General features: G+C 38.1%; 6 protein-coding genes, 1 long non-coding RNA gene and 5 gene segments (V, D, J or C); 8 read left to right on the top strand and 4 right to left on the bottom strand.

Annotated features, from left to right (window-relative positions):
- Window positions 1–2,120, top strand: part of LOC118823209 — a 3,436-nt gene extending 1,316 nt beyond the window's left edge. The window contains 2 exon segments of the V gene segment in view: window positions 1,569–1,689; window positions 1,786–2,120. Coding sequence covers window positions 1,569–1,689; window positions 1,786–2,120 — 456 coding nt within the window.
- A 6,092-nt stretch (window positions 2,121–8,212) lies between these two features.
- LOC118823208 lies at window positions 8,213–8,733 on the top strand. The segment is given in 2 exon segments: window positions 8,213–8,294; window positions 8,390–8,733. Coding segments are annotated over 2 exon segments (390 nt in total).
- A 113-nt stretch (window positions 8,734–8,846) lies between these two features.
- On the top strand, window positions 8,847–9,351 carry LOC118823207. The segment is given in 2 exon segments: window positions 8,847–8,912; window positions 8,990–9,351. Coding segments are annotated over 2 exon segments (405 nt in total).
- A 1,428-nt stretch (window positions 9,352–10,779) lies between these two features.
- Window positions 10,780–11,461, top strand: LOC118823227. The segment is given in 2 exon segments: window positions 10,780–10,871; window positions 10,969–11,461. Coding segments are annotated over 2 exon segments (495 nt in total).
- A 3,077-nt stretch (window positions 11,462–14,538) lies between these two features.
- Window positions 14,539–102,712, top strand: LOC118823226 (M1-specific T cell receptor beta chain-like). Its single transcript, XM_036592658.1, has 8 exons — window positions 14,539–14,752; window positions 14,868–15,158; window positions 18,619–18,637; window positions 98,226–98,272; window positions 99,930–100,274; window positions 100,498–100,509; window positions 102,096–102,193; window positions 102,393–102,712. The coding sequence occupies exons 1-8, from the start codon at window positions 14,707–14,709 to the stop codon at window positions 102,426–102,428; spliced, it is 894 nt and encodes a 297-aa protein (XP_036448551.1). The 5' UTR covers window positions 14,539–14,706; the 3' UTR covers window positions 102,429–102,712.
- LOC118823229 lies at window positions 95,639–97,229 on the top strand. Its single transcript, XR_005008515.1, has 4 exons — window positions 95,639–95,668; window positions 95,835–95,858; window positions 96,010–96,113; window positions 96,343–97,229. It is a non-coding gene; the product is annotated as an uncharacterized LOC118823229 (long non-coding RNA).
- A 10,939-nt stretch (window positions 102,713–113,651) lies between the features above and the next one.
- Window positions 113,652–114,535, bottom strand: LOC118823164. The segment is given in 2 exon segments: window positions 113,652–114,386; window positions 114,467–114,535. Coding segments are annotated over 2 exon segments (369 nt in total).
- A 4,305-nt stretch (window positions 114,536–118,840) lies between these two features.
- On the bottom strand, window positions 118,841–155,843 carry paplna (papilin a, proteoglycan-like sulfated glycoprotein). Of its 2 annotated transcripts, XM_036592931.1 has the most exons (29): window positions 155,659–155,843; window positions 153,037–153,080; window positions 152,579–152,692; window positions 150,982–151,085; window positions 147,592–147,652; window positions 147,293–147,395; window positions 146,101–146,231; window positions 144,724–144,847; window positions 144,541–144,621; window positions 144,202–144,374; window positions 143,895–144,018; window positions 143,548–143,674; window positions 143,209–143,280; window positions 139,199–139,403; window positions 137,376–137,552; window positions 136,236–136,386; window positions 134,843–134,926; window positions 133,399–133,552; window positions 132,950–133,073; window positions 132,728–132,839; window positions 130,184–130,511; window positions 125,818–125,976; window positions 125,089–125,216; window positions 123,390–123,501; window positions 123,130–123,276; window positions 122,694–122,821; window positions 121,413–121,521; window positions 121,092–121,255; window positions 118,841–120,388 (listed from the first exon to the last, which is right to left on the bottom strand). In XM_036592931.1, the coding sequence occupies exons 3-29, from the start codon at window positions 152,633–152,635 to the stop codon at window positions 120,216–120,218; spliced, it is 3,612 nt and encodes a 1,203-aa protein (XP_036448824.1). In that variant the 5' UTR covers window positions 152,636–152,692; window positions 153,037–153,080; window positions 155,659–155,843; the 3' UTR covers window positions 118,841–120,215. The 2 variants fall into 2 exon arrangements, with proteins under 2 accessions (XP_036448824.1, XP_036448825.1); XM_036592932.1 differs by lacking the exon at window positions 143,209–143,280.
- Window positions 155,844–161,578: 5,735 nt separating this feature from the next.
- On the bottom strand, window positions 161,579–172,994 carry psen1 (presenilin 1). Of its 3 annotated transcripts, none has more exons than XM_036593648.1 (11): window positions 172,907–172,994; window positions 172,060–172,153; window positions 170,588–170,859; window positions 168,958–169,099; window positions 168,726–168,793; window positions 168,393–168,613; window positions 167,304–167,402; window positions 166,861–166,947; window positions 166,495–166,683; window positions 163,868–163,986; window positions 161,579–162,326 (listed from the first exon to the last, which is right to left on the bottom strand). In XM_036593648.1, exons 2-11 carry the CDS (start codon window positions 172,093–172,095, stop codon window positions 162,171–162,173), a joined length of 1,389 nt encoding a protein of 462 aa, XP_036449541.1. In that variant the 5' UTR covers window positions 172,096–172,153; window positions 172,907–172,994; the 3' UTR covers window positions 161,579–162,170. The 3 variants fall into 3 exon arrangements, with proteins under 3 accessions (XP_036449541.1, XP_036449543.1, XP_036449542.1); XM_036593650.1 differs by having other exon boundaries at window positions 166,495–166,662; XM_036593649.1 differs by having other exon boundaries at window positions 172,060–172,235; window positions 172,907–172,992.
- A 760-nt stretch (window positions 172,995–173,754) lies between these two features.
- On the top strand, window positions 173,755–177,532 carry adi1 (acireductone dioxygenase 1). Its single transcript, XM_036592984.1, has 4 exons — window positions 173,755–173,965; window positions 176,366–176,485; window positions 176,600–176,779; window positions 177,033–177,532. The coding sequence occupies exons 1-4, from the start codon at window positions 173,840–173,842 to the stop codon at window positions 177,147–177,149; spliced, it is 543 nt and encodes a 180-aa protein (XP_036448877.1). The 5' UTR covers window positions 173,755–173,839; the 3' UTR covers window positions 177,150–177,532.
- A 629-nt stretch (window positions 177,533–178,161) lies between these two features.
- On the bottom strand, window positions 178,162–214,773 carry trappc12 (trafficking protein particle complex 12). The gene is made up of 12 exons (XM_036592983.1): window positions 214,720–214,773; window positions 210,018–211,274; window positions 208,876–208,992; window positions 194,550–194,663; window positions 190,707–190,845; window positions 188,906–189,018; window positions 188,286–188,358; window positions 183,206–183,279; window positions 181,191–181,289; window positions 180,280–180,383; window positions 180,066–180,153; window positions 178,162–179,393 (listed from the first exon to the last, which is right to left on the bottom strand). The coding sequence occupies exons 2-12, from the start codon at window positions 211,263–211,265 to the stop codon at window positions 179,151–179,153; spliced, it is 2,412 nt and encodes an 803-aa protein (XP_036448876.1). The 5' UTR covers window positions 211,266–211,274; window positions 214,720–214,773; the 3' UTR covers window positions 178,162–179,150.
- A 139-nt stretch (window positions 214,774–214,912) lies between these two features.
- Window positions 214,913–271,763, top strand: eipr1 (EARP complex and GARP complex interacting protein 1). The gene is made up of 9 exons (XM_036593702.1): window positions 214,913–215,124; window positions 215,541–215,624; window positions 224,045–224,177; window positions 232,686–232,842; window positions 240,853–240,952; window positions 247,460–247,596; window positions 263,937–264,104; window positions 267,314–267,481; window positions 268,905–271,763. The coding sequence occupies exons 1-9, from the start codon at window positions 215,083–215,085 to the stop codon at window positions 269,077–269,079; spliced, it is 1,164 nt and encodes a 387-aa protein (XP_036449595.1). The 5' UTR covers window positions 214,913–215,082; the 3' UTR covers window positions 269,080–271,763.
- Window positions 271,764–288,358: the final 16,595 nt, after the last annotated feature.

Genomic DNA, 288,358 nt, shown 5'->3' with positions numbered 1-288,358 from the left:
TGGGTTTAAAGCTCCTCCTACCGTCAGAGGAGCTCAGTTCAGGTCAGAGAACCTGATTCACTGCTCTCTTCATCACAGAGAATCTAACATGTTCACAGCTCTTCTGATTTTAGCAGTTTGTCTTTTTACAGGTGCTGTTTCACAATACACACGTTTCATTATTTGAATATTGCACATTATTTATTTATTTATTTATTATAATCTGTGCTTATGTTAATATTTGTCCCTGCTAAACAGGTCAAGGGGATGAAAGTGGTGTTTTCCAGGAACCCAATATTATTTGGGGTTCTCCAGGGAGCTCTGTAGAAATGAACTGCAGTCACAATAAGCCTGCTGACCACAGCCAAATGTACTGGTTCAGGCAGTTTCCAGGAGAGGGAATGACACGCATTGCATATACCGTTGTTGGTGGTGAACCGGACTATGGAAACTTCAGCAAAAACAAATATGAGGCTGTTAAAACTGTAGTTAAGAATGGATCTTTCACAGTGAAGAAACTGGATTCAGGGGACAGTGCTCTGTATTTCTGTGCTGTCAGTAAGCACTGTGGTGAAAACTCACTACAGCACTGAACAAATACTCCAGGCACTCAGCTTGCTGTTGGTGTGTGGCCAGGTTCATCTCTAGATGGTGCTGTTTTTTCGTCCATTTTATGAAATGAGTTGAGCATTGATGCACTGATGTTTCTCTTGCCTCTCAGGTTTTAAAGGCGTCAGCAAAATGGATAATACCCTTGCTACATATAGATAAGACAGAGAGGGGTTATTTTTATATAAAAGCTATAAGCTATGTTAGGTGCATTCAGTGAAAAATACAGCCTCTGAGAGAGTGTGTGTATAGAGACTTTATCACAGAGAATCCAACATGTTCACAAAACTATCCCTTAGCAGCATTAACTCATTAACTGACCATAAATAACAAAAGCACCATATTGTCAGGGCTTCAATTGGCTGCTTCTTGTTAATGCACACCTGGCATCTTGGAGATCTTAATGTTAGTGTCCTTACTATCAAGATTTAATGCAGTTTTTTTTTTTTTCTCAATGCGTATTCACACTGATACTGTGTTGTATGTCTACACACATCAAACTACTGTTTAAAGCATAATTTATACTAATAATCACCAGAACATATGTACTACTGAATGATTTTAAAAATTCGTTTTTTTTAATCAAGAAACTCCAGTTCTTCAGGATATTCATTCAGTGTCAAAGTTTCTCAAACACCATGTGATTTATACAAATACCACCAAAGTGCTTGAAATCTGCTGAAGCTCAATGTCCACACAGAAACAAACTATAAGAAGACCAACAGGCCTAGGACTGATATTTATGAGATTTGTTTATTGGTGGTTTATTTAAATATACAGAAACTTGATGATTCACCGAAAAAAAAATCATATACTTATATTCTACAAGAGTAGTTATAATGTCAAAATTTCCTCATAAGAAGCCCTAAAGGAAATCAATACAGACCGAAGATCAGATCTCAGATTACATGCAGAAAACTGCCCATAAATGTCAGTAAAAGCTGGTTCCAGTCAACATTTGTGACATTTTTCTCATCTAGTTTCGACACTCCTCCCACTGCCAGAGGAGCTCAGCTGAGGCCACTGTGTCTGATTCATTTCATCACCAGGAGTCCAACATGCTCATAATTCTTCTAATTTTAGCAGTTTATCTTTTTACAGGTGCTGTTTCCCAACAACACATGCATTGTTCAATATTTTATTAATTATTTCAGTTTAATTATTTGGATTAAACCTTTCTTCATCCCCTCTAAACAGGCCAAGGGGATAAAAGTGGTGTTTTCCAGGAACCTAATATTATTTGGGGTTCTCCAGGGAGCTCTGTAGAAATGAACTGCAGTCATAATAAAGACATCAGCCACAGACAAATGTACTGGTTCAGGCAGTTTCCAGGAGAGGGAATGACACGCATTGCATTCACGTTTGTTGGTGGTGAACCGGACTATGGAAACTTCAGCAAAAACAAATATGAGGCTGTGAAAACTGTAGCTGAGAGTGGATCTTTCACAGTGAAGAACCTGGATTCAGGGGACAGTGCTCTGTATTTCTGTGCTGTCAGTAAGCACTGTGGTGAAAACTCACTACAGCACTGAACAAATACTCCAGGCACTCAGCTTGCTGATGATCAGATGCCAATTATCTGGTCTGCTCTAGATGGTGCTGTTATTCCATTATGTTAAACAGGAGAAGAATACAGGTTGGTATTTCTCTTGGCTCTTTGGTTCTCAACAAAATGTATCACACTACATCTAAGTTTGTAAGAGAATTGTTTTTTCCCCCATACTTTTAAGAAACTCCATGCTGTTTTTTGTTAAGCGACCTCTGAAGGGTCTTCAGTGATAAACACAGTTTCTACAAAAGCTTAAACATCTGAATAATGACCATAACAATACTTTTATTTTTTTTTTTTTATTTCTGCTTAACCTAACAGTTGAGATGTAAACACAGTCATTCAGAGTGGTTTGATGTAAAATGCTTGATTGTAGAGAAACTTAACAATGTAGATTTCTTTAAAGAGGTGGTGATAGAAAACACGGGTCACAATGTCTTCAATGCAAATATAGCCATTTTATTTACCATCCAAACTTACCAGTAAGCCAAAACAAAAAACAGAGAAGCTTGGATTACAACACAGAGAGGCTATGACTTCATTCTTTGCTCAGGATGCCATTACTTTGCTATATCTTAACAACATGCAATACAATATTACAATAAGAACATTGTCAAAGTTTCAAAATATACCATTCACTGCCCAGTCCACCCAGTCCAAATATGGAAACTATGGTGCAGAAACAGCCTGCTTTGAATTCATTTTTTCTGTGATGTCACAAGAATGAATTCATTTACATCTAAGGCAGCCAATCAGAATTTATTTACATAGATCAGTCTTAAAGGCATAGTAACAAAAACAGTCAGTTTAGTTCTAAGGGACAAAGAGAAGTTGGAAAAAGGTCAAACATGAACTATGACAATTTTTGGTACACAAAACCACACAAATGTTGTACGTCAGGGGTGCACAACACCAATTCTGGAGGCCAATGTCCAGTACAGTTTGGCAATCTTGCTGCTCAAACACATCTGATTCAATTCCTCAGTTAATTGGCAGGTTTACTGGGTGTGTTTGAGTACAGCAACTACCAAACTGTGCATGACACCAGCCCTCCAGGACTGGAGCTATGCACCCCTGTCATAAGTGATCCTCAAAGGAAAAATACAATACAAGAAAATGTAGAATTAAAGTCCTTTAACGCTCTCTCATTTAATGTTTGAAATAACCATCTCAAATTTCACATTAAAGGGTGGGATCATAGTGCTTTGTAGTGTATGATGTCACATCCTCTCCTACTGCTAACAATATGAAATGAGCTCTTGTGTTAAATTCTACCAGTTTGGCTCAACTCTAGCTCACTGTTTTCTTTCACCAGTTTAAATCAATCAGAATGATCAGATTTCCTTTTAAATTATTCATCTGCATGTGCTGTTTCTCAGGTAATATTTTTGCGCTTATGTGATTTGGTATATGAACATTTACTCAACTGTACATACCTAACACTTTTTTTTTATCTTAGATTGTACAATTTGCAAAAAAGTTGATCAGAGTCCTGCTGATGTGTTGTGTTTGCCCAAGACGACTGTAAAGCTCACATGCAACCACAGCATCTCTAACTATGATACAATATTGTGGTATCAGCGAGTGCATGGAAACACCAGCCTGAAACTCATTGGTTATGCAAGCTATGATAGTATTAAACAAATTGAGCCAGAAAATAGAGGTCATTTTAACGTGACTGGGAAGGGACAATCATCAGTTTCTCTACACATTCTACAAGCAAGACAAGTCGAGGACAGTGGCATGTATTTCTGTGCAGCTTATAGAATGCACAGTGATGTACATCTCCTCTCCTAAGAACAAAAACCCACCTCTAATCAGCTTATTCACCTGCATAGCCTGGTACACCTGCTTAACCACACCAGAAGTCACCCCACACTGAAGGCTGACCCTATCCAACACTGTTAGAAATAAAGGTAATGTGCAGGTACATTTTTTGTTCATCAAGGTGCAAATAATGTAAATGTTCCCTCAAATGTAAACAGTGGTTTAAGGTCCAATTGTGTACCTGATATAAGTTTTTCCCAGGTGAAAAGTATGTATGTATTTGTCACCTTTCATAACCTAATGTTTTAAAACAGAACAATAAAATAAAAAGCCTGGAGACCAGTCGGTGGATTATGGTACAGTTATGCACCCTGACTAAAGTGACAAGAGGGGTACTGCCCCAGTGACACTTTCATACCTTTATTTCTGAGAGTGTAAGACTGCAAAAATATGACATCATTTCCTTCCTACACAAGCAGATATCAATTCAGATCAGTTCACGGTGCTAAATGCCATCATGATGATCATCCTCACTTATGCTCTAGCGCTGCTCCTGATGATGGGTACAGTGCTTTAAATTACTTTACAATTACTTTACAATACTTTAAAAAGCCAATCGACATTTCAAAAGAAAGTTATGGGTCATTTCAAAGGAGAATTAACTTCTGCTACTCTGTTCTGTTATTTAAATGTTTCCATTGCTTTTCATTTAAAGCTCCAGCCTTCTGTAAAGAGGTTCTTCAGTTTCCATCTGCACTCTTCTGTGATCCTGATAGTGTGGTTGAGCTGCACTGCAATCATTCCCTGAAAAACTACGACACATTATTGTGGTACCAGGCTTCAGACAGTGACACTGCAATGAAACTCATTGGTTATGTATACTACAAGAATGCCTACATGGAGGAACCATATAAAGAACGATTTAACGTGACTGGGGATGGGGAAAAAAATGCAACTCTTCAACTTCTCCAAGCTAAAAAAGCTGAAGACAGTGCTGTGTATTTCTGTGCAGCTGCATATACACTGTGATGCACAACGTGTATCTCCTTATAACAAAACCCCAAGTCATTATCACTGAAATTGCACACCTGTGAAGTAAAGATAGTGAGGGCTCCATAAATGTTTGAGTAGTTATACAAACATTGCAGGGTAAAGGTGGGTTCCCTACATGGTAGCTTCAATAGCTGTTTTTAAATTATGGTGGTACTCGGCCTCTAAGTTGTACATTAATAAAAGAAATGAGTCTTATTGCAGTACTGCATAAGAATAAGCATAGCATAGAGTATCACATGTACAATTGTGTGTGTGTGTGTGTGTGTGTGTTTAAATAAATCCATCAGTTAAATTGTACTCCATTTTTGATATACTATTCTTATATATTCATTTTCATATATGCTTTGTTTTACTTCAACAACTTCACAAGTTTGAAGTTTGGAATTAAGTTTGGAATTAATGCTTTCAATAACACAAAACCAAATTGTAGGTATATGTATAAAATGAATTTTCCTTAGCTTTCAAATAGTTACTAATAAATTAGGATGCTTTAAAAATGCATACATTAATATAATAAACAAAAAATTAATGTAAGACTGTTAAATGTGTCCAAAAAATGAAGAGTTGTTAATGATACTAAAAAAGATTGAGAAAGCTGAGAATAATATTAGAAAAATGTAAAACTGAATGCCTATTATTTAAACGGTGGACAAAAATCTTGTGGCAGATAACTTGGCAAAAAATACTGTAAATAGAATACAGAATACAGTACATACAGTATATAATTTGTAAATAAAATGTGTATTATGTACATATAGTATATAATTTGCAGTATATAATAGCTCAACATATTTGGAATATTTAATAAAACATTTAAAAATACATATGTAGTACACAATATATAAATGTACAATCCCATGCAAAAAAATGGGCCATGCACAAAATGGCAAAACATTAAGTTTTTTAAAGTCCTAACAACAAATCATTAAAATTAAATAGTTTATTAGGGGATTTTTTTTGGAAGTCTTTTGGGCAAACCTGCAGACAACCTGTTACAGAAAGAAGAGTCAGCATTTTTCCACTCAGCACTGATGGCTTCAAACAGTTGAAAAACATTGCCAGGCCAGTTTGTGTTAAATATGAGACCAAACATTTCTGTGGGGTTTAAATCTGGACTCTGACCAGCCCAAAATTATCAGTAAAAACATTATATATGGGCTTCGTCCGTTTGTTTGGCCTGGGAGCGTACAAATACATATGAGATACAAGGTTTTGTTCCAACAACGACTATATAAAAACACCTCCGGTCAAAACATAGAATTTGATGAGAGGTATTCAACCATGATGAGGTGAACAAAATATGTAATTTAACCAGAGCTGCACAAATATCAGGGTTCATATATAGAGTTCGCATACAATTGTGTATATGAACCCTGTTAGAAAACCTCTTATGATCACTTAAGGACAGCATCATTGCTGATGAGATGGTTTCCGCCCCTCTTTTGGAGGGTGTCACACTTTAAGCAGGGCTTCATTGTGTTGCAGTTTTTCTTGCTTTAACCATGACTTTCAATGTCTGTGTCTACAGCCTCATTCTTTCTGTACTTTGGCTTACAGGTGCATTGTTAACTATCTAATCAGTTTCATTGCTGTAGATGAATTAATGTCAATATACATCATGTTCTCTTCATGACTCTCTTTAACAGGTCTCTCTGCAGCTGTGAATGTCAATCAATCTCCACTCCACATTACAAAGAAGAGAGCAGAATCTGCTGAAATAATGTGTTCACACAACCACAAAGACTACGATCGCATTCTCTGGTACAAGCAGCACAACCAGACGTTTGAACTGATGGGAAATGTTTATTCTACCTTACCAAATATTGAGCCTCATTACAAAGGCAAAATTAAACTGGAGGGGGATGCAGTGAGATATTCTTCTTTAATCATGATGAATCTTTCCTTTGAGGACACTACGGTGTATTTTTGTGCTGCAAGGAGAGCACAGTGATACATACATGCTCAGTGTTTAACAAATACTCTAATCTCATCTGCTAAGCATGTAACGATATAAGTAGGAAACCACAGCCATGTGCTCAGTGACTACAGCACAGACTATATGTTCACATAAGTAGCCTAGTTGTCTGTTAAGCAGCCTGCTCATGATGTCATTTCCAGGTGCTGACAGTCTAAATGTGAAAGCTTATCTGTCTCACTCCAGACTCAATATGATCGGTACTGTTGTCACCATCAGTGTTTCTTTCTTGTACTTGACAGGTATGGAAACAACTTTAAAAAAATTGGAAGTAAAAAGGAAACTTTTTGAAAGTTTTCGAGGAAAAAACAATTAAAGGGGTGTGGCCATACTGTCTGGAAATAGCATATTATAGATTAGAATGCAGATTCACTGTCTATTTTTTCTATTTTTATATATTTGATCTGTTTTTTTAACAGGCTTGTCAGTATGTTCAACAGTCACTCAGAAGCCTACTGACTTGTTGAAGAACAAAGATGATTCTGTGAAGCTTGAGTGTTTTCACAACATCACAGGCTATAATGTCATCCTCTGGTACAAACAGTCTGAGCACAGAGATCTACAATTATTGGGATTTCTTTACAGAGAAAATAAAAATATAGAATCTGGTTTGAAGAGGAATATTACACTTGATGGAGATGGATCAAAAAGCAGCACTTTGATGATGGAGAACTTGGCATCAAATGACAGTGCAGTGTATTATTGCGCTGCGAGTAAGCACAGTACTTAAGACTCCTGGTTACCTCTACAAAAACCTCATACTCAAAAATTTGCATGTTAGGAGTATGGCAACATAGTTTATGTTGAAGAATATTGTCACTTTCCAAAATAAAAAAATAAATAAATAAACTTCATTTTTTGCTATTTTCTTTTTTTCTACATCATCAGAGCACAGCAGCTTCACATTGTTCACATTGTCTAAAAATTTCATGATGAATAGACGAAATAGAAATACTTCAAATTTGCTTGGAATAAAGTCATGTTACATTAGCTTACATTAAGAGTTAAGAATGTTTTTACCTTCTCCTGTAAAGTTAGCATTTTGTAAATACTCGTTTTTCTTTGGACAGCTACAATATGAAAGTATTAGTAAGGCAATGAGTAAGATTTGTCGAATTATGCTACAGGTGAAAAGATATAAACTGACAACCAAGTGACATTTAGTGACATTTAGAAGATTTGCTTTTGCTGTCTTTTGCAGAAGAACTCCTTAAGGGGGCAGCATTGATGTACATAAATAGAAAGCAGATCCAGCTTCCACCTACAGTAAAGCCCTCACACTGAACTGCTTCTTTTTAATATTCTTGACACTAAACATGTTCAGCACTGTAGTCACATATTTCTTTATACAATGGCTCGTAGGTGAGTAAAGTGGAATATCACTCAGTTCTTCACCGCTTGTTTTTTAAATGTTGTTTTATTTAATGATTGCAATTGCTCCTGTAATGTTCTTCCAGGGATCTCCACATCACTAACGGTTGTACAGTCTCCTGCCAATCTATTCCTGCTACCTATAGAAGCACTGAACATCACCTGTAGCCACAACGACAAAAGCTATGACAAAATCTACTGGTATCGGCAGGTCAAGCAAGATCTTGAGCTCCTTGGCTTTCTGTCCTTTACGAATCCTCAAATAGACCGAAAAGATTTCAACATTTCAGGAGATGCAGAGAAGGAAGGCTTCCTCACAGCTTCTTCTGTGACAGCCGAACACAGTGCTTTGTACTTCTGCGCTGTCAGTGCAGCACAGTGCTGCAAATACATTGAACCACGTACTGAAAACCCCTCCTACATCATATGACATGCTTGCACCTGTGCCAAAAGCCAAAATGCATACGTTCTAACAGCAGGTGGAGTCACTACTTTATCATGACGTATGAAAATGTATATTAACATACAAAGAAAAGCATTTAAGTTGTCACACAGCATTGGAAAACATGACCAAAATCTCAATCATAGTCTTTTTCTTCAGTGTAGAAGGTGAGCATGGTTCAAAAATGATCTGAATGTTCTTTATTATGATATTTTGAGAGTGATATCACTGCTTTTTCTTGTAGTCGGCGTGTTCTCTGCTCTCATCATCCAGCAGTCCCCGCCACATGTACTGAAGACACCTGACCAGAGAGAAGCGAAGTTTAGTTGCAGACATGGTGATACCAGCTATCCTTACATGTACTGGTATCAACAGAAGAATGGCTCCATTGAGCTGATCGGAATGCTGCACTATGAAAGAGCCACGCCGGAGGACAGTTTCAAAGCACGATTCGACATCTCAGGACACTCTCAGGGTGATGCATTTCTGGTCATATCTAATATAACTGCGGCAGACAGCGCGGTATATTTCTGTGCTGCTAGTATGCACAGCCATTCACCTCCCTGCTCACCTCAACAAAAAGCTACACACCACACCTGTAAATAAGACAGAGGCTGATCTCTGATTAGGACAGTTTGCACCAGAACAAAATATAGAAACTGTGCCATTAGAGGTCACCAATAAAAGAAATAGTACAATATATTTTAAAGATTTGCTGATTATTCCAGTTGCATTATCAAACCATCAACCATTGTTTTATGATTTTCTTTTGTTTTTGATCATATTTCACAGTAGGGAAAAAAACATATTTCCATTGAAGTTAATTGCTCTCATCAGGTAATTCTATGCAACATAAATTAAAAAGACATTACATTTTACACATTAAAGGACTCATATCACTCATTTATCTTGCATTTTATTTTTTTCTAACTAAGAAGAATCAGTTAGAATTTATGTTTACTGTTTTCCAACCTCCCTTTGCTCTTAGAATTAAACAGCCTGTTTTCATTACTGTATCTTTAAAACATATGTAAATGACCTCTGATTTGATTGGCTGCCCTGTATTGTGCCTCACTTAAAGAGCAGCCTTGGCTGAAACACTCCTTATAACTTCAGTGTGAATGGGTGGAGCTAAACTGCTGAGGTGACTGACGTGGTGGTTTTGGTGACATCATAAAAACTATTAACTGAAAACACTTTAGCAGTGTTTACATACTTCACTAAACTGTTAATAAACTATCTGGTGAATTCTGAACAGTTAGGGTTAGAATTAGGACTAGGTTTTGGTTATGACCATTGTTAGTGTTAGGTTCATTGTTCAATGATGGAATCATGAACTCAGAAGTGTAAAAAGGCACTTTGGATGCAAACCTGCAGAAGTCTGCAAAGAAACTGCTCAAACGATAATCTGAGACAAACCATTTTTTTGAAAGAATACTTTGCTAAAAAGAAAGTAACTGTCAAGGAATAGTGTGTTTAAAATAAATGCTGCTTGGTTTGATATTTTGTTTTCTAACACAATTAACTTAATACATTTATAAGAATGACACAAACATCCAAATACTTTTTGGGGCCTCTGTAGTTCAAGCAACAAAAGCAATGACACAGAGATATCTAGATTATTGGGTTTGCTTACATTTTTAAATGTTGGTATATCACTTTGGTTTATATTACATTGGAAATTTAGAGAAATATGCCCTTTTAAATTAGCCCTAACAATCTTAAGCTATTTTTAAAAATGTCTAATGCAGCACACAGATATGAATTACAGTTACATAATATCAACTAATATTAAAATGTTAAAAATAAATGTTTTTGAGTGGATGTATGGGTCTAGCAAAAACTGTCATAGAATATAGAATATGTGGTAGTTCATGTACAGAGACAGGGCTTTTAATAGAACACTGTCTGGCACATTTTTAAGAGCACAACACTTAAAATACTTGCTATTCCAATAGGGGGCAGTGAGGAGAAATGGAACAGCTGAAACAGTCTTGGCTGTGTCTTATGCACACAGACAGATTGCTTCAGCATTGACTGTCTCTTACACCTCTTCACAATGATGCAGGCAATGCCCATACCCAAATTCCTTATCCTCAAAACTGTCTTACTGCTATTATTAACAGGTGAGATATATACCTTATCTCTTACATTAATAAAAATATAAATGAGATTTGTTTATGTCAAGGAGCAAATATTTTTTTCTCTTTCTTTGTTCTATAGCAAAAACACTGAGTAACAAAGCTGTCCAGACTCCTCGAGATTTGATAAAACACATAGGAGATACTGCCGTGTTCTACTGTGAACATACTATATCAGGATATGACCGTATGCTTTGGTACAAGCAGGGCAACTCAGAGACAGAGTTGAAATATCTTGGGAATCTATTTTATTTAACTCCAACCCCTGAGGAGCAGAGGTTTACCCTGAATGGAGATGGAAGGTCGAAGGGATCATTCGGCATTGCTAAACTCACTGCGGACGACAGCTCGGTTTACTTCTGTGCAGCATATGCACAGTTCCATATCTGCTGTGACCACAACACAAAAACCCCTCCTCATACCCGACCTCAGAAGAGCAAGGACTTCATAACACTATATAGGAGGAGACAAAAGAGTCCTTATATATGCAAATATAAAAAAAAAATGTAATTGGTCGAGTCAGGGCTCTTTTTTGGCTGCCTAAGCTGTTGACACACTAAATAAATAGCAACACATTCCTACAACCTCACTTTCTTCCAGCAGCAACTGTTCCACCTGACTTCTTCTTACAATAGATTTCACTTCACACATTCATGATGGCGTTACAAACATTGCTTTTCCACATTATGCTCCTCTGGATGACAGGTAATGCCTACTGAATAGAACAAAACGCACATAAGACATACATTTACACAAGCTTAAATCAAATTTAATAGAAATTGATGATACTAATCAGAGTTCTTTCTTCTCTGAAGATATCTCCTTAAGCTCAGAAATCATTCAGCCCACTGCAGTGTTCAAGGCACCAGGAGAAAATGTAAGCCTAAGTTGTACCCACACATACAAAGACTATTTTTACCTTTACTGGTACCAACAGACAACGAAAGACACATCATTAAGACTTACTGGATACCTCTACACAACAACATTCTACAGTGAAAAGGACTTGGAGAAGCGCTTTCGCATTAGTGGAGATGCAAAAACCGAGGGGACACTGCAGATTTCCAATCTTTCCTCAGAGGACAGTGCTGTTTATTACTGCGCTGTGAGAGATGCACAGTGCCACAGCTTCCCACTGCCTTCTGCAAAAACACTTATCTCATTAACCGCGTGCACACGCTTACTGAAAGTGTGTCTGCAGTTGAGGTGATCTTCTGCTGCAGAAAGCAACATCACTAGTATTTATTAATAAAGCTTTACTTGTCATTAGAATTCCCCTTAAAAATAGCACTTGTTCAACAGGATATTTTCAGTGTCTAATGTATGAGTTAGCCCTGAAATATTTGGTAAATAACTCATTCTAGCCATATGAATAACTGTTTTGTCGACAGAAACATGGTTTTGCAGATGGTTCTTTTGGATGTTTAATTTTTGTCAAGCTGATTCTATATAGACCATAGGACCAAACCAGGTACTCTGGTTTCCTCCCACAGTCCAAAGACATGCAGTCAGGCCTATTGGACATGCTAAATTGCCCCTAGGTGTGAGTGTGTGTGTGAATGTGTATGTCTGTCTGTCTGCCCTGCGATGGACTGGCAACCTGTTCAGGAAGTGTCCTGCCTTCCGCCCAATGACTGCTGGGATAGGCTCCAGCTGCCCCTGCGGCCCAGAAGGATAAGCAGCTTAGAAAATGTGTGTGTGTGTGTGTGTGTTTTCCCCAATATGTTCATCTTGGCAAATAAATGGGAATTGTTCACCACAATATGCAGACAAATGCCACATTTTATTTTGTTCCCTGTAGATGATATAATAAATATTACCAGGGCTTTTCAAATATTTGCATATACAGCTTGTACAGCACTGTTTCTCACTTGTATTGCTCATGTGCTGTTCTTAGCCTTTTCTGAGCAGAACTCTTGCAGATGTGGGGGTGAGAGTCCAAGAACCACATTACTATTAAATAATGTAGAAATAGAAGCACTAACAAAATGAAAGTTACTTTTATTCACTTTTGGAGCCAACAGGGGGAGATATAACTCAGGTAGTTTTGATGAATCGTGAGACTGGTAGGGTGAAAAGACTTTCTGCTGCTGCTCTTTGTACTCTGCAGTCACTCTCTGACTGACACTGAGCATCGGAAGGATGTTTGAGGTGCTTTGCGGACTCTACATTCTTCTCAGCGTGTTATCCAGTACGACTTCCAAACAACAACTTAGATACAAATATGTTCTTATTTTTTATACAGTTTGATGTTTTTTGTTTTTTTTTTTTAAATCTCATGCTATTTTTTTCATCAACAGGTCTGTCATACTGTGTTCTGATTGAGCAACCATCAAATTTGATAGTAAAATCAACAGATGATGTTAAGATTTCCTGCAGCCATAATGACGCAGATAAAGATGTCATGTTATGGTATCAACAACGCAGAGACAGCCCGGCTCTGGCTTTGATCAGTTATAACTATGCCAAAATTACACCAAACTATGAGCCTGAATTCACAGACCGCTTCAAACACAGCAGGATTGACACACTAAAGGGGGACCTGACCATTTCTAACCTCAGCATATCAGACTCTGCTGTCTATTTCTGTGCTGTCAGGAGACACAGTGCTGTTGTTTCATCACTCACCTGACTTAAAACCTAAGCACACAGGAAATCCACACAAAGGCCATGCACACTATGTGTAATTCTGATTAAAATGAAACGTTTTAATGCAGGACAAACTATTTATCAGGAATTAACACAACATTTTGAGTGTTTCTGCCAATACAGCACTTTTGGTAATCTCAAATTTTAGACAAGAGTGTATGAATTTTAAATAATATTTTAAAATAGTGTTAACTGGAAAATGGATACTTATTTTAGGCTGGCAATTTCTTTTTACGCATCTGTTGATTAAAATTACAAATGTGGAATATAAATAAAATTGTTTTTTTTGACCCAAAATATGCTTCATAAATTCTACAAACTCAAACATTTAGCAAATATTGTCACAATTTACAATAAGCCAACCCTTATAAAAAGTTTTTGGCTTTAAAATGAGTATGTTAATAGTTTCCTGCCAGTTGCTTGCCAAATACTGAGCCAACATTCATCTATACTGTTAAAGCTCAGATCTTGCTGGTTACTTATTTCTCTTTGTTTTCTCCATACAATTCTATACACTGTTACATGTTTTTTCCATGTGAAAAGAACATATTTGTACCTTTTCGCAACCTAATGTTTTAAAACAGAACAATAAAATAAAAAGCCTGGAGACAAGACGGGGTGTGTGGAGTCAATACAACTTAGAAAATATAATTTCAGTGAATAATGGTACAGTTATGTTCCCTGAATAAAGGTACTGAGATGTACCCTTTAGGGCACCACCCAGTCACAAGAGGGGTCCTGCCCCAGTGAGAGTTTACTACCTTTTTTTCTGAGAGTGTAGAATCAGATTGTTGCTTTTTTTATTTATGTGTTATAGCTGATTATGACCCAATTAATAACCATGAATGAACAAATTTGAAACCTTTTTAAAGTCCTTATAACTTCAGTCTTACTGTGAAGTGGTACCCAAATATTGTGCAAAAGTCTTTATTTCATGCTAAAAAATATTGTGTTTGACTCGTGCAAAAAACGTGAACATGTATCTACAAAAAACACTGATGGGACTTAAAATTGCCTGTAGTTGCAGAAATGTTTTTCATTGGACTGATGACGAAAGAGCATGGGGGGAGTGACTGCACTGTCATAGTGCACATCACATGGACAATGTGGGAAAATTAACTGAATTCCACAGCTGAAGTTCATCAACACTTCTCTTTAAACCAAGGTCAACATGGCAGAAGCTCTCAAATACACATTCTGTCTTATTTTACTGAAAGGTATGTTAGAGAAGACCGCTTTCAGAACGTTAACTGAAACTGAACTGAATCTTCCACATAGAAATGTCACGTTATTTTTATAATCCATACCTGCTCGTTATTTTTTCTCTTTTAGGCTTCAGTGAAGGAGTGCTGATCACACAGTGGCCTGAATACGTCTTCAAACTCACAAGAACCTCAGTGGACATGCACTGTTTCCAAAACGACACTGACTATGACTACATGTATTGGTACAGACAGCTCCAAGGCAAAGAGCCAGTGCTTATAGCAAGATATGTAGCTCAAAACCCCACGTATGAGAAGGGTTTTGAGAACGGCTTTACGGTCTGGGGCACAGAGAGGAAGAAATGGTCTCTGACAGTGGACGTCAAAAAGGACAGTGATGCATTATATCTGTGTGCTGCTAGTTTCCACAGTGAATAAGAGTTGGCATATTGTGGAACAAAAACATACTGGAAGACAGCCAGGCACTCACACCTGACTCCACCATGATGATGCTACTTTTTGCACTATAACACAAACCTACCAAATGACAAGCCATCATGTACAAACTGAACGCATTAACATCTTAGCATAGAGAAACAGACCTCTGATTTCCTGATAGCCCACAAAAAAACATTTCCTGAAAGCTGTAAGTGCAGCTGTGGCACGACACTCCCTCCTCCCCCACAGCCTTTAAACCACAAAGACTCCTCAGGGTTTTACAGCTAATATGGTTAAATGCTCAAGTGTGTGTTTGTAAAGGCAACAGTGTCAATGCTCTTTTTAGCACTCTCACTCTCTCAGTCTCTCTCTTGATCATTATAATTTTGTATGTGAGCATGACTGCTTCAAGCTGTGCATCATAAGAATGTTTACAAACTGCTTCTGAACTGTTCTTCCTTTTATTTGTGACATCCTTGAGCTTGTAGTGAAGCAGGAACGTAGAGTATTCATCCAGTGTGGAGAGCCATACACATGGCACAGTAGCCACAAGGACATTTGATTTGGCCTGGCAGAAAGTTGCCTAACCCCCTCTCATTCCTTAAGCAATGAAAGAATACATGCTGTTATAGCATATTATATTTTTTTATGACTTTAGTTTTAGCTGTTTTTCACATGGCACTTTTACTAACAATACATATTAGGAAATAAGGTAACACTTTACATTAAGGGTACATGATCTGCCATTAATTAAGGCATTTACTAATGAATAACTAATCAGAAAGTAATGAGTCATTAATCAGGAACAAATGAATAAGTCGTACATTAACAACCACAAGACTAAATTACTAACGCATGTACTAATGAATGAAGATGAAGGTAATAAAGGCTTTATTCAGTGCCTGAATTTATTAAGAATTCATGTTCTAATTAATGTTGTCACAAGATCCCCCTGAGGCACAGTGCTCTGGAATATTATGCCTATCAAAGTCAACTGTTTTTTTTTATAGCTCCATCCTCTCATCATCTTGTCCTTCTTCTTCATCATGTTGTGTAAGCAGCCCTTGTATTTGCCTGTTTCTATCTGTCAGGTCTTGAGTTTGTTGTTTTTGATTTCTTATGTTACCTCGTCTGTTTCTATCCACCTAGTGACTGTTTAGTAAAATTAAAAGCTTACACTGACATTGTTTTGCAACTAGTCACTCAGTGCCTCATGAGGGAATGGTTTAGCCTACAGTTACCACTGAACTGAGAAATCAGTTCATTATTGGAGTGTCTTTCTCGTGGGGTCATAAGAATCCTTAATTGTATGTACATTTTTGTGCTTTCCCAGATCTAGTACACCTGACTGAACTCAACTGCTGATTTACAAGCTCCTGTTGTGCTGGTTGAGGTGTGTCAGTATGAGAAAAATACAAAACTATGCAGTGTCAATTCTCAATTCACTATAAAGAAAGCCGTGATTACTGATAACTCATGATGAATTCATGTTTGTGCCTCCTAAAGTAAAGTGATGAACCAGTCACACTTTGTTACTGATTAAAAGCTAATAAAATAGCAGGGATTAATCATTTTACTTACCAAAATGACAGTCATTCTTTTGCCCTCTCAAGGACAGTGATGAAGGATAAGTAGCTAACTTACAATATGGCTCATATGAAAACACGACATTGACGAAATTCACAGGAATAAAAAAGCATATTATTATTATCATCATCTTATGACGTCTACACAACACACAGAACCAGAGCAGGTGAATCTGTCACTGTAACACGGAAAATGAGGAGAACCCAACACACAGTGGTTCTGTAGTTCCACAAACATCTGTAAAACGGACAGAACTGCTGGCTGATTAAAGTCAAACATATTCACACTGCAGCGGTGTTTCCACATAACTCACACAAGCTGAAGACTGAGTCTGTGACTCAGCTTTACTGAAAAACTCAGAACGGAGCACAAAAGAAAGGGGAGAAAACGTCGCCAGGTTAGCGCTCGGCTAAGCGCAGTTAGCGCCCTCTCGCTGTCTCGGCTCAGTCTGTTTACTACTGGGCCCTGTGAAGCACTGCCACCGCACACATAGCCCTTCACAATAAGAGTCCCTGTCAAAGGAGGAATAACAAATGAACCAGGCAGCATAAAATTAACATGTGATTTTAACCAGACAGAACAGACGTGCCTGACGCCACATATTACTACTACAATCACACGACGCTCGTGAGGAAGACAAACACCTTACTATTAAAACCAAAAAGGTTTATTCCAAATAACTAAGCACCAAACCAATTATTTAAGCTACTTTATAACGAATTTAGTAATAATAGTACCTGCAAATCCGTTCTGTTTCACCGCAGATAACAGCTGCATGTTTTACACGTTAGTCTAAAAAGAGGTGAGGCACGAACATACATACTAGCACTCACAACGCTCAGACAACAATACCACGTGTAAATATTATATCTGCGATGTAAATTACGTATATAATACAGTATGCATATGCATAACTCACCTTTAAAAGTAAGAAAAATGCGAAATATTGCAAAAAGGCGAAAAGAGAAATATTGATTTTTTTTATTATTTCAATTATTTTCATTCGCTTCTCTTAAACATTGTACTAGAGATATTCACTCAAGACTCTATGGCCGCTTGACATTACATTTCAAAATGCTGTGTTTCCATTAATAAAACATTTTTTAAAAAGAATAATAGATGTATAATGGGAAACACATTTTCATTTTTTGAAGGTGGTATTTCTCAGAATAACTGTGGCATATATTAAGATAATTCACAGTTTTACTTAAATCAAATGCCTATTTTCAGTAAATAAACTAGTTTAGCGTTTATTAAACATACAACAGTTTATGTTTCTGTTGTAACATTATGACATTGCAGTATGACATAGGTAATCATAAATTGCATGAATAGAATGAAACTAACAGAGCTTCTAGCAGTTCGCCAATGTGTACTAACATTCTTTTTGTATGCTTAATTAACACATGAATTCCTAATTAATTCAGGCACTGAATAAAGCCTTTATTGCCTTCATCTTCATTCATTAGTACATACGTTAGTAATTTAGTCTTGTGGTTGTTAATATATGACTTGATTCATTTGTTCCTGATTAATGATTCATTATTTTCTGATTAGTTATTCATTAGTAAATGCCTTAATTACAGATAGGTCATGTACCTTTAATATAAGGTGTTACCGGAAATAAGATTTAACAGAAACCAACAAAACAGCTAAGAATGCTGGACACCTTCTTGAGCACTAGATTACTAGATTTGCATTTTAGCATATTAGTGAAGTAAACCAAAAAATAAGCAATTATAATGTTTTACATTGCATAAGCATTACATTTTGGTCCCCCATGATAAAACGTTTGGGCACCCTAGTGTAAAGCAATAGAGATTGTGATGAGAAGGAAGTTTTGATACATTTAACAGGTTTAGCAGTAGGTTACCAGTGGTTTTGTAACTGAAATTCTACAGTCCACATGTGCGGACTCCAGTCTTGGTGGGCCACAGCACTGTTAAGCGTTTTGCCTCATTAAACCAACTTGGTTCAACTCATCAGTTAATAAGCAAGACCTTTAGAAGTGGGAAAATGCTAATATCTGCAGAAGGAACGCAGAAGGCCCAGAAGGAACCCAGTTTGACACTACTGCCATGGCCCTTGGTTTTTGCTTCAAATTATGCTGCCCTAAAGGAGATTTTTACTGTAATAGCTTCAGCAGTACAAGTTTGGTGAAAATGTTGAGAAAATTTAGAATCGTGATGTGTACACCTTTACTACTTTGTTCTTCTCAATACATGGAGGATAGCCAGAAATATCAGATTTATAGCATCCACTTTATTCTAAATACCTTTAGATGTTTAAATTAGTTATTTTCAGATAGCACAGGGTTTATTTGAGGGATAGGGGTTAAAATGACTGTAAATGTTTATTCCCTACACGTTTGCACTTGTTACTTCCCACTTTGTGGCTGCACAAGCACTACAGTTTCTCCTCTACTATTCGGCATCAGAGTGCTCTCTCAGTCTGACTCTCAGTGTCTGCGCTGCTCATGGCATAAAGGCAAAGTGAGATTCAGTCATCAGAAGGATGCATGTTGCTTGTGGATTGTGTGCATTTTTTGTTTTGTTTTTAGGTACAGCTTATTAAAAAACAAAAAGCAATCAAAAATAATTACTATAGTATTATTTTGTTATCAGATTTTTCAAGTTTTACAGCTTTTTTCTTCAACAGGTGCAGCTTCTGTGAAGGTTCAACAGAGCTCATTGCTTTTTGCCAAACAAAGAGACACCGTAAAGATTGACTGTAGCCATGATGACAGTACTTACACTACTGTGTTATGGTATCAACAAAAGAGCAACAGCACAGCTTTGGCTCTGATCGGCTACACCGTCGGCACAGGTAGTCCAAGCAAAGAACTCCCAGACCGGTTCACACTGAACAGAGAGACAACCCTGAAAGGAAAACTGACCATCTCAGAGCTCCAGCAGTCTGATTCTGCTGTTTATTACTGCGCTGTCAGTAAACACAGTGCTGCACATTCATATGAGTGCCGTACCAAAACCCCAAACACCAAACATACAAACCGCCCCTGCTTCAAACTGTAACTGCAGCTTTGTTCTGTATTTCTGGCTTATTATCTGATTGTTAGCATCATGTTTGTGGTTTGTTGTTTGATGGGGTTTTACACTACACTCTACTGTTAAGCATGGAAATGGGGCAAGTATTGTTTACTGACTAAAAGAGCTGATATGTATCATTTCAACTCAGCTTTTGCTTTTTTTCCTTTTTTAAAATGAATATTGCTGCATTTAAAGTCTGAAAATGCATGTGCAAAGACTTCTCTCTGTTTTGTGCCAGTAGGGGGAGATGTGACTCAGCTATCTGACCTGTTCTCGAGTTTATACATTGTCATCTCTCTCTCTCTCTCTCTCTCTCTCTCTCTCTCTCTCTCTCATTCATACATCCTGAATCACTTACTCTGTCTTCTACAGACATTCAGAAGGACGTGTGGCATTCCCTATTTGCTGAGCATTTTCCTTATTGCGTTTTCAAGTATGATTCAGTAAAGAAAATATGTCATTATGTATATATTTTGACACATTTTGCTCTCTTAATGTATTTGTTTTCTTACAGTATCTCTCTTATGTTTAACAGAGATGGCAGACAGTGTAAAGTTTCAGCAGAAAAAACAGAAAAGAACAGAAAAAAGGTTTATAATGATGGCCTACTCATATTAAATGTGTTGCCACACAGAAAATGTTAAAAACATGTAAAAACAAATCTTGCTCTGATATTCGCCTGCTCTCAGGGCTCAGGTGTAACAGAATACAAATATTTGGAATATGCAGTTAGAGTACAGAAAAAAAGTATCTGTATTAAGCCCAAGTTACATATAATGATGGCAACATTTCCCAATACAGTTACTTTTACATTTTTGCATATTTACTCACTAAATTGAAATAACTACACATTTTAAATCAGTAGTGTACTCTAAAGGAGAACTGAACAAATGGCTTTTTTTTTTTCAAACATTAAGGCCTGAGTTGCCTAATAAATCAGTGTGATGGGCCAGTTAGCAAAAGCTTTACTGAGCTCTTCTGCTGAATGATATAAATGAACAGTCTCCTCAGTAGTGGACATGTTTGAGAGTGATAAGACTTGCATTAGGGTTGTGCTGGACTCATTAATGTGTTTCATGGCATGAAGTTACATACATTTCAATAACTGAAAAGCACATAGCTGCCCTTACAGTGAATTTTAAAGCATTATGTTATTGATATACAGCCAATTTTAATTTTCAGGTCTGCTGAGATTAGCAAAAAGTATGCATTTGGTGGAAAAAAATTAAACATGTAAAGTTAGTTCATTAAACAGGGAGCAGTTCTGCTTTGTAAATTGTGAAACAAAGAGAGAAATTCAATATGAACAGTGCCAATTAAGCAAAAATGACTACAGCAAAGCCACCCACACATACCTTATTGTATTCTGTACATATTCCTTTTTATTTTACTTTTTTGTGGACTGTGATATTGTAAAATATTTTGCTGAATACATTTAGGACTGCATATTTAGCACTGACTGATCACTATTTTTTCAAAATACTCTGCTGAACTGTGCCTGCTCCTACCAAAAGCAACAAGCTACCTAAACAACAAACAAACTTTAGTGTTTTATATTCAACTGGGGAGGAATGTGAAGAACATTTGCTCTGTGAGTTCTCTGTCAGAATTTAACAGCAGTGGCAGTATCAAAGAGACTAGATGAATTATCCACTGCCATTTTGGAGACATACAGTGCAAACAATACACTAACAATACACATGTAAATATTATAAGCCTGCCTCACTAGTTAGGGTTTTGCTTAACTTTTAATACCAAAGAAACAAAATATATGCTTCAGTGAAATATCTTGAAACGGAGGTTAAACGTTACATATGTCCACTTTTTGTTTGTTTGTTTGTTTGTTTTGGTTGGCAGGAGTGTGGCCAAATCATATGAAAAAGTTTAGTTAATCAGAGATGCAGTGTATGTTTTAATTAAAACATGTTTGATTTGAAAACTCTGTCGAAGCTGTGGGATTAAAATTACAAGAAAACTAACATTATTTGGAGACTCAAAGATCAACTCCTGGGTTTACAGAATTCATGGTTCACTTAAGGAAGCTGACCTGCCTCACTCAACTCCACTCATCTGCATAATTCAAACTGATATAAAGGCAGTGTGCATGAGCTAAAGTGGGTGATGTCCTCACTCAGAAGGATGTGCGGTGCTTGTGCAGTATGTCTGTTCTTTATTTTGTTTGCAGGTATGACCTCCTTCCAAAATTATTGATTCATTAACTTTTTCTTATTTTTAATTGCCCTCTTTAAGCCTGACTTTTTTTCTGTTCAACAGGGAAGACAAATTGTGTTACATTTCAACAGATTCAGTCACTCCTAGCCAAAGACAACGTAACAATCACCTGTAGCCATGATGACAATAGCTTGCAAATCATGTATTGGTATCAACAAAAGAGTCACAGTACAGCTATGACCCTAATCGGCTTTGGCTATCCCACGACTGACCAAACCTATGAAGATGGATTTAAAGAGCGATTCAAATTGAACAGACAAGGAGCCACAAAAGGAAATCTGACCATCTCAAAGCTCCTCCAGTCTGATTCTGCTGTTTATTACTGCGCTGCCAGTATGCACAGTGCTGCACATTCACAAGGCTGCTGTACTAAAACCCCAAACTTCAAACACACTCAAAACTGTAGCTTCACACTGCAGCATTTGTTTTGTGTCTGGTTTCTTATCACCCCATACCCTTTCTACTTTGAGATCAATCTTAAAGATTATTGTACTACAGCTCAAGTCAGCTATGATTATATCACACTGAGGTGATGACCAGGGCTGAGCAATGGACGGAGAACCAAAACAAAAGCAAGGCATATGTCTAGAAAACTATGGCAGCTGAAGTAAATAAATGGGGGGGCTTGTCACAAATTACAAATATAAGGGACATTTTCTAATGAGGCAAATCTGCACTCATCACAGAAACAAGTTGCTTATCCTTGTTAAGGAGCATTTCAGCCTGAAAACTACATTTACTATATTATTAAACATGTTATGCAGTATTCAGTAGAGCCACCTTGCACAACGGGTAAGACAGAATTCACAATGTTGTGTGCTCTTTGGGTTTTCATCCGTTAATACAGTGAATCATGAATAGCGCTCAGCCTTCAGTTAGGGCTATACGTGTCAGAACTATAATAATCCTAATTATAATGCATGTTGGCGCTAAGGTAACATTCATGTGTGCATTTTTTTTATTTTGATATTTTATCTTGTAGCAGTTCAGTACTGAGCCCTGGCACAGAGCTGCCTGTTTTTCATTAAAACACACTGCCTGAAATGCACCATTTGTATTCACAGTCAGTGACATATCTAGGATTCCTAGAAGGCCTAGAATGATACTGTTCTCTCAAAATTGGTCCCACAAACTGGAACTAAAAACATGATTAGTTGATTCCACTGTCAGGTTAATCTGACATGTTAGGCCTTCAGTCCAGCTCCTGAAGTCTTATCCATGGAGAGAGCAGTATTGACATACACAACAACATCCTAACTGTATAATTTTCCTTTGCCATCATATGAAAGAAACAGAAAAAACATCATCGTCATCTCTGAAGGCCTAGAAGGCCCTGAGGGTTCCCCACTGGGGAAATCCTGCACTGTAAAATGCCCCCAGATACAAATTGGCAGCTCAGGTTTCAGTCTGTAAACAAACAAGTTAAATGAAAAATGTCAGTCTGTCTACATTTTCCATCCCCATGTAACTGACATTAAAACGATGGACTGTACACAGCATGTGCATGATAATGTGATTGGTGACCATGAAAGCATCAGCTGAAATCAACATGCTCCTCCCTAAACCATCCACACACATCAAAAAAGGATAATCACACACACTCTGTTAGAGTTGTTTTCTCTGAGTTCGCTCATTCTGAATTATATAAAGGAAATGTGCTGAAGTGAGGGACCCTTTTGAGCTGTGCATCAGAAAAATGTATGCTACGTCTGGACTGTGCATGTTTTTCATTGTGTTTTTAGGTACGTGTTGTTTGAAAAATACTAGATGATTAATGATTTACTACTATTGCCTTACATTCTTATCTCAGTGGTTTGTAGTGATTTTAATGGATCTCTTTTCTCTACAGGGAAGACAAACTGTGCTAAAATTCAACAGATCCCATCGCTGTTTGCCAGCCAAAACGACAACATAACAATCAATTGTAGCCATAATGACGGTAGCTTACTAGTTATGCTATGGTATCAGCAAAAGAGTGACAGTACAGCTATGGCTCTGATTGGCTACAGCTATGGCACAAATGATCCAAAATATGAAGAAGGATTTAAAAAACAATTTAAACTGAACAAACAGGAAACTGAAAAAGGAGATCTGACCATCACAAGTCTCCGTCAGTCTGATTCTGCTGTTTATTACTGCGCTGCCAGTATGCACAGTGCTGCACATTCATATGACTGCCGTACTAAAACCTCAAACACCGAACACACAGGAAACTATAAAAACTGTAGCTTTATGCTGCATTTCTGCTTTGTTATCAGATGACACAGTGTACTGTTTCACTCATAGCTGTAATTTAATGATTATATGCCTGCAATGCTGTAGTTTTAGTCATCTACATTTGAAACACATTGGCTAAATGCATTTTGTTTATGTCTGTCTTTGTTTAGTAGGAGATTTCCTCAATCCACCTATCAGACATTCAGTTGTCAACAGTGTCATTCTGTATTATTCTCTCTATCATTCTTGTTCTCTACCAGTGTCATTTACTAGATCAGCCCTTCCACGACAGTACAGAGCCAATGTGTCGAAGTTAATGTGATAATATTGCATTAATGCAATCTTACTTTGCTGCAGTTAAAAAACATTAGTGTCATTAATGCAGGTTTTTTTGACCCTATTAATCACCCGTAGTTCAAGCTGCAATTTGAATGCATGACACTCTAATCGTAAAGTGAATTAGACTGTATTAAAATTGCTCTGTACTCTTTTAATTGGTGAATGATGCAGACAGGCCTCCTGAACAGGAAGTTCCATTTCAAAACTTGACAAAACTGAGGTTATGTGTAGTCACTGTCAGGCTGAGTTATTATTACTGGAGTACATCCAGCCTACGGTATCACATGCAGGCCAAGAACACATCTAACATCAACACTGTTAGCTCTGAAAATGTATGACAGACCACACTCAACAATGTGCGGTGGAAAACCATGGACGTGTTTACCACCAGCAAATTAACGCTAGTAATTGCTAAATGGAGAGTCACAGCATGCATATTATATCGCTGTTGTCGGAACAAAACCTCATATCTCCAAAATGGTAACTTTACAGGAGAAGGAAAAAAACATACTTTACTTTCAATGTAATATTTTTTACAAGTAATTTCAAGCCATTTCTTTTAGTCTATTCTTCATGAAATTTACACACAATGTAAAGGGACAAACACCTCAGTGTCACTGATGGACTGAGAATAGTCCACCAACCAAAAAAATCCAGTCAACAGCATCCTCTGGGCAGCATCCTGTGACCACTGATGAAGGACTAGAGGATGACCAACACAAACTGTGCGGCAGCAGATGAGCTATCGTCTCTGACTTTACATCTACAAGGTAGACTGACAAGGTAGGAGTGTCTAATAGAGTGGACAGTGAGTGGACACAGTGTTTAAAACCTCCAGCAGCACTGCTGTGTCTGACCCACTCAGACCAGCACAACACACAATAACACACCACCACCATTTCAGTGTTACTGCAGTGCTGAGAATGATCCACCACCCAAATAGTAACTGCTCTGTGAGGGTCCATGGGGGTCCTTACCACTGAAGAACAGGGTAAAAGGGTGCTAACAAAGCATGCAGAGAAACAGATGGACTACAGTCTGTAACTGTAGAACTACGAAGTGCACCTATATAGTAAGTGGAGCTGATAAAATGCACAATGAGCATAGAAACAAGGTGCATAATGTTATGCCTGATAGATCCACCTCATCAGGTGAAACAATCATGCTCCTCCCCAAACCATCCTCACATGTCACTGCAGATCTAAAATGGAGAGTGAGAGAGTTCTGGCTGTCAGTGAATGTTATAAAGGCATTGTGCTGAAGTGAGAGAGGCGCTCTCGAGCTGTGAAGGATGCGTGTTACTTCTGGACTTTGTGTGTTTTTATTTTTGTTTTTAGGCAAGTCTTGCTTAAAAATTTGCACAAAAATTTGGATTTGTCTTACATTCTTTTGTCAGAATCATAGAGGTTTATGGTGATTTTTTTGAAGTTTGATATCTATTTTAATATCTTTCTGTGTTTCTTCAACAGGGAGAACAAACTGCGCGAAAGTTGAACAGAGCTTGATTCTTTTTGCCAACAAAACAGAGAACATTACAATCCCATGTAGCCATGATGACAATACCTTACTGGTCATGTTATGGTACCAGCAAAAGAGTGACAGTACAGCTATGGCTTTCATTGGCTATGCCAGTGGTATGAGTAACCTATTCTATGAGGATGAATTTAAAACTGAGCGGTTCAAACTGAGCAAAACAAGCATCCAGAAAGGAGATCTGACCATCTCTGAGCTCCGCCAGTCTGATTCTGCTGTTTATTACTGTGCAGCCAGTAAGCACAGTGCTGCATATTCATACGACTGTCTTACTAAAACCCCAAACACACAGGTGCACAAACACTCTGCTTCAAACTGAGACTGACTGATGAGGTTTTATACTAATGTTACTTATTCTGGAAAAACTCTGGTCTCTTTCCCAACAACCAACAGAATTAAGCATAAAACTACAGCTGTTACACAACTTCCCTCTTCCCCAAAGCCCCCTAAACGACAAAAACACCTCTCTATTAACAGAATTATGCTAATTCCCTTTCAGATTTTCTAACACTTGAACAGAGTTTAAAATCATTACAAAGAGCAATCCAGTAACACACAGGGTGGAAAAAGTCACATGCAGGAGGTGTTTCTAATAGATGTAAAAATTCTAATAGATTTCTAATACACACACACACACACACACACATCCTCTAAGCCACTTATCCTTCTGGGTCGTGGGGGGAGCTAGAGCCTATCCCAGCAGTCATTGGCCGGAAGGCTAGATTTCTTATAGATTAATTCAATTTATTTATTTACAATTTATTATTTCTAAAACAGAGATTTTAAGTGACATGCAATTAAAAAAAAACTAGATCTCTATCTAGATCTCTATCGTTATGAAAATCTCTCTCAGTGCTCATCACTGAAAGAAACAAGATTCAAGAGAAAAAATCTGGAAGCTCCAAAACGTGTATTTAATGATGCTACATCGCTCCACATAGTGGTGATTATAGGACTGTAAATTGGGGTGGCCATGGCAATTTTAGGGGGTTCAAAGTCTATAGACTTAAAAAAATAATTTGATCAAAAATGACCTGAAGACACATGAAGTAGCATTATCAAATTTCTGTTCATGAGTGGGTGTCAGATTTCTGGGATAGTCTGGCTTCACCACTGCCTAGCTCTGTCTGGTGTCAATAGGTCACACACTATTCCACAGTACTTTTCTGTTTCATGATTTCCTGAAACGCTCTTTCTTCCTTCTGGGCACTCATGCCACCATGTCTTTATTAATGATGAACCATTTCATGAGTACTTTACCAGTGCAATGAAAACACATGTAAACATGTTTAGGCCAATTTGAGTATAATTTTATCCAGTTTATCTTTTGACAACATTTAAACTTACAACATGTGACAAATATCACATAAAAGTGAAACGGCTTCTGCATCTCACAAGTCTAAAAGAAATATTGCCATTTATATCATTAATAATATCATGCTTTCACCTCATTCGTCATTAGCAAGGACTGCTTTTGGATTAGGCTCAGAAGAACAACTGAGTAAAAACTTTTTATTTTTTTTCTTTACTTCACATTTGCAGATGCTGACCCAGTCCAGTCTGCACAAACATCTGCCTTATCCAAATCCCTGACATAGGGACAGTGTGTCAACTCTGTGAATTTGTATGTATTCTTCATTGTGTTTGTAGGTATGAAAGTGTTATTGACTCACTGGTCTGCTTCAAACTGAGACTGTCTGATGAGGTTTCATACTAATGTTACTTATTATGGAAAAACTCTGGTCTTTTTCATAACAACCAACAGAATTAAGCATAAAACTACAGCTGTTACACAACTTCCCTCTTCCCCAAAGCCCCCTAAACGACAAAAACACCTCTCTATTAACAGAATTATGCAAATTCCCTTTCAGATTTTCTAACACATGAACAGAGTTTAAAATCATTACAAAGAGCAATCCAGTAAAAGTTACATACAGGAGGTGTTTCTAATAGATGTAAAAATTCTAATAGATTTCTAATACACACACACACACACACACACACACACACACACACACACACACACATCCTCTAAGCCACTTATCCTTCTGGGTCGTGGAGGGAGCTAGAGCCTAGCTTAGATGAGCCCTCAAAGGGGAGACTACACATGTTGGCTTTGGCAGGAGAAGGTCTCCAGAAATCATTCCAACCTGATGCATTTCCCTTTCCAAACACAAAAAATTGTGATCAGATAGCAATAAAATACTTTAAAAAGCTTAATTTTTTTAACAAAAACTAAAGGCTGTATGGTTAGCAAGAACAAAAATAAAAGTGATACACCACAGTATTAAACCAAAACTTATAGCCAGACAAAGCAATTACTGACAAAATTTCTGTTAGTTATGTTCACACTTCTTAAAAATACATTTTGCCTTATGTAGGGCAAGTGCATTTCAATAGGAAAATACACTCCTCGCTGTCCTCTCTTCCACTCATATTGCGAGTGACCACTCACTTGATGCAGGTCACTCTTCCTAGTGGTGAGTAAAAGTTGGCAAGGGCATATTAAAAAACTACTGAATCAGCAGCCTGTTCTGTAGTGTCATAGCACAACGTCATCAACCTCACAGACATACCATCTTGGAATTCCAGCTCTTCACAAGGTTTAAATGTTTAAAGTAGAACCCCTCTGTCCACATCTGCCTATATTACTGTGTTGTATATTCTCTTTTTGAACTTATAGCTGCCCTCTTTGGAGATAGTAAGGAACTGTTATCAAATCAGAATCACTTTCATGCTTTTAACTGTCCCAGAGTTTATTATAGTATCACTGAATGATCCTGGGTGGCACAGTGGCGCAGTGGGTAGCGCTGTCGCCTCACAGCAAGAATGGCCTGGGTTCGATTCCCGGCCGGGCGATCAGGGTCATTTCTGTGTGGAGGTTGCATGTTCTCCCCGTGTCTGTGTGGGTTTCCTCTGGGTACTCCGGTTTCCTCCCACAGTCCAAAAACATGCAGTCAGGCCAATTGGACATGCTAAATTGCCCCTAGGTGTGAGTGTGTGTGTGAATGTGTATGTCTGTCTGTCTGCCCTGCGATGGACTGGCGACCTGTCCAGGGTGTATCCTGCCTTCCGCCCATTGACAGCTGGGATAGGCTCCAGCACCCCACCGTGACCCAGAAGGATAAGCGGTTTAGATGATGGATGGATGAATGCTCCTGGACTTCTGATGGGAAATGAGCACTCAAACACATGACTTACAACAATATTAACCTGAATAACCTGGAATGTAGAAATTTCCACACTTGATTTTTGAGAACTGTGTTAATGCAAACATCAGGTAAAGCAATCATGCTCCTCCCCAAACCATCCTCACACATAGCCTGCAATCCCACGCATAACTGCAGACCATAAATGACTCTTTCAGAGTCGCTTTTCTCTGAGTTCTCTTTCACTCTGACTCTACGTGCATGACATTAAGAGAATGCGCAGAAGTGAGTGACTCTCACTCGAGCTGTGCATCAGAAAGATGTGTGTAACTTCTGGAGTATGCATGTTTTTAATTTTGTTTTTAGGTATGTATTACTTACAATTTTTCATCACATATGATTAATATGTCCTCCATATTTATGTCAAAATAGAAGTTTACGGTGATTTTTCTATTATTTTGCTATTATTTTGTAAAATTGATTGTCTTTCTTCAACAGGGACGACAACAGGTGCAAACGTTGAACAGATCTCAACTGTTTTTGTGAACACAAAAGACAATGTAACAATTCAGTGTAGCCATGATGACAGTACCCTAACATATATGTATTGGTATCAGCAAAAGAGTGACAGTACAGCTATGGCCCTGATCGGCTACACTGCTGGCATGAGTAAGCCAGTCCCTGAAGACAGGTTTAAAACGCGATTCACACAGAACAGAACAAGCATCCAGAAAGGAGATCTGATCATCTCTGAGCTCCTCCAGTCTGATTCTGCTGTTTATTACTGTGCAGCCAGTAAACACAGTGCTGCACATTCGTATGACTGTCTTACTAAAACCCCAAACACCAAACTCACAGGTGCACAAACCCTTTGCTTCTTTACTTCTGGTTTATTTGATGAGGTTTTACACCGGTGATTTCTTATGGAGGAAGTCTGGTTTCTTTCTTAATGAACTTCAGAATTTAGCCAATAGGGGACGCACATGTAGTACATGAGTTGTGTGAGCTCCCTTTCAGATTCTTTTAAACTTAAACATGGTTTGAAAACATTACAAGGAGCAATACAAAAACAGAGAACAAGTATTTTATGTCTATATTCACACCAAGTTCTTGGAAATGAATGCATGTAATAGAGACTGTGCTAGCTATCCACCAATATAGGGAGAATGTTCAATTACAAGGATGTACAGTTACATTATATATATATACGGTGGATGTACAATTGCATTGTAAATAATTAGCAGTTCTGCAAACTTACTTTTGTGTGGCTCTGCTGTGTCTGCCTGTAACGACATACGCTGAACTACTTTCTGTTCATGAGTGGTTGGAGGCATTCTAAACAGCCAGTTATGTGAAAGTTTGGGATGGCACCCAGAGTGGCCAACCAGATTTCAGGAGTCCACCCGTCAAGAGCGCATAACTCAGAACAATAGCAATAGACAGAGAAGGCCTATTTATTTCTGTGAATTAAAAATGCATTTTAAAAAAATATATTTTAATTAATGTTTATTCATTAAAGTCATGCTTTTATTTAAACTCCGTAAGTGTTACTGTACTACTGTTGCCTTATGGAATGTTTTAAATTCTTGAGACTCTCAGTGGAAAATTGTTTTTCTCTGTGGTTTCTAGTCTAGACATAGTTAAGCGAGCTCTCTTATTGGTTACAACTACTACAAGAGCTGAAGTGTTTTTTTGCTCCAGTTTGATTTTAACACCAACAAAAACAGCATCAGATAATCATCATCATTAGCATTCCTTTAAAAATTAAAACGATGACACTTTTAGCCATTTAAAAGTGAAATGGCTGAACTTTTCATCATCAAAAAACACTGCTCAATGCTCAGTTAAGAAGAACAAGCAAGTAATAAAAATAGCTTAAACAATGAAAAATGTTTCCTTTAAATGGATCATTACAGTATTGCATTATAAATGTACAAAAAATAACAAATGTACTTTGTCTTTACTTTTTTTTTTCTCGAAGGCTGACCCGCCCCACTCCACACACACGCCTGCATAATCTGAGCCCTGATATAGAGGCAGTGTGTTAAAGTGGGATTAACTTGTTTTCCATATTTATGTCGGAATAGAGGTTTACAGTGCTTTTCAGGTTTGATAACTATTTTGTCCATTTTTGTAATAACCATCTTTCTTCAACGGGGAGGACAAACTGTGCTGAAATTGAACAGAGCTCAGCTGTTTTTGCCAAAACAAAAGAAAATGTAACAATCAAATGTAGCCATGGTGCACATTCATATAACTGTCATACTAAAACCCCAAACACCAAATGCACAGGTGCACAAAGCCATCCTGGTTCATCTGATGAGGTTTTATACTAGAGTTGTTTCCTATGCAGGAAGTCTGGTCTCTTTCCCAGTGAGCAAGATGTAAAATTACAAGTAAACGAGTAAACGAGTAGTTAAAAAACTACTTAAGTACTGAGTTACTTTTTCGTATGTCCGCTGTCACAACCTGAACATATTTCTGAGTTGACTCGGCTACATCACTGGAAATAATCTGTGTAGAAAAACACTAGAGCTAAAGTTCTGAGAGCTGAGACTGATCACAGTCCGCTCTGCTAGTCACATATACACACCTTTCTGTGAACTGTGTAAGGAACAAGGTTTACATTAAACTGCATGGTTAGATGATTATATAAGACACCCTAGTTTTTCTGTTTCCAATAAAGTATTTTAGAATACCTGAAAGACTCTGTAGAGGCTGTTACTGTTTGATTAACTTCATTTAAGAGAAAAATCTAAGTCAAATTATGAGTAAAATACTTAATTAATCCTATAATTTTAGTGAAAGTCCTGCTGCCCATCAGCCCCCTGGACTCTAGCTTACGTTAATAGGTGTGTTAATAACCTCTACAGACAGTAAACACATTCACAGCCTTCAGACTGTGTATTTTCACTGACATCGGTTCAGAACATTCACACCATTAAAATCAGCGGCAACATCAGCAACTTAGCCAGCTTTGATTTTTACTGTAATATATATACAGAACCAGACATTACTACTACATTTCACAGTTAAACAGCTGCACAGCCTCTCACAGTTAAAGACAAACACCAAAGCAGAGAGAGAGAGAGAGAGAGAGAGAGAGAGAGAGAGGGGGCAGTGAGGTGAGGAGGGATCAGATCAGGCCAGTCAACAGTGCTACAGAATCACTGTCCAGAGTTGATGAAGAACCTGTATTAGACTAGATTTCTATCTCAGCTGTTCATGACCATCTCCAAAACAGCAGCCAAACTAGGCTGTATTTTAAATGGTAAACTGTAGGCTGTGGGTGGTACCTGTTAACTAAAGCAGCTGCCAGTCACTTGTAATAAAATATACGCAGCAGATGTCAAGTTTAGAAAACAGAATCATTATAAAAGAACGAAGAAACCTGTAAACACGGTACCTGTTTAGCTCAGATTAGCTAGCTCAGCTAATGCTGCCTCAGGCCAGAGTTATGAGAGCGGAAATCTGAGCAGGTTTTGTGTTTGGCTGTTGATAATAATGCTGCCTTCTTTAGTTCGTGTTAAATGAATACAGATGACTGTTTGGACGTGGTCTGTTCCTCTTGCGAGCTGGTCAGGTTCTCCCCTGTCCTTCACTAAACTGGACATCTCTGTAGTGTTTTTCCTGCTGGAGCTGCTGTTTTTTTTTAATTGGTGAATCTTTTAAATTTAACCGTGCTTCGTTTGTATTGGTTCCTGAGCTGATACGCTCATAATTTATTTTTACTCTGTAAAGTTACTGAAAATTAAAGTAGCAAAGTAAAAGTATTTCATTAAAATTAACTCAAGTAAGAGTAAAAGTACTATGATTTAATTCTACTCCAAAAAGTACTATTACAAGGAAAACTACTCAATTACAGTAACGAGAATAAATGTAATTCGTTACTTACACCTCTGCCAAACCCTGATATAGAGGCAGTGTATTAAAGTGGGTTCAACTCTCACTCGAGCTGTGAATCAGAAGGATGTGTGGTGCTCAGGGACTTTGTATGTTCTTCATTGTTTTTGTAGGTAAGAAATCCTTACAAAACAAGGTGCTATTAACTCACTGATATCTATATTACTTTTTTCAAGTTTGCCTTTTTTTCTCCTTCAGCAGGAACTACAAACAGTGTGACATTTCAACAGATCTCATCACTTTTCGCCAATGAATCAAAGAGCATAACAATCGAGTGTAGCCATGATGACAGTAGCTTACCTGTTATGTTATGGTATCAGCAAAAGAGAGACAGTACAGATATGGCCCTGATCAGTTACACTTACGGCCCGACTGTCCCAACGTATGAAGATGGATTTGAAAAGCGGTTCCAACTGAAAAGAAAAACAGATCAGAAAGGAGATCTGATCATCTCTGAGCTCCTCCAGTCTGATTCTGCTGTGTATTACTGTGCTGCCAAAGATCACAGTGCTGCATATTCATATAACTGTCGTACTAAAACCCCAAACACCAAACACACAGGTGCACAAACACTCTGCTTCTTTAATTCTGTTTCATCTGATGAGGTTTTATACTAAAGTTATTTCTTATGGAGAAAGCCTGGTCTCTTTTTTAAAGAGCAACAAAATTAAGCATAATGTGAGATTTCTAAATGATGTAGATTTTTGGCATTCGAATGCTGGATTAACAATGAAAACCAAAAGAGATACTGTAGTTTAATCTGAACAGTCATTCTGATTTCACAGGAAACAAAACAAAAGCAGACACAAAGTAGCGGCACAGACTTCAACATTCTACATTCCTTCTCTTTGTAGAGCTTCCGAGTTGAAGGGTTGTGTTCACATATCGAAAAAGAGATATGAACCAAAAGATATGAACTGTGCAATAAATTGAGCTGCCAAACTACCGTTCATTACAAAGACAAGTGCAGGTGTTACACAACTCTCCTCCTTCACAAAGTCACCTAAACAACAAATACACCTCAGAGTGGTGCAGCCAATAAGGGATGAACATGTAGAGCATGTATTCTTCAACTTCCCTTTCAGATTCTTTTAGACATTTTTTTCCAATTTGTGCACACTGACCTGCCCCACTCTACACACACACCTCTGTATAATCCAAACCCTGATATAGAGGCAGTGTGTAAAGTAAGATTGACTTGCACTCAAACTGTGGATCAGAAGGATGTGTGGTGCTCATGGACTTTGTATGTTATTCATTGTTTTTGTAGGTATGAGATCCTTGCAAAACAAGGTGCTATTGACTCACTGATGTCTGTATTTTTTATTTATTTATTTATTTTTTAAATTATAATTCTTTTTTCAAGTTTGTCTCTTTTCTTCTTCAGCAGGAACTAAAGACAGTGTTACATTCCAACAGATCTCATCACTTTTCGCCAATGAATCAGACAGCATAACAATCGAGTAACAATCGTTAACATACGCTAACCTACTTTCTGTTCATGAGTAGGTGGAGGCATTCTAAACAGCCAGTTATGTGAAAGAAAATCTGAGATGGCACCGTGGTGGCCAACCAGATTTCAGGAATAGCTAGTGTCACCCATCAACAGGGTATAACTCTGTACAATATCAATTGGCAGTAGGGGAAACCGCAGGGCCTTCTAGGCCTTCAGAGAGGGCCTAATGATTTCTAGAAATTAAAAAAATATGTTTTAGTTCATTTATATTCATTAACATCATGCTTTTATTAAAATTCTAGAAGTATTACAGTACTACTGTGCTATTGGATTAAATTGTAAACAAACGTTTGAGACTCTCGGTGCAACACTGGCCAATACGAAATTGTTTTTCTTCAGCGCTAACAAACCACTAGAATCCTAAAGGGACGCTAGCAGAAGTCAGCATGATTGTTGAGGTGAGGTTTTTTCCTTATGTTTTGACATTTATGGCCTAAATTGAAGGCCTAGCTCAAATAGTCATGGTTGGCCACTGTCAGTAGGTCACTTATTTTTTACAGTACTCTGCTTAATAATTTCTCAAAAAGTAAATTTTCTTCTTTTGTTTCTAGGCATACATGCCACATGCCATTTGTTTTATTTATAATAATTTTTTATTACCAGTGCAATCAAAACATGTGTAGACTTATATAAGACTACTTCACTTTATTTTCGCTCCAGTTTAATTTCAACACTAACAAAAAGCAGCCTCAGATAATCATCAATGAGTATTATGTTAAAATTAAAACAACTGCACTTTTATCTGACAAGTTTAAAAGTGAAATGACTGAACCATTTTTTTAAGTAATACTACCTGTTTACACCTCATTCATCACCAGAAAACACTGCTCAATGCTCAGTTGAGAATAAAAAGCAAGTCATAAAACAGTTTAAGCCATTAAAAATGTTTTAAATAAAATGTTTCATTATGACATTCTCTTTAAAAATAATGAATGTACAAAAAGTGTGTTTACTTTTTTTTTTCTCGAAGGCTGACCCGCCCCACTCCACACACACACCTGCATAATCCAAGCCCTGATATAGAGGCAGTGTGTTAAAGTGGGATTGACTCTCTTTCGAGCCGTCAATCAGGAGGATGTGCTGTGTTTATAGACTTTGTGTGCTCTTCATTGTGTTTGTAGGTAAGAAGTCTTTGCAAAACAAGCTGTTAACTCATTGGTATCTGCATTTCTTCTGCAATTTTCAATTTTTGTGACAAGTTATTTCTTTTCAGCAGGACCTTCAAACTGCATTATATTTCAACAGATCTCATCACTCCTCGCCAATGAAACAGACAGCATAACGATCACATGCAGCCATGATGACAGTAGCAAACCTGCTATGTTATGGTATCAGCAAAAGAGAGACAGTACAGCTATGACTCTGATCGGCTACACGATTTCACGCATGAGTGATCCAGTCTATGAAGAAGGATTTACTAAAGAGCGATTTAAATTAAACAGACAAGGAGACACGGAAGGAGATCTGACCATCTCTAAACTCCTCCAGTCTGATTCTGCTGTGTATTACTGCGCTGCTAAAGAGCACAGTGCTGCATATTTATATGACTGCTGTACTTAAACCCCAAACACCAAACACACAGGAAACTGTACAAACTGTAGCTTTATGCAGCATTTCTGGTTTGTTATCTGACAATGAAGACCTTTCTATTCATTTATGAGCTCAATTTTAAACAGACTGCAGTGCATCAGCACAGAAAATATATTAGCACCCTATTATATCCTTCACTCTTTAAAGAGCGAAAGTCTTAATAGCTAAAGAAGGAATCCAATGGGTGTCAAATGATGACTCAAAATGTAATAATTTAGAATTTGGAAATGTAATAATTTGGAATTTAGTGTCTTTAATGCACCCCTTTCCTTGTTTCTGACCTGGACACAGCTGTCTGCTTTTGTTGGCCTGCAAAATAAAATGAGGTGCTTCTTCCTCTGAACTAATTTTTCAGTCACCCAAAAATAAGCATGGCTTAATGCATTTTTTGTTCTTCCACCTGTTTCCATACCAGTTTTAGCACATCCTTGTCTGCTTGGTCCTGTTTTATAGCTTTATAATCTCGTCTAAAGTTAAAGTGTTGACCTCAGCAGCAGAACTTAAAAATAGAGCCTAAAAATAGCTTCAACTTGATGCTGTTTTTCAAACCATAAAAAACATCAGAGCTGTCAATAAGCCATTTACTGTAAAAAAAAAAAGTTAGCTATTGGGCTAACTTAAAAATTTTAGTTAATTGAGCGTCAAACAGTAAGTTAACAGAACAGGAATCTATGATTTATCAGCTGTTTTGTCAGCTAAAGTTTAAATAATTCATAATTTTGTGGCAGCCTTATTTACTTATTTATTTCAACACAGAAAACACTTCAACCTGTTAAATATTTGAAAACCATAGAATTGACTCTCCTATGTGAGCATAAGAAAAAAGAAACACAAACATGAACAGAGTTTCTCAAAAATTATTTGGCTTTATACTTTTATTTATGTTACATCCACTTTTAGTTTTAGCCATACACCATTTCTGAAATAGAGGAGGTGTAGCAATGACAGGGACTTTGACCTCATGAGCATCAGGTGAAGCGATCATGCTCCTCCCCAAACCATCCTCACACATTACAGCAGATCAAAACTGGATAATCACACACACACAGTTTGAGTCACTTGAGTTCTCTCTCATGCTGACTTTCTGTGCATGTTATTAAGGCAAAGTGAAGAAGTGAGTGACTCTTTGTTGAGTTGTGCATCAGAAAGATGTGTGTTACTTCTAGACTGTGTGTGTTTTTCATTTTGTTTTTAGGTACGTCTCACTGATTGATTAACTTGTTTTCCATATTTCCATATTTTACAGTGCTTTTCAGGTTTGATAACTATTTTGTCCATTTTTGTAAACTTCCTTCAACAGGGAGGACAAACTGTGCTGAAATTAAACAGAGCTCGGCTGTTTTTGCCAACACAAAAGACAATGTAACAATCAAATGTAGCCATGGTGACAGTAGCTTAATATATATGTATTGGTATCAGCAAAAGAGTGACAGTACAGCTATGACTCTGATCGGCTTCACTACCAGTGCGGATAGCCCAGCAAACAAAGAAGATGGATTTGATGAACGATTCACACTGAACAGACAGAGCATCCAGGAAGGAAATCTGACCATCTCTAGGCTCCTCCAGTCTGATTCTGCTGTTTATTACTGTGCAGCCAGTAAACACAGTGCTGCACATTCATATAACTGTCGTACTAAAACCCCAAACACCAAATGCACAGGTGCACAAAGCCATCCTGGTTCATCTGATGAGGTTTTATACTAAAGTTGTTTCCTATGCAGGAAGTCTGGTCTCTTTCCCAGTGAGCAAGATGTAGGGCTTCTGGTTGACTTTCAGCATCGGAACAGACCTCAGAGTGTTACAGCCAATAGTGGACGTACACGTAAAGCATGTGTTCTGTGACTTCCTTTTCAGACTCTTTTAAACTTCGACAGTGCATGGGTTCATGGGTTGTTTGTGGATGTTCACCCACCCCACTTCACACATACATAGGTATAATCCAAACTCTGAAATAGAGGCAGTGTGTTAAAATGGGATTGACTCTCACTCAAACTGTGAATCAGAAGGATGTGTGGTGCCCCTGGACTTCGTATGTTCTTCATTGTTTTTGTAGGTATGAGATCCTTGAAAAACAGGGTGTTTTTTTATTGTTGAAGAATTATAATTCTTTTCTGAAGTTTGTCTTTTTTCTTCTTTAGCAAGAACTACAAACAGTGTGACATTTCAACAGATCCCATCACTTTTCGCCAATGAATCAGACAGCATAACTATCGAGTGTAGCCATGACGACAGTAACTTATCTGTTATGTTATGCATTTTTATATGACTGTCGTACTAAAACCCCAAACACCAAACACACAGGTGCACAAAACCATTGCTTCTTTAATTCTGGTTCATCTGATGAGGTTTTATACCAAAGTTATTTCTTATGGTCTGGTATCTTTTCTTATGAGCAACAAAATTAAGCAAGATGTAGGGTTTCTACAAGATGTGGACTCTCAACATTGGAATGCTGAATTAACAAAAGAGATATACTCATACTGTTTTTTTTAATCTGAACAGTCACACAAACTTCATGGGAAACAAAAAGGAAGCAGACATTAAAGCAACATTAAGTAACAATTTTGCCATTACATAACAGCTTCAAAATCATTTTGATGGTACACTGACTTATAACAGAGAGAATGGCATCTCTGTCATTGCCATTCAGGGCCCATAACGCCTGCTATAGCACTAGGTAACTTTGGAGCAGCTGGCATGACACTTTTTTGAGAACCGTATAATACTTTATGGTCACGTCACACATCATCAGCTATGGCTCTTCAGCTAGATATAAGAAGCTAGCTCGGTATTCCCAACATGGACACTACAGCAGAGGCTGCCAAAAGAATGAAAAAGACGAAGAGAAAAAGATTGAGCAAGAGTAAATCTCGGACTGACTTTTACTTGCATCAGGTACATCCCTGCCAATGTTAGTTATTAAAGACAGTGACATTGGCTGTAACCATATCTGTATCATCCCTGTCTCATGGAGTTTTGCAATTTTCCAGAAGCTAAAATTCATCTAACCTCTGTCACATTTCAGGTTAGCATGCAAAAAAATAAATTAATCTCATACCAAAAAGTTTGGTCTGTCTTTGTCAATCTTATGTCAAATAAACCTTGAATGTTTGCATTTGTAATAAAATCCTATAATATTACTCTGCCTTGTAGTATGGTTCTTTCTCTTCTGATGTTGTCTTTGCAGGTGATGTGCCAAATTCCGACTCCCCAGCACATGCACGTGCATCACACAGGCACAGAGACAGCACATTTAGGCCACACCCACATTATGGAGGAAAACAACTCTGCACTTTTCGCTGATTTGCAGACATTATCACTGCATTTCACAGTTTAAACAGCTGCACAGCCTCTCACAGTTAAAGACAAACACCAAAGCACAGAGAGAGAGAGAGAGAGAGAGAGAGAGAGAGAAGGGGCAGGGAGGTGAGGAGGGATCAGACCAGGCCAGTCAACAGTGCAACAGAATCACTGTCCAGAGCTGATGAAGAACCTGTATTAGACTAGGTTTCTATCTCACCTGTTCACGACCATCTCCAAAACAGCAGCCAAACTAGGCTGTATTTTAAATGGTAAACTGTAGGCTGTGGGTGGTACCTGTTAACTAAAGCAGCTGACAGACATTTGTAATAAAATATACGCAGCAGATGTCAAGTTTAGAAAACAGAATCATTATAAAAGAACGAAGAAACCTGTAAACACGGTACCTGTTTAGCTCGGATTAGCTAGCTCGGCTAATGCTGCCTTAGGCCAGAGTTATGAGAGCGGAAATCTGAGCAGGTTTTGTGTTTGGCTGTTGATAATAATGCTGCCTTCTTTAGTTCGTGTTAAATGAATACAGATGACTGTTTGGACGTGGTCTGTTCCTCTTGTGAGCTGGTTAGGTTCTCCCCTGTCCTTCACTAAACTGGACATCTCTGTAGTGTTTTTCCTGCTGGATCTGCTGTTTTTTTAATTGGTGAACGTTTTCAAATTTAACCGTGCTTCGTTTGTATTGGTTTCTGAGCAGATATGCTCATAATGTATTACTCTGTAACGTTATTCAAAATTAAAGTAGCAAAGTAACTTATTAAATTAACTCAAAGTAAAAGTAAATAACTCAAGTAAGAGTAAAAGTACTATGGTTTAATTCTACTCCGAAAAGTCTATTACAGGGAAAACTACTCAATTACAGTAATGAGAGTAAATGTAAATCGTTACTTACACCTCTGCCAAACCCTGATATAGAGGCAGTGTGTTAAAGTGGGTTCGACGCTCACTCGAGCTGTGAATTAGAAGGATGTGCGGTGCTCAGGGACTTTGTATGTTCTTCACTGTTTTTGTAGGTATGAAATCCTTGCAAAACAAGGTGCTATTAACTCACTGATATCTGTTTTACTTTTTTCAAGTTTGCCTTTTTTCTTCTTTGGCAGGAACTACAAACAGTGTTACATTTCAACAGATCTCATCACTTTTCGCCAATGAATCAGACAGCATAACAATCGAGTGTAGCCTGTGTATTACTGTGCTGCCAAAGATCACAGTGCTGCATATTCATATGACTGTTGTACTAAAACCCCAAACACCAAACACACAGGTGCACAAACACTCTGCTTCTTTAATTCTGTTTCATCTGATGAGGTTTTATACTAAAGTTATTTCTTATGGAGAAAGCCTGGTCTCTTTTCTAATGAGCAACAAAATTAAGCATGATGTGAGATTTCTAAATGATGTAGATTTTTGGCATTTGAATGCTGGATTAACAACAAAAACCAAAAGAGATACTGTAGTTTAATCTGAACAGTCATTCTGATTTCACAGGAAACAAAACAAAAGCGACATAAAGTAGCGGCACAGACTTTGACATTTTGCATTCCTTCTCTTTGTAGAGCTTCCGAGTTGAAGGGTTGTGTTCACATATCGAAAAAGAGATATGAACCAAAAGATATGAACTGTGCAATGAATTGAGCTGCCAAACTACCGTTCATTACAAAGACAAGTGCAGGTGTTACACAACTCTCCTCCTTCACAAAGTCACCTAAACAACAAATACACCTCAGAGTGGTGCAGCCAATAAAGGATGAACATGTAGAGCATGTATTCTTCAACTTCCCTTTCAGATTCTTTTAGACGTTTTTTTTTCCATGGGTTTATGGTTCATTTGTGCACACTGACCTACCCCACTCCACACACACACCTCTGTTTATTCCAAACCCTGATATAGAGGCACTGTGTTAAAGTGGGTTCGACTCTCACTTGAGCTGTGGATCAGAAGGATGTGCGGTGCTCATGGACTTTGTATGTTCTTCATTGTTTTTGTAGGTATGAAATCCTTGCAAAACAAGGTGCTATTAATTCACTGATGTCTGTATTTCTTTTGAAACTGTAATTCATTTTTCAAGTTTGCCTTTTTTCTTCTTCAGCAGGAACTACAGACAGTGTTACATTTCAACAGATCTCATCACTTTTCGCCAATGAATCAGACAGCATAACAAGTGTAGCCATGGTCACATGGTGACAGTAGCTTACAAGTTATGTTATGGTATCAGCAAAAGAGAGACAGTACAGATATGGCTACACTTACGGCCCGAATACTCCAACGCATGAAGATGGATTTAAAAAGCGGTTCCAACTGAAAAGAAAAACAGATAAAGAGGGAGATCTGACCATCTCTGAGCTCCTCCAGTCTGATTCTGCTGTGTATTACTGTGCAGCCAGTAAACACAGTGTTGCATATTCATATGACTGTCGTACTAAAACCCCAAACACCAAACACACAGGAAACTGTTCAAACTGTAGCTGTAAGCTGCATTTTTGAGACAGATCACAGCACAACAGAACAGAATAGCTATTAGCACGCTGTTTATATCCTCCCCTCCTGAAAGAACGCATGTGTTTATGACCAAAAAAAAGCTAAAGAATGATGATTCAAAAATCTTTATAATGTCTTTATAAATCTCTAAATCTGATAGCTCTAAACTACTTTAAAATGTTTAATATTTTTTAAAATGATAATTTGCTAGTTTCAGATGCAAATTACTCCATCTGTTATACATGACAGCTGAAATATCTTCATTGCTTTACACTGCTACCTTGCTAATTAGCAAGCTAAAGGCTACACAGCAAACAACAGCAAAAATTAAGGCAACAGATCATAGTTTTAAACCCAAGTTTATAGCCAGATGAAGCTGTTATTTGCAAAATGTATGTACATTATATTGAAACTGCTCAGAAACATGTCCTGGATTGCAAAGTTTACATGTCTGGATAATTAGCTGACGGAGACTAACTTAGCTGAGTGCAACTGTGTGTCAATTTAAAATCTGCTGATCAGTGTCTCCTCCACCCCTTGACCAGTGAGTGGTGACTGCCATTGTAATGTAGAAGTGATGCACATCTGTGCGTCATTCTGAAGTCAACCTCATGTCCATCTTGCAACAGTCAGGCTTCTTAACAACCTCATAATTAATATCTGGCAAATGTTCAAGGGAAAAAAGTGTCTGTAATTGAATGCCATTTGTTTTTCTCATTGAGAAAAAGCAGCTTAGACCCAGAGATTCTAGTATGGGCATGACGCCAACTGTACAATGATGACACGACTTCAGAGGCCTATTGAACGAGGGCTGTTCTGCAGTGTCATAACACCATGTAATAAGCTCAGTCAGAATTACTTTCCTACAGCTGCATTAACTGGTTCCAGACTTTATTATAAGATAATTGAATGATCAGGTAGTTCAGCTGGGAAATGAAACTACACGGTGACATTATTACTAGCAGTCATATACACAGTGTTGACAGTAAAAACTTGTAAAGCCAGAAGTGAAGAAATTCCCAAACCATCTAAGAGTACCTTTCTCTGAGATTCAGGAGTACAAGGTGGCATCTCAGGTCTCAAAAGGCAAAATACATGTTCAGCATGATCCATACACATTTTTGGCCATCTGTAACTACTGATATGACAAGGACAAACTGTCTGAACGTGCTTCTACAAATGCTTGATTCCTTGACTTTGTGAGCATCAGCTGAAGCAATGATGCTCCTCCCCAAACCATCCTCACACACACCCTGTTAGAGTCACTCTGACTCTCTGTGAATGATATGAAGATAGAAGTGAGTGACTCGCTCACTCAAACTATACATTAGAAGGATGATGTATGTTCCTCAAAGACTGTGTTATTTTCATTTTGTTGTTGGGTACGTCTTCCTTTAAAAATCTTAAATGATAAACTTGGATTGTCTTCTATTCTTAGATCAAAGTCTATATAATGGTTTACAGTGATTTTTTCCAAATTTGACAGCTGTTAGGACAAACTGCTACAGTTGAACAGATTTCATCTCTTTCTGCCAGCAAAATAGACATCGTAACAATCAGGTGCTGCCATGATGACAGAAACTTATCAGCAAAAGAGCGACAGTACAGTTATGACCCTGATGAGCTATGGTTATGCCACAAGTAAACAAACTTCAGGCTCAACAAAGAGAGCATCCAGAAAGGAGAACTGACCACCTGTAACCTCCTGCATCTTAATTAAAACCACCAGCCACACAAGAAACTGTACAAACTGTATTTGTATTTAGTTTTCACATAATTGTAACGGTATTGTAAACTGTTTTAAAGCACTTACTTTTCATCATGTTTCTGTTTAAGTATATCTGTTTTAAAGGGGAATTCCAACAATTTTCCAAAATATCTGTAAAAATCATTTGTTGCAATGTAAACCTGCTTTACAAAAAATTGCATGTACTTATTTGTCATAAATGGATTTTAAAAGTGTGATTTGGGCAAAAACCTGTAGTAACTTTCTCTCTTTCTGTGAGGCATTAAACTTTACAGATGTCTGGTTTCTATCATTACCACTGTGAACAATTCTAACTCTCCAGTTTCTATAGAGCAGAGCATTGCGAAGTTTTTAATTTCTACATTTTAACAATTAAATTTTACAGAAATTTTGACAAAAACAGTAAAATCCCCCTTTAAGTATACAGTCATACACAAGTCTGGAAGCGCCAGTTATGATTTTCTAAGTTAAAATATGTTAACACATGCTCTATAGAGAACACATTTCTGCACAATTTAATATGCAAGTACTCTTTGTTTACTGAATTAAATATATTGAAAAAAATGAAATAAAATAAAATGGCCTGTGAAAAATAACGTTTTATATTGTATGTTTTATTTTTTTCATTATATAAACTCAAAAAGAAATAAATAGATTTGTGCCTTACAATTTGCAGAAAAAGACAATAAGTGTGTTCTCTGTAGAGGGCGCGTAAACCTATTTTCACTCAGAATATTACCAAAACATGGCATTTGACAATTCGTGAAATCTGTGTATTGCTTTATAAATAAAGTAGCTTTTTTGTCCATATTTTGGACCAATAGGGGGAGATATAACTCTCTCTCTCTCTGTCCCTCCGTGCATCCCTCCAATCCACTCTCTCTCTCTCTCTCTCTCTCTCTCTCTCTGCTTCCAGATGAACTTTAGTCTGTATGAAACATCTCATTCTATGTTCCACAGTTTTTCAGAAAGATGTATGGATTTATTTGCAGGCTGGGCATTTTCCTTATCACATTTTTAAGTATGATTTTCCAGTCAAATTAAAAAACATTTCAAGTTTTTGTTTTTCTTTGCTTTTTTATTTTTTCAGTTTTCTGACAGTGTCTCTCTTATGTTTAACAGAGATGGTGGAAAGTATACAATTTCAGCAGTTTCCACCTGTGATAGTCAATCAGACAGACACTGCAAAGTTCCAGTGTAGCCATGATGACGGCTCCTTAACTCAGATGCTGTGGTATCGCCAAGAGACAGCCAGCACAGCTCTAACCCTGATCGGCTACGGGTAAATGACAGGCAAACAGACTATTGAGACTGGATTTACTGACCGGTGTGAAATGACCAGACAGAGCACCACATCTGGAGAGCTGATCATTTCTGATGTGAAGCTGTCAGACTCTGTCTGTATTTCTGTGCAGGCTGTATGCACAGTGCTCAACTGTACAGGGCATACAGAGTATTGAAATTGCGTTACTCTCAGACCCCATGGTGTAAACACTAAACACTAATCGTAAACAAAATAAACACTAATTATAGAAAAGTAGAATAATAAAAAGAAAAAAATATATAAATAATATAAATATAAAAAGGTCCTGAAATTAACACTAAAGTGACATAAGGCACATAAAGATTAAGGTCTGTGGGTATAAATAGTGCAAATATAAACAGTAGTGTAAATTGGAATGAGCTTATGGAGCAGTACAATACAAGAACAGTGACGTGATATGATGTGTTAAATTTGTATATTCTGTGTGATCATTACTAACGTTCTCCTCTCTTTTTTCTAGAAGAGTCTGAAAATGAGATGCAGAAATGGAGAATCCTACTGAATCATCAATGGAGCCAAATACCAGCAGTAAGACAGCAGAATTATTTTGTGCTTTTCTCTCATTGGTACAAACTATAACCAAAAAAATATGTTATTTGACCATGAATAAACATGGTGTTTGTGTGTATAACTTTATAAATTGTCTGTATTTTGGAACAACAGGGGGAGATATGACTCTCTCTCTCTCTCCTCTCTCTCTCTCTCTCTCTCTCTCTCCCCTCCTTCTCTATCTCTCTGTCTTGCTCTCTCTCTGCTTACAGTTGTTTACAGCTCCACAGTTTTTCAGAAAGATGTATGGATTTGTTTGCAGACTGGGCATTTTCCTTATCACATTTTCAAGTATGATTCTCCAGTAAAAACATTCAGCAACACTTTTTGCTTTTTTCAGTTTTCTGACAGTGTCTCTCTTATGTTTAACAGAGATGGCGAACAGCATAAAATTTCAGCAGTTTCCACCTGTGATAGTCAACCAGGCAAACACTGCAAAGTTCCAGTGTAGCCATGATGACAGCACCTTAAGTCGGATGTACTGGTATCGCCAAGAGACAGCCAACACAGCTCTAACCCTGATCGGCTACAGCTACACCACAGGAGCACCATCTTATGAGACTGGATTCAGCAAACGGTTTAACATGACCAGACAGGGCGATATGTCTGGAGAGCTGATCATTTCTGATGTGAAGCCGTCAGACTCTGCTGTGTATTTCTGTGCAGCCAGTTTGCACAGTGCTCAACTTTGAATGACTTCCTCACTAAAAACCTAAAACCCACAGTATCTGTATTTCACTGTACAGTTAGAGACTGTTATCTGATTGTGTGAAACAGCTAACATCTGGTGCTCTGTATGTACTGAACACCTCTGAAAACCCTTCATCATTCAGTTCTCTAATAGATACATGATGGGAACTTAATAAATTGTACTAGATATAGTCTGCTAACAACATTAATGATCATAATTTCCCACATGAATTCTGTTAAATATTATGACTTCTGTATGATCCCCTCATAAATTCATGTAAATTAACTAAATTGTAAATCAATGTAAATCGCTTATTTACACCTAGACAATTATACAGCTTCAAGCAACCAAGATAGAGACTTGTTTTGCATAATAAGATTTTTTTCACAATAAGAGTAAATAATGTAAGTAAGTCATATCAATAACATATAATGAGCAAAAATACAGAAATATCTTACGGTGAACTGAGTAGTTGAAAGGATATCAGATATTATACTCAGTAGTTGTAGGCATGACAGATGTGCTTTTCTTTTCACCAATAATTTCTTCTATGCTTATTTATTCCCTTCTTCATAAAACCACACAATAATAATAAGCACAGAAAAATCACTACATTTTTAGGCTTTATATTATTATCAGTAAATCTTTTTAAGTTAATTCTTACTCATATGAACAGTGTTTCTCCAGAATGTTCTGTTTTCTGTTTAGCTTTCTAATGGTTTGTTCATTAGTCCTCTGATTGTGTATATCCATCGTGTTGTTGGCCGTCCTCTTCTTGTTTTATTTATAATTGTTCAAAACATAAGATATAAGAGAGTGAGGCTTATTTAGCAGTTAGACTTATAAAAATAAATATTTGCTTTCACCCTTAGATGAACAGCCATCCTTACAATGATCCAGTGGCCACATAATGGAGAAGCCCACAGAACCTCCACTCAACCAAGAGCAGCGACCAACAAACCCTGAACTGAGCCTCTTGCAGGCCTTCAAACTGCTTAGAGCTGAGGACTGGTGAGTAGATTATTTGAGCTACAAGAATCCAGTTGGAAGTGTTGATAATGTTTTAGAAAGTTTAGATGCTCTGATAAAGGAATGGTTCATCATTTTAATAAGCTACAGGTGACATGCTGGATATTTTTAAAGTTGAGTACAGCAATAGAGATAGTAAAAGCAAAGACTTTGTTGACACTTTTGAGAAATTAATAGAATCAAGATATAGAGCCGCATTTCTGGGTTTTAATAGAAAAAGTTACAACATTTCAAAGAATATATTGAGAAGCAGCAGTCTGGGATATTTTGGACTGAATGTTTGAATGCTTTTTCCTTCAACAGGGAAAAGAAAGTGGAAGGCCTAGCATGTGTTCGTGCTCTGGCTGAGCATCACAGGGATGTTTTAATGCCTAAACTTCATGACGTCACCCTGCTGGTCATACAAGAGGTAACGTGTCACACATTTAGCTCTGCCTATTAGATTTAACATGAGGCTGGAGACAAATACACACATGAATCTACAGCAATGTTTGATATTATTAGAAACTGTGATTTAAATATTTTAAACAATCAGTTCTCTCTTTGAATGTTGCCTAAAGGTGAAGAATCTGCGATCAGTTGTAGCACGTGTGACGATTGTAACACTAGGCCACATGTTTGCCTATCTGAAAAAGGCAATGGACAAGGAGCTGGAGAGCACAGCTTGTGTGCTACTGCACAAATCTGGAGAGTCCAACAATTTCATTAGAGAAGATGTGGAGCTCGCTCTTGGGCGCATGGTGCATAACTGCAGCCCCACCCATGTCCTTAATGCCCTGGTCACCACAGGATTGAGGTGAGAAAAGTCTATGATCTATGTAAAGAGGTCATGTGCAGCATTCAGAGACTCTTATGCCATTATTTTCTGAAAACTGAATTTCTATATGACACAACCCTGAATACTCTGTAGAGCTCTACCCCTGCAAAGTCAATAATTTCTTAAAATTTTCCATTTTATTCAGTTACTTCAATGAATTGTTCAATATCTTCTATGCAATTAAAAGGGGAATTACATAGATATGAGAGTGAGCAAATAAAGTGTGGGCCTGTACTTCATTGCTGGTTAAATGGTTAAAATTATCCAATTATATAAGATCAAAAAAGACCATTATTTCAACCTTTTTTATGCTTTCAGAAGAATAATCCACTGCAAAATAAATTTAACTCCACAAATGAAATATGCTGAAAGATTATATTATAATATTACTTAATGTATTTCTAATTACCTGCCAATGGAAATTACTTAAAAACAAGTATAAAACATTCAAAACAAATAAATATCTATAATGTAATCTTTAATACTCTTACAGTAATATCAAAATGAGAACAAACACATATTTTGACTAGCTTTATAGGGATTTCACTGGCCAAGATGTACCGTTTTTGCTATGCTCACTATGATACGATATCATTGTAACTGATTCTTTCTGTGGTTTCTTACAGTCATCGCAATGTGGCGGTCAGAAGGTGCACAGCACTGACCCTGCAGAAACTGGCAGGGCTGATGGGAGCACCTCGCATCCTGACCAGTAAAACAGACCTGCCTAGAAGTTTTCTGGACAGCATTAGCCAGTTAGCACTGGACTCTGCTCAGGACATCAGGTAGTTACTTCTACCTTCATTCACCACAACTGTGTTTTTCCCTCCAGTTGAATTTCATTCCTGATCTCAATAACTACAACTCTCCTATCAGAGAAAGTCAAAACCAGACAATGACTGTATTTATTTTCTCTATAGTCTGTACAGACCACACAACTACAGCAGATTTACTTCAACGTCATCTAATTGTTCTTCATTTCTGTAGATTCCATGCTCGGAATGTTCTGAGGCTTCTGTCCACACATAAGGACTTCATCAAGATGGTGGACAAATTTGTACCTCAGAGAGATAAAGCCACAATCAAGGACATCATCACCAAATTAAGGTACAAGAACAGTGACATAATTTGATGTGTTAGATTTGTATATTCTGTGTGATCATTACTAACGTTCTCCTCTCTTTTCTCTAGAGGAGTTTGAAAATGAGATGCAGGAATGGAAAATCCTACTGAATCATCAATGGAGCCAAATACGAGCAACAAGACAGCAGAATTTGTGCTTTTCTCTCACTGGTGCAAACTATTCAACAGACTTCAGATATGTCTCATCATTTTAAAATAATAAATTGTGTTTTTTACACAATTTATTCATTTTTTACTCACTTGCTAGATCTCCCTCGATTACATGATGCTACCAAACTTATCTCCATGTGTTTGACCTTGGACTATGTTTGCGTCTCTGATTGTTTAAGTCCAGATCAGCAGAAATGATTAGAGAAATTTGTTAAAATCTTGAAATCAGTCTAAAGTTAACAGTTCAGTGAAACATCAGTGTTATGTTGGAACAGTAACATGTCACAATTTTGCTGATATTTGTGAGTTAATATGTTTATTATTCTACAATTTTTTATTATACGAGTGCCTGATATTAACTAGATCCACAGACAGTAAACATTTATTTCTCTGCAAACTAACATGTTGGCACATCATCCACTGAGGAGGAAATACCTCATGTAGAGTCCTCAACCATCTTCCATGAGTCCTCATCAGTGTTCCTAGCTTTTAAGTAAATAAATAAACAAACAAAAAACATCAATCCATATTCACTAACATACTTCAGCTAAAGACTCTTCAGTGTTTTAGATTCAAGAGGGCAGCTCACCTTTTTTCTTTTCACTGATTTCAAGATTTTAACAATTTCTCTAATAATCTCTGCTGGCCTGGACTCTGGAATCTTCTTATTTACCCAAAAAACACAGTCCAAGGTCAATGAGAGATAAGCCTATTAGCATTATGTAATAGAAGGAGATCTAGATAGTGAGTAAAAAATAGTAATAAAAATGTGTAGAAAAATGGGTAATATTTTAAAAAGATGAGGGGACATATGTCAAGTCTACTGTTGATTATTACAACAAACAAAATAAACAGAACTTCTTGTATGGCTGAATACTGATGAAAAGTTTATGCATCATGAAATATTGAGTTTATGGTTTATCTACACTCAAATGTTCTATACCAAGCTTGTGGTTCATTCATCACTACTGACATTACAATGACAAACTGTCTCAAAGTGTTGTTAACATACGCTCAATGACAACCTTGACTTTGTGAGCATCAGGTGAAGCAGTGATGCTCCTCCCCAAACCATCCTCACACATCCCTGCAGAACAAGACTGAGTAATCACACACACCCTGTTACAGTCACTCCTCTCTCACTCTGACTCTGTGTAAATGATATGAAGATGGAAGTGAGTGACTCGGTCTATACATCAGAAGGATGATGTATGTTCCTTGAAGGCTGTGTGTTATTGTCATTTTGCTGTTAGGTACGTCTTCCTTTAAAAATCGTATAAACGATTGACTTGTCTTCTGTTTATAGATCAAAGTCATAGAGGTTTATAGTGTTTCTTCATCTGTTTTTCTTCAACAGGAAGGACAAACTGCACACAGGTTAAACAGATTTAATCTTTTTTCTGCCAGCAAAACAGACAATGTAATTACCACGTGTAGCCATGATGACAGAAACTTAATACTTATGGTATCAGCAAAGGAGCGACAGTACAGCTATGACCATAATCGGCTATGGTTATGCCACGAGTAATCAAACCATAAAGATGAATTTAAAGAGCAATTCAGACTTACGACAGCATCCAGAAATGAGATCTGAATATCTGTAACCCCCTGTAGTCTGATACTGCTGTTTTATAAGAGAACAGTGGTGCACTTTTTTATGACTGTCTTCCTAAAAACCACCAAACACACAAGAAACTGTACAAACTGTATCTTTATTCAGAATTTCTGGTACACATATTTACATGATTGTGAGTGTAATGAACTGCAATGTAAAAACAGTAAGTTATGCTGGGAATTCCAGCATAGGTGAAACATTGCAGTGTAAACAGTCATTCAGAGTGTTTTGATTTGAAATCATTGCATTGCAAAGAAACTTCACAACTCAGATTTCTTTACAGTGGTATGCGGTGATGTTAGGAACCAGGGGCAAAGACAGAAACCAGGGGTCACAATCCCCACAATTGGTGAACCTGCACATGGCAGTGTTATATGTAATGTTGATGATGGTAACAAAAAAGTGATAAATCTGAAAAAATGCTGTTTTTCTTTCTATATTGCCTTACAACACCCTGCATGTGCTTATTTTCCATGAATGGATTTCAAAAATATGTTTTAGGCCAAAACCTGTAATAACTTTCTGTGAGGCATTAAACTTCAGATGTCTGGATTCTGTGAACAACTCTAACTGTGTAAGTTTCTCTACAACAGAGCATTTCACATCAAATCACTGTGAATGACTTTGTTCACATCTTAATTAAACTGTGCAGAAATAAAAAAAAATAAATAGTAGAAATCTCCCTTTAATTATACAGTCATATGCAAATGTTCAGGCGCATTGTTTTTTATTTTCTAAGTGAAAATAAGTTAACACACGTTCTACACAGAACACACTTTTGCACATCTTTATGCAAAATTACTGTTTGTTTACTGAATTTAATATATTGGAAAAAATAAAATGGAATGGAATTATTGCATGTTTTATATTGTATATTCTATTTTTTCTAGTATTTTAATCTTGGCAAAAACAATAGAATTGTGCCTTGCAATTTGCAGAAAATGACATTGTGTTCTCTGTGTGTATAACTTTATAAATTGTCTGTATTTTGGAACAATAGGGGGAGATATGACTCTCTCTCTCTCTCTCTACCCCTTCCTTTTCTCTATCTCTCTGTGTTGCTCTGTCTCTGCTTACAGTTGTTTACAGCTCCACAGTTTTTCAGAAAGATGCATGGATTTGTTTGCAGACTGGGCGTTTTCCTTATCACATTTTCAAGTATGATTCTCCAGTAAAAACATCCAGCAACACTTTTTGCTTTTTTCAGTTTTCTGACAGTGTCTCTCTTATGTTTAACAGAGATGGCGAACAGCATAAAATTTCAGCAGTTTCCACCTGTGATAGTCAACCAGGCAAACACTGCAAAGTTCCAGTGTAGCCATGATGACAGCACCTTAAGTCGGATGTACTGGTATCGCCAAGAGACAGCCAACACAGCTCTAACCCTGATCGGCTACAGCTACACCACAGGAGCACCATCTATGAGACTGGATTCAGCAAACGGTTTAACATGACCAGACAGGGCGATACGTCTGGAGAGCTGATCATTTCTGATGTGAAGCCGTCAGACTCTGCTGTGTATTTCTGTGCAGCCAGTTTGCACAGTGCTCAACTTTGAATGACTTCCTCACTAAAAACCTAAAACCCACAGTATCTGTATTTCACTGTACAGTTAGAGACTGTTATCTGATTGTATGAAACAGCTAACATCTGGTGCTCTGTATGTACTGAACACCTCTGAAAACCCTTCATCATTCAGTTCTCTAATAGATACATGACGGGAACTTAATAAATTGTACTAGATATAGTTATTTATGATTAAATAATAATACAGCTTCAAGCGACCAAAATAGTTGTTTTTGCAAAATAAGATTTTTTCACAATAAGAGTAAATAACATAAGTAAGTCAGTGTTTCTACAGAATGTTCTGTTTTCTGTTTGGATTTTTAGGCTTAATGGTTTGTTCATTAGTCCTCTGATTGTGTGTATCCATAGTGTTGTTGGCCGTCCTCTTCTTGTTTTATCTATAATTGTTCAAAACATAATTCATTTTTCAGTTGAACTGGTTCTTCTCAAAATATGCTTGTTTATTTTCTTTGTTGTCCAAGATAGTCTTAAAAGTCACCAATACCAAAGTTCAAAGGCATCAGTATTTTGCCTCTGATGCTTTTTGTCCAGCTTCCACATAAAGAACCAGAGAAAAGACCACAACCATAAGCCACAGCCATGACCCTAACCATAGCCTCTGTGCTACCTCAAATTCATATCCCAGACTTAATTAAGCCAATTAATTTACTTGAAGTAATCGTTGTTTGTCAGGTTTGGCAACAACATAATACCAAGATATCTCCTGGTTCTTTTCTGACAAAGATGAAATTCAAACTAGACTTTAAACTAGCAAAATAAAATGTTCTGATTAGTGATGCCACCTAAATACCATCAGTAACCTGTCCTGTCCTTTTACCCACTCTAATCACCTGCCTATTGTTTTTTATGGACAGGGTGGTGAAGAAAATACAGTTTAAACAGATAATGTGTGGAGTGGTTCACCTCCGAGCAGCACTTCCAGTTTTAATGTTATACAATCAGATTTTGGAAAGATGCTTCTCAAAACCAGTTTAACTCTAATTAGGAAACAATATTAAACTACAAACACTGCTGGCTAGATAGGTACAGATGTGTGTCTTTGAGTGCAGTCAGCAACAGTCAGTTAGCAAAACAAGACTAAACACCACAGTTATGCCAGGCTGTTTATATGGAACAGAACTACTGCATGAACATATGTTTGATCTAACATTCATCAGTCATGACAATTATATCTGCCTACACTGTATTAAGAAATGGTCAAATATCTGGCAGCAAAAGTTGCCAAACTGTTTCCATATATTTCTAGTAAAATACTGCACAATGGATTACTGTAAAATTACAGCTTTTCCCTGTAGATATATACTAAAATGTAAATTACAAAACTTTCATTGTGTAAAACATCTCTAAAATGTATTAAAATCAAGGAAATACTGCATAAATTCAATTGAAGGTTGCCATCATTTAAATAACAGCATAATTATGTTATTTCACAGAATTATTTAATTAATATACAACATGCATCCATCAAAGTACAGATTTCTTTTAAGTAAAATGAAGAAAAGTTATTTATTATTTAAATTAACATTATTATTTAAATTAATTGTCCTTTTACTGTCTTTTAAATCCTATTAAAAATGTTCAAAAGACGGAATCTGTCAATAAGTCTATATTCTACTGGATCTACCAAATTTAAAATAATTTCCTACATATATAAGTGGTCAATTTATTATGGTCCAGTTTTTATACAGGAATCAATATACTTACATGAACATTTGGCATAGTTACCTTTTACTTCAGCAGACAAAAGAATGGTGGACTTTACTTTTACATAAATACACACCAACCAATACACTATTACTCTTTTATAACATTTTAAACCATTAGCCAGAACAATAATACCTCAACAATAATACATACTTTCAATCTTTTTATTTTGACAGTTGAACTTCAACAATCATGACATCATGAAACTAGCATTTAAGATAAACACCAAATAGAGGTGAAAAGACAGCTATTCTGGATCTTTCTAAAGTCTTAAAGATTTATAATAATGTGTGACTAAAACATAATAATGTGAATCAAGCATAAACAAACTCCATTAGACTCAGAACAGAACTGCTGTAAATTACTGCAGATTTAACAGGACAAATAATCCAGGAATAATTAGGTTTTACGTTGATTGAGGTTTAATAAAGTTTAAAGAAATCAGTTTACAGAGGTAAAACATCACGAAATCGCGAATGAACCAACGAACACTGACATCACTGTTAAACTCAGGCTTAAGTGTGACTGTTTAGAGGTTATTTCTCTCTGTGGTTCATCTTTTCTAATAATTACATGAATTTTACAAAAATGATAAACGACACGGTTCACATTTCCATCAGACTGCAGCTCTGCAGCTCAGCTCTGTTTGCCGTCCGGACGAACTAAAGTTGTTGCAGCTCCGCTCCGGTTCGGTCCGGTCGCGCCGGTGACGGTTAAAAGAAGCAAAACCATTTAAAAGGTAAAAGTTGAACTCGATGTAGACCAGAAAATAAATGTAGCCAGACCAAAAGTCCAAAAGTCAGGGACAGTAAAAACAGCCATTTATATACAGATCAATATTAGTCTGGAGACTCTCTGAACACAATTCTGTCTTGTTTATTTACTGATTTACAGGTTAAAGTTATCATTTATTCATTTCTATTCATCAAGAAAATCTAAATAATCCTGCTGATTAATTAAAACTTCAGTAAGTTGGTAAAAATACTCATCATTGGGACAAACAGTGTATCTTTCTCTCTGATGTATGTTTAGTGTTTAGGTCAGTATTTTGTTGCATATTTCATCATTTAGATGGCAGCTGGAATGCAGTGTATGAAATTGCAGGACTGATGTTCAGCCAGGTTTGTTGCACTTTCAAAATTTAAGATTCTTTGTTGTCATTGCACAGGGTACAACGAAATTCGGTAGCAATCCTAATGGAGCATAGACTAAAAAAGATTAAACTAGGAATAAAGTAAACAATACAGACTAATGTAAAATATAAAATGCAAGCTATTAAAAGGCTATATAATTTAAAATTATTTTAAAAAGTAAAAATAAAAAAAAAAACAACTACAATAATTTAAAATAAAATTCTGTAAAATAAGTAAATTAAAGAGGGTGGATATAAAAGAATGTAGCAGCTATGGCATTGCACATATGTGAAAGGGAGTATTTCTATTTACAGATTAGTTTAACAATAAATATAACATGCAGATGAATGTAAACATCTTGGAAAGGTGCAACATTTTTGGTTTAGATGCGGGCAGACACTATTTCTGTGTTGTTGGTGCCTGGATGGGAGTGTGCAATGCCAATGTTCAGTTCTCTTATTGAACTGGGGTAGAAGCTGTTCTTGAGTCTCTTTGTCCGTGATGTGATGGACCTGTAGCGTCTGCCTGAGGGTAACAGGTCGAACAGATGATGACCAGGATGAGATGGGTCTTTCAGTATGTTAGCTGCCCTGCTGAGGCAGCGGGTCCTGAAGACCTCCTCCAAGGAAGGCAGCGAGGACCCAATGATCCTCTGGGCTGTGCTGAAGACTCTCTGAAGAGCTCTCCTGTCCGCTGCTGAGCTGCTGGTGTACCATGTGGAGATGCCTGAAACCCAGGTACCTGAAACCATGTACTCTTTCCACACAGTCCCTGTTGAGGTATAATGGGTCTGGTTTTGTGAAGTTCTTTCTGAAGTCTATGATGAGGTCTTTAGTTCTTGAGGAGCTCAGGGTGAGGTTGTTCTCTGAACACCACAGAGCCAGTCCTTGAACTTCATCTCTGGCTGTCTCGTCTTCTCCAGAGATAAGTCCAGTCACGGTTGTGTCGTCTGCAAATCTGGTTATAGTGTTGGTGGGATTGGTAAGGGCACAGTCATGAGTGTAGAGGCCATAGAGAAGGGGGCTCAACACAGCCCTGTGGCGCACCAGTGCTGAGCGTGATGGTGGTGGAGAGGTGGGGGCCAAGTCTAATGGCCTGGGTGTGGTTGGACAGGAAGTCCTTGATCCAGTTGCTGATGGGTTGGGAAAGTCTCTTTTTGATGGCCAGAGCATGGCGAGTGTTCTCTTTTGACCACTTCAGTGCATTTTCACACTTGATTTTAGAGATTTCGTTCATTTTGTTACCAAGAGACGAGATTTTCAGACAGATTAATTCAGGTCTATATTTAAGTTTTCTAAAACAATATCTTTCACAATGTTAATGAGAATTTGAGTCAGGTGTGTTGGATGGTGGTATAGAAGCATTAAGAGATCTTTTTCTTTCTTTTTTTCTGTCTTTCTTTTTTAAGCAAAATGGACAGTTAGGTGAATCTTTTCTAGTTTGCTATTGAGCTGCCGGGCCTAAAGGATTCATTAAGTTTTAATGTAGCTCAAATTGTCACAATACATTAACAAATCACATAATTCTGGGAAAGAACACACACACAAAAAAAAACACAAACAGGACAGAGGAGACCCAAAACTACTTTTTTGCAAGGGTGAGACGTCATCCTCTAGGTCACACTCATATTCCTGGCGGGAACTGCGTAAGTAAATGAAAATCAAACATCCATCATTCTTCATTGTAGTGATTTACTTCACCGCTGAAATCATCTGTTCATAAGGTACTGCATATGATTTTAATGCTTTTAATAATGATATAACATGATCCAACATAATATAATGCAATATAACACACTATTATTAATATACTACAATATAATAGTATAATAGTTGTATATAATATTTTTCCTTTTTGACTGTTTAGAGCACAAAATCCACCAATACTATTTTTATTACATAGTTGTTTATAAGCCAGAGTAGTAACTGTTCTGCAGCAGCATTACACTGACTGATTACTCTCTACCGATATGTCATCTGTTTATTATCTTCTGGAGCAGCACTGCGATACACAGTGAACATTACTGATATTTAGAAGCAAAGTTCAAAACCAATAATGGATTACAGAAGTTTAGACAGCTGTTCCAGCAGGAACACTGAGAGGGATGAATTACATTACTCGACGAAACACAGCCAAAATCTTCACCCTACTAGGAAACACAGCTTCCTGCCGAGCATAGTGAGTTAGATTTTATTTACAAGAGATATAAAATATATAGTTTTTAGAGAATACTGATGAAGTTTTAAGAGAAATGAATAAAACATAATGCTAATGCACTCTGTATTTCAGGGACATGTCTATAAGTAGCCTCCCACAGTAAATGATGCTTTTACCAGAGAGCTCAATCAAACAGATAAATCCTAAAATGCAAGCGTGGCAACCATCTTTAAGAAGATGCAGGAAGAGAACATCAGTGTGATCAAAAGTTCTTTTCGGTACCACCTGACGCTTTCAGAGGATACATCAGTACTGACCCAGTCTGGTGGTAGAAGAACTCAGCGTGATACGTGTCGTCCCCACCCACCTGTGAAATGTTTCCATGGAGTGGACAGAGCTCACCCTTTAAAGCCCATTCCGAGAACTCAGCATACTAGCAGCAGCACTTTGCTGTAATCTTGCTCTAATTCCATGCATCCTGACAGCCCAGTGGACAGTGTCATGAGAAAGAGAGGTAAGCGCTGTGTTAGAGCGCTAAAGCCCAGAGAGGAGCAGGCCTGTTCCCTATTTGACTCTGGTGATCTCAGGGTGAGCATCCAGGATGAATTCCTGCAGATGGAAGCTCATCTACACCAGGAGGCCCATAAAGTGGTGGACGGTATGAAAGATGTGCAGAGGAACATGAGCTCAGTGACATCTGCTGATGAAGGAAGTGTCAGCTCCATTGAAGACCTGAGCCCTGTTGACCTCCACAACCCTGAGGAGCTCCATGCACTGTCCACACTGAGAAGCCCTACACCTCCACCTAAACCCATTAAGCCCAGGAGCAGTGTGTCCAGGATGAGACGCCTCCGCATCCTCAACCAGTCACGCAGCAGAACTGGGAGAGCTAAAGGTCAGTGTCAAAATAACAATATATAAACTACAGTCTGTAAGTAATTCTACAGATATTCTACAGATTTTTGCTGTTTTGCTCTCTATTCCACCACAATGGAACTGAAATTAAACAAGGACCTTAAGGTTAAAATGTCAGTTCCAGTTTGAGGTGAACTGCCTAGAAACACTTTATATTCCCTCTCTAAAAAGACTAAAGGAGGCAGAACTTGTGAGAATGGACAATTGGCAGACTATTTTTTTCTGGGCTTGCGTTTCACAGCTTCACTTTGCTCTGCTTAAACTCCAGTGTGCTGAACAACCAAGACAAAACAACAAAAACAACCAATGATTTTGTATAATACAGAGATCATGTAATGTACAGGTTTACATTGTTTAAAGATATAAGAGAATGAGGCTTATTTAGCAGTTAGGCTTATAAAAACAAATGTTTGCTTTCACCCTTAGATGAACAGCCACAATGATCCAGTGGCCACATAATGATGGAGAAGCCCACAGAACCCCCACTCAACCAAGAGCAGCGACTAAAAAACCCTGAACTGAGCCTCATGCAGGCCGTCAAACTGCTTAGAGCTGAGAACTGGTGAGTAGATTGATTGAGCTACAAGAATCCGGATGTAAGTGTTGATAATGTTTTAGATGCTCTGATAAAGGAATGGTTCATCATTTCAGTAAGTTAGAGGTGCCATGCTGGGTATTTTTCAAGTCGAGTACAGCAATAGAGATAGTAAAAGCAAAGACTGCATTTCTCACACTGTTGATAAATTAATATTATCAAGATATAGAGCCGCATTTCTGGGTTTTAAGATAAAAAGTAACAACATTTCAAAGAATATATTGAGAAGCAGCAGTCTGGGATATTTTGGACTGAATGTTTGAACTTTTTTCCCATCAAAAGGAAAAGAAAGTGGAAGGCCTAGCATGTGTTCGTGCTCCGGCTGAGCATCACAGGGATGTTTTAATGCCTAAACTTCATGATGTCACCCTGCTGGTCATACAAGAGGTAACGTGTCACACATTTAGCTCTGCCTATTAGATTTAACATTCGGCTGGAGACAAATACACACATGTATCTACAACAATGTTTGATATTATTAGAAACTGAGATTTAAATGTTTTAAACAATCAGTTCTCTCTCTGAATGTTGCCTATAGGTGAAGAACCTGCGATCAGTTGTAGCACGTGTGGTGATTATAACACTAGGCCACATGTTTGCCTATCTGAAGAAGGCAATGGACAAGGAGCTGGAGAGCTTAGCTTGTGTGCTACTGCACAAATCTGGAGAGTCCAACAATTTCATTAGAGAAGATGTGGAGCTTGCTCTTGGGCGCATGGTGCATAACTGCAGCCCCACCCATGTCCTTAATGCCCTGGTCACCACAGGATTGAGGTGAGAAAAATTAACAAGTCTATGATCTATGTAAAGAGGTCATGTATAGCATTTAGAGACTCTTATGCCATTAAGTTCTGAGAACTGAATTTCTATATGACACAACCCTGCATATTCTGTAGAGCTCTACCCCTGCAAAGTCAATAATTTCTTAAAATTTTCCATTTTATTCAGTTACTTCAATGAATTATTCAATATCTTCTAGGCAATTAAAAGGGGAATTACGTAGATATGAGAGTGAGCAAATAAAGTGTGGGCCTGTACTTCACTGCAGGTTAAATGGTTAAAATTATTCAATTATATAAGATTAAAAAGACCATTATTTCAACCTTTTTTATGCTTTCAGAAGAATAATCCACTGCAAAATAAATTTATCTCTGCAAGTGAAATATGCTGAAAGAACATAATATTCTTTAACGTATTTCTAATTACCAATGGAAATTTGTAACACTCCAGAACTGATCAGACGCTCACGGATGAAATTAGAAAGAGAGGCTTTACTGTGACAGTACCCCCCCAAAGAGTACGGGACGGCCGAGGAACGAGGCTGCCCATGATGATCACCCGCACGACCAGGAACCGAAACTGGAGCAGACCGGCAGGATGTCCATCACGAAGAGCCACGGGACATGAACTGGGAACGACACTCCTAAGGGCGAGGGCCAGGCTTGTTAGGATGTTGGGCGTGGAAATCAGCGACCATTCCTGGGTCCAGAACATCGCCGGCACCCAACACTGTTCTTCCGGACCATACCCCTACCAATCCACCAGATATTGCAGCTGGCCTCCACGTCTCCGAGAGTCCATCAACCACCATACAGCATAGACTGGGGCTCCGTCCACTAACCCCGGCAGCAGAGGTAAGTCTTCGGGCAACGTCTCGACCAGTGGACCTGTAACAACAGGTTTGAGAAGGGAGAGGTGGAAAGAACGAGACACACGATAACAAGATGGCAAATCTAACTTGTAAGTAACATCATTAACCCTCTCCAGAATTTTAAATGGACCAATATACTTGGGGTTCTGTTTCCTGCACCCCTCCCCAAACCTGAAGTCCCTTGTCGACAGCCATACCCGGTCCCCAGGTTGGTAAGAGGGGGTCTCACCCTGGTGTCGATCCGCCTGATCCCTGTTTCTCTGGAAAGCAGTTTCAATGCTTTGATGAGTCTCCTCCCAGACTTGTTCGCTGTGCTGCATCCATTCGTCCACAGCCGGAACATTCGAGGAGACACCTGTCCAGGGGGCTACAGGAGGTTGATAGCCAAGAACAATGATAGGGCGTCAGGCCTGTAGCAGAGTTGATTAAAGAGTTCTGTGCCATTTCAGCCCATATTAGATATCAAGCCCAGTCATGAGGATTATTGTGACAATAAAGTCTCAGAAATTTCCCCAGTTCTTCTCTGGTGGCTTGCTCATGACCTTTGATGACATCAAAGAAAAATACAATATACCAGATAATTGTCACTTTCAGTATATACAACTCAAAGATGTTCTAAAGAAGACAGTTAATAGTGGAAATCTCTGCAATCACACTCCTCCCTTCTACTTAAAACTACACTCCCTAAAACCTCAGAAAATGTTATCACAAATATATAAACTTATAGCCTCAAAGGACAACACTATCTCACTCCCAACTGAAAAATGGATATCAGATATAAAAGAAACATGTAATATCAACTGGCAAAATATATGCTGTGATATCTTCTCTATGTCCAGCAATTCAAAACTCCAGCTAATTCAATATAAAACCCTTCACAGAACATATATCACAGCCTCTAAACTACACCGTATGGGATTTAGGCACAGTGATAAATGCCAACATTGTCCAGCTTTAACAGACAATTACTATCATGCTTTCTGGAATTGTCCCCTGACCCAGCAGTTTTGGTCAGAGGTCATGGACAGGCTATCAGAGATTTTGGGCCTTGTCATCCCTTTATGTCCCATTATAGCGCTACTTAATGACCTTTCCTCACTTTCAGCACCCAGTCACCTCAAATGCTTTATATTCATATCACTTACCATTGCCAAAAAAGTTATACTGCTGAACTGGAAGGACAGAACCAAAATTTCGATAAAGCATTGGCTTAATCTCCTCATGGATCACTGCAACTTGGAAAGACTCACAGCAAATTTTAAAAATAACACAAAATTATTCAAGGAAACCTGGTCACAATTTTTACAATATATTGAGCGCTGATTTCTCTCCCCAAACTCATCAGGGGAAGGTTAAAACACCTACATAGGATTTGATAACTACCCACGTTATAATTACATAAAAAAGGGGGGGGCATTACTGTCTTGTTTATTGTTTTGTTAAGTGTCTGTATTTGTCTGTTCTGTATGTCCAGTTTGTCATTATTATTATAATCATTTATCATTATTATTATTATATACTTCTGTGTTATTTCTGTTCATTGTCTCACTCAAATCAGGGGATGGGTGCGAGGGTGGCGGGGTGGTGTTTGGAGGGGTGTTGGGTGGTTGTGGTTGCCACATCACCTTATATCTATATGATTATTAATAAACGATGAGTTGTGATATTAATAGCGGAGTGAAAGAAAAAAAAAATATATAAGCATATAGGTCCCCTGGAAAAGGGGGGTTGGTGGTGTGGCCAAGGAATGTTGGCCCAGGGATTTAAAAAAAAAAAAAAGAAATTTCCCCAGTTCTTGATTCGCCTGTTCACATTGTCCATTTGACTGTGGGTGATATCCTGAAGTTAAACTAACTGACACACCTAAATGTTCAAAGAACATCTCAACTCTACTGTTGATTATTAGAACAAGTAAACAGAATTTCTTGTAGTATCAAAAATATCTATTTGGTCAGATGAGAGCAGATCTGTATCTTTGTAGTTTGTTTTAAACACAGATCTAGTAGGACTTGAACACTTTATCTATCCACTCACAACAGACACAGATCAAGCAAAGGTACTGAAATCAAGAAATGCTATTTCTTCTCTCTCTTAAAAGATGCAAGGCCCTAAATATATTAATCAAATACAGAGATTACAGATCAGTACAGTCTGTGTTGGTGCCATCAGAAAGAGTGTGATTTAGCTCTGTAGGCATGTTTATTGAGTAAGGTGAAAGAATTTCATGGTCATAATGACAAATATTATATTTCTCAGTTCAATTCAATTAAATTCAGTATTAATTTTAATTTAAAGTTTAAACAACTCTCCCTCGCTTTCTTCTTGGTCACTAACCTCTATCAGATCTACTTCTTCAGTCCTGTCAGTCGCCTTCAGCTCCTTTCTCTCCCTCTCTTCCTGTATTTAGAAATACATTAGTTTATTAAAGTCTGATTTACAAGAACTCAAGAAAGTAATCTAAAAAAAGAGACTGTAGATTAGATTAGGTAAAAATCTGCCTCATAATTTCCATCCATATGTTAAAGATTTGAGGGATATAAACTGTGTTATGATCAACACTGTAACTATGATACTTTCACTGACATTAACATACTATCAACAATATGATGAATATATGGCAAGTACCATAATACGGTACCACTGTTTCCCAATTACTAAAGAGAAATATAAAAATAAAGAATATAAAGAGCTGTCAGTGATGTTATTTTTATCCCTGTCTCTCGTTCACACTCTCACTCTCTCTCTCTCTCTCTCTCTCACTCTCTCTTTATGAGAGAAGTTCATAGTTCTCTTGTCAGCTAACATTAGCTAATGTTAGTGTTATGCTAACTTATTTTCAATGCCGGACATGAACTCAAAGTTATCTAGCTAACAAGCAACCAAGCAAAACAGCTATACCGACCATAATTTGTCAGAAATCCATGCTGTAGGTGAATATCATCACTCAGTAACTACTTACCGTTTCTCTCTGTGTGAAACAGATTTTGATTAATCTACTGTTTATTTTTGTGAGCTTTTAGCCAAAACGCAGTCTTCAGCTTCAGCGGTTGCAGCGCGATTAAAATCAAAGACCCTCCCCCAGGTCTGATATGATTGGCTTACAACTAACGACGTGTGAGACGATTGGCTTAAAACTTACGAAGACTGATTTGATTGGCTGAGCCGGGGTTCCACTTTCCACTTCGCTCCAGGTTCAGCTGCCTGTTCGGCCTCAGGCTGACGTGCTGCTCTTCTACAGCAAGAACACAGCATAAGGTTTGGCTTAGTTTGAGCTTCCGTTTGTAGTCAGGATGTAGAATAATGAGGGAAATGAACCAAAGTAAAAACGATGCTGTTTATTAGAGTGAAGGTGAACAGCACAGAGCGGAGTAATCAGGAGTGATCTGCCAAAGCCGAACCTGAACTGACGCGCTCAATGAAGTTCAATGTGCGGTCTCTTCTCCATATGCAGTCACATTATACTGAATTTGATAGGCATAATATAATTATAAAACTGTGTGAGAAAGTCAAAGAAATAAATAGTTTATTATTCTTTAGTTTCTTGTTTTTTGTTTTTTTTCACTCAGGATTCCTGATCTTAAGTCCTCGTCCTTTCCCCAAAATAAATGTCTGCCACAGGATTAAAATATAAATTACATTTATTCATTCATTCATGCATTCATTCATTCATTCATTGACCTACACGTAGTTAAAAACACGCGCAGGCCTTTCCATTATGACGTCACTATGAACCTAGCCACTCGCCCCTTGGGAACTGGAGAAAACAATTAAACATTCATCATTTCTCGTTGGATTGACTGACGTTACCACTGCTACTAATCATCTCTTCATAAGGTATATTGCATGTTTCTTAATTGTGTTGTTTAAAATGTAAAATAATAGTATAAAAGTGTTTTTAGATGATGCTCTGGATTTCGAAAATGACGATGTCATATAGACTAACGGTATCAAAAATGTTTCACGTACGTAAAATTATATTCACCCAGGAGTCCTGCTTTTATGTCAACGCCCACCACACAGATTAAATCCTGATTCGAAAACAGTTTCCAAAACATATATTTATTTATTTATGTGTTTATTTATTTATATATTTTTACAATTAACAAAGGACAATTTTTTATTCTAAAATATTACGTGTATCTCAGTACATAACTTTAAAATGTATGCCGTCTCTATATTTTGTGTATATTTAATATATTTCAGTTTGTTTTCTTGTATTTTAATGTTTACTTATTTACTTTCTGTAGAGTGATTACCTGAGCCTTACCACAAGCATTTCAATGCATAAATGTCCTGACATGTTGTGCAAATGACAAATAAACTTAAAACTTGAATAACAGCATCATATTTCATTACAGTAAGAGTGATCACAACTCTGGACCACTTTATATTCACTAAATGTTCTCCAGCGGCATTATACTGATTGATTATTCTATTTTAATATGTAACATGTATTTCACCTTCTGCAGCAACACTATTGAGAATCATGGACCACAGAAGGACCACAAACAACTTTTCCAACAATCATGAGCAGCAGAACATGGAGAAGGATCTGATGTTTTGGAAAACACTTATTCAGAATCAGAAATATGTTATGGACCAGAACTTCCCGCCAAGCACAGTCAGTAAATTTCCTTTTAAATGTCTAGTATTTACAAAATAATTATTAGTTTTAAGAGAAATAAATAAAATTCAACACTGATGTATTCTGTCTTACAGGGACAAATGTGTAAGGAGCCTCCAATAGTGAATGAAGCTTTTGACATAGAGCTCCAGCAAGTAGATAAAGCCTACAAAGTGAACTTGGTGGCCAGGGCCAAGAAGTTGATCGCCAACTTCAACAAGACGCAGGAAGAGAACATTAGTGCTGTCAAAAGTACTTTCAAGCATCATCTGATGCCTTCGGATGTTACCTCAGTGCTGAGCCAGCCTGGCGGTAGAGGAATTCAGCATGATAAGTACATCAGTCGACCACCTGTAAAGCGTTTACATGGAGTGGACAGAGCTCACCCTTTAAATCCTATCCAGGCTAAACAGAACTACAGCAGCAGCGACACTGTTCTTGATTCTTGCTCCAGCTTCATGCACCCTGTAAGACCTGTTGACAGTGTCAGCAAAAAGAGAGCAAAGCACTGTGTTAAAGCACTGAAACCCAGAGAGGAGCAGGCCTGCTCCCCATTTGACACTGGTGATGTCATTGTGAGCCTCCAGGATGAATTCATACCGATGGAAGCTCATCTGCACCAGGAGGCCCATAAAGTGGTGGACGGTATGAAAGGTGTGCAGAGGAACATGAACTCAGTCATATCTGCTAATGAAGGAAGTGTCAGCTCCATTGAAGACCTGAGCCCTGTTGACCTCCACACCCCTCAGGAGCTCCGTGCACTGTCCGCACTGAGAAGCCCTACACCGGAACCTCCACCTAAACCCATTAAGCCCAGGAGCAGTGTGTCCAGGATGAGAAGCCTGCGCATCCTGAACCAGTCACGCAGCAGAACTGGCAGAGCTAAAGGTCAGTGTCAAAATAACAATATATAAACTACAGTCTGTAAGTAATTCTACAGATATGCATTTTTTCTTGTTTTACTCTCTATCCCACCACAATGGAACTGAAATTAAACAAATACCATAAGGTTAAAGTTTGAGGAAACATATTAGGTGAACTGCCAAGAAATGATTTATGTATCCTACATCCTATCACAGTTTAACAGTACAGTAAGTAACTGATCATTTTCAAAATAATGATTTACAAACTTCTCAGCCAATCATCTCTAAGTGCTACTTCCTCTGTGAAGCAAAGGAAAATCTCTGTTTCATTAAAGGTTAAGCATCAGCTAGTATAAGAGTGTCAAACACATCAACAGAGCAAAGCGTGAGTTCCTAACTTATGAGTATCAATAGTACATGAATAGTTTTATCAAGTATGCATCATTTAAAAACATTCCAGCATTTATTTTAGTTTATCTGTATTAACTCATCTAAAGAAGCAGCTTTCTCATCTCAAACCTCCTCCTAATTAGACATGAAAACCCACTGCTTTAATATCTAGAGGCTTCAATAGTTTCCTAGTTTGATTAATGTAAACATGGTTTCCAAAATCAGTTTTTAAAATTTAAATTTACCCTCATATTTTTAGTTCTGAGCCATATATAACTCCAGTGAATGCACTGCAAAGCAAGTTAATCTTTGAATAATGACTTTTTTTTAGTTATTCTCCTGTGTGAGCTTCTGGGTTTTCCATTGTGTTACTGAGCATTTTATTTTGTTTGCACAAGTGTTATGAATACCACCAGGTAGTCTGAAATGAAACTTTGATGGACATATCAACAGTAACTAAGAGAAGCTGAACTCGTCAGAATGATCAATTGGCTGTTTAGTGGTTTCTGGACGCAGTTTTACATTGTTTGAAGATATGAGAGAATGTAGCTTATTTAGCAGTTAGGCTTATAAAAACAAATGTTTGCTTTCACCCTTAGATGAACAGCCATCCTTGCAACAGTTCAGTGGCCAGAAAATAGAGAAGCCTATAGAACCTCCACTCGACCAAGAGCAGAGACTGATAAACCCTGAACTGAGCCTCATGCAGGCCTTCAAACTGCTTAGAGCTGAGGACTGGTGAGTAGGTTAACTGAGCTACATGAATCTGGAAGTGTTGATAAAGTTTTAGAAAGTTGAGATGCACTGATAAAGGAAAGTTTCATCATTTTAATAAGCTACAGGTGACATGCTGGATATTTTTGGCGTTGAGGATAGTAATAGAGGTAGTAACAGGAGAGACTGTATTTCTGACACTGTTGAGATATAAATAATAATTCAGAAATACATCTTTTTTTAAGAAAAAAAAGAAACATTGTGGATATTGTGAGAAGTATCTGTCTGGGATATTTTGAATTGAATGTTTTTTCCTTCAACAGGGAAAAGAAAGTGGAAGGTCTAGTATGTGTTCGTGCTCTGGCTGAGCATCACAGGGATGTTTTAATGCCTAAACTTCATGACATCACCCTGCTGGTCATACAAGAGGTAACACTGTGCTTTTTCTACATATGTATATACACACACAATTTCAAAGTTTTTCATATTCTTATTAATAAATAATTGAAACCAATGAAGGTGCACAGGACCCATATCAGATCATATTTTATACAAGTATCTGCCACAATGTTGGTTTTACATTATTAAATACTGTGAATCTTATGTTTTGAACAGTATCATAATCAATTCTGTCTCTGAATGTTGCCTATAGGTAAAGAACCTGCGATCAGTTGTGGCACGTGCGGCGATAGCAACATTAGGCCACATGTTTGCTCATCTGAAGAAGGCAATGGACAAGGAGCTGGAGAGCACAGCTTGTGTGCTACTGCACAAATCTGGAGAGTCTAACAATTTCATTAGAGAAGATGTGGAGCTCGCTCTTGGGCGCATGGTGCATAACTGCAGCCCCACCCGCGTCCTTAATGCCCTGGTCACCACAGGATTGAGGTGAGAAAAAGCCTCCAAACACTTTTATACCAGTAGTCTGTTAGGAAACAATAGTCCAAACTTGTTTAAGAATCAAATTTCCATACTGACCCATATCCATATCCATAAAGATCTACCCCTGCAAAGTCAATAATTTCTTAAAACCTTACATTTTATTCAGTAACTACAGTGACTAATTTATTATCTACTATGTCTTTACAATGAAAATGCGAGGGAGGAAATGGAGTGTGGGCCTGAATAGGGGTCATTGCAGGTTATACAATTAAAATGTTTTAATTTTTTTTATATTATTATATATTTTTTTATATTAAAATTTTCTATATCCATACATATTGGCCATTGGATTATATTGGATTTTATTGGATTGGACATTTTTATGCTTTTGGAAGAATGATCTCACTGCAGAAAAATAAATCTCCACAAGTAAAATAATTTTAAATTTAGTATAACTACATCATAGTTTTAATTTTGAGATTGGTGTAAGAATATTATATTATTTAATATATTTCTAAACTTCCCAATGAAAAATATAAATGGCTACAAAAAATGTAATTGACTGTTAATAGACCGTTTTGCCATGCTCACTATGATATGATATCATTGTAACTGATTCTTTCTGTGGTTTCTTACAGTCATCGCAATGTGGCTGTCAGAAGGTGCACAGCACTGACCCTGCAGAAACTGGCGGGGCTGATGGGAGCACCTCGCATCCTGACCAGTAAAACAGACCTGCCTAGAAGCTTTCTGGTCAGCATTAGCCAGTTAGCACTGGACTCCGCTCAGGACGTCAGGTAGTTACTTCTACCTTCATTCACCACAACTGTGTTTTTCCCTCCAGTTGAATTTATTCCTGATCTCAATAACTACAACTCTCCTATCAGAGAAAGTCAAAACCAGACAATGACTGTATTTATTTTCTCTATAGTTTGTACAGACCACACAACTACAGCAGATTTACTTCAACGTCATCTAATTGTTCTTCATTTCTGTAGATTCCATGCTCGGAATGTTCTTAGGCTTCTGTCCACACATAAGGACTTCATCAAGATGGTGGACAAATTCATACCCCAGAGAGATAAAGCCACAATCAAGGACATCGTCACCGAATTAAGGTACAAGAACAGTGACGTAATTTGATGTGTTAGATTTGTATATTCTGTGTGATCATTACTAACGGTCTCCTCTCTTTTCTCTAGAAGAGTCTGAAAATGAGATGCAGGAATGGAAAATCCTACTGAATCATCAATGGAGCCAAATACGAGCAGCAAGACAGCAGAATTTGTGCTTTTCTCTCATTGGTGCAAACTATTCAATAGGCTACATATATGTTCCTTCATCTTTTAAAAATATTATCCATTGTTTATACACCATTTATTCATTATCAGTTTTTTACCCACTAGCTAGATCTCCCTCTATTACAGGATGTCACAAGCTTATCTCCATGTGTTTGACCTTGGACTTTATGTTTCTGACTGTTTTGGGGAAAAAAGAAGATACAAGTCCAGGCCAGCAGAAATGATTAGAGAATTTGTTAAAATCTTGAAATCATTTATTGTTAACAATTCAGTGAAACATCAATGTTCCTTTTTTAACTGTAAAATGTAACAATTTTTCATACATTTTTCCATTACAAATTATGTGTGCTTAATGTAAACTAGTTGCTGAGATAGTAAACATTTATTGGCCATTGTCCACTGAGAGGAAGACGAGCCTTCAACGATCCTATAATAATAATAATAAGAAGAAGAAGAAGAAGAAGAAGAAGACGAAGAAGAAGAAGAAGAAGAAGAAGAAGTAAAGCAAAAAATAAACAAAACTCAAAAAATATTTCTTTTGTAACAAAAATAAAAGGTAACATATATTTCTCTCTTTCCCCTAAGAGCATATAATGTACTTTATCTAAACACTCCTCAGTAGAGTCAGTAGGTACAATAATTTGACAATAATAAGAGAAATTTGACCAATTTCTCTTATAATTTCTGCTGTCCTGGACTGTGGAGTCTTCTTTTTTTCTCCAAAAAACAGTCAGAGACACAAACATAGTCCAAGGTCAAACACATGGAGACAAGCTTGATATCGTCATGCAATAGAGGGAGATCTAGCTAGTTAGTAAAAAAAAAAAACTAAAAGACTAACTTTGTATAGAAGAAATAATAATATTAAAAAAAAAATGAGGAAACATATCTCAAGTCTACTATTCATTGCTCCAATAAACAAAATAAACAGAATTTCTTATATGGCTGATTGCAGATGAAAAAGTTTATGGATCATGAAATATTGAGTTTATGGTTTATTTACACTAAAACTAGGTGTCAGAAAAGCTTCTATGAACTTTAACTTCATCTTCAACTTTTAATTTATTTTGACATCGGTTTTCTCAGATTTAAAATTATTTTTCTCACAGGGAGGACAGACTGTGTTCAATTTGAACAGACAGGCTAACAATCAGGTATTGCCATGATGACAGCAGCTTGACATTTATGTTATGCCATCAGCAAAAGTCTGACAGTAAATTCTGGTTTGCTTTGTTATCAGATGATTAACACAGTAAATCACCTCATCTTTTGAGCCTAGTTTTAATGATTTTAATTAAACTAAAGCCGTGCTGTAGTGCAAGCAGCAAATTATACTGACACAATGACTGTTATTTTTGTCTATTATTTCACTTATTTATTTTTAAATGATGTCTGTTTCAGTTAACAAACACATCTGCACAGTGTGACTGAAACATGTCTCTGTTAGGCCAACAGGGGGAGACTCAGTTGTATGAACTACTAAGAATACCACATGTTCAAATCTCTCTCTTATGAAATATGACTTCAAATGAGTCAAATTTTGAATTACAATATTTCAAGGTCTTTATGTGTGATATTTGAAGATATACAGTCAAATATGCGTATGCAAAAAATTGGGTGCCACTTGTATCATTGATTTTCTCAGTGAAAAGAACTTCCTATACAGGGAGCACACTTCTGCACATTTTAATGCCTGGTTACTACTTATTAACTAGATTTAAAATAATAATAATAATAATAATAATAATAACAATAATATAAAAAGTGGTCTGTAAAAAAAGATTACAGCATGTCTTATATTTTATATTTCATTTTTTCAGTATGTCAAACAAATAGAATAAATGGTTAAATAAATAGAAATTGTATGCTAAAATTCTCAGGAAAATGCCATATTTAAGTTTCTTCCCTGTAGAGTATGTGTAAACATATTTTTACTTAGAAAATCAACAAAACATATCTGTCCTGTAACAGTTTCAATTGGAAATTGGATCCTAAACTGCTTTTTTTCTGTGGACTATAATGAAGCAGTCACTACAGAAATGTTCTGCTACTTTGCATAAAGGTTTTATGGTGAAAATCTGCAATCAGGGCAAATACCAATCAGTTATATACACCAATCAGGCATAACATTATGACCACCTCCTTGTTTCTACACTCAGTGTCCATTTTATCAGCTCCACTTACTATATAGGTGCACTTTGTGGTTCTACAATTACAGACTGTAGTCCATCTGTTTCTCTGCATACTTTGTTAGCCCCCTTTTACCCTGTTCTTCAGTGGTCAGGACCCCCATGGACCCTCACAGAGCAGGTACTATTTGGGTGGTGGATCATTCTCAGGACTGCAGTACACTGATGTGGTGGTGATGTGTTATTGTGTGTTGCACTGGTCTGAGTGGATCAGACACAGCAGTGCTGATGGAGAGTCTCAGTGTCACTGCTGGACTGAGAACAGTCCACCAACCAAAGGAGGGGCCTAATAGAGTGGACAGTGAGTGGAAACTCCAGCAGCACTGCTGTGTCTAATCCACTCGTACCAGCACAACACACACTAACACACCACCACCACATCAGTGTTACTGCAGTGCTGAGAATGATCCACCACCCAAATAGTACCTGCTCTGTGAGGGTCCATGGGGGTCCTGACCACTGAAGAACAGGGTAAAAGGGGGCTAACAAAGTATGCAGAGAAACAGATGGACTACAGTCTGTAATTGTAGAACTACAAAGTGCATCTATATAGTAAGTGGAGCTGATAAAATGGACAATAAGAGTAGAAACAAGGAGGTGGTCATAGTGTTATGCCTGATCAGTGTATGTCGTAGGTGTTGCATGGGCTACGTGGATACTTGGACAAAAACACGCACAGGACTCCATTTTGGAAGCGTCCAAACCAATGTAGTGGTACTTTATTTACAAAAACATGTATATTTCTATGGTCTGGGCAGTTAGCCCAGAGGGTTTCACTTTGCTGGGCAAAGGCAGTAAATCCAGCACAATTTGGCTTTACAAACTAAAACTGTGACAAATTCTGCAACAAACAAAAAAAGGAAAAAACTCAGTAATGATGGTGTGCTATTATTCTGATAGTAAACTGTGTAATAAAGTGATAGATCAGCCACCAGAAATTAAACATTAGCCATCAATGCATGCATATATTCTAATGGGCAGAATGGAAAGGTTCGTAACACTTTATTTAAACCCTGATACATGACAATGATATAATCATGCCATAAATGTGCCATCGAAGATGTCATATGCTGCAATGAGATTATGTAACCAAAAGATTTTATCTACTAATATCAAAAATGTTGTGAGGAGACAGATGCTGCTTCCGAATCTGAATGCACAACAGACCTAGGAGGACAGATATTTCTCTGCCTCAGGCAAATCTTATGCATCAGTCTATAAGCCACAGCCCTTCCATTCACTTCCTCTTTCTGAGAGGGTTTCTTCTTGAAACATGCTGACAGTCGGTGTCTTGGTATGGCTGTTTCTGGGCATTCGTGAGTATTTGAATATTTTCAGGTGGCTTAAATGGAGAATGTAATTGAAAAACACATTATATTTTCTTTTAGGCTGAGAATGCATTTAATTGTATTTACGTCAGTGTACAGATGCTCCAAATGTCTTTAAGGGTCTATTTGTTTGGCCAACTTTTTATCCACAGATAACATTTCAACTCAACAAGTGCTCCAGTCAACAGCTTTCATGACAGCTCTTGGAGGGAATGATGTCACCCTTCACTGCAGCATAGGTGCAGGGTCTACTATGAACAGTTACACCATGGCATGGTACAAGCAAGTTCAGTACGGTGCACCTGTGCAGTTCTTAATGAAGGAGTATGAAAAGTCCACTGAGAAATTCAGTGTTGCTCTAGCTTCGGACAACAACCAGTTCAGTTTGCACATTTTAGACCTGACGCTCCAGGACAGTGGCACCTATTACTGTGCAGCGAGTCACAGTGAAGCAAGGGTTGGGCTCAGTCTTACAAGAAGCTAAAGGAGACACCTGCTGTCTGAGGATGAATGAAAATCATTCAGATTACTTTGCAATACAGTTTACAGTAAAATGAACTGGAATGCAGATTTCAAATTTCACTTTCTTTTAAAAACTGTTTTACGATGAATATTTTTGGACAATTTTAAATTAGGTTTAATCACTATATTAAAGAGAAGAAATTAAGGATGGAAGAAAGAAAGAAAAATATTCAGAATGTGCAGCTGCAGGTTGTATTTATTAACACAATTGTCTTACAGTTAGACAGCTAAACATGGTCTACATTGCCAATCTTGGGAGAGTATTTAACAAACTACAATGCTTTAGAAGATGAATCGGTAACTACCTTTACATGCACACTAAAGCCTGATTAAGTTCTTAAAGGGGCGTGGCCAAGGGGTGGCCAAGATGACCAGTGCCACCCTCCCGTGAAGCTAGGTCACCCTTCTGGCCATCCCAGTTAAACAAAGTAAGACAGCTATCATCAATGAAGTAGTCACCACAGAAAAAGTTGGTTTTATGGCAAAAATCTGCAATCAGGGCAGTTACCAATCAGTTATATACATTGTATGTGTTGTATTAACAACATGGGAACATGGGACAAAACCTTACACAGGACTCCAGTTTGGAAACCAGTCTAGTGGTAGTGCATTAAAAATATTACAAAATATACATTTATATGATCAGGGCAATTAGCCTACAGGTTTTCAGCTTACCGGTTAGAGGTAGTAAATCCCAGCACAATTTGGCTTTACAAACTAAAACAAATTCTGCAACAAACACAAAAAACATTAGACAAATCTATGAACATCAATCTCTGCATATATTTCAATCACCTTAGAATAAAAACCCTTTATTTGTCTCCAGACATCCCCACACACTATGTTTACATATAAAACTACACTTCAGCCCAAACCTCCCAGCATCAGCTTCCAGCTTGTTTTCCCCCAAACATTAATAATAAATTAACTTCCCCAAAACAAACTTTTTCCCCAACTTCTCTTAAAAGATCCATTCCTAAAACTCGCCACTTTAGGCCACATGCCCACCCTACATCCCTTCCTCCTGTCTCTGGTCCCACTGAAATAATTCCCCCAATAGGTATAACCACCCCTTCCACTCCATCTACCATTAACTACCACAGAAGGAACTGGCTAACATTGGTTTTCTGCATTAAGAAGATATTTAAAAGCACCTACATCAGTGTACTACAGTATTTTCCATCACACATTGTGCTCTATGTGGATTACTCTAATATTACTGTAATAGAAAAAAGTATAGAAAAAGTACAAGTAACAAAACATACAATATTTTCCACAGTACGCAATGGAAAACAGGAGAAAATCACTCTTAGTCTTTCCAGAGTGAAACTGTAATGTCTATTGTTTATGTAAGCTAAATACTTTTTAGAGCTGAATGCATGTTTACTGATGCAGGCTAGATTTCATCAGAGGTGAATCTAGTGCTGAGCATACATTCCTGCTAAAGCTAGATTAGCTTGTCACCCAGACACATTTTATTCTCTCATAATGTGAACACACACTTAGCAGTTTGCCACCCTAGTAAATTTGCTGGGACCTGGCCACCGCATTGAAAAAGTGAGTTCTTAGTCTCTAAGAAAATAGACTGAACCAAAACACTCCCGACAGCTTTATGAAGCACTTGTCCATTTATAGCCCGGTTTACATGCAGTAAAGTGCTTCCCATTATTTAAAATATCTGCTATTTATGGGAATTCATATTCATTCATATTCATGGAAAACTTAATTTCTTTTTGCTATTTTCAAAGACAAGAGTTTGATGTAGTATGTAAACACTGTTATACAAGTTTTAAAATGTACTGTTCACTCCCCGGTCAGAACAGTCCAGATATAGAAACTAAGCAGCAAAAATAGCCATTTTTGAATGAGCTGTTTTTGAGATGTCAGTCAATTTAAATACATCCACCTACTCAGCCTACAGCAGTTTAGCTCCGCCCATTCATGTTAAAGTCATCACAGGGTTCTGAAGTGGTACAATTGTCTCTTCAGTCACAAGTGTTGGCTCTATTGTTGGGAGATCACAAGCTCAGTCCCCAGTGATGTCATAGCCATCTATGGCCAGGAGAGAGCATAATTAGCCTCGCTCTTTCTGGGTGGGTTGGGTAATCCTCCTCCTCCCCTGTTACTTATAGCATGATGCCAGCTGATGTAACAGAATTGGCAGTTAGTGTTCTTCACCCTCTCAGCTTGGTAGCATCATGTGACTGGGGGAGAACAGAGAACTGGCTATGACTAAACTGGGGAGACTGCAGAAAAAGCCAGTTATTGATGGTCTGGTCAATGTTGGCCTGGACCACATGTTTTAATAGCACTAAGCTTAGAGTGAATAAAATCATGCTAAACCATGTTGTTCATGATCATAGCGTAGTTAGCCTAGCAGTCCTAGGCTAATAAACCATTGATGTGCATGTGAATGTTATTGACGTCCTGATTCACACTCTCACATGATGTCTACTCAGCACTTTCTACACTGAAAAATAGTCTCTGTCACGATTGTTTGGGACAGCCCTCTTTACCCTGTGGGAGGATCACGACAACCAGTAAGACAAGCTGATTAACCCTCTCTATTTCCAAATAAGATCTTTCTAAAAGCGTTCAATGCTCCATCGGATAGAATGGAATTCCTCTTTGTCACTTTACTTTTACTTCTGACAATAATATGTAAGTTTTTATTTATTTATTTATTTATTTATTTATGCATTTACATTTTTTTCATTTTGGAGGCCAAGATAGAACATTACAATTCCTTTAATGACAGTTATAGTCTTCTGGCAGTCTGAATTTATCAGTATACTTTTCGTTTCAAAATAATTTAATAATTCTTGTTACTATTTGCTATTAAGATATTTAACATTTTACAAATTTACTCATCAAACACAGATCCATCCAGTGGGGTTGTCAACATTGTTCAGGAGCCCAAAATGTCATTTGTCTACCTGAATTCGTCTGTGACATTGAAATGTGACCACGATAACACTGACCACTACAGGATGTTCTGGTACAGACAAACAGGAGGAAAACAGGATCTGGAGTTACTGGCATTTTCAATGGGTCAAAATAGTGCAAACATTGAGCCACCATTTGATAAAACTAACAAATATAAATTCACTCGACCTGAAGTGAAGAAGGGCACGCTGCAGATTGAGAGGATCGAAGCTACAGACTCTGCCTTATATTTCTGTGCTACAAGTATGACACAGTAACTCAGAGCAGTTTAACAGTTAGTCATTAACCTCAGCAACTCCTCTGGAGCAGTGCAATAAAAAGGTGAAGCACATCTGGACTTGTGGTTTGTGCTTTGCAGGTGCCCCTGAGCAGAACACTAACCAGGAAAACTGAGATGTGAAGGCTAAATAGCACTGATATAAATAAAGAACATTTCAGTACACTACTACACAATAGTGACATAACCCTGTCATAAGCATGTCATAGCAGTGCTTTATAAAGCTATTGGGAGTGATTTGGTTCAGTCTATTTTCTTACACTGACTAAGACCTCCAAATGTAGCCAGAACTTTTTCAATAGAGTGGCCAGATTGGACCCAGCAATTTTATTGGGGGTTGCAAACTGCTAGGTGTGTATTAACATTATTAGAAAATAAAATTTGTCAGGGTAACAAGCTAATCTACTGCTATGGCAGGAATTTATACTCAGCACTGGATTCACCTCCGATGAAATCTAGCCTGCATCATCAAACATGTATTCAGCTATAAAAAGTATTCCGCTTACATTAATAATCATGTGACATAAGCTGTCATGACTTCAAACGTTATGACGTCTCTCATGGCAATTATAAGTAATGGTAACATGACACTGTTATGTAACTGGACAAATTTTTTTTATGACAAATCATGACAGAGTATGACATCTATGACATGTTTATGGCATGTTATGTCAATGTTATGTAGCAGAGTTCAAGTAAATATTACCGAATTTTTGGTTTTGGGTGGTGTGTGATAGTGTTCACCATTACCCACTGATGTGTGTAGGGCTACTTCTGTTTTTGCTTTACGATTCTGTTTGACATGAAAGAAACTTACAATGCAGACACAATACAAACTTGCACACAATAAGACTGATTTGGTTTATTTATTGGTTTTCTTTCTTTCTTTCTTTCTTTCTTTCTTTCTTTCTTTCTTTTAAATTTTTTGTTTACTATGTTTCACTGTTTGAGTTTCAAGGGCTACTCACAAGAATTTGATACATCCCTGGGCCTGCTCGTTCTGGACAATTAGTTATCCTAAAGTGTATACTGACCTCAGTGTACTGCAGGCCTGTCCAGTTCATTTCTTAAAACACAAGTAAAAGCTCATCTCTTCACATATACTCTTTCTCCCCTTATGAATGTGCTTTAATAATATATTTTTCCACTGAATATAAAAACAAATGCATTATTATTATTATTATTATTATTATTATTATTATTGGTGTGTGAGTGATTTTTGTAACTGTAAATTTTTTCTCATTCATTATGGAATCATCTACAGCTCTGTTTATAATTCTGGACACATTTTACATTTATTCTTACTAATTATTTCAAGCCTATGAATTTGCACAAAACCTGTTTGATATTAGCATCACTTTTAAAACATCTATTAAAAACAGTGATTCCAAACTTTTGAACACTATTATAATTGATTCTGCCTCTGGAAATGAGTTGAAATCTACACCGAAAATAGTGTTGCTTTGAATTGACTTGATTCAAATGTGTACATTGGTGGTTGAATTACATCGACACAATTTGTACCAAAAACGAATGACAATAATTTTGTTGATGCAGTATATTTCATTGATATGAAACCAATAATGTACAAGTTTGAATGAAGTAAATTCAAAAACTTTTATCAGTGTATATTTATGTATCTGCAACAAATCTGCCTTCATATTGCAGAAAACACTTATTCCATTCAAACTTTTGAACAGCAGTGTACGTACACTCTCATGCACTCTTAGTCAAATAACATGTTTTACTGATTTTCCAAGTGAAACACAAGGCATGCTCTACTGGGGAACAAACTTAATTTGTAGAATATGTCTGCAGATTTTTATGCACATTTTTATTTGTTGAGTTTAATGTGTTGGAAAACAATTTAACAAAATATAAAATATAAAGTAAGCCATAACTTTCAAGTAAGCCACATTAGATTTTTTTTTGTTTTTTTTTTATCATGTTAAATTCATTGAATAAACACTAATTGTGCATTAGAATGTGCAGAAGTGTGTTCTCTGTAAAGAGATGTGTTAACTTGCTTTCACTTAAAAATCAGAGTGTTATTTGACGAGGGGCACCCAAACTTTTGCATACAATTGTATAACACAAACATTGACACATGACTCATAAACAGAGTATATGGAGTATTTCATACAGATAAGGAGCTGTGCTTTGTTTAAGAGTGATGAGCAAGACTGATTCATAAAAATGCAAGTCTACTGTGCACGACTGCAGTTCAGATGTCATTTCCTGTTACTGATGAGCAATGAGAAATAGAGTGAGAGAAGCAGAGAGGCAGTCTGGCTCTGAGACAAGCTCTACACATCATGGGGCTGTTGTGTGTCGGGTTTGCGTTGATCTTCATTATGAGTAAGATATTGATGAACTTATAAACATTAAATATGCATCCTCACTCTGCATTTAAGAGCAGAATGAAATCAGTAAACAGCAATTTTATTTCTCCCACAGAACCTTCAAGTGGATTGCTTATAACACAGACTCCTACTCGGCTCATCAAGGAGCAGGGAGAATCAGTGAATGTAGGATGTGAACATAATGACAGCACCTATTACTACATATACTGGTACAGGCAGAGGAGTTTGGGTGCAATGGACCTCATTGCCACATCTGTTGGAAAAGGCTCAGTTCAGATAGTTCTACCATTCAACGAGAGTAAATACTCCATGACCCGCCCTGATGTGAAAAGCTCGGTGCTGCAGATAGAGAAGCTGGAGTCTGATGACTCAGCTGTGTACTTCTGTGCATCCAGTAGAGCACCGTGTGTTAGCTGAGCTATACAGCTGAACAACAACCTCAACATTCACCTCACTGAGGAGGGCCAGCCAGAGCTGAGTGATGAGTTAATGCAGTGTCATAGTCACAGCAATGATGAAAGTGATTTCACGTAAAAGAAAAAAATCCCATGACAACATCATTGCACCATTACATAATAAATCAGCTTTGCTCACCCAGCTGAGATCTATTAACATAGTGCTATGAAACACCTTTATACCATAGCAGCTCAGTTTGATATGATATAATTACATCTCTGTAGAGTGGATTAAAGGTCATATGCTGACCTCTGCAGGATGAAAGCAGGAACTAAACTACAGTATACACTACTGTACATGAGAGAAATACCAAATCAGAAGCTATGTTGTCATTACAAGCTTTGCTAATGAGCATTATCAATCCCTAATGCATAGATATGAACATATACTGCAGTTTTTGTATTATGTAATAATTAGGAGGTAATGCAGATAAAATAAAATGTCAGTCTGGGCTACTTTTGTCAAGGTGGATTCAGACCTTCTTAAAATACTGGCATGCACATTTTTGATTGGAGTTGGACCATTTCTCAACAAACAGCTGACAGCTGATGTATAATGGAAAACATATATAATGAAAAAAAAGAAAAAATATATATATTTGAAAGTGGTCTATAATGCATTTTGAAATAAGTCCTTTCAAACATTCCTTTGAATTGATGAAAGACAGAATGCTTTGAGTGCTCTAAGGTTTATACTCATTACATTGAGGTTTGATACAGTGCTTAAGTTTTACGCACCTGAGAAAAGTAGATTTTAGAATCTGTTTTCTGGTCTGCTTATTTGCTCAGAAATATTACAATAAATACAAGTAATACTACTATGATAAATAATGGTTTTGCATGTTTGTGTGTTCATTGTGCCATTTCTAAGCCACTCCACTTGACCACACACTATCAACTGTATTTATGATCTAACACCTGGTTTGGCTAATCAGTGCCTCATTATGTTAAATCAAGTGTGCTGGTTACATAATTTAACAAATCTATGCAATGGCTGGAGGCGTCTAAGAGAAATCTGGAACCAAACTTTGTTCTTCAAACTAACTTACAAATTATCATCTACTTTATTGAAAAAAAAATCTTATGTTCAACTGCACACTAAGGTTCTTTAGTAAAGAAATATATATAACCATGAACACTCAAAGAACCCTGTGCATGATTACAAACTGTAGATGGTTCATTTTGAAAAGTGTTCTATATAATACCAAAAAGGGTTCTTCTATTGTCTCAAGCCTGATATCGTAACAATAGAAGAACCCTTTTTGGTGCTTTTATAAAATCCTATATAGAACCATCTACAGCCTTTAATCAGGCAAAGGGTTCTTTGAGTGTCTATGGTTATATACAGGACTATTTGCTTTACTAAAGAACCCTTGAAGAACCTTAATTTTTAAGAGTGTGTATTTATATTTATTCACTTTTACTGTAATAATAAATGGTGATTTTACCAGCAAAAACACACTTATTGTTCAGATAACTGGCTTTAAATGATGTGATTACATCAGACTTTTGCACAGTACTATATACACTGAATGTGTTTTTTTTTTGTTTGTTTGTTTTTTTTTTTTTGTGGCAGAAATGACTAATTAATGAAGCTAATGATAGGCATTGTGGATGAGACCAGATCAGAGAAGTTTAAATTAACTAGGTTTTTTAGGTGCTTTTCTATTTTTTTTCTAATGAAGTGCCTGCTTACTTGTATCTGTAAGTTACAAATTTCCACCACTATTCCTCTTGTTTGATAGCATTTTATTTGAGGGCTGCCTACTCAGGGACTTTACACATACATAAGCACTGGATACTGCATTTAAAAGGCAATACTTACACATTTTGATCATATGTCAGTTTCCACAAAATGACAGGAAACTGGATCCAAGTGCTTCTAAAATGATCATCATTCTAGATTAACATAGCATCCTATTTCTATGTTACATGATGGATTACCAAGAGGATCCAAGGCCTATTTTGAAGCCCTGATTTCTAATGTGACACAGTACTTTGTAGCTGGAACAAAACTGACCGTTTTAGGTAAGTTCAAATGTTCAAATGTTAAATTGTAGCTTGTGAAATTTTCTTGGTTCAGGTCTATTATTATGAACGTCCACATCTATAGTGAATTTATGATCATATGTCAGTTTCCACAAAATGACAGGATGTCTTATGAAATAAATGATACTGTATTGTCAGGAGGGCATAAGGTAAGTGGTAGACATTTGTTCTGTTTATGACATTGTTATGAAGCATCATTCCCAAGTAATTACAGAGTCCTAGGTCCCATTTAAGAACACTATATACCATTGCTATATGTGTCTATGTGAGTTAAAATAAAAATGTGCAGTTTCTATTAAGGACACCTGTGAAGCTACAGTAACGAACAGCTCACTAGGTTACTAACTTTATTTTTCATGAGGTTCCTACATCTCCTTAATATGTCTCCTTAATACAAATTGTTCATACATAGTATCTATGATAACAGCACTTTTGATGCAAACTTTTTGATGCAGTATCAGTACATTTAAAAGCATATAATTTGTAATTTAATTAAACTAGTAATAGAGATAAAGACATTTTTACAGCAATATTTTATTTTAGAATTTTGTACTTTGTCCATCAATGATATTTACATATGGTAAAAGATATGTATGATAATTATTGATCTAGCTTGTGTACCTCAGAATCTTTCTTTCAACTGATATTGGACACTGTCTGTCTTTACTGATATGCTGACTAATTTGTTTGTTTGTTTTCCTGCATCTAGATCCATTATATTTAGTAGAAGGATGTTAGAATAAAAATACAAACATACTGTATACACTTTCTAATGGGGTTTAAGGCATCACCTTTTCATTAATGGGCATTATATTTTGGTACAGAGAGAAATGCCCTGAGTTTATACCAATGTTTAAGTGCAACTGTCCCATTATAACCGCATCATCAGCACATCAAGCCCTTCAGCATCAGCCAGTAAATTAATATTTCATATGTAAGTCTTCTGTGTCTCCATCTCCTGGTGTAGTCAGAGTGGATGCTGCAGATACTGTAACCGCTCCTTACTTTCATGATTGCTGCAGGAGGATGTGGGTGGGGTTGTTATGTCACATACACTTTTTTGGGGTGGCAAGTCAAACACGCACCTGCCCAATTTCTCAGTACTCACAGAAATAGCAACATTCAGTTTAGATTACAATGCCTCTTCAAGCACCTGACAAAATTATACAAGTCTGCAAAAGTATGATGAGAATTAAAGATAAAGCGAGGTGGGGGGAGGACTGGTGAGAGGCAGAAAAAGCTATTTTGTTTTTGTATAATGCTTTAGCACCGTGGGGACAGGGGGGGCACGATGATACATTTCCATAGAGCCGCTGTACAAAAACCTCTCTGCATTTATTGTTAGCGACAGCGCGCCAGACAGCAGGGATATGCACTCGATTTTACCTTAATTTAAACCTCCCCAATTCACAGACTTACTGAACTATTTGAAATTAGCATTTTCTTTTTTCTCCCTCTTATATTGATGATTTTATGCATTTTTTTCTCTTCATGCAAATGCATACTGTTGCATCTCAGTTATAGCTACACTGGTCATCATTTTTGTACTGACACTTAAGTTCAGGTTCTGCATCCAAGTGCTTCTGAAATTAACATCGTTCTGGATTTACATAGCATCCTATTTCTTTATTACATGATGGATTACAAAGAGGATCTAAGGCCTATTTTGAAGCACTGATTTCCAATGTGACACTGGAAGTCAAGCATATTTTGGAGCTGGAACAAAACTGACTGTTTTAGGTAAGTTCAAACTATTCAAATGTTGAATTGAATCTTGTGAAAAATTTCTGGTTCAGATCTATTATTATGAATTTCCAAATCCATAGTGAATTTTCAGTCTGCTATAGCTCAACTGAGGAAGTCTGTCTTTAACTACAGCATCAATCTTGAGAGTCACAGCAAATAGGTTTGAAATTTGATATCATAAGATTAGCTTTAGAGACATCTGGGAAATTAGTCCATACTCTTATACTGTGACAATGCTGGTGCTCAAGCATACTTTGGAGCTGGAACCAGATTAACGGTTTTAGGTAAGTTCCCCTGATTCAAATGTTATCTTGTAGACTGTAACTCATTCATGGTTCAGGTCTACAATTGTGATTTTCTAAAATTTAAGATTCATGTTCACTCAGCTGTAAAAGAACTAAGGAGACTTTATGTATGAATTGCAAAAATGTGTTTTGAAATTGATATCAGGTTCTTAAGGTTAGCATAAGAGACATCTAGGAAATTAGTTAATGGACTCGTACTGTGACTCCAATTATCCAGCGTACTTTGGAGCTGGAACAAAACTGACAGTTTTAGGTAAGAATTTTTTGGTTCTTCAAAATTGTGTTAGTAATGAAATCTTGTCAAGATTGGTGTGAAATTTGGACTAGCATTAGAGAGATCTCAGAAATTAGTCTACACACTCGTACTGTGACAATGCTGCTCAAGCATACTTTGGAGCTGGAACCAGACTAACTGTTTTAGGTAAGTTTACCCGATTCAAATGTTATTTTGTAGACTGTAACTTATTTATGGTTCAGGTCTACAATCATCATTTTTTTAAATTTAAGATTCATGTTCACTCATCTGTAAAAGAACTGAAGAGATTTTCCATATGAAAGGCAAAAGTATGTTTTGATATTAGGTTCTTAAGGTTAGCATAAGAGAGATCTAGGAAATTAGTCTACACACCTGTACTGTGCCAACATTGGTCAAGCATACTTTGGAGCTGGAACCAGACTAACCGTTTTAGGTAAGTTCACCTGACTCAAATGATATCTTGTTAATTGCAACCTGTTCATGGTTCAGGTCTGTGGTCATGAATTTCTAAATCTAAAGTGCATTTTTACTCAGGTGTAAAAGAACTAAGGAGATTTTCCTTATGAATAGCAAAAATGTTTTGAAATTGATATCAGGTTCTTAAGATTAGCATAAGAGAGATCTAGGAAATTAGTTAGTGGACTCATACTGTGACAACAATTACCCTGCATACTTTGGAGCTGGAACAAAACTAACAGTTTTAGGTAAGATTTTTTTTTGTTCTTCAAAATTATGACACACATATTAAAACTGGCTTATTAGTGATGAAATCTGGTCTGAAATTTGATTGAGATTAGAATTATAGAGATCTGAGAAATTAGTCTACCCACTCGTACTGTGACAATCTTGGTCAAGCATACTTTGGAGCTGGAACAAAGCTGACTGTTTTAGGTAAGTTCACCTGATTCAGTTGTTAACTTGTAGCTAGTGATCTTTGGCATGGTTCAGGTCTACGATTGTAAATTTCTAAATCCAAAGTGCAGAATGGCATAAATCCTGAGAACCACAGCAAATGGGTTTAAAATTTGATATCAGGCTCATAAGATTATTATTAGAGAGGGGAAATTAGTCCATACGCTCATACTGTGACTCTACTGATCGACCTTACTTTGGAGCTGGAACAAAACTGACAGTTTTAGGTAAGTTTAAACAATTCAATTGTTTAACTTGTAGCTTGCAGCCTATTTATGGTTCAGGTCTATGATTAAGAATTTCTAGATCCAAAATGCATTTTCATTCAGCCACAAAAAGAACTGAAATGATTTTCCTTATAAAAGGCATAAATCTTGGGAGTTACAGCAAATTTAGATTAGCATTTGAGAGATCTGGGAAATTAGTCCATACTCTCATACTGTGACAACCGTGATCAAGCATACTTTGGAGCTGGAACAAAACTGACCGTTTTAGGTGAGTCCATATAATTCAATACTTAAGTTGTAGCTTGTAAATTTGGCCTGATTCAGGACTATGATTATCAATTTAAAATTTAGGCTCAGCCATAGCAGAACTGGAGGTCTTCCTTATAAATGTCATAAACAAAGTCACAGCAAATAGGTTTGAAATTTGATACCAGGCTCATGAGATTAGCATTAGAGAGATATGGGAAATTAGTCCATACCCTCGTACTGTGACAATCGTGAAGCATACTTTGGAGCTGGAACAAAACTAACTGTTTTAGGTAAGTTCAAACAATTCAACTGTTACTTGTAGGTCGTGAAATTTTCCTAGTTGAGGTCTCTGACTGTGAATTTCTAAATTAGCAGGAATTTTCCTTATGAATGGCAAAAAATCAGCAAAAGAGCAAAAGGGTTTCAAATTTGACATCAGGATCATGAGATTAGCATTAGAGAGATCTGGGAAATTTGTCCACATGTGCATACTGTGACTCTGCTAATCCAGCATACTTTGGAGCTGGAACAAAACTTACTGTTTTAGGTAAGTTCAAACAATTCAACTGTTACTTGTAGGTCGTGAAATTTTCCTAGTTGAGGTCTCTGACTGTGAATTTCTAAATTAGCAGAAATAAGGGAATTTTCCTTATGAATGGCAAAAGCTCAGCAAAAGAGCAAATGGGTTTCAAATTTGACATCAGGATCATGAGATTAGCATTAGAGAGATCTGGGAAATTTGTTCACATGTGCATATTGTGACTCTGCTGAACCAGCATACTTTGGAGCTGGAACAAAACTGACCGTTTTAGGTAAGTTCACCTTGTAACCTGTTCAGAGTTCAGGTGAATTTTAAAATCTGCAACAGAAATGCAGAAGCTTTTCTTGTGAATGGCAAAATTGGGTTTGAAATGTGATACAAGGTTCATAAGATGTATTAGAGCATTAGGAAATTAGTTCATGAACTCATGCTGTGACAACGCTTACCAAGCATACTTTGGAGCTGGAACAAAACTGACGGTTTTAGGTAAGAAAGTTTTTAGACTCTTACCAGTGTTAAAGTTTTTTATTGGTGCTGAAAATTCAGAGGTTTTGTAGAGTATTTGGCAGTGAAGAAAGTGTTTTTGTGTTCAGGTACTAATCTTAGACCATTTAAGTAGGAATACCACATGTATATGTCTATGAGTTTTTGTCTAAAGTGCATTTTCTCTCAGCTGTGATAGCAATGAAAAGATTTTTCTTACTAGAGACAAAAAGCTTGAGTGCCAGGGCAAGTGTATAAGAAAATTCATTATGCCAGGTGCTTGAGATTAGCATTAGAGTGATCTGAGAAATTAGCTCAAAGGCTCATACTGTGACCTATGGCAATCCAGCATACTTTGGAGCTGGAACAAAACTGACAGTTTTAGGTAAGAATGTTTTCCTTCTTACAGTTGTCTTAGTCTTAGTTATGATCTCATACCATTTTTGAGAAGTGGAATACACAGATATGGTTTTATTCACCAAAGAGAGCCACCAAAGCAAAGTGTAAAAAATTTCACGTTAGCATTAGACAGATTTAGGAAATTAGTTCAGTCACTCATGCTGTGACTCTGGTTATCAAGCATACTTTGGAGCTGGAACAAAACTGACCGTTTTAGGTAAGAACGCTTTCTTGCTTTGAGGTTATAGCAGTAAAAAATATCATTTTTTGTGCTTTGAGTCATGTAAGACACTAAAAACATTCATACCATACCATACTCTCTTGAGTCAATATCTGCTTTGATAGTTATATGAGCACAAGTCTAGACTCACTTTTTGACATGATGGCCCAATGCTGTGGCAATATGAAGCCTATTTTGGCAGCGGAACCAAACTGACCGTACTTGGTAAGTAATGTTTTTTGTCTCTGTGTAGAAATAAGGAAAGAAAGATAGAGATACAGATGATAATTATTTTAAGAGAAAGAAAATCTCAAGCAGTTATGCAAGCTGATCTGACATTCAGCAAAGACCATTACATTCAAATTGTTTTCTCAATGAGCCTTGGTGCTGTGCTTATGGAAGCAACCCAGCTTATTTTGGTGAAGGAACAAAGCTAACGGTTCTTGGTAAGAAATGTCAAATCACTCTGTTGATGCTCTGAATAATTAGGCTTGTCTTAGTTTGTTTAGTTGCATGTTTTGCTTATATAACTGCGATTTAGAGCAAAGAGTAAACTCAATGAAATGATAAAGCAGTCCAGTGGGTAACACTCTAAGCTGAAGGTTAGACATTTAGAAGACAGCCTTGAAACTCTGTGCTCAAATACTCCAGCATACTTCGGAGCTGGGACCAAACTCACTGTTCTAGGTAAGAAAAAAGTCAAATTTATAGCTTGTATATTGTAAAATTGCATGATCGCAGAAAAGAGCACATGTGTTTTGTTCAGTGAGTAAGTATTATCTGGCTGTAACAAAAATAAGTAAATTTGCATCTTGCATTTTCTTATACTATGATACTAATATAATAGCTATTACCTCATGTAATAATGTGAAAATGCAGTAGCAGTCCTGTCATACCTGTTTAGTATAGTTTATATAGATTAGTGGAGGTTTTAACAGTAGCTTAGTATTAGTGTGGCAGTCCAGTCCAGCATACTTTGGTGGAGGAACTAAACTCACAGTAATAGGTAAGACATTTTTTTTTTTGCAATTTTAGTATGCATGATATTGAAGGGTTACATTGTCCTTCAGACTATTCCTAATTTTTCATATAAGCTTGAGGTGCAAGATTTAAATCAATCTTGTCTGCTTATAGGCCCAAGAAAATCTTTAGTAAAAATGTAATTCTGGGCAGAGGCCTCAGTTATAGAAAATCCTAAAAACATGAAAAACATTACAAACATCTACAGACATGATAGGCACCATAAACATAAATAATAAAGCTCAAAGCAAAACATAAAGTTGTTTGAATTATGGCACATGCTGGCTGGGTAATTTGATTAGTGCACTTGTGTGCTGTGCCTCTGGGACTGGTCAGGCTTACTTCGGTGGAGGGACAAAGTTAACAGTCCTTGGTAAGAAATGTTATGTTCCTAATCAATAGGAGTGAACTGTTTTACATGTTCTTGAGCCACATGCCTTTTTCCAAAACAGTGCACTTCATTTCACATAACGTGACATGAATGTAATATTTATTACTTCTTGTGAAAATGCTGCTGAGGTATGATTGTACTTGGTGTAGTTCATAGGGAAAAGGAGGTTTTATCAGTAGCTTAGTGTCAGTGTGACAATACGATCCTGCATACTTTGGTGGAGGAACTAAACTCACAGTAATAGGTGAGAACATCTTGATTAAGTTTTTTAAACGCATGTTATTGAGTTGCATTTTCATTCAGGCTATTTCTGATGTTTCACGCAAGACTTTTCATTTTGAGGAAGGAAGATATAAATTTGAGATATGTGTTTTGAAGAGATTTGAATAGATGTCTTCTTGTTAGCCAGCTAAAATTTATAATAATCCATAATAACAATAGAGTTGTATGCATTATGGCACATGCTGCCTGGGTATTTTGATTAGTACTCTTGCGTGCTGTGCCTCTGGGGCCAGAGAGGCTTACTTCGGTGGAGGGACAAAGTTAACAGTCCTTGGTAAGAAATGCTATATTCTTAATCAATAGCAAGCAGCTGCTTGTATAAGCACAGTGCTTTGGTAGTTGGTAATGCATCATGTAATACATATAGTTCAAATGTGTGGAAACACACTGGATGTTTCTTGAGTAATTTTACATGTTCTTGAACAATATCTATTTAGAGAAGTTTACTACTGTCTAGTAGACTGAATGGTGGCAGATCCATCTTTACTTCTGCTCTTACTGTAGAGTTACAAGCAGGAAACATACATTAATTATTGTTTTAATTGGCCTTCAACATGTTTACTAGCAGCTCCTGATTTCTGAATGTTGATCATGTTTAGGGGATCAGGTAGTGACAGTAGTGCAGGTTTTATCTGTAGCTCAGTATCAGTGTGAACAACTACAACCCTGCTTACTTTGGCAGTGGAACCAAACTCACTGTTCTAGGTAAGAGAAAGTCAAATTTCTTGCATACATTTTGCAGAGAAGGGCACATTTATTATGTCTTGAGTAAGTATTGTCTGCCTGTATGAAAAATAATGTGGCAAAATAGTATTGCTTCTCTTATGTTTTGCAATTTGTTTTAGATTATGTAACACAAATATAATATTTAGTACTGCTTGTGAAAATGCTGCTGCAGTAACATTGTACCTGCTTGGTGTAGTTTATATAGAACAGTGGAGGTTTTATATGTAGCTTAGTATCAGTGTGACAACTATGAACCAGCATACTTTGGTGGAGGAACTAAACTCACAGTAATAGGTGAGAAAAATTTGATTCAGTTTTTATAATGTGTGATACTGAAGGGTTACATTTTCATTCAGGAGATTTCTGATGTTTCATGTAAGACCTTATAAATTTGAGATACATGTTGAAGAAGATCTGAATAGATGTCTTCTTAAAAGCCAGCTAAAATCCACAATAATCCATAATAATAATGGACTCTTGAAAGATTTGATGTCTGAGACATGATAGACACCACAAACAAAAATCATAAGGCATAGGATTAAAGATAGAGTTGTGTAGATTATGGCACATGCTGGCTGGGTAATTTCATTAGTGAACTTGCATGCTGTGCCTCTGGTGGACTTCAGGCTTACTTTGGTGGAGGAACAAAATTAACAGTTCTTGGTAAGAAATGTTACATTCCTAATTATCAGCAGTCAGCTGTTCAATAGCATAGGCACATTGCTTTGGTAATCTGGAATGCATTGTATAGTTATTTAATATACATATAGCTTGTGAAACAAATGAACTGAGATTGTTTACTCAAACTGCTGCCTTGCAATACATTCTGGGTTGATTTTAGACTGTGAGTCAAGTGCCAGGAGCAAACACAGCTTTATCATTGTAGCACAGAGTGCAGTTACTCAACATAATTACATTGTACATTCAAAAGAATTGCTAAGAGAGCTTTGTGAGTGAACTTTATGAATGAGAACAAGTACAAATCATATATAATCATATAAGAGGCTCTGCAGGTAAATGCATTAGGGGATCAGTTGGGAGGGTTTGTAAGTATTGTCTGCCTGTATGAAAAATAATGTGGCAAAATAGTGTTGCTTCTATCTCTTATGTGTTGTAATTTGTTTTTGATTATATAACGCAAATATAATATTTAATACCACTTGCGAAAATGCTGCTGCAGTAACATTGTACCTGCTTGGTGTAGTTTATATAGATCAGTGGAGGTTTCATATGTAGCTTTGTGTCAGTGTGACAACTATGATCCAGCATACTTTGGTGGAGGAACTAAACTCACAGTAATAGGTGAGAAATTTTTGATTCAGTTTTTATAATGTGTGATACTGAAGGGTTACATTTTAATTCAGGTGATTTCTGATGTTTCATGTAAGATCTTAAGAAGATCTGAATAGATGTCTTCTTAAAAGCCAGCTAAAATCCACAATAATCCATAATAATAATGGTCTCTTGAAAGATTTGATATGAGACATGATAGACACCATGAACAAAAATCATAAGGCATAGGATTAAAGATAGAGTTGTGTGGGTTATGGCACATGCTGGCTGGGTAATTTCATTAGTGAACTTGCATGCTGTGCCTCTGGTGGATATCAGGCTTACTTCGGTGGAGGAACAAAATTAACAGTCCTTGGTAAGAAATGCTTCATTCCTAATTATCAGCAGTCAGCTGTTTAATAGCAGAGGCAAATTGCTTTGGTAATGTGGAATAGTTATTTAATATACATATAGCTTGTGCAACAAATGAACTGAGATTGTTTACTCAAAATGCTGCCTTGCAATACATTCTGGGCTGATTTTAGTGTAACTTGCAGAATGATGGCTCCAGTGTTCATAGACACCATCTTGATGTTTCTTAAGCCAGTTTACATGTTCAGTACTGTCTAATAGACTGAATGGTGGCAGATCCAGTCTTGCTTCTTTTCTCACTGAAGTGATACAAGCAAGAAATTATTCTACACATTCATACCTTAAATGCCCTTCAAAATGTTTACTTGGAGCTCTTGATTGTTTGCTGACTATATCTAACACATTAGGTAGTGAGTGCAGGTTTTCTCTGTAGCACAATATTAGTGTGAGCAGCTATGGCTCTGCTTACTTTGGCAGTGGCACCAAACTCATTGTGACAGGTGAGAAATGTATTATTCTTAAAATAAAATATAAATAATGTATTTCAGCATTAGCCCTTTATATAACTATCTTTGTTTTCAATTGTACACAGTTGTTTTGAAAGAATGATGGTGATTTTATATATTTCTTGAAGTGAAATGGGGGAACTATATAATTACATTGTTCAGTACTACATAATCCGGTCACTTCCCAAAATTCTATAGTGTAGGAACACTGGATAATGGAGGGATTATGTGTAATATTAAAATCGATAGCATGTTGTGATTAGATGGGTGTAATTATGTTGAGTCCCTGCACTCTGTGCTACAATGATAAAGCTGTGTTTGGTCCTGGCACTCGACTCACAGTCTTAGGTAAGAGTTTAATCGTCCGTTACAGAATGAGGATTAGAAACATTTGTTTTTTTTCTTTTTTTTTTTTCAAATCAAATTATCCTAATTGCATCTGTATGACAGCTCCTTAATGCTTAGAGGAATAATGTTACTCATTCACTAGCAAAGATATGAAGGTTTTAGAAGTCAGTGTTTATTAAAAAATGGTGATCAAGCAAAGCATTTAGAGCCTCAGAATTTTGTAAAGTGAAATCACAATGTAGATCTATAGAGTATAGTGTGGTAGAATATGTTCAGCCATAAGTGCACTCCTAAAAAAGATGGTTCTTTAGTGGTTCTTTAGTAAAGAAAATGGTTCTCTATAGAACTATGAACATTCAAAGAAGCATCTGGATGCTTTAAAGGGTTCTTTGCATGGTGAGAGCATTCTTCAAATTGATGGAGAATGTGCTGTAGATGGTTCTATGTAGAACCTTTTTTAAAAGGGATCTATATAGCACCCAAAAGAGTCCTTCTAATAGTACGAGGTCAAGCTTGGAACAATACCAGAACCTTTTTGGGTGCTATATAGAATGCTTTTCAAAAAGGTGCTATATAGAACCATCTACAACACATTCCACATCAATCTGAAGAACGCTTTTCACCATGCAAAGAACCCATTAATCGAGGTAAAGGGTTCTTTGAATGTTCATGGTTCTATATGGAACCATTTTCTTTACCAAAAAACCCCTGAAGAACCATCTTTTTGAAGAGAGCAGAGTAGGGTGTTTTACTGTTGCTGCGGCACTGTGTGAACACTCAACCTGCATACTTTGGCCAGGGGACCAAACTCACTGTTCTCGGTAAGACTCAGATTATCAAGTTTGAATTGTAGGCATTATAACTGCTTTTAGCCACTATTTTGCTCAAACAAGAACATTGATTTATCTTGCACTAGTTTGCAATACATTTAGTAAAAATACAGTATTAAAATATTAGGCTGCCATATGCTTAGCCTATACAATAAAATGTCATGTAGAGTTGTGCTGTAGGGTTGTTTCTCAATACAGAGAAACATGGTTCATGTTATGGTGCTACATAGAATTTATTCATATTTGTTTTTACATTGTACATTCAAAATAGCTGCTAAGTGAGCTTTATGATATAGAGTATGTGCATATATAGAGGCTGCAAATGTATTAGAGGATCAGTTGAGACGGTTTGTAAGTTGGTGTAAACATTTATAAGATCATTACTGTTTCTTGGAAGCTGCTTGTGGTTTTCCTGCAAAGGAAGCAGTTGAGCTCAGCATGCAAGTATATTATCAGATAGATGGTTACAGAATGAATATAATGAGACATTATGTGCACAGCAAAACTAACTGTCATTGGAAAATAAGCATTGACATGGCAATAATTGTGTAATTTATACTGTAACTTTCTATCAGCATCTACAGTAGTGTCCAAAAATCTGAGACCACTAGTGAAATGCTTCTGTTTTGCATTTTTTCCCTAATTCATTTCATTTAATTTCAGAATTTTTAGTATTTGTTATGTCCACCTTTTGTTTTAATGACAGCATGCACTTGCGCTGGACTCCACAAGTTTGTGCAAAGGGCTCTAACTGAACACAAGCTTCAGTGCAACAGAAATCCAACCTTTTTGTACAAAAGCCTTAACATGGGCACTGTCAGCAATTTGTGTAGTATGGTCTCAGATTTTTGGAACCTGTACATTCTCAAACTATTTACTAATCTCTTATAAGTAATCACCAAAGAAATAATGAGTCTGGTGACAAGTTTGTTTAAGTCTCAAGATATTAATATGGGTTCATTTGGTGAAGTATCCTCTAGTAAATGAGTAAAACACTTGATACTCTACATGTAAAAAAAACATCTATCATGAATAGATGTTTTTGTACATGTAGAATAACCTCCAGTGGTTGTTATACTGATATTGCATACATGAAAATATCAGTCACATACTTACTGCACTTATTTCTAAGATAATCACCAGGGCAAAAATCCAGGTGTTAATCGATCCCTAAAATGTATTTTATGGACTGTTTTGTTCAAAGAGTTTCAACCATCTTTCAGTCTAAGGCCATTTGATGTTATTTTGGTTTCATAATAGCATATTAGTACTCTCTAACAGTGAGCCTTCATGACTGAGAGCACCTTAAGTACACTGACACAGTCTTTCTCTTAGGGTAACTGACTCATTTAGTGACACTCTACATCAGGGTTTTTCACCTCTTGTCTTAGATATTCAAAAGAAACACCATCACTGCTTGTTTAACTATTTTAGAATCAGCGCACAACATAACGAACATACTTGTTTGATGCACTCTAAAGAGCAACTTAATCAACAGCTTCTTTACAGACACTGAAGTTCCTCCTAAAGCCTGAGTAGACTGATAAATCAATGTGATGATCCAGTTATTAATCTCAGTGTTATTGAACTCTGCTAAAGAAATGATCAAACTCGCAATCTCCTCAGTAGTGGACATGTTTGCAAGTGATAAGTTTAGCATCAGTGTTGTACTGGACCTCTGTTTGGGGGATTGCGGGAGCAACAGTGGACTCAGACAGGTGATGAGAGAAAAAAAAAAAACATTGCAATGAGGAAAAGTGTAACATGGATGTAGGCAAGCAGTGTGTGACTTTTTGGTTTGGTTTTGACGAGGTAAGCTGAACAGTACCATAAAGTTAAAATTCCAAACTTTAAAAGTGATTTTAAAAGAGCAAAGAATAATTTTATTTGGGAATATTTTGAGAAAAATGTGTTTTACTGGCTTCTTTTGGATCAGAAGGCACCAATAAATAAACATGGACCACCATCAACTAATGTTTATTAAAAGATGAAGAAAAATGTAGATTTTGATAGCATTTTAAAATAACAGACCTATCCTACTTTCCCAATGCTTCTGCTCAAATAGACAATATGAAAGAAAGAAAGAAAGAAAGAAAGAAAGAAAGAAAGAAGAAAAAGAAAGGAAGAAAGAAAGAACAAATGAAAGGTGATATTCAGTATCTTTGCCTCATGTTCAGGTTTTTATTCTTTCCAAAGAGCTCGAATACACAGCCAAAATAGCAAATGCCAACACTGTGCCATTACTTGTGGAGGGAACTGTGCAGTCAGAAACCAGTCAGTAATGTGTTGTACTGTATTCAATAACACAGGAGTGTATTATAAGATAGATTATCCTTTCTTAGAGAAATACTCAGTGCTACAGCAGCAATATTAAATACTAAAATCAAAACTTACAGCTACGAATATTTTCTATCTAATATTTTCTTTCCTTTTCAGATCCTAACGTTATCAACTCAAGACCCAAAGTCGAAATACTAAAGCCTACTGTAAAAGAACAGTGTAGGAAGAAAAGGGTCACCCTGGTGTGTGTGGCTCAAAGAATTTTACCCTGACCATGTGACGGTGTCCTGGAAAATTAGTGGACTAAAGACCGAACCGATGGAGTCGCAACAGACAGCGCTGCCACCCAAAATGCACACAACAGACATACAGCATCACCAGCAGATTGAGCATCTCTTACAAAGAGTGGATCAAGGGGGCAGGCATCGAGTGTATCGTCACCTACACAAAGCCTATCAGTGAAAAAAACACACTGAGGAATATCACACATATCATATAACAGGGCCAAAACGTATGAGTCATAGCTGTTATTCTTTATTATTATCATCATCATTGTATGTTGTTAGTTGTGTATTTGATTATTGTTGTGTGTTGTGTGTTGTTGTGTGTTGTTTGTTGTTGTTTTCTTTAGCTAACACAAAATTTTAAATTGTGTAATTTTCTGTGTCTTTCTTAAGGTGTAGACAGTGAGGAACAAGCAGGTAAGATCTATCAGTGGAACCACACCACACTGTGTACCAGAGGTCCTGCTATATGAATCAATTTATCAAATTCCAAACTGTCAAATGCATCCCAAGAGTTTGTACTGTCTGGAGTATGATGCAATTAATATTCCTCTTTTTCTTTTGTTAGAAAAATATGAACCCAGAGGAAAAACCATGATGCTAGCCTATGGAGCATTCATCATCAAAAGTTTCCTGTATGGCCTTTTCATCCTGGTGTTCATCAGAAGACAGGTAAATGTGAATGGAACATGCTTGTTGTCTGTAATTCCATTACAATGTAATAGAATTATAGATATATATGCAACATAACATAATGTTACATTGCATACTATCTATTTGAGTATATCTGCAATGGAAAGTAATCATTTTAAATGTTCACTTGTGCATAAGTGTGCATTTGCTAAATGAACGAACAAATGCAAAACAAGATAATGTATAAGGTCTGCTTTGTGCTTCACAGCGTTTCACCTCAAAATAAAGGAGATCAGAGCCATGTGATCCTGAGTGAGAGCTGACATTTTGTCACGTGACAGAAGAGGATCCATGAAGGGCACCATTTTAAGATGAGCTTTGTGTATAAATGCATGATTATTGTATACTGTATACTGTGTTTTGCCATCACTAGTGTACTTCGCAATTCTGCCCTTCTTTGTGTTACACTGTGTACTCATTTGATTTATCAGTAGCTTTGTTAGCCAAATGTAAGTCCTATTTGTAGAATAATAATAGCACATACATTGTCACTGTTGGAGCAAAATGTTGTGTCTCCAAAATGATAACTTTTCAAAATAAGGAAAAAAATATGTACATTTAGTACAAAAGAGTGGCAAAAGAGATTCTTTCAGGTGATGCACTTCTAGAAAATGTTTCAATGGTCAAATCTTCAGAGAACTTCAGAGGATTTTTGTGATAAATGTGAAGAAACCTTTTCAAAGATTAAATAATCTCCCCATAATGTGAAGGTTCTAGGCAGAACCTTTGAGTGAAATAGGATCTTTGCATTATGGTTCAGGTATTGCCATATCTGTTCTTCAAACCTGGTTCTTTAGGGAACCAAACATGTTTTTTCTACTACCTTAAAGAGACATTGTGGCACATTTATTATTGAGAGTATAAGTAAATGCAAAAGGATTTTATTTCAAATTGTTGGACTCATATTGGCCCATTTGTCATAGAATATTTACACAATGTACATGCCAGCTAACATTTTAAATTAAATGGCAAAAAAAACCCACCTTTAAATAGGGAGCTGTTCCTACAGCGGCAAAATGTACAATCATTTATTTTTTTTAATTCTTCTTTTAGCGCGATAAGCATTGTTAAAGCTTGTGAAATCTTGTTGTTTTCTTGTTTTGTTTTGTTTTTACATTAAAAATGAATTAATTAAATCAAATTATACATGTGTTTATGTGTGGATGTTTAAAAAGTTTATGCCAGTATTTATGTGCCACTGCCCCGTTTACTCAAATGCAACAGCAAGAATGACAGACAAACAGCAGCATCTAGGCACAGACCGCTGCCACTGTGAATATGTATGTGATTTCTATTGGAGAATTTCACAGAATGTGAAATACAAGCCTGAAGATTTGTCAATACAAATATTTGGCTCAGTCTCAGCAGATTCTGCCTGTTCTAAAGTTCTGAAGCCTCCTGGAGGGCCCCTCTGTGCGGAAGCTGTTAATGGGGAAGCTGCTTCTTTCCCAAACTTAAATATCTGAGGGGCCCCTATGGCTGTGGTGCTGATAGGCATCAATAGCTTTACGCTGTTTCAGTTTATGTCAGGCTTTGAGTCATTGTGCTAGCTTCTCTGAACTGAAATTCGGCCCAGGGACCAGGCTAACAGTTCTAGGTGAGTAGGGTGTTTAAAACTTCACAGTGTTGAGATTGTGTGTCATTCACTGTAGCGCTTTCTTTCCTCATCCTGTAAGTATTTTCCCAAACAGTTTTTATTGTATGATGCTGGGTCATTTCTTGCCACACAATTCAAGCTATTCATGGTGCATAGAATTTATTTGAGAAAAGTTAGAGTACAAATATATACATACATATGTTGACTTCATTTTACCCCAGCCTGCATTGGCAGCATTCAGACACTTGAATTCAAAGTTCCACACATCAAAGTCTAGCTTAGCAATGCCTTTGCAACTGAGTTTCACAAAATACATTTTCACATGTCATTATAATTTTCATTAATGTTAATTTCGGAGTTACTTATGAGGGGGCCCCATGTGCCAAAGCTGCTGAAAGCTCTTATGTCACTGAAATAAGAGACCCTAAAAAGGATTATTGTTGTTATCAGTATGTTGCTTGGTTTCTGTCGTGAGTTAAATCATTGTGTACTAGCTATTCAAAAGCGGAATTTGGAAATGGGACCAAACTAACAGTTCTCGGTAAGTAAATAATAGTTTATTGGAAGTTGTTCATTGACAATTCCAAGTGCACTTGCATAAAAGTATAATACACATGACAAATAGACTGTAGCCTCTAACATATGAAATTGTAACTCATATATATCGCTGCTGCCGGAACAAAACCTCGCATCTCCATTTTTGATGTTTTTCAGTTCTTGACATAATTTGAAAATGCCTGTCGCCCTTTACATGGTGTGTAAATTTGAAGATGAAATGGCCCAAAACATACCTGGAAAAAGGTCTGGTTCCATTGACTTATATTAAATATATAGTTTGTTTTTTCCTTCTCCTGTAAAGTTATCATTTTGGAGATACAAGATTTTGTTTCCGACAGCAACGATGTATTAGTGTCAAGCTTTTCCTGCTTGCTAATTCCCCATATACATGAACCCACTGCTAATTCTTCACTTTTATAATTTTATAAAATCTCAGTTATTTGACATTGTTTTGCATGCAGTAACTTAATAAGCCTTATGATGTAAACATACAACCGATAGAAAATCAATTATATTTTTGATTACTTAAAGAAATAATTTGTGAAGGTAGCTGTAGTGCTTAGACTTTAATGTTTCTCTATTCATTTTCCACAAGTGCAGGAAAAACCATTAGGTCCTAAAATAGTAACGGGATTATAAACTGTTATAAGTCTATGTACTGGACAGACATTTCCATTTGTAAGGTCATATAAAATTAAACACTTGTTTACAATTTTCAAACTTGGTAACTCTTTAATTTTTCCATTAATGATAATAAATACAAACAGAAGCTTTCTATTCAGAAAAAATCATTGCCTGGGGATTATATCCTGATAAATATCACATAAGGAGAACTCATACAGACCACAAAAAACACATAGTTCATACAAGGAGGTACTTAAAAATGTCCAGATTTGATTAATGTTTTATGAATGCTAGCATGAATGTTTAGAAGACAATGCATGATTTTATTCACTTCATGTAGCTTACATTTCTGTCAATTACATCTGATGTAATCACCCAGCGCTTCCAGCATGCAGCAATAAATAATCTGTTCAAGGTAATGAATACTGTTCTGTGCTTTCAAATAGAACCTCATATAATGTCACTTTTCAGATATGCTGCCAATGCAGTCTTTTACACTACCATTCAAAAGTTTGGAATCAATGTTTTAAATAAGATAAATCTCATCTGGTTGCAGATAAATACATTTAATTAATCTGATTAGGGGTGATTGAGATGCATCCAGAATGATGAACAAAATGGCAGAATATTCTGGAATAACTGAGAAAGCTATTAAGCACTGAGCATGAAGTTACAATAAAACTATAATGCAGAATGCCTTATGTTCAGAATATTTTAAAAGTGGTATTAAATCTTAAGGCAGCTAACTTGCCAGAAAAAATATTTTTAACAGATGATGACATTATCCCATTTATCATTTTAGAATTTCTATTTGTTGTATAAAATATTATATAAAGAAAAATAGAACATCTAAAAATACCTTTTGGTGTGTGTTTTAAAATATTAAAATCTGCATTGTGTGAGTTGTTATTATTGTATATATAATAATAATAATAATAATAATAATAATAATAAAATAGGAACTTTTATTTCATCTTTCCAAAATTGATTATTTTTCATTGTTCTTTTGTCTTGAGATCCCAACAAAACCATCAGCACACCCACTGTGACCCTGCTGCCACCTTCTCCAAAAGAGCTCTGCAATGACCCAAAGAAAGTGACGTTGGTTTGCCTAGCTGATGATTTCTATCCTGACCATATTACGATTAACTGGCAGAAGAATGGGATTAACATAAACCATGGAGTTGCAACTGACCACACTGCCCTACAAGATCCACAAACAAAGTTTTACAATATCTCTAGTAGACTAAGTGTTGCTAAAACCGATTGGGAAGACCTCAAGAACAACTTCACCTGCACTGTTGGTTTCTATGATGGGAAGAAGTACAATTTTCATCAATATACCCTAAAGAAACCAAAAGGTACAATGTGCACAAACACACCACATGACATCTAGGATGAGGCTTCTCTGCTCCAGCCTGGCTGCCTACTGCTTTGGGCAGTTTGGAGATGAGAACCCATGACCGAAATGCATAATCTCCTGATATAGATGCCAAATAGACAATGCAAATATCTATACTGTCATATCTATATAACATCTATTCGAGTGTTATTGTAACGTTCTCTTTTTTCTTTTCCTTTCAGCTGGTGTACGAGGTGAGCTCAAATTTTGGATTTTCTAAAAACACTGATGCATCATGTTTCCCACAGACCAGGATATATATACACCAATCAGGCGTAACATTATGACCACCTCCTTGTTTCTACACTCAGTGTCCATTTTATCAGCTCCACTTACTGTATAGGTGCACTTTGTAGTTCTACAATTACAGACTGTAGTCCATCTGTTTCTCTGCATACTTTGTTAGCCCCCTTTTACCGTGTTCTTCAGTGCTCAGGACCCCCAAGGACCCTCACAGAGCAGGTACTATTTGGGTGGTGGATCATTCTCAGCACTGCAGTAACACTGATATGGTGGTGGTGGTGTGTTAGTGTGTGTTGTGCTGGTACGAGTGGATTAGACACAGCAGTGCTGCTGGAGTTTTTATACACTGTGTCCACTCACTGTCCACTCTATTAGACACTCCTACATTGTCAGTCCACCTTGTAGATGTGAAGTCAGAGATGACAGCTCATCTGCTGCTGCACAGTTTGTGTTGGTCATCCTCTAGTCTTTCATCAGGGGTCACAGGACACAGCCCACAGGATGCTGTTGGCTGGATATTTTTGGTTGGTGGACTATTCTTAGTCCAGCAGTGACATTGAGGTGTTTAAAAACTCCAGCAGCACTGCTGTGTCTGATCCACTCTGACCAGCACAACACACACTAACACACCACCACCACCACATCAGTGTTACTGCAGTGCTGAGAATGATTCACCACCCGCATAGTACCTGCTCTGTGAGGGTCCAACAAGGCAACAGGGTAAAAGGGGGCTAACATATATACAGAAAGAGAGAGAGACAGAGAGAGAGAGATTAGTTTTTATTGTGAATAGAAATGAGAGGCACAGACTAGTTGTAGCAGTTACTAAATCAGCTTTTTATCACCTTAAGAACATCAACAAGATCAGAGATTTTCTGACTAAAGCAGACCTGAAGAAACTCATCCACACCTTTAATTCTTGCAGGATGATTGTAATGGTCTCCTCAGTGAACTCCCAAAAAGACAATCAAACAGCTTCAGATGATTTAAAATGAAGCTGCCAGAGTCTCACTAGGACTGAAATAAGGGAACACATCCCCCTATTCTAAAACACTTACACTGGCTGCCAGTCTGTTACAGAACAGACTTTAAGATACTATTACTGGTCTATAAATCGCTCAGAGATCGTCGGTTAGTCCTGACGAAGGTGAAGGCTAGACATGGAGAAGCAGCATTTAGCTACTATGCTGCTCTTAAATGGAACCAGTTGACAGAGCATTAGAAAAGCCCCGACACTAGACACCTTTATATCCAGGCTGAAAACATTCCTATTTGAGCAGCTTTCAGCGCAGTTTATAACACTGTTAGTGCTTCTAGCCCCACTCCTCCGTGATGGCACTTTTTTTAACCTAATTTAGCTTTTAATTTTTAATTATTCTAACTTAATTTGTAATTAGATTTTTAACCTAATGACTTTCTCTTTTAAATGTATTGTTTTAAATTTCTGTTCTCCTTTACATGTACTCCTTTTTAAATGACTTTGTATTTACTCATTTGTAAACTTGCCTTGCCTGAAATATAACTGTTTTGATTTTAGTGACCATGCTGTCCACAGTCCGCTTTGGCTACTTCTTGTTCCTGAGCAAGAGTCTGGTGTACGCTCTGTTTGTTGCCATGTTGGTGTGGAAATGCAAGGTAAATACTGCAACACATGAAGCTACAAGTATAATGTTGCTGGTTCATGACCATGTTCTTCATACTGCACAGAAGAGAATTAAGCACATTTATTAATTTTTACAATTTTTACCTGTAAAAATTCATAGAGATCATGAGACCAGCCAGATAAATGTAACACATTTTCTTTCTTGTACTTAATGAATGTCTTTCCCTGCAGCCTATAAAAGAGAAGTCACTGCTGAGAGAGACCTGAGGTGATTTGAGGAAACGTGAGGAACAGCCGCAAAATAAGACAATTTTATTGTTTCCTGACTAATCTGCATTCTATTATGCTTTAATGGATATTAGCTAAGCAAGTAAGCATGTTTTCTGCCTAAATAATTTAGTTTTTTTTAAACTAAGAGTAAAAATTCTCACATTTTTTAAAAATTTTGTTTATTGTATTTTTACATTTATATTAATACACTCGAAAGACTCTGTTGTATATCATTGCTTGCTGCATTATTTTCATGACCTATAAAATCATCCAAAACTTTTTGTTGTTGTAACTTGCTCTGTTTGTGTCCTTGTTATCACAGCATAGCACTGTCTTTTAAAACAAAAACATTGCACTCATATGGTACTTTGTAACTGTGTAATGCTACTGTTTTTACTGCAGAATGAGTTCAGTGACGTAAATGACTGAAAATCTTCACAAACATTGAATGCTGCAGTGGAAAGTCTTCAGATTTGAAACTGTGTGGGTATTCATATGTCACATCTGAATTTTCCACTTTTACTAGAAAAACAACGATGTTCTATGACTAGTTTTGCAATATATGGTAAATGACTAATGGAAACTTAAAATCAGGCCTTAAAATCCCAGCTATTGCAAAATGCACTATTAAAAACCTGAAAAATTATTACTTCAGTTTCAGAGCACTGGCTTGTGTGACAGTATATTCTACTGACATGTTAATATAAAAAGTCATTTTGATCACAAGTAATAAATGACACAGCAACACATGTAATTGTTTAGTTATTATGCAATCTCATTTGTTCTGTTGTTCAAAAGATTATCAGGGACAATAGAGTGAGAATGTGTCAGTGAGGGCAGAAGGCAGGATGTGGTGGCTGCTTGCTGTGGGGGTTTAGAGGCAGACGGGGCAGGATGTGGTGAGAACGTTCTCAAAATTAAGCTTTCCCTCCACCCAGTCTCTCACCGCAGAGCTCGTTCATATGCACACCTGCTGCTGCTCTCAAAGCCTCAGAGCTCACATCGCCCTGCAAACTTCTAACAAGAAAAAAACCTGCAGCACGGAAACTAGTGCAGAGCATACTCATCTGTGGAATGTGTTTACAGCTTTGCAACAGTTTGCACTGTTTCTAGCACGATGGCTGTCGTACCTTTTTTCTGGCACCATATGCTCATTCAGCAGCATATTTACTCGAATGTTCTCGAATGTTTTTGCCTCATGGTTGATAAAGCAGCCTGATTTTTGATTCTATTACAAAACCACCATGAAGATAAACTGGAAAATATCTTAGAATAGAGGCAAATATGGTTGAATCTCTCAACCTGTAACTTCTGCCACAGGCATGGTTCTCTCAGCCAAGGTCATGTAGTCTCATGCAGCAATGAAAAATCCATTTAAAAAACAAATGCAGGAGAAGATCTCATAGATCACATGTGTAACTCTTTCAGTAAAGTGCATGTGCTCTAAGATCTACAGTGAAACGTGTTCTATAAGCAGCACATGAATTACAGTTGACCAACAAACCATCTTTTCTTTGTAAGCAGAGCCCCCAGTGGTGAAGTTCTAAAACTTTTCGAGCTTCTGGATTCTGGACTGAAGTGAACGTAATAGATTTTAATAAAGCAATTGCAATAAAGGACACTGTCAGATCTGCACCCTATGGTATCACATTGATTGATTGATTGATTGTTGGGTTGCTGTACAATACACTGTATACTATACACTGAAATATTAAATGAAATATTCAGTATATTTACTTTAAAACTCGAGACTTCAAGACACTATATTGTTACGTTGTTCTAAAGAAGAGGACATAATGACAGTTATAGCCACTATAATGAAATAGTTGCTTACATCTTTACATTTGGCATATGTTAGTCTGGTACTGTTGATTTAACTCTTTAATGCATGGTGTTGTCACATGGCAACATTTGTTTTTCATACCACAATTTAACCTTTTTTTCCTTTTCTTTGGAAAATTATTCATGAGTAAAATGGTTTACTTTTCCTGATCATATGCCTTCTTGTTCTAGTCTGTAGTTCTGTGATCATGCAGACATCACATAGTGAGGCCTACACACATAAAAACTCATTCTGTCTCTAACTAGACACATCAGTGTGTTCAGTTGAATACAACACATGTTGTGTTATGTTACTGTGCCCAGTTACGGAGAACACATTTTGTGTTACTTTTAACACAGAATATGTTAAATCAAAAAAAACAATGTGACACAAAAGGTGTTAAAACAGGTAACACAAGTAAATGTGTTGTTATTAAACACATCACTTTTTTAAGTGTATCTTCTGACGTTGTCTTAAAATGTATGTATAATTCAGTATTAATACATAACAACTTCAAGCAACTGCAATGCCTACAATGGGAGTAAATAAACACAATAAAACAGCAAAATGAAAAGTACCTCCCTTTTTATGGATTATGCTATTTTCTATTAGAAGAATGTAAATTTCATAATTTCTGCACTAAAGGCTTAATGAAGTGTAGGTAACATGTCTGTCTGTAAATCATACTTCAGTCTGACTACAACGTCATGTTCTAAAACACCTGATATAAAGGCAATTTATGAAAAAGCATATACTATTATCTGTGCTCTAAATGAGAAATTAATTTTTGGTGTTGTGTAATTTCTCCTGAATATTCCAGTGTGAGACTTCAGCCACATTTAGCATCTTCTTCATGCTTAGTAAAGCAAACACAGGATTTCAAAATCAGAGCTACTTTCAGTTAAGGTAAGGTGTTTTGAACAATCCACAATGCATCCAGAATGTGTGCTTGAGAAGAGGCCTAAGCTCTAACAGTCTGGTGTGGTTTTTGTACAGCTCACTGATTACTCTGGGACACTGTGTAGACTGGCTGCACAGTACCACACAGCAGAGTCATTCTCACTCACTCTATCAGACTCCAGATCTATTAGAAGCTCTCCAGGTCTGCTAGACTTAAACTGGTCTTTGCTCGGTGGGTTTACTGATCCAGTAGTCAGAGAGGTGAATACCAGTGTGTACCCTGCTGCTGGAGTCCACTGGTACCAGTACAGATATGGGTTAGCAATGCCAGTTATAGAGCAGGAGACCTTCAGAGATGATCCAGGAGAAAGAATCAGCCCCTCTGGATTCTGCTGGACCTGTATAACCTGCGCACCTACAATGATGGAAAATAATTAGTTTAAAGGTGCTGCAGAAACAGTTATCAACAGTACCATATTAATGATGTTATTAGCTTACACACGGTGGAGAACCACTGTAGTGTTAGAACAAAGAGAAATAAATACGAATGTGTCATTTTAAGAAGTATAAAATACAGTAGTGGCTTGTTGCTAAAATAGGCTCTTATGTGGCTAAGGGGCGGGTCCATGAAGCTCAGATGTCACTTAGTGACTCTGTACATGAGGTGAGTTGTGCTTTTAGTGTAAGATGTTGTCATTAATGTATTGCACTTTATACCAATGTTTTACTACAGTAAACATTCAACGTGAAATAATATGAGATAAATGATTTACTGTTTTTCCAAAAAATTAAAAATACCACTCTCATTACGGCAGGTGATCTATATCAACATATGCCCTATGCTTGTATGTTCATGTTGTTCTTTTTTTATTGTTTAAAAAAAAGAAATGAATTCTCAAAGAGTGTGCTACTATCCTACTGTCTTAAATCATACACGTCGACTTATCGGTGATCAACAAGGTCAATTATATGCAAACATATTTTTTTATCCCTGAGGTGGTGAAATAAATTTCAACAAACAATTCTGATTCCAAAAAAAGGAAGTATGTCAGCCTGATCTTGCACTTCATGTTCTTTTAAAGCAAGAAATGTACTTTTAAAACAAGAAAATCAAGCTCCACTCTTGCTAGAGAAGCAGAAAATGCAACCATCTACTAAAACTGAACTTTTTAAATGTGGAAAAATACCCGTGCAGATTCCTCTGAAAAGCTGAAAGCAAGTCTCCTGAAAATAATGCCAGCTGTAATAAAAGCAAGGGGTGGACACCCTAAATTTATATTATATTTAGTTGTTGATGCTTCTGAGATTTATGTTAAATGTTATCTTGCGCTTTACAATTAACAGTTACAGAGTTACAGAGTAACTCTAAATGTATCACTTTATGAAGTACAACATGAAATGGCAGTGGCTTAATGCTTAAATACACTCTTATTTGGCTGTGGGGTGGGTCCCTCAAACGTCATTGAGTGACTCTTTATATGTGGTAAGTTGTACATTTGGTACAATAAATTATCATTAACTTAAAGCACTGTAACAACGTTTTACTACAGTGAGCATTGAAAATGAAATATTATGCAATAAAACACTTAGAGTACTTCACTGTATAATATATATATATATATATATATATATATATATATATATATATATATAATATTTTATTTTCAGTGTATCTTCTGAATGTATCGTTTTAGAGTGTATCTTCTGATGTTGTCTTAAAATGTATGTATAATTCAGTATTTATACATAACTTCAAGCAACTGCAATGCCTACAATGGGAGTAAATAAACACAATAAAGCAACAAACTGAAAGGTACCTCCCTTTTTATGGATTATACTATTTTCAATTAGAAGAATGTAAATTTCATAATTTATGTACTAAAGGCTTAATGAAGTATAGGTAACATGTCTGTCTGGAAATATTTTTCTTTAATTTTCTAGGACCAAGTGATGAAATCACACATCAGTCTGACTGCAAAGTCGTATTCTAAAACATCTGTTATAAAGGCAATTTATGAAAAAGCATACACTATCAACTGTGTTCTAAATGAGAAGTTAATTTTTGGTGTTGTGTAATTTCTCCAGAATGTGTGTTTGAGAAGAGGCCTAAGCTCTAACAGTCTGGTGTGGTTTTTGTACAGCTCACTGATTACTCTGGGACACTGTGTAGACTGGCTGCACAGTACCACACAGAAGAGCCATTCTCACTCACTCTATCAGACTCCAGAACTATCTGAAGCTTTTCAGGTCTGCTAGACTTAAACTGGTCTTTGCTCGGTGGGTTTACTGAGCCAATAGCCACTGAGGTGAATACCAGTGTGAACCCTGCTGCTGGAGTCCACTGGTACCAGTACAGATATGGGTTAGCAGTGCCTGTTACAGAGCAGGAGACCTTCAGAGATGATACAGGAGAAACAATCAGCTCCTCTGGATTCTGCTGGACCTGTATAACTTGTGCATCTGCAATGATAAAAATAATTAGTTTAAAGGTGCTGCAGAAACAGTTATCAACAGTACCATATTAATGATGTTATTATCTTACACAGGGTGGAGAACCATTGTAGTGTCAGAATACAGAGAATCAAACACAAATGTGTCATTTTTAGAAGTACAACTTACAGTAACAGTGGCTTGTTGCTTAAATAAGCTCCTATTTGGCTGTGGGGCGGGGCCATGAGGCTCAAATGTCACTTAGTGACTCTGTACATGTGGTAAGCTGTGCTTATGATGTAAGATGTTGTCATTAACAAACAATACTGCACAATAATGTTTTACTACAGTAAACATTCAAAGTAAAATAATATGAGACAAATTATTCATAGTTTTTCACCCCCCCCAAAAAAAAGTCATTACAGTGATCCACATCAACACATGGCCTATGCTTGTATGTTCATGTTCTTCTTTTTTATTGTTTAAAAAGAAATGAATTCTCAAAGACTTCCAGACCATCTTACTGTTTTAAACCATACATGTTGACTTATTGGTCACCAGCAAGTTCAATTATAGGCGAACATATATTAAATCCCTTAAGTAGTGAGATAACTTTCCACAAACATTTCCAATTCCAAAAAAAAATAAAAATAGAAATATATGTCCACTTGATCTTGCACTTCACAAATGAGGGAAATGTAACTTTAAAACAAGAAAATCAAGCTCCACTCTTTCCTGAGAAACAGAAAATGCAACCAACTTCTAAGACTGAACTTTGCAGGCGGGGAAAAATATTTTGCTTCTACATGTTTTGCTTCTTTGACGGAGAGGCTTCAGCCTCCCTTGCTTTATGGTAAATGATGAGTATGATCCTCCACTCGTCAAAATTTGGGTTCTCAAACTTCTCTCAACTCAATATTGTTAGCCAGCACTGTGGTTCTAACAATTTATCATACTGAGCATGTGCATATCAATACTTCAGCGTAATAACTCAGTGTTTAAATGTGTTTTTAATGTTAATTCAGTACACACTTGACTTAATATCACTCCTTATGCCCTGGTAAGATGATTTAGGCTGTCAAAATATCCTAATCATTCTTTTAACATTCTGGTAACATTTTCTGATCAGGACATTTGCAAGATTCTTGTTTGAATTTTCTTGTTCCATCTTAAATGGTCCTGCAATTACATTCTGGTGCCTGAGGTGTTATAATAAATGCTGCACCATTTAAGGTGGAACGGGAGAATTTGGACAAGACGCATGAATAAGAACCTGAATGTCAGCACCAGAAATTAACTGCTGCACCATTTAGGGCGGAAGGAGGAAATTCAAATGAGAAGCTGGCGTATAAGAAGCTGACTCGTTTTAATCCTTGTGGTATTTTTGCTAAAAAAAAATTAACCAATGAAAATATCCCACCTGGATTTTTATTAATGGAGCTACCCATAATTATGCATTACAGTAGGACATTTCGACAAGGATTCTTCCTCTTTTTACATCTTCCAGCCAGTGCTGTAGCACGACCAAATTCAAGCTGCCGCTTCAATGTAAAAAGGCGAAACGTGAAATATCCTATCTGGAGTTTTAGGTGTGGAGCCAGTGTTTGGTTTGTCCATTCTGGGGTACTGTAGCAACATGCATGGCAGCCTCAGTTGGAAGAGGACCCGCTCACATGTAGATTTGAAGAGCTTATTCTAAGCTAATAAAAACACAATGATTTGTAGTTACAGGTAATTATACACTAATAAAAACTTAGATTTGTATACATTCAATTTCTGCTAACAGATCCCCCTCAATCCTACACACGGCTTCTTTAAATATGTTATTTAGCACTTTATAACTGAGAGAAATGTTTAACGTTTATCAGAAAAGTGTGAAGTGATGAATAATACTGGAAGATCAAATATCAAGTAACATGGAAAAACAAGTACAAAGCAGGAAAAAACAAAGCTGTGAGAAGGTCAATGCCACCATGTCTGTTCAACATAAGAATTTCAGTTTCAGTGCTTGCTTCCTGTTGAATCAGACAACCTGAGAAATACTTTGGTAGATTCCTTACTGTAAGTAAACACAACCTCATATACAGCCTCAGTCAAGTTCAGGTGCTTTTGGACAATTCAAACTGCATTTGAGAAGAGGCCTAAGCTCTAACAGTCTGGTGTGGTTTTTGTACAGCTCACTGATTACTCTGGGACACTGTGTAGACTGGCTGCACAGTACCACACAGCAGAGCCATTCTCACTCACTCTGTCAGACTCCAGATCTATCTGAAGCTCTCCAGGTCTTTGAGACTTAAACTGGTCTTTGCTCGGTGGGTTCACTATGCCAGTAGTCAGAGAGGTGAATACCAGTGTGAACCCTGCTGCTGGAGTCCACTGGTACCAGTACAGATTTGGGCTAGCAATGCCAGTTACAGAGCAGGAGACCTTCAGAGGTGATCCAGGAGAAACAATCAGCTCCTCTGGTTTCTACTGGACCTGTATGCGCTGTGCACCTGCAATCATGAACATGAATTAGTGTAAATGTGCTGTTGGATCAGTTCTTAATAGTACCAGATTAATATCACTGGCTTACACAGGGTGGAGAACCATTGTAGTGTCAGAATACAGAGAATCAAACACAAATGTGTCATTGTAAGAAGTACAACATACAATAGCAGTGGCTTAATGGTTAAATAGGCTCTTATTTGGCTAAGGGGCGGGGCCGTCAAATGTCTTTTTTTTTACTCTGTATATGTGGTAAGTTGTGCATTTGGTATAAGAAGTTATCATTAACTTATAGCACAATGTAACAATGTTTTACTACAGTAAAACATTCAAAATTAAATATTATCCAAAAAAATGTAGTTCTTCAGAAAAAATACTCCTAGAATTACAGCATGTGATCTCTATCAATACATGGTCTTTGTTTGTAGATTCACATTCTTTTTTTAATGGTTTGAAAAGAAATGAATCATTAAAGCATACAGGTCTTTGTATTGTTATTGCAGGAAACACAGCTAATGTCTAGAACTGAACTTTGCAGATGTTTAAAAATAATCCTGCAATTTTTTTGAAAACTGACAGCAAGACTCCCAAAAAGAATAAAAGCAGTAATAAAACCAAAGGATGGACGCCTACATTTATATTATATTTCGTTGTTGATGTTTATTGTAAATATGTTATCTTGCGTTTTACACCTGAGAGAAATGTATTGTTCAAACGGGCACAAACTGGAAGAGCAGATAATGTTTATCAGAAAGAAATGATTAGCAATGGCGAGTCAAGTGATGAATAATACCGGAAAATCAATTGTCAAGTGATGTGAAAAACAAGCAGCAAGTAGGAAAAATTAGCTGTGAGAAGGCCAATGCCACCATCTCTGTTCAACATGAGCATTTCATTTTCAGTGCTTGCTTCCTGTTGAATCTGACAACCCAAGAACTGAGCCTAATATGGTTGATTCCTTACTGTCAGTAAACACGACCTCAGAGATCACACGTGGTCTTAGTCAAAGTCATGTGATCTCATGCAGTAATAATAAATGTATCCTGTCTATCTCAGAAGAGGCCTAGGCTCTAACAGTTGGGTGTGGTTTTTGTACAGCTCACTGATTACTCTGGAATACTGTGTAGACTGGCTGCACAGTACCACACAGCAGAGTCATTCTCACTCACTCCATCAGACTCCAGATCTATCTGAAGCTCTCCAGGTCTTTGTGACTTAAACTGGCCTTTTCTAGATGGATCCACTGACCTAGCAGTCACAGAGGTGAATACCAGTGTGAACCCTGCTGCTGGAGTCCACTGGTACCAGTAAAGATATGGATCATCTGTTCCGGTTACAAAGCAGGAGGCTTTCAGAGATGATCCAGGAGAAAGAATCAGCTCCTCTGGGTCTTGCTGGACCTGTATGAGCTGCGCACCTGTGATGATGTACATGAATTAGTTTGTATGTGCTTTTGAATCAGTTCTCAGTAGTATCATATTAATGATATTACTAGCTTACACATGATGTAGAGCCACTGTAGTGTCAGAAAGAAGAGGATCAAAGACAAATGCACCATTTTAGAACATACAACTTATAGTAGCAGGGTCTCAATGCTTAAATACGCTCTTGGCTATGGGGCGGGGCCCTGTGGTAGTTCAGCCTGGATGCTTCTTTAGTTGTGGCGCTGAAAACAAATGTTTATCTGCTTATCTAGCAAATACACTTGGTAGCAGAGGAGTCATTAACGCAAACATTGTGTAACAATCCTAAACTACAGTCAACTATTTAAATAAATTAGATAATAACAAAGATAATAATAATAACAAAATTTATTATTGTTTTACTATTTATTATTTAAAAAAATTTGAGCTTGTATGTTCACATTCTTCAGGTTCCATTAAACCAATTCAAATCCTCAACAAAGCACCAATGAGTCTACAAGTTCACATTCACCATGTTAACATCAGTAATAGCTTCACAAACTTTTAGAAGGGATAAAAATATACTATCACTTACTTGCCTATGTATAAGGAACAGACAAATGAATGGCCCTTGTAGTAATCAGCCAAATGATAGCAGACTAGCATTACTACCATATCTAAGACCCAAACTATCTTGCTTTCCAGCTTGCTTAACTAGGCTGTGCAGACATAAAAGGAATAGATTGCATGCTGATATGTCTTCCCTTGAGAGTGTAAAACGCAAGAAACACACAGAAACACAGGGGCAAGCAGGCATTTGACCCATTATTTTACACAATCTTCCTGAACTCTCTCACAAAGAGTTGAGGACGCAAAAATCTCCAGTCTTCCTAAACTGTGTGGAGCGCTGACTTACAGACACAAACAGACAGTCAAACTCAGCAGCAGAACCAATCAAAATCTCCATTTCAGCTGAGGGACACTTTCCCAAACAGCAAAGCCTTTGTGATTTCATGTGAGTTTATGATTTCATGCACAATAAAGTTTCAAAAACATTTGATATCACAGGTAAAATCGGACAAAAAATGCATCAAATTCAATTTTTTTTCAGATTGTTTTGGCTACCATGCATGTGCATATCTCCACAACAGGGGTGGGCAAAGTTGTGGATGTTCCTGCTCGCGGCTTTACCAAGGTCAAGACTTTCTCCGTAAATAGATGCCAAACTGAGCAGCGGGTTTAAAACATACACTGACACTGTTTATGAATAGATTCATTGGAACGTTATTATATTATAGCCATGACATATACTAGTGCTGAATGTTAGCTTTAGTTAATCATTCAGTGGCCCAGTTGTCCTTTGTCTGATTTGCTAATAACGTTAGCATTAGCTACCAAACTAGTTAACATTGTTTTGGTGAAATCCTTACAATTAATTCTAAAATAGCAATCAACACATTGACATACCATTCTAGTTCACATTTTGGTGCATTTGGAGGTCATGTACTGATGCTTGGTGGCTTTATCATCACATGGAGGAGTGAAGAATTAACTTCTGACAGACACAATTTGAGCTAAAAAAAACATACAGTAGTTACTCAGTGCATTTCTTTGTAGATGCTTTTGAGTTGGGTAGATCATTGGTTATGCGCTCCTAACCACGGTCCTGTAGTAGCACCCTACCCTGCACATTTTAATGCTTTCCTGATCAAACACTTCTACTTCAACTCAAGAATGACTCGTTAGCCTATATATTAATTTTTTTATTATACTTTACCTAGATCCACATATGTGTCAAAACAGCCATAATACATGACCACACACGACAGTTTTCCAAACTCTGCTTATCCTTTAGAATTGAACAGGCTGTTTTTGTTAGTATGCCTTTGAGACTGATATCTGTAAATGAGCTCTGTCCAGATTTGTGCCTCAAAAAGGAGTCCAGGCTGAAACACTCCTTATAACTTCATCCTGAATGCCATGGTCTGAATAGGTGGATGTTCGCTAATACACAAAAATGATTCAAAAAGTCTTGTTTTTATAGCTTAATATACAAATAGACCGTATGGATTGGGGAATAAATGCAATGTTTGGAAAGTTAAATAATGTTTACATACTACTTTAAACACTTTTATTTCAAATTACATTAAAAAAATACATAAACAGAGTGGATTTTATTCAGTATTTCTTCAGTTTTTTAAAGACTGAAATGTCAAACAGTTGTGAAGGTCACTACGTCTGATGTTTGGCAGAAAAAAAAATGCTTAAGTGTCAAGTAATGAATAATAGCACAAAGTCAAATGTCAGTAAACTTGGAAAAAACAAGTAGGAACAAATGCAAGCTGTGAGAAGGCCAATGCCATCATCTCTGCTCAAAATGAGAATTTCATTTTTAGTGCTTACTTGCTTCCTGTTGAATCAGACAACCTGAGAACTGAGCCTACTTTGACAGATTCCTGTCAGTAAAAACAACCTCATAGATCACATGTAGTCTCAATTAGTCATGTGATCTCAAACAGTAATGAAAACTGACTCCTAACTGTCTGATTAAGAAGAGGCCTAAGCTCTAACAGTCTGGTGTGGTTTTTGTACAGCTCACTGATTACTTTGGAATACAGTGTAGACTGGCTGCACAGTACCACACAGCAGAGTCATTCTCACTCACTCCATCAGACTCCAGAACTATCTGAAGCTTTTCAAGTCTTTGTGACTCAAACTGGCCTTTTCTAGATGGATCCACTGACCCCACACTCAGAGAGGTAAACACCAGTGTGAAGCCTGCTGCTGGAGTCCACTGGTACCAGTACAGATTTGGATAATCAGTACCATTTACAGAGCAGGAGACCTTCAGAGATGATCCAGGGGAAAGAATCAGCTCCTTTGGTGTCTGGTGAACCTGTATGAGCTGCACACCTGCAATCATGAACATAATTGAAGTTGAAAAATGTTGATAAAATCATTGATAAAATGTACTGATGACATTATGAACCTACATATAGTGGACACCCACTGTAGTGTCAGGATGCAGAGAATCAAATACAAATGTGCCATTCTGAGTCGTACAACACACAGTAGGAGCAGCTCGATGCTTTACTAGGTTCTTACTGTGGTAAGGGGTGGGACCCTGAGGAAGATAGAAATGCATAGCTCTTTAGTGCACACATCACTAAAAACTCAATACAAACAGTTCAAAACTGACAATGTGAATCTCTGTAATTCAGGACAGTTGGTACATGTAACAAAAATATAAGCTATTTTGTAAGTTCAAATGTCATGAAACTTTACTACAGATATTCAGAAATTCCAAAAAAAACAAAAACACAGTATTCACAGTTCTTGTAAAAAGATCACTACTGCCAATGGAAAGCATGATTTCCCCAATTGTCAAACTCAGTCATAATTGTAAGTCTAAGTGCTAAAATTATTCTAAAAATCTATCATGAAAGAATATAACCTCTCACCCTGACTTTAACTAGAGGTGATAATTTTCCATCTTATATAAATAGCATGTGAAATGAGAGTTGACCAGTAAGCTAAGTCACACTTTCCATCTGAAAACAGCCACAACTGTAGCTCCTGAGTTGAATTACAGATTTCAAATGTCAAATTTAACTGTCATCTTTGCACACAGTGTAATCAGACAGTGGTGTTTTTTTCAAGGGCACATCATATGTTGAGTACAGTTCCAAGTGAGTCTACTTGCTTTGAAACTCAAGAGTTTTAGGCAAATACATTTACATTCATTGAAATAACGTGATGTATGTCACTTCATAAACAACATACGCAGGGTTATCTTCAAATAATTGTATGTAAACTAAGCTATTGGTTATTTGTTTTAATAATAACGAATAAGTAGATGAAGAAGAAGAAGAAGAAGAAGAAGAAAGAGAAGAAGAAGAAGTCTTTATTTATGTAGCACTTTCATTGTAATTACAAAATCTCAAAGTGTTTTACACAGGAATAAAAGTAAAAAATAGTAAATATAAAACACTTCACCCAAAATTAAAATAACAGCACCACGGCAAGCCACAGAGGAAAATAAGCCATGATACTTCTGTACTTTAAAAATTATGGTTCTTCAAGGGTTCTTTAGTAAAGAAAATGGTCCTATATAAAACCAAGAACTCTCAAAGCACCATCTGGATGCTTGAAGAGTTCTTTGCATGGTGAAAGAGTTCTTCAGATTGATGGAGAATGTGCTGTAGATGGTTCTATATAGAACCTTTTTGAAAAGAGTTCTACATGGCACCAAAAAGGGTTACATTTTTACGATATTAAGCTAAAAAAAAACCTTTTTGGGTGCTATACAGAAGTCTTTTCAAAAAGGTTATATGTAGAACCATCTACAGCACATTCTCCATCAATCTGAAGAACGCTTTCACAAGACAAAGAACCCTTTACTCATGCAAAAGGGTACTAAATACTAAAGAACCCTTGAATAACCATTATTTTTAAGTGTGTAGGCATACGCAAACCTAAACAAAAATGTTTTTAATCTGGAATTTATAACCCATCGAGCTCGCTTTTTTAATATTCTCTCTAAGCCATAGTTTAGGAGCTGTATGAGAAAATTATCTTCCACCAGCTGAGCTGTAAGTGATGCTAGGAGTTTGCAGTAAGCCCACCTCAGCTGAGTGAAGTGGTCTAAATGAGCTTTAACTTTTTAACAGATCAGTAAAATATGCTGGAGACCATGCAATGTGAAACTGATAATAGAGTAGTAAATTAATATTGTAATTAACAGTGATTTATAGGGCAGAGATAATGTGTTTGCCAGGAAACATGTTCTTCTTCAATAAGGTGATGAAAGTGCAGATTAGTCAGGGTGGAAGTAAAATGTGAAGAAAGAAAAAAAATGGGGCCCTGGCAAGCTATGAGAAAAGCAACAGCACCATCTGTGTTCAGAATGAGAAGTTTTCAGTTTTGCCTTGCTTCCTGTCTAGATTAAATTAGATTCTTCACTGTTTTCATCTCTCCTTCAAGGTCAGGAGCTTTTGGACAATCCAAAATATCTATTTGAGAAGAGGCCTACACTTTTGATGGTTTGGTGTGTTTTTTGTACAGCTCACTGATTACTCTGGGACACTGTGTAGACTGGCTGCACAGTACCACACAGCAGAGTCACTTTCACTCACTCCATCAGACTCCAGGTCTATCTGAAGATCTCCAGGTCTGCTAGACCTAAACTCACCTTTGCTAGATGGACCCACTGACCCAGTAGCCAAAGAAGTGAATACGAGTGTGAACCCTATTGCTGGAGTCCACTGGTACCAGAATAAAGTAGGGTTAGTAAGGCCAGTTATGGAACAGGAGACCTTCAGAGATGATCCAGGGGAAAGAATCAGCTATTCTGGCTTCTGCTGGACCTGTATGAGCTGCGCACCTGTGATAATGAACATGAATTTGATTGAAAAGCGCTGCTCAAATCATTGACAGCATTTCCATACTGATAACATTATTAGCTTACATAGAGTGGAAGTCCACTGTAGGGTCAAAATGCAAAACATGAAATACAAGCACTTCATTTTGAGCAGTACATCCTACAGTAGCAGTGCTGTAATGCTTTAATATGCTCTCACTTGGTTAAGGGGCGGGACCCTGTGGCAGCTTTGTGGAGGCTCTTTATTGAAATGCATGTCATTAAAACACATTGCCAAATAGTTCAAACAATGTTGTTTAGTACTCTGTTATTAATTCTATATTTTTAAGAGAATGTTAAAAAAGCAATTTCTTTAAAAATTCTAGAATCTTACTTCTATGTAAACGTTGCCCCCCAGTGGTGACAATGATAGTTCACATCCCTTTCATCTGCAAAACATATCCAACTGCATTGTGTATTTTGAACAAAACAAAATCTCTAAATTGCTAATGAAGAAGTCAGAATATTTGATTACAATATATTTTAAATTACTACATGTGCAAGTCATGAATATCTCAAATGTGCATGTCATTAAACTATTGAAATTCTGTCAGCCACTACATATAAATATAAATAGATTTATATAAATATATTTCAAGAACAACAGCAGATCTATTATATGGTACTCATGGTAAGCTAAAAAAGGCCACCCTTAATTTATTTAAGTAAAAAAAGCAGAAAACACTAAAATTGCACAGAACCTTCACATATAAGCAAGTAAATATAATGTTTTCAGTATTTAGTGAGTCCCCACTTTACAGCTTTATATTCTTTTTGAGAGACTTGCTTTCAGTTTTTCAAAGAAATCTGCAGGGATATTTTCCACACCTCCAAAGTTTAGTCTTAGATGTTGGTTGCATTTTCTGCTTCTCATGATGTAAGTAATCTCAAACATATTCAGTGATGTTGAGGTCTGGACTCTAGGGTGGTCAGTCCATTATTCTGAGAACATCAACAGCTTCTTTGTTTGATTTTGGAATTGTTTTTGTCCATTTCCTTTTCCCAATAGCCCTGTCTTGACAGCTGCACATCCTTTCAGACCATTTATCTGATGGGGACAGTTTTGGCGGTTTACCAGGTCTTGTATGGTCAGTATGAGTCTCATTTTCTTTTTATCTTTTACATTTTGTAAACTCCAGTTCTGGAAACTCCTATTTTGCTGTTCCCCCTCCTTATGCAAGTGGATCATTTTGTATCTAATCTCCTCAGAAATGCCTCTGAAATAACAAATAACCTGATAGTGATTTTGACTGGAAATGAATAAATGAAGGTTTGTCTCTGAAATTTTGCACAGCACTGTACCTCAGTTAAAAGCACTGTGAACATCTCACTCAAAACATGATGGAACAACCATAGATGCAAAATTCATCATGAAATATTTATATATAACATGCTTTTTTTCAGGGGATTGTTTTAATAACTGAAAATAGTTTATTAAACTTAATACAATGCGATCATATATTACAAGTAAACAAATACATGTTGTTCACAAAATCAAAACACTTGTCAGATTGCCTTACTCAGGACAACTCAGTGTAGAAAATAAGTAGTAGAGACTGCCCGATCCACCTGCGGTCCTTGAGTTTGGCGATTTCCCTGCCCTTAACACCCTCTCTAAACCTGGCTGAGCTGGTTGCTGAGTTAAATCAGGTGTGTCTGAGTAGAAAAATCACCAAATTCTGCAGGTCTTCCAGGACTGGAATTCACCACCCCTGATTTAGACTCTGTAATCACCTCTTAAACTACAGGCCTTTCCATAAGCATTTTCCACTGTTCAGTGCCTGCACAACCAGTACAATGCAGTAGTTACTTCGGATTAGTTAAGACAGGAGTTCAACAGGAAAAGCACCAATTAATCAGTGGCAACCAGGAAAAAACAACTGCAAAGATTAGACTGTCTGGCTCTCTAACACTTAACCATTTCAGAGCAATTGAGAAGAAAAGGGAATTCATATGTGTGTTTTAATTATAATTCTTTATATACAGTGATTCACAAACATTTCTTCTTAAACAAAGATACAGTAAGTACAAAACATGTAAAAGCTGTGTACATCATTATAAATAAAGTAGAACAATGTATATGAACTGCAATTTTGAATTGCTTTTACAGTACATTTCATTTGTACATGATAGCCCTTTGTCCTTTGGAGTAGAGGTGGTCTGCTCCTAGCTGCTGATCTGAGGTCAGATGTGGTCATTTCAGTGTGGAAACGGCTGGTGAAAGCTGATATTGGATGTATTGGCACCGATGACTATATATGAGTGGACAGCATGACAGCAGTTGAACAGTAAAGCCAAAATGCCTCTGACACCCTCTAGTGGCAAGCTGCATTTCAAAATGTCTAGTCAATTTCTTGTTGGTACTTGTGTTGTACAAGTTTCCCTCATCTTAACATACCCCTCAGAGTTTAACTTAACAATAAAAAGATGTCATATAAAAGATAATTGCTGATATAAGGGTGTGGATAATGAGGTGATTGACAGCTGTAAGTGTCAATCCAATGTCAAGGACATGCAGGCACTTTATTTCACACCACATCGCAGTGAGATTCTATCACTAGACAGCTTTGTTTTTCAGTTTTTGTAGATTGACAGTAATAACCTTAACACAGATTTACAGTCATGAAGCAAATGCATGTCTTCATCAGTTATTTTTTGGCAATTATCGTCTGTAAGATTGAGAATTATCTTAAATTCAGTCATTCTTCCATCATGAAGAGAGAGTGTCCGTTATAAATATAGGCAGAGATACTGCTCCTCCTCCCACGCTGCAAAACAACGGTATCTTGTCAAGTGAAATGATCTTAAATCTAGTCAATATATCTAATATTTCTCATTTCGAGATTGTTGTGCACTTACTATAAGATTATCTATCTTATTTCTAGACTTTTTCACTTGTTTTTTTCAAACAATGGTAATTTGTATGAAAAAAACAATTGTTAATTTTTTCAAGTAAAATTATTATCTGCCAATATAGTGAGACCATTTCATGTAATAAAATTCCTTAACACAAGTAAAAAATTAAGAAATATAATTTGAAATTAAGCTTACAACAATCTCAACAGGAGAAATATTAGATTTATTGACTACATTCAATATTATTTAACTTGACAAGATGTTTTGCAGTGCGTCTCTACAGTGCACACTACCACCCCAACACAAACATAAACCAGATCTGAGCATCTTCACCAACTTTAGGCTTCAATGGGAGTGGAGTCATGCTGTCCAATAACATATACAATCTTTCAGCACGGTGCTGTATGCAGAAAAAGGCACGAGAGTCCCGGTCAGGCCATGAGGCCTACAGCTATGACCACTGGTCCCTATCCGTGCCGGCCTGGCCTGCTCTTTCCCATTGCGTAGTTAAAACAGCTGGCACAGCAGAAACTGGAGAAATAGCGGTTGCCACACAGGCGGGCGGTGACGATCAGCTGACAGTTAGCCAAGTCCGGCTCGTCCACGCAGTCAGCCGATGGGCTAAGGCCTCCACCATAATCTACAGAGAGAATGAAAAACTCATTGTGTCCATCAGAGAATTTATTACTGCGCAGGGCTGTTCTTACTGGTACTGACCATTCTCTGAATAACAGTGATGCACTGAATTAAGTTGACTCAAATATGCCTAAAATCTATCTAAAAAAGTATCAGTAAATTCAATGCATCGCTCTTCTCAGTGTGGGTTCATGTGTTATGCATTTTAGAAAGGTAACATTCCACTAATTCTTTCTTTTATTCAGTTAGATACAGTACTGAAGGTGTGTCACCATGCTGTCCTGAAATAATCTCTGAATGTTAGATATTCAACATTGTCTGACATTGTGCCTCAGATCTATCTACAAACACATCCACTGGGCTTGGATATGCAGAATATGTGTTCACTGAGGACTCAAATCAAGTGTTGACCAAAAGTTTAAACATTAAACTCTTAATATTCACAGATATCCACATCCTTAACCAAGACAATAATGCAAATTTAGACAAATGAGTATCATCTGAAGGATTAACGTGATTAGTATTATTGTGATCTGAATTAATTTACCACATGTGAGCGTTAGAGTCTTACATTATAGCTTGTGTAATCAAACACTGTTAACATTCAGTGCTTCTCCACATCAGTGTCCCAAGTCTGGACTTATGGATATGGATATAACTGAAATAACATTAGCTAATTAAGAGCTGGATTGTCAAAACATGACTACCTTTGGTCACCCGAATTTCAGCAGTGGCACTGACGGAGTATGTACCACTGTAGGCGTTGCAGGTATAAGAGCCTTCGTCCACAGGCTGTACGTTATGTATAATAAGAGTGCCATCTGCCGACAACAGCACTCGATGTCCATCTGGCCTTACTGGCACACCATTCCTGCCCAGGAGAACAACAGCATGGTAAAAACACAAACACTCATCAATCTTCTCCTTTACTTCATAAAGAAAGCTAAGACTGTTACAAAACAAAACACTGTTGGCTTTAAACAGTGACTTTCAAAAGTCTTCAAATAAAGGCTTATGTTGATATTGACCTGGACCAGCCCACATTGACATTTTCTCCAGACACTATGCAGGGAAGCTGAGCCGTGCTGCCCCGGGACACCTGCACATTATTGGGGGCTGTGGTGATCCTCAGGTCCCCTAGTGGTGGAGAGCAGAAACACAGCTGTACCATTCAAACTGTACTGACTGCATATCGCTGCTGTCTTATCAAACCAGTGTAACTCTGTTTTCATCCATCCATCCATCCATCATCTAAACCGCTTATCCTTCTGGGTCGCGGTGGGGTGCTGGAGCCTATCCCAGCTGTCATTGGGCGGAAGGCAGGATACACCCTGGACAGGTCGCCAGTCCATCACAGGGCAGACAGACAGACATACACATTCACACACACACACATTCACACCTAGGGGCAATTTAGCATGTCCAATCAGCCTGACTGCATGTTTTTGGACTGTGGGAGGAAACCGGAGTACCCGGAGGAAACCCACGCAGACACGGGGAGAACATGCAAACTCCACACAGAAACGACCCCGGTCACGCGGCCAGGAATTGAACCCAGGCCCTTCTTGCTGTGAGGCGACAGTGCTACCCACTGCGCCACCGTGCCGCCCTACTCTGTTTTCATCAGTTTTTAATTGTTTTACAGCATTAGTGAAAGGACAGGAGCTCCTTACATTGTATGAACACTTTATGAAAAATGGACCAATGTAAATGGTCCAAAATTACTTGGAACACAATCTTGTTACAGAAAACAAAAAAAAAAACATTGCCTGATTCCTGAGACACTGTTTTATTTTGGCCAAACTTTTTAAACTTCATTTTTAAAATCTATTCATAGCAGAGAGGTGCAGGTTCAGGTGTTTAAAACCCATAAAGATGTGATGTGTAGGTGTCCCAGTAGTTTTGTCCATACAGTGTACATGTAGCATAACAAAGTTTAGGACAAAACAGTCCCCAAAGAAAATGGATTTTCCACATTTGCCACAATTTTATCATCATTAACATTACATATAAAAACTCAGAGGACACACGTAGGTTCACTGGTCATTCTGAATAGTAAACAAAATGGCTATATGGGTTGTAGACTTTGTGACACCTGGTTTCTATCACCAACATTGTAAAGAAATCTGAGTCTGTACATTTCTCTACATGAACCGGTTCACATCAAATCACAATGAGTTATGTTTAAAAACATTTAAAAATCTATGGACTTTCCTATTAAAATGATAATATTAAGAATTCTTTTCATTTCAACAACAACAACAATTAGTATACTTCATGGTAAATAATCAATGAAGAGCTTATCAAACCTGTAACTCTGAGCTGGACTTGAAATTGTTCCAGCTGTTGACTGCTAGCGGCTGTACAGGTGTAAACACCTGAATCATTAGATGTGAGGTTGTTAATGACCAGGGTGCCATCCGAGTTCTGTGAATGCCTGGTCAGTCAGAATATCAAGCAGGAGGGTGGAAGCGTAAGCATTAAAAGCAGGGAAATCAGTCAGACACAAATTCACATGCTCACATATAAACACGCAGTCACAGTAAAACCAGTGCTAGTAAATTAAAGCAACTGGGCTTGTGGTACAATTTTGAAGACATTATTTGCCTTTCACCTGAGAGGTTTCATCAAAACTAATGTGAAATGGCAAAATGCCTTCAACATTACTTCATATCTAAGGAGCACTTACATGAACTCTTATGCAGAAAAGTAACCTTTTTCATACAGACATCCACAAACACATACCTGAGTGTGTTGAGCACAGCTCCGTTTTTGGTCCACTGAATCCTGACTGAGGACATAGCTGAGGTGGGTAGGATAGTGCAGTGAAGTCTGGCAGTCTGACCTGCACGAGCCTCAACCAGCGCTGAGCCTGACCGGTCAATACTAAACCTGATAAAACCCAGAGCATGGGGCACACTGAATCAGGGTGTTCACTTTACACTGCTTTATGCTTCATGTGTTAGTGTATATATGCGCTGGTGCGAGTGTTTGATGGTCAATACCTGGGCTTGTGCTGGTGTGGGTCATGAGGGATAAGGTCCAGTGAGTCAGCAGGATCTGTCCTCTCTGCTCCATCCCGAGGTAACGTTGAATCCTGAGCAACCTGTGAAGCCTCTACAAGCATAAAACAATCCTGTGTGAAATCATCCATGCATATCGCACTACTGTGCATCATAATGCATCCTATTTCAAACAGTGTTGTCAATGAAAGAGAGCAGAAGATGCTTTTAGTCAGCCTCTAAAGTCCCCCTGAAATGTCTCTGTTTACCTTTTGCTTAACTATTTCTCATTCATAGCTAAGTGAAAAAAGGACAAATTCCAAACTTTGTATCTGAACTACATTTAAGTTTTTAAGGACGAAAGTATCTGAATTTTACTCCTGTATTTTTTTCTTGTAAGAAGTCTTCTAACTTTATAAATTACATTTACACTTCGAAGCTGACAAGAAGACAAGGCAAGTAGGTCTAATAGCCTGCTTTTTCCCCGCTTATAAACTACACCATATTTAGAAAAACTGATTTAGTCCTGGTTTAGTAGGTTTGCTGGGTCATACAAGAAGTAAAGCCAAATTACAATCAGTTTCAATTCTGGTCATATGTTGGTTGTTGCACAAAAACACATGTAGGCTAGTGTTAACATGCCCACCACATTCTCAAACAGCACAGAATGAAAACTCTGCTAATGAAAACATATTTGTTGGCATATGTCCTGGCTGATAATAACCTTTATTTTCTCTGTCTACTCGGAATGTGCCTGTAAGTCCCCTAGTAGAACATCTGACAATGAGGTGACCAACGTATTATTGAATTTTACCCCTGTACTGGCAAAAGCCATGATGGTTTTCCTGTCTTGGCAATTGCTGAAAAAAATACTGATAAAATATGATAAAAAAAAAAGTGTCTGGACAGTTTGAGATGTGCTCGAGTTTTCAGCGTCTTCAATTTTACAGTGGAGTGATGAAGCTTGGTGCACCATATTTCATGGTTATGTTACAAATTCAGGCTGGGGGAGTTTACAGTTTATCCAAGGGGTGGAATCTAAGGTTGAACATGATAAACATAGAAAAGAAGATTAAAAAATAATTTTAGGAAATAATACAGGACATTCCAAGTGGATTTTCACTCTCTTACGGTGAGGGGTCAGAAATTCCTTCTTAGTATCAGTATTCTTAGGCCAATATGGTATCTGTACCAGCACAACACAATTTGTCAGTAGAGATTCTAATATGACTTAAATGAGATAAAAAGTCATTACTGTGTTTGTGTATTATTTTGCCGTTTGTCATTTTCTGACATTAAAACATAGATATTTACATAGTTATTACATAGAAATGACTAAGAAGTATGAACTGAATGTATAGTAAAATGCCAATATAAACTCTAGAATTATAAGGGTTAATAAATTGTTGTTCAAAGATTGAATACAAAACTCCAAAAGGTGGACAGAACAGACCCCCACTGCTAAGAGATGAGTACAGTGATGGAGAATAGAGAAGAGACAGCATAGAGGTGGCAGAATGCAGAATAGTAGCTGTAAGTTGAGAATATATTAGCTAAGAGGAAGGAAATCCAGGCTTTTAACCACTTAAAATTACATATTAAAGCTTATTATTCAGTAACTACAGAGACTTCAATGCAAACTGGTTGAGCTGCTCTTAGGTTATGAAAGTGTGTAAGGGGTTAAATAAGAGGCGGTTTTCACCTGAGACAGACAGGTAGATGTAGCGGTAATCTCTCTCATGGTCTCGCGTGGCCACACACAGCAACCAGCCAGAATCCCCCACCTTTACAGGACCCACCAGCAGAGAGCCATTAGGCTGCTGTCTGTGCCTGCACATTAAGAGGAGTCACTGAAGAGAGTGCGCGAACCACTGTTCAAAATTTAGTTTTTGTTACATAACTTCATAATGAATTACCATAAATGAATAACAGCAGTACATTATTTATCATTCAATAACTTCTTGCTTTTCCCAAAATACTTCTATTCAATATCTAAGAATACACTCTTTTGTCCAGTTTCTCACATTTCAATCTATTACTTGTCACAGTTGCATGCAAAAATTTGGGCACCCCTCACCAAATTACATATTATATCGATTTTTGAAGTGAGAACAGAAGTGCAGAAGTAAAGACAACCTTTGCAGCAAACTGTTTTAAAAATAACATGTCCACACAATGTTACTTTATATGGTCAATGTAAAAATAGAAAAAAAAAATACTATTAATTATGGCATGTGCAAACAATTTCAGTTGTTAAGTCTCATAACTTAATTGAGTCATTGTGTTGTGTTAAATTCTGTTCACTTCAAAAAACACATTTTTTCATTCGTTTGACGACTGACCTGCTGCTAGGGGCTAAAAGAAATGTTAGATAAACATCTTACAGTATTACTAAGCCTTGGAATGAGTGACCAGCTGATAATGTACTGACCTGGCAGGGTCGAGAGGGATGCCGTCTCGTCTCCACTCCACTGTCACGGTGGAGGAGGGGGGTGGGCTCACCCTGCAGGGCAAAACCACCACCTGTCCCACTATCCCCTCCACTGTAGAGGGGTCCGACTTGTCTATACTCACACCCACAGCAGTCCAACTGATGCAGGGCAGGCCAGGAAATAAGAGATAGGAAGGGAAAAAGGGAGAAGGAAAAAAAGGTAGACAGACAATAGAGAAAATACATGCAGAAATAAAGGAAAGAAGAAAAACAATGAAAGAAAGAAAGAGGGAGAGAAAGAGGAAACAATCACTTTATGCTGTACTGTTGGCAACAACATAGTACAATCTGCAGTCACCAAAGTAAGCATAAAGATCAGCCTTAACCTGGCTACAGCCACAGAGGAACAGAATGCACAATCTCTGTGGCTTCTTCTTCAGTCTAAAGAGCAAACATCCTTTAGACTACATAGAGTGGACAGAGCATTCGGTCTTTAGTGTTTCCACATGCCTCAGGCTTGGGACATCATGCACTTCATTCTATTCATACCACACAAGCATGAATGGTGAGTACAAAAGTGGGCGTCCAGGCAACATAGGTTTGCCTTGCGGTGAAGAAGTCTGACCGTCACCAAAGTGATTTGTTTACTGCTCCAAGTGGTATATTTTATGAAGCCTTACTGACCACATTATCACAATGCAGAGGTTAGAGTAGTAATTTTGTCTCATTTTATGTTCTCTGTTCTCATTTTATGTTATCTAAACCCACACATTCGTTATTCTAGGGCTTTAGGCAAGAAGGATGAACAGCTCTCAGACAAATTCCATACTCACAGCAAACCACTAAAATTATTTTGTTGCTGTTGTGACAAAAATGCTCATATATCAGAAATGGTAACTTTGGAGGAGAAGAAAAAATAACATTTGTGACTTCAGAAATTATGACAATACAAAGACCATTTCTATCGGTTCATCCATCATAACTTAAGAGGTTCTGATACAACAGCAACAAAACTGACATGAAATACATGAAAGCAAACAAATGACAAAACACACTGACAAGCTCTTAAAAAATGTATGTTGACATTTGCTGTAACCACAAGCTAAATAAGAGCATTTGGAGTGGAAATGTGACTAAAGAATGTTGTGATATTGGAAGCGTAATGGCTACTGAGGTTCAGCTTTCGCTTTTAAAGCATTTAAGTGTGTGTACAATACTGTGAAAAAGTCAGAGACCATGCTTCACATGTTCACTTTCCAGTGAAAACAACCAATAAGTACAAGATATTCATCACAGGGAGGAAAAAACACAGAAAATAACAATTCAATAGGAATTTACACAGAAGCCTCCAACACTGAGTATGATATCAAATGTATCAGTATTTAATTTGTCCACGCTCTACTTTTGGAGTCACTGACGTAACATTCCCCTTTAAAGAGACATTTAAAGAGACTTAAAGAGACTTAAAGAGACACAAGCAACTACCAAAACACACCTTAGCTGCCCTTTCATGTGCATCTGAAATGAGTAAAGGAGATTACATATAAGATAATCCACTTGCATAAGGAAAAGGAAAGTCAGGAAGTCAAGGAAAATAAGTGAAAAAAACAAGTGCTTCTAAGACTGGACTTCAAAAATGATTAAGAGATACACAGAAAATGAGACTCCTAACACCTATGCAAGACCTGGCGGACCGCCAAACTGTCACAATCAGATAAACAGTACTTAAAGCTGTTACTGAGAAAAGGAAATAGACCAAAAAAGAAAAATATTTGCATTACACGACCAAACTGGATATCTGAGATATTGAGCAAGGTTGTTTGGACTGAGTTTAAATCTGAAACTGATCCTGAAAAGCAGAAAATGCAACCAAATTCCCTGCAGATTTCTTTGAAAATCTAAAAGCAAATCTCTCAAAAAGAATGGAAGCTGTAATAAAGGCTAACGGTGGGATAATGGCTAATGGTCCACTATACACAAAAAAAACATAATATTTAGCTGTAATCTAATGGTAAATATATGTTTCCTACTCTTTTCCTGATGCTGAAAATGAATAACTTGTACTCAATTGCTGTTTTGACTAGAAATTAAATAAATGAAAGGGTGGTCCCTGACTTTTGCACAGAGCGCTGGGAAGAGACACACAGACAGAGCAGCACTGTTGGGGCATCACAGCAGGTTTCTTTATTAGTCACACTGAACGACATAAGGAATGACAACAGCGCTCAGACGGTGTGGAGAAAGCAAAGACACAAGTGAGGGAGGATTCAGGAAAAAGCCTAGACTACCAAGCTAACAGACTAAACACAAATCTCAGAGCAACAGTGGAGGAAGAGGGCACAAGTGTGGAGGCAGGAGAAATGTACCAGTCCCAAAAGCACAGCAATGTCCGCAGTGAGGGGAATCAACTTCTCCTGGGCAAAGTGTGTGCACAGCCAGAGGTAAAGAATGTGTAGGGTGTGTTGCGGCATGAAAGTGGGCATGAGAGTCAGCAGACACACTGATGCATGTATAAACATAAGCGAGCATGAGATATTAACAACTATGAGTATGTATTACAATATGCATGTATAATAAAGTGGTACCATAGCTGCAATGCAGGTAATGTATCTATGGGTGTAAGCAATGGGTTTGGACTGTTGATGAGCATCTGTTATTAACCTAATCTATGCTAACCAAATAAGCTAAGCAGACTATATTACTAGATAAATTAAGAGAAATACATTATAAAATACCTTTAAGGTATATCAGAGACTCTGCTGACTCAGTGAACACTGGTACAGTGCGTGACAACACGTATGAGTGAGTGAGCAGGTCTGAAGTGCTGTGTGAGTGAATAAGCATGTAGGCCTGTTAGTTTGTGTATTAGAGCTGCACAACAGTAGTTCTGTGATTACACTTTATATCACGATTGTGATATGCCTTGCAATATTTTAAAAATTCTTGGATGAACTGATAATGTTGACCAAAACACCTACAGGAACACTCATTTGGAAATGTGATAGGTTAACCCTGGGGTGGGCTATATGGCAAAAATATAACATCAAAATACTTTTTCATACATTTTCAGAATAAACAATATGGATCACTATGTTTAGTTTTTCTGAGAAGTTAAAATAAACAGAGTGCAACATTACAAAAATACTAACAAAAACAAGCAATACAATAACTTTTATTTAATGCTTCACTGCACTGCACTAATATCCAATTGAATGGAACTAATTATGCTCTCTTTGTAATGAACCATGCAGCTCATCAGTGTTCTTTAAGTACTGAAAATACCCACAATACGCTCAGAAAAAAATATTGTGATGTAATGTGACTTAATGCATCACGATAATGATAAATATCGTCACATTGCTCACCCCTTGTTAACCCTATCGAACTGAGTGTCTGACCAGCATTCCATTCTGAGAATCTGGCAATGATTTCTTTAACTTGTTTAAATCTGGGACCAGAGGAGTTACAGTGCATTCATAGTCTTCGTAAAATGTATCCACGTATAGAAATAGAGTTTCTGTGTGCTACAACATTTGAAAAAAAATTTGAAAAGCGAGTGATTCTCTCTATTTTTGAAAACCGTTAGAATTTTTTAAGTTGTATAGTGTATGCCTGGCTTAAGCACTTTTTGCTTTGATCGCAGTAAAAATAAAGCACAACTGATGGGTGATGTGTTATACTGCTATTCATGCGTTTGCTTGTTCCAAAATGCAGTTTGAGACAATGTTTGGCATTGTGAGATCACACACACACACACACACACACACACACACACACACAGACACACATTTTCTAAGCCGCTTATCCTTCTGGGTCACGGGGGGAGCTGGAGCCTATCCCAGCAGTCATTAGGTGAAAGGCAGGAAACACCCTGGACAGGTCGCCAGTCCATCACAGGGCAGACAGACAGACATATACAATCACACACACACTCACACCTAGGGGCAATTTAGTATATCCAATTGGCCTGACTGCATGTCTTTGGACTGTGGGAGGAAACCGGAGCACATCACTGCAACATCACTGAGAAACCAGAAAGAGACCATGTTTTTATGTACAAAGTAAAAACAGAGTGATTGGTTATTGCAGTATCAGTATTGAAAAGGCCACCACCGCAATAACAATTACCAAACAATACATTGTGCAGCCCTAATATGTGTATATGTATCTGTGAGTGTCTGTAGTGCTGTATGAGTAAGTGAGCAGGTCCTGGGCCTTTGTGAACTACTCTCATGGCAGAGGCAGTGTCAGGCTCCTCAGACAGGCACAGGGTGCAGGTGGGACAGTTTGAGGCAGGTTGAGGTGGTTTGGGGTAATCTGGGGTAGTGTGGGGCAATTAGGGTCAGTGGGGGTCCTGAGCTCTTACCTGGCAGAGGGGCTGCTGAGCTGCACGGCTCTGGGAGCAGGCCGGCGCCCCCGCAGCTGGATCCTGGCATGGCGGGCATGCTGGGCTGCGCTGGCTCCCAGACGGATTTGGCCTGAGCTGGCTTCGCCATTGTACACCGTGGAGACGGGCACACTTCCCTGACACGTGTGCTGGCATTCCTCTAGCGTGGCAAAGTTGTTGCTGTTGCCTTGGCAGCCGCCGTACCAGAAATGCACGCAGCGGGACGAGGCAGGGTCGTAGTAGTAGCGGGCGGTCCACTGGTCACACAGGCCGGCGGTGTGGGGCAGCTCGCAGGACACGCGCTGAGCTGGAGAAAAGCCAATAGATGCACAACATTCAGTTCTGCATGACTCAAACAGGCCTGTGCGGTTGTAAATCTCATCTCTGTAGCTGCAGTCCCATTCAGACTGATGCAGTCTTTTTCTGACTGTCTGACTTCTAACACCAGTCATTAGCTTTTGTCACAGACCTTTCCTTTGTTTGACCTGAGTGCCTCTGTTTAATCTGACATGTAAACATGTCCTACTCCTATCCTAACTGTGCTATCTGGTGCAGCCCAGAGGATGGTTTCCCCTTTTGAGTCTTAGTTTCTCTTCTTGCTCTTAGAGAGTTTTTCCTGCCACTCCACTCTCCCTCATCTTGCTTATTACTCCACTGCATAATTCCACCACATAATCAGGATGTAATTCAGTCATAATTCAGTCATAAAGAGGTAAACAAAGTCATTCAGAGTGTGATGCGAAATGGACCATTGTAGAGAAACCTACTGGCTTAGAATTCTTTACAATGATGATAATAGGAACCAGGTGTCATGGTATCTACAACGCAAATATAGCCACTTTTTACAATCCAAAATGACCAGTGAACTTACATGTGTCTTCTGAAATTTGATTACTAATGTGGATAATGGTAAAATAAGGGTCAAATAAAATAAAAAAATCCCTTACTACACTCTGTATGTAGCTCTATATCATGAATATATTTCAACTAATAGATCCAAAGTGCCATAAAAAAGTGTCTCATGTATTAGGCAGCATACATGTAACCATTTTATGCAATAACTTTATGTGAGGTAGCTTTTGGATGCATTAAATCCTTCAGCTGTCTGGTTCCCACCACAGTCACTCTAAACAACTGTGACTCGCATTTCAAATCAAACCATTTTGAATGACTGTTGACATATCAACAATTCAAATATGTAGAAATTCTGAAAAAATAATGGAATTCTCTCTCAATGGGTTGGATCCAGATCTCCATATTTGCTGCTTTGTAATCAGTCCTATGTAACCAATATCAAATATTAAAAAAAATAAATAATTTTCAGATGGAACAAGTCTATGCCTTACTATGTTTGTAACTAATCCTGGGTGGTACTGTAATCCAGTACCACAATATTTTCCACATGCATCAGTGTTTGCTGTTATTTTAGTTTTGTTTGTATCACGTCATAACAGGAGAGATTTGGTTTTGAGTACTTTTTTCATAGTCAAAACTCATTATGCCCATTATTTTTGCCTTATCATCTAGCGTGTGCACCCTCACAACAGAAATACAAGAACTCCTGTGAAAGACATTACATGTGAGATAATTCTTTGTCTCTGACTGAGATTTGATCACTACATTTATCTTCAACATTTTGAAGGGCACACACCCTACTTAAGGTCTACTTGTAAAGTTTTTGTGGTTTTATTTCCAAAACAGTAATGATACATTTTCACATGATCACTTTCAACTTCTCTTTATCCCTTAGACTTAAACAGGCCATTTTTGTTACTATGCTTTTAAGATATAAGATATATAAGGTACATGTGAAGGAGGTCTGTTCTAATGCCTTCTATTGAGCCTTATTCAAAAAGTGGTTTGAGTTGAAACATTCCTTGTAACTTCAGTCTGAATAGATGGAGCTAAAGTGCTGTAGATTGATTCCAAAACAGGATTTTGCAGCCTAGTTGTCATATATGGACTGGGAAGTGTACGGTATGTTTTGAAACTTAAATTAAAAACAATGTTTACGTACTGAATAAAGCTCCATATTTCAAAATAAAAGGAAAATTCAGTTTTAGTCCTTGATAAGGGTCCTTTAAATTGTACTGAAAACAAAGAGAAAAATTCAGAGAGAGAAAGTGATCCCAAACTTTTGAATTGTGATTTCAAACTTTTGAACGAGGGTGTGTATCACAGTATAAGTGAAGTTAATGAGTCCATGCTTCCTGAGTACTGAGGGCTGGTACGCTATGCTAAAAGAATGTCTTTAAACTTTTTTTCTTATTATTATACTAAAAGAAACACTGCACAAACTACATTTTTCAGACAGAAAGCTTACTATTTATTTAGTTATTATATATTTTAAACTGTTTTTTTTAAATGATGCGAGGCACCCAGCAAATGACATGCACTGCAGTTAACTGTCAGGTCCTGCATTTCACGTGTAAATTGCACAAAACAGAAATATCACAGGATGAGACTTGTACAGCATTATGGACAATATAGACAACATATCAGCCAGCAGTATATCTAACTCACCACCAGTTGGGGGGTTGGGGCAGCCCTCTCCGTAAGCACCACTAGCAGTGGTCACTCCATCATAACAGCACCCATATGTGGATGTGCGGCAGTCTACAGGAGGAGAAGCCGGCTGAGTGCAGAGAGAGAAAGAGACAGAGGAAAGTGATGAGATACAGAGATAATGTTGTACAGTAAGGCTGCTGGGTGAATAGTGAAACAGAGTGACTGGCAGATACTCACAGTTGGGACATATTCTGGAACATACTCTGGGACATACTCTGGGACATATTCTGGGACATATTCTGGACAGCCCTCCTTATTGGGACCATGGGCTTTAGATACTCCATCTCGACAACAGCCGTACCTGAGAGATGTGATATGGAGCACTGTGTGTAATGCAGTTAAGAGCATGTGTGCACACGAGTTACATTTGCAAGTTTCATACATCATAAATTGCATTTCACCATGTTTACAACTGTATGTACTGTCTCTGTAATTATTTAATTTCTTAACCCTATAACTGGTGATAATGAAAATATATACAAATTATTATGTAATTACATTTAAATGATCATGTAAAGTATTGTGTACAGCAATTAGTCAATAACATCCTTTGACTATACACTTTGTAGGGATAACTCAACTGCTATTATTTGTGTAAATGATATGACTTCTCCCCATTATTCTACCTGGTGCGGGAACAAAGCGATCTCTGGACACAGCCTTGACCCCGGGGGCCACTGACTGCAGTCCTGCCATCAGGACAGCAACCATATGGAGACTGACGACAGTGAGGAACCACACCTGTACTGGGGTAAGGGTCTACATCTACTGGCTGACGCACTGAGAGAGGGAGAGAGAGAGAGAGAGAGAGAGAGAGAGAGAGAGAGAGAGTGGAAAGTTTTTTATTATTCTTTGAAGAACGCCATTCACACAGAATTAATGTGGGAAGCAAAAGTGGAAGGGGGCAAACAGGCACTGTGAAAACATGAGATAAAAGGAGAGTGCGAACAGCAGGATGAGGAGAAAGAGAAAGAGAAAGTCATAGACTTTCATAATGAAAGAGGGCCGAGAAGACAAAAAACAGACAGGGCAACAGACTCCAATAAGACAGACTTGGACAGACACACAAACACCACCCACTAATTCAATTCCAGTAAACTAAACACTTTCACAGCGGATCTATTTAAAGACTTGGGTACAAAACTTAACATGCTTCTCAAAGAATACTGAAACATACTAGAGGCATGGATATGGAACTGAAGCCTGAACCCGGGACTTTCAGGCCCAAATGGTACTGCTAAATTTGAAACCTGAAACCAGCCTGACCCCACCGTCACACACTATACGAGAGATAACTGTCACAGAAACAGTTTTACAGAGATTTGCTTTGTTATGAAGTGCTTGATCGACAATAAATAAATAAATAAATAAATCCCACCCCGATACTGACATTTGTTTTTGGCCAGTGCAGTGATAAAGTCTGAAAACCCCTGGTCGGATTACCATATTACCATAATATGGTACCATAAGAAAATACACATCCTCTACAAGAAACACACTTAAATATTGCATTTTCCTGCACATTTTAGAGCACAATTTCTATTTATTTGCTGAGTTTAACATATTGGGAAAAAAATAAAACATAAAAAGTACAACAGAATATAAAATAAATAGTAACTGTGCATTAAAACGTGTAGAAGTTTGTTTTCCTTTTTATTTTGTTTTGTTGTACACATACTAGACTATACTAATGATAGAGAAATTTGCAACTAAACAAATCTACATAAAAATCACTCATTACAAGACAAACCCGAGCCTAATCAAACCCAATGCTGTCTGTGAAAAACTGGCTACAGCAGCAGCTCAGACATGACCAGCACTCCCTCCTACACTCGAGTGCCTCACAAATATTTTAATCACATAGACAATCCTGAAAACATGCCAATCAGGTCCAGATAATGAGTGCAGGGACAGAGGGGTGAGGGGTGCAGTGCTGGGAAGAGGGTGGAGTGGGTTTTACAGGGGAAATCACAGTGAGACTCAGAGAGAGAGGAGAGATATGAGGCCAAAGTGGAACCACAAGAGCGGAACTGCACTGAATGATTTATAGAGTGTAGAAGAGGCGGTAACCTGGAGCATGTTCCTCAGGAGTATAAAGCTGGAATCCATGCAGGGTGTTGTCATAGCCTCTTGGGTCCTGCATGCTGGGCACCACTGTATAACATGAATAGGCAAAAGACTGTGACCCAAAAAAGTGATCCAAAACATTCCATATCACCACTAATAATACACTCTTACCCATTGAAACAAACAGTAAAAGTTGATGCAAAGTGCTAATTCTAAACCTGAACAGATTCTACACATTCATTACATTTCATAATTATGTAAATATTTACATAATTATATGTATATTGTTCAGCAAAATAACAGGAATAACTCTAGACTTCTAAACAACAACTCAATCATGTGACTATGCAAATCTACGACTATGCAATACAAATACATTTGTACTATGAACTTTTATTAGATACCACTCTTCATTTGTCTAGTTTCCAGTTTAAGCATCCATTTAGTACAAGCTATTCTTTTTTCAGGAGATATTTCTGAGGAGATTATATATGAAACAATCCACTCCTTTCTGGGACAACCATGCAAGAACTGATAGTCCACCAAAACTGTCAAACAGTACTTAAAGCGTTCATCTTCGAGAGATAAGAGAAAATCAAGCTCCACTCTTGCTTCAGATCTGAAAAAATACACGTATTTCCATCCATTTTTTCACTGTGAGAAGACAACACTATGAATCTGAAAGGATGTGTAGCTGTCAAGAAGCCCTTACTAATAAAAGGAAACCAACTAAAAACTGACCGCTTCAGAGTCCAGACCTCAACATCACTGAATGTGTTTGGGATTACTTCAAATGTGAGAAGCCAAAAATTCAACCAACTTCTAAGACTGAACTTTGGAGGTGTGGAAAAATCCCGTGCAGATTTCTTTGAAAAACGGAAAGCAAGTCTCTCAAAAAGAATGGAAGCCGTAATTAAGCCAAAGCGTGGACACGTTCACTGCTGACAAAATATATATTTAGTTGTTGAGGCTTCTATGTCATGTTCTGTTGAATATATGTTTCTGATTTTTTCCTTGACAGTGAAAATTGAGTAACTTGTACTTGATGACCATTCCAACTGGAAATTAAAAGAACAAATGGTGATCTCTGACTTTTGCACAGTACTATCTGTCTATATTTTACTACTTGAAGCCTAATAATTCTCATAGTTAGCCACTAACTCTGTAATACAGCCCAGTGAAATATGAAACAACTCTGTGTCTCTACAGAAACACAAGTGAGTTTAAGTCTACGATGAGGAAGAACACTTGAACAGTTCACAGCACAGTCAAACCAGAAGCAAGGTGCACACTGTATGTACACCGAACTATAAAGCTCATTAATGGGGTGGTGAAGGTCTAAAGGAAGCTGAGAACAGCTGAAGTGTGTGTGTATATGTGTGGGGCAGGCGTGTACCCTGGGGGCTGTAGCAGTGCTGGGTGTTGCAGCTTTCCACAGTAGGGGGTTTGGGATGGTTGCTGCAGTGCTCCACCCCGTAAAGGTTCCTCTGTGTGTCTGAACAGATCACCTGCCGCTCCCGCAGCCCCGAGCCACAGCTTTTAGAACACTAAAGGAGACAGAGAGAGAGAGAGGAGAGAGAGAGAGAGAGAGAGAGAGAGAGAGAGAGAGAGAGAGAGAGAAAGAAACTTTCACAACATATATAAGATTCACAACATTCATAAGATGGTAAGCATGCACTCCAATCGATTCACTATCTGCACACTGTACTTCGACCATTTAATTCAACTTAAAAAAATACTCTGAATTAGAGTACCAGAAAATTTTGGGTACCAGAACTTTTTCCGAGGGCGCTATTTTTGACCATTTTCAACACAAATTTTCTAGTAAAAATTCACAAATGACACTGTCAAGGGCAAAGTCTACCTAAGGAATAATAGAATTCATTGCCTTGGATGGCTGACCATTCTCTTTTGTCAAGCATTTCATGGCACATATTGCAGCCTACGTGCTGTATTCATTTCACTACATTTATTTTATGTAAATTGTTTCTATTTATTGTCAGCTTTTCTCGGGTTTCAGTTTCCGTTTCAGCCCAGCATGTCCTCAATTTCAGTTTTGGACAGAAACTGCATTTCTGTGTGATAGAATCATTTTTATTTTGATGTGCAAAAGCAAAAATCAGTTCAAATCTCAAAAACACTTCTGCCCTCTTGTACTATTTACAGTATAGTGGGCTTATAATTTGATATTTTAATGATCATTTGAACAAAATGTATCCATAAATGTAGGTTTGTGATTGGTGCTTGCTGATCGAACATTTTACAGTTCAGAAAATGCAGTTACACTGAATGGTATAATTAGCAAGATGACCACTCTGCACAATGCATTATAAACGCCACAATATACACAATTACAATTGTGCAACACAACATCACAATTCACTGTTAGACGCCACTGTTACGACCGAAGGCAAGAACTTTTTTGCTTCTTCTATAACATTGCTGTTTGTAGATAATAAGTGGTTTTGTTAAGACAGCATACAAAACATACATTGTAACAACAATATAGAACAGCATAATATGGTGATAAACTCACCAGACCCCAGTCACCAACATGCCATCCAACAGGAATTCTGCAGGCCGGCATCTCACAGGTTTGTGTGCTGGGGGGCTTCAGCAGGGTCCCACACATGTAGTCCTCCAGACGGTTTCCTCCTGATCCCACACACACCACATCCCTCATCTGCTCCCCAGAGCCACATGGCACAGAGCACTGCACGCAGTCCACAGAGTGCATACCACACACACAGCACATACAAGTATGTACAATTACATACAGCTTAGTTTATTATGTAATAAACTAATAATTCTATGTAATCAATTTCATATGAGCAGCATTATTTGCTCCAGTGACTGGCAGATATTTATTTGAACAAAATAAATTTAAAGGAAATGACCAATTGACCCTACTGATAAAGTCAGGAAGGCCCACAAGCTCCAAACAAAGATGCTATCATGGCTCACTTGAACAGAGACAGGAAATAGGTTATTTAGTCATATTTTTAACTAAGCATAGTGTAAAAAGGCTTTTTGCTGAATTGCAGTAGTCTTTGCACACATCGTTCTTTCTGTTGTCTTGAAGTGGCTATAATATGTGACAGTAACGTATGACGCACAGAGCACAGAGCAGGTTGAAAAGCAGATCATATGGCCATATAAGACGTAGGCGTGGGCAGTTTGATGCTATGGTATGGTCACTGCAACAAATAACATCATATGCTCTTCTGAGCACATCAGTGTTACTGTCAACATCTCTAGAACACTAGCCAACTGTGTGCTTCAAAAAATGAAGTTATGCCGTAACTGTAATCTTGAAAAAAATTAATTAATTAAGAATTGATCAATATATCAAACTGACATTTGATGTATTTATTGTCAATTAGAAGAGCAGAATGTTCAATGCTGGCCTTTTGTAGGACCACACCTGAAGCTCCTCCTCTTTCCAGTATAACATCCTATAAATCTACATCTCTACTTTCTTTTTCTGGGATGAACTTTTTACACGCTACCATTATCTCACTGTCTCCCTGTTTCTTAATCCTATCTCTGTTTTTCAAGGTGGGTACAAGCTGTCCAGAGTTCTCTCCTCTTCTACAATCAGAGTGTTCTCATACTGCTGTGTTGAAGGTGTGGTCTGAACTCAAAAAAATCATTTTAAACCAACTGTACACAGCCTGTGAACAACAACCAGCGGTGTCACAATGGCAAAGTAAAACTGCATATAGTCACAAGGAGCTGACTGGATGCAAGACCATTATGCCATTACTTTGTTTATTTTTTAACAAATTGTTAAACATTTCCTCCTGTTTCTTATTTCAGTGAATAAAAATTAAGATCATTGCAATTTTTTTCAAGTGGTACAAGGGCTACATGATTATCATCGCAACATGACTTCCCACAATGGATGCATCATTAATGGCTATAGTAATGGATCAAATTACATTAATATTAGAGCAGTTCAGCTGCGCTCTCCTGAACCAAGGTCAAACCCTGATCTCTTGTGTTTGCAGCAAGTGATTTAACCACATTGACCACTCTGCTACAAAGTCAATTACAAAGCACACACACACACACACACACACACGTGCACAGGCCAAAAAACTACTCCATCCTTAACTACTAATCTGTAAAAATGCTTTGAAACTGATGACTATTCTCATTCCCAGTGAAACAGTAGTGGCTACTGTCACAATAAACATGCAACAACTTTTTAAGGAGTTAAATTTATCTGTATTATTTTTTAATACCTATATTGAAAAGATCAAGTATCATGACACCTATTTTGTATCCAAGATGTCTTCAAGTATCGCAATGTTACATTTTTGTTATATCGCCCACCCTTAATGAAACAGTGTGTACCTGGCTCCAGGAGGACACGCTGTACTGGGCACAATGCTGCATGTTGCAGTTTTGTTGACCGAGGGGTTTGGAAGCGTAGGTCTCACACAGAGAGTCCTCCACCACCCGCACTCCAGACGCATCATGGGATATGCACTCCACTCGCCGCACCTGAGAGCCACCACCGCATGTCGCTGAACACTGGTTCCACTCACCAATCTTCCAGCTGCCGCACACCAAAACCAATGCAGAGTGAGCACAAGTACAGCTAGTACGGTGAAATCTTAAGGAGGTGAAGTGCAACATGAACTCCAACCCAGACTATGCTAACACATGCAGCTCCCACACATCTACCCCAACAGCAGCACCACGTACAACCTAGTGAGCTTAGCGTCATTTTTATTAGTCAGTTAGTGTCGACAACACAAGGACATTTCTAAATACACAGCATTTCACTCTTAAAAATGAAGGTGTCATAGAAGACGGGAAAGAAGAACCACTTTTGGTTCCCTAAAGAATATTTCAATGGACAATTCTTAGAAGAATCTTTTTTTGCAAATTAGATGATTTACAATTATACGTTATAGAACAATGTTCAATACTAATGAAAGTATGTCAAAGCATTCTAGAACAATGTGAACAAGGTGAATGGCAAAGGATGTTCTAAAACAATGTCAAAGGGGAGACATTCTAGAACAGTGTGAATAGATTGAGTGGTAAAAATGTTCTAGAACAGTGTGCATAGGGGAAAACATTCTAGAACAGGGTGGATAAGGAGATATTCTAGAGCAGTGTGAATGGGGGGCATTCTAGAACAGTGGGCATGGGGGAAAACATTCTACACCCGTGTGAATGGGGGTGAATGAGAAAAGACATTCTAGAACAGTCTGAAGAGGGGGGCATTCTAGAGAAGTGTGAATAAGGTTCCCTTAAGTACCTTTTGATGGATGATTCTCAAAAAGTGTTTTTGCAAATGAGATTATCCACACAATATCAAGGTTCTAAACTAATGCAAGGTTTTTTTTACTAAAACCATACATTCAAGCCAAGAACCATTAGGAGGCTTTATTTTTAAGAGTGCAAGAACAAAAAAAAACAATGTAATTGAGCGTTTTAAAAAATTAGATTATATTTGATGGCCAAGGTTCACGTTCAAAGAATTCATAAACAACACTTTCCCTGTCAGCCGACTGATGAGCCCTTAGGAAGAGAGAAAAAAAATGTACAAATTCAAGATTCAACAAAATAGAAACATGCCCCTGTCAGTAAAAGACAGAATCCATAGTAATTATAAAGCATAGTTTCAGGTTTCTGAGTAAATCACCAACAGCCAAGGTTCCAGGACGTGCCACTGTTGTGGGTGAGAAGTTCTGAGGTTTTGTAGCCAAGCCCCCAGCTTCTGCTTCTCACACAAACAGAGTTTATATACCCCCAGAAAAAAAAAAATAAACCACACCACATCTGAAGGATGAGTGCCAAACAGTGGATTCAGACAAACCTCAGAACCTAAAGTACACAAACAACATCTACAGACAAAAGTAGCCCTACTAGCACTGACACTAACACAGACAGCTCTTCTACAGCACAGACAGCAGCCCAGCTTAGAGCTCTAGAGCTTGGGTTCATGGGTTATGCACAGGGCATGTGTACGTCTTTTAACATGGGAGATTAGTGAAGTGTCTAGTGAAGAGAAACAGCACTCGGGTGCCTCTTTGCTAGGGTGAAATACTGCAGTAAGTGGGAGTAGAAGACCAGACTAAAGCTCTGAGCTGGACAGTTGCCCCAGGCCTTGGTTCATCTCCACATGTGGAAGAACAGGCGTTCACAACACTCATCTACTACACATGGAACTCATCAATACAGACTGAGCTCAAACACATATCACTGGTGTAAGTAAATGACCTTTATGAGTGGACCACTATGTGAATGGTTTATTATAAGAAATTGAGACTTCTAAGAATCCATATATTTTTGAGATCTGGACATGTTGTAAAAGATGTTAAGATATTTTAGTGAGCAACTTTTGAAAATGTGTATGGAGAGGCCAAGGGCTGACCCCAAACTCTTAAAAAATCCTCTGAGAAACTGAGGATGAACTCCAGTTTTCCTAAAATTAGCCCATAAAAAAGCTGCTACATTCTTTGGGAACTTGGGAGTAGGGTAACACTTTGTTTTGATGGTCCACTGTAGATGCTTTGTGGCTGCTCAATTTATTTTTGGACCAAGTCACACTTACTCAACTGTTCCTAACACCAGGATTCTACACTGGACAGTCAGCTCAAATGTTGGGATGCAGTGCAAAATTTAAATAAAAACAGAATGCAATGATGTGCAAATCTTTCAAACCCTATATATAACTGAAAATAGTACAAAGACGAGATATTAAATGTTGAAACTGAGAAATGTTTATATATTTTTTTTTAAATATATGTGCTTTTTGAATTTGATGCCAGCAACACGTTTCAGAAAAGTTGGGACGGAGTAAATAGATTGGTAAAGTGGTGTAATGCTAAAAAAATAAAAAAAAACACTTGGTGAAAGATCTCACAAGTAATTAGGCTAATTGCCAATAGTAAATTTGGGGTTCTCATCATCTATGGCACATAATACACTAAAAGATGTTTTCAAGGGACAAGGCTGAAAACCAATATTGGCTGGCCGTGATCTTCGGGCCCCCAGGCAGCACTGCAAGATTCTGTAGTGAAAATCACTGCATGGGCTCAGGAACACTTCTGAAAACCACTGTCTGTAAACACAGTTAGTCACTGCATCCAATAAATGCAAATTAAAACTCTACCACGCTAAGAAGAAACCATATATAAACAGGATCCAGAAACACTGCCGCCTTCTCTGGGCCTGAGCTCATTTAAGATGGACTGAGGCGAAGTGGAAAAGTGTCCTGTGGGCCGACAAATCAAAATTTGAAATTCTTTTTGGAAATCATGTACACGGCGTACCCCGGGCTAAAGGGGAGAGGGACCGTTCAGCTTTTTATCAGCATACAGTTCAAAAGCCAGCATCTGTGGTGGTACGGGGGTGCATTAGTGCACATGGCATGGGTGACTTGTATATCTCTGGCACCTTTAATGCTGAATGATATATACAGGTTTGGGAGCAACATATACTGCCATCCAGACAATGTCTTTTTCAGGGAAGGCCTTGCTTATTTCAGCAAAACAATGCTAAACTGGCCTGCCTGCATTTTAGACCTGACACCCACTGAAAACATTTGGTGCATTATGAAATAAAAAATATGACAAGGGAGACCCGAACTGGTGAGCAGATGAAATCCTGTATCAAACAAGAATGAGAAAACATTTCACTTTCAAAACTATAGCAGTCGGTCTCCTCAGTTCCCAAACACTTACAGATTGTTGTTAAAAGAAGAGGTGATGCAACAGAGCGGTAAACATGCCCCCGTCCCAACTTTTTTTAAACGTGTTGCTGGCATCAAAATTGAAATTGCCATATATTTTTCAAAAAACAATAAACCTTCTCAGTTTCAACATTTGCTATGTTGTCTTTGTAATATGCTCAACTAAATATAGGGTTTAAATGATTTGACCATCATTACGTTCTGTTCTCATTTACATTACGCACAATGTGCCAACTTTTTTGGAAACAGGGTTATAGTATAAATTGGGGATAATATTTTATATTCCAGTGCCAAAATAGGAAAACAGATACTCTCAACAATCACACACCATTACTTGGATTTGATAGTATTTGCTGGAGAATGTTGGGTCGGTACTCTAGGCTTTTAACTTACATTCAACTAAATATCTAAATCCAAATTACATTCACTCTAGTCTTCACATTATACCAAACCTTAATCTAACACTAAACCTAAACCTAACCCTATCCCTGCTGATAACCAAGTGAATGTCACTAGATTGTTAACAGTCTGAACATTTGTAGAGAAGCTACGAGGGACCATCAAAATAAAATGTGACCGTAAGTTGTAGGCTATGAATATTAGCTTGTGTTTGAGATCACATTCTGCTGCCATCTGCTCCCTCGGACTGGGTTACCTGTACACCTGAACATAGACACGTGTTGGCTCTCTGGGTCTCCACAATTGCGGCTGGTACACATACGCCATCCTTACAGAACAGGAGCAATACACCAAGACTTTTCAGACCCAGCGTTTCCCCACTAATCAGACAACCCAGATCAATAAAAACACAAGTGTGATAATGCTCATGTGGATACTACAGACATTTAAATAATCATAATCATATGACATGACTTATATCATCACAGACCTTCTATAGGCATCCCAACTATAGAAAACAAAGCTTTAATACTTTGAATGCAAACTAAAATGTTTAGTGGTGCAAGGTTTTGATGTTTTTAGGGAATTCTCCTACCTGCGGGTGAGGGGGCACTGTTGCTCATTGCATGTGCGGTTATTGAGAGGTCGAAGCAGGGAAGCACACAAATAGTCAGGGTATGCTTCATTATCAACAGTACAGAAGACCAGACGAGACTGATAACCTGAGAAGATAAAAAATAAACAAGACAATCATTTATTAAAAACCTTAGCAAAGTCATGTCATGAGCTCAATGTTGGTGAAATGGACACATGACACAATGTCATTCATAACAAATGCACGTGACGGCAGGACAGCCAAATCATGCTCAGATATTGTTCAAAACAATCTCTTTACTAGGCACTAGCACGCTCCCAGCTCTTGCCTGGAGGTTTGACACTGACCAGAGCCACATTCCTTGCTGCAGGCAGACCAGGAGCCATAGCTCCAGTAGTAGCCCTCTCTGGAACGACCATTGGGCAGATAATACTCATAGTCCACTCCTTGGTTGGGCTCCTGAGTGATCAGCTGAACAGAGACAAACATGCAGCAGGTTGAACCTTAAAGTGTCATCATTATGGCTAATGATAATAAGCATGATATATATGTTTCTCATTCATAGCTCATTGAAATAAGCAGAGAAACATTTAACTGACACCACATTTATGCTCATAAATTGGAAAATTTAGGCATAGAAAACATTAATCATACCTCAACGACCAGGGGCTCAGTGGTAGGTCCACGGCCAATGATGGTTTCAGGGGTCATCTCCCCCTCTGTTCCTCTCTGATAGTGCAGCATGGTGCCAGCAATGGGAGTAGCACGGGAAAATTCAATCACCCAGTGCCCGTTAAGGTAGTACTCACCACGCAGGTTCTTGATAGCTGTAAAAATTCACATTGAAGGAATATACTGATTCTATCACCACCACCACCACTGTTCCCTACTGCTTTACTACTACTACTAAAAAAACAGCAATTAAAAACCCATAACAATAACAATTAAAATAACAACTTACTGCCCCAGTGCAGCTCATTCTCATACACTCACCCAAGTAGTTGCGAGTAGCTACAGTTTCACTGATGCGGATGCTGGTAGCCCCAACAGGGATGATGAACATTTGATTGTAACCTACAAATCAAGAAAAACATTTGGCTTGTTTGTGTCTTGTCTTGTCAAGTGCCAAATCTCTCATTTTAAACCCAACACTGTGAGGGCTGGACTGAGTGTTACCTTTAGGCAGATCCCGCATGGAGAAAGTGTTCTTGATGGCGTGGCAGGACTGACCGTTCCCTCCACACACCAGGCAAGGGTCCTCCTGCTGTGCAGAGTCCAGCATGCTGTCACAGCCCAGACGCTGTGGGCAGGAAGTGGGCAGGAAAAAGGAATTTAGGATATTTTTGGATATTTTTTGGCATACATTCTTTAGAGCAAAGACTCAGAATGGGGGATTTGTTTGAAGATTATTTCATAACATCTCACAGCTCCCACAAGGAACTTGGCAGTACATAAATCTTTTACATACATTGTTTTTAAAAAGATGTGAAAGAGGAGGTTAAAATAAAACTAAAAGTACCATATTTCATTTTACCGTCTATGAGTTAACAAACTTAAATTATTTCAGAATTTCAGAAATTTATTTCAAAATTTTCTTGTATTTTATTTCCCCCCCATGAAGTCCACTTACGATGTTTGTATAGTTTTATGAACCAAAAACAATCATAATTCATTTTTCCTTGACCATTTTCCTACCTCTCTTCATCCCTTAGAATTACACAAGTCTTTTTGCAACTGTCTTCAAGATGGATGTATGTAAATGATCTCTACTCTGACTGGCTGCCCTGTATTGTGTCCTTCACAAAGCAAACCAGGCTGAAATACTACTCATAAATTCAGGAGAACGAGTGGAGTTAGACAGTAGGAATAGACAGAAAGGGCTCAAGAGATGGATACATTTAAATACATTGTTTTTTGTGACATCACAGAAAGAAATCATTTAAAACAGATTATTCTTACCAAATACCAAGAGAATGGCATTTGAAACCTTAACACTGTTGATACATACTATTGTTTTTTTATGGAAAATGTACTGTTTTTTCATGATATGGGCCCTTTGAATAATGTAAGTATAGAATGTACTACAGCAATAGGAACTTCTGGTCCAGTTCAGTCTATAAGCTAGAAAAAATAGTTCCATTTCAGTTTACCTTTTAGATATTTAGATATTGTAGTAAGTTTGGTGGACAATCATGTGACCAGCAATTACCCAAGACTCAGCTGAGGAAATACACCCACTCTTAAAAATAAATGGTTCTTTGGAGCAACTTCTTGTTCCCTAAGAAATTAATCCACATAATATAAAGGTCCTATATCATTTAATTGAACCAAATGTCTAAGCTGATAACCATTTAGGAAGCTTTATTTTTAAGAGTACAATAAAAGTTAAATAAGTTACTCAATGGATCATTAAAGTGTCTCAGCACCATCACAGGTAGGCTTTAAAGAGATTTAAAAGGCAGCAGGCAAACAGCCACTTCAGTCTGGACTACCATACAAACATAGAGTTGCTGAAACTAGTAAAGCACTGTGTAGTTTGCCACTGATGCTCACCCTGCAGACTCCCTCCACACAGATATCCTTCCTGCCTGGGTGGCAGGGTGTGCCATCCACCACTGAGGAGCGGTGACGATAGTAGAAGTTTTCTCCTCTGGGGATGCAGTTCAGCTCACATGGATCTTCCGCTGTGAAGAGGAGAGCAGATCAGATTCAAAGCAAATGCAAAGAGAAACCACTGCTGTTTATGTCTGGACAGGCAGACCTAAACAAAACAGCCAGCAGTAACTTAGAATAGCAGATTATGTTGCAATGTGGCCTCCGTAGGCCTCTGTTAATCTTGTCACATTCATTTAGTATCAATGCAAATGAGCAATGTCCGGCAGTAATGAATGTCTTTTGGTTCTTGGAAAGCTACAATCTCCTCTGCAAGTTTACACTTTTCAAAGATGTGAAAGACTTCAACAAAACCCAACCTGGCACAATGTTGGGACAATGAAGCATCATGGTGTGAAGGCCATCCAATTAATCTGATTTAAGATGATACAGCTATAGCAAGTAGTTGTAAGTTCACCTTGCTGCCTTAAAATTAAGATTTCACAGCACTTCAGTTTGAGGTGGGCAATGGGGCACAAATACAACATCACAATACTTCAAGATATTTACTCGATACACAATGTGCATCATGGTATTTGTTTTTTTCTGAGGTTGAGTATAAAAATACTCAAAAACTATGAATATAATCATCAGCGCAGTGAAGACAAATGCTCAGAAAAGCTTAATGTGACAGAATATCAATAACAATAACAATAAAGACTCCCATATTGCCCTCACCTAACTTCACACATAATAACTTCACAGAAAGTAACCAATAACACCAATTATTATTCTTTTAATTCACAATCAGAAGTTCAATGAAATCAAATATACAAGCTGGGCAGGTTAACGTTTCAAGTAAAAAACGTTTTTATATTGAAGGTACTGCAAAAATGAATGCACTGAATTTACTCGATTCACGTGTGCATCATTTCCACATGCTTAAAATACAATATGTCAACACAATAGCTGCCAAAACATAAAAATAAAAGATAAAGAAAGTAAACAAAAAGATAAATTTTGTGGTAATGTAATGAACTGTACTGGAAATAAATATATTCGAATTAAGTAAATTCAGCACAGCACACATAAAAATAATTACTCAGTAACTACTATGAAACTAACAAAATGGTCAGTCTTGTTTTATACATACCTCCATAGTAAGGCAGCCACTTGTAAAGTTTTCCATGGAAGTCAGTGCCATCAAACTGAGAGCACTGCTCCTCTCTGAAATCTCTGGACCCCTCAGGGCAGTCCTACAAGGGAATAATCAGAAAGAGAACAGGTTAATGAAAAGATACTAGCATATTTACAGTGAAACAGAAAGATAGAGACGGTGTTGAAAGCCAGCTAAAAACTCACACAACTACAGCGGGCACAGACTTGTCTGCATGTTTCATTTTTTTGCAGATCAGATGGGTCATATGGGTTTAGGGTTATTTAGGATTGTACCTGAATGTTGCAAGAGCGGTACGACTTATCAGGTCCGACACAGTTTTGCCCTCCATCGGTCCTGAAAGCAGCAGAGTTGCATAAAAAAACATTCTGACACTGAATAAATGACAAAAACATAAGCATTGAGTAGAACAGCTGTCAGAATGGTAATCAGTGCTGGGTATTATTAATAAATTTTACAATATTTTCAACATCAGATGGTATTTAAGTTACTCAAGTGTTAATACAGATAATAAACCCGTTCATCTGACATTGTTTTGAGTAGACTAAAGGAAACTTATTACAAATATTAAGCAGACAGAAAACAAAATTCCACATAAGGAAATTTGACATTTATTTAGTTTTTATATACAGGGTGATTCAAAAAGATTAATCCCATTTTCAAAGCGCCATACTTTTACAACTGTGAGGCGCCTAGGAACCAATCACATACCAATTGAAAGAGGGGGTCATAGAGTTTCTGTCACCGGAAAATGGCTCCCTTCCGTCTGCAAGGAGATGGCGACCCCTGAGTAGAAAGCGTTTTGCGTTCTCCACTTCAATAAGAGTGAATCCGTCATAACTGTGCAACGTGATTTTCGTCGGCAGTGAAGCTCCAACAGCTCAGAGTGTTCACTGTCGGTTCCACAACACTGGATGATCTCCGAAATCGCACCGAAAGAGCCGTGAGTACAGTGACACCCGATATGCTCAATCGAGTATGAGATGACTGTGACTATGGTGTTGATGTGGTCTGTACAGCTGCAGGAGGTTCATATTGAGCACTTATAAAATTACATAATAAACTTTATTCTCACTTAAACTATTTACAATTTACTGCATTGTTCTGTAATGATTTACAAGTGAAATGAATCATTTTGAAATCAGATTAATCTTTTTGAATCACTCTGTATTTTAAACTCTTCAAAGCAATCCGAAGTGTCAAGCAAAAGGCATTCATTGTAGTTAGCAGCTGGGTGCTAAATACCATGTGTAAAGTGCACAAAACAGAATTTAGAAAAACTGAAAAACAAACTGTTTTACATGAGCGACTACTTTATCTAAAATCTGTATCACAACTCCACTACTGGTACTGATGATATATCGCCCAGCACTAATGGTAATTGAGACTTTGGATGGTCATTTAAAGTATGGATTGTAGCGATACAAGCGTAACTATGTATTAATCAGCCTTGTGTCTTCATACAACATACTGCACAAGCACACAGCTTGGCACAAGGAATCTGGGTGTGTTAGGGCCTCTCCCTTTAGCTCTGCAGATCAGTTTGATGCCAATTCAGAGAGGTTTCAACAAATTCTTTGCATATTAAAATATAAACATGTCTGGTCAGGAAAGATGACATAACATTAGGCACTCTAGATGACATCAAGGACAAGTAACAGAATGTAACAGCACTAATTACAGCTGTTAGAGTTTCCCATTTCAGAGTAGCAAGTCAGCACAGTGATATTCTTAGACTAATGGTTTGCAGGGTGTGGTGAGTAACACTGAATAGACACAGACACAAAACGTCTCCTGAAAAAGAAAAAACTATGGATCTGGACTATGTCTAGTTGAATCATGTCTGAAAGTTAGGTGCATTTGTGTGCATGTGTGTGGGTGTGAAGTGTGATCTCAGACAGAGTTAGTTTCTTTTGTAAGTTTCAAAATGCCTCTTTTCGGGAATTTCGCCCTATACAATGCCGCAGCTTGTCTGACACGTAATATGTGAACATAATCTTTCTAGCTACAGTGCGTTTTTTTTAGGGCCTGAGGGCCAAAACTTTAAAGACATCATTTAATCAGGTGGGCAGACCAGATGATGACTAGTGCAAAACACGCTTGCATTGACAGTATAAAGATCTGAGGAACTGTTGTATTTTTTATGGATTAACTTCACACTTCCTCCCATTGGTCACAATTTTGTGGTTACCCACAATCACGTACACAGTTTTCTTCTAAGAGGACAGTTGCACCACGATTAAATTCATATTGAACACATATTTATACTTTGTTACCACACTGATAGTACAAAAACATAACAGAACATTTCAGAATGTTCAAGGAACCCTGCACTCGAACAGCGGGTGCAAGGTTGACAGACACAACGTCTCCTTTTTGGAAGCACTGCTCACATCATCAGGTGCAAGAGAGAACATGCAAGCCGGATTCCAACTCAGGCAAGATTTATGGACACAACGCTAAGCTGGTGAGGATTCTCTTGAGCCAGCCTACTCATACAAGCTTACACTTTTAGAAGCACACAGTTAGAGGCTACAGCATGATCCCCTCACTTATAACTATTCACCACCTGATCTACAGTGAACGGAGAAAGCCATAAGATGCCAACACAGCTACACTGACAATGTAGACTGTCAATATGTCACTGGAACCTCTTGAGCTTCAAATGAATGTTATTTTAAATATTGAAGAGCCTGACTGATATATCAGTTGGACGATAATATCAGTCAACATCAGCATGGTATTATTATCAGCAAAAATGTAACTGATATTATCACTGATGATTAGCAACTTTTCCTAACTTGCCATCTATCAATGATTGAGATCCTTTAACATTTACGCCAATCTCTTTGTGATAAGGCAGGATGAAATGATGAACATCACAATGTTGAGTATTACAAAAATATGTAAAATGTGTCCAAATATACCCTTTAGCCTGATAATAACAGGTTATAACCTACACATTGATTATTCATATCAGTAAAGCACAGTTTATAAAACTAAAACTTTCAGAGCATAAAAAATAAAATGTAAACTATAAATATAAAATTAGATGGACTGATATTATTAATTATTGGCCTCTAAAATTGGCATCAGGCTCAAAATATTCCTATCAGTCACACCCTATTCTAGAATGCAGGGGAAAGCTTAGGCTTCTCATCTCCTTTCTCTGAAAGGACAGCAGTAAACAGCAAAGGACACTCAAGCTTTTAACTTAGGGCTTGACTGGGAAACACCTGCTTTTATCATAAAGCCAGAATGTAAGTTCAGCAGACAGTTTTCAATGGTGATTTTAATAGAGTCGGCAATTACTAGTGTTTTGCTTGTTTGCTTGTAAAGCTAACACAATGCTGGATGCACAAGTAGGGATTTGACTTCAGGACATTTTTTCAGGTTACTTGAATGAGAAGAATGTTTAGGAGAAAGAATCTCTGGTCTGGTCACCTGACTGAAGTCTGCAAAGACATTCCCCTTGGGCAAAAGAATGGACTTACTGTAAAGGACTATGTCAGAGCAGCTGAATCATTGTATGGTGTGTACTGGACCCAGATTCAAAACTATTACCCATTTCAAAAAGAATTTGAACTGTTTAACAATTCTCAGCCTGAGGCTACACTGACACACCCAGACAGGATGATGCCCAATTAAGTGAGCTGCCTGCTTACCGCTGAGTCACACACCGCCTCGTCCTCACGGTTACCCCGCTGCCACACGTGCGGCTGCACTCTCCATATGGTCCCCATTCCTCCCAGTAATCACCACTGGGCAGCTGAAAATACAACACACACACTTTAGTCTATTTGGACAGCAGCAAATTGTATTAGCTGTAACTTGATACTTTAAGAACCCAACCCAGTCGCTCTTTTGTGGCTGAATGAACAGCGCAGGAAAAAACACAGTGTTCACTATGCATTTACTGCACACATGTACATACATAGTTATATACATGTATATTGTTGCTGTCCATGTATCTTCATGTTTATTTTTCCACATTCACAGTCCACATTCATATTGTATTGTGTCAAAATTTTTGTGATGAATAAACCAATGAAAAAAATCTCAAAAATGACTTAATAATAAAATCTTTTCAGATTAACTTGCAATAGAAGTTAGGAGGGTTTTTGCCTTCTCCTGTAAAGTTATCATTTTGGAGACACTTCTTTTTCAGACAGCAACAACATCACGATTGTTAATCCTGTGAATCTTACAGCTGATTTAACTTACTTATTTAATGTAAACAAGAAAGCAGCAAGTCAGTATTCCACAGAGCTGAGAAAGACTTGCTCACACATGAGTAGTCCAACTTGAGCCACACTACAGTCCTGGGATTAGCCAGGCAGAAAGTACAAGATGTCACAGTGGTTTCTATATAAAGCCATGTCTCACTCATTAATTTAAACCTTTTGTCCACAGGCGTGTACCAGAGGTAGATAGTAGTTACATTTAAATACATTTACTCTAATTTACTTTAATTACATTTACTCTACATTTATCGACATTTTATCAACATTTTGATGGATACGTACTTTGAGTATTTTCCAATGACAACAACTTAACTTCTTTTACTACTCCAGTATCTTTATGATGAAAATAATCTACTTTTTTACTTACATTTTAGTCATTAACAATTAGTTACTAATTCACTTAGTTATCTATATATACATTACAGGTCAGTTTCCCAGACAGTGATTAAGCCTAATCCTGCGTTACATAACACTCTGAAAGGAGATTCTTCACTGAAAAAATGCAGTCCAAGACTAGACCTGAAAAGAGTAGGGAACTGACCCTAAATGGTTCATTTTATCCATTATAAATCATAATTAAATTTAACCTTAAATTTTACTTAAAACTAGGAATGCATCCAAACACCAAAGAACAGAGCCCTCAGTTTCTACACTAACACACACTGCAGTTCTTGACCTGCTCAAATTCATCAACTCAAGTTCTTTTTAAGGGGGTAATTACATCTACTTGAGTGACTATTTCACCACAGTAACAATACGTGTGTATAAACTACTCCACCCACCTGTAGTTCATATACATACCACAAAACAGCATGTATTTAGAAAATTAGAGTATTAGTCAAAAACGCTAACAGGATTAATGTCATGTCACACTTAATCCCAGAACATATACTAATCAACATCCATTTGCCCCCAGCTACACTGCCTATCTTTACTTTATCTAAAACATCTGGCTGGCTCGGCACTGCAACATGACTGTTACCTTAGTTTATCCTTTTTGTTCACTCACTCCACTCACCGTAAAGACAGAGGCCAGGACTAACTGCAGGGAGGCCACGACCAACAGCAGCTTCATTGTTCACTTCAGGACACAGCTGATTCCTATTTAGGATGTACCACTGAGGGAATGCACCTTTGTTGAATGCAAATATAGATTAGAACAAGCATCCAGAGTTAGACGTGCTCTTACTGGTACTCAATAAGACTGTTTTCAATTGGTTAGTGAGTACGAGTATAAATGCTTGGCCTTATAAATAAAATATGCTGATATGTATTGATTCTGTACACTGTGAACACTAATGTGAGAAATTATACACACTACCAGCTGTTATCGTATGAAACATGCTGTACTACTCATTGTTTTCTTAAATTCCAAAAAAGTCTAACATCCACAAAGGAAACCACTGTAAAAGACCACAATAACAAACAAACCAAATGGTGATGTACTATGGCTGTGCACTTGAGTGGCAGCTTTACCTGAGTGTTTCCGCTGTGGTTTAGGTAGTCACGCAGTCTACAACCTGAAAAAAGGGGGAAAAAAATCATTTAAGAAGTGAGCATTAGCTGGTTCTTAATTTGGATAAACCACAAAAATTCCATGCACTCCATATCCCAAGAGGAAGCAGCATCCCTGGAGGCAAACACAATCAGTATGAAACCACCCGTCATGGGAAAGAGCAATGAGCCATCTCCTTGAGCGCTTTGTGCTGGGCTGCCCAAACACGAGCCCTGTTCTCTTGAAAAGATGTAATTGCTTAATTGAGATATTTATAATGCTCTCCAGGCGAATGCAGATGGAGAACTGGCTGTTTGTTTTTACTGGCTGTTATGAGGACGGCAGGGGGCTTACTGCCCTGTGAACCGGAATAGAAATCCACTACTGCCAAGCCTGATGAGCATAAAGCTTTAGGATGCTGAGTCCTCATGCCTGTGGTCAACTGTAAGCAACAACCTCCAACTGTGATTTGGGAGTACGTCAGGATGACAGCTGCTCCGAAAGTAGCCTGCTGCCTCCTATGTTGTTCCAATTGATCTAACTTCTCATAATCGCATCCACTTGAGGCTTGTTATCAGTGTCAGTGCCTCTGTGAGTCTATTGTGGGGACGCTATGATTGGAGTGACGGGTAACCAGCAATTCAAAACACAACATCTCAGCACAGGCAGGGCACGTGACTGAACTAGACTGCTCGCTTGGTCACTGACACTTAGGAGAAACAAAAAACATGCCAAGACACATACGCAGCAAAAACGCTTCCAAAATAAAGTTTTGGAGAGGCACACAGACTGCGGCTGCTGCCAGTTGGTGCATGCTGCCACCTGTAAGCGTTATTACACAAAGCAGGTTTAATCTGGAGGCGCACTCCACTCATACTTGGATTACTACCTGGACGGGAAAGAATTCTGAATAGGAATACAAACTGTTAATGGGTATGGTAGATATTACATAATAGAGCATAACACTAACTGCAATTATACATCATCTGATACTCCACAGGACTGTTTTGTACTGGTCTCAGTATATGTACATATTCTATTTTAATCTTAAAAAGATGCATGTTACAGAAGTTAAAGATGCCGATATGAATTCATTCGGCACACCCTGAACTCTAATGTGAGAAACTACTCACACCCCACCAACTGTTATAAAACATAGCATCACTGTTCAAAGAAAAAAAACATGCATTGATTTTTTTTTTCCAATTTTAATTTTCTAAACGCTTTTTGAGCACAGAAGCTGAATGACATAGATATCGCTGCTGTTAGAACAAAACCTTGTGTCTCCATTTTTGACATTTTTCAGTTTTTAACATAATTTAAAACTGTCTGTAGTCCTTTATATTGTATGTAAATTTCATGATGCATGGACCAAAAGAAACCACCCAAAATTACTTGGAAAAAAGTCTGGTTCCATTGACTTACATTAAAAGTAAAGCAGGTTTTTTCCTTCTCCTGTAAAGTTCTAATTTTGGAGATAGGAAGTTTTGTTCCGACAGCAGTGATATGCTCTAAAATTATTTGGAATAGCATCCATTTACACTAACATACATTAGAAGTTCTCAAGAAAGCTGCCATTTTCGAGCAGAGGTGGGCAAAAATATAACATTTTATACATACTTCAAGACATTTTCACATTACATGATGTCACAATATAGAAAAAAAGAAGAAATAGTGCTACATTACTCAAAAACTGTGATTATAGTTATTCTTATTCAGTATTTGGCAAAGTGAGTTGCACTACATCCAGTTAACTTGGACTAATTTTGCTCTCTTCATGATGAAATATACAAGATACTGTTCAGAACAGCATTTTGTACTGTATTACACCATAACTCATCACAATAACAATATATATTGTCATACTGTCCATTCCTAATCTGGAGCTACTTTTTGGGGAGGAGGGCTGGTTCGTTTGTTTATTTATTTATTTATTTACTGGACAGTGACGACATGCTGCACTACTGCTTGTTTTCCTGGACTCCTAGGAGACACTAGGAGTCACTTCACTACCAGGCAGGAAGGAACGCACTGCAAATAGCCACAACAACAAATCGCTAAATGGGAATTTGCTCTGAGCTTCGTGTTTCACAGCCTGTCAGCAGAGAGAGGCTCCGTGCTGTGCAGGTATGGGGTGGCGTGTAAGACATGCGCCCTGAAACAAAGTGTCAGAAACGGAATTCTGGACCCAAACAAATGTCACGATTAGCACAACATACTGTACTCGACTTCGAGTTAATCCTTCCCCACTTTATACGCCCTATTTTAACGCGTAACGTCTGAAATACCTACACTTTCAGAGCGTGTAATGAAATATCGAACACAGTCAATGATAAAAAGCGAGAAAAACCTAAAACCTCCTCACCAAACGATGTAATACTGCAACCGTTTAGTACAGAACTGTGCATAGGTACCCTGCCCAAAAAAATAAACCCATAGAAACCATTAACCATCTATCCATCTACCCACCTATAAGCAGTGGAGTATCTCGATGTAATACTACAACCGTTTGTAGGCAAAGTACTCTCTGAGTTTGGCAGCTGGGAGAGCGAAGCCTGAAAGCCTGAAGCAGAAGTTGAAACTGATTGAGCAGCTAAACTCACCCGCTGCGGATCAGTGAAGTGAAGTGCTCCAGCTTTCAGCGGCGGCTCAGCGGAGGCTGTGGAGGTGAGCCGGGCTGTAGAGCTGCTGCTGCTGAACTCTGCTGTGGAGTTGATGGGGATGTTTAAGTGCCCCTCTCTCACAGACACGCTGCTGGAGGAAGCAGCCTGTTAAAGGTGCACTGCGCCAAACCGCAGGCAAGCCCACCCCAGCACCAAAGGCATTATGGGTAATTACCCTCAAGGTGTAATTTTCCAGGGAAAAAAAGAACCGTTCAGGACGCGAGTTCTCCTTTTTATGTAATAAATATCAGAGAACTGTATGCTCACTAACTTTAGCCCTTTAAGGCACAAAATGCAGGTTTCAAACACAGCATTCAATTTGAAACTATATTTAAGTGTCTATGAAGTTTATGAGTGAACATGAAGACTGTTAAAGGTTGAATGTTTTGTTTGATGTTTGAACTGTAGGTCAAGTTTCTCTTGAACTCAGCTCTCAAACTTGTGCATTTGTTGTCACTGTCAGAAAGGTTTGTATTTCCATTTTTTTTTTTCGCTTAATAATTTGACAATCTCAGCTGCCTTTCACACTGTGTGAAGAAATGGACCAATAGAAATAGTCCAAACTTATTTAACATAAAATCTCTTTGCACCTGAGAAAACTGTGCTTAAAAAGCCTTTTATCTGGGCAGTGAGCATTTATTTCCCCAGAAAACAATAATGAATACAAATAATATTAATACTCTAAGTAGTGATTTTATGTATGCCAGTGTGTTTCACCATTTCCAAACCTCAAGGAAGGACAGTATTATTTGTCGATTTGTGTAGATGATCCAATCTGGTTAAATCTGTTAAATCATGCTGGTGGTGGATTTGAGCAAAAGTACACCATGGCTGGGAGTGTCCAAGTGTCCAACTGAAGTCGTTGTTTGTTCTTCTAACTAGGTCACAAGATCTCAACTACTTCTTTGAAGAAAAAAAAATCATATTACTCTTTACTGGATTAATGTGTGTTTGAATTTAATGTTAAATAGTGTTTTACAAGCAGGCATACACTCACAGCTGAGATAAATGGTTTTAAATAATTTGATTAGGGCGTAATTCTTTTGCACAGTACTGAACTGTGCATAGGTACCCTGCCCAAAAAAATAAACCCATGGAAACCATTAACCATCTATCCATCTACCCACCTATAAGGAGTGGAGTGTCTCAGAAGTTCTGAACTGAATGTTTATACAGTGAGAATGAGCCCAGCCCTCTAAAAAAACTGGAAAATGTTACAGTAAAAAGTGTTTCAAACAAGAAAATGCCATAATCTTTTATTATTTTACATCTGGTATGCAATAACACATGCTAACACAAACATATACACCAAGACTTTATTGCACAAAACATACAGAGATAAGCTAGCAGACTTTTTTTAAAGGAAAAACCACTGAAGCCACAATGAGGGCTCTGAAAAGGAAACTACCACTATGCGCTTCCGAAAATGGCTTGCTCTCCCTGCGTTTAGGAGATGTGGGTAACACAGAGATTCCAACTATAGCTCCCTTTTGGAAGAAACACCAAAACAAATTGTAATAAAGGAAAGGCTAGTGGTAAACGGAAACATGAATTTCTAAGCAATCATCCCACTTCAAGTTTGGTTGCACCAGTAGAATTGCTGTGGTCCAGTTGTGTTCTATAGTCAGGGTTTTGAGGGGCCCCTCAGTGACTGCTCTTAGAGGTGGGTCTCTTGGTCTCTTGTGGGAGATATTCATTTCTGTGTGCCTCTAAAAATGTCACTGGTCAAATGAAAAGAAAACAGGATGAGGCTTTGTTTGGACTCCAAAAAACACCATTGCAGAGGTCTTTGGCCCCCAGACATTGCTTCCTGGAGAACGTGCCGTTGTTCATGGTGGAAAGGTGACTCCTGGGTATTAGATATTTATGTTGATGTGTGGCGAGTGAAAGGAGGTGTGACGTGGGTGCTGTCTTAAACGGATCTGAAACGTGTTTGGCTGACATCCATGGGATCCCTCTTAAGCCTTCTGCAATGTCTCTTGTGCAGAGGCCACATCAACCTCACATGTAGACTCTCCCTAAGCGACGTAAGGTGGTAGCCACTTTAAGCCCGATTAGATAATCCTCTGTTGATTACGTTGGCAGACTCTGTCATGTGCACATGTACACGCCTCTCAAGAACATTCAGCAGGTGTGAATCACCATTAATGCGTTGTCATATCCAATAAAAGTTTGCAGTGGGCGAATGGCGAAAGGCCACTTAGCTTAAGGTATTTGGTCCTTGTCACAATACTAGTACCAATCTATTCTGTTACAGTCATATGTAGAGCATATGATGCCTGACACTGATTCATTCGTGCCCCTTCAGCCAGGCCCCTTTACAGCCATTATACAAGACTTGCCCATATGTAAGCTCCAGTTTGCTGGCTCATTCATTACACCTAACCAGAGCTTTAAATAGAAAGCTAAAGTACAGCGTGTACATCAACATTAGAATTACCTTAACTTTACATTATAACCATGGTTTGCCAAAAATGGCCATTATATAGACATACACATAATCAGACTGTATGTAATATATACATTACAAGGCGTCCACATCCACGTACCACCCAGGTGGATGGATTTTAAACCCAAACCTATGTATGAAAACTTTTTGGTCCCACCTCCCTACCCTTTTAAGTCCCCAGTCTTCACCAGAACAAACAGCCGCACAAGACTATTAAACCTCCTTCCAGCATTTGTCCTTTCAAAGCTGTCGGCTAAGTTTCTGGGCTTGCCTCTCCTTAGCGTCGAAGGCGTACTTGGTGTCCTGCAGCTGCTCAATGATCTCCTTGGCCTCCTTCATGTCCAGGGCTAGCTGGTTGTACTTTTCTGTCAGCTCTTGGTTCTCCCTCCGGAGCTCCACCACCAGCTGGCTCAGCTCCTCACTCTGCCGGCCACAGTGGTGCTTCAGCTGCTCCATCTCGGACAGCGTCACTTCCATGCGCTTCACCAGGCCCTCCAGCTTGTCCTTGGACATGGCTTCTGGTTTAGAGCCGAGCTTCAGGTCCTGATGGAGGAGATGTGAACAGCAGAGGTGTGCTATTGAGAGTGCCTGCAGACTGTGTCCTGAGCGAGTACTTAGAGACTAATCCTTGATTGCTTGCCCGTCTCACATGGGATGGGACACCCGCTCCCCTCCCCCATCGCCTCTTTCACTTTCTGTAATCCCCTTAGAAGGGCTATCCTTGGCTGTGCCCTGTGTAGATTGTGGCTGGTTGACAGTGGTCAAGGGACAGTGGATCCTGACATGCCTACAGGGTTGAAGGACTGGAAGATTAGCTTGTTTTATCATCTCCTACGGCTCTGAATAAGCACTAACCAAAGACGGAATCAAGCAGAGTGCAGGTTCAGAATTATTTTATGCATGTAAGTGGAATTACGTTACATGCATTATCCACATTAGTAAAAAGTAAGTGTACTTGGTAAGAGATAGCTTAATACCTTTAAAAGTATATAAGCAAGATTAATACTTTTATAAACAAGAAAACTTCACATTTTTGCTATAAACAAAAAAATGTAGTTGTAAAAGTAATTAAAAGTTTTGATAAATTGATGCAAGATAAGTAAGATAGTAAGATAATTTTATGTTGCTTGAACCAAACAAGCTTTCCAACCTAAATACACTAATATAAATATGAGAGGAAATTAGAACAATACATTTTAATTGTGGTTTATTTACGTTACCTATAGCACGTTTGATGTATCTGTGCATAAAAATGTCCAAAAAATGAACTGTTGTTGTGTTTATATGGGGGATTTAGAGTTCTCTCATTAGAGGCTTAGTTGTACAATGTGTTAAAACTCCACGTGTGGAGGCTGTATTTTAGCCTGGGTAGCTCTCGCTGCAAGTAGTTTGCATGATTCAAAATGGTGCAATGTTACAGCCACCAAGACAGCTACTAAAACAATATAGGTGTGACCTACACACAGTTAAGTTATCCAAAAACATTTATGATGAAAGATGTTAGTCTTTAGGGTGAATCTCAAGAAATATATGTCCTACTGATGTCACAATTTGCATATAATGTTGCTATGGGAATACAAGAAAAGACTAAAAGTGTGTTTTACTTGTTACCCACGTCAAGTCTGTGCCTTACTTTCCTCTACACACCATAAATATTAGATGGGAAATGTCTAGAACAAAAAAACATGCAAAAAGCCTAATAAAGTTTACATATTCACAGTTTGGAAAGCTAAAAGTACAGAATATTTGATAGATCAGATGGGATATGACGATACAGATGCAATGTGCAAAGGCTGCCATTAGTGTGGTTAGTGAACAGGGCAGATGAGGTCAGCTGGTCCTATTTAAGCCAAGGTTAATTCAGTTTAGCTCAGAGCTAAACTCGAACTGAATTAGCTTAGGAAGGTATATATACAAAAAGCAAAGGAGTAGTCTCATTAGGTCCTATATGCAATGCTCAAATGGGGCGTTTCTTGAACTTTTATTTGATTTTGCAAAAAAATTACAGCTTGCAGGTGAAGTACTGAAGCGTAATAAAAGTCCCCTAAACAAAGGCCCAGCATGAAGCTGAACACCACAGCACAATCACAATGGACAGTCATCATCCCTGCCTGCCTGGCCAGGCAGCCCCCATGGTGACCGCTAATGCCCTCACAACTCCAGGCAACATGCCAGTTTCACTCTTAACAGAGCTCCTCACAAAATGCCAGGGCAGCAGTTTCCAAGGAATTCCCTTAGTGTTCCCATCATCTGCCAGGCTTTTTAAGTCAAAAACAATGGACTCTTCAGTAACATAACCAAATACAATGCATGGGATGAAGCCTCAGCCTGTATGTATCTAAGTGTGTATGTATGTAAGTGGGCTGATATAGGACCAGGTTTGTCAATCATGCTAACAAGCATGATTATAGACAGACTCACGCTCATCCAAGACCAGCACACTTTCACTGGAAGGATGATGAAACCTATACAAGAAATAAGTGGCTCTGTGAACGTTCTAGTATCGGTTCCCCTGTACACCTAACGTTATTCATTGTAAGACATTTCTGTGATAAGAGCAGGTACACTAATGAAGTCAGAGAGGTAGAGTAAAATTATTCACTTACTGAGGAATGTCAATAATGGCTACTTACCTCAGAAAAACTAATACACAGGAGGGAGAAGTTTGCTCAAATGAGCTTCCCCTTTATTCAAGAATCTTTCAAGTTGGTTACAAACCAATTACAAAAACAATCAAGATACTGTTCTGCTTTTTCGTAGAAAAAAGAAAAGACATGTTGAAATGAACAAACCTCGAGAGGTATTAACTACAAAAGGAAAAGACAATCACAGAATATAATGCTAATAAACAGAAGAAAAAAAAAAAAGTCACAGCATGACATGTAATCTCCCACACAAACTTTGGTGAAGTGGCATCAAAATCTGGAAAACTTTATGCAGGACACATTTCAAAATGATGAACTCAGCCTTTCTTCAAGAGAAAAACAGCAGCTTCCATCATCAGTCCTTTAAATTGTAATGCAAAATGAAGCAATACGTCATTATATGGTGTCTCACCACACAAGCATGATTGGTCTGTCATTGTTTAAAATAACACTCCAAAGCCAAGAAATCTTCGTATCTCCATTTTTGTTATTTTTCAGTGTTTCACATAATTTCAAAATACCTGTTGCCCTTAACATTGTGTGTAAATTTCATGAAGAATGGACCAAAAGAAACGACCCATGGTTCCACTGATTTACATTAAAAGTAAAGTACGTTTTTTCCTTTTGGAGATACAAGGTTTTCTTCAGACAACAGCAAAATTATATATATATATATATATATATATATATATATATATATATATATATATATATATATATATATATATATAATATATATATATATATAAAAATGTATATATATTTATATATATATATTCAAAAAACAAATACCACCTTATTCAGTTCCAACCATTCAGTCAAAGTCAGTTACAAATAACAGGTCGCTAATTTAATGCATTGTATATTTAATCGGGAACTTTCAGAATGCCTAGAGTAGATCCATTCAGTGCAGGAGAGTTCATCACACAGAAATAAGTAATGCAGGTTTTCCTCATCCAGTTATAAAACAGTTCACTGACACAAGTTAAAAGCCTTAAACAGTAAATGTGACATTTTGGTGATGAATCGAGGTTTGCCGAGTTATTAAAATTCTCCACTTTTCATGATTTTCACCTCAAATGATTCCTACATAACATAAATGCCAGTGTTCATCTGTTGGAACATTGGAAGGGCAATCCAATTACAAAGATCTTTCAATGAAATCACACTTGGAGGTAAGGAATGAATAGCAGGAGGCCTCCACTCCAAACAGAACAATAAAAATAAAAACAGAGTCCAGCCACGCATCTAGCACAAAGGAACCAGAGGAGTGCCGCTGTGCCTTTGCCTCCTGAGAGTCAGGGTCCTCAGTGGTGCAGCCAGAGCGTGGAGCGTAGGTTAAAGAACATTGCCTTCTGCTATATGTAGAATTGGTGATTTGCTAGCTGGTCCATAAATGGGCGCACAAGATTATCTGTGGCAAAGTAGAAGATTAGGCCGAAGGTAATGGAGATGGGCAGAGCTGGGAGGGCCTTCTTAAAGATGGCTAAGAGCAGGAGGGTTAGACACAAGCCCTGAAGAACAGAGACACACATGAGGGGAAGGACAATGCCCTTGGAAACATAAAGGCACTATAAACAAGACATTACCATCATGAACAACAACAAGGTTGTGGGGCAGGGATCAAAGTGATCATTATGACGTGAATGAACTGCTCCAAACTGTTATCATTATTGTTTACAATCCTAAAACCACTAGGTTGCCACCAAATGGTCACACCTTAAACTCACAGAACACAGTTGTGCCTAGCTGGGCATGCATGCCCTGCAAAACCACTGACCAATTTTTGCAACTAACTGAATTACAATGACCACCTGTTTATTTTAGTGTATTTTTACATCCTCTTTGGTCTTGTTTTCCAAAATGTTTCATGCCAAAAGTGATCATTTAAAGCATTCATGTTCACTTGGGGAAATTCAAAAATTATTATGTGATCCGTGAGATGGTGTGCAAGCATGATCTCTCTCACTTCTCACTATCGATTCTTACCCTAGGTGTTTGGCGACTCATTTATACCTTCACTATTTAACCTGGCTCTATAAGAAATGCTAAGATTCAGTCTGCTCAAGGGAATAAAAGTACTGTAGAAACATCTTATACTCTCATAAGGCCTTCAGGCAAAACAGTCCCAGACAAAATGGTCTTGGATGATAAAATTTGTTTGCAATTATGTTCTTTCTCACTAGATTAATTATGGTTTTGTGACCAAATTGAAGACTACAACTTTTACTGAACTCTTGAAAATGTGTTGCAATTCATGCATTGTAATTATCAATGTTATTATTACTGTTACTGTGTGCTTAAATGCTTTGTGGAATTTTAAAAAGAAAAGATAAAGCAAAGAAAAAAAAAGGATGTTGTGTAAGCAAACATTCTGTGCCTTCATGCAGACCCTTTTTATATGTTTGGGGACATTGATACTTAGTCTCTGTTGTTACTGTGTGATTATTACATTCTTGGCTAAACAATAAATTTGGTCAAAGGACTGGTTCTGCTGTGATTAAGCCCAACATTATTGTTAATATGTCAGCTAAGATGTTAAAGCTTGCTGATGTCAATTCACTAAAGAAATCATCCATTTACAAAGTGCAGATTTACTGGGCTAAAACTCAAACTTCTTACATGAACCAAATGTTGGTCACACAGATGCTCTTGCAGTTAGTATTTCTTTCATTATTCTGGGCTTGTTGGTTGACTAACCAGAACCATGTCTAAGCACTACATTTTCACCTCATACTGATCCATACAAACAGTAACTTATCCAATTAAAAAAAGAAATCTTTCCTAAAACAGTGAATACATGTTGCCTTCCCATAATTTTTCTCAGCTTCCAATTAATTTACAAATGCCCTTGTTTCTGTGAAGTATGATAAATAAAAAAAACTCGACAATAACAATAATAAGCCGTACTAAAAGCTATAATACTTATCTTTTATGAAAGAAGAGTCTAAGACAAATAATGTGCATGTGTTTGTGACCTGGTTGGCTGAGCTATAACAGATGTTCTCAGATTACATATTATGAATGTCACCAATGAATGCTGTTGGTCACTTACAATAAGAATGGCCACAAAGCAGGCCAGTGTTGTGTTCCAGTCACCGCTGGCTGTGGCTGAGGCCTTTCCCACCAGCATACTGTAGAAGATAAAGTCTCCAAGACCCAGCTTCACACCCCCTGCAAAACACACATGCACCAGAACACTCACTCTCACTGTACTCTGTGTACGATGTTAGGCTTTAATTACCAAGCAAACCTCATTCTCTATCCCAGTATTTGGTGTGGCAGAACTGGGTGGGGATCTGTTCCTTTAGATTAAAGCCCAGTACAAAAAAATTCCACAAAAGATGATTGCCCAACCTTCTCTTTTATAAGGTCCTTTGATCTCCAGCATGGAAACACAGACATGTGTTCGTATAAAAAAAAACACTAAAGGAAAACTTTAAGGAAGACAGCAGTCATATTCATCTTCAGCCCTGTGGGATATTGGGCGTATTGTAGACATGTGAGCATTTCACTGTTTACAACCATATGTATAAATCATTTAGGATTTTAACCTAAAGAGGCACAGCTACTCATTGAACTTGGTTGGAAAATTTCACATGAGGCTGCAGCACTCTGAAGCAATCTATGAAGTTTCTGTCACTTCTTGGTACTACATGTGGCATTTGGTTTTGGCATCTACCAAGAAAAACAGCCTTAAATCACAACAGTATTTACAGCAGCATCCTAATAGCTGGGTAAGCCTGGTTAAATGTTTACTAAATAGTTACTTTCCATCATAAAATTTTAGCTAATTTTAAGAGACTTTAGAAACCCAGTGTGGTGGCAAAGTAATAACTGACAGCACAATCGTAGCTATGCTCTTTCTTGGGGTGGCAAGGTGGAAGAGTTGAGAAAGGAGGGTGCCATGTTGAACAAAATGTTTCTCTTCCATTGAAACTGCATCTTGATATATTTCCGCTGAACAGATCATTTGTGTTGAGATATTTAGTTGTAATTTTTTATCTCCCTCATTATTGCCTACCATCCTGCTGTCTTTGTTTTCAGTGTCTGTGTCCTCAGAGCTGTCCTCATGTGTTTCACTTCGTTTGCAGTAACTTCCTCATCTGTCAAACTCTGCCCCTCGTCTTGGCCACTTTACTTTTGGTCTTTGGAGTCTGACGCTCACTGCTTGATTTTAAAAAAAGGTAAGTGAGTGTAACCAAGGCTGAACTAATAGTGAGCTCTTTCTTCTACTGTTTTTTGTTTACCTATTTCTTGCTGGTTCTTGAGTGCTTTAGCATGACAGCCAGGTTTCCTTGATATGCAGTACACATTCCATTATACACATATAGATATACACATTCCGAATATTTTTGCTATTCTAGGTTGAGGCTTAATAGGCAGTAGTTAAGCTTTTTTGAGGCTTTTTATTATATATATATATAAAAAAAAAAATATATATATATAAAATAATAATAATAATTTCACTACCACAAAAATTTGCAGCAAGCAGAGAAACACATCTGAAAACGTTTTATCATTCAGAAAAGCTGTTTTCAGCTTGGATGAGTAACGGAGGCTGCCTCTTCAGACGAACTGAGACTACACTGGAAGCTGATGAGGTCTCACACACGGTATTTTCTCCTCAGTGGACGATTGGTCAACATGTTAAATTGCCAGAGAAACATATTTCTACTGTTTCTGGACCTAGCTAACACCAGCTAGGCTAGTTAGCAATAAAGTAATACCACATCTGCCTTCTCAATCATGCCCTTCGCAACACACTCATGTTTAGGTTTCGGAGTGGCACAGTGTAATATACCTACTTACAAATGAGCAAAATCATTACATATTACGTTTCTGTTAAAATATAAAAGAGTCATTTAACTGAATTGCTAGTCTGTACGATTTCTCCATCTTTCTGCCAAGAAACGTAACGAAGTGATTTCAGTTTCTGAATATTGGCATCTCGAACGGTTAACTGAGTACTCCAGTAATTGAGCACATCCCTATCACGCAGCGATGTGTTCTGTACTAGACCTCAAATCTGCTTACCAAATACTATAACTTATTCTGTTACTTATATCCATGTCAGTATATTAACATCTACCAGAATTCTGCTGAAAAAAATATATATTTTTTTAATGTATACTTCAATATACTTTTAATTATTTACTTTTGGGCATGTTTGTGGGCCCCATAGGCTTTTGCTCTGATTGACGGGGATAAGAAGAAAGAATGCCATGTACATCTGCAACAATCACCACAATAAGTATATCATCATATACATAAAAGAGCGCGAAAAAATGGCTCTGGTTAATTGTCATTCTAGAACCTCCACTGTCTAAGAACATCATTTCAAATATCCAGGGGAGATTTATGTCTTCATGCACAATTTTTTCTTACTGTGCTCAGATCAACATTCAGTTTCAGTAGATAACATGAAGACAGAATACAGCTCATGGTCGATGTACCCGTAACACGGTGGGAAAGTACTCAGACTTCAGGGTGTTGAAAATTTGTCACTGAAACAGCCCTGATGGTGTGTTAGGCTCTCAATCCAGCTCTCAGGGAAGCTCAGCCAGCCAGCCAGCACAATGCTAACACACCTGAACCGGGTAATCAAGAGTTTTGCGGCCCTTGATTACCTGACTAAGGCATGATTGGATGGGTATCTGTAAGGACTGTGCTGACACTCACTCTCTTCTTCGTCATCTACAGCTGGCGGACGTGCAGAGGCCATCTGCTGGATCTCGCGCCTGCTCTCCTCAGTAGACTGCATTGGGCCCAGCTGCTGCTCCTGTTGGCCTACCCACTCAGCCGTGAAACCCCCATCTTCTTCTGGCTGGGCTGTTGGGGCCATGGCAACTACAGGATACAGCAAGAGACCTTAAAGTGAGGTCCAGAGTCAGAACAGGAAAAAAATACCAAATCAACAACTGTGCATGCCATTTTATTTAACTAGCAGTTAGCAATTTATGTATGCTTCATTGCACAAACAGAGCTGACACACATACATTTCGACATGGCTGAAAACTTGAAATGCAAAATGCAAGTAGGACTTACTGTGGCTCTCTTGTTGAGGGGCAGGCGGGGAAGAGTTATTCCTGGTCTCCACGTTGTCTGCCATACCAACAAGCCACACCATAGTCGCTGGCAGTAAAAGTAAAAGACCATTGTTATGAAAACTAAACGAGAATTTCTTAAGCCACTCAAGAATCAGAAAGTAATAAATGAAGGGTTTCATACCAAAATGCTAAATAGACTACTTTTAAGAATTTTCTGGTCTTTTTTTGTTTACACTGCTGGGAGTTAGCTTTAGGCATACAAGAAACATCAGTGCATATTAGTATATTAATGATTAATACCACCTTTATTAGAGAAATAAAAATTTGTTTTCGCTATACATCAACTCTTTATACCCAAAACTGTTACAAACGGATCTACAACTTTTTGAAATAAAGCTCTTGTAGACAGGGTAGAAATGGATTTTCCTTTCAGTGTCTTACAAGAATAGATAAGGCCTGGGAACATGGGCTCATTCCTCTCTTGAGCTGTTTCAACCAGAATGCGAAGAGGTCCTTTAGGGCACAACACAGCCAGCAGATCTATCGGACAGGACAGACAAAAAACACTATTAACAACAATAAATAAATAAATTAAAAAAAAACCTGAAAAACAAACAATTTCTTAACATATCCTCCAAGAAAAAAGCTGGAAGTTATACTGCATTTAGGTAGCGAGTGATAATTTTCCTTAACTATCTCCTCTCAAAAGCTCAAATTCACTGCTATATGAGATAAACCAAAACAACTACTTTTTTACATTGGGAAGGCCTCTGGAGAGAAACATTCACACAGGTGATCATGTTTACAGATGGACCATCTGACTGGAACTCACTTTTAAATGTATCTCACTAACTGCACTTATAATTCTATCCTTGTTCCACTGAATAAAATCCTGAAATAACCATCTTCATTCATGGAGCACAGGAAATGTCAAAAGTTAATTTATGTTGTGGCTCTGACGACCTGGCTCTGTCTAAGATGTGTCACTTCTTCGGTTTAGTTCACAACACTGTTCTTCAAAAATATCTTTCCTGTTTGGAAATTAGATCCTTCCTCAACACATATCCCGTCTTATCTTATTAGACTGGTTGCAGGACACTCCTGTTTGCAGGCCTAAAAAATGAGACTACTTTATGAGGGATTTTCTATTCCAAAGTTTTTCTTTTTCTTTAAAAAAAAATAAAAAATACATTAGAATAAAAACATAAAATCTATAGAAATACTCTACAAAATTTAACAGAAATTGAACAAAGCAAAGGATAAAACTACAGGAAATAAATCTTTCATGTTTATGTTCTCACAGAAAGGGGATATGTTCAGATTTGTTTTTTCACCACTGCTTAATCTGACTCCTGGATTTCTAAAATATATAATTTATTCAAATAAATGCATATGAAAATATTCTAGTCAATGTTGATCTGGTTAGAAATGGGGTTAGAGCTATAGCTAAAACTTCAAAATGTTGAGAGATGTGTGGGATAACTGAAAAGAATCCACACTGACTGAGAGTGTAAATTAAGCCTTACTAACCATAGACAGAGATGACAGCCAGGATGAGCCAGGCGGTCCACTCCGGCAGGTACTTGATGAACACCAGGGCCATGAGAGCGCTGATCATAATAAGGTAAGCCTGCTGCAGGCGCAGTGGACCCTTCCAATGGATACAGATCATTCCTACCACCCCAAAGTTCCAGATGATTACTGCCAGCGTGAAGTAGTCCATGGCCACGTTGTATGTTTTGAAGACCTCGCTGCAACACAGCAATGTTAAAATAACACATACTGCAGCTGTGAACATGACAAGTATTCCTAGTCCATGCAGTCGGTCACCTATGTATTATAGCAGGTTGAAAAGGAACTCACCCGAGATAAATGAAGGAGAAAAAGAAGAGCAGGAGCAGCGAGGAGAGGAACAACCAGGCATGAATCACCTGTAATAGCAACGTCAGTAAACTGAATGTGCGTATATAGTCCAACCAAAGGAAATAAACACAAGCTCCTGTAAAAAAAAGTTGTCCACACTATAGTCTAAGGAATGAAATAGTTGAGGGCAAGTAAGGAGCTTAGTCTTAAAATTAATTCTCCAGGACCTCACCTTATAGCACCGGTACTTGTAGAGAAGCACCAGGACCAGTGTCATCACCACTATCACACTGATCATGATGGTTGCATTAAGGATGGAGTTGAGAGCCCGCTGACCTACTGTATCAGTGTCCTCACGGAAAGGAGTGTAGATCCTGCATAAGAAACCAAACTGTCATTAGGTCAAATAGACACCTAATAGAGAATAGGTCTCTATTTGTTTTGCAGTTCTCTCTGATTCTGCTTTTAAATGATGCTCTTTATCTAGAACGTAATATGAAAAAAATATTGATGACATAGAAGTTAACACTGCTTTCTGAAGATACTTAGTGTGAATACAAACCACAAAGTTGAATTACATGATTATTTGAAGCTTAACTTCCAGATTGTGCTTTCTAAACACATGTTTAGTTGGGAACTATGCTTTAAATCTATTGGAAAACACAGTTATTCCTTAATTAACCTATTGTTTATCTGTGAAAAAAATAATAACAGTTATCTAGCAGGGGTATCTAAAAGGAATAGGGCTGGACCAAACAGCATTTTACAGGCTTCAAATACTCTTTAGTGTTTCCAAACGTGCCCCACATGTGATTTCTGGGCATCTGTGCTCTTTTGATTTCAATAGCTACATGGAAGGTGGTGCAGTTTGTTGTGCTCAAAAGTAAGGTGACGTGGATGCACGGCATAAATGTATGATGTATTGAATGAAACCAGCTATAATTTATTTTTTAAAGGCTGATAAAATTCAATACAGTTTAGGCTACAATAATTATGGATTTATAAATTAAGCTTCTGAAAACTAAATAGAGAAACAAATGCCGACGTAATGAATGAATACAAACGTATTCTAATTATTTGAGCCCTAAAAGGAAAAATGTGCAACAATGTACTTGATACTTTAGCTCCTCCTAGAGGAACATGTTAAAAACCACATCATGCCTCAAAATATACAAGATGAAAAGTAAATCTTTCCAATGATCCATCCAACACACTGATACAGTTCCCCCTCTCAGCGTATAGGAAGGAAGTCAACATCTAAGGCAATGAAGAAGTACCACAGGACTGTGGAAAACTGTGCACACTGTGGCCCTTTTTATATCCTATATTTCTAGCATTTTCAATACTTTATATTTCTTGGATGGAAAAGGCTGAGGTGGCATTTAAAACAAAATACTGAGAAGAATCTAGTGTTTAAGTGATGGTGTAAAAACACGGTATACCACTTCCCCACCATTTTATTAGACTAAAAAGTTAAATGGTAATACAAAAAGTAAATTTTACCAGCATCATATTGCTTCTCTTGTAAGTGAACGTTCTCTCTCTGAAACTGCAGCTTTATAGAAGTACAAAGAATTATTCCAAAGAATCTTGGACCATTTCTACTGGCCCAGTAATCATGATACATTCACACAAATGTAAAGCAAAGCTTGCATTACAAATGGTGCAAAAATAAAAATGAGTCAGTAAAACGTTTTTATATGACAGTATCACTAAGTCTCTGCAGCTCAAAACTGTAAAGCTGTCCTGAAGATTTAGCAGCTATCTAAAAGAATATTAGCAACAGTAGTATCTCAACATTTTTCCTCCTGTGACTGAAGTCCTAACTGTAAATATGCTTTATGGTGTTTTATAACACTCACAGCTGCTGGCCATCCTTCTGCGTGTAGAAGCTGACTGACTTGATAGTTGCCACGACCACCACCATGCATAGTGTGACCGGGACGAAGAGCATGATGACGTGTTTGGCTCCATATTTTAGAGTCAGCTCCTCATCCTCCTCTTCCTCGCTGTCGGTCACCACCTGTGGGGGCCGAGCAGAGGGAGGCTGGCCATTGAGCTCAGTCTCTCCTCTGGCAGCACCTGTGGGGTTCCCGGTATCGGTGTGCTGGTTGACCTCTGCTCCATTGGTTGACTGCATAGAAAAGAGAGGAGGGGGTCACAAGCATTCCTTGCATGTGATTAATCTCTACAACTCTACAATGAGGTTGAGACAGACTCTGAGACCAGATTTACTTTTCATCTTGTATATTTGTATAATGTTCATAACTCATTTGCTGACATGACCGCTATGGAGTATAAATGTTTAAAAGAGGTGCTTAAATTCTGTTTTAACTTCGGCAATATATATATATATGTATGTATGTATGTATGTGTGTGTGTGTATACATACATACACACACACACACACACACACACACACACACACACACACACACACATACATACATACACACATACATATCTGGTAACTTTAGAGGGGAAGGCAAGTTAATGTAAAGAAATTTTACTTAGTGACTTTTTCTTTTGGCATTTCTATTGGTTCATTTGTCAATAAATAATGACACAATGTAAAGGGCAGCTTGCATGTTCAAATGGTGTAGAAAAATAAAAATCAATAATTTTTTTTAATTCTCATTATTTTTTTTAAAGTGACAATATTCAGTGGGTGCCATAATAACTATAACAATAACCATTTTATTTAAATAGAACATTAATTGCCCTAAGAAACTTACATTATAATTCTACACAAAAACACGAGGGGGCAAAAGAGCGACATACGATAGAACAACATGGGAAGGTGAGACAGTAAATGTACTAAAAGCACAGCAAATGCAAAGGCGATGAAGCCAGGGAAAAGTTGCGAGCTTGAGAAAACATAGGAGTTGAGATTTAAATGTGAAAAAGGCCCATAGTCTTCATCATGTGTGCCCTAGGTTAAGATCACATAGATTTAACACTTCACAAATAACACTGCGAGAGAAAAACACTGCCAGTAAGTGCCAACAAGTCTGGGCAGGACTGCCTCTTGCTACACGAAAGTAACAGACACCTGATGTTGCAGCTGTTTCTTACCTTTATCTTACCTGCCACACCTGTCTATGTAATTTGGCACCAATCACAGCAGGGAGGGGTGAACCATAACACTCTGTTTTCACTGATAACACTACGTTTTGCTGGGCTGGTGGAACTCTGCTCACATTTGCCCAACCCACGACTAAAGCTGAACAGTCTAGCATAAGAAAGTGCTGAACCAGCAGTATGAGATTTAATTATTTTAAATGCAAGGTTTGAGGAGAGCGAAGCCACAAAACACCAACCAGATGAACCTTACCACATTATTGACCAGATCTTCCGCATTGTCAGCCATTGATGCTTTGAAATGACTCGAACCTCATAGAAAAGCCAGAGCTCAGAGCTCGCTGGACCTGGAAGAAGACATGACCATAGACACAGATGTCTTCAGCTCACACAGAACAGCGCCCCAGCTATACTTCCTATAACCTTTAGCTACAAAACAAATCAAAGTTACCAGTTAGCCAGTTAGCTTTTGTTGCGAAATACGTTACATTAAGAAATCTAATAAACATAAATGAACCTAAATAAATAATAAACTAAGCTTTGCAGACACTGTGAGACCTCTAGGAGTCGATAGCTTTTGCACTCTCTTTTATTTAACGAGACAACTTAGCTAGCTAAGCTACCCAAGGGACGATAGCAAGCTAGCTACCCGCCTGATGTTCGCTTCCTGTTCGGCAGCTTCTTGTTCGAACTCTCCCGTTCCACCTTAAATGAAAAGCATTTAAGGTCGAACGGGAAAATACGAACAAGAAGCTTCAGCCTCGTCGAGCCGGTGGTCTCGTCAGCCAACTTTTAAACGACTCCACGCAAATAATGTAGCTTTTACAAATGAGTTTACATTCGGCGAGCGTCTGTGAAAAGGAAGCCACAGATTTCACAAAGGCAAAGAAAGTCGGGCAGCTAGCCGGCTAACCGGTTATCCATTGGTGTCAATGGAAGCGCTTAGCTAGCTTCAGTTAGCCGTTAGCTGTTCCTTGGACAGAAATGTCCAATTACTCGGATTTAATACGTGTTAATAAACATGTTAAATGTCACCCGGCGTCGTCAAAGAAGCCACGGATGATTCCAGGAGTTACAAACAGACACAGACACTCACTAACCTGACAAAACGCAAACACTGTGAAGACGGAAACGGGGCTCTGTGCTTCGCTGAAGCTTCAGGCTTGAGCTCTGGAGGACAAAACAAAAGTCCCAGATGAACGTCTTTTTAGTCATTGAATTAATATTATTTTCACTAATAAGCACTAAATCAATTCGCATCAAACAAACAAAGTCATAAACAAAACACTGAATTCTAAATGTTTCAGAATAACGTCTTTCTTTTTTAGTACTAATATTTTTATTTTTTTGTGCTAAAGAGGCATCATACCGAGTTCATATGTTTTACATGATTGATAAAAAATATAGATGTGTATTTTCAATATCTCTTAAGCAATGGTTATCTAAGGAAACAAGTACTTGAAATATCCTCGATGCAACTTTTATGGTACAAAATAAGTACACCGAGTAAAATTTGCAAATAAGCATAAATAAAACCTTAAATACAGAAATCTTGAATTCAATTTAGGGCTAACGATGCTCTCAAATTAAATATTTGTTTATTTATTTATGCATCTAATCATTGGAACTGAATAAATAAAACTTCTCCCTGAAAGTCCTCTTTCATGTGTGTTTAGGTTTTCCATTATTTAACAAATAGCGCTTTATTTGTTTGTTAGTTGGTTCTTATCTGTGTTTGTCATTTTTTAATGAAGTGAACTGAATTTCATTTTTTGTGCAGGTCATATTCTGATAAGCTGTAGTAGCCTGGCCTGTATCTGATTTGTTATAAATGAGTAGATCGGTCATTGCTTGGAAGTTGAATGGAAACGCTCGTAACGCGCAACATACAGCAGAAAGTCCCGCCTTTCAGGAAAAAAAGAGCCAATCAGCTCGCTGGTTACTCCGCGAACGTAAAAACCCTGTAGAGAGACTCTGTGCGAATCCCGTGTGAGAACAACACTGCGCTGATCTCTCTAAAAAAGGTTTTCATCATGTCCCAAATAGAAGCGTGGTACATGGACGAGTCCACCGAGGATCAGAGGCTTCCTCACAGATTAGAGCCAAACAAGTCCGTCTCTTTGGAAGACTTGCAGAAAATCGGAGTTTTCTACCGAAAGGTGAGTTTATAAAGTGTGTGCTCCTGGTTTAGTCAGCTGACTGTGAGTGACCTATGTTAACTAACTAACGTTACATAACGTACACAGATTTCACAGAGGCGCGATCAGAGTCAGACAGTGGTAATGAGGTAAGTTGCATCTGTGTCAAAACAGCTCCTTTTACCTGAAGTTGAATAATGTTTTTAATGCAGTTTGAGTAAAGTTTAGCACATGCAGCTGTAGAGCTGTGGACCTTCACCTCTGCTTCGATACCATACGGCACGATAATGCTGGGCGATGTATCGTCTAACACTATAAACAGCGATATTGCTTTTCAGTTGGAGCGGTATTTTTGTGATATAACTTACTTGATAGACAGTAATCATTGTAGCCACGTCATCCACATGAAACAGCGTTGTCCCTTTCGCTAAAAGTTGTTTGTTGTGCACTTTATACTCGGACATGCAAGCCTGATGATCTGGTGCTGGTCACCCAGCATGGTCATTCTGGTTGATCAGCATAGTAGCATCCAAAACACAACGTATGCTGGTTTTGGTGGTGACCAGAACAAAAGCTTCCATTTGCCACTGACCAGCATACCGGCATCCAAAACAAAACTAGGTTTGCTAGCAAGGAGAATAATTGCAAATACACTTCTTTGAGTATCGAGTACCAGTACTGGGGGGTTATAAAAACTTAGTCAAGTATTTTTTGATCATTTCTATTGGCCAATCACGAGAGATGATTACACAATGTACAGAGCAGCTGGCATTCTCAACTGATGTAGGAAAAACTGAGTTTTTGTACTAAAAGCAATAATATTATTATATATTGCCGTTGTCATCTCCAAAATGGTAACTTACAGGAGAAGGAAAAACATACTTTACTTTTAATATAAGTCAATGGAACCAGACTTTTTTCAGAGTAATTTTGGGCCATTTCTTTTGGTCCATTCATCATGAAATTTACACACAATGTAAAGGCCAATAAGCATTTTCAAATTATATCAATAACTGAAAATGGAGAAGGTTTTGTTCTGATAGCAGCGATATGGAAATGTCTACTAAACTGGTTCAAAGTCAGTCAAACACATTTCAGACTTTTAACTGACTTGGACTTCAAACTAAAACCCTTTTGCTTTCAGTGACTGTAGAGCTTAATTACGTTTATTTCATTAAAATAAATTATTGAACATTCCATTTTGTCACTACCAAAACAGTGATAACTCTACAAAGACTTTACCAAATGTTTCAGTATTGACTGTTTCAGTAGTGACAGTTTTAGCACATTTTGAGCAGAACTTAAAAATGCTAGCCAGAACATGACTAGCAAACACAGCTTTAAACAGCTGTGCACACACAAAATCATAACATTTTTCATTAAAACGTTAACAATGTGTGTTCACTAGTGACATATTCTTAATGTTACATACTGATTTTCAGACTTTGGGACACATTTACTTCAAAATAGTGGAGTGAAACTGCTCACCATGTGGCCATGAGGGACAGGGATGAACTTTCAAAGAAATCAAAAAGATATTTTTAAAAATGACATTAGAAAAAACGATGGATGGATGGATGGATGGATAGATAGATAGGTAGACAGATAGATAGGCAGATAGATAGATAGGTAGACAGACAGACAGACATACAGACAGACAGATAGATAGATAGACAGACAGACAGATAGTTAGATAGACAGACAGACAGACAGACAGACAGACAGATAGATAGATAGATAGATAGATAGATAGACAGACAGACAGACAGACAGACAGACAGATAGATAGATAGATAGATACCCAGACAGACAGACAGACAGACAGATAGATAGATAGATAGATAGATAGGTAGGTTGACAGATGGATAGACAGATAAAAAATTCCACAAGTTGAAATTTAGGGTTTATGGTTTGGTACAGCCACCTCCCAACAGAAAATACCCTATAAACAATGAACAATGAACTTGTTACTATCTCTATTAATGCATTGAGTTTGAATAGATCATATATAGTCTTTTAAATATGAGTATGTAATCATTTTTTACCTCAGTTTGAACTATTTCTGTAGAATAATGCATGCATGCCCTGCTCTCAAATAAGTTGTTGTCTTGCAATAATTTACAGACTGAGTAACGTACTTGAGTAGATTTCCTAAACTTGCTAAACTAAGAGCTAAAGACTTCCCCTTTTTCTCATTGACAGGGTAATTGCAGTCATTTTCTCTATTTCTTCATACATGCAACTCTAACTGGGTGGGTTGAGCATAAAAAGTATGAAGTGGAATGGACTTGGCCTTTTTCAGTCTAGTTGTACTGAAGGAAAAGTGTAGTCTGTATAGAACTAATCAGTGAATGACCAATGTAGGCTTTTGCAAAACACCACAGAAATGAGTTGTTCCTCTTGTATTTTTCTCTTTCTCAGTTAAATGCTGATATCTATGAAAATGATCCTGAGTTACAGAGGATCCGTGAAGAAAGAGGCTACTCTTATATGGACATTATAACCATCCATCCAGATAAACTGCCCAACTATGAGGATAAAGTAGGTGACTGTCAGTGGCTCTGCTTTGCACACAACTGCTTCACATAAAAAGTCAGATCAAGCCTGTTAAGTGTTTATATTTTAATACAATGACTAACTTTTTCTTTTTTCCAGTTGAAAATGTTCTATGAAGAGCATCTGCACCTGGATGACGAGATCCGCTACATCTTGGAAGGAAGAGCGTACTTTGACGTCAGGGACAAAAATGACCACTGGATCCGAATTGCTATGACGAAAGGAGACCTGATAACACTACCAGCAGGAATTTATCACAGATTCACACTGGATGAGACCGTAAGCTCTGAGACAGACCTCACAGCTGAAACCATAGCTTTCTGAAGCGTGTAGTACTTGTTTTAGAGCTGGGGGAAAGTCTGTCAAACAGGGGTATAAAGTGCAATATGAACCCAACTGTATCAGTTTTGCGATGTTAGAACCGATTATAATCAGTTATAGTATTCAGGAATGGTTTGTGCTCAATTTTTAGCCAAAAATAATGACATGAACATGAAAAACTAATGTAACATTCTTCCCCTCTCCATTTCAGAACTACACTAAAGCCATGAGGCTGTTTGTGGGAGAGCCAGTATGGAAGGCCTACAACCGTCCAGCTGATGACTTTGAAATCCGCCAGAAGTACGTGCAGTCACTCACGTGCTCCTGAACTGGATCTAGGCTCACCTGATGACATTGGTGTCACGGAGCCATGGGATCTATGCCTTATTAGAAGTATGACGTCTCAGCATCTTCAACAATCTTACAATCATATCAGCAGGACAGTATTCATAATGCCTTGATTATTGTATCAGTAAGAATCTCAGTACATCAATGTGGTTCAATGATGACTTTTCCTGTAGTAATAATCACTGTGATAGATGTCAGGTGCAGAGTTAGTTTTAGCATTAGTGATTCAGATCTAAGAACTGAAGCACCGTCATAGTGAGGTGTAAATTAGGATAATACACGCCTGTTACTGTAGTGTTACAAAGTGTTTTGATCCTTTAATGATCGTGTCTTAACAGATTGAAATAAAATTTCACAGGTTTGTCTCTGTGTCCTGTTCTGGTTTAAAGCTCTTCATAGTTCAGCTGTTAATGTGTTAATGATGTGCTGCCCTGCCACTCTCTACACACGATGTGGGACGGGGTACCGTGGCTTAAAGGGCCAATGTTATGGAAAAACAAAGTCATCTCAATTTTTAAGTACAGAATTTGAAATAATATGTAAACGCTGTTAAAGTTTTAAAACAGATCACTCACTTGCAAGTCCATACAGTCCATATATGAGAGCTATGATGCAAAAACAGCTGTTTTGAATTCATTGTTTCTGTGATATCTTCAATTCATTTACATATATCCACCTATTCAAGCAACAACAGTTTAGCCCCACCCATTCTGGCTGAAGTTCTAGGGGGTGTTTCAGCTCTGAGTACTTTTTGAATGAGGCACTACAGGACAGCCAATCAAAACATTGATCAAGTTCCTTATCTTATATCAGGCTTAAAAGCACAGGAACAAAATCAGCCTGTTTAATTCTAAGGGGTAAAAAGATGCTGAATTATGACCATATTTGGTGCATAAAACCAAACAAATGTCAAGGAAAAAATAAAATACAAGACACAATGTGAGATATGAGCCCTTTAAACCTCACTGACTAGCTAAAGCAGAAACAGCATATTGAAATCAGCTGAAGTTTATTTAGATTTCCTTTTCTAGTATCCAAAAATGTACAGTACAGTTGATTAACGCACCACACAAGCAGCAATACATGCACAAAACCACATTCACAATTACATGTTAAAGTTACATTAAAATAATAGAACATCATAATACATTGGTTACAATTTCTGGTCGCTTTTGTAAAAATGCTATGAAAATAAAAGGCAAACAGCCAGGAGGGAGTTTCTCAGAAGCACTGGAGCACAAAGATACTATCAGAGTATTGCTTTGCATACTCTAATAGTAAATGTTATCTAAAATCAATAACTCACATAAAAATCATATCATTTACAGAATATTCCCCCTCACCACAAACGTAGTCAGTCAGTATCTAAGGTTTGCTTCTTTAGTTCTGCCCTGGAGCTGCGAGGCTAATACAGATAAAATGTAATAGCTATGGTGACAGACTTCTTCTATTAGCCGGTTAGCTCCACTGCAACACTAAAGAAGCAAACTTGAGACACCAACCACATCTTGGTTAACTGACTACATTTGGGTTGAGGGGAAAACTTTGTCAGTTTGATTTTTTAATGCTATAATGCTTTTAAAAAACTCAGCCCAGATTGTTATTGCTGTAATGCTATCTCTCATTTAGGTTGCTTATTTACTTGCGAGACTTGTTAAAATATTTACATTTCTTTTTTGGATTTTACATCTACTTACATTCTCCCTGGGCTTGGAAAGAGGGAAACACTGGTTTAAAAGCTTACTTCACACAGCTTTCCATGTTTCAACAGGTCAGCTTTGGTTTTAGTCACACACAATAACATTCCACGTCTTGTAAAAACTGCACATAACAGTGAATCAGTGGCATTTTTAGCTTGGTCTTATTAAAGCAGTATTGTGACATCTTGGAGCTGGTTCTTGGCCCATGACCAAACAGCCAGGATCAGATGTGGAGCTAATAATGCCCTCCCTGTTGGCTGTGGAATCCAATGCCTGGCTCGTTAGACCAGTTTGAGACATTGCGTGTTGAAGCTGTCCCCTTCTCGACAGGCCACGGCCTCCAGCAGAGCCTGCTTCTTCTGCGTGCTGCGGGAGGACTCCAGCTCGTACATGGTGGTCAGGTTGAAGAGCACGCTCTCATGTAGATAGAGTGCTGGGTCCTGCTGCACGAGGCTCTCTAGCTGACCCAGAGACTCCTTCAGACGGCCCAGGTAAAGTAAACATACAGCTGCATTGTTGTTTGCCTGGAGAACCAAGAAGGTAAATAAACATAAGACGTATCATCGAAAACATTTGGTGGGGTCTTGTTTAAGCTAAGACTATGCACTGTTTATTTGTATTTATTCTAATGTGTTTTTTTGAAGAAATAAACATACAGATAAACAGCTTTACATATTTTCTCAGAGATTTATAAGTCTCTTAGTAGTTACTCAGTAATTTATAGTTATTGAGTAATAAGCCTTAATATTAATAACTGAATCATAAGTATGCAGTTTAAAGTATTAAACCAGGGCTTGATGACAATACACATGAAAACATACAGTCATATGCAAAAGTTTGAACACCCTTGGAGAAATTAAAAGTTTTGTTAAAGTGAAAATACATTTCACCCTGGTCAAATTATGTTTTATTTTTTTTTTTCAATATTTTAAATTCAGTAAATAAACAGTCACTGTGCATTAAAATGTGCAGAAGTTTGTTCTCTGTACGACATTATTTTCACATAGAAAATCAACTAAACATGTCATTTGACCAGGGGCACCCAAACATTTGCATACAACTGTATATGACAACTGTCCTTTTCAGCTTTCGTATCAGCTCAAAAGAAGGAGACTTTAAACCAATCTGAACCTCAAGAAAAGAAAGTCAATAAGCAGTCTGGACTGATAATGACAGAAAATAGACTGTGTCTTTACCACTGGATTCTTGGGATCAATTTTCAAGATGCCGGAGAAACACGTGTGGGCTTCTGCATAATTATTCTGGCTGAGGTAAACAAACGCCCTTTAAAAAAAGCAATAGATGGTTATTACCAACACATAAAGACTGCTTTATTATAAAAGAAGGGAAAAAAAACAAAAAAATTAGTAGTTGAGAAGAGCAGAACACAACTCTGATAGGCAATCATACTTATTCATTAAAACAGACGTGTCCTGTGCTGGGCCCGTTCCCTTTTCTTCACAAGTTTTCTCCACTTCTTGAAAATACTTCTCTGCAGTTCTGATGTCTCCAATCTTAGAACCAAAAACATAGATCAGCTAAGTATAATCTGAACCAGTAATGGACAGTTAGAGATAGATGTAATGCTGAGACAGACATGGAGAATGAGGATAAACTGCCAAAAGAGTCACCTTGATACAGAGATTAAAATATGAATATTTATATTTTTATACTAGGGTTGTGAGACATGCATCTTAATTAAAAAAGGCATAATATAGAACATGCTGACATAAACTACAATGGTGTCCACTATTAAAAACCAAGGTCACAACATATCATTGATGTGAAGCACCACTTCTGAGTGCTAATAGTGGAGAATGTAACATGAGTGAGTGAGTTACCACATCTATGAGGTGCATTGTATCTTAAAAATGGTATTGCTGAAAAAGAGACAATCATAAAGGTGAGAAAAATGTCTCGCACCCTGAAACCATTTACACTTTGTATTTTATTTTTTTTCATTTTCTGAGAAAATGATTTGTATGTATGAATTATGCTGTGTTTTTATTTTGGCAATTGCACCTACAAGCAAAATGAATGCTGGCATTTCTTTTTTTTTCTTTTTGCTTGCATATCAAGTATTTATATATAAATAACATACTGTGAAATTTGTGTATCGTCACAAAACTCCGACTGGAACTGCAGTTTCAGTTGTAAACCATAAATAATAAAATTCCAAACATTCAAAGTTTCTTGATTCAGATATGTAATGTACTTTTTCTACGTATCTAATGCCTTTTTCAGAATCTGAAACCCCAATGTAATGAAATATACATCAGAGATGGCCGAGAAGGCACTCTAGAAGAATGACCACATCTCACCTGCAGGAAAATGCGTCCTATTCCACTCAGCAGCTGCACTCTCTGCTGTGGCTCATATTGGATGATGGAGTGATACGTCTCAACTGCCAGAATGTAGTCCTGGGTGTGTGAGGAGAGGAGAGAAGGATGAGGGCGAAGGAAGAAAACACATGAGGATGTAGAGACGGGAACATGAGGCAAAAAAGTTTTTTTTTTTTTTTAACCCTTGTTTTCACCCTAATTGTGTCAATACCAGTTTCACCTACTAGCTAGGTCTCCCCATCACACAATGCTACCAAGCTGGAAGCGTGAAGGCTACCACATACTTTATATGAGACATGTGAGGCCAGCCACCAATCTTTTCTAACTGCCCTTAAGGCAACATCATTAGACAGCTCAACATGCTTAGAGGAAAACAAAAGTGAAAATAAGTTAACATATTTTCAGGGAACAATTTTCTGCTTTTTCTTTTGAACATAATGGAAAAAAAAACACATAAAATATAAAATGTGCCATAACTTTTGCACAGGCCAAATTTTATGTCAAATTTAGTAGATAAACAGTAACTGTGTATTAAAATGTGTGTTCTCTGTAGTGGATGTGTTCACTTATTTTCATGTAGAAAATCAACAACATGAATTTGAACAGCTGTGCCCAAAATGCTGCTTCAGATTTAAAAATATATAAATAGAACATAAAATAAAAATACAAACTCCACTCAAAAGCAAGAACCATATTTTGATATGCTCAGATATTTTTAAAATAATTTCTGGTAGTTGCAGTTAAACGATCCTGAAATCTGGGAGTGCTGCATCCCCCTCAGCGGCCAGTATTTTGTTCAAACACAATACAAGTCCTGTAGAAATGGTCTTTAGCCAGCAGATGGCACTGTATCGCCACATTCCAGTTCTCACTCTCCAGACAAAGAAAACAATCCAAGCGCAATACACAGATCCAGCCCTTACAAACAACTAAAGGTACAGCGCCATTCTTCTGGTGACCTTTCTCCAACTGAAAACAAGCCTGCGCTTTCAGAACCTCAAACCCAGCACACATCGCTCCTCGCAATGGAGATCACATTTTGGATTGGGGGAATGAAGCATGGGCTGAGTAAATGCCCTTGCTTCTGATCCAATATCCTACTGAAAGCTCATGTCTAGACACTGGGCCATGAATAGCGGTCAGATGGGTCAAGCAAACAAACAGAACGCCTCTCACTTTTATTAAAGCGTATAGAGGGGGGGGGTGAGGTAAAGTACAACAGTACATGCCTGGATTTAGTGGACCTCTTCATAACCCCCTGCTTTAAGTAAGATCTTAAAGAAAAATGGAAAGCTATAAATAAGCTGCTTATAACTGGGCAACACACATGCAGGAGGTGTTAACAGAGACATAAGCATAAGTGTTTTGTGACATGTGGGGAGGAAATTTGAAAGGGGCAAATCCTACTATCTGAAAATTGGAAACATTTAGCCTGGATAAAAACAGAAAAAAAAGTATAATAATTAAGACAAATCAAGCCTAAAATGTCTGTTTGCTGTGGTAAAGGATACAAAGATGAAAGGAAGAAGAGGGACTGTATGTAAGTGTTCCCAAGTGTGCTATGGAGGACAATATTTTATATCATGACAATGCATTTTAATAAAATAAATCTATTATAATTCAAACAAAATGATCCAAATAGTGACCAATAATACAGACTGCCGTGACGCTGCAAGTAGCCTGCAAGCAAGATAAAAGAAGCATCCTTTTGTTCCACTGAACGAATCGTATCTCATCTTTTACTTCAGAATCTGTCTAGTGAGATGTGTTAAGAAAAGTCTTCTCATTCTAGCCATTCTATAAGGTACATCAGACCTAAACGCAGAGCACACGTAAAATTATAGCTATAATAATGACAAATAAGCATTATATTCATGTTGTTATTTGGTCTTGTCCTCTTTGACTGCTGGTCTGCTAGTAGGCTTTGTGGCGCATGTATAAGCAGAACTACGGTAGTATGTCTCTGCAGCAGCTCTTCTCCACCACCCACATACCTTCATCATTAGCAGACAGTTTGCCATGGAGTACATCACCCGGCACAGACGTGACCTCCACAGCTGAATAGAGGCTGTGAAAGAGAGAGAGAGAGAGATTGAGGGAAAAAAAAAAGACAGGAATAGCCAATTGCAGTCTTTCCCTCCTCCCTTCAGCATCACACACCCTTTCCCCCTTCCAAGCCATCAATTATTTGTCTGCGAGAGGGAATTATGGCGAATGGCGACAGAGGAAAAAGACACTGCGACAATCAAATTCATTTTTCCCTCTGGCTTACTGGAGGCCCCTTCACTGAGCTTGTCTGTTCTCATATTATTTTTCCGCGTGCATGTGCGTCGCTTGTTTGTGCTCATCAACAGGGAGCAGGGGAGCCAGCTGAGTTGAGCTGCAGCTAGAGTGCATCTGTTGCCTGCTTAGAGATGAAGAGGGTCTACAGAAAGATGGAGAGGACAGGAGAGGCTAGCATCTCACGCTGCAATTTACTGTGGTAAAAGATGAAAAAGCATAAAAGACGAGGGAAAGAACAGAGCGGTTCTAATAACCAATTCACAGTAATGGAATTACTGGGCTTCTTGGTGTGCACAGCTGTGCCTCTTCGGAGGAGCAGTTCTATCTCTGGAGGATAAAATTTCCAACATTTGTAAACATTTCATTATGACAATTGCTGCTATTGAAATAAATTAAACAATCTATTAGCATTCAAATACGAAATGATCAAAGTAGTGACCAATAATGCAGATTTTTGCGATGCTCCATGTAGCCTGCAATCAAGATAAAAAGAATAACAAGCTGTCTGAATGTCGAATACAAACTAGCAAAGAGTTCTGGTGTATCCCCTTTGATATATGCTCAGCAGTTATTTTAAAGCAATCGTTCAGTGAGATGTCAGATTTACCCATTTCCCCCCAACTCACACCAATGACCAGCCAAGACATGTTTTCTGTCCATTATTTGCTTCAATAGTTTTGCAGTGGAGAGACAGAGCTAAAATAACTAATAAATAGTGGAAACTTATAGCTATCAGGTTAGCATTGTGCTTAACTACATCCTCAAGAAATTTCCTCAAATCATGTCAAATAATCTCAAACAGACTTTCCTATGTGGTTTCTGACACCTATGACATACATATATAATTAAAGATGGACAAATTAAGTCACATAGCTAAAACAGTCGTATGACCCTGCATTCACACAGGCAGTGATGCAAAGCAACAAAGTAGCCGGAGGTCGTTCATTTTCAATGAGAGCTGGTGATTTCTGGTGACAGGAGGCAGCGCGAACGTTGACGATGCAAAGTGGGCGGAGTCAGTGACGCGACAAAGTTGAGCCGAGTTTCTCTTTATGCATATAAGGAGCGAAGCGATGCTGTGACTACCAATAGGAATTGAGCATTAAGCTTTATCCCTGCCACTGTAAAACAGTGCACTCCTTTTTTGGTTCTTAGGTAATTGTTCCTACTAGAGATGGAATAACGGTAGTGGTGCTTTCGTCGCAAATAGACAGTAATCGCAAAGACTAAATACTGTTTTCCTCACAAACTGACTGCACAGACACTGGATTATTAATTTTTTTAGCAGGATGCATCTGATTTGTGCTTGGTATGAGTGAAATCATGGCAACCAAGGTCAGTTATGAAACGACAAGGCAACAAGAGGTGGAAAGTCGCTGCCGGTGTGAATGCAGGGTCAGTCATCTTAAAGCCTCGTTTTTTTATAAATAACAGTAAGACATACAGTATCACAAACAAACTTCTAAACATTAGCCTCATAGCTCCAAAGTAAATGTAAGAAGCAAAGTTTGGAAACCAACCATGTCTGGGCTGATCGACTACATTTGGGTTTAGGGGTAAATTGTGTAAATTTGATTTTTCACTGAACCATCACCTGTATTATAGAAAACACTTTCTCTCCATATTTACAATCGCAGATAAGCAAAGCAACGTCTTGCCTGGCATTCTGCTTGGTTGTTAGCATAATGATAATTAGAGAAAGATGGGCCTGAGTATTGAAATTCAGTACCTTTACTTTAGTCCCATTTGTGTGTCGAAAAGAAATTCCCTGATAAAATAGTACCAAATTTCAATACCTAAGTAGTCAGTCTTAATATTGTCAGTGAGCTGACAAGCATCCTTGTTCAAAAATGTAGGCTAAGATTCGCAGTAGGGTTGGATAATATGATGATTTTAATTGTTATCATGCTAAATTACATTACAATAGAACATGTATAGATAGATGTATAGTATAATACATATGGTTTTCTGAGCATCGAGGAGATTGTCAGTATATGTAGAGCACTGACCCACTGAATGTTCCAGTACTAAAAGAGCAGAATTAGTCCTGTTTGATTAGATATAGTGCAGTGCCAATGACTGTATTCATAGTTTTTGATAGTATTTTTTTAAAAGTGGCACTACAGGTTCTTGACCCATTACAAAAAATTGAAATTAATAAATAAATTAACAACAAAACATACAAGCATCATGTAATTATTTTTAAATATATAGTTTTATATTTTTATTTTGTATATTGCATTTAAAAGAAGTGTTTCAAAAATATGCATAGTTCAAGAACTGGTATTAAAATCAAGATATCAGAATTGGTATCGAAAATCTTTAAACAATACCCAGCCTTAGTGAAAGGTAATGAAAACAGCCAAATTATTTCTGCATTTTGACATCACAGCTTCACTCATGCATGTAAATTGCTTTTTGTTTTAGAAGTATTTAGTATAGCTTTTCCCTACTGACTAACGTACACCCTGAGAGCTTCCCAGACTTGTATTTAAACTCTTAACCTGACCACAGCATCACTGGTCAGCAGGGGAGAGGCCAGCATTAGTGATAAACAGGTCTATGGGTTCCTCCTTGCCGATAACCCAGGGTGAGGGCAGTGGAGGGGGAGGCAGCAGCTATGAACAGCACAAGTCCAGCAGGCTGTCAGCACTTTGCAGCTTCTCTAGAGGCACACAGGCTGCGGGATGCTCCACATGGGACGCCACATCATGGACTCCACTCTGCACACATTCGTCTTTATATCCACTAGAACCAACAACAGAAAGCTCTGAGCATGCGAGTCAATCGAGTATGCAGGATTTATAGAGGTGTCAACTTCCTGCCCTGACACCGGAACAAACCAGGATCAAATACCACCGTGTGAAGTCTGCTCCGCACTGTAATCCTGTTATTTCACTCGATGCCCACTTGTTAATCAGAGAAGTATATTGTTAGTTTTTCCCCCTCATTGAATCTTGTAATACATTATCTCATTCTATTAGACCTAATTTATTTTGTAATTTCAAAGTTGTTCTTGGGCTTCATTGAGCTGTGTAGTAATGTGATGCCAGCTTTAGAGAAATAAGAAAGTGTTGAAAAGAGAAACTGCTAGTGTTTGCAATATCTTAAGAGTTTGCAGCATCAAAATGTCCATTAAGGATATGCATACTGCTACTAATGCTGATATTTTAAATGCAAAATGACTTCCATAATTCTTAACTACATGTCATAGAAAGTGCAGGCAATTTTAAAATGATGTGTATATAGGATCTTTAAAATCATTAGTTCTTCATTATAAATTTAAATGTAACAATTATTTGAAGGCTATGTACATAGAGACTTGTGACACATGCATGAGCAATAGTTAAATATTCATGAACATTAGCCACATTTACATGCGCCCTAATAATCCGTTAATAATAGAACTAATAGTTCAATCAGAATAGAATATGTCCATGTATACACCTCAGTAGGAACAGACTTTCAGAACACAATTTCTATCCGACTGAAGGAGGTGGGTAATCCAGTAAATAATCTGTTAAATAGAAAATTAATAACCAAGTAAATTCCTGTATTCAATTACATTCCCAATCGGAAAGTTTAATCCGTTCTGTGCATGCGTGTTTGCGTCTTAGTGAAAGTTTATAACGTTCAACATGGCAGGAGCAGAAACTGGTCTGCAGAGGAGATGAAGTTGAACTTTAAAAGACGGCGGTGGGACGGGCGTCCAGCTTATGTGTCTCAGAACACAACGTCTTCCTCTCGCCATTTTTTAATAAGTACATGTGAAGTATGTTTTCCTGAGTCTGACATCATTTTAAAGTATTTAAAAACAAAAGTGCGCCAGCTGTAAACTCACACTGCCATGGTAGTGTCTACACTAAGTGGTACTCTACACATGCGCATACTTTTGGATCGGAATACTTGTAGTGTGTATGTAAACGGAGATTTTCCATCAGACTGTTGAGCAGAGTGAGCATATAAACACCTCAGTCTTAATCTATAATCAGAATTTATTCAATCAGATTGGCAAAATTCTTTGCATGTAATAGAGCCAATGTCAATACTAGTAAGATGACATCAGATGTTCAAGAAGTAAATGGCATTGCGCTGACAGAGGTTCTTAAACAAAAGTGATAGACTTTTCTATAAAAAAAAGAACCTCAAAGTAAACTGATACAGGAAAATATATATAAAAAAAAATAAACAATACAAATTTGTTATGATTTGTATGAAAATAAATGTGTATGAAAATTATCACTTTCATTTCAGGGCATTAAAATCTTCTATAAAACTTATGTTCTCAACTAGGCCAAGTTCAGTTACATGGGAATGATGCTTCCTAAAAGTGTTGTAAATGGAAAAAAATGACTGGCACTTTAGTTTAAGTACCCTTAGATTTAATCTTGTGAATCCTGACATAAGCTGACCATAAATACACAAGTATTAATTTTTCAGCATGTTATTCAAAGATTATGCATGTGTTATGTATCAAACAAATGTAGGTAACCTTTAACTAACATGTTACCTATTTAAATGTGCTTACACATGACAGATCAAAATCTTTATATTCACAGAATGGTTCACAGGGTTGGGAAGCCCCAGAATAGCTGGAATTCATTCTCCAAGAGCTTGAAGCGCTTAATTTATAATCCTCATACCCCAGTATGGTCCCAAGTTAAAAGTGCAATACCTGCTGTATATATTTTGAGGTAAATTCTATAATGCTCAACAGTTCTCAACATCATATAGACAATTCTCAGTGTCCCTCATGTAATAAATGACAGAGCACTGGGCTGAGTGCAGTACCTTGTCTGTTCTCCTGAGTGAGGGTCATCATGCTGCCGTCCTCGGCCAGGCCCTCCTCCAGGTTGGCCAGGATCTGTCCACAGAGAAGAACAGTTTCAGAGGCTGAGACTGAGCTTCTAGTATTGACCGTAATATTAAGCTAGATGATAGAGGGCATTTTCAAAGGTTTTATTCAAAATTTCAAGTTTTTAAAGGATAGATAACATTCAGTAATCACCTATTTATAGTATTTATCACCAGTTTTAAAATCAATAGTATTTCTTGAAATTATCACCACTTTCAAATAATTTTTATTATAACTCTCAGTTGCCGATGTTATCCAGCTTTCTCAGTTATTATGGAATCATCTGCATCCCTGTTCATCATTCTGGACACATCTAAAACCTTTTTCTAATATAAATTTTTATGCTTCCTACAAATTATTTAAAACCTATGAAGCTGCAGAGTTCTATCATCATACTAGTATCATTTTGTACATGTTTCTGCAACCAAACTGGTTAAAATGATTGACAAAAGTGATTTCAGGCTTCCGAATGCCAGTGTATGTATGGAGAGCAGCAGAGGAGAGCCAGGCAGTATTATGGAAAGTTCTGGGTTGAGGGTGGGTTGGACTCACTCACTTTCTGACAGATGCTCCTCATGCTGTGCAGGCGGTCCAAAGACTCCTGGGGCTTGCTTAAGTACTGAGGCAGCTCAGCGTGCAGCACGCGCATGGAGAACGGCACCATCGAGCCTGAACAAACAAACAGACCACAGCCGACTTCAGACACATTCACCACTGTTTAGAAGTTTGGAGTCACTGTTTTAAATGTATAAAATATATAAAATGATTGTAATTTGCTAGTCCTGTGCAACTTTACAGGTCCAATACAATTAGTAGGAAGCACTAACAGAACGACCGCTGTAATGCTGTATAACCATAACAATGATGTTATAATAAAATAATAATTAAAAAAAAAAAGTTTGTGAAGAGCAGTGTCAAATTAGCCTCTGATTATAGTAAAAAGCTAAGTCCAGTATATTACTTATAACTGAATTGTTTTGGTAAATATGGAATAAATCATCTAAATACCTTTGGGCATCAAGTTTGTGATATTTAAATTAAATTTAAATAAATTTACACTGAATATGTTGTTATTGTATATAAATGAAAACAAACAAAAAAAGGGTAAGATTTTATTGGTGCTCATAACTGGGCATCTGCCTACTTCCATTGCTTGTAAACGATCATAACAGCGTTATCAATGGAACAAATATCGGTAATTTTAGTTTAAAGCCCCTTATGTCAATACAAAGTCATTTGCTTCATTAAGCATCTCATAACATCTTGCGATTACTGGCAAAAACTGTTCATAAATACTCAATATTCAATACTTATACATGTTATGTAGCTTCTATATAGGTAGCCTTCAAATAGTGTAACCAAATTTTTATTATTAATATTATTATCATTGTTATTATTATTATTATATAAGTGATTCCACAAACTCAAACGCCTTCCATGACTTCTCCTCACATCTTTATCTCAACCAGTATCCACATTTTCTTCTTTCTCTATCTCACCAATGAGTTGAGATATGTGCTTATGACCTCCGCGCTGGCTTTGATCGGGTAACTCTTTGATATGTGGAGGGCGCCTGAGGCTGTATGCCAAGGTGAGAGGTCACCTGACCCAGACAGGGCCAGTCTTAATGTCTGCACTGATTGCCTTGGCTCTTTAGAAGAACCTGTCACACCGAGCACAGTGCTGCAGTGGTCAAAGTCTTGTTCTGCCATTTATACCTCATAAGTAAGCTTCTGATGGCTGAAAAACCGCAAGTTTCTTCTCAATAAACTACATGCTCTGAAAAAGAAGTTCCTATACTTTTAAAATGTATGGTCTAGGAAATAAGAAAAAAAAACAGGCCTATTCATTTTCATCGTGACTAAACTTCTGCATAGCTATGAGGCCTTTTCACAGTAGAAATCTAATTAGACTCTTTGTATTTCAAAGCAAAGCCACATGTGAAGTTGTCATTTTTGCCTGGAATTCCTGTTGGGCTAGTAATTGAAGAGCAACTGAGAGCGGAAAAGACAAACGCTTATGCTCAAAGAGACTAAATGGCCTATAGCTGTGACCAAACCTGATTCCTTTCCTGTACGCTTTCCTTTTTTACATGCTCTAACATGCGTACCTTCGGTTACATTATAATTCCATTAAATGTTTCTCTATCACCCTTTGCTACAGTATGTTAAAAAGGCTTTCAAAGCTTTTCAAACGTTTGAGCCAACTGCTTTGGCCATTCTTTCAATCAGTGGGTACTCCATCTGAATAGAATGGCATTTGCCATTTAACTGTATCTTAATATATCTACCTGTGAATGAATAAAAGCATTTTATTCCAGAGACTCAAGCAGAGCACTTGGTTTCTGAGGAAGTTACCTCGTCTTCCGGGGTACACTGTAGGGTAGTACTCATAGTACAGATCAGGCTGGTCCAGATTCCCAAAAGGCTCAAACTCCAGGTCAGCATTCTGAAACAGGTTCAGCTTAACCAGCAGAGCCAGACGCACAAACCACAACTGCAATGAGAAGAACAAACCAGTTTATTTTGGAACAAATGCAACTTGAAATAGCTGGTAGGGCTGTAACTACTGACTGAATTAGTAATCAAGTAATCTTCTGAAAATTTTGACAATAGAGTGATTCCATTTTTTAAAAAGGGGCAAAAAATAAAAATTGATCTAACTGAATGATAAGAGTTTCGATTCAAAAGTTATCATAGACCACTTTCATGATATTTGTTGTTGAGAGAGGGCTTTACACAAACATGAAATGTTGATGCTATATTATGATTAATACCATCTTTATTAAAAAAAAATAAAACAGTTTTACATTGTATTTCAGCTGTTATTGTTTTCAAAAATTTACATCAAAAATTGTTACAAATGCATATACAGCATGTTGGAATGTAATGAAGTAAAAAAATAAATAAATAAATAACAGGGACAACTTAGCATTTTACAGATCAGTAATAAGTGCGTTATATTATTGTAACATGTTAACAAGCTGCACTACCCTAAAACTTACATGCTAACTTTTTAGTTGTTAATAATAAGTTTGTAATTATAGCAACATTTAACAAGTAGGTCATAAAATGGTTAAGTAATGGCAACAAGTTGTACATAAATGACATTAATTTTCTAACTGCTAAAACAAGGTATAACAGTAAAAGTTTGACTTTTTTACATTTATAAGGTGTCCAGCTCTTTCAGCATAATATCTGCTTAATCAACATAGAGTTTTATAGTATTAGGGTCATTACCATAAAAACAATGCAGTAGTTTTGCTAAAATTACAAGTTATTACTGCTATAAAACACTCATGCACTTGTTTCTACTTTGTTTCTTACTTATTAGTCTGTAAATGATCAGGTGCAGTATGATGTACAAACATAGTTAAAGACTATAATTACAGTTACAGTAAATTGTGTTGGAGCTGTAAAATACTTTTTCCATCTTGTTCCTCAGTTACTGCACCACATTTTACAACCAACCTCTTACTACTACAATGACTAACTTATTATTTACTAATTTAAAAACCACCATGTATAATATTACCATGTAATTATCCACTTATTACTGATCTGTAACTATTACTAGAGATTAATTGAGAAGGCAAATTTTATTAATATTTTCTTGCATGTTTTTTAATGTTGTTTTTAAATCTTTTTAATGGTGACAGTTCTACTATGGGCCTCATTCACCAACCGTTCTTAAGAAGAAATTTCTTAAAATCTGCTTTGAAGATTCTGACTTTTACCAATGTTTTCTTATTTGGGTTTTGTTCTTAGGTAAGAACAGGATCTACGCACACTCAAAAGCACAAAGGTGTGAACAATTCTCCGATTTAAGAACACTTCTTGAATCTGATGTAGACTTTTTTCTTAGGATCTTTCTCAAAAACAAATTTAAGAAAAACTTACAAAGATATTGGAGAATGAGGCCCAACGATGCTTGGCAGGCATTCTGTACATACCCCTGTTCCAGCAGGCATTTTTCTAAACATTTGGTGAATTCTGTCGTTCCAGCATTTTTCAAGTCCTTAAACATCCCACAACCACAAGAGCACCATATTATGGATAAATGGTGAATCAAAGTGAGAATCATCTAAGGACCTAATCTAACTCTTCAGCCTAATGTGGTTTATATAGCCTGTAGGGCTAAAACTTTTATAATGCAAGTCAGTAGTTTTCCATTAACAAAGGGAGAGTGAGTAGAGTGTAATGTATGCACGCGTGCCACTGGAGGTTGAGACATCAGAGAGATGAAGTGCTTTGATATGGCCGACATGGCAGCCAATGGGAGATGGGTACGTTTGTGTGGACAGAGTGGGCGTAGGGCCAGAGAGCCGAGCTTCAGCGCTACTTCAAACACTCTGCACATTACACCGGCACTGAAACAGCATACTACACAGACCTTTAACTAAGGTGCCAACATATTTTCCACATGGGCAAAACAGCACTTCAGAGAGAATACCAATATGCTTATTCTGAATAATAGGCTACATAAATAACAACTATCGGGATGCGGTACAAGTTTTAAATCCCCATGTGGAAGATCTAACTATAACTATGTTATACTGCATACTTTATATTAAAAGAAAAATAAGTTTCTGAAATAAATCATAAGAACACTGCCACAGTGCATAATTTTAGCTTCGTTTCTGGTAAAAATTCACAACAATTTAGTTTCCAAGTAAATTAGTTTCACAGTCCATCCAAAGTTTGGGAACATCTAGCATTTCAAATCAATTTTACTACAAATGAGCATTTTCTCTTTGTCATTTTGCTATATCCTAACATATTAAAGATTAAACAGGTATAAGGAAAACACCATCACATATAAATACTGGTGGCAATGTACTGTACTGTGCAAAAATCAGAGACCCTTCAATAATTTAATTTACAGTCAAAACAAAGTATATGAAAAATGTCAGTACTTAGTGTGTCCTTATTACAGCTTCTATTCTTATCAGGAGACTTGCTTTCAGCTGTTCAAAGAAATCTGCAGGGATATTTTACACACATCCAAAGTTCAGTCTTAGAAGTTGGTTGAATTTTCTGCTTCTCACAATCCCAAACACATTCAGTGATGCTGAGGTCTAGACTCAGGGGTTACCAGTCTATTGTTCTAAGAACACCAGCTGCTTCTTTGTTTGATTTACAAATTGTCTTCTTGTTATCCATTTTCTTTTCTCAGTAGTGGCTTCTTGACAGCTACACATCCTTTCACACTGCACTGGTTTCTTGGCAGGTAAAATTATCTTAAATCTAGTCGATATATATAACATTTCTCATTCTGAGACTGTTGTAAGTTTATTATAAAAGTATTCAACTTATTTCTAGACATTTTGTAAGGCAGTCATTGAGTTTTCTTAGAGTGGAAGGATGGGCAGAAACACGTGTGGATTTCTTTCAGATCTGAAGGCAGAGTGGAGCTTGATTTTCTCCACTCTCTCAAAGATGAAAGCTATAAGTATTGTTTATTTGATGGGGACAGTTTTGGTGGCCTACCAGGTTCTGCACTGTTGTTAGCTGTTTTCCCTTTGCCTTTTAATAATTCCAACTTATTTTTCTTTGACTTTCTCCTTTCTTATGCAAGTGAATGATCTCATATCTAATCTCCTCAGAAATATTTCCAGAAAAATGAATAACTTGCACTTCACGGTTGTTTTGACTGGAAATCAAATAAATGGTTTTTGCTCAGTACTGTATGACTGTACTACCTTAATCACACCCCACTCATTTTATCCACTTGTTGTGATGTCAGCACTTATCAGCACTCAAACCTTTTAGGTTTTTAAACCATCTTTGGGCCAAAAAAGTTTCAATATGAGCTTTTAATAGCAAGGAAATAAAAATAGAAATTATTAGAAATATTCCCGAAAAGTATTAGAAAACAGCTGTTTGGTGCTAACAAAACCGCTACAGGCATATTTTACCTCATGTAATTGAAAAGAAACTGCATAAAAGAAAAAATATAAAGTTTAAAAGAAAGCAATGTGTCCCCAAACCTTTGACAGATGGTGTTCATAAACCTCAGCTGTGCTTAATGTTGATAAAACCTCTAGTTTTAGTGCCAAGTAGTTCCCTCAAGCTATGGCTCGAGCCAGCACTGTAATTCACTATTCAACACGGTCTTCTTGTCTGGTCATAGCATGTGGTCAGCAGTCTGGCCAATGTCCTGAGACTACATAACCCAGGCGGCTGTGGTGCTCTGCTCACCTGCAGGGAGTCTGTGGTGTGGCTGGTGGGTTGGCCGCTCTTGCCGTAGCCCTGGCCGTGAGCGGTCAGCAGTCTGCCCGTCAGGTCCACCGCTGCCCTCCAGTTCTTGGTGCTCTTGTTGGTGCGAGAGACAAGGTGAGAGAGAAATGAACCCATTAAGCCAACAGCTGCTCACACAGGAGGAGAGGATGTATGCATGTGTGTGAGTGTGTGTGAGTGTGTGCCAGTGTGTGTGAGTACAGCACTGTCCCCCTCATCCGTAATGATGACAAGGTCACAGTGGCCATCCTCTTTATACCAGAATGTTATTCATTACAGCTACACCTTTAGTTAAGGGCCTAAGGAGTTATAGCACAAGGATAAAACAATTTCAGGAATACTACTGGCACCTGTGAGCACAGCCTCCCAGCAGTGCAAACCAGGGGGTGATGTTACGGACATCGCTGCGATTTAGGGCTGAACATTATTGGGGAAAATGTCATGTTGCGATATTTTAGCCTTTTTGCAATACAAAACAAGCAAAAAAAAAAGGAGTGGAACTGTTTGAAAATAAAGGAAATGATTACTCTAACAGTGGAAAGGGGGAATTAAGACAGTGCTTAAATTTTCTTTAAGGCTGAAGTTTGTCCCTACTAGAAACTAGAAACCAAAAGGTATTTTAACATGTTTTGCTCAATAAAAGTTAAAAAAATTAATTAGGGAACATCAAGAAGTTATTCAATGATCAATAATATAATTATCTATTTACAGTAATTTCTTGACAAATCATGTGCATCAAGATTTTATCCCAACTCTTCAAATGTGAGGCCTTCTGAATATTAATTTAAACCTCATTCTCAGTGTCTTTCTCAGTCATTAAAGGATGAACTACAGCTCTGTTCAACATTCTGGACATTTTTCATTTTTTCCAATAATATCTGTCTGCAGAGCCGCAAAGCCACAGTTTCATGCTAGCAGTTTCACTTTAGCAGGTTCAAGCCAGTGGCATTTAGGCATGTGCCGACACTTGTTTTGGTTTTTCTTAGCGAGTGTTAGGCTAATCGACTTTTCGGTGGTTTTATGCGGGTTTCCAATAAATTTGTGATAGATTTGCACAGGGCTAACATTATATTTTAAACTTTAGGCTAAAACAAACTTTGGTTTGAGCACATATTGAGATTCACAGGGTAAATATTACACAAACTACAGCTTATGTGGCCTGGGTAAACTCATGGGCTATGTAGACATATAGCTCAGTTAACGTACCCTTAATACAGGGGCTTTATGTGTACATTTACATTACACATGCTGGAATAAAACATTACCTTAAGCAGGCTTAATTTAAGCATAATATTAAGATTTAGGCTAAAACAAACTTTAGCTTTTTCATGTATCCCTGCTGAAAAAAAACATAGAATACATTAAATATTTCTTTTGGTTTCTGATGGTTTTGTGAAATGTTTTAGCTTATGGTTTAACTGGTTACCAATGGTTAATTTGTATATTGGCAATGGAATCCCTTTCTGAATGGTAATATGCATGGCGACACATACAACCAGCACAAACAGTGGCTGTTTACATCAGAGATGTTATAAATGAGGAGACCGGCCACTGGTTGAAATACGAATGGTAACGCTCTTAATGTTCAACTTTCCTATAAGGACTTTGTTTACTTGGCACAATCTGTGACTAGTTAGAGACTCATTTGCATATTATGTTTGTCACAATAATGATCAAAGAACAATACACTGTGCAGCTCTACTCTAAGTAAAAAAAATCCTCCCTCTCTCAGCATTTCCATTGCATTTCCAGCTTCCCAGACCACTCTTTGCAGTCCAAACCTTCTCTCTCTCAAGCTGCATATACTCAACTCTCTACCTCTCTTTACTCATTCTCTCCTTTGACATGCCTCTCTCTCTCTCTGTCCCTCCGAGTGCTGCTCAGTCTCTCTCTGGACTCCCTCCTCTAACGTGTGTCTCCCAGGTTTGCTCTCTGCAGCCCTGGTGCCTCTAAATCTTCATTAGAGTGGGAAATGAAGCTGAAAACGACTGGCAGGGAAATGGGCAAAAGCAGCTGCAGTCACTGAGACAGAACATAAAAAAGTCAATGCAGGTGGAAATAGGGGTCCATTATGATGTACTGCAAATTTGGGGTTTGCAAGGTACCTGCAAAACAGATAAAGTATTTGTTGTATGCTTTGCCTTCTACATGCTACCAAAATGCAATGTGAACATACCAAAAACAATGGACAGACAAACTTACCAAACTGCAGCTACTATGGTCACTAACAACATTTATTATTCACAGTCATACTGATATCTGTTCAAGTAGTGGTCTACAAGTGTATAATACTAAGTAGATTAAATAAGACTAAACAAAACGTAATAAAAAGATGCAAAGTTTAGGGTTGTACTGATATGGGAACTGTCAAATGCTGCCAATATCTGTTAATTTTCTTGTACATATCAGCTGATGCTGAAATACAAATATTTCTAAATGTAATATTCAAGATCCACCTGGATTAGCATCACAGACAAATGAAATATTAATTCTACAGAGTTAAAAGCACAGTAAGATATTTTAGTAGACTAGCCCAGCGTGACCTAAACATTTTGCTCTTCTAGAGTACAATAAATCAATCAATCAATCAATCAATCAATAAAATATCCCTTTTGAAATATGAGCTAAATCTAAACATCTGTCTGACGCCAATGTTACTTTTAGAAGCAACTGTCTATTATTCTGATATCACTGTGCATTCCTAGATGCATGCAAACTCTAATAAGAGTTTGACTAAGCATCAGACTAGGTCTGTCACTATTGATTATATTAGTAATCGATTGGGTAAATGATTCACTATTTTTATGATCAATCAAGTAAGTTTGATGATTGTAATTTTTTCTTATTTAAAAAAGGGCCAAACAATAAAAATAGACAAAACATAACATAATAGCAAAAAGCCTCTGAATGATTCCAAAATATATTACTATAAACAGATTAGATTATAATAATACAAAATTATAAAATCAATGAGGCAAAAATGCTTAAAATGAGTGCATCCATCAGGTAATGTTCTTACTGTACAAAAGAGCAGTAGGAGAAATTTAAATTTTAACAGTATCTTGCATTATCATCATGCAAATTTACAGAAATTGAGTTTAATCAGCCTAAAGAATGATAGCCCTAAATCAGACAGAAAGAAAGAGTCGAAAAAGCAAGCCAGCTGGCTTTAAAGTAAGAGCAATCACTGAAAGGAGTCAAGAAAAAAAAATGGGAAAAAATGAAGCCCACGGAGAGGAAAAAATAAGTGAGCAGGCTCTGTAACTCAAAAGAAAAGAAGAGAGTGGAGAAGAATCATTTGGGGATTCCATACACAGAGAAGACAGCATCCCAAAAGAGAGAGAAACAGAGGACGACACTAGAGAACTTCCCATCAGGAAGATGTTAAAGAAGAGAGAAGCAAACAGAAACCAGAGCAAAGCAGAGCTGCATTTCACTGCATTTTGAGTTCTGCTCACTGTCTGCCCTCTCTCTCTCTCTCTCTCTCTCTCTCTCTCTCTCTCTCTCTCTCTCTCTGGTGGAGATGAATGGCAGGTGCTCTGGGTTTAGCTGTGTGTAATTGAAACACTCTTCACACGTGTATGCTGTACGAGCCTCTCTAGCTCCTCTACACTGACCGTGCTGGATTGGTCTTATTATCTTGGGCTCTTCACAGGAAGAGCTTTTGGATTGCCACAGCAGCTCATGCAAAGCACCTGACCACTTAGCCTGGGGTTGGGCAATACAGAAAAAATGTAATACTTGAAGATAATTGTTACAAAATTATGGAAGAATATCAGCAAAAAAATTCTAATGAATTTTTTTTTATTTAAATTTCCCACTCATATATGAAATTTTGGGCTAAAATTGTACTATTTTAATTTGCCATTTGCTATACTAGCATTGACATGTCATTTACACAGAAATTTAGACACTTTATAACTAGCTTTATTTAAATTAAAATGTATTTCCCTAACTGCGAATTCATGCGATTATGAAATAATGGTGTCAAAATTACAATTAAAATGTAATCAATCTTATGTTATCAAACTGGTTGATTAAAAACAAGGCTGAACATTTTTTATCAACATCTTTGCATCTAATTCACCAGCTATTTTTCTAATTTTCAGTTCCACCTTCAGTTCCACCGATATCACCTCACTTGCTAATACACTATGTGAATTGTGGAGGGCTGCAGAATTAAGCTAGCTAAATGCCATTGTTAATGCTACTTACACTACATTCCCAAAAAAGGACCTACTCTACTGTTTTTACCAGCTGGCTAACATGAACTAGTTCACTATGTCACACATGCATCAGTGATTTTTGTAATATTCATTTTTAAAAAGTAAATCGGAACATTAGAGAACCCTTACTGATATCGGACGAAATATGACACAGTACGGACAACTCAGCCACTATGACTAGGTGGCTGTGTGATTTACATTTGTCTATGCGCACCAGTACAATTACAACTAAATAGTTTCATATTTTTGGTGACAGACAAGGTGGAACACATCAATATATCCACATCTGATGCGCACTATGTACAAGAAGACAGCCCTCGATGCTGGATTAATCTCTATATGTAGCCTATGGTCTACAAACAAGGACAATAGTTAGACCCAATTATTAAATCAGAAAAATCTGCCACATGTTTGATTAATGATTGATCGTGGGTCATGTATAACATGGTAATCATCATAAGTGGATATATCACTGTTTCTACAATGGCGTTTTAGGGCCACTGTTAAAGAAATAGAAGTTGTAGAAGTAGAAAAAGTAGACTTTGAGAATAAAGTCGTAATATTTTGAGAAAAGTCGTACGGTACATTTTGAGAAAAAAGTCGTGATAGTTTGAGGAAAAAAAGTCAGGATATTTTGAGAAAAAAAGTCGTAATATTTCGAGAAAAAAAACGTACTATTTCGAGAAAAAAGTTGTAGAATTAAAGTGCCATTAATACCAGGAAATATCGCAATATTGTGGCCAAAGCCTTCGCGAAGGGAAGGCAGCAACTCCTCCTGTTAAAATGAGGGGCGTTGAGGAGTTGGTGGAGTTATACTTTCATATCGATTTCACCCATAAAGAAATACTCAGTCTCCCTGTCTCTCCTGCACATCAGCACCAGACTGTATAAGAAACGGCTGAAGCGGCTGAGCAGGCAACTGTGTTTATTTAGAGTAAAGACCCAGATGGACGTTGAAGGAGAATCGCAGGCACTGACCGTCTATACGGCTATTGGTCGCTACATCTCTGTACCATTCGAAGAGGGCATGAAGTTTCACAGACAGTGAGAATGATAATCAAAATGATCGATCTACAAAGAGACAGGAGTGTGTGAAACTCCGGCACCAGTACAGCAAGTGAGACCCCAACGCATTATGGCAGCCCCCCTACAGTTAGCTCCCTTTATCCTCCAAATATTACGACTTTTTTTCTTGAAATATTACGACTTTATTCTCAAAGACCACTATTTTTATTTTTATTAACAGTGGCCCTAAAACGCCATCGTACTGTTTCACTCAGTCTTCTAACGTTAAATCGGCTGCCATGTTTTCAGATAAAGCTATTTCCGCTGAGTGTGCTGTTGGCCCTGCCGTGATGGGATGATTGACAGATTGTGAAAATCTGTGAAAATGAAAATGTATTTGGGTGGAATGCATTTTTAAAATCAATTTGCCACAAAATGAGCGCAGTGGGTGAGAATGTGTAATTGCAAACAAGAGAGGCGCTGTTTCCGAATGACCTCTTTCTAGCTTGGTGTTCTCTTTGATAATGCAATTAAATGCCTTATTAAGGAGTGCATATGCATATAAGGCAAACATTTTAATAACATTTGACACCATTATCGCATAATCTGGAAATACATTTTAATGTAAATACAGCTACTTGAAAAGTGTCCAAATATCTGTGTAAATGAAATGTCAATACTAGTGTAGCAAATGCCAAGTTAAAATGTTAAAATTGAATTTGCATTTTCATTTTGTGCCCAAGATTGCATATATGAGTTGGAAATTCAAATTCAAACATAAGAATACATCAATTTACATATTACTTTTTCATTTGAATTCTGCTACTGATACGTTTTCATACAAAATATCATCTTTCTGAGGATTGCTAATAAGTTGGAATGGAGAAAAAATTACCAGAGGAAAAAAGTTTACACTATATAAAATATGATATGACATACTATACTACAGTACTACAGTAATGATTTATTTATAAAATGAAAAATAAGTAAATAAATAAATAAAGAAATAAGAAACAAGATAATGAGCTAACATCATCAGCTTCTTGTTACTTGTTACTACTTACTGCAGTTGGACAAGCCTTACAAAACACTGGCAAAATCCTTTTTAAGCTATCAGGAATCTTTGATCTTTGTTTACAAGTGTTACATAACATGAGTTTGCAATTTAAAATTCTGCACTACCAAGCTGGACTATGCTACTCTACAGATTCATTACATTCAAAGCATAATTAATAACAAACAACTTTTCACACACAAAATACACAAATATAATTTAGAAAATGAATAACACAATGTAGGTATTTTGACAAAGAGTGAGTTTGTGAACTAATCTCTCATTAATTGACTAGAATTTCTGCAAAGCTTGTCCAACCAAACAACAATTGCTGTGAAAGGATGCATTTGTGGGAGCTGCATGGAGATCAATTGTACAATAAAAAATTGTACTGGGTAAAATGACATATTAGTGATAATAATAATCACCATATCAGCCACCCCTTCATTAACATAGATCACAATTGTCTGTTAGTCATTAAAAATGGAAATGTTTGTGGTAGGAACACTCAAAAAAATCAGCAGGTGCACACTGATCGATGACTGCACTGAAGCTGACCACAACACATCCTGATCACTTACATGTCTCTCAATTTTCATCAGCTCAGAGACCTGAAATATAGACTGCATTTATAAATAATAGAGGACTCATCACAGACGTTTGCTGATATTTCATTTTAAAAGAGAAAAAGAGCCTAGATGTCAGACTGTGACTGTACCAGTTCATTCTCTCACTGGGAATAAATGAATCAATAGCTCAGTATAATATATTTTTTACTTCATTCACATTAAATTATTCAGGCTATTTGGAAAACTGCCTGTTTGGTTCTTTACTACAGTGATGCCTAGTCCATCTGCTTCAAATCAGGAAACATTTCAGCATATGCATGCTCACATATGCGAAAATAAGCATTTAAATTAAACATCTGTATTTAGAAATGGCCTTAGATATATTTATCCAGCAGATAATACATTTGGAAATGGTTCAGCCGTTCTGTAAGCAGTTCAATCCAATACTAAAGATTTTGGAACCTCATTCATGACTAAAAGACTTTAGCTTTGAAACTGAGCTCCTGCTCGAATTTTTTTCATGGGAATCCATGACGTAACCAAACTACGTGAGTTGGTGTGAAATGATTCTATCCTAAGGACAGATGAACCAATCAGAGTCCGGAATAAAAAAAAATGCAGCCTACGGCATCTGCAACACCAAACTAGCATCCACCTGCTGACTCAGTCTCCACTGCAAATGTGACTGTGCAATTTCAAGTTACAAACGTTTGATCCCATACTTCACCACCGTTTCGCATCAGAGATTCAGCAGCGCCCGGCCTGCAATCCCAAACGCTCACGGGGAGAGGACATGAGTGTGCGCGTAGAAAAAAAACTAGAGCCTCTCTGCAGTGCAGGCTATTACGAAACAAGTTGAGGGAAAATACACACAAGACAACTCTGCAAATGAGCTTCAGCGCCAGATCAAAACGGGTGATTCCACCAAATAGTGCTGAAGATCAAAAGTTCAGCAGTTTCCCTCAGCAAAGTGAAGCACGAAAACAGGCGAACATCCGCTGCTGCCGTCCTCCAGAGAGAGTAGCCTCCAGACAAAGAGGCTTTTACTATTTTAACATTCTGTTACATAGAACTCCCCTGCTGCCGCTGTGTACCGGCATATTAAACTGAGTTTAACAGGAATTATCTCAATGACAATGATTGTAGTGCTGCACTCCTGTCTACACTCTTAAAAATAAAGGTTGCAGTGATTATGGAAATTGTTTTCCAATGCCGATACACCAGATTTCTTTAAAAAAAAATGTAGAAACTGTGAGTAAATTGTTGGATTACAGAGGAATACAACACTTACTTCTGTTACAAATGCAGTAAAATGAATAAAATGCAAATATAAACATCATAGCTCCGACATCTTGTCTGTTCAGTCACTATGACAACTTCAGCTAGGACTGAAGCTATTATCGAATAACAGTTCCTCATAATCTATCCTAAACCCAGATGAGAAAAGAGTATTACAGAAGCATTGTAACAACCCCAGTGGTTCTGTTTTCACCTTCCATTTGTACTGTTTGCCATTCTGTCGAAAAAAGAGAATATCATTGTCTTTAGGCAACTGTGACAGACAAGTTTACTATAACTAGTGTTATGACGGTACATTTATTTATATTGCAAAATGGCAGTGAGAAAGTGATTTCCCCCCCCTCTATCGCTGCGGTTCAAAAATCCTGGACACTGCAGACACAATCTCCCACCGTTCCTCCTCTCAGTATGTTAATATTAATGAAAACTCGCCTAATAAAACACTGCAGCAATGGCGGTGAATAATGAAAGAGTTAAACATGTGGCTGTTTATTAAGAGGAACAGCATTAGTGCAGCTCACACTGTTTCAAGCTTCCAATTCATCACACTTTAGTTTTGTTTTTTTTATTATTATTACATCAGTAGCTGTCTAGCTAACTAACATACAATTTTAACATCATTTTTATTGCCTACTTATTGTTTCAGCTGTGCAAGCATCATCGGTTGCTTGGTAACAGACATAAAAATTGATTATTAACCTTAACTGAGTAGTTTAGGATTTCCTAACTTAAGATAAGATTCTGTAAGATAAGATACAGTTAAGTACAAATCAATTCATCTTTAAATACTGGTTTGCAATATTGGTCAAATCTAAACATCTGTCTGATGCTGATAATTTTCTTTTAAGCAAATACCTGAATTCTGATACTAAAATGATTTTGATATAACTGTACATCTATAAAAAGGGATCTTTAGAGCGATGACATCGAAGGACCACTTTTGGTTCAATAAATAACCTTTAAATAAACCTTTAAATTAATTGAAAGGTTCTTTAGGTAACTAAAACTGGATCTTCTACACTCTCAGAAAAAAAAAGTTCAAAACTGTCACTAGGTCAGTACCCCTCTTGTCACTGATGTGGTACCATCAAGGCTACATCTCAGTACCTTTAGTCAGGGAACATTTTGTACCATAATTTCAGTAAAATTATATTTTCTAAGTTGTATTAACTCCACACACCCCACCTCGTTTTATTTTATTGATCTGTTTTAAAACATTGGGTTATGAAAAGGTACATTTATGTACTTTTCACTGAGAAAAAATTATTGAAACTTATTTTAAATATTTACTTTTAGAAACTTACTTTTTACTTAAAAAAAAAAAGCAGTATGCAAACATACCCTTCAGTATTCAGTCCATGCATGTCATATATAGAAACTAAGCTGCCAAATTGGCCCGTTTTTAACTGATTGTTTTATGATGTCGCAAAAACCAACAAATTTACAAATATCTGCCTATTCAACCTACAGGAGTTTAGCTCTGCCCATTCAAGTTACAATGAGTGTTTCAACCCATATTGCTTTTGGAATGGGGTGCAATACAGGGCAGCCAATCAGAACAGAAGTCATTTTAATATATCACTTTTAAAGACACAGCCTGGATAATCAGATGTTGGAAAATGATGGAATAAAACTGAATTATGACTGTTCGGTACATAAGCCCACAAAAAGTGATAACTGGACCTCAGAGTAATAAATACAATATAAGAAAAATGTGAAAGAGATAAGATAGAGACAGAGTGTAGACAGAATTCACCCACAGAAGGTGCCTGCAAAAATGAAGGACACAGCGCTGTGAAAATGAAGGCTGGCTATTGTTAGGCTAGTTTGATCCTGTTTGATCCCGTATACTGCAGCATTTCTGCAGGCACACCGAGTGTAATTTTGGGAACGGAGGGAGAGACATCTGTTTTGGGAGAACCCATTTCTCTTCAACAATGCTGGTTTATTCTTCCTTATCGCATTGATCCTCTCTACTCTTTCTTTTTTCTCTGGCGTCGTGCTGAGGGAATTTACAGACACAATAGTGACAATGACAGAGGCACTATCACAGGCCTAAACACAAACGAACACACGCACGTACTCAGTCAGCCACTGCAGCGTGAGTCACCCGCAGAAACCCTGCTGCAGTGAGTCTGGGCAGACTGTTCAGATATGTGTGCGCCTCTGGGGACTCCACAAGCTCAGAGAGAGCCCACAACATCCACCGGGTGCAGAAACAACAAACAGCGTGACGCAAAGAGTCAAACCCACTTATGCTTACCAGCGGATCATACATGCAAGGACAGAGAGACATCTAACATCAGAGACATCTGGATAACGCAGCCAAACGGGATTCACACACATCAGCTCACGGCATATACTGCTTATGCAATGGCTGGCTGGCTGACTAAATAAATAAATAAAAATAACTCTAAATAAATAAAAAGATGAATAAAAAATAAATAAATACATTCTTTGTATGCCTGTGTAAATGTGTCACTGGTATGGGGGAGTGTGGGGGGCTAGAAAAGAAGGAAAGAAAGAAAGAAAGAAAGACAGAAAGAGCAAAAGAGCGAAAGGAAGAGCGAAAGAAAGAGCGAAAGAAAGAGCGAAAGAAAGAAAGAAAGAAAGAAAGAGAGCGAAAGAAAGAAAGAAAGAAAGAAAGAAATGGTTGGACGGATGGACAGACAGACGGAAGGAAGGAAGGCAGAGGGAAGGAAGGAAGGAAAGCAGAAGGAAGAACAAGACTGTTTGGTAATGAACCTCAGTGATAAAGTCTCAGTGAAAACATAAGTGATAAAGATATATGACTTAGTAATGGGTAACCAAATTTATATTTGAAATTGATTAAATAAAAATGTTAAAATTTCTGTATTATTACCGCAAGCGTGTTGCCATGGACACATTGCGGAGGATGTGACTGAGAAGTAGCGAGGCTTTTTTGCTAACTTGGCTAACTACTACTTGTGTTAGCTAGATCCAGAAGCAATAAAAATATATTTATCTGACAAACTAACATGTTGGCACATCGTCCACTGAGGAGTAAATACCTCATATAAAGAAGACGACGAGTCCTCATCAGCGTCCAACGCTGTACCGGTTAGCAGCAGTGTTCAGTGTATTTGACTGTGTGCAGTAATATTTTTGTGTTTCTGATGTTTTTTTGTACTTACCACCACTGATATCAGCTAAAAAGTAAACATATGGGCCCTACATTCATTTAGGCCAATGTTAATTTTGCTTTGTCCTTTTATGGCTTTTTTCCCTGCAGTTAACTGAGTATGTTCATTAACTTTCATGGTCACTTAAATATCAAATTCGGTCAGAAATAAAACCCTAAGTCACACAGAGACAAAAGCTAGAAAAAACCAACTGTGTTGCCTGATCAGGATCATATGGATATTTTAGACTGCGTGGTGACTGACAGCATTGTAGCCATGGTAAACAAACAGTCTCAGGACAGCAGGCTTTGGAGTTCATCATAACACCAAAACTGGGCTTTGAATTGGATTACAAAGATAATGTTATGTTCAATTGGCAGTTTCCAGTGTTAAAGGCTAACCATGTAGCATTTCCTACGTAATATCATGGGTGATAAATCATCCAAATAACATAAACACTCTTACTGTTTAATAAATAATAAAGGAGAAATCAAATAAAATTAGAAAGTGCATAACTGCTTTTAAAATGCACAAAAACGTCAGCTACGTTTACGTCAGACTCTTCCAACACAGCCCCACCAAAATCAAAGCCAACAGAAGAAGCATAAAATGTTAATCTCCCAGTCAACATGACTGACATTGTTTTATTTGATGACAAATTTTAAATTCACCCTAAAGCTACCAGCAAAAAATGGATTATGGAAATAAGCTGACAGCCCCTTTAAGGTGACAGCGGGTGCAGATAATACAGAAATAAGCAACCTGTAGAGGACATGATCAATTCATTGATTTGTATACTGAGGTTAGTAACCAGATTAACAAGATTTGTGTAACAGCATCAGGGCAGGTACTATAGCCCATAATGGAGTCATGGTATTGATGACTGTGACCTTTGTGTCCTGAGAACTGCATGATGGGCTTCTCTTGCTATCAGTGTAGTCCCTACTGCTCTTTCACGAAACTGGTACAGACAATAGATAAGAGCAGATAACAATTCTAACAGGTAATAGAGTTCTTTGTCTAATAGTTTTAAATGGTGCTAAAACACAGGGTGCATGCAGGTAAAGCGAACACAGTTAAGCCTTTTGATGTCTCTCAGCGGCACTGTGGAAAGCCGAGGAAAATTGTTTTCCATGAAGCAGCTAATTGGGTATTAGAGTGACTTTTTGGAAGAAAATGCGCAATTCAAAGAAGGCCAAGTGTTACATGAATAATTTCACTATCACTAAAAAAGCTGTATATGAAGCTATTAAACTGTTTGATTTTGATATTTATTTACTGCAGCATCACATTAACCTTTTTGAATCTTTGAAAAATACCCAGAATAGCTAAGTTGTTCTACTTTATTTGAACTGACCCTATACAGTATTGCATAATTTAATACCCATGAGCAAAGCAAGTAACAAAATAATCGCCCCCCCTCTTTCATTTGCTCGTGGGCCTGTTGTGCCTACACACTGATTTAATGCACGCTGAAAGAGAGGAGGTCGAGCCATTGCAGAGTTTAATGTGCTCTTCAGTGGAAGGAAGCAAAAAGCGAAGAGTTCTTCAGCACAACTCCTCGAAAGATCCATCCAAAGAAATGGCTATTTGGGTTTTTAGGAACAGCACAAAAAAGGCACTGGTGCACTGACCCTGAACTGGCTCTTGGTGCAGGGAGATATTTCTCCGTTGTAACAGTTTCAGTGGGCTGAGGTAAACGCCTGGCCTGCAACGTCTTGAGCTGAGGCTATAAAATGGAGGATAGGCAGGATTAGCCTGTACTGCCCCAGTGGGCATGCTGCAGGGAGGCAAGCACATCAGCAGAACGGCTCGCTCTTATCTGCCTTGCTCGGAGTCTTTCGCACACACATATTGCACACACATACACACAGTGGGCCTGCAGGCTGCACCTACATCCTCAACACTTAAAAATAGGCTGCACACATACACATACTTTCTGTGTATCCTTGTCTATCATTGAAGGGCATGGGCACAGCGGGAAAGGCTGAGCGTTTTAGGCCTGCATGTGTGTGTCTGACATTTCTGCTCTAAGGCGGCTCAGTGATGCAGTGAGCTAAAGCCCCTCAGGCTACAGCTGGGACTACATCCTGCCCTGCCCAACGCTGACAAACACATACATACAACGCTACTGCAACAAAGCAGCACTTCTCTGGGTAACACATGCACACAGTCTGTCGCTGCTCCATCACAGCTATAACAGGTCTTCTTTGTCTTATATACCGCAGAGAAAAATCTAACAGTCACTAACATGATTAAGCTGTACAACGGGCACAGAGAAGTTCGGGGTTTTCTAGGAATCCCACAGATTTTTCCAAATTTCTGAATAGTTAAATGGTTAAGATGTAAACAAAGTCATTCAGAGTGGTTTGGCTATGAAAGGCGCTGTTCTCCTCTAACAGAGTCACAGTAGCTCACAGTGGTGGTGATCTGAATCGCTTAATGCCTCCAAAAGCTACCACCCAGAAAGCTATTACATGAAATGGTCACAAATGCTTTGCCTGATGCCCAAGACATTGTTTTCGCAAGTGTTGTGATAATCCTTTGGTCAAAAATGTGTTTTTTAAAATCTCTTCATGGCAGAGAGGTACATGGAGCATCTCCTAAGGCAAAACGAGGCTTGCATTGTTTGATTTACTGCTGTCTCATTCCTTTAAACATTACATATAAAACTCAAAAGACAAGTGTAGGTTCACTAGCCATTTTGAAAAGTAAATAAAATGGCAGTATTTCCCTGTTAGCCATCAACACTCCTGGTTCTTTTCACCATCCTTGTGAAGAAATCTGAGTTGATAAGTTTCTCTACAATGAACCATTTCATGGCAAACCCCTCTGAATGAATTTGTGTTCATCTCAACCAGTGAACTATGTAGAAATTTTTAACAATTGGCGGAATTCCCATTCAAAGTAATTCATTCAAGATTTCAAAAGAATCTGAAACTGGAAGCACATGCCAAATTCTGCAGAAGAAGGACAATAATGATGACTCACAATTAGCTGATTTAGACCCAGGAAGTTCTGCTCCACAGAGTTGGCTGTAAGAACCTGCCGCTTCATTGCTGCCTGGTCTCCAAGGAAACGCAACATCAGGTCCTTCACTGCATCACCCTGCAACATAAGGAGATGGTGTCTGCACATTCTGCTTTCTTTCATGCTTTCTCTGATGCTTTAATCAATTATTACATTATACTTCACAATAGTGGTGGCCCCAAAATTCATAAATTGCATCTAATTGGACTAACAGGGAATTCTAACAATCCATTATAGAACAGAACTGTACTGTCCTTTTTTCACCTCATTATGGCTACAGATGGCACCACTGTTTCCTTTATGATGCAGATATGATATTCCTTGAGTATCGGAAGATACCATTCCATTAGTTCTTCTTGAAGAAAATGCTAAGCTTTCAAATGAGTTGTTTGTAACTGAAGTTCATCACGTAGGATAGGCATCTAAAAGTAGGCTGTTATACTCAAACTACTCAAACATTACCACCCCCACAGAAAGAACTACACAGCTAACACCACCACATCACACAGCGTGATTATATGCTAATTCAGGACAGATTTGTTACAGGATGGGATGTGATTTATAATTTTTTCCTTCAAAATGTGATCCAGCATTTTCTGCTGATGTTGACCTTATACGAATGCCATCTGTTAGCACTGCTTTACATTAATAAACTGATTAGCCTCAATTTAGAGAATTTTCCTCTTACCCACCTGTTCCCCACATTAATGAACAAAAGTACAGACAAAATAGAGGCTTCAAGATGGCTGCTGCAACTGTTCTCATGAACAGTATCATGAACTCTCTCTAACATATCATGAATTCTCTCGGTCATTTTTTTATTCTCATATTGCAGAACCAGGAAATGTCTGAATACCCCCACCAGAGGGCAGTGTAGAACTTGCGTCTTACATTTTAGTTAATGCTTCTTAACTGTTTACTGTTTATCAAAATTAAAACTAAAGAAGCAAACTTCAGAGACCAAACATGGCTGATCTCCTATATTTTGGGAAAACTATGTAGAGTTTTTTGACCAAATTTTTGTTTTAAGCTACAATAATGAGTAAATGTATTTTCGATGAAAAATTTGAAAGAGAAATTATGCACAACAAAAACATACTGACCTGCAAATTGTCAAACTTGAGTCCAGGCATGGACAAGCGGTCTCTCTCCACATACACAGGGTTGACCTGCTGAGTAGCCACAGAGATGAGCACTCTCCTCGTCTCCTCGGAGGGCAGCCAGGCATCGTAGCGCTTGTCTACCTCGCTCAAACTCAGAGCACTGGCGAACGGGTCATCGCTGCCTGAGAAGACCGCTTGGAGCGTAGTCATGGTTGCTGCAGGTTCTGCTGGGCCAGCCATGGGCTTTGGGGTGCTGTCCTGAGGACCGATGCTGAAGAAAGCACTAGGGGTCCCGCCATCCTGATGCTCAGCAGATGGAACAGCACTTGAGCCAGAGGAAAGCTGACGCTCAGCAGGTGTAACAGCCTTCGGTGACTCTGCATTAGGGTTGCTGACCGAAATGAAAGAAGAGGATGTGGTGAAAGAGTCAAAGAAGTCTGAGGCTGGGTTGACCGTGCCATTGTCAGTGAAGAACTTGCTGAGGCTGGGGCTAGGCTGACACACCAGAGGGGCTAGTTTACTGGGGGTTTCATTAGTGCCACTACTAAAACTTGGTGATTTGACAAGAGTGGGCTGGAAGCCATCAGGTACTAGAGTTTTGGGCTGCATGCCTTGGGAGAAAATAGTGCACACTGGGATAGGTTCCTCTTTAGCAGTAGCCTTGGCCACCTCAACTTTCACCTCCTGGCCTTTAGGGCTATCAGGGGTGGGGGTGCCAGCAGCAGCCTGGGTGTCTGTGACCATGTCCTTTGTGAGGTCCTTTTCTTTCTCCTCTGCTTCTTCTTTTTCTACTAAAGATGTAGAAGACTCCACAGGTTCCACACTAGCATCAGGTGTACCCTGTTCAGTTACAGCCTCTGTCTTCTCCTCTTTCACCTCCTCCTCCTCTTTTTCCTCTTCAGGTTCTTTGGAATCAAGGGATTCCTTGTCTTCTCCTTGCTCCAAAAGGGAGTCGATAGGGACATCATCCTCTTCACTGTTAGGGGAGTCAGATATCATGACACTCTCCATCATTTGATCATTGAGCTTGTCCATCATGCTCCCTGATGCAGCGCTGTCATCCTGGGGGGAAATGAAGGCGTCTGCATCCAGGTCAATGCTCTCCTCTGGGAACAAAACGTCTGTAGTGTTGGGCTGGCTGCTGATGGCGGCAGCTTCTAAAGGGGCATGGGCCTCGGGCTCTTCATTCCCTACTCCTGCTATATCCAGAGTCAAAGGCCTTTGAGCTGCATCCTCACTGCTATCCATGGCTCTTTCCTGTCAGAGTGAGAGGTATTTAGGGACCTCAAAATTTTATTCACATGGAGAAATATCAGCTTCCCCACCAGATAAAACATACATCCCAAGTTTAAATATCTCCTGCAACATGCACTGCTACAGGTTCTTCAACATGATATGAGTCATACAGCAGCATGATCTGTGACATTTGAATTGCCATGCATGATATATTTCAAATCAGACACTCCCATTTGTGATGGCATGACTAGAAATACACTTATATGGACAAAAGTATTGGGACACCTACAGTTTTTATGACATTCCATTCTAAATCCACAGGCATCAATTTGGAGTTAGTCCCTTTTTTGCAGTTATAACAGCTTCCACTCTTCTGGGAAGCTTTCTACAAGATTTTGAAGTGTGTCTGTGGAACTTTTTGCCCATTCATTCAGAAGAGCATTTGTGAGGTCAGACATTTCGTGTTGGACGAGAGGGCCTGGCCCACATTCTCTGTTCTAGTTCATCCCAAAGGTGTTTAATGGGGTTGAAGTCAGGGCTCTGTGTGGCCCAGTCAAGTTCTTCCACACCAAATTCACCCAACCATGCCTTTATGGACCTTTCTTTGTGCTTTGCTTTGCATTAAGATTGACCTCACTGGAACTAAGGGGTCTAAGGCCAACTCCTGAAGAACAACCCCACAGTATTATCCCTTCTCCACCAAACTTTACATTTGGCACAATGCAGTCAGGCAGGTAACGTTCTTTTGGCATTCGCCAAATCCAGACTCATCCAAAAAGAAAGCATGGATTGGCACTTCACAGAATATGTTTCCACTGCTCCAGAGTCTAGTGGCGATGTGCTTTAAATCACTTCATTCGACGCCTGCCATTGTACTTGGTAATGTAAGGCTTGCATGCAGCTGCTTGGCCATGGAAACCCATGCTACAAAGCTCCCAGTGCACAGTTTTTTCGATTATGTTAATGCCAGAGGAGGTTTGGAACTCAGCAGAGCACTGGTGACTTTTATGCACTAGGCACCTCAGCACTCAGCGATCCCGCTCTGTACCTTTATGTGGTCTGTCACTTCATGGCTGAGTTGACGTGGTTCCTGAACACTTCCACTTTTCAATAATGCCACTCACAGTTGATTGCAGAATATATAGGGGGGAAGAAATTTCGCATACTGAGTTGTTGCAATGGTTACAGTAGCATGGTCAAATTCAGTGAGCTCTTTAGAACAACCCATTCTTTCACAATTGTTTGTGAAGGCAGACTGCATGGCTAGGTGCTTGATTTTTGTTGGGATTGAATGAAACACCTGAATTCAATGATTAAGAGATATGTCCCAATATTTTTGTCCATATTGTGTATATTAAATACCTAGCAAGCCAGTATAGAGTATACTGATTTGCAACTTACCTCTTAAATTAGGTTGGCTAAGCCCATGTTTCCCAACACAAGTTCTGTCCCTCATTTTCAACAGCGGGTTTTGTATTTTCCTGGTGTACCACAACCGATTTAGCTCAAGAAGGACTTGAAAAATATCTGATGATATGACTCAGGCCCCATTCACACCTCGCACTAACATATGTCTTGGGTGATCCGATCATGAGTGGGCAGCGCAAAGTATAGATGTGATCTGATCACTCAAACCACCATCAGAGATAGTCAGGGACGCATTTGTAAATTGCAAATAACATTTGCAGTGTGAACACCAAAGCAGCTGAATGTGTCCATTAGAAGAAGCAAACAACAGCCTTAAACCACTGCATCATCGCACCAGAGACGACAGGAGCTACGTAGCTTCTTTCATTATCTCAATTATTGTTTATTATGAGTTAGGAGTCTAACCTAAGTAACACCAATATGGAAACTGTTGGCTGATGTCAATGTCTGATACGCCTCAAGTACATATCACTTCATGATATTTATTTGGATTGGCATTACAGATAAATATATATCTTATTTTTGTACGGTTACAAATGCAGAAAAATGAATTAAATGCAGCAATTTTAGCACAGCAGCCCAGCATCACCTAAATGTTCTGCTGGAGTAAATACATCATCAAATATCAGTTTAAAAAATCTGTCAGATCTAAATATCTGTCTGAAGCAGAGAGAATTTGTTAAGCAGCTATATGTAGTTACCGATATGATTCTGATATTAATTTAAACACTTAAAACAGTCCTTAAATGTACATAAAAAAAACTCAAAAAATGCGATCATAAGTGGTCACTGGAGACCCACTTGAGATCTATGGAAATGCCAGGTGTAAATGGCTATACATCTCAATGTCCATTTATGATATAAGCTATGAAAAGAGCCAGGTATGAACAGGATCAGGAAAAATACAAATATGCAGTACACATGGACTAGAGTTGAGAGATTTCACAATAAAGCACTGTGCAAAAATGCATCAGTCATAATCAACTCTAAAGCTGACTATAATTCTCACTAGCTCCAACAATTACTGTGTTGCTTCATAAAACACCCTCGAACAGTGCAATATCTACTCATGATCCACTCTGCTAGGAACACTGACGTTGACGAGTTTAAGAGTGCCACCAACCCTGCAAGTCCACAGTAAAGGCAAAACTACAGATTGTAGTCATGCAAAATTGGCCTCTGTTTGAGTTTCTGACCACAGGACCACTGCTGACCAGACATTATTTGGGTGGTGCATCATTCTGAGCACAGCAATGATACTGATGGTCGTGGCATGGTAGGGTGAGTGTGGTGTCTAGTCTCTACGCACTGGGTAGGTCATGACATAAAGGCAGCTCAGTTTACATGTTTTATAAGACTGAATCTAAAACCACCCCCTATTCCTTATATTGTGCACTACTTACTTTTGAAATAAAAGCCTCTCCATTCAAAGACTGCATAATTTTCACTACCACCACATCAGTGTTACTGCAGTGCTGAGAATGTTCCACCAACCAAATAATACCTGCTCTGTGGTGATCCTGACCATTGAAGGACATGGCAAAAGGGGGCTAACAAAGTATGCCAAGGAACAGAGTGAAGAAACACGGAGGTGGTTTTACTGTTATGGCTGGCCGGTGTATATGTAAAGTAACGACAAAGCTAATCTTAAATTGCTCCCTACTCCCTATATAGTGCACTTCGTAGATCATGTAATGAAATAATAAGGACTTCTACAACCAAACAGTGTCATTAGTGCATTATACGTAAAATAAAGATGTAGCTAAACCATCTGTTGAACCCTAATTACTCCCTACTGTATACGTAGGTGACCAAATAAGTCATGAAATAGTGACTTATACTTCCAAACAATACACTGTATGTACATTCGGGAGCCATTCGGGATTCAGCCTAAACTACCCCGCTAGCTAATTCAGTAGCAGGCGGCTAGCCAGGCAGCGCATCGCAGAGAATACGCTTCAGAAAAATGAACCACCACATTTGAACTCATCGTGGAGACATAATAGTAAAAATAAGGCTTTAAGTGCGACATGCTTACCTTCGCTTCCACCTCCGGCAGGATGACAGGGAGACAACACGCGCATGCGCAGGGAGCAGCTGTACGGTGCGCGAGAAGGCTCACGGGCCGTGGTGAGGTGTTCGTCAGCATTCTCGAAGCAGATACGCTTTTCTAGCCGTACGCTTTCCGTTCTAACGGCGGTCGAATACGCGATTCCTTCCTACGCTATTTCCGTACATGATTTCTTTTTACTCTCGCGGAACTTGACGGTAAGGTAGTGTTGCTAGGCAAAGCAGCTTTGAATTTGGTTCTTAAAATTGAATGAGCTGTAAGGAGCTGCAATAAAGTCACCATTAAACATAAGCTGGAGTGATATTGCTGGTGGACGGGACGTTTGGCAACATGGAGGATGATGCTCCAGTCATTTATGGCCTTGAGTTTCAGGTACAGTAGCTCTGTTTACCACCTTTGTCATTCGTGTACACACAAAATAAACGTGCGTTGTGTGACATCCATGCTTTTAAAAAGGTTACTTTCCATAAATATTCTGGTCTGCGTTGATAAAATCACATCTCAAGGGCAAAACAGAGCCGTGGTACATGTGTTAAGATAAACACCAGAGGTGGCTTTCTGTAGCCATGATCTATACATCTGTATTTACTAAAGGCAGAAAGCATCACAACATTGTCATAGGAGTATCTGCAGTTACTGTCACTGTCAGACATTGTCATTAAGGTGCATAGGGTTGTTGATATTTCTTCCTTTTAGTGTTTGTTATTGTGCACCATGTCTGTCCATTCTGTTCAGCAGCCTCACATCTTCATACATCTAATATGCCTCTTTTCCTCCTTGTGTTTTAGGCCCGTGCTTTGACTGCACAGACGGCTGAAACTGATGCTATAAGGTTTTTAGTGGGCACTCAGTCCCTCAAATTTGATAATCAGGTGAGCAAATACATTATCATGTTTGAAAAGAAAAAACAAGTCAGTCTTAAAATCATTTTGAAATTTTAGCCAGTCTGGACCAGGGCCATTTTGTGCATACAGTTCAGGCCTAGGACAAGACTTACAATGCTTCAGGTTTGGATGTAATTTTCCAGATATGTGTAGGTCTAGGGTTGGGTTTGTATTATCAGGAGAATGATATCTAGTGTAACGAAAAGGATGTTTATGTTCAAATTGTTTGACAACAATTTTTTGTATTATGTTTCAGTATATTACATATGTTCTATGTAAAGAAAAACAGCTATTAAACAGCTAAATGCTAACATCTTGCTATATCAGCACCGCTCAGTGAAATTTAACGTTTGGGTAGCGCTGTCGCCTCACAGCAAGAAGGGCATGGGTTCAAGTCCCCAGCAGGGCATCTAGGGTCCTTTCTGTGTGGAGTTTGCGTGTTCTCCCCGTGCCTGCATGGGTTTCCCTCTACAGTCCAAAGACATGCAGTCAGGCCAATTGCACACGCTAAAATGACCCTAGATGTGAATGTGTGTGTGTGTGTGTGTGTGTGTGTGTGTTTTTTTTGACTGTGTGTCTGCCTTGTGATGGACTGGTGACCTGTCCAGGGTGTTTCCTGCCTTCCACCCAATGACCCCTGGGCATAGGCTCCAGCACCCCCGTGACCTAGAAGGATAAGCAACTTAGATAATGTGTGTGTGTGTATGTGTGTGTGTGTGTATGTGTGTGTGTGTGTGTTTAAGGCCTAATAAAAACCCTGGATTAGACTGTCTTACTTATTGAATCTGAAAAAACTTTTTATAAGCAATTTGAAAAATGTAATAGAACATTATCACAGGTCTTTGTTCACTACGAGTCCACAGATCAGCTAGCCTCAGGCATCACCTTTCCCAGATGTCAAAAAAATAATAATTTTGCTAAATTATTAAGGATTTCCTGGTATTTGCTATATATTTATCGAACTACTTTAATGAATTAAGCTTTTCATACATTACTATACATTCATGGATGATTCTGTCACCCAACCCACAGGACTACAGGTTTAGAGTCAGCCTTTAGTTTCCTAGAGCTGCTGGGAGCTTTACATTAATGAGGAACTCGATGGTGCAGAAAATAGTATAGACCTATTGGTTCATTATACAAGCTTCCTTTTTTATTGTAACATTAGGCATTGCTGAAAGTGTGCTTTTCTTCTGTCAGCAGGAGACTTCCCCAGTAGCCTGATATTTGTTGAGTTGATGTATTGGAGTAACTATAAGGATGCTGTTATAAAAATCCTGGACTCACTCTATTCTCCCTCTGATCTGATCCCTGAATCCCTCTGCTTGAGTCCAGCACTTCCATCATATCTAGCCCCAGGTTCAGACAGCTGCCCTCTCAATCTCATTTACCTGCTAGTAGCAATTACAGCTCTCTAGAGGACCTGTTCATTTTTGAGGCTTTTGGAAAAGCCGAATAATACTAGCCTGAGGGTGAGTGTGTGGGTCTGTTTGCGCGTGTGCCTCCATGTATGTGTGCAAGATGGAGAAAAATAACTTTGTCAGGGCCCCTGTGTTGTGCAGATTGTCTCCTGGTGTTCTTGTGTTTCTTGCTTATTGCATTTTAATTCAGTGTTGTGAGTGCTGCATGGTTTCATGCAGTGAGTGTTCTGTCTTTCTTATTGTCTATTATTGACACAATTGACAGGATCAGAGTGCGCAAGCAGAAAAAGCTAAGATATGCTGCAGATTTAAGAGGGATTTAAGAGGATGCTCCTCATCATCTCAAACCTGGAGGTGAAATGCCCTGCAGCGTTTATTTGAATTTCTCAACTGCAGTCTGATCATTAAACTGGTCTACATGTCTACATACAACACACTTTCAGAATACTAGTCCTAATTTTTTAGCATTTGTTTAAGTTGGTTACTTTTTGGCCCAAATTATTTTCTGCTCATTAGAAAAGTAAAACCTTGGAACTTGGAAAATACAAATCAGGAATAACAATGTTTTTAAAGAGGAAAATAATGACACCATGTAGCATCTTCACATCTTCAGTGGTCAGTTTCTATCTGTTGCAAAGACACCGGAGCTCTGCATTTGTAATGTTAACAATAGTGAAACTGTAGCAGTTACATTTAAACATACAAAATAAATCGTATGCATCGTATGACTGCGTATTTAAATACTGTGTAATCTGTTTTACTCCTCAAAGCAGTAATGCAAGCCAATTTTTTTTCTTTTTATCTGTGAGTAGTGTTTTCTTCTTGAATTTCACATTTTTAGCCAGTATCTGCACAATTGTCTGTATAAGGGCTGCCCAAAGTGGGATCCACCAGAGTGGATATTTTATTTGGCCCACCAGAAAGTTACCCTAACCCCACTCCCTTACCCAATGAGATACATGAGAGAACAAGTATACTATGTATAACTTACTCTAAATTATTACTGTCATTTTAAAATTATATTTAATGTTTTAAAAAATTTAATTCATAACCTACTAACCATCTTTATTTGTATACTGTCTTTTTGGCCCTCTGTCCACTACTGTATTAACTGTACTTTTGTGAAAACCTTTGGGCACGTTCCAGCGGCCAGAAGAATTCTATCAGTTAATAATCTTATCGGTTACTATATCTTAGCATGATGATTCATCGCCTCTATTAGCCCGAAGCAGACAACCTCTCTCTCTACTCTTGCACCTGCACTTTTGGTTTTGGACTGGCTATAAGAATAATCACTTATGAGTTATTTCAGTTTGTTTATGCTGAACCCATGTTCATATGAGCATGAGGACGATAATTCAAATGTCTTTCAGTATTAGTTTTCTGAAGTTTTTTTGCTGCACTGTGAGGCTGTGAAGTGGGTTAGCTGATAACAAGGGCAACATGCACAGACACACACACACATTCCTTCTCCCGCTCGTACACGTTAGGTAGTTACACTCGTACACGGATTTATTTTATCGATCACCTGACTTCTTTTTTCCTGAACTCTTTTTCTCTTGCTTTTGTGGTTAAAATGTAAGAGGAAAAAAAAGCTACGTGGATGCTAAAAGGCTTGGCTGCTAACCAGCACTTTGCTTCATCTACGTCTTAAAAAGTAAAGAATAATAATAATAATAATAATAATAATAATAATAATAATAATTAAACCTGATGCATATTGAAACTAAATAATTCATATTTAATTAAATATTAAAGTCAAGATATCAGCAGATAATGAATCATGTCTCTAAACCCCAGAAAATACACACAAAATTCTCATAGTACTTAATTTTTTGAGAAAATTGTTTATTTTTATTTTTAATCTTTGAAATTTCTTCATAACAGACCGATTCTGCTGACCGTCAGAGTCTGATTCCGTGTTCATTTTGGAACACCAGCTTTTCATGATCCGGTCAGATCCTGAAGAATAAATCATGTCCTACCCACAGTGTTACATATCTCAGTATTCTCGTAGAAATACATCACTCTAAGGAAGAAAAAGCTTTCTGAGTTCTGATTCATGTTAAATTTTAATGTCAAATTTGAATTGAAAGCTTAGAATCTGCACTTTGGACAGAATCTTTCCACTTGTTTCAGTCAGCTTTGAGTGAGAACAGGGTGAAAGCGTACACAGAAACTTAAGTGAAAATATGAGTACTTTGTCAAAATCTTACTCAATTAAAAGTGGAACTATGGATCCGAAAATATACTTGAGTTGAAGTAAAAAAGGATCAACGTTTAAACAATATTTAGTTATATCAAAGTAAAAAAGTAAATGTTTTAACAAATAAATTAAACGTTTTTTTTTGTTTGGTGGCGTGAGGTGCTGTGACCTCGAATTATCATAATCATGAGCAATATCATTTTACAGTAATATGTATTGAGTTGATTGTTTTTAATAAAAACAATATGTTCAAATACACAAGAACTCAAGTGATTGACAAGAGGAAAACTTTCCTGGCATTTAAGAATTGCAATGAGCAGTTTAAAGGTCTAAATGTAAGGAGTAGAAAGTATGCAAGTATGTAAGGAGTAGAAAGTATGAGTACAAGCAATCGGTTTCTCGGGTAAAGTGAAAATCAAAAAAAAAATCCTAAGTATAGTAACAAAGTATAAATACAAAACAAGTATTTTCCAATCCAACATAATTCAACAAAATGCTGTGAAAGCATTGTTTCAAGACATATATGACACAGGGACCTTAGGACAGTTGAATGGCTTCAGTTGTGGTCAAGCCATCAGAACAAACAACCACACTGAGGTGACTGCACAGTCCAGCAGGAACTCAATACATCAAGCTGCATGGCTTGTCTATAGTGCTGAATCAGGTCCTACTCACTTGTGTAGTGTGAAATGCTTAATATTACACAACCATCCTTGACCACTGCTTGTTGTTTTGGCTTGTTTCCTTGATCAGGTGCTGTCAGTATGTTAACTCCTCTCCAAACCAGGTCAATTACAAGCCCTCGGTTTTATCATAATGTCTGCCGGCCTCCTGTGCTATTAGTGCCCCTAATGGGGGCTCGGAGAACTAATTCCACCCTCCATCTCCAGTGATGGCCACTCAAGCCTTTGTGAGTGCTGCTTATTGAAGGTTGTCATTAAAGTGGCCTGTGTTGGTCATTACAGTTGAACTGATGATTGAACTGCTCTCCCCTGCACCTCACTCTACTGCACTGTACAGAGTCATGCTTACTGCCATCCTCTGCTCTAAAGAGCTCTGACTGAGGGCACCCAAAGTGGAGGCCAACATTTTGTCCCATTTTACACCTGAGCCTCTCCCCCTACTCAGATAATTAATATGGTGGAGAAGGAGGCCCAAGTGGCCAAGAGCGATGACTCACTGCATCTCTGGGATAAAGCTGTATAAATCACGAGTGGGACTTCTGCCTGAGCCCTGTTCATCCCCGGCCCTATTATAAGACCTTCTTTTGCCTCCAATTATCCTGTCCAGCCATCGGAATTTATTTGTATTGCTCCCCTCCATAAAATTATAACTTTGCCTAATAATTTTCCCTCAATGCGGTCCAACCCAAGGTTAATGGTTTCCTCTCCGACTTTCAGCTGTCTGAGCAGCATGAGCGCTCTCAAGAACGCATGCTTTCTCCTCTCTCTCTTTCTCTCTCTCTCTCTCTCTCTCTCTCTCTCTCTCTCTCTCTCTCTCTCTCTCTCTCTCTCTCTCTCTCACACACTGTACACACACTGTACACACATTAAAGTGGTCAGCCAGATTGCCTTGTGGGCTATTTTCAGGTACAGCCAATTAAAATTCCATCAAAAGAATTGCATCCCCCACCAGAATGTGTTGCTTCTGTTCATTTCATGATTGCTGCTTGGTACTCCACACGTCCAAAGAATGCGTACAGGATAACCCTAAATCATCAGACAATTGGCAACAATTGTATTTTTTCACAACATTTAAATAAGGCACTTTAGATTGTATAAGCACTTAATGATGAATCACAGGGTAAGTAGAAGTGGTCCTAAAATGAGGATGAATCATTAGAGAACATTTTCATTCTCCTATAAAGTTACCATTTCAGAGACACTGAAGTTTATTATAATTTCTTTTGTTTAGTTTAGTTTTGTTAAGTTGTTTGTTATTTTAGTATAGATTGTTTTGTGTGTGTATCCTGCCTTCCGCCCAATGACAGCTGGGATAGGTGTGTGTATATATATATATATATATATATATATATATATATATATATATATATATATATACACACACACACACACACACACACACGCTTACTGGCCACTTTATTAGCTTCATCTACCCTGTATCTACACTCATTGTCCACTTTATTAGGTCCACTTACTGTATTCAGTCATATGCAAAAGTTGAGCCGCACTTGTACTTTTTTATGCACAATTATTTTTTATTTACTGAATTTAAAACATTGGGGGGAAAATGAAGTGTAAAATGTGGCCTGTGCAAAAGTTATTGCTTGTTTTAAAATGCCACATGTAAGTGTGTTTTCTGTAGAGGATGTGTAACTTATTTTCACTTAGAAAATCAACTAAACATGTAATTTCACCAGGGGTGTTCCAACTTTTGCATATGACTAAGTGCACTTTGTATTTCTGCAATTACAGGCCATAGTCCATCTGTTTCTCTCACCTTTCCCCCGTTCATCAGTGGTCCCCACAGGACCACCACAGAGCAGGTATTACTTGGGTTGAGGATCACTCTCAGCTCTGCAATGACACTGCCATTGTAGTGACATGTTAGTGTATGCATGCTGCACAAAGGTGGTTTTTAAACAACTCTGTGTCACCACTGGACTAAGAGTAGTCCACCAACTAAAATATTCAGCCTGCAGCATCCTGTGGGTAGAAACTGAACACTGATGAAGGATTAGAGAATGATTAACACACATTGTGCAGCAAGACATGATCTATCGTCTCTAACATCTACAAGGTGGGCCAACGAGGTATGTGTGTCTAAGAGTAGACGGTGAGAGGACACAGTGTTTAAAAACTCCAGCAGCACTGCTGTCTGGTCCACTCATGCAGAAACAACACGTACTAACACACCACTGCCACGTCAGTGTCACTGCAGTTTTGAGAATGATCCACCACCCAAATGATACCTGCTCTGTAGTGGTCCTGTGGGGGTCCTGACCATTAATGAGTGGGGTACTGTTTTCCCTGCTCTTAAAGAAGAATTCCCTCAGTGTTTCAAAATTTCTACATAATGTAATGGTAAAGATATAAACATAGTCGTACAAAGTGGTTTGAGGTGAAATGTGCCATTCTGGAGAAACTTAGTGATCTAAAATTGTTCACAGTGGTAGTGACAGGAAAGATTTTATAATTTTATTTTATTTATTTATTTATTTTTTGTTGTTTTGTTTTGTTTTGTTTCTTGTTTTTTCATCTATTCCTCGCACAGGGGTATGTTCATGGCATTGTAAGGGATATAGTTCCCTATAAGGAAATAGTTCCCCAAGAAACAGATTTTCCAGATTTGTTGCTATTTTGTCATTATCAACATTTCATATCCATCTCATGCTGCGTTCGGGTGCTCTTTGGAAGGTTGTATATACCGGATGGTTAACTAGTAAATATGACTTCACTCCATTCAGGTGCTTCTTCATAGATACACCCACTACACAGAGAAAGAAAGCATGAACGTCCAGAGAAAACATATCAAGCTTTTTCTTTGCTGTATTAAGAAGCACATAGATCTAATAGAAGTGCATCAGGTATATATTTGTTACATTATTTGCAAGTTTGACATTTTTCACTTGTGTAAAAGCTTTAAAGTTGTGTTATACGTCACATCTTGTAAGCTTGTGTGTCATCTAGGATTCCGAGTTTACCTGTTGTAAATGTGAATTTCTCAGCCGTTAGAGCGCAATTTACAGGTGGGAAAATGGTCATTTCCAGTTTCCAACACCACTCGAACGCAACATTATAAGACATGTGTAGCTATACTTGTGGTTAGATAAGAAATAAAACGGCTATATTTAAAATCAGTAATATTTTTTTCCACATCAAATCGCTCTGATTTTCAATAACTGCATTATGTGGCAATTCTAAAATTTCAAAGGAGTTCCCCTTTAATACGTATAAAGTGTTCAAGTATGAGCTGATGAGTTGAATGGTGCCATAAAGCAAGGATATTCAGATTAGCCTGGCTATAAGGATATATTTTACCTACAATGAGAAAGGTCCAATGTATGAAGAGCAGATCTAATTCAAAGGAATGTAATTTTTCTGTCCACACTACTGCAGATAGTTTGCACATTATTTGAAATAAGCTAAATTACAACACTTTGAGACATACTGTGGTGAATAAAGAGACATTTGGCTTTGAAAAGTTTGCCACGTTTTCCCTTTTGCCTGTTCCCTTTTAATAAAAGCCTCAGTATTTTATATGTGTGTCTGTATAACGTGCAGTATGTGACCTGCTACTTTTCAAATGTTTCTATAGAGGCCTGAGCAGTAATTCAGTTTACTTTACTAAGGAGAGAATAGCTTTGCTAACCAGGTTACAGAGTGAAACTGATGATGAAGAGAAAAAACAAAAAAAAACTTTAATCTCTGTTCTGCAACTGCGCACTCCTCTGCCTCCACAAACGTCTGATGCTTTGCATAACTTTTATGAATCTAACGAGTTCAAAAGGAGTGTTTAACAGCGGCTTCAAAGTTGAAATAAAAAGCTGATAAAAAGCTGAAGACATAAGCATCAGGGCGTATGAAGTTGAAAATCCAAAGTGATTTCTGTGCCTAAGATTTAATTTACTGTCATATTAAAGCAAATATCTGAGAGTGAAGTCTTGGCTCTTTGAACTGCTCCTGAGTTGAAATAAGGGGGCAGTACCCGGGTATCTCTCTCTCTCTCTCTCTCTGTATCTCTCTGTATCTCTCTCCTAATTTCTCTATGTTTACTTCAGCCTTGTCCTCTGTTCCATTTGCCTTTTTTCTATTCTGCAGATCCACATCATTGACTTTGATGATGAGAACAATATCATTAATAAGAATGTGCTCCTGCATCATGCTGGTGAGATATGGCACATCAGCGCCAGCCCTGCTGACAAAGGAGTGCTGACCACATGCTATAACAAGAGTGAGTCCTTCTCTCTGCCCTTTTGTGTGTCTGTCTGTCTGTCTTTATCATGTTTTTTATTACTGTTTATTATACATCTATCCTTAGCTATTTCAGTTTAATTACATTCAGTGTAGTTACTAGCAGTTTTGAAGTACCACTGAGTTTACTGGAGATGTAAATGTAGACTATACTATCGTAAACCATTTTTTGTTCGTTATAAGTAGCCAGATTAAACCAGCTCACCAAGTTCTATTAGTTTTCTTTGGCAAGATGCAGCAACTCCATAAAGCTAAAGTTTGGTGGAAAACCATTCAAAATTTCCCCTTATCACACATGTCTGATGTTTGCTTCTTTAGTTCTGCACTGAAGCTATGGGGCTAATATTGTTAATAAGTAAAGGGAGCTTATAGCTATTAGTTATCCACACTAACCTATAACCACACACTTACCTCAATCTCAACTTACGTGGTTTCCGACCATGTGACATACTGTTATCTATGAAATGGACACGTGTACGGGCAAAATCAGGCTTTAAGATGCCTGCTTTTATTGTTGGCATGCATGACACAGATGTAAAGTAATTAAGTAATTACTTACTTAATCAGTGTAAGGAAGTAAGTATTTACATTAAGTAAGTAAGGTGAGTAAGAAAAGTATGAAAGTAAGTAACAGAGCAACAAAATGCACAGAAAGGAAAATAAGGTACATAAAGTGCAGAAAGATGAATGTACAGTGAAGGGAAACAAATATTCAGACACTTGATTTTGTTATTTTGTTATATCTAATTCAAATTTACACACAATTTCTTTTGACTTTTTCTTATAAATAAACAAAAGAGCGTGTATTCATTGGCACGAAATAAAGATTTAAAGGTTAAAAAATCTAAATGGATATGGAAAACACACTATTACATTTTAGACAACATAATAAAATATACATATATGTAAAGCTTAAAAATAAAAGTTCTGAAAGACTTGCAAGACAACTTGAAAGAAGCAGGAGCAACAGTTACACAGAAAACAATAAGCAATGAATTGCACCACCATCATCTCAGTTCCTATGCCTCCCAAAACACATCTGTAGAAAAAGAAGCACAGAGATATGAGTCCTGTGTGCATAAGAATTTAGACAAATCAGAACTGTTTTGGAACAATGTTCTCTGGTCAGACAAAACAAAAATAGAACTCTTTGGCAGTAATTCAGCTCAGTATGTCTGGAGAAAGAATAATCCCAAGAACACCATAAAAACAGTGAAGTATGGAGGTGGAAGCATCATGATATGGGGCTGCTTCTTTGCAATCAGTACTGGAGCTTGACACGCCAAAGAAGAAAACAAGAATGGAACAATGTACCAGGAGATATCAGAGGAAAATTCAATCCCATCATCCATGAAAGGGAAGAAGATGTAAATTTCCACAAGACAACCCCTGCATACGTACAGCCAAAATAACTAAAGACTGGTTTCTGAAAAAGGTGAAGGTGCTTACATGGTAGTCTCTTGAACTAAATGCCTTTGAAAATGAATGGAGGATTTTGAAATTGCATGTCCAGCAGAGGGACCCCTATAACCCCGGGGAGTTTGAAACAGTTTGACAAGAGGAATGGGTCAAAATTGAACCACAGTGCTAATTATTTAACATAGACATCTCAAATCTGTAACTACAAATCAAATTTGCAAAGTACTAATGAATGTGTGGTATCTGAATCATTTTTTCCCCCTATCAATTCCATTTTTTAAATTTATCTTTGAGTATGCATTTTTTATTCAGATTTATAAGTACAACGTCAAAAGACATTGTGTATGAATTTAAATTGGATATGTACAGTAGAAGTGTGTTTAAAAAAAAAAAAGTGTCTGAATACTTATTTCCCCTCACATAAGGTGGAGATATGTACAGTATCAAAAGAGAGCATTTACGCAATTAACATTGGATATGTGCAGCAGTGAGCTGAAAGTATGGTATTAATGACATGAAATAATAAAATTAGCTTAAATTGTCAACCACATTAACATCATAGCTTTGGTGCAAAACTGAAGAAGCAAACGTCAGACAACAAACATGTCTTAAAGGGTTGACATTTGGACTAAGGGGAAAGTTACATAAAAAGAGCTTTTTCTGAATTATCGCTTTAATATCTTTTAACTAGATCATGGTTCTGATTCATTGATTAACAAAGTTATGCTTTTATTCACACAGGCTTAGTGAGATCCAATCTTAGCCAGATGATGATAGCTTTGATTGAGGGCAGTGTGCGAATGTGGCCACCAGGATTACTCAGAGACAGATTTCAGTTTGCGTCTAAAATCACAGACATCAAAACAAACACAGAAGGAGAAGGTATCAATGCCTTCACTAAAGCAGGAGTCCACTCCTAGTCTTCCCGATTCGTGTTGCACTGGCGGCAGTGGTAATGGAACATGTCACATTCTGGCACTCCCAGCTCTGCGCTCTCGCCACAAGGCAATTAAAAAATTAAACGAACACGAAGAAACGATTGGAAGGGAAAAATGTAATTAAATCCTGAGTTTATATGACTGGCGCCTGTGGCCTTGACTGGTTTATGACAATCTGAATAATAGGGAGCGTCTCTCTTTCTGAAAAGAGCGAGTGAAAACAGGGATTCGAGTTTTTTTTTTTTTCCTCACTTCCCTCCCCATCTCGATTGTAATGAGGCCGATGCACAAGTTGTCATAGCAGAGTTCAAAAGAAGAATGTAATTACCGTGACATTCAATCTAATGGAGCAGCCTGAGTCAAAAGCGGAAAGGGGAGCGGCTGTGGCCTCACGTCACCCCCACTACTCTCTCTGCCATGCTCACACTCTGCTATCTGATCAGAGAACAGCTCGGGCCCTGCCGTCACACTCTCACTGCAACATGCTCAGTTTAGCAGCTGCTTTAGAGTAAAAAGTTCTTAAAGGGAAATTCGACTGATTTTTCAAAATCTCTGCCTAAATAAATGGTTAGGATGTAAACACAGTTACAGTGTGGTTTAATGTAAAATGTTCTGTTCTAGAGAAACTTACTGGGTCAGAATTGTTCACAGTCTTGGTGATGGGAACCAGACATCCAAAGAGTTTAATGCCTCTAAAAGCTCCCTCAGTGAAAGTTATTTTATGAAACGGATACGTTGCCTGATGCCCAAGACACTGTTTTATGATTTTATGCATTCTAAGGCAAAATCTCCAAAGAAAACATATTTTTTGGTTTGACCACAATTTTATCATTGTCAACACTACATATAAAAACTCAGAAGGCACATGTAGGTTCACTGGTGACTTTGGAGAGGAAGTAAAATGGCTATTTTTGCATTGTAGACATCACAACCCCTGGTTCCTATTTACCACCACCGTTAAAAAAAAATTAAATCAACTACACTACCAGCAGTACCAGTGGTCTTCATGTTAGTAGTCTCTTGTACTGCAACATGGCAAAAGTATAACATCATGACACACAAAAGACCACTGAATGTTGTGTCATCATTCTGTGGTCATCGATAATCGCAGCCATTAAGCCCTGTAGTACACTATATAGTTCCAAAGACAATACATTTCGTCCTATGTATGTTTTTTTTTCCTGAACGTCACCCGATCCTCTGATAGCAAAGTCATTAAGAGGTCGAAATATGAATTTTGCTACATGCAAGCTAACACTACTGTGCACTGAATTGACACCATAAGACTGACAATGTCACCAAAATACTCCACACGAACTAGCAAGCTTTGTGAAGTGTTGTAGTTAAGTTGCTTTGGCAGCAATAAAGTATAATTGAGTAGTTGATGTTATTACATAATAGTGTTGAAATTTAAGAGTAGACTTACTTACATGCAACGTCATTTCAGTGTGCAGGAGTGCTGGCCTGCTATTGGCTCGGATGTAGCTGTTCATATTTTGGCTCCTTATCAAGCTTGGAATTGACAGGATCCTGTGTACATAATGTACATTAAACTCTATAATTAGTCTAAATCTGTCTTTTTTAGAGATGCATACAGATGTTCAGTGTTCTAAAAGTGCTGATGATGCCCACGATACACTTAGAAAAGCATATGGGCCATAATGTATCAATTACAATAATATATCGTGAATTTGCCCACCCCTCTGTGTAATTCTAAATAGTACTAATACTTTTGATTTAAATGTGAATTCTTGTTAAAGTATGTTAAACAATATGCACATAAAGTAACTGTAAGTGCTCCAGTGGTTAATTTCTGGCAGTGCTTAGAAACTTGTTAATGTAATGTACAGCCACTGCAGTATTGCATGGCTGTTTAGCACAACTATGCTGTGTTTTTTAATGAGAGTTTTCGGGAGCTCCTTGCAGTTAATTGCACAGATGATTGAGAAGCCATGCAGTAGACTTTGCTGATTGATTGCGATTCATTTAGCTGAAATTTGTTATGCTATGATGGTTAAAGTTTGCTCTTACTCTACAACTGAGAAAAGTACATGCAGTTTTAACTAGCAGTAGCAGCTGAAGTCTTCATGTTTTAGCAGCACTGTTATACTTGCAAAAGCAGCAATTAAGTTTGAGGAGTAGTGTAAACTTGAAACTTTATCACAGTATGTTATATGGTGTGCACATAAAGTAGGGGTGGGTAATATGACAACATACTGCAATACATTACGTTGCACAGTATGCGTGTACGAGCATATTGTGGAATTTGCCGGATCACTGAACAGCTGCATATTTTTTTTTATTAGTAGTGATGCACCAATGAAAATCCTTGGCCAAGATCACCGATTCAAGACACTGAGCCGAAACCTGCAAAACAGTGCATCATTTATCGTGGATGAGTCCCAAATTACTATTTCTTAGCTATGTTTTGCAGCATTGGGCTGCAGGATCCAGTATTTAAATTCCTACATAGTGCACTATGAGGAAGCAGGGAGCCATTCGAGATTCAGCCCCAGCACGAGAAGACGGGCGCCGCTGGATTGGTGCTAAATAAGACTTGTGGAGGTTGTTTGGTGACCAAAAAGTACTTATAAACCGAAATTCTTTGCATTAAACAGTGCTGTTATCAAATGTTCACTGTTAAATGACAAAATATCGTGAAACGACCAGAATATACAGCGATGAGCGACCAACCGTTCTCATCATTCAGCAGTCTGTGGTTGCTTGGCAACGTTACCGCACTCTAAAGAACTACATTTTTTGGTGGAATACTTGTTTATGTTGATCATTAATTATAATAACAATTCTTTTCTGAAAAATGTGTATTTTATCATATTTTATGTTGGCATAAAATAAAAGCAGTAAGCCGCTTAAGGCTGTGTGTGCGATTTTGTCACAGGGAATAAAATGATAAAATCTCAGTAATGCATGGCCCCTCATAGCTTATTGCTTTATTATTCTTTGCACTCTGGCACTGTTGTTTGTGATATTTATTTATAAACTAGAATTTGGTGCTTTTTTTGTTGCTCTGTTTAATCTCTGCTACTTTCAATCAAAATGTTTGGCCTTGTTTCTCTTTCGAGTAATTTCTTTGTCCATTTCAGGCCAAAAATTTGGGGCATCCATAATTAGCCCTGTTTAACTGGATTTAGAACAATAGAGTATGTGAAACGTTGAATAAAAATCATTATATTCATACTGTTTCATATTTTTGCCAAATTACCAACTCCTGGGTCAGTATCTGCCAGTGCTTAGTGGGACAGGAGCTGGTAAATGTAATGTAATGGCACTGGAGTATGACAAGACTGTGTTCAAATCATATTCTGTGTTAATGAGGGTTTTTGGAAGCTCACCAGACTGTAGACTTTGGTAATTGACTTTTTCATTTAGGCAAAATTTGTTATTTTCCAAGCTTTGATGAAAATTGCCAACTTGGCTTGCTATACAACCAAGAAAAGCACACGCAGGTAGAGTTTTTTAAATTTATTTATTTTTTTCTCTATTAATAGTAAAAGCAGTCATCAGGTTAGCAGCATGGTTACACGTGTAAAAGTAGCAATAAAACATGGAGGAGTAATGCAAACATGAAACTTTTACAGTGTAATATGTGGTATGCACATGCAATGCTATTGTAGTATCACATGACTATAAAGTTCAGATCATACAGTACATTAAAGAAGGACCTCGACAGGCTGCATACTTGGCTAACTGATTGCATTTAGCAAAAAAATGGTTGAAGCTCACTCTTATTATAGTAATGAGAAATGTGCAAGTACAGTACAGATGGTTTTATCTGCATATACTTTTGTCATAGTATTAGCATTACTGGACAACAGTTAGTTGTTTGTTGATTTCAGGATGAAATGTTTCCACAGAGCTGCTTGTGTGGTTCTGTTAGATGTCTAGTGAGAGTGGCAGTAGAGACAGTGTGTGTGCACGTGGCGGAGCAGACCTCTAGAGGCAGCATGCGCTAGAGAGAAAGAGAGAGAGAGACGCACATTCATCATTATTCTGACCCGTGTATATGAACTGAGAGGAGACCACCCAAAATAAGAGTGACTTGTTACTCTAAGCAACCATACAGTATTTGCAGTATGCATGTTCTCCGTTCATGTTTAAATCCAGAACATATGAAGTAGTACCCATTCAGTTATGGCAGCATGATACATGACATGATAGAGTATGCTATGCAAAAGTTTGGAATCGCTTGTTGTATTGATATTGCTATTCAATGATAACATAAACTTATATAGATGGTACCAATCTGATATGAGAATCAGGTCAGTATCAGCAGAAAATGCTGATACATGATCCAATCCTGTAACAAATCTGTCCTGAGATAGCACTCACTCACACTGGCCTTTACTCATCAGAGTTTCATAAGATCAAATCTGATTGTAAAATGAGTTCACACAGGTTTCATTTATCAATTTCGTCTTTGGTTTGTCTGTATGATCAAACTCATCTGGTAGGAGTTCATGTAAATTCAAGCTCAATAATTTATCAACCTGAAAAAAATTATTTGAATTGTGGTTAACTCACCAAAACCATTATCAATATTGATAATACCAATAATAAGAATGAAAATAGAACATAACAATAACACTACTAACACATGGTAATCCAGTACAAAAGTGGATGTACTTATTTTACATGCACATTACATGTACATGCTGCAACTATTCAATGTTCCATTTAAAGATGTTACCCTGTGCTTTTGTGTAACAATTGAAAACAATACACAGAATATAGGAAAACAAAAGAAGCAGAAAGGAAAGTTGGAAGTATCATGCTGATGCCATCTGTAGCCTCATTGTTTAAAATGCTGAAAAATTTACAAACTACAGTGCCAGAGTGCAAAGTATAACTGCAAAATAAAAGAGATTCATTGCCTTGGATGACAAACTGTTCTCTGTTGTTAAGGATGTTGGATTTTGGTGCATCCTGCTACTGTTTTTATTTATTGATAGCTTTTTTTTGGGTTTCAGTTTTTGTCCACCTGGGTCCTGAGTTCTGTTTTTGGCCACAGATTTTTATTTTTGTGCATCACTAATTTTGATGACTATTCAAGTAATCAGAGTTTATAAAAAGGCAAAACAATAAAAATGGACAGTACTGCACAATGTCAATCCATGCAGAGCCTTATAAAGATTCTTAAACACTTTATTTGCAAAAAGACTTAAAAAATGTAAAAACATTATGGGATCAAATGTTCATATAAATGGATCTGTCCATCAAGCTCTGCTTCTTAATAAAGAGCAGTAGGAGAATTTTAAATATGCATTATCATAATGCAAATTTCCCACGTAAGCATTGCTGATTCATTGAAGGGGGGGATTTTAATTGCTAATTTTTCACCTTCCTATTATTTGGAAATTTACTAACATCTGTTATCCTTGAGGTCAATTTGACCCCAGCAGTTTATACTTCCAGAAGTTTATACTTGTGGGATTTATGTTTCCCTCTCCCCCATGCCGTGTGAACTATCAGTGGTTCTCGCACTACCACAGGTGTTAGGTTAGTCCACTAAAGCAGAGGGCAGTTTTCTGAAGATCATAAAATTGCAAGTTATAATGACCTCAGTATCATCCAAAACCAAAACACGTGTGTAAAATGTTGGTTTCTTCTGTTTTGTACAGCTAAAACAGCCTGGGGTCAAACTGACCCTAAAGAACACTGATGCATACAAAATGTGTACAGGATGCTGAAAACATATCATGTTCATTTTATGTTTACCTTGTTATCCCCATTAAAACAGGAAAAGTCATTAAATATGAAGCAAATGATATCAATCATTTATTTATAGACATCAAACATTGAATGGGGTCAAACTGACCCCAAAGATAACAGGAGGGCTAACCGCTATTGAGTTTAATCAAGTAATCGTGGCAGCCCTAGTTTAATCAGTTTACTCCTACCGTACATGCGGATGCAGTGTGTGTGCTACACTATGTCTCTCCTGTCCTCACACCAACTGAGCTGCTGTTTAAATGCATCCATCTGCTGGTGTGAGGGGGAGACTGTGTGTGGGTGCATGCTGATGTGAGATTCTGACCGTGTGTTCTCTCTCTTTCTGTGTGTGTGTGTGTGTGTGTGTGTGTGTGTGTGTGTGTGTGTGTCCCGTTGGCCAGCCTCAGAGAGTCGTGTGCTAACTTGTGCAGCGGTGTGGAGGATGCCCCCGGAATGGGAATCAGGCAGCCACGAATCCCCCGACGATTCATCAAACAGCCCACAGACCCTGGAGCTCCTCTGTCACCTTGACAACACAGCCCACGGCAACACGGCCTGGTACTGCACACGCTATCGATTTAACCCTACAGCTGCCTCCTCTCCTCTGCTCTCTTCTTCTCCTCTGCTAGTGCTTTACCTCTCCTCTCTTCTTCTCTCCTCTGCCCTCTTCTCCTCTCCTCTTCTCTCCTTCTACTGCTCTGCCTCTCCTCTATTCTTCTCTCCTCTCCTCACTTCTCCTCTCGTCTTCTTTGCTTCTACTGCTCTACCTCTCCTCCGTTCTTCTCTCCTCACATCTCCTCTCATCTTCTTTGCTTCTACTGTTCTACCTCTCCTCTACTCTCCTCATTACTTCTCTCGTCTTCTTTCCTTCTACTGTACTACCTCTCCTTTATTCTTCTCTTCACTACTCCTCTCGTCTTCTCTGCTTCTACTTCTCTACCTCTCCTCTATTCTTCTCTTCTCACCTCTCCTCTCGTCTTCTCTCCATCTACCGCTCTACCTGTCCTCTATTCTTCTCTTCTCACCTCTCCTCTCGTCTTCTCTTCTTCCACTGCTCGCCTCTCCTCTCCCTCTGTTATTCTACCTCTCCTTTCCTCTTCTCTCCTTCTACTGCTCTACTTCTCCTCTCTTCTCCTGCTAATTTGAGTTTTGCTGTTCATGGCCTCTCTCTCTCTCTCTCTCTCTCTCTCTCTCTCTCTCTCTCTCTCTTACTGTTACCATCTTTCTCTCTTTCTCCATTAAACTCTTTTCTGGTTCTGGTGTGAGTGTATTTGTTCTTTGGTACTCCCACCATTCCATTTCTCTTTATCTGTCATCCCTTTTTCCGTTTTATATACACTGAGCTGAAGAATAGTTGAATGGGCTTCTGCCATTGTTTCAGGAGCCGATTGCCTGACCCACATATTTCAGGGCTTAGCTCGTGCGCCTGCCTTTGTTTTAGCACCCTGCATTATATCATATGCCATAATTCATGAGAGAAGAATAAAAACTCACTTTTTGTTTTTTTTTTTTTTTTTTTAAGTATTTGCTGAATGACAGTCTCCTACCATCTCCCACTGGAGAGTACAATTTGATGGAGCTTGCACACTCTAATAGAATTTCCATTATCCCTCATAATAAAAGAGGCCCTATGTTTCAAAGCTCTGGTTTCAGTTGAAAAACAATGAATTCAAATCTCCTCTGCTCCATTGTCCTGCCAGTTGAAGAGCTTGTGTGGAGATGGGCATATTTTAGTACTAGTCTAGATTCCATGCTCTCAGGTTGAAAGTTCAGGAAGGACCTCCCTCTTTCAGTAAGTGTTTTACGCACCGAACTGCTGCAGTCATCATTTTGAAGGATACACAAACTTGGTTTCACAGCTGTTTTACCAACACAAGGACACTTCTACTGTTCAAAAGTTAGAATCATTTGTCATATTAATACATTTTGTTATTATATATACATTGCATTTGTTATATTAACAAATGTTTCTGTTGTAAATATCTAAATATAATTTACTAGAAGTATTTTTAGATATTTTATTACATATTTCAAGTATTTTTGGAACAACAAGAAGTTATTAGATGGTAAATTATGTAATTTTGTCTATAATTACAAAGTTGTTGTTATTTACAGTTTTTTTTTGTAATCTGCAATCTGTAATAGCAAACCTTTGAACAGTAGTGTATGCGTTCAAATCAGGATGTCTGATGTGTTTGGGATGATGATCACTTATTTATGACAGCTGCAGGGTTTTTGCACATTGTGTCAACCCCGTACCTCTAAATAATATGAATATAATGATGTAAATGTAAATGCTCATGAGATACATTTAAAGGTATAAATTTAATTTTAAATGTTAAAAAGTGCTAAAGCTCAGTTTACAATCATGGATTTTTCACTTTCCACTTAAAAAATTTTCTCAAAGATTTTATGCAGATCACTTAACGTAAGGGAAAAACACTGAAGTCATATTTTATGCAAATGACCACTGGACCTTAATTTTTATACTCTCAATTTAAATCACAATCACAAACACAATATTGGTCACAATTACATATTTTCCCCAAATCGTTCAGCCCTATAACTAAGCCTTTATGACCTTCATACACCATAAGCAACTTTCTGGGTAGCACTTTATTTGGATGATCTGCTGCAGATGCTTTGCAGATGACTAGTTACATTCAACTAAATATCTGTTAGTGATATTTGAGGTCATGTTGAGGACTGTCCAAAAGAGATGTTTCTTACCCTTTTCCTATTGGTCAGACTTTGTGCTTACGTTATCTGGCTAACTGAGAACATCCTACTTTGTGAAGCACTCCCCTGCTTCTGTTTAGAGATGCCACAGATCCGATACCAGGTATCAGGCTGGGCCAATATTAGCAGAAAATGCTGGATGGGATAAGGGAAGGGAAACTTAACCTAACCTAAAATAGCACAGACTCACAGTGTGTGATGATGATAGCTGTGTAGTCCTTTCTGTGGGGTTAGTAGAGTGTTTGAATAGTTTGAGCATGATGGCCTACTTTTAGATGCCCATTTTAAGTGAGAGGCTACAATTTAAAAGAGCTCATTATAAAGCTTTGTAGCTTTTAAAGCAAAAATATCAGATTAATATCGATGTCAGCAGATTTCTGTCAGGTTTCTGTGATGGTATCGGTAATCTTGTGATGGTATCGGTAAGCTTAATCCAACCCTGTTGAGAATCTAGTAGTTATTTATTGATGGTTTGACTTGATTTTTAAAATTATTTTCTTAATAATTGAGCATGTGTAGAACATTTGCAGAGGACAGTCCAAATAAAGTGGTGCAGTCTGATGTGAGATCAGATGGTAAACATCACAGACCAGTGGTGACTCTGGCAGAAGGCATGGCCGCTCTGTATTTGTGTGAGCAGATGTGCACAACATAGAGGGCATCTCGAGCATAATCATCTCCTTTCTTGGTTTGAGAGTGAAATCATATGATGAAGAACATCCTTACATGGCAGAGATGTCCATTTCCCTGATGATCTCTCTCAAAAAATCAAGCTGCAGTATAGAGGGGCTGGCTGATTTTATTGGTGAGTGTGGCTGTTATCAGTTATTGGCAATGTGTTCTCTCATCTGAATTAGGACTGTGTGTGTGTGTGTGTGTGTGTGTGTGGAGGTTGTACACTCTCCTCTTGGCAGAGATTGCAGGGCCAGAGTGTTGGAGCCCTGGGGTGGAGATTGATGGTGCTGGTGTCGGCCTCCCTCTTACCTCAAGAGCTGTGAAAATCTCAAGGGCAGGAGTTGTGTGTGCGTGTATGATTGTGTGGATGAGCTTGTTTGTATGTACGCTCACACTTTAGCTCCGTTATAAAGGCTCTGTATGTGTGTGTATGTGTAAAAGTCTGTGTTTGATGAGGGGTTCGTACTGTGACTGCCCGCTTGATATTGGCTTTTTTTTAAGATGGATGGCCTTGCTTGCCTGCCCATCTTCTTGGTCTCTCTCAGGCAGTAACACTCGATCTCGGTCTGCCTGAGCATGCAGGCACATCCTTTTCTGTGACTGGAAGACTGTGGCACTCCACCCGCAGCCCCTTAAAGAACTGTAGTAATACTGCAGGGATGTCTACAGTGTTTCTGTAAGAATCTTATGTTAAATTCAGACAATTACTATAGATTAATATTGCATATAGCATACTGCGCAGTAAATTATTATAAGACTGTGCTACAGGAATGTTATAGGAGGTGGAAATATATATTATTGTAGTACTATTTTAGAGCACTGTTGAAATGCTGTAGTTTCATACAGGACTCAGAAATGAAATAAAAATGAATTGTTTTTTTTATACAGGCCGTACGTAGGCATGATATAATAAAATTGTTGGTTTGGAAAGCTTAGACTTGGCAGGAATATTTAAACAAATGGACATATTGTATATAAGGTACATTAATGTTATAGTGACAACAATGTTTAACGTTTCGCAGTGGGTAGCGCTGTCGCCACACAGCAAGAATGGCCTGGGTTCAATTCCCAGCCGGGCGATCAGGGTCATTTCTGTGTGGAGTTTGCCTGTTCTCCCCGTGTCTGTGTGGGTTTCCTCCGGGTACTCCGGTTTCCTCCCACAGTCCAAAAACATGCAGTCAGGCTGATTGGACATGCTAAATTGCCCCTAGGTGTGAGTCTGAAGAACTATTTTACCATGCAGAGAACCATTTAAGCATGCAAAAGGGGCTTTGAGTGCTCATGATTCTATATAGAATGACTGTCTTTACTAAAGAACCATCTTTTTAGGAACCTTGAAGAAATTTTTAAATAAAGATTTCAGCTCTTGCAATTTGAAAATTGCACTGTCTAATATTGCGATTTCGATATAAAAATGATTCATCTTTCAGCCCCAGTCAGATCTTGCCACTGTGCAGGGTGGCGTACAATGCAGGTTTACCGTGATAGTGTGAATGTAACTTTATGATATCAAATAGGCCTGGTTATCTAATTAGGTTTATGTTGAGACATCATTTAGTAAGCTTAGTTTACCCTGGTTCCCGAGGGAACCCTATTCAGATTAAATCTGTTTATCAGTGGGACATCTGTAATACATATTTTGCATGTCTCCTCAGTGATGAACTAACATCTGGACAGCAGTAAAATTACAGCAGTGCGAGAGAGTTTCAAGTGGGTTGTATTTTCTACAAACTCAGATGTTTGTGTCATGCAAGGTCATATGATAATAGAAAATTCAGAGTTGATTACATTGTGAATTTATAGTAATACAGTCCTTTAATCAGCCTAAGGAATCTGGCTTTTCTGATTGACTTTATTTTCTTTCTCCTCCTGCTAGTGCTCCTTCTCCAAGTGTAGAAAAAATAGAAATGAAGTTCCACCACTCAGACCGAGTAAATGGTTGAGAGACTCTTCCAAAGCATCCATCCATTTTGCAATTTGGGAACTGTGTGATATGGATCTGTGTGCTAGGAAACTAAATATGGCGAGAAGTAGTGGACAAAACCTTCTTTTCAGGGGTGAGGGAATGGTGCAACAACTTTGGAAATGTGTGGAAAACAATGTGCTTTTTTCTGGAGATTGCATTTAAAATATATTCACAGGAAATGCTGGCACACTGATTAAAGAACTGAAAGCTTGATTAAAATAATGGCGGATAGCAGCGATTACTAAGCAGTGATCAGAGGGTCAAGAAAATAAGGCGGGGCCCAGGGGTCAGTCATGGATGCATCAAGTCGTACTTATGATTTCCAAAGTCATATGTAAGAACTTCCGAAGAGGACTTGAAGGCAGCATAGTGTCGTATCACAAGATATCCTTGTGTGCTTACTGAAAGTTTATTTATACTATAGCACCTTTTTGATTGCCTGTCCCTACACATCATGCAAAAACAGTACATACCATTGGTTGTTTTGTATGTCAGTCAAATTGCCCCTTCCTTCCAAGTAGCCGGTTCCTTTCCACATTAAGCAACCTAACATCTCCACTCGCTAGTGGAGCCATGTTTTGGCCTTTGGTAAACTCTCTTTGTTCTCTTTTGGCAACCAAAAGCCACTATTTTAGCAAACACATCTATTTGAAGCATCTGTGAGTTGAACAGACAAAACAAAAGAACGGCACACGAGAATAAGCATTTCGTTGCGACCATTGGTTATTTTTTTATTTTTAGGGCATGTTATTCTTGTGCCTCAGAAGGAGCATTTTCAGCTGAGGCTTGTCTCATTTTTAAAGGTAATGCACACCTCTTAATCAATGGCCATTGTGGCCAATCAGGCATTTGCAGGGGGGCCAAGAGGAATTTTGGGGCTCTAGATTGTGACTGTGGTGTGAGACAGTGTAATCACAGTGCGATTTGCACTCCGAGGGGCTGCGCCAGATCAATGGGGACCCAAAAAGGAGAGAAGGCAAACTGCTTTATATAGGTCAGTCAATACTGGGAATAATGATGGAATAATCTCTGTGGGGGACGGTGGCCAGTCGATCCTCAAACACCTCTTATATTGTGTGCATTTACTGTGCATGGGCAATTTGGATGCCTCCCTCCTCCCTCTAAGCCCTCCTCTATGAAGAGAAAGCGTAACAGATGCTCCTTGAATAACCTTAGCCCAGGTTAGGTCCATTGTTTTCCATAGAGGCATTTGTACTTGTGTATATGTATGAATTACACTACTTTGTTAATGTTGGAGGTCCAAGCATGACTACTGAATGTAGTGGTTTTAGCAGATCTGTGATTTCATTCAGATTTTGGTGCACAGCTTAGTAGCCAGAGATAAATTTGCCTTTTGTTTCAGGGCACTGAAATACATGTACCATATTTCAATTCTTCTTAGAAGATAAATCTGGTCATAGCTTTGCACATTGTATGTAACTCATCTACATGCAAAGTGGATTAGATGTGTTTCATAAAGTATGTTAAAACCTCAATTTGAATGTATGGAGGGCTTTTTCAAGGATGCAAAGCTTCTGTTCTTCAAGGTCAGATGTATGACAATTTTGTTTTAATCCTACCACCCTTAAGTTAACTTATGGGTCTGACATAATAAGACCAAGAGCAGCCATAAAAAGAGACTTCCTTCCTTAAGAATTAATTGATACAATTGGGAGGCCTTTAAATCTCCAAGTGAGGAATAAATTGAGTTGAAATCAGAGTAGTTTTTCCCCCTCCCTGAATTAATAAAAAAAGAATGTAAAGCAAGTGAATGTGCCCCCTCCATCCTGAAGGCAGGGACAACAGCGGTGCTCCTCACACTCCAGGCCAATGACTCTCGACACCTTGGGAGGGCAGTAAAAACTGTCCTCCCTTCACTATGTCATTTATATCCTCCATAAACGTGTTTTTTTCAGCTCGGCGATATCCCTCCTCACAAAAGAGAGATGCAAATTACAGAGTTGAATGGAATCCCAAGTAGGACTTTTTCCCTGTTGCCTCATTTCTCTGTAGTGCTCTCTAGTTTGTTTCTGCCTGGTGCTGTTGAAGGCTCCGGCAGATCCACTAGCAAGTTGGAAGATATCGGCTGTAGACCAGTAATGACATGCTGTTATAGCCAATCACAGCAAATATGTAGATAAGATAAATTAGGGATTTTGCAATTAACCAACTTAAATCCGAAAAAAACATTTATTCAAATGAATCTCAAGAGTGAATTAACACTGATTAGCTTGCACTTTGTATGATGATAATGTATATTTTAAGTTCTCTTACTGATATCTTTTACAGTGCCAGATGAACACACCCATTTATATGCATTTTTCTATATACATATGCTATCTATTTATTTATTTATTTTAAATGAAGGCTTTTTACATAAATGGTTAAGATGTAAATAAAGTCATTCAGATTCATCTGATGTGAAATGCACCTCTCTAGAGAGACTTGCTGATTTAGAATTGTTCTCAAGAGTGGTGATGGGAACCAGATGTCTGAGGCATTTCATGGCTCTAAAAGCTAGCACATCGAAAGTTATTACACAAAATGTTTATGCATGTGCTGCTTCATGCCTGCACATTGTTTTATGATAGTTAGGCGATACGTTTTTGGCCTAAAATGTAGTTTATAAAATATATGTAGGGGAAAGAGGTACACAAAGAAAAAGGCACATTTCAGATTTACCATCTATTTGATCATTATCAACATTGCTTATTACATTACAGAACTTGATTGTGTAGGTTTAGACAGTAAATAAAATGGTTGTATTTGCATTGTAGACCTCATGACTCCTGATTCCTATCACCACAATTTCAGTGAAAATCTGACTTGGTAAGATACCAAGTTAACAATTTCACATCAATCCACTGTGAATGACTTTGTTTATATCTCAGCAATAGAAGTATGCAGAAATTTTGAAAAATCTGTGAAATTCCCCTTTAAAGACTTCTCAGTTTAACCTTGTCCTGTGAAGCTTTCTTGAAATCTTTGAAAGGCTATTCATGGTTTGCTATTTTTCAGATTTTTCATTGTTTGATTTTTATTCAATTAATTGAAAAATAACTGGTAGACTACTTGACTGTTAATATAATCAGCAGCCCAAGTTTCAGAAGATGGCAGAGATCATTGGGGAAAAGGACAGTTGTGACTGTGCAGGAATGTGGGTGAGCTCTCTCTTTTCTTTCCTGCAGTGTGCTGTGGGAGCCCATGGGCGATGGCAAGCGCGTGATTTCTCTGGCTGATAGCCACGTCGTGCTCTGGGACCTTCAGGAGAGCTCCACCAAGGCCACGGTGAGATAGCATACCTTTCATTATTTGATAACTGCTGTATCTTGCACTGCTCTCTCAGACTGCACTCCGCGCCAGCAGGGCTAGAGCTGTCAAACAAACTGCATGTATGAACTACTGAAATCACCACTAAACCATTCTGTTTAAAAAACCGTATGTTTTCTATTGACTACTATTAGACTAGGAAAATATGGAAGGACTTGGGTTAGACTACCTCCACGTTCAGGAATGACGCAGAGAGTGTTATGATTTTGATCGGCCGCAATACAATGACTAACAGAAAACAAAGCAAATATGCGTTTATCTGTGTCAGTCATGTGACTTTTTTTTTTTGCAGTGGCCATAGTAATGGCCCTCGTCAATAGGAGTGGCAATGGTGGAGAAATAAAAGAGAGCAGAACTCATTCGAAATTTGTCTTATTCATGAAATGAAAACAGGTTTCAAATCTACTGTAGTTTTGCTCTTTTAATTCTCCACCATCGCTGCTCCCATTAAAGGCGGTCATTACTATGGCCACCGCAAGAAAAGTAACGTGACTAAAACAGACAGATGCGTATTTGATTTTTTCTGTGACTCATTATTGTGACCAGTCAACATCCAGCATCCACCATCGCCACATGAATATCTTTTAATAGGTGTTTGTATTACAAAAAAACGAAAGTTTTTTAGGTGTAAGTGTAAGCAATTGATTATTTTCTCACACCTCTCCGGCAGGCCTGGGAGTGTGTATTGTTGGGGGTTTCTCAAGTCAGGCTAAGCCCACCCATGCCCCTCTTGTTGCCAGACCTGGAACACATTATGTTACAGAGTGTCAGAAACCACATAAAGACTTTTTTTGAGATTACATAACAACTGAACAACAGTAGCTTCATAGCTTCAGCACAAAAACTGAAGAAGCGAACTCCAGACACAAAACATGCCTTGGCTAGTTAACTGTATCTGGGCTAAAGCGAAATGTGTTAATCTGTTTTTTCACAGAATTATCACTTTAATTTCTTTGCTTTTTATTGCATTGGGCCTTGTTAAGTCTATCCTCAAGCTTGGATTTACCTATGATGCCAGAAAGATTCTTGGAGTTTTCCTTTAAAACTACTGCTCCAAACAAATATTAATACAATTTGTGGTTAATAAACACTATGTTGTGAACATGATGAATTAAGGATGCTGCGTGGAGACCCCTATTGCTGGAACTAGAGGAGACCACAAAAGCCCCAATTACAGTGCAGTGCCTTTATTTGGATTATCTTTCTTCCACAACCCACTGCCTATGCAATTAAAGTGTCCATGGTGCTGAAAGTCTGGATGAAATGTGAGTTTAGGTTGGTCACTTAATGTCCCATTAGTGAGGAGCTGCTGTGTTGAGGGTATTCATTAATAATCTGCTGCAGTCATTACTAATTAATGCCTCGCAGACTGAGGTTTGCAGGCTGGACGTGTCGCGTTCCTTTTAGGACATCACCCTGACTTGACATTTGGGAACCCGTGTGTGCAAACGCGAGAAACGTCGGCTCTGTTCAGACTACTACCACCTCTCTCTCCCCTCATACACTTTCACTCTCGTTCACCCTCGGCAAAGGTTGCTGGAGAGGTCCACGGTCGCTGCCACGCAGGGCCTCACTATGCGGTCATGCTAATGTCAGCTTTGCATGCAGAGCGAGAGGGGGGTTATCGAGTGGCAAGGCCTGCTGAGGGCACTGTGCCCATTAAAAATAAAAAGGAGTGGGAAAGAGAGAGGGAGAGAGAGCATGCTCAGTCAGATTCCACCAGAGCTGATGAGAATGCTAATCTCCCTCACGCAAGCCCCCCTACTTTCCCCTACACGCACACACATACACGCCAGCTCTCCTCCTCCAGTCTATCCCCATCCTTCTTTTCCTCTGAATGGCTCAGGTTGATGTGTTCATCATGGCCGTGTCCCAGCCTCCGCTTGCGATTGTAAGCTTTAGCTCAAATCTCCGTGAATTCTGCCACACCGCAGAGCCGAGAATTCAGCTCACGACTTCCAGCGTCCCAAACAACACCCACACAGGCCCAGCTAAAGCTCAGCCATCTTTGCAAAATAGCACACCGTGATAAATGGCAGCATTCTTCTGGCTCGTTTTGCAAGCTCTTCCCGAACCCTAATAGACCTCTGAAGTCGTGTCGTCATTCCGTAGTTGGCGTCATTCCCATATGAGGAGCTCTTGGGCTAAGCTGGGTTTCTATATAAGAAAAATAAATTACGTTTTTGAAAATTGCTACTAATAAGCCTTTGGTAAACAAAAACGAAGACCAAATATGAATATTTTTGCATTAAAGCTAACAGTGCTGAGTCAACACCATAAGACTGGACACTTCACCAAAGTACTGCACGCAAGCCATCAAGCTTTGCCAAATGTGGTAGTTGCTTTGGCAGTAATAGTTTACAGTTTGAGTAGTTGATGTTGACATGTAACCGTAGACTCACCTTTATCTAACGTTATTGCAGTGTATAGAATAGCAGTGTTAGCTTGCTTGCAGCATGTATGTAGCACTATTCATGTATTGACTGATAAACAACCTTGTAATTCAGCTGCTTACATCTGGAGCTGCTTATATGTCCATGACAGCATCTACAAAACGGTGCACGTATGGCTGTGGTTAGTGGTGTAAAAATGCATTGCTGCACCTAGACATGCAGCAATATTAATGAAAAAATAATATTGCAACATGTAACACACAATATTACCATGGACACTGAAATACATTCATGCATGTAAATACATACATGTATTTTAGTCAAACAAGTTGCAGTTTTAGCAAAGATTTTCTGAGATATGCCAAGCAGCTCTGGTTCCACTACACTATCACATAATGATCCTATGCTTTATCTGACGTTTGTACCACTTAAATGCGTTATTGCTCTGAACACCTTCACAGGTCACAGTATAGCCTGCAACACTATCCTTTTTACTCACTGTTATCTGGAGTACCAGGGGTCCACTGCCTGACCTGAAAAAGTCCAAAGGCATGATACCCTTTACAGTGATCAAAAAAATAAAAAATAAATAAATAAAAAAACAGGATTCTAGATATTAACGAAAACTGCTGTGCCTGTCATTAAAGAAAGTGGCAACAGAGCAGTGTTTTCCCCAAAAACATATAATCATTAACATATTCTTGCTATTAAAAATGGATTATTATATACACTTATAAAGTATAAAGCTGATAAAGTACACCAATCAGGCATAACATTATGACCACCTCCTTGTTTCTACGCTCATTGTCCATTTTATCAGCTCCACTTACTATATAGGTGCACTTTGTAGTTCTACAATTACAGACTGTAGTCCATCTGTTTCTCTGCATACTTTGTTGGCCCCTTTTACCCTGTTCTTCAGTGGTTTTAAACACCCCATTGTCACTGATGGACTGAAAATAGTCCACCAACAAAAATATCCAGCCAACAGCGTCCTGTGGGCAGCGTCCTGTGACCACTGATGAAGGACTAGAGGATGACCAACACAAACTGTGCAGCAGTAGATGAGCTAACGTCTCTGACTTCATATCTACAAGGTGGATTGACAAGGTAGGAGTGTCTAATAGAGTGGACAGAGAGTGGACACAGTGTTTAAAAACTCCAGCTGCACTGCTGTGTCTGATCCACTCAGACCAGTGCAACACACACTAACACACCACCACCACGTCAGTGTTACTGCAGTGCTGAGAATGATCCACCACCCAAATAGTACCTGCTCTGTGAGGGGCCACTGGGGTCCTGACCACTGAAGAACAGGGTAAAAGGGGGCTAACAAAGTATGCAGAGAAACAGATGGACTACAGTCTGTAATTGTAGAACTACAAAGTGCACCTATATAGTAAGTGGAGCTGATAAAAAGGACAATGAGCGTAGAAACAAGGAGGTGCCTGATCTGTGTATATGCTTGTTTTTTGGATTCTCAAGCTATTTTCAAACTTAAAAATGCAAGAAAATCTTGTGTGTTGTTGTTATTTATAATATTCCGCTGCTGTGTAAATACTTTCTCCAGTCACGTTTTTGTATTTTAGTGAATATTCAACCACATTTCTAAATCATACCAAATAAATCCCAAATCAAAATGAATCATGGGGAAATTGTAAAATTCTTGATGCTTTGAATCATTTCCTAAATATTCATAATCAAATTGAATAGCGAGGTCAGAGATTTACAGCCCTACTAATGGCATTAGTGCTAATGGACAGTGCTCATGGCTTTGAGGGTGCCATTGCAGCTGAGGCTGGGGTTGGAGTTGTTCTCCATTTCTGACTGGACACTAGAGCTGGAGTAATGAGACTGTACGCAGTGCGAGCAGCGCGGCCCGGATCGATCCGCTCCAGCACGCCTTTGTGCTCTGGCTCGCCTCCAACAAGCCCTGAAAAAAACGAGAGAAGGAAAGACGGAGAAAAATCAAGCTCCCCTATCGGCTCTTCCAGCGGTGGCTGAGCCCCGAGCTCGCTGAACAAAGCAGCAGAGGACAACTCCCACAGACGCTCAGTGCACTGGCCTTTGTTTATTAGATAAGGTGCTGTTGGTTTTGTGCAATTTGCTTTGTGCCTTTACTGTAGTAGTTTTCAAGAGTGAGTCCAAGCTCTGTTAAAGCACTGCATTGAAAACCAAGCCAGGTTTGTTTCAGTGAACACTGTGGATGTCTATTTGCCCTACGGTGTCCATGCTGAGAATCACTTAGGCTTTTTAATTTAATGTCTGCTGTGTTTTGTGCTGATACCACTGCTAAAGTTGCAACATGGATTACATTACTATATTGCTGCTGTCTGATCAAAACCTTGTATCTCCAGAATAGTAACTTTACAGGAAAAGGAAAAAAACATACTATACTTTTAATGTGAGTCAATGGAACCAGACTTCCACATCATTTTGGGCCATTTCTTTTTGTCCATTCATCATGAAATTTACACACAGTGTAAAGGACTACAGGCATTTTCAAATTATGTAAAAAACTGAAAAACGACAAAAATGGAGATATGAGGTTTCCGACAGCAGCGATATATTATTATGCTACTATACATAACTATTATATCAACCTACATTACTATTAGATGACTTTGTATTGTAATATTCCTTATTCAGTTATTTAAATTGAATTGAATACATTTAAATAATTTAATTGAATAAGCAATAAATTATTCACTTTACTTGGACGGTGTGAGTTTATTAATTCATCCAGATATCCACAGAAACTCATCTAGACAATCTGAGTCTTGTTGGGATGGTCATAGCACACAAAAACAATGTAGTTATTTGTTAGAGGGCTCATTTGCGTATTGCTGTCTGTCTGTGATGTCGGTATCAATGCGATCAGTGTTGTGTCTGTATACTAATGTGTATAGACCTAACATGATACAATGTGGTTACCACACCAATATGCCATCATTGCCATAAACTGGAATTGTATCTACTTAAAACATTTCGTTACATTTGGAAGAAGACCAAATGTTGGTTTACTGAGCAGTGGACTTTCTGTGGACTGTGGGCAGATAGAAAATTGCTTCTCAGTGCTCACGAGCTCAAAAATGACAATTATCTGCAAGTTGCATTCCCTGCTGCCTGGCACGAAGTAACATGATACAGATAGCGTTGGAAAAGATATTCTCTCTCTCTTGCTCTGTCTCTCCCTGTTCTTCTTTCTCTCTCTCTCTCTCTCTCTCCTTCTCTCTCTCGCACTCATGCTTTCCTTTCCTTCCTCTTTCACTGTATCTCTCTTTCTGTCTCTCTCTGTCTTTCACTTGCTTGCTTTCTCCTCTCTCTGTCTGTTTCTCTCTCTGTCTCTCTCTTTCTCTCTCTCTTCCTTGTGCAGGCTTTCTCTATCTCCTCTTTCTCTTTATCTCTTTTTCTCTCTCTATCTCTTGCTCTTTCTTCCTTTCTTTCTTGCACTGTTTATCTCTCTCTCTTTCTCTGTTTTGTTGCTTACTCTCTCTCTGTCTCTCTTTCTTTCTTCCTTCCTTCTTTCTTGCACTCTTTATCTCACTCTCTCTCTTTCTCTCTCTCTTTCTATCTCTGCCCCCCCGTCTCTCTCTACTTTCTTTCTCTCTCAATTTAATTCAATTCAATAAGCTTTATTGGCATGACCCTATTCAGTTACAGTATTGCCAAAGCATTATCAAGAAGGAACACTGTCTCTCTCTCCGTCTCTCTCTCTCCATCTCTCTGTCTGTCCCGTGTTCTTTGTGGCACCAGTAATGACAATCTCACCTATAGAACCTTCTACAAGAGCCACCAAGGGCACTCTACAGTCACAGCAGCCCATGTCACTGAGTTTCCAATGAAAAGGTGAAAAGTACAGCCCCCCTCTCACAGGGGCTGCTGTCTCTTTGGCTCATGTCAATACGTGTGGTTGAAGCGGTGGGTCTGTGTTCACTGGTGCACACTATCCACTCTGTAACCGTCCCTGACCGGACATGTGCATGTTACGGGTGCTCATTGACTGCTCAGCCATTGATTAAGATATGTGTGTGTGTGTTGTGTGTGTACGTGTATCGATTTCCCTCTCCAGATTTCCAGCAGCGCCACCCTGGAAGGCAAAGGGCAGCTGAAGTTCACCTCAGGCAAATGGAGCCCTCACCACAACTGCACCCAGCTGGCCACAGCCAACGACACGGCCATCCGCGGCTGGGACCTCCGCAGCATGAGGTGAGCTCAGGGGTCAGATTACATGGGCATGATGACAAAGCTGATGAGAAAATATTTACATATACCTTTTAAATCATTTCAACACTGCCAGGTGTGTCCGTGATATACAAATCAATATTTTTGTGAGCAGGTGAGTAAACGCAAAGAAAAGAAAACAAATACAGGGAGCCATATTTACTCCACTCTTTTAAAAAAAGATTTCTATTAGATCTATATGCATATAGTAAAGATATTGAAGTGTGCTTGATTATATTAAGACATTTTTCATAAATGAACAAAATGCCCTGACAAAACAGTATTGCTACATAAGATACAGTGGGCAGTTCTTTCTATAACTGGTCTCTGTAATTGGCCTTTTATATTATAGGTGCAGTTGTTAGGTGTTCTAGAGGTACTGACAGTGCCCCTGTAAGGCTGTCATGATTACTTTATATAAAAGTTCGTCGATTTACGTTCCCAATAAATTGGCTTAGTAATTTGTTTGCAGTCTGAATGATAAAAATGTCATCCATCGGTTGTCCTAAAACTGCGTTTGGCAAGCTGAAGATTGTCAGCACTTTGTGAGCAGCACTGAAGGAGAGGGATCTCATGAATGCATAAATGTTTGTAGTTACAAATTGCATGTGTATGAAGTAAAAGGTTTGGTGTAGGTCTAGGCCGGGGTCGGCAACCCAAATGTTAAGAAGAGCCATTTTGTCCTTCAACAAAAATCTAACCACCTTGGTAGCCACAACATTTTATGTCCAGTTTACCATCTTGGCTAAAAATATGTCTCAGTATGTGCTAACATCCTAGTAAATGAAAACGCAGACTTAACGTTACTTTGCTCTTCTTTAAGCTGTGGCTCAGCTATAGCCGCTTTTTCTCTGGCAGGAAACTTCTTTGCAAAAGTAAAACAGTTTCTAGAATATTGTCCCTCAACATTTGACTTTGTACGAGGCTGGTCAGCTTCTCGTTTGCCAGCTACTTGTCTAAATTCTCCCGTTCCACCTTAAATAGTGCCTGAGGCACCAGAATGTAACTGCTGCACCATTTAAGGTGGATCAGGAAAATTCAACCAAGAAGCTGACTTCAGCTTCACAACTTTCTTTAGTGTTTGACAGTTTCTCGTTGCAGATTAAACATATCAGGAAACCAGCTGTGTGCTTATAAATGCAAAAAATGCCAAGTCCATTCATCGCCAAATTATCGTTGTTTGTCTTAAATCTCTCTCTCTGCCGTTTCGTTAGCTACTAGTTAGGCAAGATTGTGTTGCTATGGTGACCACCAGTCTGCATGCCAATCTTCAGGGTTAAAGGTTGGTGAATTAGCAGTTATAGGCTACATTAGCTCCAGCATTAAAGATCATTTATTCCTAAAACTGTGTTAGAATGATCAACAGAACTATTTTACTGCAGAGGAGGATTATTTTATTTTTACCTGTAAAATCTAATCCTGCTGTGGAGCCGTACCAGGGAAGCAGAGGAACCGCCTGCAGCTCCAGAGCCGCATGTTGCCGACCCTTGGTAAGGCTGAACAGCTCTGCTGACAGCTAACAGGCTACTCTAATAATATTCAGGTAGGATTCACAGTAAAACTACTACATCCAAAGTAAAGAATATGCCACTTGAATGTGTGTTAGACATTTTAAAGGCTTCAGTTGTCTGTGTTTAAGCAGATCTGGCCTAAGAAGTATTAAACCCAGCAAAACAGTGAAATTTTCATTCCTTTAGCACTAGCAGAAATTAGCATTACCACAGCATTACTAGTGGTACTCCAGAGGTAAGGGTACTTCTAAATTTAACTTGTATGCAGTAAACACTCATATAGTAACATGCACAACTGTGGGAAGTTGCTCAAAGCAGCATTAGAGATTTCTCAAAATGGCTTTAAAAATTACTCAAATTGCACTCAGATGAATTTACTGACACCTGCAGGTACCCTAGCAACGCACATGTTGAGTTGTCTTACTAATCCCTCTTACAGTAAGAAACAAAGCCTGATGGACACACAGTTTTATGCATTTTTAGCCCTATAGTGTTTTATTTATGAACAAAGATATTCAGAAGCTTCTTTTTCACATCTTTTTTTAGTAAGGTTTCTAAATCGTCTCTGAATAGTATGATATTGTTCAGTTAAGGCCATTTTATTGTCACTCTATTAATCATCAGGTCATGTTGTTGGCTGTGTATTTCTTCCTGAAGGGTAGTAGTTAATTAGTTTAAGCATAGTACTTTAATTTGACCATCTCTTTTTAGAAGAGCTGTATACATGCAGTACATAGGAATATACCATCCTTTAAACTTTCTCTGTAAGGTCTAATTAGATGTTTAGCATTTAGCTGTACAGATATGGCTTCTCCCTGTTAGTGTGATGGAGCGGCAGTGCTGCCTGGGTGTGTGTCAGTTAGCGAGGCAGGGCTGGTGCAGTGAATCATATGGAGCAGATGGGTGATGGAATGAAATGAGCCTCCATGTGGGCTGTACTGCAGGAATAATAATCACAGCACTATTGATCCCTGTGATAACACAGAGCCAGACCTTGAGAGGGTGAAAGAGGGAGAGAGAAAAGGAGAGACGGAGAAAGAGTACAAAGCAGCGGAGGAGAGATAAAGTGAGAAGGAGGAGATAACAGTGGGAAGAGAGCAGAGATTGGAAGCGATAGAGAAGGATGGACAGTGGAGATACCAGCTGAAACACAGAAATGGAGAGAGAGTTGGGAAGAAGAGAGAGAACCACAGAGAGTTGTTCAGTGCATAAGCAAAAGCATGCCAGAGGAACACTGAAGGGAGGAAAGATAGGAAACAAGTGAAAAATGGAACAACAATGAGAGCATAAGCAAGATAAAAGAGTGTAAAGGGATTGTTTCTGTAGAAGAATTGTACTACATAATTTTCTCCAGCCTTTCTTTTGCTCTCCTTGTGCATTATAATAAGAAACATTAATAAGCACACACAAAGAACTGTGAGCCCCTGAAAGTCGAGCCTTGCTAGTGTTTGTGAGTATTTGAATGCACTGTATTGGAGGTGAAATCTTCAGCTTATATATCAGTGTATGTGAGTATATATAGTATTGTTCAGTGTATACTTTGTCAGTATATGTGAGTATACTATATGCCAGTATATCGCTGCTGTCGGAGCAAAACCCCATATCTCCATTTTTGTTGTTTTTCAGTTTTTGACATAATTTGAAAATGCCTGATGAATGGACCAAAAGAAATGGCCCAAAATTACTTGGTAAAAATTCTGTTTCCATTGACTTACATTACAAGTAAAGTGTGTTTATTTCTTCTCCTGTAAAGTTACCATTTTGGAGATACAAGGTTTTGTTCCGACAGCAGCGATATATTGCTGTATATGTCAGTGCCCTCCACAAATATTGGCACCCTTGGTAAATATGAGCAAAACAGGATGTAAAAAACATTTTTTATTCCTTTCCTAGCCTTTTTTGAAGTACAATCAATGAAAAAAACGAAATCTTATCAGGAAATATTTTTTTTCCAATTATGTGTGCCACAATTATCAGCCCCCGTTCATTTAATGCTTGCAGCCTCCTTTTGCAAAGACAACAGCTCTGAGTTTTCCCCTACAGCGCTTAATGAGACCCTCCATACAGAATCTTTCCAGAACCTACAGAATCTCTCCAGAACCTACAGATTCCAAGGTCCACACTGTGGATTCTCGTCAGCTCATCCCACAGGTTTTCTATGGGGTTTAGGACAGGGGACTGGGGTGGCCTTAATTTTGTTGGCAGTGAACGATTTTTTGTCAATTTGAGGTGTGCCTTTTATCACTGTCCTGCTGAAAGATCCAAACTATGGCCCAGTTTAAGCTTCCTGGTTCTGCTGATACAATGTATCTGAATTAATTGTCCAGGGTCTTTGGATGAAAAACAAGCCCACAGCATCACAGATCCACCACCATACTTCACAAGGAGATGGGGTATTTTTCTGCATGGCTATCTTTGTGTTCTCCTCTGGTGTCTGTTGCTAAAAACCTCTATTTTGGTTTCATTTGACCATATAGCATGGTCCAACTGAAAGTTCCAGTAACGTTTGGCAAACTTGACAGACGTTTTGGTCCTTGACAGCAGAGGCAACAACTTGTGGTTATATAGGTGGTGTTTGATTATGGTTTGGGAGACATTCTGACCCCAAGACCTAATTAATCTCTGCAGTTCCTCTTCCTGGTAGATTTTTTAACACCTTCAATTACTTTAAGCATCTTTATTATTGCCCTGATAGTGAAAATGGGCATTTTCAACTGTTCAGCTACTTTCTATACTTTGTATGTAGCCATTTCCTAATTTGTGCAGCTCAGCATTCTTTTTGTCATACGTCATTGCTGTTTTCTCTGATCTTTCTCATAATGATGGATGACTAAGGACATTGGACATGTGTTTCATCGATAATATATTCCCCAGTCAATAGGGAAGTTTGGGCTGACCATTTAAGTGGAATATACTTTGCTCAGGTGAACTTAAAAGCATAAAATATGAATGGGAATATACTTAGATTTCGCTCTTAGGAATTTCTAGGTGTGTCAATAATTGTGACATACATAGATTTAAGAAAAATAATTAGCTGTGGGTCAGACTGGCACAACATGCAAGGGGAGTATTGGACCGTTCTTCCTTACAGAACTGCTTCAGCTCGGCCATATTCTTTGGGTGTCTGGTGTGAACAGCTCTCTTGAGGTCATTCCACAGCATCTTCATGCAGTTAAAGTCTGAGCTCTCATTGGGCCACTCCAAAGGGTGCATTTTTGTTTTTCTTGAAGCCATTATGTAGTACAACCCCAATGCCCAAAAGGTTGTGACACTGTGTAAAATGTAAATAAATTTAAATAAAAAACAGAATACAATGATTTTTTGCAAATCTCATAGACCCATATTTTTATTCACAATAGAACATAGAACACATATCAGATGTTGAAAGTAATGAATATTTACCATTTCATGAAAAACATTAACTCATTTAGAACTTGATGGCAGCAACACATCTCAAAAAGGTTGGGACGGGGCAACAAAAGGCTGGAAACAGCTGGAGAAGCAATTTGCAACTAACTCACATGACTGGGTAGAAAAAGAGCATTTTAGAGAGGCAGAGCCTCTCAGAAGCAAAGATGGGCAGAGGTTCACCAGTCTGTGAAAAACTGTGTCTAAAAATTGTGTAACAATTTCGGAAAAATGTTCCTCAGCGTAAAATTGTGAAGACTTTGGATATCCCACCATCTACAGTACATAAGATCATCAAAAGATTCAGAGAATCTGGAGAAATCCCTGTATGCAAGGGACAAGGTCGACAGTAAATATTGGATGCCTGTGATCTTTGGGCCCTCAGGTGGCACTGCATTAAAAACAGATTCTGGACTGGAAATCACTGCATGGGCTCAGGAACACTTGCAGAATTCATCATCTGTGAACACAGTTCGCCGTGCAATCCACAAATACGAGTTAAAGCTGTATCATGCAAAGAAGACGTCATATGTCAACACAATCCAGAAACATTGCTGTCTTCTCTGGGCCAAAGCTCATTTAAAATGGACTGAGGCAAAACCATGGACACCATGTCCTGCGGACTCAAGAGGAGAGGACCATCCAGCTTGTTATCAGCGCACAGTTCACAAACCTGCATCTCTGATGGTATGGGGTTGCATTAGTGCCTATGGGTTGGGCAGCTTACACATCTGGAAAAGCACTATCAATGCTGAACAGTATATAGAGGTAGAATGCTGAACATATGCTCCCATCCAGACAGCGTCTCTTTCAAGGAAGGCCTTGCATGTTTCAGCAAGACAATGCTAAACCACATACTGCATCCATCACAACAGCATGGCTTCGCAGAAGAAGAGTCCGGGTGCTGAACTGGCCTGCCTGCAGTCCAGACCTTTCACCAATAGAAAACATTTGGTGCATCATGAAACGAAAAATCCGGCAAAGAAGACCAGGACTGTTGAGCAGGTAGAATCCTACATAAGATGAGAATGGGACAACATTCCTCTCTCAGAACTCCAACAGTTGGTCTCTTCCCAGACGTTTACAGACTGTTGTTTAAAGAAGAGGGGATGTTACTTAATGGTAGACACGGCCCTGTCCCAACCTTTTTGAGATGCGTTGCTGCCATCAAGTTCTAAATGAGTCAGTGTTTGTCATGAAATGGTAAAATTCATTACTTTCAACATCTGATATGTGTTTTCATTTCATTTATTTACATTTTACACAGCATCCCAACTTTTTTGGAATTGGGGTGTAGATTTACTTCGATGTTCAGAGTCTTCCTTCGTGGTGTGCTCCCATGGACAGCATGCCTGTTCAATGATTTTTCATATGGTAGACTCATGAACAGATATGTTAAGCAGTTCCAGTAATTCCTTCAAGCCATTAGCTGTTACTCTGTGGTTCTTTTTTTATTGAGCATTCTGAATTGTGCCTTTGGAGTAATCATGGAAGAGTAGAATCAGTACTAAATAGTCTCCATTTATGGACAGTTTGTCTACTGATGACAGTTTGTTGACTGATGAATACCTAAACTCTTTGAGATTGCTTTGCTTTATTCAAATCAACAATTATTGATCGTAGGTCTTCCGAAATCTCTTTTTTGCGAATCATGGTTCACATCAGCAAGTGCATATTGTGAATAGCAAATTCCAGATGTTTGAGTGGTCAATGTAGCTCTAACCCACAACTCCAGTTTCATTTCATTGACTGTACTCCAGGTTTACTCCTGACTCTGATTAGCTTTGGTTAAAGTCATTAGCCTAGGGGTTCACATACTTTTTCCAGCCAACACTGTGAATGTTTGATTGATTGATATCTAATATGGACAAGAATAATATGTATTTTTGTGTTATTATATTAAACATATAAAAATATTGCAATATTAATCAAAAGCTTAAAAGATTGCAGTGTGACTTTTTCCCTAAAACCAACCAACCAAACCTACTAACTTGTATATTCCACATGTGTATGTGAGAGCATACATATGAGTATGTGCATATAGGATAGGCACACAGCAGGGCTGTAGGACAGCAAAGACATAGTCACCTCACACATACACATTTCCACACATAGCTGTTTCCAGGCGTCCAGTTGGTGCAGCAGCTGTGTGCTAGCAGAGAGAGCGCGGTCCGCTTCCGCTCCACTGCACATCCAGACATCTTCCGAAGTGTCTGTGCTGGCTTGTCAAGAGGAGTGCCAGCCCAAACAGTGCTGCCCTGGTCAAAAACAGCCGCTCTCTTAAAGTCACACCACAGTAGAGGAGAAAACAGCTCCTCTGTCTACACTGTGGTGAGCAAATAAAGAACTGTGTAAAAATATGGACAAATTGTTCTATAAATATTTTCAAAGCTTCACCTCCTGAAAATAATGTTATCTGTGGCAAGTATTCTTTGTAATTGGCAACTAAAACAAACTAAATGAAAAAAGAAGAAATAAAAGATCCAGCCTGACAATATCCATGGTTGCTATGGCAACCAATTGACGTTATATTACAGCTACACGTTGTTAGTAAAGTAGAACATACCTTGGCTGGGCTGTGTACTGCTAAGGTCTAACATAAAGCAATCTGTAATTATGTAAATGGGTCACTGACTTGGCTAAACAAAGGATGTTGGTATTTGATAAAAAAAAAACACTGTCCACTGCTGAAATAATAGACTACTTCCAATCTCTGCAGGGTTTACAGTGAATCATACTGCTTGACGTTATAACATAGTCACATATTTATGACGTTTCTTCCCTTCCAGTGTAAGAACATGTACTGAACAGACTTAGACCTGTTGTTGTTGTCATTTCAAAACCTTGTAATTAATTTTTTTCTTCTCTATTAAAAAAAAGGGTTCCCTTTGTTATATAAACATTCCATGACAAATGAACCAGTAGATATGTTTCAAAATTGCTTTGATAAATTCTTGTTACATTAACATACATTGCAGGCTATTTTCCTCTTTTTTTATTTTTTTAGACCAGTACCAATAATGAAACTTTTAATATCAGCTGATACTTTGCTGAATAGCTGGGTACATGTTGTTTATAGATGCAAAGCACCTCACGAACATGGGCTTGCAATTTACTCACTCACTCACATTTATCAGGCTGAAGATTTTCCAGAAGAGGCGCTTCTCTTGCTAATTAAAACAGTTTTAAAACTATTTTAAAATATGACTGCACAAACAGCAGATCTCTTTTTTGCAATAACATAACAATTACAAATTTTTACTGCCGTTCTTGTCAGATAAAAGCCTCATCATAACAGTAGCCTGCACACACTACTGGTACAGTGCAGGAGCTCCTTGGCATCAGCCCACAAGATCACATTTTCAGATGCTATACAGAATTGGAGTGTGTGATTTGAATAGATATCTATGGAGTTTACACTTCAGTCACGCAAAAATAGGCTCTGCACATAAAAAAAATCAGGTTGGAAAGGCTCGCCTTTTGACGGATGTAAGATACACGTCTGGCACAGCTGGTGTGGATGGAAACACCGATTACAATGTATCTGTTCCATCAGACGGACAATTAAAAAATGCTTCAGAAATGCATCTGGTGTGAATTCACCGAAGGGCTACATGTGGCTGCTGTTATCATGTGACCTAATTTGTTTTACGTTATGGTGCACTACAAGGAATTCTGTAATATTTAGGGCTACATTTGTTTCAGAATCAGATTCTTCGTTTTTCTGATATCTGATTAGGGGTTGGCGATATGGAAAAGATATTATATCATATGTATCATGTTACTGTGAATGTGCAATTAAAAACAAATTATTTAATTTACTGTTCAATGTTTCATATACTATGCTGCACTAAATCAATTTAAACAAATCTAATTATGTTCTGTCTGTAATTAAACATGCAGTTGTTTGGTGTTCTATGTTATAAGATCATAAAGCCATATTGTTTATCAAAATAACAAAATGTTTGACATTAAAACATATTATTTTGCAGACCCCTATTTCTGATCCAGCATTTTTTGCTGGTATCAGCCTGATACTGCTACTGGGTATCAGATTGGTTCTATCTCGAATCATGACAGCAAAAATATGCTGATATTTTCTGTGTATTATTTAAATATCAACCCTCTGGCTTCAGTGTCTGTAAGCGTGTGCCCTGCACGGTGTTTTTAGATGTGTATTGGAGCGGGTGCTGGTTTTGCAGGCAGTTGATGTGATGTGAGGTGGTGAATAGAGGAGGCCAGTGCTGGATGGGGTGCTTTACGCTAGATGTTCTCTCTGTGCATCAGTCTGCAGCCACACTTGCACCACTGAAGCGCAGTGTGAGAGTGCTAGCGCACACACACACACACACACACACACACACACACCGCCTCCCTGCAACACGGAGCTGTGTGTTAGCTGTCAGGACTGACGCCACAGCACGCACACACCCCATCCCATGCATACAGAAACAGAGCAGTGTGCTGCAGTGAAGCTTTCACGAGAGGGGGTGAGAGAGGGAGGGAGAGAGAGCGAGAGGGACAGAGAGAATTTGAGATACTAAGTCTAGGTTTCCAGCATTTTGTGACATTGCTTTGGGGATTATTTGCATCAATAGTTTGATCTATTGTTTTGGATATATTGCGGGAAAGCTATTGAAATTGCTCTTGCAGAGATGGATGCAAAGCGGGAATTCATTAAAGTACTCTTGCTGTGTGCTTTGTCACATTTGCATGCAGAGGAAAATAATAGAACTCAGCTGATAATTATTTGGAATCAGTAGCTATAATGAAGCAAATCCAGCATTTTTTGCTGGTGTGAGCCTGATACTGCTACTGGGTATCGGATTGGTTCCATCTCAACTCAGGACAGCGGAATTATGATGGTATATATTATTATATTGCCAAATGAATTGAGCATGTGCACACTGTTTGGAGAAACATATTGCAATAGGCTATATTAAAATACCACTTTAGTCAGGTTTTTTTACACTACTTTTTTTGCATTTGATTGTAAGTCCACTTATAACATGTTTTATGTAACAAAACTCTAATTCTTTTTTAACATGACTGTTTTCCAATCTGTCTTTGTCCCTTAGAAAAAAACAGTCTGTTCCTAGTACTGTGCCTTTAAGAGGAATATATCTTATCCTAGATATGGATCATTCTACTGAATTGGCTCAAAGTCAAAGTTGAAAACATCTTCATTCTTCAAATTTCAGATTTTTGACTTGGAATTTGGACTAAAAGACTAGCCATCACTTGGCTAGCAAACACAGCTTTGAACAGATGTACACACATAAAACTCAAAGTTTGATTATTTGCAGAAAACGTGTTTCGATAGCGATAATTCTTAAGTTTGCACACTGATTTTCAGACTTTAGGACACATTTACTTCAAAACTGTGGGATCTAACTGCTCACCATGTGGCCATGAGGAATGGGGAAGCAGTCTGACTTCCTGCTCTAAAATGTGGCCAAAATAAGGCTCCGCTTATGGGCTATGGAAAACCCTTGGTGTTTCTGTAGTGACATGTAAACGCAGGCCAGCATTCAACTTCACTTTAAAAGTAGAAACCACTTTAGGGGTTAGGGTTTGGAACAGCCAGCTACCAATAGAAAGAATCCTATAAATAATGATTTTTGTGTATATTTAGCTTATTATTATCTCAATTAATGCCTTGGGTTTAAATAGATCAAAACTCAGTCCTCGCAACTATTGCAACTAAGTCTGAATACTTCAAGCCCCTGTCAACATGGTCAACAATGTTTACATTTTTGTTTTAATAGTAAACATATACTGCAGAAAAGGTGTTTACCAGCCATACATTTAGGAAATATGCATAAATTAATACAGTTTGGTAAATGCTCAATAAATAATACAATAGATAAATACTCCAAAAATTCTGAGCTGCTGCCTGCTTTTTACTGTGTGGGCGTGTCAGAATGCAAAATGATTGACAGTGGTGTCTCCCAGGCAACGTAAACAGCCCAGCTCCAGTGGTAGTGGTGGGCAACACTGCCAGTCGGTATGGTTCAGCTCTACACGTTTAAGCCTCCCCCACAGGAAAATAGACCACTTTGCTCTTCTCGACCGCTCACTAAATGGTGTGTAAAAAGTGCAAAACAGAACAAGCTGTCCAGTGGTCATTTTAGAGATCACATTTTGCAGATATTTTTGGAGAACTCAGGCTTTCATCTTATGATGGGTGTATCACACTCAGCACTAAGGAATGCAAGTAGCAGACTCTGGTATTTTGGCAGAATTGTGGTCACCTGCGCCAAATTTAGCCCCACTCCAACTCAAAGCAAACAGAGGAAAACAGCAGAAAAAGTCACTTAAAAAATTTCTCAGACGAAAAGATCAACATCATTCTTTCTCTGCCAGTTAATATAGATCAAAACACACAAAAAGATTATAGATAATAGAAGAAAATCTTGAAATTGAGTAGTCAGGGGCTTTATTTATTTATTTTTTACTGTGGGACTGCAGTTTGAACTAATTCGGTAATGGTCCATATATCTAATGATGCTTGTTCTAATTAGCTGCTTTATTTAAAAAGGAGTCTAGGCTGAAACACTCTTTGGGCGGAGCTAAACTGCTATACGCTGAATAGGCAGATATATGTAAGTGTGTTGGTTTTGTGACATCACAAAAACGGTAAATTTAAAACAGGCTGTTTTTGCAGCTTAGTTTCCATATATGGACTGTATGGACTGAAGAAGTGAAGTATGTTTTAAAACTCTTTTATTAAAAGGAGAAAATGTTTTCTGTAATATGGTTCCTTTAATTACATCACAAGCAAAAACTCCTTTCGCCAAAGAATGAATTTAGAAATTGAGTATAGTATCTGTGTTCCCTCTGAAAGAGTGCTGTAACCTGAGGGAATAAAACTTAACATATACCCTTATAATGCAGTTTTACAGTAAGCTACTGTATGCCCCAAAACTGAAAGTGTTTAAATAACTTGTGGCTCCTATTTGGAGATAATACTGCGTGATTGAATACTGCATGTTGGCTCCATTTAGCTTCTTTTAGGTGAAAGTGTTGTATGCTTTCCTGCTTTGGTCAAGGCCAAGTAAATAAAAAGGCTCTAACATTAAACCTTAATCCACCAGACAGAGTGAATCCAGCTCATAATGACTCATATTGAAGATTATTTATGATTTATGTAAAACCTGCATAAATCCTTGGATACTGAAGCTTGTATTACATTAAGTTGTGATAAGGTTTCTATTTTGTGCAAATGAATCAAATAACGTGAAATTCAATAATATGATACCGTCATTGCTCGTTACGTATGATCTGAGTCACGCATTTGTTAGCAGGAGCAAGGACACAGATTCTTAAAGGGAAATTCCACCAATTTTTCAGAAATACATAATTCATTCACTGAGAACAAAGTTAGTCAGAGTGGTTTGAGGTGAGATGGTGAATCAGAAAGAAGCATACTGACTTTGATTTCTGTACAGTGGTGGTGATAAGAACCACTACTGTAACACCAAGGTGTTGCGATGTCTGCAACACCAATAGAGCTATTAATATAGCCATTTTATTTAACACCCAAAAGACCAGTGAACCTACACTTGTTGAACCTACATTAATGGTAAAATAGCTGTAAATCCCCAAAAAATGTTTTCTTTCCTAGGTGAAAGGCTTTACTCAGAACTATGGTAAAACAATGTCACAAGCATCAGGCAACATATTTATAAATACTTCATGTTATAGCTTCATGTGACATCTGGTCCTTACCAGCACCACTGAAAACAACACTCAGTAAGTTTCTCTAAAATGGCACATTTTAATAATCAAACCATTCTGAATAACTTGTTTACGCCTGAATGATTTAATTATGCAGAATTTTTTAAAAATCTGTGGAATATCACTTCACGGCCAAGGGAAGAGCTTTAGAGTTTAGAATTGGAGATCTTGTTAAATTTGTTCTTTTTGAAAGGTACCATGTCAGCCTATTCGTGGACTTACTTAAGGCAGTGGAGGAAAGGAGAGAAAGATGACGTTACAGGATTTAAGTGCTACATAATACAGGCAGTTCCAACTCAACATTGCCAAACCAGCTCCACATTTTTGCACAAATGTCACAGTTCCAAATGGACCATTGCAAAGTAACATCTGAAAGATACGTCCTACTGTACAGACCCATATTCCGGTTTGGATACATGTATACCTGTCCTCTTTCTTTTAACTTTCAGTCAAAAGTATGATTCAGATTCAAATCAGTCCTTATTTTTGGATTCTGTTCTTATTTTTTGGGTCCACATGGTGAGCTGAGGCGGTCTGGCAGGTTGGCTCTTGAACTCTGACCTCTGAGCTTTCCTGCTGTCAGTCTGATCTCCCCTGACCTTTTTAAACCTCTCTGCCTAGAGAGCATTTAGGTGCTTTTTGAAAAGTGTGTCCCACCCACGCTGAGCTTTTTTGCCCGGCTTTTGCTCTGTATGCTAAAGCAGGCACCAGCCTTTAACCTCCCTATTCTGGCTACAGCCTCGTTTCAGCGAGACGTGTGAAATGATTTTTTTTTTTCAGTGCCTGGCTGTTGTCATGGCAACAGAGATCTGGCTTGGTGAGCATTGCGGAAATGCGTCCGGACCCCCTCAGCCGTGGCCATTCACCACCACAGCGCCTGCTGACGGCTGACTGCTGACCGCGGGCGTTGGGGGGGGTCAGGGTGACTGCTGCAGCCAGAAATGAAGGTGGGGATGGGCTCTGCCGATTGGACTGTGCTATGTCCAGGGGCTTATGAGTGAAAGCGTCCTAATCCCCATCACTTTTTGTGGAGTGTGTTCTTGAATCAAGGTTCAGCCCAGGCTTTGCCTGATCGGATCCCAATTTCAGATTTGCAAGCATGGCGGGCTCGGAAGCAGCGCAGCTAACCCAATTTCCTGCTCCATTTCCCCAGCCAGAGAGAGACAGAGAGAGAGAGAAACAGAGAGAGAGAGAGAGAGAGAGGTTTGGATAGAGTTTGCAAAGCCAAAGGCCGCCACGGTTACTGCTGCATCATCGAGAGCGTGCATGGTTCAGTGAACTAAATCTAAAACACGCTCATTCCCCTCCGGTTGACCTATCTATGCTCCACCTACAAATGTGTTCTCTCATAGCAACTGTTGCTAGGTTAGACAAGCATGGTAGAGTACAGGCAAAAGTTCTATTCAACGTAATTAGAAACTCTAGGCCCCACGTGTCAAACACAAGCCCACAGTCCTATCCAGCCGGCAAAAGTATTTAAATTTTTTTATTTTAATTTTAATAGACCTTTTCCCAATGTGCTGTACTACAATCCCCAGCAGATCCATCTACAGCACATTTTCCATCAAACTGAAGAACCCTTTCATGATGCAAAGAACCCTTAACCATGTAATAATCATGCTCATGGTTCTATGTAGAATCATTCTTGCTAAACAACGTACACAGTTACTTGTAGACTAAACATAGTGAGTATGTATCTAAACCTATCAAATATATCCAGAGCCAGAACTCCATTTGCAACTTTCTTCTCATCACCCTGACATCCAGCACTTGGTGGCTACCAAACAGCATTAGCCATCAGAAAAAGTCATCTGAGTGGCGCAACCGTTTAAGCGTTGGCCCTATCATCAGGAGAAGTTCAGTCAAGTTCGATCCCTGGTGATGCTACAGCCGTCTGTGGCCGGGAGTCCAAGAGAGCACAGTTGGCCTCATGCTCATCGCTAGGTGGGTAGGATGGCTCTTCCTTCATCACTCAGCGTGATGCTAGCCAGTGCAGGCGTCTGTTAGCTCACATAACAGAACTGCCGATTAGCATTCTCCTCCAAGCGTGTTCAGCTGTCCAATGACATTGCATTAGCAGCAGTTTGAAAAGATGAGGTGGCTGGCTGGGATTATGTGATTGAGTCCTAAGTAGTGGGTGGAATTGGATACGACTAAATTGGGGAGAAAATTGGGGAAAAAAAGAAAAAAATTATTGGATCGGTATGTGGGCCACGGTATCAGATTGGATTTGTATGTGGTTGGTTTGTGCGGGCCATGCCCAAGGTCACCAGTGCCCAGTGCCAAGCATCGGCTGGAGGGGTATTGGACTGTAGAGCAGAGTTTGCTGCAGTAAAGGGTGACAAACTCCCTATTAATACCCTTAATTCCAGAAGAAACGTCTACAAACTTTTGAACAGTGTACCATTTGAAATTGATATTGCATGCTAAATGTAGGTATTTTTATTTTAATTCAGTTTCTTAGTAAGTCACCAGCATTCTGAAAAGCTTTTCCGACTTTGCAACAGTTACTAAGAAAAAATGCATTTGTGGGCAGATCATCGATAAGTTAATTCCTGATCATGTAGACAATTTCATGACATCAAAAGGAAACTCCTCCGTTTGTAATGAGATGATGAGACGATGAGACATGGCATTTTCTCTGCTGATGCCTTAGTGTTCATACTTCATCTCGTAATGGGACAGTATGCTTCAACCTTTGCCTCTGCTTAGCAACCACCGGCTTCCACAGAACGGCTTGGATAGAGACTTTAATCTTGACCTAATTGAAGCCCCACGCTCCCCTCTGGTCAAATTTTTTCACCTCCAGTTTTAATGAGATTTTTAATTAGCATGTTAATTGCATAATGAGATCAGTGGACAGTGAGATAGCCGGAGAGCACAGGCAGAAAAGAGCAGGGTGCAGTGGGCCGGAGATGCCGAAGCACCCCAGCAGCCCTGTCAGTCGCCCATACTAATGAAGCAGAGGTCCTTCAGACCGAGCCCAGATGTCTAAAACACAGCCATCCATATATATACGCCACGGCTTTTACAAGCTCCTGCCAGGCCGAGTGCACAGACTGTGCTGGAAGTCATCACCTTGCATAAGGACTACAGCAGCCTGTGCTTTATGGCTTGTCACACTTTTATATGATATGAGATGGAAGTTTGGCCTTCACAGCTATAGAGGCAGACTGCTTTTGATTCATGAGAACTCTCTCTCTCTCTCTTTCTCTGTCTTTCTCTGTATCTCTCTCTACTTTCTTTCTGTTTCTTTTCTCACTCTTTATCTCTTTTCTCGCTTGCTTTCCTTTTTTTCTTTCTTTCTCTACTTTGTTTCTCTCTATTTTTTATTTGTCTGTTATTTTTTTCTTTTCCTTTATTTCTTTCTTTTTTTCTCATATCTCTTTTTTGGTCTATTTTTCCTTCACTCTCTTATTTGCTTACTTCTTCTTCTCTCCTCTCTCTCTTCTCGTGTTCTCTCTTTCTCTTTTTTCTTTGTCCTTCTTTCTCCCTTCTCTCTCTCTCTCTCTCTCTCTCTTTTGCTCTGTCTTTCTGTCTGTCTGTCTCTTTTTGTATTCTCTCTCATTTGTTTTTTTTTTCAGTGTGCATCCCTCATTCTTTGCCTCTCCTGTTCATTAACATCATTTGATCACCCTTTGTTTCCTCTTGTTCTCTCCCACTCAGTCAAATCTACTGCATTGAGAATGCCCACGGGCAGCTGGTGCGAGACTTGGACTTCAACCCCAACAAGCAGTACTACTTGGCCAGCTGTGGAGACGACTGTAAGGTCAAGTTCTGGGACGTGAGGCATATCAACGAGCCCGTCAAAACCCTGGAGGAGCACTCACACTGGTTAGACAAACACACACACGCACACACACACACACAGTCTACAAAGATAAATCACAGAATAAGCAGTACTATATAAACTGTAAACACATGCAGGTTCATGTGGATAAGGTGAGTGTTTGTGTATAAAAGCAAATTAGTTTGAGTTCATGCATGACCACCTATACAAACAAGGGATCGTCACCTTGATTTGACTTGTAAACTCAAAGCACTCTGACAGCATGCTTGTAAGAGCATGTGTACATCCATATTAGCTTCATATGAGTTTTATTTAAGCAATAGATGCTGTGATGCGAATTAAAGAAAATTCTGCAAATTAAAGAAAAGACACCCTGAATATTCAATCAAATGTGCTTTAATGTTGTCAAGTCCTTCTGCCAAAAGTGCGTTATACATAGAGCATTTAAACTGTTGCAATATCAGGTTCAGCTCAGTTTTTTCAGTAGTTGCCAGATTAACCTAAACGTTGGTTTGTTCCAGCCAGTCTGTAGTGTGGACCTAAGAACACACTTTACTTTAGAATCTGACTAAATGAGCCGCAGGTCAAATCTTATCTTAATTATCTTAATTAATTACCAATTTTTGTTTTTATATACAGCCATATACAAAAGTTTAGGTACCCCTGGTTAAATGTTTTGTGAAAAGAAGTTAAAACATCCTCTACAGAGAACACACATTGTTATGCACAGTTATTGTTTATTTGCTGAATGTAACATAGTGGAAAAGAACTAAAACATAAATGTGGCCTGTGCAAAAGTTATGGCACAGTTTATATTTTATATGTAATTCTTTTGCACTATATTTGCAGTATAGTGCAATCTTTAGGCATGTTCCCTGTAAAGGATATGTTAACTTATTTTCAGTAAGAAAGTCAACAACAAATGTAATTTAACCAGGGGTGTTCAACCTTTACATACAGCTGTACTAAACAGAAATGTAGTAATGATTAGCCACAGCATGAAGCAACTTGTTACTTACCTCAGTGGAATGATAAAGCTATTGTGAAAAAACTGTGCTGTTATCACAAATAATGGCATTAACAACCAATCAGACTGTATCAGAACTAACTATTGTATAAATTCGTAAATTTGTTGAGATTCTAATTTCTGATGTGTGCAGCAGTGTTTTGGTTCAAGGGAGCAGAGTTTCTCATTTAGCATATATTTAAGTATATTTGCGTGCCTTTGGGAGACTGAGTGTAATCCAGTTTGCATTCCCGGCCACACAAGTGCACACAAATCACTACATGATAAAATGTCAGACATTGGATGTTATCTCCTAAAAACATAGAGGCACTGTATCAATAACAGCCCAGTTTTGATCCCATTTAGATAGGAAATTACAAACCTGCACCAGGCCACTCTATGTGTTTTTCTCATTTGTTCAGTTGGCAGCGAGGGCTTGGCTGAGCCTTGGGGCGGAGGTATTAGGGAATATTTTGGGATGGAGGCAGATTAGTTAGGCTGAGGGAGCAGGGTTGACTGAGCCAGATTTTGCTGTCGACAGCCGAGTTATCCTCCTACAATCCCCTTCTATGAGGGGCTGGGAGCGTCTCCTGAGCCATGCCTGAGGCTTATAGAGAGAGAGAGAGAGAGAGAGAGAGGGAGAGAGAGAGACAGAGAGAGAACGTTACTGAGGTAGAAAAACAAGACAAAAAAGTGAGCAGGGGAGGAAAAATTGGGTTTTTGGAGTGAACAGAATTAAGAGAGAAGCTCAGTTGGTGAATACAGAACATTGGTGGGTCCTGCATGCAGGTGAATAGCTGTACGCAGTAGGGTTGTCCTAGTTAGGGTTTTTTTGCCCTGATCCCAATCCAAGCCCTTTAAACTCCAGCAGAAATTGACAGTTTTTTAATGTTATTCGTATGTCTCAGCAAGCTCAAAGACCCTCCTTGATAACATCTTTCATTTAGAAATACATCATGGTGTGGAAGTAAAATGTGTTATGATTTCCAGTTCATGTTGACTTTAATATATTGATAAAGCCTACGAATAAGTGTCGAACAGATTTTTTGTATTTTTCTAGATAATACAGCCACACAGTGCACTTCAAGTACATTAAAGTTGGTAAAACCCTGGTAGGATATCTTAGGCTGCCAATTACTTTGATTGGGAATTTCTAAAAATGCCTAACTGAATCGTTAAGCTTTAAACAAAGCCATCCAGAGTGGTTTTATGTAAAATGCACCATTCTAGAGAAGCTTACTAAGTCAGAATAGTGGTGATAGGAACCAGATACCTGAAGCATTTAATGACTCTAAAAGCTACCTCACAAAAAGTCATTACATGAAATGATTACAAATACACTGCATTATGCCTGAGACATTATTTTACAGTAGTTCTGAGATAAGACTTTGGCCTAAACCTTGTTTTTTTTTTTTAATCCAGAGACACGTGTTTTCCAGATTTAGCACTATTTATCATCAGTAACACTACATATTGCTGCTGTCAGAACAAACCTTGTATCTCCAAAATGGCAACTTTACAGGAGAAGGAAAAAAACAATGGAACCAGACTTTTTTCTAAGTAATTTTGGGCCATTTTTTTGGTCCATTCATCATAATATTTACATAAGTTTTTGTTTTTGTCACCACCACTGTAAAGAAATACGAGTCAGTTAGTTTCTTTATAGTGCACTGTTTCAAAGACAGGTGGTGTTGCAGATGTTACAAGTGGCTCTTTTCACAGTCCACTTTAAAATCGTTCCACACTGCAGACATTGAGACCTCTTTTTTAACTTCTACAAACTGATGTAAGTTGTGAATAATGTTTGTCAACTCTGTGATCGTGCTGTAAATAGATCCTAATGGTGTGATATAGCCTTCAGAAACTGTCGATTATCTCAGATCCATTCAAACATGCCTTGAGTCATTCAAACGGCTCCAGTGCTAAGAGAGCGATGCCGCTGAAGAGCCAAATTTGGGTCTCCAAAGAAACTTTCAATGGATGGTTCTCTAAAGGAACACTGTAAAGTGTTAAATCGATGTATTTTCAGTTCTTTGGGTACAGAGAGTGTTGAAATGACTGTTCAAGGTTGTGGATTGTACTCTGCAGATACAGCAGATAGAGACTGAAAGGTTCAAAAACCCTGGAGTAAAGATAAAGAACCATCTATTGACACATTGTTTAGGGATATAGAAAAGCTTCTGTGGCATTGCTCCATGGGAACCCTTTGCCACTTTTTTTGTTTGACTGGAATGCTCTATGTTTCAGGGTGTGGAGCGTGAGGTACAACCACTCACACGACCAGCTGCTGCTTACAGCCAGCAGTGACAGCAGGGTGATTCTGTCCAACATGGTGTCCATCTCCTCCGAGCCCTTCGGCCACCTAGTGGACGATGATGACCTCAGTGACAGTGAGGAGGCTCATCATGAAGAAAAGTACTTTCTTTTCTGTCTCTCTCTCTCTCTCTCTCTCTCTCTCTCTATCTCTCTCTCTCTCTCTCTCTCTCTCTGTCTGTCTAGAGAGAACATATAGATTCCTGTTTGTCCTCCTTTATTATTCTCCACATTCTCTGAGGCCATTGACAGCTGTGATGTAATAGCTGTAACAATATGAACAATATGAGTGAGAGTCATGTGGCTGATAAGCAACAACAATAACCGCAAATCCACAGAAAACATGATTAAGTTCATGTATATTCAGGCAAAGCGTGCATGCATTACAGGGAGTAGCTGTCAGCTTAAAATAGACACACATGGAATTTCTGGACCCACTGTGTTCATGCACAGACGTTACTTTAATGCTGTGCGTTTTTCTTCTTCACAAAACTACCCTCTGCAGATTTGTGTTCTGCATTGAGGCAATCCAAAGCATAAAGCATTCCAAAGCTTTGTCCTAATTAGACTGCTGAATATTTTATACTGTCTTCCAAATATATGTGTGCTAGTGAACTAAAAAATTGTTACTGTAATAGAAAAAACTTGCATCTCCAAAATTGCATCTTCAAAAAAAGTTTAAGGTTTGCTTTCTGAAATTTCTGTTTGTCCAAAAGATGCTTACATAACGTAAAAGGCTGCTGGCATTCTAAAAAACAATGAATTAATGAAATCTTTTAAAAAAGCCTGCAATGATTAGTCAACAAAATCAGTGACGTTTGTTATGAAAAATGTTCAATGCATTTTTTCGCTTTAAAAAGTCGTAAAAAATTAACAAAAATATCTTTTAAAAAATCTACAAAAATCTTCATGCCGTAATATTCATGCGTTATGCTTGGTTATTCTTACAAATTACAGTATGTTGCTGGGTGCACTGGGTGGGATATGGCCTCTATTGTTTTGATGCACCATAAAAGAAGAAAAAAATGCTTCGTAAAATTTGGATTCACCCTATTCCTGCCCCTCTTATTTATATATTATACATATTTACATTATGTTAAAGTGCATATTTGCACTGACTACAGTAGAGGAAAGTGGGAGAGATTCTTATTCAGAAGGATATGTAGAGTGCATCAGCATTACATATAAAAACTCAGAAGACGTGTAGGTTCACTGGTCATTTTGCATAGTATATTGTCATGGAGTAGACATTGTCACCCTGGTTCTATTCATCACCATTGTAAAGAAATCTGAGTCGTTAAGTTTCTCTACAAGAAACATTTCACAACAGACAACTCTGAATTTTTAAAAAATCTGCATGACTGACCACATAAAATATGGGATGTAAAAAATAAGTTAAATAGTAAACACACCTTCCTTGACTTGGCTAAAAATAGAGATATTTCAGCCACAATCTCGAAATACTGTGGTCACTTGGAAAATATCTGCTTTTGTGTAGAATTGAAACTGTGTTTCTTTTGTGCAGGAGCAAAGAGCCGCTGCAGGACAGCATCATCGCTACGTACGAGGAGCATGAGGACAGTGTATATGCGGTGGAGTGGTCTTCAGCTGACCCTTGGCTATTCGCCTCCCTGAGTTATGATGGCAGATTGGTCATTAACAGGGTGCCCAGGGCCCTGAAATACCGCATCTTACTGTAGAGTGACTGATTAAACGGGTGAACGAGAGCAAGAAGCACTTGTAAACTGCTGAATGTGAGTGAAATGAATGCAGGAGACATCAGAAACTCAGAGCTCATGAAACCAAAAAAAAACATGGAAGAAGTTTGAAAAAAGAGACGATAGGCCTGGAAAGCATGAGTCGGAATAAATCTGCATAAAACACACATCCGCTATTAACACTACCAATTAAAGACAGTCCCAGAGTGCAGTGGGATGGCTTGGAGGCTGTTTGAAGGCGAGAGGGCCGCAGGGCATGGAGTGTCGTTTGTCTTTGAAAAAGCCCCTTGTGTTGATAGCCAGCGCTGGTTGTGTTAGCGAGGCGTAGGCTCGCTTCATCTCGGCCAGCCTCGGGCAGCCCAGCGCCTGGCTTCAGCCCCACCACTGAGTACAAAGTGCAGCCATGGAGAAAGGCCTGCCAGGGGGAGCCCGGCGCAGCAGGCCGCTCTACTGCAGCCTCCGCACTCCACTCACTCTCTCTTCTTTACTTTCTCCCATCTACTCCCTCCAGACCCACCACACTACTCCTCACAAACAGCCTCAGCTGTGGACAAAGAGTGGAATGAGGAGTCCACCTAAACTTTAAATGAGTTAACATTAAATCCTTGCTGAGCATCACCAGATATCAGTAGCTGACTGTTAAAAGTTTGGGGACAGCTTGTTTTTATTTTGCAGTGTAACAAGTAGGACTTGATTTTCACTGTTACTTTTCAACTGACTATCCATGCACTGCTGACAAGCTTTATAGAACACTGGCAAACATCCTCTTCAACCTTGTGAACATCTGTTTAAAGGCTATATTTCGCTGCTGTCAGAACAAAACCTTTTATCTCCATTTTTGTCATTTTTCACTTTTTGACATAATTACATTCTTTGTAGATTTCTGGTTCAATTGACTTACATTAAGAGTAAAATATGTTTTTTACTTCTCCTGTAAAGTTACCATTTTGGAGATAAGAGGTTTTGTTCCGATAACAGTGATTTGCATAATTAACACAGAGTTTCCGGTTTAAAATGCTGTGCTACTGAAGTTAGACTAGGTTGTCATGGTTAATTGTAACTAGGCAAGGTGTAAATAACAGCAAATTAGCAGCCACTAATGTTAACTTGATTACAAAACAGAAAAAAATCCAATTAAATAGAATTTCAAATGAACACACTCCAGATGTTTTGATGGAAACTCTGGTTTGTGCTACAGTTTCTCATTAGGTTGACTGGGATTTTTTCCTTCTCGCTCTATAGCTGTCTGGTAGCTAAAAAAGAACACGTAGAGCATGGATCAGCTATTAAATTAAAAAAAAGGCCTGCAAAGGGGAATTCCATTGATATTTAAAATTTTCTCCATAATTGTCAAAGATTTTAAGTAAGGGGTGGTGAAGTGTGATCCTGGAGGATCAGAGTCCAGCACAGTTTGGTGATTTTCGTGCTAAACACACCTACTAAACCTTAGGCTTTTTAGTTGAAGACAGAAAATCATCGAACTGCACTGTTCTCCAGCCCTCCGGGACTGGAGTTCACCACCCTTCTTTTAAGTCATTCAAAGTGAAATGCTCAGTGAAACTTACCAAGTCAGAATTGTTCACAGTGGTGGTGATGGGAACCAGACATCTGAAGAGTTTAATGCTTCTAAAAAAAAAACAGAAAGTTATTACATGAAATAGAGAGACGCTTTTACAGTTGTTTTAAAATTAGATTTGAAAACATTTTTTATTTTAATCCATTCATGATGGAGAGATCCATTCATGTAGGGCATTGTAAAGTAAAATAATCTTCAAAGAAAACATTTTTTCAGATTTGCCACTATTTCTCCATTATCAACATTGCATATAAAAACTAAGGAGACACGTGTAGGTTCACTGGCCCTTCTGGATAGTAAATAAAACGGCTATATGTGAGTTGTAGGGATTGCAGCCCCTGGTTCCTATCACCACCACTGGCCATGAACCAAAGCCTTTACATTATCTCAAAGCCATCTGAATGATTTTGTATACATCTCTATGATTTCATTATGCAGAAATTTGGTAAAATATCGGTGGAATTTAACAAACAACAGCTGGTTATTTTTACATTTCGGGTATATTTTGCAACACTCGGTTTTAAATTATGACATTTTCTTTTCCAAACTGTTGTTTGAACCCTTATTTTCAAAAATTTTTGGCTCAAAGGTAGTTTAAAGTTTGAGTGCTGGTGAGCGCTGACATCACAACTACGAGGTAAAACTTGTGGCGTATGTCATTATTCTAAAGTAGTACTGTTACTAATATTATCAGATTTTGCTTTCCTCAAAATAAACCTGCATAGCCTTTAATATATAATGTTAAAGTTGTTCCAAACTGAAAAGAAAACATGCTTATTTGTTTTGTACAGGTAGGAGTCCCCAACTTTTAACAGGCAGCGTGTATATTACTTGAACATAGATAAATGTTTTAATGCTTTCTGAAGCTTTTCCAGTTCTGATGTGAAAAGCTTCTGATATGAAAGGTTTCTGTTTAAATCTTTATGAACATGTTTATATAGAAGCAGTGATGTTCTTTCTCTGTATTGCAGAAGGAGGAATTGCTTGTATGTACCTGACCTTGCATATTTTGACGAAGGTGTGGAAAAGTCTGATAGAATCTAATTACTCCTGTGCAGTCCAAATAAAACGGTTTCAGTGATGAAAGACTGCGCCTTTTTCAGCCCCGCTGAAATCCTTCCATGCCCTTCATCACACTCTTTCCTCTTCTTCCTCGCTCTCCTCCAGCATAAACAGGGTTTGAGAGTTGACGCTGCACACTCGTGACAGTGCGAGTGTTCATTAAAGCAGCTCTCTATGACAAGCCATTTTAATTGCAGCTTGACTCGCGGGGGGACGGTGGAAGTCCTGTGCTCGTGCAACAGGGGCTGTGGGATGACTCCACTGAAATTCTAATGCCTTCATTCAGTCTGCACACGCTCTCAATTCAACACTCTTAACATACCTCTCTCTCTCTCTTTCTCTCTCTCTCTCTCTCTCTCTCTCTCTCTCTCTCACTCTGTTTCTCTCTCTGCTGCTAGTGATGGTGTAGCAAGGTTAAAATGGGTTGAGAGTTTATGGACTGTATCTCTTTCTCTTCTCTCTTTTCTCTCTTTTTCTCCTTTCTTTCTCCTTTTCTTTCACTTCTCCTCTCTTACTCTGTCTCTCTTTTCACTCTCGCTGTCTCTTTATTCTATCTCTCTGTCTTTCAATTTCACTCTCTTTCTTTCTTTTTCTCACCCTCCATCTGTCCCTCACCCTCTTTGTCTCGTCTTTTGCGTTTGTTCTTTCGCTCTCACTCTTTCTTTCTCCTTCTCTCTCTTTTTTGTTTCTCTTTATTTCTGTCTCTTTCCATGTGTCTTTCTTATTTCTCTCTCATTTTCTTTCTCTCTCTTTTATTCTCTTAATACTATTTCTTTTTCTCTCTCTCTTTTTCTTTCTCTCTCTTTCATTGCTTTTCCCCATCTCTGTCCGTGTTTCTCTCTCTTCTTTTTTCTTTCTCACTCTCCTTCCTTCCCCTTCTCTCTCTCTCTCTTTCTCTCTCTCACTCTCTCACTCTCAATTCTAATTGTCTCAGTTTCAGTTTAATAAGCTTTATAGACATGACCATATTTAGAGACGGCATTGCCAAAGCATCATAAAAAAGCAGGAATAAACATTTAGAAAAGTTTGATTGGAAGAGAAAACAATAAAAATAATAATCATAAATAATAATAATGAATGATAATAAAAATATATCAAGTAGTATTAAATATTTGGGGATGCGTAAGTTCATAAAGTTGTTTACAAATTGCAATCAGTTGTCTCCTCTGTGTGTAGTGTGTGTATGTGCTGTGTTTGGGTGGGTCACTAACCATCCCTCATATTATGGCAGACACATATGTATCAACCTGCTAAAGCGCTGCTTTCTCTCTTTTCTCCTAACAGGATGGGCAGCTTGTCATTATTATGGAAACAGTTAAATTGGGGGTGAATCTTCTCAAATTTTATGAAGTATATTTTGCATAATTGTTTGAATTTTCCACACTCTGTGATAAAGTTCAGCTCCATCTCAAAAGTGTTGCTGCACAGCTGGGAGAATCTGTGTCTTTAGGCAGCCAGGATCTTTTATAGTGGCCAGTCTGCACGGCCAGGCTGTGTTCACTGAGTCTGTACTTTGTCAGTGTGGTTCTGTGTTCAGTCACTGTGCTCAGGTACTCTGCTACAGTGTACTGTCGTTTTAGGGCCAGATAGCACTGCAGTTTGTTTTGTGTGTGTGTCTGTGTTGCAGTGGGTGATGTAGTTTTGTTTTTGAAGTCTTATTATTTGGTTTGGTCTGATTGTTTGTACTGCAGGCTGGTCCTGACGGGCAACAGTGCGTGTTAGCGAACTCAACATCAGGACCAGCTGTGTGAGGGGGCTCTGCTCCTTGCTGGACTCTTGGCATTGCAGGGCTTAGTAGTGTTAGGAGTGGGGGGTCACTGTTTTCAGATATAGCCAATATTTAATTGTTCTTTTTTAAATTTTCACTCAGTGAATCAATTTGCATTTGATGATTTTTGTATTTGTCAATTGATTCACTCTCTCTTTTCTTTCTTTCTTTGATTCTTTCTTTCTTTCTTTCTTTCTTTCTTTTTATCTTTCTTGTCACTCTCTTAATAATAAAATAATAATAATAATAATAATAATAGTAATATAAATTAATATTGATTATTAATTCTTTCTCTCTCCTCTCTTTCTTTCTCATTTTTCTTTCTCTTTTTCTTTGTTTGTTTGTTTCTTTTCACTCTCTTAATAATAATAATAATAATAATAATAAATATTCATTATTAATTCTTTCTCTCCTCTCTTTCTTCTCTCTCAGTCTGTTCTCTCTCTCTCTCTCTCTGTCTCTCTAATTCTGAATTGTGTTGTCCATCTTTGTGGTCCAGGCTGTGGTGGTCCCAGCTCCCCTGTTGACGTGTGTGGTGGTGTGTGGTGATGGAGCGAGGTGTGTGTGATCAGTCATGCAGGTCTAGTGCAGGGTGTGGCGTGTCTGCTGATCCTCCTCCAGCCCTCTGCGTGCCTTCACGGCGCCTAAGAAGTCCTCTTAGCGCACACACGCACACACTTCACATGGGTGGGCTGAGAAGTTCATGCCCACGGGGCTCCGGCACGGAGGAGTGAGAAGAAAACAGGAATGTGCTATGTGCAGAAATAAACAGATACATGTGTTCTAAAAATATAGTGGAGGGTTTGTGTTTTTTCCAAACAGTACTGTATGTTACACAGAGGCTAAAAATATAACAATTTTGTGATAGGAGATTGTATGTATGTGTGTATATATATATATATATATATATATATATATATATATATATATATATATATTCATCTTTAGCTCATGCACAAGAGAGCTAACAGAAGGTGCACAATTGATTCCAGATATGGCGACACTTGCTTGTTTCTGTTTCTTAACATGAGGACTAAAGAAGTGTCCCACTGAACCAGTTAAATCAGGCTGGAAAAATCTGAATAAATCAATCGGAACCCATTAAAGCCACGGCTTTTTCAAAAGTAATTGGTACATTATTAAGAAGCAAGGACTCAATGGTAAGGTTAGCTGTAGGACACATGCTAGCACACAGTAATGGATGGCCAAAGAATGCCTTCATTGAATAGAAACTGAGCAAGAACACTGTCCAGGATTATTTCTACCTAAAGACTACCTCTTCTACTAAAGAGCATGGAATGAAAACCACTACCAATCATCACGTTTGCTATAAAGTGCATTAAAAGCCTCAATGTCTTTGTATGAACTGATAAGATACAAATTAATCTGTACCAGAGTTATGGAAAAAGGATGGATTGGAGAAAAAATGTGAAATAAAAAAACACCTTGTCTGCAAGACATAGTGGTACCCAGTGGAACTGGATCAGTTGTCTTCACTGATGATACCACTCCTCTTGATGCTGCCAATTCTGAAGTGTACAGAAGCATCTTAACTGCTCAGATGCAACCAAATTCTTTCAAAGCGGAAGGCTCTTTAAGTAACAAGACCAATGACCAGAATACAGACATTTTGGGGCTCAAGGGGAAAACAGGACAACAAATTAAATTTTATTAATTAAAATGTTTACTGAATGTTAAAATCACTGTTATTAAGAAAAACACAAATTATGTTTCACTTAAAACCAAACTTAGTGTTGCATTTTTACAGTCTTATTTTTACTACGTTACTGTCTATGTGTTGATTTCAACTCAGTCGCCATCATGCACAACTGTGCTCTTTAACCACTACCATTTAGTTGTAACTCTGAATAGAAATTTTGTATGAATCCCTGTACGTCTTGTACACTCTTAAAAAAGATGGCTCACAGTTCTTCAGTAAAAACATAAATATATATAGAACCATGAACACTCAAAGAACCATTTGTCTGCTTAAAGTGTTCTGTGCATGGTGAAATGATTCTTAAGATTGATGGAGGATGTGTTGTATATGGTTCTGTACAGAACATTTTTTGAAAATGGTTCTATATAGCGCCAAAAGGGTTCTATTGTTGACAGGGCTTGACATCATAACAATGGAAGAACCCTTTCAAAAAGGTTCTATATAGGACCATATACAACACATTCTCAAACAGTCGGAAGAATGATTTCACCATGCACAGAACGCTTTAAGCATGCAAATGGTTCTTCAAATGTTCATGGTTCTACATAGAATCAGTGTCTCTTTTTTAAGAGCGTATGGGCCTTTTTACAATAATGAAAAAGTAGTTTATCAAGTCATTAACACCCTTATTGCTGAAATTATATCGTGTTGTTCAAAGTTACCACATTATGGAACGTGATTATTTCTAATCAGTGTTTTATATTGTTGGGGGGGGTCATCTGATCAAGAGAGATGAATCTTATAGAACCCGAGCCAACCTACAAGCTTTATTTCCAGTGTGAGGGCGAGCCTCATCTCTTTGAAACAGATCTTGAATAATGGTGGATATAAAATACAGTTATTATACTCACTAACCAAGAGGGTACAGTCTGAGAGCAAAGGGGCAGCCCTCCTGGGGTCTAACGGTCCATGTGGCTGCTACTAAAGCAGAAAACTTTTCTGGGCATGTTCTTAACTGACTAAGTTAAATATGCATCTTCTGAAAGCACATCACTAAAAAAAAACCTGAAACAAGCAGACACGGGGAGTGCATGCATGACAGGCCTGGTAAAGCATCAACAGGTGGGCCAGCTACAAAGGGACCACAATTAAGCCTCAAAATACTCAGTTGTATTTTTGTCCAATTACTTTTGGTCCTTTAAAATTGACAAACTATGTCTAAATAGGTCAGTGATTCCTATATGCTTTACCGAATACAAATGCAAATACCCTTGAATTTAAGCTGATATTTTGCCTTTAACCACGTGCTTTAAAATGTGCAGGACTAACAGAGCAAAACAATGAAAACTGTATCTCTCTCTAATTGCTTATGAACTTCTCTGTATGCAAGCATGTAATTTTTAGAGGTAGTTTTGAAACATTCCAGATTAACCAATTAATATGATTTGAGCTGCATCAATAAAGGACAAGCTAATGGTATGTAGCAGTATGCCCTCTGAAAAGAATGCTTCAGTTTGTAGTGCTACAGAGAGACTGACTTACATTAAACCCGAACAGTATGCACAATAGCACATATCCTTGTAAGACCTTCTTTGTATGCGGTGAATTGTGTCTCATACTTTATCTGCAGACCTTTTATTGAATTATTTCATATTTATTTTGCCATGGGTTGAGGGCTCTATAGCATGCTTCTATTGTTGCATTCTTGTGCCTGTTTTATTTAAATACTATTATTAAAACCTCAGGGTCATTGAAGTGCCGTCTGTGGAGGGCAAAGCCAGAATTGGATTCAGCTGCTCCACAAATGAAATTAGATTTCATTTAATAATTTATTCATGTCTTCTGTGTAGGAGAGCAACCTTCGGGGAGCCCAGGTGATGATTACCAACGAGCAACTCTCATTAGCATTCAGAAATATGCATAATCCCTCTAAAGGAAAATGATGCACAAACAGCAGCAGGGATCTGCTGGAATAATGAAGAGAAAGAGTGGAGCGGAACGAATGATCCGAGGCCACTGCGTTAGCCTTGGGAGGATGTAGTGTGGAGCCGCCGTGGAGAGCTTGTGTTGTTTAGAGAAGGGCAGATGTGTGTCCAGGAGTGGAGGGCCCTTGAGAGAGGGTCCTTCAGGTTCCTCTCACTGGGAATAGAACACCTCTCAGGCTGTGTGCTCAGGTGATTGGCATTTTAAAAACTCACTGTATCTAAACATACCCTGTTAGTTGGCTTGTCTTCATCTGGTGATCATCTCTTTAAAGGACACTATCCCACTGAAAATAGCGCTGGATGGTACTGTACTGTCATTGATTTACCATCCTCCTCCTTTTTAATCTTTTAACCATAGGTACTGTCCTTAAACACAAACCTACTGTCTCTAAACATAGCGAACTAGTTGGCTCATTTCCATCTGGAAATGACGATTCATGGCTAGGAGATCTATGAAGGACTGTTTGGAGATCCCATTGAGAATAACTTGGATGGTATTACACTATCACTGCTTTTCACTCTTCTCCTGTTTTTTAGCATCGGCTACTAATTAGTTCGTCTCCATCTAGATCTGATTCATGGATAGAAGGTTTTTTAGGGACAAAATTCCATTGAGAATAGTGTTGGATGGTACTCTACTGTCATTGATTTACCATCCTCCTCCTTTTTTAGCATAGGTAGTGTCCTTAAACAAAAACCTACTGTATCTAAACATAGCCTACTAGTTGGCTCATCTCCTTCTGGAAAAGAAGTGGCTTGATATTTGAGGGACACAAGACTGTTTTGAGATCCCATTGAGAATAACTTTGGACAGTACTGTACATTCATTGCTTTGCCACACTACTTCTTTTTTAAATTCAGCAAAGACACGTTCTTTAAACAAAACGCTACTATGTCTAAACCTAGCCTGCTAATTAGCTAGTCTACATCTGACTATGATGATGGAAAGGTAGAAGGTCTGAGAAAAGGCTCTTCTGAGTCTTTTTGAGGTCCCACTGAAAATCACTAAGGTAGATATATACACTCACTGAGCACTTTATTAGATATACCTACCTTGTATCTACATTTATTGCCCATTTTATGAGCTCCACTTATCATACAGGTGCACTTTTTAGTATTATAATTACAGACTGTAGTCTGTCTGTTTTTCTGCGTACTTTGTTAGCCCACTTTCTCCTTGTTGTTCAGTGGTCAGGACCCCCACAGGACCACCAGAGAGCAGGTATTATTTGGGTGGTGGATCATACTCAGCACTGTAGTGACAGTGACATGGTGGTGATGTGTTAGTGTGTGTTGCGCTGGTATAAGTGGATCAAACAGCAATGCTGCTGGAGTTTTTAAACACTGTGTGCACTCACTGTCCACTCTATTAGACACCTCTACTTTGTTGGGCCACTTTGTGGATGTAGATGTGAAATCAGAGACAGTAGCTAATCTGCTGCTGCACAGTTTGTGTTGGTCATCCTCTAGTCCTTCATCAGTGCTCACATGATGCTGTTGGCTGGATATTTTTGGTTGGTGGACTATTCTCAGTCCAGCAGTGACTCTGAGATGTTTAAAAACCTTAGCGGCACTGCTGTGTCTGATCCACTCGTACCAGCGCAACACACACCAACACACCACCACCACGTCAGTGTTACTGCAGTGCTCAGAATGATCCAGTGATCCATGGCTCTTTGTCAATGACCATTCAGTTCTAGGTTTTTGAGTGATATAAGACTTCTTTGAGAGCGTTTTAAAGGTTACATTTTCAAAATGTTCACTAGTCCGTTTATCATTCTTAATCCCCACAGCTGTAAAGCGCAGCCTCTGATTTGTAATGGTATGCTTTTTGTTTGTTTGTTTTAATCACATCAACAAAGGTAGTTTCCCTAAATAAAACAGAAATGTGTTGGTCTTGTTTCTTGCTGTTTTAAACTAACAACATTTGACGGGGCTCTTCATCAACCCAAGCCATCCACAGTCCAAATGAGCAACAGCCAAAAGCGTAATCAAGCACTTATTACTCTCACAACTGTAGACAAGGCTTCATAACCCTATCGTGCCATTGTGCCTCAGTGGGGCATTGTTCTTGTGACTGGACCATGCATTCCAGGCATAAGGCTTAAGGTTTTTTTGCAGTGAGTTAGGGAATAGTGTTCTAAACACTTGTATTCAAATATTGTTGTCAGTCTTTGATGTTCCTTTGCTTAGCAGGGATAGCTGCTTAGTGACAAACAGCCCGCAGATGGGGGAAGGCCTGTAATATAAGCAGCTTATTCAGCATCGTTCCTCCCAAGATAAAGTGCTTTTGCTCCAGCAAAATAGCTGGAATATCAAGTGTTTCAGAGAATTGTGGACTCGCTCAGTTCTGCATATTTTTCTAGGCTCACTCACTTTTTTATTTATTTTTTTATATGGTGGAGAGTGCACTTACTGAACAGTGCTGCATTAATGCTTTTTAAAAAGGGATATCTTTAAGAAGGTTCAGATAGGCAAGATGGTTGTTGACATTATTTATTTTGGTTAGGTCACTAACAAAGACATCTTAAAGGTTCTTTTCTCGTAGTTTATTGCGATTTGACAACAATTAACATACACAGTAGGTATACATCATACATGCCTTTGTCCTGTGTGAAGCTCATTGTTACACAAGTGAATTCGCTGAAATGTATGGGCTTTTTGCTGACATGCTAAACAAGTAATTGGATCAGGAGGTCTATAATTGCTTTTATTTCTTGCATCCGTTGTGAGACAGTTGAAGATACTCCTTGAACATCGTGAAGACAGAAGATACTGGGCAACATTGTTTAAGAAGAAAAACATTTTTGTTATGCTAAAATATTTGTAACAATTTAATTCCACAGATTTTGTTCTGTGTAATTAAATTATAAAGATGTAAGCAAAGTAATTCAGAGTGGTTTTATGTGAAAGGCTCTGTTCTACAGAACCTAGAGAGTCAGAATTGTTCACAGAGGTGGTGATAGGAACCAGACGTCCAATGCAATATGTTTAATGCTTTTAAAAGCTACCTCTCAGAAAGCTATTATATAAAACAGTTGTATGAATACACTGCCTGATGCCTGAAACACTGTATTACAATAGTTTTACAAAAGGCTTTTAGCCTAAAATAGATGGATTTCTCCCAATTTAGAGCTATTTTAGCACGATCAGCATGTGAAAGTCAGAAGGCATATGCAGGTCCACTGGTCATTTTGAATAGTACGTAAAATGCCCATATTTGCATTGTAGACATCGTGACCTCCGGTTCCTATCACCACCACTGTAAAGAATGCACCATTTTACATCAAACCACTCACAATGACTTTGTTTACTAATTATTAATTTAAAGAAGCATTCTGGCCTAAAACTAGTATATAATTAATTATTTAATTATTTGTCATGTTATCTAATACTCTGTAGTGCAGCACTGCATCCTTCAGCCTTATCGGTTTGACAGGATTCATGACTTTGTATACTTCTTGCATTTCATCTATCTGTGTTCCCTCACTACAGCACCCAGCATGCACTGTGCAAATTTGTGTTACAACCTTTGGGAATCCTCCTGAAGCAATAAAGAAATGTGTTAGTGATTAGAGGATAATAAATACAGGTGTGATATTTGGCTTCCTAGCAGTAACGTTAGCTACCTATCTTCCTTCTGCATTAGTCGGCTAGTGGGCCCTCATGGATTTGCCCCAAGCACTTGTAGTTCCTCCCCCTTCAAGATGCATCATCTGAATAGGGTTTAGTCTTTAAACCAGAAAATTTCACCCTCAAGACTATTGTGGCTCCCCTGTAGGATGTGAGTAGGTGTGTTAATGCCAAACGCAGCAATGGTCACCTTTTTAATTTTGTCCAGTATGCAGAAATTTGGAGAGTTTAAAATAATGTCATCCTTTAATTCCTTTGGTTGTTTCACTGGAATAATGCATATGTGCATTTTTCATCTCTATATGGACAAGAAACGACTTTCTCTGCTTGAGGTCGTTGACAATGTGGATCAGAATGAGGACAAAAAAAAGGACTTGCTACTTTGTCAGCACTGTCACATTACACTACCGCGCTTCATATCTGCTCTGGATCGTAGCGTGTTGAAGAACATAGAGCATTCAGGGTCCCTGACCCACTTTCCCCTGCCACGCTTCAACACACGTCATCCAGGCCCATGGAGATGTGGGTGAAAGGCAGGACAGCCTGCGAGGGCATTACATCGTGAGGGGTGACACGGTGCAGTGCACTGAAGATCAGCTCAGAAAAGGCAGGTTGGATGTAAACAAGCCTGAAAACCAGGAGGATTTCACAAAACAAGGTCTCTCAGCAGGCTGGATGACTTAAGTTATAAATGAGGACTTTCCCATAGGAATGACCCTGACCTCTGCTCCTTTTATACATACCGTTAGAAATGATTCATGGCATTTGAAAAGATCTTAAATGTCTAATATTTCTTAGTATGAGATCTAAGACAGAAGTCATTTTATCAAGTGAAAAATTATGTTACTGCACTGGCAAATTTGCTTGTTTAAAGGGGAACTCCACCAATTTTGTAAAATGACTTAATCATCCAATAGTTTAGATATCAACAAGATAATTCAGAGTGGTTTGGTGTGCACTTTTACAGAGAAATTGGTAACACTTTATTTGGAGTGGTCTTTTGTAGATGATTAACAGATTATCAGTAACACATCAACAACATATCAGTGAAATATCAGCAATGAAGCATCAGAATACACTGAAGTAAATAACTTGATGATGTACCGTTGAGACATTACTTACATTAAGTAGATGTATTGTTAATGTTACTTCCTTTACGCAAAACCTAACCTTACCAACCTTACCCAAAACCTAACCCTGGCCCTAATCCTAACCCTAACCTTAACTTCAACCCAAAACCTAATCCTAACCCTCATATGTTTTGACATGTTCCTAAGGGTCCGTTGAGTTTTTGTTTCATCCAAACAGGTCCACTCAAAATAAAGTGTCACCAAGAAATTTACCAAGTCACAATTCTTCATCATTGTAGTACTAGGAACCAACATAATTATGTCTACACTACAAACATCACTATTTTATCTGCCATCCAAAATGGACAGTAAACTTACGTGTGTCTAAGGTTTTATACGTCACGCTGATGATAGTAAAATAGTGCTAAATTCGAAAAAAAATAGTTTTCTTTGGGTACTATACTTTTCTTATAATGCCCTGTATGTACCTCTCTGCCCTGCACACATTTTATGTCATTTGAGTAGGAAGCGTTATGTCACACTGTGTCAACAAAACTCATAGCTTATGAGAGTGTTCATCAGAGGAGCTGCGATAGATCACAGTTACACTTTGCTGGTTAATTGTTCAGGGTGGTGGTGAACTGTGCTGCACCAGGTTGCACAAATAAATGGAGAAAATATAGTGCAGTGCATTTTTTTTGCACCAGAAATCCTGAAGTTGTGGCCAAATGTTTTGAAGCTACACACAAATACCAAAAGTCTAACAACTCTACAAACTTAAGGGGTAAAACTGCTGTCCCACTGCTGTATGTTACACCACAGAAACTTAAATCAAGGTAAGGAACTTTCGTGAGTCAAATAAATTAGTCGTCACTAGCCGCCATTCATATTTCACTGTTAGCTGTTAGCTTACAGACTGTCTAAAGTAGGCCATGCAATAAAATAACTATCTACCTCGCTATCCCACCCCATAAACTGGTAAGCAGAGTAGCGAGTAGTACCAATTTCCATTTGTGTTGGGTTGCTCTGCTTCAGTGCCAGCAGGTTCCATCTCTCTCTCTCCCTTTTGGTTCTCTCTCTCTCTTCTTCAAGCTGATGCAACTCATTTGTGTGCTCTGGTTCAAGTTGATATGGCTCTACGATATTTTGGAAACAGACCTCCTCAAAGTTCTGCCCATACTCTGCCATCTTCCATAATAGGTAAGAAAACGGTAAAACTGTAAACAGAATCTGCTGCTGGCGTTGGCCGTGTTGAACAGCTCTAGCTACAGGCAAGTAACAACAAAAGCACATTAGCTTGCGCGCATTGATCTCAGTTGAAAATTCTGTTTTAAGAGGAAACACGGAAGTGATCCTTTAGTAATAGCAAAATCGGTGGAGTTTCCCTTTAATACTTAAAGGAAGTAAAATTATCTGCAATAAAATCATTTTACTTAATATGAACAATTAAACAGACAGAATTCATGATGTGCTGTGAAATGCTTTACAAACTGATGAACAAAATGACACTCAGATTAATGTGGCACATACTGAAGTACTGAAAAAGCAGAGCTGAACCTGATATTGCAACAGTTTTACAATTCTATCCATAATGCAAAAGGCACTATCTTTTGGCAGAAGGAATGGTCTGTATTAAAGCACATTTGATTTAATGTTCGTGGCTTCTTAGTTTTACTTATTTCTATATTTTGCAGAAATGTTGTTTAAAAGTAACAGAATGCTTGTGGTTGCGTGCTGTTGCGAATATCAACACGGCAATGATGATCTACAGCACAGCTGTGATGTTATGTGCAATAATGCGCTCCCTCTCATGTTCTAGTGCCTAACATGGCTCACCCGTCAGATTTTAGAACCTGAACTATCTACCTTATACAAACAGTTTTGCCCCCTGCTGATGGTCCATTACACAGTCTTATACAAAATTTTCAGCACCCCTCATCAAATTACATTTCTAACTGCAAATAAATGAACACATCCTCTACATGGAGCACACTGAAATATGACATTTCCAGCACGTTTTTGTGCACAGTTTCTATTCATGTGCTGAATTTAACATATTAGAGAAAAATAGAACATAAAATGAAGCATCTGCCCAAACTTATGCACAAGACTATACTTTATCACGTTATACAGATGATAGATATTGATTTGGCTGTTATAGCATGAAGCATTCGAAGCTATATATGAAGTATTCCAATTCTGTCAAAAGCTGAGCAGTTACACAAGAAAGCAGAGGATAGAGCATCTCTCCCTCCATCAACACTGCCTCCTTTCTGCACTATGAAAAGTTCCCTCTCTTCTTCACTCCTCTTCTTTTCCTCTGTAAGAATTGATAGTACCTCTGTTTAAGCCACACGCAGCCTGGCGTTCATGTGTGAGTCAGCCCACTTCACAGGCTGAGGATGGCTTATCTGCTGTGGTTTATGCGTGCATGTGTGCGTATGCTATAATAAGAACTCATCCCGCCCCTCTTTTTCTCCCGCTCCTCTGTCGAGTTCCTCTTTCCTGTGAGAAGGAGGAAGTGACCTACATAGCCGCTGATGTCTTTGTCTGAGTGCTGCGCTGGATGTACGGGGAGGAGGAGTGGAGATGAATAATGCAGGGCCTCCTTCGCACAACATCACTGCCTTCAATAAAATGATCAGACTTAATGAGACTTAATGACAGTGAAGCACTCAGGGAATCAATGGCTGAGACAGGCAGGAAATGTTTCCTTAGGGTTCTGCTAAGGTTGCCAGAGGTGTTTGCTGAGGCTTTGAACAGCAGATAAAAGCCAGATTTAACATCAAAGTATCATTTTTGGGGGAAATAAAAGTGAATATGTGAGACACAGAAATTCCTGCTTTGTATCTGAAAGGGACGCCAGTCGTGTGATAGCTGAGGCATTTCTAGAGAATGGAGCAGAAACGCTGTCCTTTGAAGACTGAGTAAGTGCCACCTTCCTGTAGACCTGTAATTGCACCAAATCTTCATGAGAGACACCTGAGTTTCTTTGCATAAGTTTTTTGGCACTTGTTTTGTTTTAAATGTCAAATCTTCTTCTTAAATTGTCACTAATTGTGTTGATTCTAATCTGAATGTAATTTGTTATTACATTTTTGGCAAGTATTTTTTTTAATGTCTCATATTTTCTTAAAATTGCCACTAATTGTGTCTAAGTTGTGTTGAATCTTCAGAAAGGAGATTGAATTTAATTTATTATTACACTTTAGGCAATTATTTTGCTTTAAATTTCTCAGATGTTCTTCAAATTGATTATAATTGTGCCTAAATTGTTCTGAATCTTCAGAAAGGACACTGAATTTAGTTTGTTATGACGTTGCAATTACTTTGGTTAGAATGTCAGACATTTTCTTGAAATTCCAACTAATTTTGCCTAAATTGTGCCAAATCTTCATAAAAGACAATTAATTCAGTTTGTTATTACATATTGGGCAACTGTTTCATTTTAAGTTCCAGACATTTTCTCAGAACTGCCACTAATTGTGCCCAAAATTGTGCAGATTCTTCGCACAAGACTCTGAAATCAGCTTTTTAAATTGTTTTTTGCCCTTTTGTTTTGTTTTAAATGTCACACATCTTCTCAAAACCGCCTCAGTGTCAAATCTTCCTAAAGGACACTAGTATCTATGTTTTATTACATTTCAACACTTATTCTAAATGGCAGATCTTTTCAGAAAACTGTCACTAATTATATATTTGCTCTGCAAAATTTGCATCCTTGCATTCTTTAAGCTTGTAATAAAGACCTGTAGCCATAATATCTTGTGAATGGAATGTTATCTTGACCCTAAAATCTCTTCGTTTTATTGAGCGGTGCAGTGCATATCTTACTCAGAATGCTTCTAAATGGGCCCAAACTGTCACAGATGAGCACAGCGAAAGCCAAACAGCCAACAGATGTAGTGCAGGAACAGTGGCACATATGGCAGCAAAGAGGCAGCTGCTGCAGCATAGGTGAGCCTTCTCTCTACACATGACAAATGAGCAGGCTCACTGAACATTTCATAAGCCCACACCAATTCTACACACGGCCTTACAAGTGGCCCTTTCCGACACTAGCCAGCTGGACATTGATTATATGACAGAGAAGAAATATGTCTTTTTGGGTTTGATGAAAAGGGATTGGATGAGCAGTCAAATCTATCTAATTATGAGATGATAATCTACTTTTACGGAGTTATTGAAGTAAATTGGTTTTAACACTTGGAATCATACCAAAATGTTGCATTATTGTAGTAAACTTTTCCACAAAAACTCTCTCTGCTTTTGTAAAGATTTTATATACTGTAATATTTGATTTTCAATTTTTTTTTCAAATATTTATAGCCTTTCATGTCTTGATCTTGACTGAGAAAATAATATTTGACTGGGGGTTCCAAAACATTTGTATAAGACTGCCTGCATATTATATTGTATGTAGATCATATTGAATGCACTTGCTAACATGACCCGTTTACATGAAACCAAATGAAATGTCTGAATTAACCCTAAGATCCCTTTAATTCAAATTCCATTAGCCTGATTCTCAATCGAGATTCACATGACTTCAAATTGAATTTAAATAAATTCACAGATTCTAATTTGAACGAAGCCCTGACCACAACATCATGTGACTATAGGCCAAGCAAACTATAGCCATGTCCTAAAGCAGGCTAGAAATCCACCACAAGGCCACTTTCTACTCCAGTGCACCCTAAACAATAGCCTGCTCCCCAGAAACTCAGCTGCTCTTTATCCCTTTCACTGCATCTGCATATAGGCAGATTTGCCGTGCTCACACGAGCCATATTCAGCATTTTGGCAACACTTCATGATGGATTTAGTGGACTAGATTTTTATAAAGGGTTCTGCGGAGAAAATGAGCTTAGCGTTAAGCTAACTGAATGGGGTTGATGTGAATTTTAATGGAAGATGCAAAATGCAAAATTAATGCAAAATTAATCCCTAATATGAAAATCCATATATGTGACCTGTCATACAGACCAAAGTTGTAGTTGTGGTGAGTCTAAAGAATAAAAAGGGAATTGTGGGATTTTTAGTTAGTGTGCTAAAAATGTGTTTATTTATTTTCACCCAACCAGGGGCTGTTCTGAGGCAGCTTAATGGAATTATTAATCAAGCACTTGACATTTAGACTACTGTACTGCTTTGTGTTATGTGTCTGTTCCCAAATACCGGTTTATGAAATTTGAGAGCTTCCATTACCAGCATATGAAAATATATTACTCTGTTCTGAACAGTTTTGAGCACAACCTGTAGGGTTTTTGGCTAAAATAAAACTACATCTGCTATAAACATGCTTAGTCGCATCATGCAGTGGTGCAGCAATAGTTTTGGAGTATGAATTCATGCTTTAAAGACTAGGAAAACCCCCTTCTGTTGACTTATCTTGAAGATTTTCAAATGATTTAACTACTTTGGTGTGGGTTTATGTGGGCCAGCAGTTTTGATTTTGGTGAATGCAGAAGGAAGGCAGACAGCTAACATTATTGTTAGGAAATCAAGCACACTCAAATCATCATTACAAGGGAGAAAATGCATAACATATGTTAGAGAAATGCCTTGTTAGAAGAAAAGGACAACAAGAGAAAAACTACAGTTAGCAAGATAGCTAGCATGCTAACTAGATACATCAGTTTAACTTCTTTTATCTGACTTAAAAATTAAAAAAATTGTCTCTGGCATCTATTTTCTGCTGAATAAAGATAGAACTGTGGTTTTCTTTATGATTTTGTTTGATGACCGAGGTAAGAGTTACACTAATGCTAGCATGGTTGCATTTATTAGCTTATAGCTTCATGGCTAGGCTAGCAGTGAGAGAATGTTGAAGAATGAAACAAGAAAAACATAAAATTGTGAATTCAGTCAAACTGAATTGAGGCTGAAGGATGTAGTGCTGTGCTACATAATACTGCATAACCCTAATTTTACCTCTAGGTAAAGTATTCAGTTTAGAAGACATTTTAACTGGTGGTTTCTCAAGGCTGTTAAGGCTTCTCAAGGCAGTCTACACTCAACATACTGATTACTTGGTCAACATATTAGTTTTCCATCTCAATAACCAAGCTGGAAACATATCAGTAGAAGAACAGAGCACTCAGTTTTTAATAATACTTTTAAGAGTGCACATAGATATTTATTGGGCAAAGCAAAGCATATTACAAAGTGAGTTTGGATATGGAGGCCTCTCATAAACTTGTTTTAAAGAGGCAGTCTATCTAGGATCATACAATAGATATACACTAGCAAAATAAAAGAGCTTTTAATTGGCTCTGTATAACACTGGAGTCTCCTTTTGTTGTCCAAGTAAAGCCTTCATCTCTCTACGTTTTTTCCCTTTTTCTGATGGGTTTGGAGTAGATATATAACCTCACCACAAGATGAAGTGTTCTCAGTAATATTCTTTTTTTGTAAAGTGGAGAGAAGTGCAGAAAATGGCGTCATCATCATTATCATCATCATCATCAGCTTTTCACACATTTCAATGAAGATTCTAATAGGTGA

The sequence above is a fragment of the Colossoma macropomum genome, unplaced genomic scaffold (assembly GCF_904425465.1).
Source record: "Colossoma macropomum unplaced genomic scaffold, Colossoma_macropomum, whole genome shotgun sequence".
Classification (NCBI taxonomy): Eukaryota; Metazoa; Chordata; class Actinopteri; order Characiformes; family Serrasalmidae; genus Colossoma; species Colossoma macropomum.
Note: the sequence above shows the minus strand (reverse complement) of the source record. Positions and strands in the feature narration are given on the sequence as shown.

Coding starts and splice junctions, on each gene's coding strand:
- LOC118823226 (XM_036592658.1), top strand. CDS start 14,707: ATGGCAGAAGCTCTCAAATACACATTCTGTCTTATTTTACTGAAAG. Junction 14,753..14,867: donor CTGTCTTATTTTACTGAAAG/GTATGTTAGAGA, acceptor TTTCTCTTTTAG/GCTTCAGTGAAGGAGTGCTG. Junction 102,194..102,392: donor TGTTGGTGTGGAAATGCAAG/GTAAATACTGCA, acceptor CTTTCCCTGCAG/CCTATAAAAGAGAAGTCACT.
- trappc12 (XM_036592983.1), bottom strand. CDS start 211,265: ATGGATAGCAGTGAGGATGCAGCTCAAAGGCCTTTGACTCTGGATATA. Junction 208,993..210,017: donor TCAAGTTTGACAATTTGCAG/GTCAGTATGTTT, acceptor CTTATGTTGCAG/GGTGATGCAGTGAAGGACCT. Junction 179,394..180,065: donor TTGATCCCAAGAATCCAGTG/GTAAAGACACAG, acceptor TTGGTTCTCCAG/GCAAACAACAATGCAGCTGT.
- paplna (XM_036592931.1), bottom strand. CDS start 152,635: ATGAAGCTGCTGTTGGTCGTGGCCTCCCTGCAGTTAGTCCTGGCCTCT. Junction 144,622..144,723: donor CATGCGGGATCTGCCTAAAG/GTAACACTCAGT, acceptor CTTGATTTGTAG/GTTACAATCAAATGTTCATC. Junction 125,217..125,817: donor ATCCCTCTCGACCCTGCCAG/GTCAGTACATTA, acceptor CTTAATGTGCAG/GCACAGACAGCAGCCTAATG.
- psen1 (XM_036593648.1), bottom strand. CDS start 172,095: ATGGCTGACAATGCGGAAGATCTGGTCAATAATGTG. Junction 169,100..170,587: donor CAGAAGGATGGCCAGCAGCT/GTGAGTGTTATA, acceptor TTTCTTATGCAG/GATCTACACTCCTTTCCGTG. Junction 168,794..168,957: donor ACAAGTACCGGTGCTATAAG/GTGAGGTCCTGG, acceptor TTGCTATTACAG/GTGATTCATGCCTGGTTGTT.
- eipr1 (XM_036593702.1), top strand. CDS start 215,083: ATGGAGGATGATGCTCCAGTCATTTATGGCCTTGAGTTTCAG. Junction 224,178..232,685: donor GACCACATGCTATAACAAGA/GTGAGTCCTTCT, acceptor CCCGTTGGCCAG/CCTCAGAGAGTCGTGTGCTA. Junction 232,843..240,852: donor GCCCACGGCAACACGGCCTG/GTACTGCACACG, acceptor TCTTTCCTGCAG/TGTGCTGTGGGAGCCCATGG.
- adi1 (XM_036592984.1), top strand. CDS start 173,840: ATGTCCCAAATAGAAGCGTGGTACATGGACGAGTCCACCGAGGATCAG. Junction 173,966..176,365: donor TCGGAGTTTTCTACCGAAAG/GTGAGTTTATAA, acceptor TCTCTTTCTCAG/TTAAATGCTGATATCTATGA. Junction 176,486..176,599: donor TGCCCAACTATGAGGATAAA/GTAGGTGACTGT, acceptor TCTTTTTTCCAG/TTGAAAATGTTCTATGAAGA.